This window comes from Ochotona princeps, chromosome 1, assembly GCF_030435755.1.
Source record: "Ochotona princeps isolate mOchPri1 chromosome 1, mOchPri1.hap1, whole genome shotgun sequence".
NCBI classification, from domain to species: Eukaryota; Metazoa; Chordata; class Mammalia; order Lagomorpha; family Ochotonidae; genus Ochotona; species Ochotona princeps.
Window position 1 is genome coordinate 56,590,425 of NC_080832.1, and position 242,951 is coordinate 56,833,375.

General features: G+C 40.7%; 3 protein-coding genes and 1 pseudogene across 5 annotated transcripts; 2 read left to right on the plus strand and 2 right to left on the minus strand.

The window, feature by feature from the left end:
* The first annotated feature begins 8,947 nt into the window (after positions 1-8,947).
* On the plus strand, positions 8,948-47,399 carry BVES (blood vessel epicardial substance). Of its 3 annotated transcripts, none has more exons than XM_058660359.1 (9): positions 8,948-9,189; positions 10,388-10,537; positions 12,661-12,897; positions 15,450-15,574; positions 17,062-17,249; positions 18,357-18,465; positions 25,501-25,668; positions 26,496-26,637; positions 47,034-47,399. In XM_058660359.1, the coding sequence occupies exons 2-9, from the start codon at positions 10,396-10,398 to the stop codon at positions 47,156-47,158; spliced, it is 1,236 nt and encodes a 411-aa protein (XP_058516342.1). In that variant the 5' UTR covers positions 8,948-9,189; positions 10,388-10,395; the 3' UTR covers positions 47,159-47,399. The 3 variants fall into 3 exon arrangements, with proteins under 3 accessions (XP_058516342.1, XP_058516355.1, XP_058516347.1); XM_058660372.1 differs by having other exon boundaries at positions 10,488-10,537; XM_058660364.1 differs by lacking the exon at positions 10,388-10,537 and having other exon boundaries at positions 8,950-9,189.
* Positions 47,400-67,644: 20,245 nt separating this feature from the next.
* Positions 67,645-193,250, minus strand: LIN28B (lin-28 homolog B). The gene is made up of 5 exons (XM_058660385.1): positions 193,046-193,250; positions 183,331-183,379; positions 175,957-176,144; positions 124,415-124,599; positions 67,645-68,217 (listed from the first exon to the last, which is right to left on the minus strand). The coding sequence occupies exons 2-5, from the start codon at positions 183,365-183,367 to the stop codon at positions 67,848-67,850; spliced, it is 780 nt and encodes a 259-aa protein (XP_058516368.1). The 5' UTR covers positions 183,368-183,379; positions 193,046-193,250; the 3' UTR covers positions 67,645-67,847.
* On the minus strand, positions 82,050-82,519 carry LOC118758269 (uncharacterized). The gene has a single exon (XM_036493920.2). It carries the CDS (start codon positions 82,485-82,487, stop codon positions 82,134-82,136), a length of 354 nt encoding a protein of 117 aa, XP_036349813.2. The 5' UTR covers positions 82,488-82,519; the 3' UTR covers positions 82,050-82,133.
* Positions 150,788-151,125, plus strand: LOC101525493 (large ribosomal subunit protein eL30-like; annotated as a pseudogene).
* Positions 193,251-242,951: the final 49,701 nt, after the last annotated feature.

Genomic DNA, 242,951 nt, shown 5'->3' on the forward strand with positions numbered 1-242,951 from the left:
GTGGCAGGGTGAGTTTGGGAGGGGTTCGTGCCTTGGGATTCGGGGGCAAGTGCTGCTCCTCACAGTGTGGCAGCTGTGGGGGGTGCCCCTGCCGGGTCGGACCCAATGCTGGGGGCTCACGCCAAAGACACTGCCGAAAGGCAGTGAACAAGTCCTCGGCCTCCCCCAGGGCGGCCAGTGCACCATGGGGTGCCAGGCTCTGTTTGCTGGCCGCCCGGCCAGGGAGCTCTGGGGTATTGGTTTTTGAATCGCTGCTTAGGTAGCTACTTGAGTCAAGGACGCTAAGTCACACTGTCTAGGGCAGAGGCCAGGACAAGTGAGGGACTGAGATAAGCTGAGTCAGCACAACCATTGGCAGGCCCAGTTGGGGAGGCATGGGGACACCTTAACTGGGTTGAGGTTCCCACCAAGGGGTGCGTGTGCTGGAATGGGGGCTGCATTCTATCTAGGAAACAGTTGTAGTCACCCGAGGCACTAGTGTGGGCTGGGATTGGATGCACCAGGCCAGTTCAGATTCTAACACCATCTGGTGTCATGAAGAACCAGAGGGTAGATGTGGGACTGATTAGGCTGGGTCTCAATCCCCTCTTGAGCCATGCGTGAGCTGTATGTGGGTATGGACAAACCATGGCTGGACTGAAACATCCAACAACAAGAACCAGAATGGGGTGAAAGCCAGCCAGGAAAAGCCACTGTTCCTGCTTGGACAGGAGGTGAACTGGGTAGGGTTGGCTCAAGGACCCCCTGGCATGCGCAAAATCTGCCATTGGGAGAGGTTCTGATGGAGGAGCCTGGGCAACTCCTCTGGCAGGACACAGTCCCTGCAGGTAAGCGCAAGAAGCATGATAGGAAACAGCCCAGAATAGGCCATGGAAAGTTTCCCACTGGCACACATTCAGCATGGGTCAGGAGCAGACCAGGCTGAATCAGTTCATGTCACCCACTGGCAAATCCAAACACCAGAACAGAGTGTGGGATGGGCCGGGTTTGGTCGCGACAAAACCAGTACACATTATGGAATGCCAGGGTGTGGTTGCCTGTACTGGATATGAGTGCAGCACCCAACCAGCACACGTGAGATCCAGGAAGGGAGGGGCAGAACTGGCAGGGGGATTAAGGGGCTGGTCCCCTCGCTGGACAGCTACTCCCACTGGAGAGCGTGGGCTGGGATAGAGACAGACCAGACTAGGCAAGGCTACATCACCTGTGCGCTGAATGTGGACTAGACCAGGGGGAAGCCAGGCTGGACTGATTATTCCTGCTGGTGCAAGCATAAATTGGAGTGGGTAAGGGATGTATGGGCATAGCCGCAACATCAGCTGGCACTGGGGACTAATTCTGTCAAGTCAAATCACAGAACCACCTAAAGAGTGCATAAACCGGGAGTGAGAGAGACCTGGGAGGGAAAAAGTGGGTTCCCCCTTCTTGGGTCACTATTCCCGTGGGAGGGCATGAAAACTAGGACGGGAGCTGGGATGGCTAGATAGAGAGGCACTCAACAACACCCGTGAGGGCTGGATGGTTGAGTTGGTTAGATAGAACTAAGCTTTAATACCCATTGACAAGTACAAGAGCCAAATGGGATGGGGGACAGACTGGTCTTCTGCTACACATACTGGCAAACCAGGGTAGGGGGCGGGCCTGGTGGGGGTTATTGTGGGTCGCCCCAACTAGGCTGCAGCTCCCACTGGTTGAAGTAAGGACCGAGCCAGACTGGACTGCGACACCCATTGGTTCCAGTGCAGCTCGGGACCGAAAACAGAACCAACCCAGCAATTGCAACCACCAGCTGATCGTGGTGATGGACTGTGCCGGGCCCTGTGCTTGCTAGAACATACAGGAAACTGGTCTGGGAATACCTCAAAGTTTCTTTGGAGATCTCCCCAATCGAACTGCTGGACTTGGAACTCTAATCAAGAAAAGACAGAAGACAGAGCAAACGGAGACTTTATAATGGACCATATCAATCAGTGGACGACCTCATCGAGCGAAACTGGCAGCGATTCATAACCGGAGAACTATTAACACCACTTGAGCACATATCTCAGAGCATGCCCCACATTCGGGACTCGGGGTGGGCGGGAAACTGGGTGGGGCTTCTCCCTCAATATCCCTCTTTACCTCAGATACATGATGGAAACAATATGGACATAATAGTATTACCCATTTCCCTATCCCCCTGAACCTTTTTTTTTTCTTTCTTCTTTTTCTTTAAATGTAATTAACTATGTAAAGATTGTCAACAACAATACAATAAAATAGATTATTAAAAAAAAAAAAAAGAAAAGGCATGGAGGAACTTACCACACACTGCTTAGCGAAAGGAGTCACTACAAAAAGACAACATCGTCAACTATGCAACACTTTGGAAAAGCAAAATTGTGAAAAGACAACCAGTTTCCAGGAATTTGAGAATGGTTACATAAAAGGGTGAAGAGGTAAACTACATGGGATCAAAATTGTTCTTTATGGTTCTATAATGGTGGATACTGAAATTTATACATCTAACAAAACTCAAAATAGAACATGAACAGTGACCCCCAGGGGTGGGCATTTGGCACGATTGTTGAGTTGCTACTGGGGATGCCTACATCCTCTAACAGAGTAACCATGTTTCAGTGCCAGATCTGCCCCTTCTTGTAGCTTTGCCAATGCAGATGCTGGGAGCCAGTAGGATGATTCAAGGACTCAGGTCACTAGCACCCACAACACTGCAGACCTGAACAGAGTTCCAGACTTGGGACTTCAGCCTGACTCGGTGTTGGCTCTTGTAGACATCTGGGGAACAAGCCAAAGAGTGGAGAATCTCTCTCACTGTCTCACTATCTCACTGACTTTCAAATACATAAATAAAATAAAATAAAATAACAAAACTAGATAATAAAATAATGAATCCTAGTGTAAATGGTACACTTAAAAAACATATTTATTTTCATTGGAAAGGCAGCTACAGAAAAGGAGATATAGACAGAAAGATCTTCCATCCACTGACCCATTGCGCAGGTGGCCACAATGACCAGAGCAAAGCTGATCCGACCCCAGGAGCTTCCTCCAGGTCTCCCATGCAATTGCAGGGTTCCAAGGCTTTGGGCTGTCCTGGACTGATTTCCCAGGCCACAAGCAGGGAGCTGAATGGGAAGTGGAACAGCTGGGAAACGAACTGGTGCCCATACAAGATCCTAGGGCAAAGACTTTAGCCACTAGGCTATCATTGCCAGGCCCAACTATGCACTTTTGTTAATAAAGATATACCAATATTGGTTCTCCAGTTTTGACAAATATATCACACTAATGTAGGATGTTAATAACATGAGAACACTTAGCAGGGAAAGGAGAGAGTATATGGAAATTTTCTGTACTATCTATTCAATCTGTACAACTAACCAGCTTTACAAAATGTCTATTAATATTCTTAATAAAAGTCAAGAAATTTAAAGTCAGTAAAGCTGGTTGTCAAATCAGTCAATAAAAAGTGAATTAAGTACTTAAGAGAAGAATTTAGATAAACAAAGAGTCCAACAAAAATCATTTAATAAGCCATCTTTGATCAGAACTGTGTGCTATGAGACCGTATATGGTTCCCCTGCAATCAAGAGTGACAATGGAAACAAAGTCTATACTGATGTGTTTTTTTTTTTAAAAAAAGCCTGCGTTGATGTAAATCATGTACAATTACAGATAAGAAAGATAATTCTACTTAACATGCCATAAGTATTTTTAAAACCAATGATTTCTCCAATGTCATTTTATTTTCACAGACTCTACTCTTTCTGAACTTTGAAGCATCATCAAGACTTTATCCAACTAGGAAAAGCAAGTAAAAATGCCCACAGAGAAGTAAGAGGCAGAAAAAGGTTTAGGTCAGTCTGAACTATAACAGGCAGAGTGTTTTCCAGAAAAGAGAGGCCGCCCTACATTGTGTTGCTCAGGCCTTGCACCCTTTTCATTCTCTTTGTACAAACACCTGTCTGCTTCACACTGATTTTTACACATTGTTCAGGATCTCAGTCTCCCCTAGGACAGCAGGTGGACACTGGGGAGCCGAAAACATTCCCAAACTCCAGGGATTGTGTCTAGTTGTTCTTATTTGAAATTCTAGAGTTACTAATTATGTATTTTGTGGTAAAATACACAAAAATACGCTTTATAATTTATGCTTTTAGGGGCCAGGTGTGGTGGGATAGTAACTAATTGTCCACCTGCAGTACCAGTTTTCATAAGGGTGCCATTTCTGTCCCAGCTGCTCTACCTCCAGGACCTCCTTTTTAATTTTTTCTTTCAGGACCTCCTTTTTAAAGGATTTATTTATTTTTATTTGAAAAGCAGATTCACAGAGAAAAGGAGAGAGAATGCCCACAATGGCTGTAGCTGACCTATTCCAAAACCAGGAGTTTCCCCCTGGTCTCCCATGTGGGTGCAGGATCCCAAGGACTTGGGTCATTCTTCACTGCTTTCCCAGGCCACAAGCAGGGAGCTGGATGGGAAGTGGAGCAGCCAGTTCAGGAACCGCCGCCCCTATGGGATGCCAGGGCTTGCAATTGGAGAATTAGCCACTTGGACGAGTGAACCAGCCGACAGAAGACCTCTCCCTTTGTCTCTACTCTCTGTGTTATCTCTGCCTTTCAAAAAAATTTTAAATAAATAAATAAAGACTTTAAAATTCAAGTCTTATGATATCTAAGTCAGTTCTCTTTTCATAAAGTCATGCAATGTATATACGATGTAAATGCCCACAGAGAGCATATGCTGAGATGTGAGGAGTTAATGTGGCTATATAACCACACCTTTGCAGGTTCACTTTCTAGTCCACCAAAGCCATGGGCTGGTGCTACTCTGTCACAAATATATTTTCAAATTACAGAAGTTATTATAGCTGTTGTAGAGAAATTAACAGCAAAACAAGGCGGATGGTCAAAAGTTGGAAGAAACAGGAAGCAACCTAATTAATTAACTAATTAAAAAGAAGTAGGAGGTGCAGAACAGTTTTAGCAGAGGTGTGCAGAGAAATCTTCAATACCATAGTGAGGAGTAACTAACCTTTGTGTCCTACCTAGTAAGGTATATGTGGATCCATGCTGCATGCTGATCGTTTCCTGTCTGGTTCTAAGCTTTCCTTGTTGTTCTCTGTCTATTCTAATTTTTTTTTGGGGGGGGGGCCTCCGGAACGACTCTGATGGTCATTGCAAGAGAGGGTGGGGATCCAAAGTTGGAACTAAGTAAGGACCTGAAAAAGCCTTGTTAGATTTATAAGCCAGTTTAGACTGTCCTAAAATCTGCCAAGTTCAGCAAAATTATGCTTCAACACTATAAACTGCTAAATACTAAAACGAAAATAGACACGAGACAGCTGAATAGTATCCCATAGCCACTTTAAGGTGTATAGCAGCTGGTTCTGTGTATAAACTAAAATTGAAATGTCAATGAAGTAGTCACAGGATGTGGTTAACAACTTGCATTTTTTAACATATTGATTACTCAATACCATGTCAATTAATTCCATAATGTTGTAAATTGTTGTTGATGCTGTGCTGCGGCTTTCAATTGATCGGGATGATGTTCTGCCAGCTCTACTTTCAGACCAGAGATGGTATCCCCAAGAAACTGTTGAATTTATCTGGACAATAAGATGCTGGACTCTATGCTTGGTATATGTTTGCAAAGAAAGAATCTTGACTGAATTTGAACTGTAATATTGCAACAAGGTGGAGGAATCCACCATGGGGGGAGGGTACAGGAAGGGGTTGGGGGAATCCCAGAGCCTATGAAACTGTGTCACATAATGCAACGTAATTAATTAAAAAAAAGTAGGAGGAAGGCAAAAGAAGGTAAACAAATACTACACTCACCACCACATTTTTGCAGCTTACTTTTGGAGACAACATGGAGGCAGGAGCTGCAAGGAAAAGATGGCACAGTTCAGGCTTCTGGTGCATGAGGGAGAAGTCTCTGGAACCAGACTGCATGGTTCTTCTTCCAGGTCAGCTTCTCCCTTGCTGTGTGACTCTGGGCAGGTTGCACAACTTCTGTTATTTCAGTTCCTCATCTATAAAAGAGGTAGCAATAATTAAGTACTTCTTCATAGATCCCTTATGAGGATTGAATAGCTTCATGCACCCACATCGTTTAAAACAGTCTGTGGCTCAAAATATACTGTGTTGGGGGTCAGTAAATTCATTCTGCGAAGACCCTGATGGCGAATATTTAGGCCTCTTAGTTCTGTCACTGCTGCCTTTGTATCACAAACGCAGTCACAAAGGCTCAGCACAATGGCTCAATGGCCAAGTCCTTGCCTTGCAAGCACCAGGACCCCACATGGGCACTAGTTTGTGTCCCAGCCGCTCCACTTCTTCCATCCAGCTCCCTGCATATGGCCTGGAAAAGCAGAGGAGGATGGCCCAAAGCCTTGGGAAACTGCACCTTTGTGAGAGACCTGGAAGTAGCCCCTGGCTCCTAGCTTTGGATGGGCTCAGCTTCAGCTGTTGCAGCCATTTGGGGAGAGAACCAGTGGATGGCAGATCTTTCTGTCTCTCCTCTCTCTAAATCTGCCTTTCAAATAAAAATAACTAAATCTTTAAAACAACAACAGCAAAAAAAAGTGACTATTCTTGGGTTCCAATAAAACTTTGTGAAGCACTACATTTGAATTCCACATAATTTTCACATGTCATGAAATATTGCTCTGATTTTTCAACTGTTAATGCAAAATCTCTCAGGCTGTATTAAAAAAAATAGGCCTTTGGGGCCCGGCGGCGTGGCCTAGCGGCTAAAGTCCTCACCTTGAAAGCCCCGGGATCCCATATGGGCGCCGGTTCTAATCCCGGAAGCTCCACTTCCCATCCAGCTCCCTGCTTGTGGCCTGGGAAAGCAGTTGAGGACGGCCCAATGCACTGGGACACTGCACCCGCGTGGGAGACCCGGAAGAGGTTCCTGGTTCCCGGCTTCGGATCGGCGCGCATCGGCCCGTTGCGGTTCACTTGGGGAGTGAATCATCGGACGGAAGATCTTCCTCTCTGTCTCTCCTCCTCTGTGTATATCTGGCTGTAATAAAATGAATAAATCTTTAACAAAAAAAAAATAGGCCTTTGGATTACAGTTTGCTGACTTTTTTCCTATAGAAAAAAACCCAACAGATATTACAATTCCATGGTCTTTGAAAAAGTTATCTGTAATGGCGCCTTAGAACAAGATGGGGTACACTGGGTAAGAACTTAAGATTACTCCCAGTGTTCTGTCACTCTCCAATGAACAATCATGCAATGAGTTCTCTGTGTTCATTTAGGAAGAACAGTGTTCTGAAAAAGCTTGCAGAAATGGAATTAGAAGGTAAGTTTATCTTGGTGCATAAATCTATGAATGATTTTTCACAGTATGCATTTTCTGTGAAAAAAAGTTTTACTTATTTATTTCTTTGAAAGGCAGTATTACACAGAGAGGAAAGGAGATAGAGAGAGCAATCTTCCATTTACTGGTTCACTGTCCAACTGGTCCCAAACAGCTGGAACTGAGTCCACCCAAAGCCAGGCACCTCTTCGGGTCTCCCCTGAGGTAACAGAGGACCCAGGCAGTTGGTTACTGCTTTCCCAGGCACATTAGCAGGGAAGTTGATCAGTAACACAGCTAGCACTGGACTCATTAAGGCACAAGCACCGCACCTGCAGCCTTATTGCTCATGCAGCACTGGCCCCTCTATGAACGTTTCGAAAATCTGTCTCTTAAACCTACACCTTAAAACATTTGTTGTGGTAGCCACCAAAATGCTCAGCAGGCTTCCTAGAAAGAAACGGGGTCTGAAAAGTGGCCCTGAAAACTAATTTTAGACAATCTTAGCAACTTTGAGAAGTGGTAGAGATTTGCAGATAAAATACACATTCTCATGCACAGAATAGTGCCTCGAGCACCACCCTAAGTTCTTAACGGGTCTTACCACCATTTAGTCCACAAAACAATCCCATGAGGCACAGAGGCAATCAACATCTCTTTGCTACAAAGCTACAGGAAGACTCAGGAACTCTCCCAACATCACACAGCAAGCTGGAGGCGGCAGGAGCTGTGTGCTGCTGCACTCAGGGTCTCAGCACTAGGCTGCAGCGTACACTCACTGGATAAACTTGGTCTGTGCACCTGCAGGTACTGACTTCGTGCTGTACCTTTATACATCCCTTCGGGCAGTCAGGAACAACATCACCCTATAGTACTCAAAGCAAATGAGATCCCACGGTGGAAACTGGATACCCACCTAACGTTCCCCTCTTCTGCGTGGGGCTGGGGGGCATGGCGCAGCCAATGAGAGCTCTGTCTAATAAAACAAACTCCTTTGTCTGACAACTGTGTATCTTTTTTCCCCCTTCCAATTTAGAGTCCCCGTTTTTTTCCCCCTTCCAATTTAGAGTCCCCGTCTACCGAATTAAAGCGGTACATGCCAGTGGCGCTTCGACTATACAGGGAGCGCTCATCCCGGTTTAGCGCCCGGCTTTGAAAAGAGAAAACAGTGGCGTTTGGTCAGGTCTGTCCCGCAAGGCGGCAGCAGCGGCAGGACCGGGTCCTGGCGGGTCCCCGACGGCGGCGTCCGGCGTCCCCGAGGACCCAACGTCCGGCCTGGGCAGCCGGGCCCGGCGCGGGAGTGGCGCGCTCTCCGCGCCCTTTCCTCTGAGGGGCAGAGTCGCCCTTGCCGCTCAAGCCTGAGGGGAGCGCAGCAGGACGGCGCGGGTTGCTCGTCGCCCAGGCGGCTATCGCCTTCCGAGGCGACCAACGCCGCCGGCCCCACGAGGCCGCCCGCTTTCCAGTCATGCCCAAACAAGGGCAGACTGCAGAGGCGCCGAGGAACCCGGGCAAAACAGAAAAGAAAAAAAAAAAAATCAGCGGGCGTTTCGAACTGACCGCCGGGGTGTGCTGAGGCGCCGGGCGGGGAACGGGCTCCGCCCTCCGGGGGGCGCCTGGGCGACGGGCGCGTGCGCGGTGCGGCCCCTGCCCGGCCGCCGCCGCCGCGGCGATGCCTATTTTAGTCAAAGCCGCTGAGGACGCAGGGACCCAGCCCCGGCCGCCGAGCCTCCAGACCCGCCCGCCGCCCGAGGATCGCGCGTCGGGCGCCCGTCGAGCCGCTGCGCCCGTAGCCCCGGTGGCTCGTGCCCCGCCGCGGGCGCTTCAAACTTTGGCCATTTGAGCCCGGGCTCGGTGCCGGGAACAAGTCAGGTAAGGAGCTCGAGGCGCAGCTGCCTTCTGCTCCCCTGCCCGCGCCCCGGGCTCCTCGTAAGCTCCAGGGATAAATCGGGAAGCGAAAGTTGGATCTGGCTCCGCTGGAGCAAGTTTGGCAGCCCCGCTTGCAGCGGCCTCGTCTCCGCGCTCTGCCCTTGCTCGCCGGCCGCGCCCTCGGTTGGCGCCCTGTCCTTGGAAGCCGCCCTTGTCCCGGCTCTCCGGGCTCCGCGGCTGCAGACCCTACGGTGTCAGCTGCCGCAGCTCGGATCGGACAGTGCCGGTGTCCCCGGGTACTCGTCCTCACCGAGCGCCGCCGGCTCCCGCGCTGTACGCTGGGCAAGCTCTTTGATGAGCTCCGCTCTCCTGTCTGCCGGGCTTCGGGCCACGGCGACTCCCGGTCCCGCGTAGTGCCGGCGTGTCCCGCACCGGGTGCGCACGGCGGGGCACCCCGTGTCGTCCGCCCCGGGTCCGAGGTGGGGCGCAGCGCTGTACAGGTCAGATCCCTCAGTGCTCGCCGCATCCTCTGCGAGGGCTCCTGTCAAGAACCATTGACTGGGAGCAAGGTGAGCGGGATCTCTGGGGCTGGGCTGGGGGGAGGCGCAGGTGACTGGGTACTTCTAATCCTCTCCCCCAACGGGAGCCCTCCTTCCCTAGTCTCATGTTTGGCCAGACGAGCCCAGAAATGGCCTACTTCATAGCGTAAGTGCGAATAGACTCACGTAATGCCATTTACCGATGCGAAGATGTGCAAGATTGCGGGATGAATTAAGTCTGCGAGCAGGAATTTTTACTCCTGGATGTGTTAGCTTCTTGTTTGTGGCTTGATGACTGGTGTTTGGTGTTACTTTCACCATTTAGCTGTTTAGCTCAGCAATACCTAACAGGATTGCACTAGAACACGTAATTTAAGGAACTAGGCCTTGAGGATATGTTGAGAAAATTTCTCTTGGTTTGGTAAAAATTCACCTGAAAGTTTACTGCTTTACTGTGAAGTTAAACTTTCCTTAGATACATCCATTCTCTGCAGAAGGGTAGTTCAGTGTGAACCACAGAAATTCTTTTGCTAATCAGTGAAAACTGGTTAGATCTGATCAATATGTATTGCCAATTATATATACAATATATAATTACATATATTAAGGTGTATTGCCATAATATAATCGCATCTTTTTTATTACTATTTTCTGTCACTTAGATTAGCAGATGGTTAATTTTTCCTATCTTCCTTCCCACCCCCTTGGACCAAAATGTGTTGCTTTTAATGGCATCTTAAACAACTTTTGTAAACCTGTAAGTGAGCTGCAGCGTTTAGCAGACAGCGCAGGTGTTATCAGTGGGATAGGAGGTGAGATGTGTCGAGGAGTCACTATGTAAACACGTAGTACTAAGGCTGTGAAAACTTGAGCAGATTTTAAGACGCTGTATTCCAGCTGCTTCTGTTCCAAGACAAAATCAGGCCTGGGGAGAAGTGACTTTGCCAGGCTAACGTGGCTTCCTGGTGGCTTGTGATAGAGGGCTAGACTCTGGCTCGGTGTGGCGAGGTCCTCCTGTGTTTGCCCTTTGGGTCTGGAAAGTGCTTTGCGCAGTTGCTGTCAAGCTTGTATCCGTGTCCTGTGACTGGCTTCTCTGCCTCAGGGGCGGTGTGGAAGTACACAGGTGAAGGACGCCTGTGCCTGTCTCTTAGAGGAGAGCCCGAGTGCACGCAGGCCCCAAGAGCCGCAGAGGTCTTAGGGGGTGCCGTGGGTAGATGACATTGGTTTAGAGAGACCGAGGATGCTCATTAGCTTTCTGTCTCCTGCAGAAATGGGAAGGGTGGGGGGAGAGGGTAATTTGGGTTTGACCTCAAATGGAATTATTAAAATAATGGTTCCTCCCATCCCAGTAAGTTTGTAGATTCAGACATTTGAACAGCAGTTGAATGTTTATGCTGCTTTCCTTTTTGCAGCAAGTCATTATAGAAATCGACCATTATTGTTACACTTTGAGGTTCTTTTAGAATTCTGTTAAGAGGTCTTTAATTAACTTGGTCATTGCATTTGTAGTTTTTGAATTTGTGTATTTTTGTGATCTGAAGAGAAGGGAAATCCTTGCATATTTGATAACAGCCTTTCAAAATGTGTACCCTGCATCAATTATTCTATAATCTAAAACTGTTCCCATGTTGAACACAATGAACAGGAAAGTAAGGTCAATTGCCTAAACTTATTTTGAAATAAATTTCATTAAAATAAGCTTAATTAAACTTATTTTGAAATAAGAAACAGTTTCTAAATTAAATTTCAAAATATTTTGTATCCTCATTTGTGACATTACTTCTGAAACAGAATAACTGGCATATTCTGTAAATCTACAGTGTTTCCACCAAAGATCCAATTTATATAATCAAAAGTAGAAAGACCTTTTTAAGGACTGGAACTTGAGGACAGGCAGTATAGATAGAAAACAGAGCTACTTCCCTCAGGTTTTACGTAAGCAAGTGGAGGAAGCAGTGATCTATGAAACGTGTTTGCTGTGGGTTCCTGCCACCTACGTAGAAGCCCTGGCTCGAGTTCAAGGCTCCTGGCATCAACCTTTCCAATTCTGGCCTTTGTAGGCGTTTGAGGAGTGAACCACAAGATAGAAATTTGTTCTCCCTCTTTGTCATTCTGCCATTCCAGTAAATTAATAAATAAATAGCTTAACATTTTTAAATAGTAAATACTAGAGTATGAATTTCTTTGAAAGTATTCAAAACTTCATTTTTCTAGTAATTATTCTTATGCTCCAATCCAGTGGTTGCCAGTAGGGATATGATGGAAGACTATGCTAACTTGGTGATTGCTGTGCTTTTGATTGATAACCCATTGTTACTGACTGCCTTTTTGATGAGTTAATTACCTCTTCCTGTCTACTACATTCAAGTCTGTAGAACTTCAATCAGTTTGTGGAAAATATTATTAGAAGATAAGTCTATTTTGGTGCAAAAATTTTCGAAATTTATGCATATGTGGGATCTTCAAAAAATTCATAAAAATGCATATTACTAAAAATATGTTTTGCATCCAAACAATTTTATTTTCATTTCATTTCTGTGCCTTCGTGTTAATATATATGCATGCACACATAAATAAATACATATTTATGTCAGGAAACAATTGTACTATGCTAAGTGCTTTTTATATGTTTAATATCATTTGATTATGTACTCTGGTTTTGCTTCAGATCATACAAATCTTTCGCCTTATATTTAATATCATTTGATTATAAGGTCAATGAAGTATTATCATTATTAAATAGATAAGGAAATGAGTACATTTAATATCTGCAGAGTTGGGATGTGACACCAAATATACTTAATTTCTATGTGCTAAAGAAGTCTATTTATGAACACTTAATGTACAAAAATTATTTTGGTATAATACCAATAGGGGTAAGAAGACACAGTTGCCATTTTTATGACTGTTCTTTCGTTGATTTGTTTTAAAACAGGAATTGTCAAGATGAACTATACGGAGTCCAGCCCATTGGCAGAACGGGCTACAGCAGGTTTTACATCTGAGTTTGAAAATATCATACCCGTGCCTTCCAATATCACCACTTGTGAAAACTGGAGAGAGATACATCATCTAGTTTTTCATGTAGCAAACATCTGTTTTGCAATTGGATTGGTTATTCCAACCACACTTCACCTTCATATGATACTTCTTAGGGGAATGATGACTATAGGTAAGATACCTGATGAGAATTTTGTGTAACTTCTAGAACTGGCAGTGGGTGGGCTTCATGCTGGGGCTTCGGGCCTATCGCATACCAAAAAAAAAAACAAAACATGGCCTTGTCACTGTGTTGGCAGTCTACCTAGTGACTTAGATCCTGTTTGTTGTTTGCTGTTGTTAGATAAAGTGTTATGTGTTTTCATATGTGGTTCAGATTTCCCACATATCAGAAAATCTGGGTGCAAGAGTGAGGACTTGCAAAGCCAGACTCTGTGGTTTGAATCCTCATTATTCTCCTTACTTAACTGTGTAACTTGGGCAAGGGATTTAAAGTTTCTACCTTTGTATTCCACACATGTCAGAAAAGGAGTAAATAATAGGACCTCATAGTGCTGTTGTGATGATTAAGTGTGTGTGTGTGTGTGTGTGTGTGTGTGAGAGAGAGAGATCTAATTTAGAACAGTATCTGGCACACAGCAAGTACTAAATTGACCTAAGTATTAATTTGAAAGGCCAATACTGCTGTGGGCAGTAAGGAACATGGGGAAGCAAAATAATTCCCATACACAATAGTTCAAGCAAAACACTATTTTTGGCCCTAGTCACCTTAATTTAAAAAGTTAAATTGATTCACAACAAAATACTAAAATGACTGAATCTGTTGTTACAGCCAGTAATTCTTGTGAGATTATTCTGATTATTTAATTCTTGACCCATTTACTGGATGCGTTTTTGCACCCGTGTAGTGTGTAGTGTGTTAGACAAAGACAGAAGAAAGCAGTCTCCATCCTTGACACCTGTGGGAGCTGTGGGAACCAGGACCAGCATGTAGCCATCCCAAGAAGCAGCTCAGCCACTAAGCAAAATGCCTGTCCCAATCATGAGTTTCAGGACATTACTTTAGAAGAGAAATATACCGAAAAGATAGCCTAAGCTAACACTCTATTCTATATATGCAAAAAGTGAGGTCTAAACATGTACAATGATCTACTAAATATTAAAATGGAGAAAAAAATTGGCCACCCCAGGACTTAAAAATCCTGCTTCTCTTAGTCATTCAGTTATGTCACCCACTCCGTTTTAAGTTATAATATTTTAAATTACTTCTATAATTTTATGAAACATGATTTAAAAACACGTTTTTACATTTTGGACTTTACTCAGATGCTTCAAATCATTCTGATGAAATAAAAAGCTCACAGATGAGTGGTGGTGGCTCCAAGAGTTGGATTCCTGCCTCCCTTGTGGGAAACCTGAGTTCCCAGTTCCCAGTCTCAGCCCAGGCAGTCAAGAACATCCTGAAGGAGTGAACCAGGGCATGGGAACTTTCTGTCCATCCTGTGTGTATGTGTCTGCTTGCCTCTTAAATAAACAATTCAAGATTTACATGGGAGGTTGGCTTTTTGTATGCATATTTTTTGAGATATTTGTACCTTAGTGACCATTTTGTTAAAATTAGAGTAAATGTTAACTCTTATGCCTTAAAATTGACACAAAGGCAACTAGAGATATGGAAGCTGAGAATTGGTAAAGGAAAACGGGAAGATTCTCATATCTGAATGAAAAGTCATCAAGCAAAAGTTTGAATAGCTAAAAAATTTTGGTCCAATTTTGACCCACCAACAACCACGGAAATGCAAAATAAAATACAGAGTTCCTCACTGTCAAATGAAGTTTTCTAATTTTATAATATTGGCAACTTAATATTAGTATTCTCAACCAATAGTACTGCAAATTTGGACAGACTTTTTCGAAAAGTTTTTCAGCATTATTACAAGCTTTAAAGTTAATTCCTTTGACTCCCTTTCAGTAGCCCAGGGCAAATGAACAAAATTTTTTACACACAAAGATGTTTATGCTACTTCTCAAAAGTTATAACCAAAAACTCCAGAAAAAGGGAATTGGCTAAATAAACTATGGTTTGATCAATTATAATAAGTACAAGCTATGCTTACAGAGAGTTTTAATAAAATGAGAAAGCCATTACAATAAATAAAAAATCAGAGATTATTTTAAAAAGATTTTTTTGGGGGGTGGAGAAAGATTTACAGAGAAAAGGAGATACAGAAAGAAAGATCTTACATCCACTGTTTCACTCCTGGACCGTCCTTGACTGCTTTCTCAGGCCACAAGCAGGGTGCTGGAAGGGAAGTGGAGCAGGCAGGACACAAACCTACATCCATATGGGATCCTGGCGCATGCAAAAGCGAGGACTTTAGCCACGGGGCCACCACACTGGGCCCAAAAGCAGGGCTTTTAATCATATGTATAATCATACCAACTAAAACTGGCACAAAAACTGTAAGATAGCATTAAAATATCAATAGAGGTTTCCTTTCAGTGGTAAAAATTAAGGGATTTTCCCCCTCTTTGAAAAATATTTTCTATGCAAATGTTCTGCTACAAAGCATGTTTTATTTTACTACCCAGACAAAAACAAACTTCAGTGTTATATTTGAGAAATTCCTAAGATATGACTTAAATGTTGAGAATAAAATATTTGTTGAACTACCTGCTGAAGCTATTCTAGATATCTAACATATGAACTCTGCTCTCCAACAGGGTGTACCCTTTATATCGTCTGGGCCACTCTCTTCCGATGTGCCTTGGATATCATGATCTGGAACTCAGTGTTTTTGGGTGTCAACATGTTACATCTTTCCTATCTTTTGTATAAGAAAAGACCGGTAAATATCAAAAATGCATAAAGAAGTGATTTCTAAGCTGAAAATTTCTAAAAATTGCTTCGTCCAGAATGAATGTCTAACATCTCCAGTCCCTTTGACACTGTTATAGTCCTTTGTTCCTCTCTCTGTGATTGGCACAGAGTGGGGGTGCGTACAAACTTTTGATGAGTGAATTTTTTCAAAGAGGAGATGAATCAGCAGGGCTTCATGAGGAAACTGGGCATGAAGTGAGAGTTGCAGGGTGAGCAGTTGTGAAGCTGGGCCAGCGGATGGTCAGATAATTCCTCTATGACTGTGCTGTGGTAGCTGGTAAGCCTACGAGCGGCAGCAAGTGTTTGAAAGAAATTATTTTATATACACAATACTAGAGCTCTGGAATGGGGGTATTGATGATAGTAATAATAAGGATTACAGTTCCTGAATAGCAGAACCTACTGAGCCTCTGAAACACAAGGCTCTAAAGTGGCTGATGTGATCCTAGCAAAGTGGATAAAGCACTTTGGGTCTGCGCTTTTGTTTCTTCTTGGGCTGTAAAAACCTGCTCTTTGGGAAAATATAAATGAGGCTACTCCCTCAGAATGAAACAGCAGACGAGCAGGAGCATGCTGGAGTGACGTCCGGGAGGAGCCGCTCTCACGACCCAGGGCCGCGAGAGCAGGGCGTCTGCTGAGGAGTTCACCGGGACGGGGTTTGTGGGCAGCACAGTACAGCTCTCTATCTCCCCAATTAGTGTGACTTCCAGAAGCAAAGGCTGGGGCTAGGGCCACTGGGGCATGACCTGGGCTTTGGAGACTCTGACAACAGAGACCATTAAGCTACTTAGCTTTCCTCTGTGTCCACCAGCCAGTCCTCTTTACCAGTATCTTTTCTGTGGTACCAAGTTTATTTCAGCTTAGCATGAAACTGCTACACTGAGACACTGTCACACCTTTGCTGTTCCTTCACGGTGCTTAAGGATGCATACATGCGAAGCAGTGATGGCAGCTGGAGATACTTGTTTTCTTACCCGTTGGCACATTCAAATTACATGGAGATAAAGCACTTAAAGTGTGTACACTATATCAGTTCTATTTTACATGAAGCCCTACTTTTATGTTTATTTTCTTGCCATAACATATCAATGTCATTCCTTTCTGTGGAACAAAAGGTTTTGTGCTATTTATAGAAGGTGCTTTGATTGGGAAGGTGAAGTTGTAACAACATTCTAAACCTCAGCAGTTGCTTTATAGCCCATAGAAGGAGATGTAATCAATAGTGCACATCTTCCCCTTATGCTCTTGAGAATTCAATTTAACTACAAAGGTGCCCTTTTAACATCTACAGTATAAACTGACATTACCATTGACTCTCATTGGAAAATTTCATTAACCTAACCACAGCAGAGCTATGGTTATGTAGCATGGATTCATTATTTATTCTCAAAACTGCATTTAACCCCAGAAGATAGTTTGTTGGGCCTGCTGTATCAGGTCATCACTGTCTTTCAGGTGAAGATCAACAAGGAGCTCCATGGCATCTACCGGCGATTGTTCGAACCACTCCGTGTGCCTCCAGATTTGTTCAGAAGATTAACCGGACAGTTTTGCATGATTCAGACGTTGAAAAAGGGCCAGACCTACGCTGCAGAGGATAAAACCTCTGTTGATGACCGTCTGAGTATTCTCCTGAAGGGAAAGTAAGTGCTCTGTGATAATAAGAAATTTCCTAGTTTGCCTTGAATTCTCTTGTGGCCTGCGGGATGGAACCCAATGGAAGGAAATGTTTCCAACCCATGGAAGAAGCAGTCACAGAATGTATTGTTAGTGAAGTTTCACTTTACAGCTCTGGTTTGGAATGCAAGAGAGAAGCATGTTAGATAGAATATACTGCTCCGAATCTTGTTGATATCAGAATTTTGCATTGTAAATAGTTTTTTTTTTAAGGTTTATTTATTTTATTACAAAGTCAGATATACAGAGAGGAGAGACAGAGAGGAAGATCTTCCGTCCGATGATTCACTCCCCAAGTGAGCCGCAAAGGCCGATGTGCGCCGATCCGAAGCCAGGAACCAGGAACCTCTTCCGGGTCTCCCACGCGGGTGCAGGGTCCCAATGCATTGGGCCGTCCTTGACTGCTTTCCCAGGCCACAAGCAGGGAGCTGGATGGGAAGTGGAGCTTCCGGGATTAGAACCGGCGCCCATATGGGGTCCCGGGGCGTTCAAGGCGAGGACTTTAGCCACTAGGCCATCGTGCCGGGCCCCATTGTAAATAGTTGAATTTGGATCTTTTATTTCAAGTTAATGAGAAAAAGTTGAAGTAGGTTTAAGTCAGGCATTCACACTCAAGAAGCTTATGCATGCTTCAGTAGCAATTTATTTTTTGAGTATCACAAAAACATAATTTCTAGAAATATCAGACCCCATGGGGAGAGAGCCAGTAGATGTTGTGCTGGCCAAACTATTAATAGTTTCACTTTCTCAAAAATCTCCCAGTTTGAGTAACAGATTGCATGGTCACTCTATTTGTATGAGGAATGACGCTCATCAGAAGGCACATGTTTCGTTCAATAAGGAATGCAAGGTTTTCTTGTTCTTAGGTTGTCTTCTGAAAGTGCTTTTAATTATGCCCTTCATCTGTGGCATCTTTGACGCTTTCAGTACTGTGGAAAGTACAATGCTGAATGCCTTAAGCTTATCAGTAAGGAAAAAGAAAGTACAATCCCACAAGATTACAATGATGTTGGGGAATGTGATATTATTTGTGCCAAATGATGTGCTTACTAACATTGATGATTTCTGTACAGAATGAAGGTCTCCTATCGAGGACATTTTCTGCATAACATTTACCCCTGTGCCTTTATAGATTCTCCAGAATTTAGATCAACTCAGATGCACAAAGGTGAAAAATTCCAGGTATGCTTTCATGTGATTTTTAAAAAGATTGAAACTAGTTATATGGCTCATTCAAAATTCAAGTGATATTAATAGTAAATTGGCCATTGTTTACTGAATAAAAAAGAGCTTTACCATATGGTATGTATTATATGGTATGTATTCATGACCTCATTTTTCAAAAATCTTAAAATAATGTGTAGTGCACAAAAAGAGGGCTGGAAAAATACATATATCTTAATTTGGCCATAATATTAATTTGTTATTTCTGATTGTAACATTGACAGCTTTTTACTTTCATTTTGCTTATTTAAATTTTGCCATAGGAAACATATGCATTTTTTTCTTGTGAGAAACAAGGAAAATGTCAGTTACAGATAATCAGTATTCCTAATACATATAGCTGATTTTGCGCTAGAAGAGTTATTTTGCGAATCCTTTTATTGATGCACAAAGGAGTCTCTTTACTCTTATACTAAAATAATTTAAGGGAAAGGAATGAATTCTTCTAGCAGTACTCATTTAAACATGGAATACTCAATGTGATTCTGTCTATATTTTAAAAAACAGTTGTTTGTTACTTAATTCTTTGCCCTGATTCTCGCCGGCCCAGCCCGTCCATTTTATTCACCTTGTGTGTTTGTAGGACAGTAACAGAGATGTGCGGATTTCCTTTAATCCTAGCCTCTGGATAAACAGCACGTAAATATCCTGAGAGCAGGCCTACTTACAATCAAGAGGGCAATGTGTTTAGGTAGGAAATGGGACCGAAGGAAGAGTTGGCACCGAGGGTGAGCAGTGTCAGTAGGTTTTGGTGGCAGAATCTTATTTTAGAGTCTCACTCTGAGATCTAGTACACTTGGGGAAGCCACAGAGTGGAGATAAAAGTGAAACATTTATGGCCATGCAGTTCAGTTGATTCTGCTGACGCTGATTACTGCCATGCCCTGCTCTCACTCTTGCCTGAGTAAAACTAGTTACAGTTCTATGTATCGACTACGTGGTTTCATGTGGGGTCACTGGCAGTGGGACATGGCTCCGAAGATGGCTGGGTTGAAGATACAGAAGCAGAAAGCTAAGTTCCTGTTTCCTGCAGCCTACAGGCTGCACTCTGCCATCCTGAGGGTCAGCTGCACCCTTTAATTTCGGCTCTAAATTGTACTTTTGCATCACCGCCCTCAATGAACTGGTGCAAGGCTGCTTCTTTATTCTCTTCTTCTTTCCTTTGACCATCTTATGTTTTCTTCTTCCAAAGCCTCACATTTATCTGTTGCATTGATTTTTCTGTGTATGATAGCAGGTCACTTTTAATATGCTAACTCAGTCTCATATTATCCTGAAAAGACTGGAATCGAAGGATAGGGAGAAAACCTCCTTTGTCTCCAGAAGCAAATTGCCCCAGGTGGCAGTTTCTAATATGTACTGTGTTTTCCATTGGACTTCCAAGTATATTTATAGTGCAGTGAACCAAAAGGGAATTTCCGCTGCTAGCTACAGCTCTCTTTTTTCTTGCAGACTGGAAATTGAACTTCAGTAGGTAAGAATTATTGCTGATGACTATTAGGGAAGATTTGAAAACCATGACCAATCTGGGACTCCATAGCTGGATCAAAAAAAACAGCATTCTCTGAGATAATCCTGCTTTCCTCTGTGTAGATACTGGGGTGGCATTTCAGGATTGGTCAGTGGATTAAAAACTACCCTGGTATCAGCAAGCCTGTGTCCCATGCACTGGGAACCAAATTCATTGGAGAAAACTCTTGGGAGAAATTGTGCTTTGATTGTTTACAAAATGTTCCTCTTGGCAAGATAGGCCAGAGTAAAAAATAGCTGTGTGAGAGTAATATATTTATTGCTTCTTCCGGAAGCAAGTTCCCAGATGAAAAATACCACGTGTTTCCAGAGCCAGCTTTTCACTACCTGAGCCAGGTGGCAGTGGTCAGACTTCTCCTGGCACAGGTTTTTTATCTGTGAATCTTGTGCTCCCCAACTCTGCCCTGTTGCAAGGCTTCTACAGGGAAGCACTTCCTTTGAAGTTTTACTTCTTCTTCTTCTTTTTTTAAATATTTATTTATCTTCATTGGAAAGGCAAATAGAGACAGAGAGAAAGGTCCTCCCTCTGCTGGTTTACTCCTCAAATGGTCAAACAGCCAGAGCTAAGATGATCTGGAGCCAGGATCTTCTTTTGGGTGCAGGATCCTGAGACTTTGGATCATCCTCCTCTGCTTTTCCAGGCCATAAGCAGGGAGCTGGATGGAAAGTGGGGCATCTGGGACACGAACTGGCACCAATATGAGATTCTAGGGCTTGCAAGGGGAGGGCTAGCCAATTGAGCCATTACACCAGACCCATAAATTTTTACTTTTAAAATTCTTTCTGAGGTTGGGATGCAAATCAATTGTGTAGTAAGATGAAAAGGAGGAAAAGAAAGATGAAAGAAATCAATGACTGTTTCTTGAGATTGCACAGCTAAATGTGTAGTCATGATTATGAAACTAGGCATAGGACTGGTGCTGAGAAAGGTCTGAACTAACAGTGTCTCCTCTGTAAGTGTGTACAATTGTTTGGGTACTTGAAAAACTGCTTCTCTTAGCTAGCATTGGTAGAATCTTGAGCATCATCTTTACAAAAGGTAGGAGTAGAGTTTTGTGTTCTGACTCTTTGTGAAGTTTTATATCAAGGAACCTTTTCCCCTTGCACTTTTTTTAATTATTATTCTGTCTCATGCTGTTACCCACTGTTAACCCTGTCCCCGTGCTGAAAAGCCTGAAGATCAAAGTTTTATTGACTTTAGGGGAGAAATCATGTTCTTATAGAATAACTGAGCATTAAGTTTTAGCTGATATTTAAAGTTAACATTCTCTCTCCTTTCTCTCCTTTCCTTCCTCCTTCCTCCCTCCCTCAAATCTGCCTCACAAGTAAATAAAATAAATCTTTTTAAAAAGAAAAAAATAAAAAGAATCATCTCTGATGCCAGCATCCCATATGAGCACTGGTTCGAGTCCAAAATGTTCCACTTTGATCCAACTTCCTGTTAATGTGCCTGGGAAAGCAGTGTGAGATGGGTCAAGTGCTTGGGATCCTACCATTCGTGTGAGACCAGAGTGGAATTCCTGGTTCCTGGTTTCAGCCTGGCCCGGCCCTGGATGTTAAGGCCATTTGGGGAATGAAGCAGTATCCTTTGAGTAAATAAAATAAATCTTTAAAGTTAACATTATGTTAATATAAAGTAAGTATTACAATGAAGCTCTGAAAACATTTAATCAGTTTTGACTAATATTTTAGTGCTTACAAGAACTCAATACTACATATGTGTTAGTTGAACAGACCACTTCTAGGACATTTTCATCATCTTCTAAAGATATATTTATTTTTAATTGAAAGGCAGCTTTTACAGAGAGAGAAGAGGAGACAGGGAAGTGTGTTCCATCTCTTGATTCACTCCCCAAATGGTCATACTGGCTGGGACTGGGCTGAGCACTTGACAATATGAGCCATGATGAATACCCAGTTTTCACTCTTTTGTTATTACTCTGTTATTACTGTTACTTTCTTATCCATATCCTCCTGCTTCTGGGAATTGTCCAAGCCTGGTTTGACCTTTTATTTCAATTGCTAAAAATCTTATATGTTGTTTCTTCTTCTGCTGCTCCTTCTCCTCTTCTTCCCCTCCCTCCTATTTTTTCTCCTCCCCATGCTTCTCCTGCCCTCCCCTCTCTCCTCCTCTTCATCAATTAAAAATTATTTTTGGCTTTCTCCATTAGAATGTCAACTTCGTGACCTTGTATTCAGCTGTTCTCTATAGGAGGAGCTCTTGGTGGATTTTGTAGTCAGTCTTATAATCACTTGGCTAAAGTATGTTCTATGTGATGGTCTTGAAGAATTTGGGAAGCATTGAGTAGCGTTTGGCCTGGTGGGAAAATATGTCTAGGCTGGAAGTCAAAAAGACTCTCTGCCATTCATTAATACATATTAGTCAATAAGTCTTATGATACTTCCCACATGACATCAGAAAAGTGGAGTGGAATCTAGAACACGATTTTGGAGATTAGTATTGTTATGTACTAAGTAAAGTTGTCACCTGCAACATCTGCATGCCACATGGACGCTGGTTTGTGTTTAGCTGCTCTACCTCTGCTCCAGCTCCTCACTAATGGCCTGGGGAAAGCAGCAGAAAATGACCCAAGGGACTCCCAGATGACTTCACCTTGGACTAGCCCTGGACATTTTGGGCAGCTGTGAAGTGAAGCAGTAGATGGAAAATCAGTCATTCTCTCTTTCCCACTTTCTGTGAAACCCTGAATTTTAAACAAATATATGTTTAAAATGTACTTTGGATTGCTTCTCGGCCTTTTGGCTAAGATCAAGTGTAAAATGTACTTTGGAGGATCCACTACCACAATTGAAGTAAAAGAACCTGTTAATTGTTAAAAAGCACAGTCCATACAGAGTGGCATTCAGTGTGGTGCTCACATCATGGTTACTCTCTACCACTTGATTCTCTTCTGTATTTTTCAGGATATTTCTATCTGAGATTGTCATATTTCCTTTCTATATCATCAACCCCTTTGCTACACTTCTCAGGGCAAAGATCTTGTCTGTCTTGTTCCTCATTGAAACCTCTGTGCTTTGAGTAGTTTTTGCCAGAAAGTACCTGCCCAATAATACATATTGAAAAAATGAACCCAACTTCATGTTTTATGAAGTCTTAGAACTGTTGGCACATTTAATGATTTTATGAATTTCTAGTTTCCACATCACAAATAAGTGCAAACTTTGGTTTTCTGGAGAATATCGATCTTTTTGAAATAGCCAGTGCATTTGATTGGTTTTGATTTCAGCCTGTTGGTCCCGAGTTTTTCATTTTCTTCTCTAGTTGGACCTTTTGTCCTCTGAAATATGATAACTTTTGTGACTAACAAAGGGAAGAGAGCTCCTTTGAAAACATTTACCAGGGTCTGGTGCAGTGGCCTAGCAGCTAAAGTCCTTGCCTTGAACGCGCTGGGATCCCATGTGGGCACTGGTTCTAATCCTGGCAGCTCCACTTCCCATCCAGCTCCCTGCTTGTGGCCTGGGAAAGCTGTCAAGGTGAATCATCGGATGGAAGATCTTCTTCTTTGTCTCTCCTCCTCACTGTATATCTGATTTTGCAATAATAAATAAATAAATCTTTGAAAAAAAAGAAAGAAAAGAAAACATTTGCTGAGGGCCCCAGATAAGACTTCATGTCAAGTTCAAAAATCTTTATTAATCTCCTGCTAGGATAGGCTCCAATAGAAGGTTAAAGATACAAAAAATACATCTGTGTTCATGCGTTAGTTCCTTTGTTCAGTAGACAATGAGCACCACTGTATGTTGGAAGCTGGACAAACAGGAAGACACATAGAGAGCTCAGAAGACACAGATTGTCAACAGATGAGTAGGGATGTGGCAATGAGTGCTCCAGTGAGGTGGGAAGGAGATAGAACTGTTGGAAGAGGCCTGGTAGGGAAGGAAGGGTTTCTGGGCATTGAACCCCGAGGGCATGGCCCTCCCTCTGGAGGAGGGATTTATTTGAAGAACACCTGAGTTGTGGTATAGTTAACAGTATCCTCTTGCTTTCCCACTTAACAATACATAAGCTGAGAGATCTGTGCCAGATCTGAACTATTTGGAGGGATCCTGTCTAATATGCTACCATGGAGCCAACGTTAAAAGATCCAACTCAAGGAAAACAGGACAGAAGTATCTCAGCCATCAATTTCATCAGTAAGGGCCTGGTCCCTGGAAGTGCCCATCTCGAATGTGTACCATAGCACTGGTCAGCAGAGGCGTTTCTTCTGCAACAGGCCTCACAGTTCTGAACTCAGTTCATTAGTTGAATCTATGTTCTTAAGCTCCATAGTAATCAAGAGAATGTCAAGATTGGGGAAGGTCTGGCCCATAAGCCATGTAAGATCAGCAGAATCATTTAATTTGGCCCTGCTAGGGAAACCACAGGTGGAATTTGAAATGACAACAGCATCTCATATGAGTGGTTTGGTTGGTGCCCCTGCTGCTCTACTTGTGATACAGTCCCTGTTAATGGGCTGGGAGGGTAGCAGAAGATGGCTCAAGTTTTTGGATCAGTGCTCCCCATGTGGGCGACCATGCTCTGTGAAGCTCCTGTTTCTAACTCCTAGCTTCAGCCTCACCCAGCACCGGCCATTGTATCCATCTAGTAAGTGATTCAGTGAATGGAAGATATCACAACTGATTCCCCTCTCTAAATATAAATAAACAAATAATCTTTTTTTAAAAAAAAGAAAGATAATCAGTAACTCTATAAAGGCTAGTTTTTAGGTTGATAATGATGTTATAAATATTGAAAAGGTCCTTGGCAGAACAAAGGTTCCCCAACACTGGTGAAAGAGTCTTTAATAAGTCATACTTGCAACCTCAGTCTCGTCTACTGTGCCACAGTGGTATTCACATGGTAGCCATTCAGCAGGCTTCACAAAGCAGAATCCCACAAAACTTACAGAACTGGCTTTTGTTCACTCTGCAGAGATCATGTTTTCAGGCATAATTTTATGTGTAATTATAGAAGCTGATATACATTGTAATTAATTTTAAGACATTTAAGACATTTAATTTTAAGTCATGACTATGATAATGTCCACTACGTTGTTCTACTCTAGTCAATTCATAGGAAGCTGGCATTGTTGTACAGCAGGGTAATCCACCACTTGATATGCTGGCATCTCATACTGGAGTACCGATTCAAGTCGTGGCTACTCCATTTCCTACCCAGTTTCCTGCTACTACATCTGGGGAGTCAGTAGAAAATTGCCCAAATGCTTGGGTCCCTGATACTCATGTCGGAGAGCAGGTTAGTGTCCCTGGGCCAGAACCACCTGTTGTAACCGTTTAGGGAGTGTACCAGCAAATGGAAGGTCTATTAGTCTCTCTTACTTTCCCTCCTTCCTTTCTCTGTTGCCCCCTCTCTAAAAGATAAATAAATCTTTTTAAAAATTATCTTAAAAAGAATTAATAGATATCAATGTAGTTTTTTCTTGGTATGTTTGTCTTCTGTAGGTAACCATTGTTGCAGATGATAACTGCAGATTTTTATGCTGGTCAAGAGAAAGATTAACCTACTTTCTGGAATCGGAACCTTTCTTATATGAAATATTTAGGTATCTGATAGGCAAAGACATCACAAATAAGCTCTACTCACTGAATGATCCCACCTTAAATGATAAAGTAAGTGTTTTTCTTTTGTCGATTTTGTTCAATAAATGCGCATAATGAACTATACTGTATTTTACCTGAAGCAATGTTTCCATGAATATTCATTAACCAGTTAGTTATATGTCAAGTGTAGTTGGAGCCCTTAATGGAGATCCTTCAGGGAATTCTTTTGTGAATGAGGGTCAGGAAGTGTCTGAGTGTCAATAGTCAACACAGATGCTGTTGAGGAGCTGTATTGTTCCAGAGAGCCGTTCTGGTGACCTCAGGGAGGCAGGATGGGAACAGGCAGGAGTGGGGCTGAGGGAGGCCAGGAAGACAGTTCAGTGGGGACGATGCAGACAAAATATGACTGACCCCAACTAGCAGAGATGTCCCATTTTAACCCGGAGTTCTTCCAGCCTTGGGCCTCCTCTTCCTCAGACTCCCTGCCAGGCAGCACATAGGTGACAAAAGTGTGGGATTACAGCTCACACTTTCATCTTCATCCCCTCCCCACCGGGTTGTTCAGAAGGAAATTAAGATGATTGCAGAAGACAACTTGCAAAATATTTTTGTGGGTTCTCCAGGAACAATGAGCCTGAGTGTGTGTCCTGTCCAGGCCGTGCATCTGATGAAGTTGATGTTCATTATTTCAGATTAACAAATAGGTGTTTGAATACATTCATTTTATAGTATATTTGTAGTAATAATAAAAAATTGTTAAATATGGTGTGCACTTCACATGTGCCAGGTACTCCTTTGTAAATCCTAATTTGTTTCACGTACAAGCACAGACTGCTAACGGGATTGTATGGTTTGGATCCCCTAGTTCTCAGAAATCTTAACACTTTGCATTGTAGAAGGCCAAGAAACTGGAGCAGCAGCTCAGCCTCTGCACTCAGATCTCCATGCTGGAGATGAGGAACAGCATCGCCAGCTCCAGCGACAGTGAAGACGGCTTGCACCAGTTTCTGCGGGGCTCCTCCAGCGGATCCTCACTTCGTAAGTGACCTTTGAGTGAATACCAGCTCAGGGTCTGCTGGAAGAATTCATGAGAATAGGCAGATGACAGCTGTGACCAGAAAAGTAACCCAGCAAGGAAATACTTCATAATTTAAGAGAAGCAATAGTAGTCTTTTTTTCAAGCTTTGCTTTCTGTGTTGCACATGAGTTCGTTTGCTTGTTTCTGCCAAGTACTCAGCTTAAACACTGGTTCACTGGATTAGTGGAAAGGGTTCCACATCATCGGGAGGCTCTTTGACATTCTTGGTTTTTTTTTAATTATTTGCATAGTTTTTCTTTTTTTTAAATTTTACTTTTTTTATTATTATCATTTTATGATACAGTTCCATAGGCCCTGGATTTCCCTTATCCTATCCCCAGTTGCCTCCCCTCTCACTGAATTCTCTTCTATCATTACCGTAGCATAGTTCTTCATACACAGTCATGTGTCCATCGTTGTGGGCATGGACAATGGCAGAGTGTCCAGCATCCTAATGTCAAGATATAGTAAACAGTTTCAGTGGGAGTCCATCTTTGTCTGGACATAGAGATGCATACTGCATTGTATCCTCATATCTGGATATGATAGTCTCCATTACACAGTTACTGTACATCCCCTTAAATGAAAAGTCACAAAACAAAATCAACAGGAAGAAAGAAAAAGAAATTAACAACATCATGAAGTTAAATAACATGCTACTGAATGACTAATGTGTTGCTGAAGAAATGAAAAAATCAAGAACCCTCTTGAAGAAAATGATGCTTATGATTAATCTAAGAGTCATTAAAGAAGTTAATCAGAAGAAAGTTTTTTTAAGAGATGAAACTAACAAAAAAAAAAAAGCAAAATCCATGAGATACAGTTTGTTGGTGAAATGTGTCTCCTGTAGGCAACAAATAAATGGGTTTTGTTTTATAATCCAGTCTAATAATCAATCTGTGATGTTTGATTAATGAGTTTAAGCCATTTACATTCAGGATTAATACAAATAGGTGGTAATTTGGTTCTGTAGTTTAGCAGTGGGTTGTTCATTGATTTAGTCTTCTGTTGTCATTTTACTAGGATGTTCTTCCAATTTGCCTGTGGTTTTGATGGGTGCTATTCCTTTTCTCTGTCAAGAGAACATCATTAAGTATCATTGTAGGGCAGGTTTGGAAGAGGCAAATTCTTTTAACTTTACTGTGGAAGAATTTTATTTCATTTTCAAAGAGAAAGGAAAGTTTTGCTGGGTAGGTTATCCTGGCTGACAATTTTTCGCTTTTAGAATCTGGAATATGTCGCTCCATTCTCTTCTTGCCTGTAGAGTTTCCTGTGAGAGGTCTCCTGTGAGTTGAATTGACATTCCTTTATATGTCAGTTGGGTTTTTTTTTTCATGTGAACATTTAAGGATCTTTTCCTTATGTTTGATTGAAGAGAGCTTGATGATCATGTGTCTTGGTGAAGATCGCTTTTGATCAGGCCTGTTGGGAGTTCTGTGCCCTCCTGGATGTTGTTTCCCAATTCTTTCTCTAGATTAGGAAAATTTTCCCTTATTATTTCATTAAATACACTTTTTTTAAAAGATTTATTCATTTTTATTACAGCCAGATATACACAGAGGAGGAGAGAGAGAGGAAGATCTTCCGTCCGATGATTCACTCCCCAAGTGAGCTGCAACGGGCCGGTGCGCGCCGATCCGAAGCCGGGAACCTGGAACCTCTTCCGGGTCTCCCACGTGGGTGCTGGGTCCCAATGCATTGGGCCGTCCTCGACTGCTTTCCCAGGCCACAAGCAAGGAGCTGGATGGGAAGTGGAGCAGCCGGGATTAGAACCTGAGCCCACATGGGATCCCGGGGCTTTCAAGGCGAGGACTTTAGCCACTAGGCCATCGGTGCCTGGCCCCATTAAATACACTTTTAAACCCAGTTTATCTTTCTGCACCTTCTGGAACTCCCATAACTCTTTTATTTGCCCTTTTAATAGTGTCTTTCAATTCTTGAATACTTGTTTTAGCTTGACCCAACTCTGCTTCCAGCTTTTTGTTTGTTTCCTCCTGGTGACAGAAAGTATCTTTCAATTCTGAGATTCTTTCTTCTGCTTGTTTCATTCTATTTTGGAGACTCTCCACTGTACTTTTAATTTGCTCTACTGTATTCTTCTTTTCTGATATATCAGCTTTCATTTGATTCATTTCCAGTGTGACAAATTCCTTAAATTCCTTGAATACCTACTTTACGTGCTTCTCATTGTTGATCAGAAGCTTTAAATTTAAAATAAGTCTTATGGATTCTATGTCCCCCATTTTCTTGATGTCTTCCTCAGTGGACTCTGAGTTTGGCAAAGGCTTTTGCTCATTTGCAGGGGAGTCTTCAGTAATATCCATTGTGCCTCTGTCTCTTCTTTTGCTCTTGGTTTTTGTACTTCTGGTTATCAAATTCTTTTTCTTGGGGCAGGTTTCTAAGCTGTGTCACCCACAGGTCCTCAGTTTGATTTTACTTATTGCAGTTGATACACAACTCCCTCTAGCTGGTTCCAGGTCTGGGTTCTTATGTTGGACTTCCACCAAGGTCTCCATAGCCCCAGCTCCTGGCTCACCAGTCTCTACCTCCTGCAATACTGTGCTGAGGCTGCAATGATGTCTGTACAACCTTTCTCCCACTTCCAGTTAGAGCCAGTGCCAGGATTAGGGAGACACCAGGTGTCCTATAGCTAGGTTGTTGGTAGTGCTGATCTTGCTGGAACCTGTTGGACGTTAGGTCTGGGTGCCACACGAACCTATTTTGACCTGTACGATGCCACAGTTGGCATTATTTTCCTGCAGGACCAGTGCAATGCACTGAGCTCAGTCAGTTCTCGCCAAACTCAGCACATGGGCAGCTCACTGTTGTCCCTGCAGTCTTAAATTCTTTGCCACACTGTACAAAATGACGCCTAATGGGCCACTACTAGAGTTCTTGATCAGGCTGTCAGGTCTGAGGGCTACCTGGACCTGTCTTGGATGGAACCTGTAGGATGCCACGTTGTTGCAGTTTGCTGAGCCAGAAATGAGTTCTGTCCCAGCTCAGTGCATGTGCAGTCTTGCCCCATAGCCCTTGCCTGTTTAAACAAAATGGTGCCTTATTTGGCTCTGAGAGGAGTACTGGGTTGTGTAATCCACCCTGTTCCTGTACCGCCCTTCTAGGACCTGCTGCTCTGTCTCTGCTCCTGGTCAAATCAAACAGACCAGTGGGATGGGCAGTTCTTTGGGTTCACCTCTGGAGCTCCTGGTAAATGTCCCTTCCCACCTTGTTGCTGGTGGACTTTTGGCTGCTGGTGGAGTTCAGATCGCCATTTGCTGAATGCCACTGGGGTCAGTCACTGCATCACCACACCATTGTTTTCCCTGCTTTCCTGTGTCTGTCAGTTTCCGGGTACCTTTCTGCTGTTGTTCTGTCCTCTCCTATTCCCTGGAATGTGCCCTCTCTGCTTCACACTGGCTAATATTTCCCCATTTGTTTAAACCTGTACTTACCCTATTCTACCATCTTGATTCTCCTCTTTGACATTCTTGTTTTCAGGATTTTAGTTAGAAGGAAAGCCTTGACCCAGCAACATGTTGAAAGGATGGAAGAAAGGAAAGAAGGAAAGAAGGAAAGAAATGAGGGAGGGAAGAAGGGAGGAGGGAAATATAGGAAAAAACCTACTGGTTGTTGCTGCTAGCTGCCATCCCAGTGTGAGTAACTAGAAGTTAGAAAGTGATGGGGTGGCAGGACTTTCCTAAAGAACAAAGGTGGCAACTCAATACTGCTAGAAGTTCCCTCACTCACAGTCCCACCAAAGACAGATTTTTTTAAGATTCTGCAAGTTTTTTTTTAAGGTATGCTTATTTTTCTCGTTTGCCAGGTAGAGCTGGATCATAAACCCAGTGAGGACTCAAACACAGGTACCCTGCTGGGGGGTAAGAGCATCCCACATGGCACTTTGCCTACGGTGCCTTGCAGCCCCCGGATTATTTCTATGCATAAAAATAGCACTAATGACACATGTTGAAGATCAGTAAGTACAATGAGAGAAACAAAATTATTTTAAGAGTTCTTCTAAGAGAGCATATGTACTTAGAACAAATTCATATAAAATCGTAAAAAGGCAGACAACTTCTATTATATAAACTAAAAACTGTTCACATTTCCAGTCGTGTTTTAAACCAAATAACTTTTCACAAATGTAAATGCACATTCAACAGTCCTAAGTGTTTATGTAAACGGTCCTGGAGCTTCGTATGCCTCAGATAAATCAGATTAAGGACTTTTAAGAGTTGGGAGAGGCTCGAGTTTTCAAGGCCATATGGTTGATGCCAATGATGTAAAACTTTACTTCTTTTTCTCTCCTTCTTTTTCTTCTTTTTTCTTGCCTGGTCTCAGAGCTAAATTGACATAAGAAATATCAGTAGTTGGGCCCGGCACGGTGACATAGTGGTTAAGGTCCTCGACTTGAATGCGCCCATATGGGTGCTGGTTCTAATCCCGGCAGCTCCATTTCCCATCCAACTCCCTGCTTGTTGCCTGGAAAAGCAGTCAAGGACAGCCCAGAGACAGCCCTGTACCTGCTGGGAGACTGGCTTCTGGCTTCTGGCTTCTGGCTTCGGATTGGCACAGCACTGGCCGTTGCGGCCACTTGGGGAGTGAATCATCGGACGGAAGATCTTCCTCTGTCTCTCCTCCTCTCTGTACATCTGCCTCTCCAATAAAAATAAATAAATCTTAAATAACAAAAAAAGAAAATATCAATAGGAAAAAAATTATACACATTGCATTCAAGTTTTACAAGTCCTCATAGGAAGTGAAGACCAAAGGAATCAGAATCAAGCTTTTATTACTAAACTGAACAGAGAAGAGTTAGTTCTGAGAAAGCAACTGAATTCTATGAAAATATTTCAAGAGTTTGAGTTTTTATAAAGAAATATTTATCTTTGTTTGAAAGGCAGATTTACAGAGAGCGATATCTTTTATCCACTGTTTCATTCCCCAAATGTCCACAGTGGTAAAATTGAGCCGATCTGAAGCCAGGAGCCAGGATCTTCTTCCAATGGATGCAGAGTCCCAAGCATTGAGACATCCTCCACTGCTTTCCCAGGCCACAAGCAGGGAGCTGGATGGGAAGGGGAGCAACCAGGGTAGTAAACATTATAGGATGCCATTATAGGTAGTAACCAGGGTGCCATTATAGGATGGCAGTGCCACAGGCAGGGGATTAGTCCAAAGAAGTTATGATAAGCTTTGTTCACAATTCTTCCCATCTCTGATTTCTGTCTTTAATGATAAAAATGTTCCTGGCTCCTGGCTTCATACCAGATAAGCCCAAGCCATTATGCCCATTTAGGAATGAACTAACCTCTCTCTTTCTGTCTCTCTCTCTCTTTTACACACACACACATGTTCTTTCTCTCTCCCTTTCTTCCTTCCGTTCCTCCCTCCCTCTCTCCCTCTTTGTAACTTCCACCCACTGGTTCACTCCCTAAATGGCTATAAAAGCCAGGAGCCAGGAACTCTATCTGGGTCTCCCACAAATACATGAGCTGTCCTCTGCTGCTTTCCCACGTGCATTAACAGGTAGGTGGATCAGAAGTGGAGCAGCCAGGACTGGAACCAGCACCCCTATGGGATGCTGGCTTCCTAGGCGGCAGCTTAACCTGCCAAGCCTCAATGCACAGCACCAGCTCTATCCCTCCTCTTCCTCCTCCTTCTTTTTCTCCTTCTCCCTTCTCCTTTTTTTTCTCCTTCTCCTCTTTCTTCCTCCTTCTCCAACTCCTTCTTCTTCTCTTAACTCAAAATAGTCAGTATACCATAGCGGCTGAATTTTAACTCATTCCCATGGAAGATTCCAAAATATGCCAACACAGGCAGCAAAATTCACTATGGATCTAAGAGGATTTTATGAGCCGCACAAATATGAAGTTGAAAATTGTGTTTTGGGCTCAGCAGAATGGCTCGATTGGCTAATCCTCCCCTTGCATGCACCAGGATCCCATATGGGTGCTAGTTTGAATGTCAGCTACTCGACTTCCCATACAGCTCCCTGGTTGTGCCCTGGGAAAGCAGCTGCGAATGGCCCAAAGCCTTGGGACCATGCACCCACATAGGAGAACTTGAAGAAGATCACTGCAGCTCTGGCCATTGCAGCCATTTGGGGAGTGAACCAGTGGATGGAGGATCTTTCACTCTCTGTCTCTCTTTCTGTAAAAAATGCCTTTCCAATAAAAATAAATAAATCTTAAAAATGGTTCTGTTTTATTCCATAGTAGCTTTTTGAAGATGTGGACTGTAACTTACAGGGGTTATGGTTGCCTTGGCCTTGTCCTCCTCACTCTGGGACCCAGCCTAAGGAGCAGCAGGGCTGTTGCCATGATCGTGGCAGGGAGAAGCCAGTGGTGGCAGAGTCACACAGTAGCTCCTAAAGATCCTGCTCTGAAGGGCTCTGACCACTTCCATTCATGCTTGCTGGGTCAGAGCAGTCACCTGACCTGAACTGATGTCATTGGATGGATGGCTCATTTAACACTGCAGTGCAGAAAGGGCCTAGTGAGAGAAAGCAAAGGAGGAGGGCAGGGCAGAGAACATGTAATATTAACAGCAGTTAGTTGGTGATCTGCAGTCTTAGCCCCAGTAGATTAATATGCCCATGTTTCTAATTTAATATGAAGAATTTAGGTGAGCAGTAACTTTACAACAAAGTATGTTCAAGTAGCAAGTTAAACTGAGTAACAATTGAGATGAGAGTTAGGATCTTACACTTAATTAGTAACTATTATTATTATTAGAAGAAGAAGGGTTGATCATTTTAAAAAGCTAATCTGTGGCATTTGAAACAGCCACATGAAAGGGAAAATGGAAAAGGGAAATGTGCCGAAGTTGGTGCATGAGGCAGGATTAGAGAGCAGATAGGTTGGCAGTGATGTAACCCACCACAGTGGGTTTTATTTCATTTTATAGATGAAAGAACTCAAAACATGGGCTACTCTTCACTTGTTGCAGTTTCAGAGAGATTGGTGCTGGAATCCAAATGTAGGGATCCTAATTGCAAAGCTCATGCTTTCACTGGCTCTGTGTTTGAAAAAGAAAAATGCAGGTGGCGTTTGGCTGGTCCTTTTTATCCCCGATATTAGATTTCAAATCTGACAAGTTTATACACTGCCAGCAGCTGTTAACCTTTGTGCCTTTGAAGATGACTCCAGGAGAAGCTGGTAATGTGTCCAGGATCGCTGCCTTCCACTCTAGCCTGCTATGTCATAGAATCTTGCCATAGCCTGAGTGTTTCATTATGGCCGAGCAGTGCTGTACTACTTGGTTTTCAGACTGCTTAATGTAATCCATTTCAAAGAAAACTTGGCTCAGTCTTTGTATTTGAGTTCTACATAGAAAGAATAGTGTGGAGTATCTTTGAAAAATTGTATTTATTAGAAAGGCAAGGAGAGAGATTGGTCTACTTCCCAAATGCCCATGCTGAAGCCAAGAGCCCAGGACCCAAGTCTTAGTACTTGAGCTATCACCTCCTGCCTCCTTGGGGTCACATGATTAGTAAGCTGTAATCTAAAACAGAGCCAGGATCCAAGCCTAGACACTCTAATATGGGATGGAGTCATCCAGGTGACCTCTGACCTCCTTCCCTAATGCCTGCCCCTGCATAGGAACAGCTAAAATGATCCACAGTCATTTAGCTTTCGGTTATCTTTTACTTTGATGTGTACTTGTAGAATTACAAGCAATGCAACTTTATAAAAATTAATTTGTATATTTTCCTAGTGAATTATTTTTTCACATTATTCCAACTGGCCATTAATGTACATACACAAATCAACTTAAGCATAAATGTATAGGTCATTATTTCTCATTATGTCTCAATTTAGATTCTGAACAACCTGTACATACTGTACTAGATTGGCATTTCTCAAGTTTATTTCAATATATTGGCTCCCATTCCATCTCTTCCTCTGTCTCTTTGTATTTCTGCATTTTGCTTTGTTTGGTGTTTCTCTGTTCTATACAACATTGGTTCTTGAATGTAAATTACTGGGAGATCTTTATTAAAGATCCTGGACTGAGTAGGACTTGGGATCCTGTGGGTTTAATGGGTTCCCATGGAATGCCAAGGTGCCTGGTCAGGGAGCTGCACTTTGGGTAACAAGGCTGTGGAATTCCCTGCGCCCTGTAATTATGCCAGTGGCTCACTCACCTGGGAAATTAATGCCACAAACACATGAGAGGACATCAAAGAGTTTGTAGAAAATGGAATTAAATATTTGTTTTGTTGCAAAAATAAAATTATGAGTCACTTTTTTCAGCAACATTTTTTGACTCCTCTCATATTTCATGACATTCTGCAGCAAATGTTTAGTTAAAAAATGCAGTTCACAAGCAGGTGAAAGGAACTTAAAGTGAACTATTTCAATGAACTCTTTGCCACTGCCTTTTCTTGTGTTGCACAGTATTTTTACCCATATTGCACAATTCCCCCTCCACATCAAGATCTCTACTCTTTGCTACACAGATGCTGTATTGCTTTTCCAACTGCCATTTGAAGGAAAGAATATAATGAGCCAGCCTGTGAAAAATCCATTTCTGTTTATGCAGCAGCTCATAATCCAATTAATTAACTCTTTGTACCTACCCATTGCTTCCTTTCCTGGGTTCAGGTCTGCATGTAGGATTGTGAGACAGGGAGAGGCAGAGAGCTGGCCAGGATCTCCAGGTCATGAGAGAAGATTTGAATGCCATCTTATATCCGTGGGGGTACTTGCTTATCAGGGCACCTTCTCATCTTCATATATCATCTCTTCTTATAAGGTTTAGCTCACTGCATGTACTACATAAAACACACACCCACATAGATACTTAGCCACACACACACACATCCACTGTCTCTCACACACAGTTTGTTCTTGGCAATCTGATCATGATAAGTGATGCTGAGCTAAGCATTGCCGTGGCAACAGGAAGGGTATGTTATGTTTCCTTGAAAGTTGCAGGATTTTATTTTAGTTCATGGGAGTTAAAATAATCTATTGTTTGGATTGTTTGTTTTTTTTAATTCATGAGCCAGTGTAGTAGACGTTACAGTCTAGTTGGAATTCATCTTTAAGTTTATTAAACCAGGAGAATGCTTTTGATGGATAGCCTGGTAATTAAAATGTGACATTATTAAAGATATTATGAAATACTTAGAGAAATGTTTCTTACAGAGAGAAAAAAAAAACCTGGGTTTTTTTTTTTTTTTTTGGCTATTAATGTCAAGATGGTACTATAGCCAGTTGACTAATGTCTACAAATAGGCTTCAGCCCAGTTAGCTTGCATCTGGTTAATATTCTTGTCTGCAGAGACGAGCGACATGTCTGACATAACGAGCTTCTCTCAGATCGCCTCTGGATTTATTTACATGGAGAGATACAAAAAGCCCATGCAGCCGTCTTAGTTGTGAGGCTGGTTTTATGAAATAATCTGTTTAGCTCAATTTGTCTTTCATTCCCCTTGTGAACAGTAGTAGACTTATAAACAACAAGCTTTGCATGAATTATACAGAGAAGAAAGAAAGTGTGATCAGGCAAGGGAAAAGCAGTGTCCCCATTTCATAGCTGACTAAGCTGTAGCCTAGGGAGATTAAATAACCTGGTCAAGGTCATTGGCTAGCCCTGAAGCAAAGACATGGGAAATTTATGGTGCGATCTTGATTTGCATAGAGGATGAACCTTCTCCTGTGCAGCTGACATGGCCTGACCCCTTTCATAATGTCCTCAGAGGGACCCGGTGGGCCAGGTGCTGCGTTTTTCCCTCCTTTGGGTTGAGGAATTTGACATCTGTCTCCTGTGTATTCCTGCTGCCACAGCTGGGAGGGTCCCCTGTCTTTAGCATTCCACATTTAGTGTGAGCTTTGCCCTCACACTGCATTTCCTCATACTTGCACATTTTAAACAGAGCACTCTACATTATTCACTTAAATGTGTAGATATCAAGTAAAATGAGCAAAAGAACTCCTTCCTGTTGTAATTGTAGTCTTGTTCCCAAGGAATATCACTTAGATACATTTTTTCACCAAACATACTGAATAAATAATGTGTTGTTACTGATTTATTCCCTTTCCTTACTAACTTAGCTCACTGCTAGCTTCCCTTCCTACTTCTGCTCAATAAAGTGATGTCACTCGTTTTTAATTCTCTTTTGATTTATTCTTTTTTTATTATTTTATTTTTTATTCATTAATTACATTGTATTATGTGACACAATTTCATAGGTAATGCTCTTAAGTCAAAACTGCCAAAATTATTTTACATTCTCTTGTAACTAACATTGCAGTGTTCTTGCTTTCTAGTGGATCGTACCACAAAGTTTAAAGCAGAGAAATGATATTGTACAGTATTTATGCTTTATGTGTAACCAAGTAGTGAGTGATGCCTGCATGTGTGTGTCTTCCCTTCCAACATCATGATTTCTGTTCTATTCAGAAGACACTGTTCTTGGGCCGGTGCTGTGGTAAGCAGCTTAAACTACCATGTGGGATACTCACATCTCAAAGGAAGTATTGATTCAAGGGCTGACTGCTCCATTTCCTGTGCAGCTTATGTGCCACCCAGGGGGGAAACCCAGAGAGAGTTCCTCGCTCCCTACTTCAGCTGGGCCCAGCTCCAGCTATTGTGGGCATTTGGGAAGTGACCAGCAGATGGGAGATATCTCTCTCTCTCACTCTCTCTCTCTCTGTTTCTCCCTTTGTCACTCTGCCTTTGAAAAATTTAGATAAATCTCTAAAAGACAAAAAAAGTTCCTAATACCAAGATCAAATAGATCCTAATCCCTTTGCATATAATATAAGAATTTATAGCAGGATTTTTACTTTTTAAAAATTTATTTTTGTAATTTTTGCATAGTTGATTAGGGTAGAGGGGTTGAGGATTAGGGGGAAGTGGGTAAGACCATTATTTCCACATTTTCTTTTTCTTCTTCCTGTATCTGGGGAAAACAGGGACACAAGGGGAGAAGCTGCACCCAACTCCCAACCGCCTCAGTGCCTGGGGATGGGCAACGGCCACCCAACATCATCTCAGAGTCCCTGAGGGTTTCGTTCATGTGGTTTTAGTAGTTCCAACATGCTGTCAATCTTGCAGATCCAAGGATGAGGAAATCCTTCCAAGGTCCATTGGCTGACATAGTCCGCTTAGAGTGTCCATTCATCCAGAAATTTGCTGTCAAGCTTTGCTGGGATGGTTGAACAATTTGTTCTACCCTCCTTCCTCAGCTGTGGTACCAGATGTCCTCCACAGGCTCCAATAGATTGCCAAATCCTCCATGTGCATCTGGGTATGCTGTCCACTGCACCATCTTCAGTAACTGAAGAGGCCCAGCTCTGACATGCACTCCACTGTCAGATCACAGGTCCTGCCACTCTCCCCGTGGCTGGAGTCCTGAGTTGAGCGGTTTAGTTGGGGAAATGCTTGAAGAAATCTCATCTGAGGTGATCCCAGATGTGACTCTGTGTGCACCCACCAATATGGGATCTGGCTCATTCTGTCACCCACATCATCCTATGCACACGCTGATAGTTGCAATTGCTAGGTCATATCTATCTCCAGCCTCATCTCTTATGCAAACCAGATACCTTTTTGAAAAGTGTCTTGATACTTTTTAAATGTCTCATTTTGATGGAGACATAATAATGATATGTATTTATGGGGCATAATTAGATGTTTTAATACCTGGATGCATTGTACAGGGGTCCAGCCAGGGGAATGAGCATGCCCATTACCTTCCACATCTATCATTTCTCAATGGCGAAAATATCTGAAATGCACTTGGAGTTTAGAAATACGTACATTATGGGTTAACTGTTCTCACCCTCACTGCAGTAGGGCATCACAATTCAGCGCTTCTCTCCGTATTCTTCTGCCTGTGATGCCGCAGTCGACTCCCTCTGCCTCCATCCCCATAGCGCCTTACTTTGCTGCAAGGAAACACCTTAATCCAGTATCCCCACTCGGTATCCTCCAGATGCTCTGTCCTGTGGCTGAAGCACATTGTGTTTCTTCCTCTGTTCCCTGAGTGGCTGGCCTCCGTTTGAACCCTGCCTTGCACACTGCTTTTTGTTTCTGGGGCTTTCTTGCAGGGAATCCTTGCTTTTTCTGTTCCAACAACCCCAGTTCTTAGTGCATCCATTTAGGATCCCCTGGGGGTTTTGATCTCAAAGACCTTCCTCACAGAGTCTCCCGCCTCCCGTTACCTCCCTCCTCCCACCACATCATGGACCAGTGTACCTGGCTACCTCAGCCTTCGCTCTCCTCCTGGCCCTGCCCACCGCATCCTCAACCCTCCAGCTTCCTCAGGCTGAGCAACAAAGTGCTCAGGACTTTGGCATACTCACACCTCAGGCTGTGCAGAAAGTAACTGGAGAAAAACCCCTGGGCAGAACGAAACCCCTTTCAGAGCTGCTAACCTGCTCCAGCCTGCCCATTTACCTTATTTTGCCCAATTCCTGACTGAGTTGCTCAGTGCTGATGCTGAGTCCCTGTAAGGAAAGATTCATTGAAAAATTCACAGCTACTTTTCAATATTATTGTTCAGCAAGCTTTAATTCAAACTTGAATTCCGCAATTAAAAAGTTGGGTGCTATAAATAGACAAAGGCATGGAAAGGGTAGATAATTCTTTGTAGCAATGAAACCATTAAATCCTTCTCCATCACCATTCATCAAAAATTGTATAATCTAATTAAAATTCTGAACCCCGGTAAGGTTTTTAATTACTTGGTAAAGCAGTTGGCCAGATGGCTAAACATAATAAAAATAATAACACTTTGAAAGGAATGAAGAAAATGCCATCAAAGTTGACGGAAGAGGGAAAAACATCTTGGAGCCCACGACTGGGGAGTTTACAAAGGATGTTTCTGAAGCACAGTGAAGGTCCCTAGGCTAGCTTCACATTGTGGTGCTCTGCTTCCTGCAATGTCAAACATGACGTTGCTCAGTCATCCTCTGGAACGGGTAGGCCCTTTGCTGAGGATCAAGAAGAACAGGTGTGAGAGTGTCTGCTTGCTACTACTTCCTGGGAAAAGCCCTTGGGCCTTCAAGGAATTGGAAGACAACTGAAATAGAAACAAGCTTGCTGGGCATGGGATTCTGGTAAAGGGAATTTTACCTTTTTTTCCTACTCTTTATGCAAGAGTATTTTGGTTTTGATTTTAAATTGTTTTTTGTTACACACAGACATCCCTTTCCCATCTTCTGATTCACTCCTGCAGTGGCCAGGGTCAGTCTGGGCCAATGCTAGGAGCTGGCAGTGCCATCGAGTTCTCTTACTTGGGAAGGGAGGCAAAAATATCAGTCATTCAGACCATTGTTTCTGCCGCCTGGACCCTGCGTGGGTGGGAGCTGGAGTCAGCAACTGGAGGAGGCCGTTACACTTCACCACTCGGTGTGGAAGGTGGGCAGTTAGGCTGGCTTCTTAAACACTAAGGCAGAAGACTTACCACACCAGGGTTTTGATTGTCATGTAAGATCTCCCTGGTTCAGGTATTAAAACAAATTCTCCTGGGCGTCTTTAACCTAAGATTTTAGGAAGACAGAAAAAGGGTCTGGGTCTGTCCTCCACCGAGGCCTGTGGCTGGTTCCCACATGCCTACAAAGTGTGGGTCTTCACAGGAAGCTCCCGTCCTTGTAGGCTAGGACCTGGCCTGAGCCCCTGTCTGAAAAGGTCTGCTGAGGAGAGCCTTGCTGGCCATGGCCAGATCCCCTTGGGGATAGCCATGCTAGGGTTGCCCCCAGCCAACTAGACATTGTTAGGGTCAGGGCTCTTACTGCTATCTCCTGGAATCCAAGTTTTGTAGTGTGAGGTTTTGTGTCTTCAGAATTGCTGCCTGGTGCTACAGTTCTTGGACATGCTGTGAACATGGCTGTGGCTCAGGGCCAGATTCTGCTCCCCCTGCATTTTACATCTGTGAAAAGGTATAAGGATTTCCTTTTAGCAGAGTCTTTTTGTTTGTTTTTTACCACTTGGTATAACAGGAAACACACACAAGCAACAGTAACTCTTCACATACCTGTTCAACAATTTCACACCTGTTAAGTTTGGGTGGCAGTACAGTTTAAGACAATTTGCTTAATATACTTTCTAAATTAGCAGTATTAATTATTAGTCAGAGAATCCAGAAAATTGGAAGGTGATTATAGCAAATAGCTACAAATGTGTGTGTGTGTGTATGTAAACTATAATTCTGTCTTCTTGATCAGAATAAATATCACAGGATTTATTTATCCACTCTGTCTCTCAACTAAAAAAAGTGGTTTAAACAGAATAATAAAATTCAGTTTTCTGGGAAATGCATGGGTACAGATTCATTTGCTTTTTTAGAACCCAGGATAAATGAAAAGCCATGCATGTTAACAGTCTGCAAAGTTCGCAGTGATGTCCTTGAAGGGCAATAGAAATGTGAGAAAGTGTTTCTCTGTAGATCAGCTGTTTCTCCCACTGTTGCACCTAAGCAGAGTGGTTGGAACTTGGGGCACATTTCTGATGATGCATCAGTGCAGGAAACTAATGAAAACCTGGGAAACCTGTAGCAAGAAACTGTTAGTGTTCAGCTTGTGAAATGGAAGATAGTTCCGCCAAAGTGGGCCATTCCCCGCTCTTTTGTTCATATTCCAGAGAGGGTTTGAATTTATTAGGGGATGAGGAAAGCCTCCCAGCCGTGTGGGATGGCTCCATGTAAGCAAGTCTGCTGGGGAGGTTGGGCGGCATCCTGTCTAGGGGCCACTTGAGCTTCTCCTGGCCTGGATTCCCAGGTTGAACCAAGGGACCCTTTCACTTCCCTGGATGTGAATGTCACCCTTGACCCTTCCAGTTGGGAGGTGGCAACTGATGGAGGTGGGTACAGCATGGGCACTTTTAGGATCCTTTCCTAGTGAAGAGCCAGCAGCTGGCACTGATGGTTTTTGGCAGGTGCGAGGCACGCCACGGTCCTCTCGTCTGCCCTGCCGGAGGAGTGATGAAGCACATTGCTGTGAGCCCTGTGGCTTAGGGAATTGAGCTTGGAGACCTTACTCACACCCAGAACCTGTTGTGAAGATGAGTTGAGTATTCTCAAGGTGAAAAAGCATTTTTCAAAGGAGGCAAATCTTGCTAGTCTGTTGGGGTCGCCAGGTTTGTCCCACAAGGATATGTTTCTGTCTCAGAGGTTCAGTTGTGGGTGAGAAATGAACTTAACTACAAGCAGCACTGCCCCCCATTCTCTTTTAGAAAGATTTATTTCATTGTATGTGAAAGTCAGTTGCAGAGAGAGACAGAGATAGACAAAATTTTCTGCTGACTCACTTTCCAGAAGGCGCAGTGATCAGGAATGAGCCAAGCCAAAGCCAGGAGCCTAGAGCTTCATCCATGTCTTCTACATAGATGCAGAGGCCCAGGGACGTGGAGGCCATCCTCCACTGCTTTTGCCTGCCTGTTAGCAGGGAGCTGGGTCAGACTTGGGGCAGCCAGGTTACGAACCAGCAGCCATATGGAATGCTGGTGTTGAAAGTGGCGGCTTTTTGCACCATGCTACAATGCCAGTCCCCACCCCTCACCAACTTCACAAGTTGCTCAGGTTGTCTTTTATTTCTGAGTATGAAGGAAAAAAATTTAAAAATATAAAAAAGTGTAGGGCCTGGCACCGGGCTCCCATATGGGCGCTGGTTTGTGTCCCAGTGGCCCTGCTTCCCTTCCAGCTCTCTGCTTGTGGCCTGGGAAAGCAGTCGAGGACAGTGCAAAGCCTTGGGACCCTGCACCCATGTGGGAGACCCAGAAGAAGCTCCTGGCTCCTAGCTTTAGATCAGGTCAGCCCCGGCCATTGCAGCTACTTGGGGAGTGAATCAGTAGACAGAAGATTTTCCTCTCTGCCTCTCCTCCTCTCTGTATCTCTGACTTTCCCATAAAAGTAAATCTTTTTTAAAAAGTATAAATATAGTAAAAAGAATGAATATAGTAAGAGTGAATTGTTCTAAAACGTACTTTGAGTTTCTGAGAAATCAAATAAGATAGAATCAGAGATTAATGATTCATTTTTATTTCCCCAATGTTTAACACTGCAACTGATAACCTTGTTGTTTTCCCTACATCTTTCTGTTGATTGCATTAAAATAGTGTAACAGGTGACATTACTATTAGGCCAGCCTTTAAAAAAATAAGATGTATGTATTTATTTGAAAAGCAGAGTTACAGGGAAGAAGGGGTGCGGGGAGAAACAGAGATCTTCCATCGTCTGGTTCACTTCCCAAATGGCTGAAATGGCTAGTGCTGCGCCAACCTGAAGCCACGAGTTAGGAGCTTCAACTGGGTCTCACTTGGGTGTGGGGACCCAAGTACTTGGATCTTCAACTGCTTTCCCAGGTGCATTAGCAGGGAGCAAGATGGGATGCCAGCCTTACCTGCTATGCTACAGCACTGGCCCTGAGGCCTTCTTTTTTGTTTCTATTTTTCATTTAATTGGGAAGCAGAGACTTGGAGTATGGGTAGGAGGGAGACAGGAGAGAAACATAGAAACAGACAGAAAAGGAGGTCTTCCTTCTGCTGGTTCATTCCCAAAATGCCTGCAACAACTATGGCTGGGCCAAGCCAAAACCAGGAGTTCTCAATCCATGTTTGGCTTGGTAGGGCTTGAGTATTTGAGCCATTCCCCCTGCTGCCTCCCAGATATCCCAACAGAGCCTTAGGCCACTTAGTGTCAAACACTTGCCTCTATCAAGCCTTATTAACATTGGCTTGAAAGGACAGTATTTTCATTTATGTTCCAAGCAGTGTCAAATCAGTTACATCAAAGTTATGATATGGGAGCTCATGCTGTAGCAAGGTAGATAATGCCTCTACTTGCAGTGTCAGCATCCCATATGGCTGCCAGTTCTTATCCTGGCTGCTCCACTTTCAGTCTAGCTCCTTGCTAATGACCTGGGAAAGCAGCGGAGGATGGCCCATGTGCTTGGGCAACTGAACCCATGAGGAAGACCCCAAAGAAGCTCCTGGCTTCAGACTGGCTCAGTTGCAGCCATTGCAGCCATTTGGGGAGTGAACCAATGGATGGAAGACCTGTCTTTCTGCCTTTCTCTCTCCAATCCTGTAATATGAATAAATTAATCTTTTAAAAAATGGAGATGAGTTAAAGTGAAACCAGCCGCCTTTCCTAGAGAGGTTTCACTGGCTGTTTGAACAAGGTGGGTGGTGCCCCATGAAAGGCCTGACCCTTTGCAGCACAAACATGAGGCCATGTGTTTTTCCTATGGCCTCGGGATCTGCTTCCAGAAGCTCACCGGGTGAGTTTCACAGAAGGGTATTTTTCCTATCACCAGGTACAAGTCTGAGCGACTATGCCAAACTCTGTCTATAGGCAGCACTTCTGCAAGGCTGTAGGTTCTGTCCCTCCCTCCAGCTGCTCACTGCGCTGAGAGCAGGTGCTGCCAACACAGCAATGCAGCCTGTGGTTGCTGAGCCAAGGTCAGGGCAGACCTTCCTGAGAAGGAATGAGGGCAAATGCCTTGTGGGAGAGCTCAGGATTTTTGCCCCACATTAAGGAATAGATGGGAGTGTGGTAGGTGGGGATGGGATTGGAGACACTACTTCAGAAGGAGGGGAGAAAAGCCAAGAGGAAGAGGATGGTTGGATTTAGAGTGTGGTTTCTAGACCACAAGGTGAAAGAGACCCAATGTGGGGACCCATGGATGTCACCCTAGGATTGTGGCTAATTCTTATTTATCTTTTAAGGTTCCATGGCAAACAGCACAACTCTTCTGTTTGCCCAGGTAAACATAATGGAAATAGAATAAATTCTTTTGGAAGAAGTTTTTGGAAAGTGTTCACTCAGTCTCCTGCAGTGATATTGAAACATATAAGAGAAAGTTACATTTTTTTTTCTTTCCATGACAAAAGAAATGCAGTGATGGGTGAGGGGTTGGTAGCCTTTTGGCTGCACGAGGGGCACCGGCAAACTGCGGAATGTCAACCGTGCTTTGAAAGATGGGCTTGAAAACTAGAGATCAACTAGTCCCCGCCTCCTCCGTCAAAACAGACTGTTTCTTTTATGTATATTACATAATTATGTCTGAATGATATGTATTATTGATTTGGTTTAATGCTCTCAGACATGCTGTCTTGTTTGTTCTGAGGATTTTATCTGATCGCAAATACGCAGCCTAAGTTAATATTTTATGACATTCAATCATAGCTTGAGACTAGCAATATGATAGAAGCCACTGCAGTTGCTGATGTTAACGAAAAAGCAATTTGGCTACACTTAGAACAACTTAGATTGAGAATTATAAATCCTTGCTTGAGCATAAGTTCCATTAAAGTTTTCCTTTTTTGATTTTTAACCATTAGAAACCACACACATGAGCGGAAGCAAGAGGGAGAGAAAGAGGGAGAAAGAACTATACAACAGCACTGGGCCCTCTTGGACTATATTATTAGAAGCTTATTTTCTTCTACAATTTGTGTCAGTAGTCATATTTCAGGAAACTAAGTTGTTATTTGTCCTAGGTGTCTTATGAGTGAACAATTTTCATGTATGTACAACAAACACATTTATTATACCAAACTCTAGCCCATTACCTCTTTATGTTAGAATATGTCACTATTGGTCGTAACATTTTCTCAAATACAGGCTAGTGACTGTGCAGTTAATAAGAAATGACAGGGAGTGTGGCGTTTTCTGCATGTCCAGCATTGTCCTAAATATATTCCATGCATTGTTTATTTAATTCTCCCAACGACCCTGTAATACAGGTCTTGGACATGTCCCCTTTCTACACATGGGAAACTGAGGCCCTGGCATGCCTTGTAAGCGGTTATAGGTTGCACTGGAGAGAAGCAGCTGAGCAGGGATAACATTCCTGGAGCCTCTGGTCTTGACTGCTATACAGGCTGTCCCCCACTTGACCTCTACACCTGTGCTTTCGGGGAAGCAGGGACAGCTGCCTGTTCACGGTGGGGTGCTGGAGTGATTCAGCCTCTCCACCGCCACAGCCCTCATCTTGGAGCAGCCTTCCGATGTGCTGGTGGCCTTATCCTTCTTGCTGATGGCAGCATCCTGGCGGTGCCAGCTGACTCTTTCCAGCAAGTGACCACTGACCTGTGGTCATCTTGTAGCCAGTATGGGGTACATCTTCAGATCCTTCCCCATCTTCTTGCCTTCAGCAAGCCATTAAAGAGTCATGTTTCACCCATTGTGCTTCACCCTAAGCCTGACACCCAGCCCAAGTCCAGCCTTGGCAGGCAGGCTGAACTCCACCTTACCCTGTGGTTGGGCGCAGGTGCGTGTGGGGCAGGTGTAGACACTGACGAAGCACATCCTAACACTAAATGTATAACTGGGAGGGAGGGAGGAAGGAGTCTAATGTCTATACTATCCATTCTCCTGCTCACTAGACTCCTTAAGAAGTCTGTGCATCTAGGGCTCAAAGGTTGAATCCTCGCCTTGCAGGTGCCAGGATCCCATGCAGCCACCAGTTCATGTCCCAGCTGCTCCGCTTCCCACCCAGCTCCCTGCTTGTGGCCTCGGAGGGCAGTGGAGGACAGCCCAAAGCCTTGGGACCCTGCATCCATTTGAAAGACCCAGAGGAGGCTCCTGACTCCTGGTTTCGGATTGGCTGGGCTCTGGTCGTTGCGGTCACTTGGGAATAACCAGAGGACAGATCTCTGTATTTCCTTCCCTCTGTAAATCGGTCTTTCCAATAAAAAAACAAATAAATCTTAAAAAAAAAAAACACAAGTCTATGCACCTGTCTATAGTAACTCCTACTCTTCACTTTTGTGATAAATGCATCTGGTGACCCATCGGTGAACAAACGGGTGATGGGGTGACTTCTGTCTTGGCTCCTTTGATTGGGAGGACCATCAGAGGCCCCCGGGCTGTTCTTCTCCCTGCTGCTCCTTGGGACTGTTGCCTCCTACTTGGCCCTTCCCTCCTACAGCCCCCATTCTCTCCCTCTCCAACTCGTCTCCCACCAATCCAGGCAGCGGTTGACTTAGCAGAGGAAAAAGGATGGTTTTAGATGGTGTGTTAGTGTTCAGTCTCATAATTTTAAAATGGAATTATGCTTTAGGGCAGTCCATGTTAAACCAGTTTTCAAAAGCAAGAGGAGACTCAAATCACCGCATGTGCTGTTAATGTAGGCATCCCATTCTGAGACCTAAACAGGTGCTACAGTGACTCCGTGAGAACTGTCCGTGTTTACAAAGCTCAAGTCATCCAAGCACAGGTGGTGGGATGCATTCCTTGTTGTTTTAGTGAGATGCAAGACAGTGTCTAGGGCAACTGCCTTCCTGGGTTGTAGCAACAGATGGGCACAGTGTTGTATGCTCCTGTGGGAGTTTCAGCATCACACCAGTATCAGAGCAGGTTGTGCTAAGCAGTTTTCCTTCCTGTGTCTTTCCGCAGATATGTCCTCCCCACACCAGCGCTCCTCAGCCAAGATGAAGCCAATAGAAGAAGGGGTGGAAGATGACGATGAGGTCTTTGAATCCGTGTCTCCAAATACACTCAAAGCCCGTCAGCTGCCTTGATCAGGGAGACAGTTGGAGTGACTGAGACGGAAGGGGCTTGAAGAGATCATGACAAATACCAGCACTTTCTCGTGGGCTTTAAGTTATTCTGTTTTTAGCACATCCAGACTAGCAGGGTCTGAGGGCAGGTCGAGGTGGGAAGGTCATCTTCCTGATCTTTTTATTGGTCAGCTTTTCAGATAGTTCATTTACTGAGCCCTCTGACCAGACCTCATTCTATTTTGAGATCATATTTCACAGTATTTTCTAAATCTGTTATTATTTAACTTAAAAAAAAACCTTGGGGTTCTGTCAGTGCAAATGTCTTCATGCTTATTATTCCAACGTGCGATTCTTTTTCCTCACGCTTTTTGTTCTCTGCCATGGCGATGGGGTTGAAACAAACATCATTGAAACAAACATCTCTGTTGGAAATGAGGGCTAAGATGATAGTAGAAAGCCAAGAATCACAGATTTTCTTCACTTGAGGAAGGGAAGGAGGGAGGAGAGTTTTAGGAAAAAAAGATGTTATTTGACCACTTTTCTTTTTTCTTTCATGCCATTTCCTCCATCAGCTCCCCTTCCTTCTCTGGGCTCTGTATTGATGGCTTCATAATGAACCAGGCTCCTCATCTGTATTTCTGATAAATAATGCTTTAGATAAATTGAGCAGGCCTGTGGTTTGGCGTCACCTTGTCCCATTCCCCTGGTAGGGAGCAACCCTTTCCTAGGAGTGGAACTTCAGGGACTCAGGTAACTGTGCAGGTGTCATAGACTCAGGCACCTGAAATGTTTCTTCCTGTCTTAGGAGCCATGTTCTGGATGTCAGACTTGTTTTCCTATGGTCACAGGGGGATCCTTAAAGGAGGTGTGAGACACCCAGGGCCAGAGCTGAGAATGCAAGCATGACTGTGGCCAGAATGTTCAGTTCAGGCTGTGCTGGGAATGGACAGCTTAGGTGTGGCTCCCAGGGCCTGGCCTCCGGGTCTCCCTCTCTCTCTGCTGCTCAGATCTGCTTTTCAGAGACAGTCATACTTGGCTGGCAGGAAATGAACAAAAGTTTCCTTCAAACTGTCAGTCTCTGGCCACGGTGGCCAGCACTCTGGCAGCCATGCAATGCGGTGGAGCCCATGCACTGACCATGCTTGTTATGCCTCATTTGTATTGATTTTCTTTCATCCCTGAGAACCTACTATGAGTGAGTGAGCTCGCTAAAAGAAGTTCCCAATGAAAGGATTTCCTGGTGAACAGAGCCTAAAGACTCAACTTCCTGCTATGAGATCAGTTCTGGTTAAATATGGAAACATGCTAATCCGGGGTCACTTTAATTTCCTAAGTCCATTTCTTGAAGCCAGTTATTTTAGGGGTCTCACTTGAGACAGACTTTCTAAGTCACTCATCAAGAAATTGGCCACCGCCTAGGAATGGGAAGTTGGCTTATGAAACCTCCCAGGGAAGAAGGCTAGTGTCGCAACACTCCTCACATTGCTGTCTTCCATTTGCAACAGTGGGAACGTATGGGGAGAAATGAAGCGAAGGGGAATGACTTAGCCTTGGCTATAACCGAAAGGCTCCAAGAAGTCAAAGGCTTACTGTCTATTGGAGGGTACGGGATGGGACATTGCCATCAGGTAAGGTCAGGCAGCCCATTCAGTTACACACACATAGGACTAGTTCCCAGAGTCACGTTATACAGTAATTAGGGCAACCTTCCCTAGGCAGAAACTCATTGTGGGTTCTGCTATCGCTACATTGTTTTAACGTTTTTAAAGTAAAAGGAACAATGGAATTTTTGCCCCATCCCATCTTTAGGTTCATTTCACTTTTGCAGCTTAGGAGATCATATCTAATAATCAACCTGAGGTTATTTCTGTAGTACTGAGAAAAAAAACCTGTTTTAAAAGCACATTGCTAAATGTAGCTGATATAAGAACATCTGTTGTTTTTATTAGAATGTGTGTATGAATGTCAGTGCATTGGGAGATTATAATCTCAAGGTTAGGAATTTTAAGAGGCACTTAGCCTCAATGAGAAACTTGAAACTGTTTTTGAAACCTTTAAGAAAGACAGTGAGATTCAGAAAAGAAGCTGAGAGCCATTGAAAGGCCTCCCACATAGGCTTGATTGTGAAGAAGCCAAGAAGAAAACAAGTTTAAGGTGTAAGAGCTCCAGTGGATGACCTGAGATCTATTTGTACAAAGGAACAGTTTATCTTTGTGTAATGCATTCACACGAAGATGAAAACGTTTTCCACCCAGCCCCAAGAGGATGCCCCCTCTGCCTCTGGCATTCATTTTGCTGTGACCGAGCTTCAGAAAGTGCTCTGCAACATTATTCTACATGGAACCCCATATCACTTCTGCTTAAATGGAACATGCACTCAGCTGTATGAATCCAAATGCAGTGTTCAAACTAGAATGGCTGTGTCTCTTAAACTATTTTGAAAGCCTACCTATTTATAAGAAGAATAGTACAATGTAAATCCTCAGTGATATTTATGTATCAGATGAGTAAGAATGGGTGCTATCTAAGTTTCATTTACCATCCTTGGCGGCCTGGAATGTTCTGTTTCTCCTTACCACTCAGCTGCACTGTAAGCATGGACACTGCTTTGCTGCTAACCACGAGCGCAGACATCATCGCCTGCTCCTTCCACACAGGTGACACTTTACTGATTTCATGGTCTGTGCTGCCGATTCCTTCCCCCTCCCCACCCCCTGAGTCCCATTATGGCCCCAAAGACAGAGTCACTGAGATGCTGAGAAACCTAAAGCAACCTACACACTGCCCTCTCCTCCTGCACCTGTGTGCTCACTTACGCATCAGCAAAGTGTCATGCTAGTGTGTGGTGGCTCCCAGCGGTGGCCATGTCCTGCAGGTCAGTCCCCACTCTGGGGACAGGTGCTCTCCTCCCTGCTGGGGAACAACTCCAGGTATCAACTTTGTTGTTTCAATAAATATTTTCTTGTTCATTTCTGAAGCTGCCCCGTGGCTGGGTTGACCCTGCCATGCCTTGGTTTCCTCCTCCATTTCCCTCTTCCTAACCCTGGTTTCCCAACATCCTTTTCTATTTATTTTCCACTGGAGTGGTTTAGAATTCCTGCCTATTCAACTCTTGAGTTCCAAGAGTCTGAAATGTGGGGTGTTGTGCGTAGAACTTGAGATTGAGGCATAATCAGTGCTTTGATTCTTCCTGGCATGGGACAACACTGTTCTCACTGATAGTCACCTGGTTTTGATGACCACACACCCCCAGTAGCTGTGCATAACGATACCATGTAGATGTCACAAATCTTAGAAAACCACTTTGAAGTATAAAGAACAGGCTTTTCTGTTACATGTGTAACCTAGTTTTCAAGTATATAAGGATTTATATAACACACAAGTTATAGGAAACTCATTCTGTTTTGGGGTGCCATTTACCTTGATACCAATTCCTCCAAAATAAAGACGTATTTTGACTCAGTAGAGCCTTCTGTTTAAAATATGTATCGCCATTTGATCAAATGAACTTCTTGCTCCGGAATGTGTGCCTATTGTTGTTTAACTGGTTTGCTCTCACTCCATGCCCGGTTGTTATGGGAATCGTCCTGGTTTAGTAGGTCATCTGAACAGCCTGGCAAGGTGGTGCTCTTGGGTCCCTTTCATTTGATTTCAAATGCCCTGGTTTGCCACATTGGCTGTTGTTGGCCATGGCAAGAAGGGGTAGACAGCGCTGACTGGGTGCAGCAATGGAGAAGCCTTCTGTCTCACTGTAAGGACGTAGGGATTTCAGCTCTTTTTCTCACCACAGCTGAATATCTGTCATTCATGAGGTTCAACAACATGAAGAGACACATGAAGAAGTCAGAAACTAGCCCTGGCCTCTGATTTGTCCTACAGTGGGCAAGGGGGAATGGTTTCTGTTCTCGAAGAAACCCACATCCTATCACATGTCCTAGGTATCAGGATGGGAACCTGACAGCCCCTCCCTGGGCTTTTAGTAGCAAATTCTTGACACCTAAGCAGTTTTCCACAGTCAGCCCCACCAACACCAGGGCAACCCCCAGCCCCACAACCCACCTTAACCAAGCATGTTCTGTAAGACGTTGGCTTCCATTGTTGACCACATGGGGGCCTTCTGGTTCACACTATTGCTATTATTCTTGGCTTTGGGAAGCGGTGGAGCTCCAGGTGGGAGTGGAAAACTTGGTCATGTTTTCTTCAAGCTGCCTTCAGGGGGGCTTGCATAGTGGACAGACACCAAGTGGGCAATCAGGTACCTAAGTCTGAAACCATGGGAGAATGTGAGCTGAAGACACAGATTTTTCAATTGAAGATGACTGTGAGTTTGACAGCTATCTAATACCGGGGTTTTTTTTGTAATTTCTTCCAATGAATGAGTGACTTTTTATATTTTAATTTAAAATGTGCTAACATTGAGAGATGTGCATAACTCGGTATGTTTTTAAAAGTGGCAAGCACATGTTGCTTCATGTATAAGATCCAATCCAATATGTGAGACCCAAAGATTATTCACATTGTTGCAGATTCCACATTTCAACTAACCTTTAAGAAACTATTACATGTAAGGTTTTGAAGTATCAAGAATAATCGCAATTATCTCAAAAAGCTATTCAAATACTCCAATTTTACCAAATCTGGATGGGAGGGGGCAGAATGTCTCCATATGCTTCAACCAAAATTATTATTGGAACATTCTCAATACAGAAAGGTGAGAACCCAGCCCTGCCTCTTAAGAAGTTAACTTTCAAAGGCTTACAAAAATGCAAAACAATGTCACTCCATTTTCTGTTTTTTTTTTTAAGTGATTTTCTTGCCTCAAGAGAAATAATTACAGTAGCATGGAATAATTGTGTCATTTTCAAGTGAATGGTAATATTGTCATTCTCTCTCTCTCTCTCTGATCTCTGCAGCTTTCCCCTTTGTCCCTGCAGTAAAACAAACTGCAGCTTGCTTCTCTACCTGGAGCCTTGGGTTTTCCAGTCGATCTTAGTGCAGCTACGACAGTCATCTGAAAACTGGCCAATAGAGATGAAACCCTGCCCGTGGCCTGTCATCCCTCTCCCTGCACCTCAGACAAGGCAGGGACTTCACCAAATTGCATTCATCACACAGAGCCTCTGTTTGCCTGCATTACCCATGCATCTTCCCCCAAGATATCTTGATGCCAGACCCTCTGTGACGTCAGCTCTCTTCCACACACTGCCCTCTGCTGCCACAGGTTCATGTTCACTGCATGGCTGATGGTACCATAGCCAGGGAAGGGAGTTGATTTAGATTCTCAAAGTCCCTTCAGATCATTGCTGAATTTAGCAAAGTTCTCTAACCATCTAGTTTGAAAACAGTAATGTGAAGGTGGCAGGTTAGGTATGCATGGTGTATGTCCCTTTTTAGAGGGAGAGTGCAGTACAAACAGGATATGTGGCCAGGCCTAGTGATGGCCAACAGGAGACAAAGCAAGGACCCAAGTGGGGGATCTGGGCATTTTCCTAGTTCCACCAGAACTCTAAGAAACCCACCCATTCTCAAGCGTGTTCTCCCCTCCGCCCTCTCCTCTCTTTTCCTTCTCCATTCTCTTTTTAAAAGGCACGAAGGCAGAGCTAGTTTGCATTCACTGATTCATTCCCCCAGATGTTTGCAATGGCCAGGGCAAAGGACAGAGCCAGCAGTGGAACTTGACCCAGGTCTCCCCACAGGGCAGCAGGGACCCCATCACCGGAGCCCATGCCGCTGCCTCCCAGGGTCTACATTGGCAGGAAGCTGGAATTAGGGGTTAGTGCCAGGAACCAACTCAAGTCCTCTGATGTGGGACATGGGCATCTCACCATGAGAAACAGCTTCTTGCTCTCCTCCTGCCGCTTAGGCCTTGTTCTCATTCTGCTTCAGGTGCACCTGGTAGTCTCAGCATTGTCTGTATCAACATTCACTTAGTTCCAGTACCACTGGATCTCTAACCCTGGGGGATTTGTTCTAAGACTGCAGTAGGTGCCTGCTACTGCGGGCAGTACTGCACCCTATGTGTACCACACTTTCCTATATATACATAGCTCCTAGGATGAAGTTTCATCCATAAATTAGGCACAGTAGTATATTAACAACAATGACTATCAATAAAATAGAGCAATTATTAACAATACAGGATAATAAAAGCCATTTAAGACTTATAACTTGTTTCTGGAATTTTCCTTTTAATTGTTTCAGACTAAAGGTAACTTAAATTTCAGGAATTAAAGTCATGAATAGGTAAAGAGGACTACATTATATGAAGTTTTGCCTTGTTGCTATTTACTTGCTACTTACTGGGAGCAAATATCTCCCCACTGATGGTCAAATTCTCCCAGCTTCCTTCTTTGTCCTGTGATGACAGAATTCGCCTCTTTGCAGCATGCATTCATGCCTTTCTCCATTTCTACAAGGATAGCCATCTCTGGGCCAGGCCCAGGGCCTCCTCCCTGCGGTACAGAGTACTATGGTGAAACGATTTGCTCCCACTGCCTTTGGAATTTCAAGTCCAAAGAACCGAATGTGGTTTGATTTAAGCTGAACTCTCTCACAATGAGTGGAAATGCCATAACCTTAAAACTGCTTTCATAAGAAGGGATACCTTTAGAAGGGAAATGACTTTTAGCCTTAGTTCTTTTTTTCATTTTATTGATTGAAAGATTTCCTAACTAACCACTGATTCACTTCGCCAAGTGACCGTAACAGCCAGGGCTTGGGTCAGGTTAAAGGCGGGAGACAGGAAATCAACTTGGGCTTCCCACATGGTCAGGGGCCCAACAGTACTTGCTGCCATCCAGGGACCATATCAGCAGGGAGTTAGACTCAGGAGTAGAGCCTGGATGGAAGCCCAGGCCCTGGGGATAGCCAAAAGCCCACACCTGGAGCCCCTTAATTCTGGGTGTTTACCTGCAGAGGAGAGAGGCATTCAGGTCTCATTGGTGGCCACTTTCAATCACTCTGTGTTGAGGGTGGCTGAGGTGGAAACTCAGAAAGGCAGATCGATGACAATTGCACATCACATGGAGCTGCCATGCTACCATCTGCTCAGAATTCATTTCTCTTCGAAGAATTCCAGGCATGTTGGGGACCCCTTTTCCAGGGTGCTTCCTACTGCTTTCATTGTTCTCATTGATCTCTTAGAACTTCCTCACCTCCTGAGTGCTGCCACATGTCGCTAAGAAAAGCTGTCATGCCAGGTATTATCTATTGAATGGCTGCCGCTGAGTGAAGGCTGTGTTTACAGCACACGATTTGTTTTCACAGCAATCCTGTACAGTGGGCATTATGATCACCCCTTTCAGAAATCAGGAAACTGAAGCTCCAACAGGCTGGTTTTGTCCAGACAACAAGCTAGTCAAAAAGCACCATACGCCTCCATCTCAGCTTCTCTCCTTCACTTTTCAACTTTCCACACTGAAATGCTCGCATATTTACACATGTGAAAATGTGGGGTCCTACTCACCCTCTACCCACCACACTTTCCTGGGGTCTGCCGTTCAGCTCAGCCTGCCCCTCCTAGTGTGGCCGCTGTAGAGCTCTCATGAAGAAAGCAGGCAGAGCTGCCTTGAACAAGGCCATGCGGTCAGTCTGAACCCTGGCTCTTATGAGGTGGTCTCAAGCAGGTGTTAAACCTCTCAATGCCCCTGGTCTCTCAGCTGTGCACTGAAACTCTCCCTGGCATGGGGTTGACACACAGTCGAGGTGCGTCTTTGCCCTCTTCCCCTGTGGGTTTCCATTCCAATCCTCTCAGGCTTCTAGAATCCTGGTAATCCCAGTACTTGGAAAACTTGTGCGTAGTCAGTGTGGGGACATAAGGAACATGTTGCGGGGCAGAGAGGAGGATGTTCCCAAGACTCTCCTCTGCTTCCACTCATAGGCTGCAACCCTTCTGGACAGGTGGCTCAAGGACAGAGAAAGAAAGCCAATCAGGACTTAGCCTAGCGGATCCAGAAAGCCTTGGGCAAAGAAAGGCGACATTAGGCTAAACGGTGATTCCCAGGTGGAGAGACGGAAGGCTGTGTTAGGCTGGGGCCAGCCTCTGGTGAACTGGTCCTGGTTCTTAGTTCCCTGTGGCAGCCACATCTCAGCTGGGATGAACAAACCTCAATGCTTTGATGGTGAGAAGGGTGAAAGTTCATGGAGACGCCAAAAAGTATGGGAAAGGAGATGGTCTCAAAACCCCTCAGGAGACTTGTATTCTGAACTCGATTTGGCTAGAACCTCATCAAATCCTTTCACTCACTGAGCGACAGCTTTAGCTGTGCAGGGAGGTGAGCGCAGGTGAGAGATCTTGTGGCTGTGGGTCCGTAGGGCTAGCAAGGGGTCTCCTTGCTCTGTGTGTGCTTTGTGGCTCAAGTCAGGATTTTGTGTGTGTGTGTTTGAGAACAAATTCTGTTGTTAGGCAAAGTTACCTGTAGTCACCAGAGTTACCGCCTCTGGCTAGCCCATCCCAGCTGTCCCATTGGGGTCCCGTGTTCATTTGGAGCCCTGGCATTCTGTCATGACACAGCACTGAATCAGGTCCTGTTATCTCTCAGTCATCACTGCTTCCTTGTCTGCTGTGGAAAGGGCCTCTTGGGTCACCCTCTTGGGGTGGACTTGTGGCTCAGTGGTGAAGACACTGCTCAGGACTTCCATCAGAGTCACTAGGTGAGTCCCCGTTTGACTTTTGAGTCAGATTCCTGCTAAAGCAGACTCTGGGAACAGCAAAGGACAGCTCCAGTACTTGGGTGGCGTTTTCCATGTTCAAGGTCTGGCTTGAATTCCCAGCTCCGAGCTTCAGCCTGGTCCAGTCTTGGTTGCTGTGGGCATTTGGAGTTTTGCTTAAAGCAGTCAGCTCGCTTAAAAATACCCTTAGAGAATGGTGTTTGTTGATGTTTTCCCCTGGAGTAGACATGACTGATGGGCTTTCTGAGACCACACTAGACCAGAGAGCATCAAACATGAGTGTCCACCGGAATTACAAGAAACTCTTTAAAACTGAGTCTGTACTATAGACCCAAAATAATGCTAATGCTGATGTTAAGGGGATCGCATGCTGAGGTCACCTTGATCAGTCGGTCTAACACCTGTAGTTGGCAAACGAAGACATTTTGGTTGGAGAAAACGTAAGTCAAGAGAAACTAGAACTCAAGTGAACTTGTTCACAGCCCAGCAGCTTTCATTTCCAACCTTTTTCCATTTGTTAGCTGCATTTCCAGACCAAGAGTTCTCAAGCTTTTTCTTTACCGTAAGAGTTACACAGGAACCAGTTACAATTACAGCATATGAACCCATCCTCACAGACACAAGGAGCTGTTAACGGTGATCCTTAGCCCTTGGCTGCACCCTGATCAGAGATTCAGGGGAGCAGCACTACCAAGCTCCCCAGGACAGCCCAGTAGCCAGCACCTCCGAGAGCCCCTGGTCTGCTGCAAGGTCCACAAATCCTCCCTTGGGCACGTCTGTCCGGTGGCTGCTGGTGCAGCCCTGGCCTTCGCAGGCTGGTGCAGCCTGGCGTTTGCAGGCTGGTGCAGCCCTGGCCTTTGCAGGCTGGTGCAGCCCTAGTCTTGCTTTCTGCCTCAGAAGGAAAGGTGTGTGTGAGGGTGGGGGAGGACTGGCGGAGGCAGAGGCAGTGTGAGGCTGGGATTGCAGAAGGAGCAGAGCGGACAGCGTGGACAGACCTAGATCAAAGCAAATGTTCGCATTTCCCTGATGTGAGATCCTGAGTTCTTCAACTCTGTCCATCACTTTGTTTGGGTTTCTCTAGCTGCCTGCAGAGTCTAAACCATTATGGCCTGGCTATGGAGTCTGTGAGAACATCAGAATCGGAATTCAGGGGTGTTGTTTTCTTTCTCCAAGCCTGTTTGCGGGACCCGAGCGGTTAATGTAATCTCCATGATCCAGATCACACACTCCTTTCTAATAGAGAAATGGTATTAGCTGTTGTTTTTACCTTAGGAGAGCCTTGCAGAAGCAAATTTCTTGCAAAATTTCACTGTAAGAGTGAAAGATATTATCTTAGTACACATAAATATCTCTTTATTAAATTATACATGAAATTCTTTCTAGAACCTGTATCTAATTTTGTTTGCCTCTAGGTGTACACACTGGGATTTGATACTGTTAGCATTTCAACGAGATATTGTCAACTGGAGCATGAGCGACCCAGGAGGACATCTAAGTGAAAAGAACAACCTTCCCATCTTCAGTAGGAAAACCACAACCAGGCATTTGAGAAGTTCTGCGCTTGTTATATAGCTTGAAAGGTGGACAGAAAATGCTTAGAGCAGTCCTGCAAAGGAGTACGTCACACAAGGTGAATTTTACGGTTTTGAAGTTTCTTACTACAAGATGATTTAGACAAGAAATCAGTAACAGTATCCCTTCATCAGCCTGTGTTCTGTGTAAGATTTAACATAGCTCTTCAGTCAAAACTTTTAAATAATAGGTATGATAGTTTCCGAAAGCAAGTGAAGAGTGCCCTCTGCCGGCGCCAAGTGGAAACTGACACACATCATTCTTGGCCTTTGCTGATTTGCAAACTCTTTCCAGTTTCTAGAAGTCAGACATTCACCTTGACCAAAAGGAAAAGCTTACATTTCCAAAGGGCCATTGTACAATGGACTACATTAGAACACACTGTGTCATACTGGTTCATCTTTTCCATAAGCCAGAAGAAAATGTTAGAGGGATCATCCATCAAGAAATATACATATAGTTTCACTGTTAGAAAACACTGTAGGTTGTCCATGTAGTATTTTATATAGATTCTAATAAATAATACGTAAGTTTTCAAAACACATGGTGGGGGCTGGTTTGGGGGATGGGACATTGTTTGGGGGTTGTGATGGGACATGTAGACACTGCGGTGACATTCCATAGGAACTTGCTGACCTTCTTGGGCAGGTTTTGAAGTTACCACCTGGGATGCTTAGGTATGAACCCACTTGGTGACAGGATGTTGAACCAGATGCCATTCCTGGGTAGCTTCCAACCACTTTGCTCTACATTGACACAGCCCCAGCAATCTGCTAAATTTCCCCTTTAATGGTGCGGAGTACTAACACCCGAGTCCCTTGCCCTGAAGGAAATCCAGTGAGGCAGGACACATCTCCAGAACAATTCAAGAGCAGTTTCTCATGTCAGAGATCCTCCTCTACTTTCCTAATTTTCCAAATCCGGAGCAAACTGACGATGTTCACAATTAGAGTCTTGTACTGTGTTAAATGGATTCCTTTGGGTGAGAGTGACAGAAGCCACCATGACTATCTCATGAAAACTAATTTAAAAGAGTGTTTGAAAAAAAAATCTTTAAAAAAAAAAAGAGTGTTTGAAGAAACAACAGGGACAGAACTGTACGAGCTTGACCACGTGACAGGCTGATCCCAACAAAGGAGGTGACACGTGGCCCTTGAAATATGCTAGTGAGGGTGAGGCCACACTTGTGAAGGAAGCTGGAAAAGCAGTAAAAATAAGGACCACCCGATAAGAGCACATGGGAACGAAGCCCCCTGTAAATGGGGTCTGTTCCCCAAGTGTGGAATCGTCTTCCCTTTGTAGCTCTGCTCCTCCCGTTATGGGGAGCTGCGAGTCCAGCCCCTCCACTCCTGAGCTGGAAGCCCAGCAGGCAGAGAATTACAGAGGTCGAGCAGCTTGGAAATTAAGTGAAAGTAGAAGCCTTTGACCTTCAAAAAGCAGTGCACGTCTTCACAAAAGTTTTCGTAATTTTAAAAAACACACACGCGTGCACAGACACACACACTAGAGACAGAGAGAGAAAACATTCTAAAAGTGGAAACATTGCATTGAGAATCCATCCTGGTCATGTAGCCTAAGACATAGGTACCATTTTCTAAGTATCCAAAACCAAGTGTGTGTGTGTGTGTGTGTGTGTGTGTGTGAGAGAGAGAGAGAGATGAGACAAGAAAAGAGCTTAAGAAGAGTACATGCTGATTTTTAAACAGAGGAAGGCAGAAACTGCATTTCACAAATAGTAACAGCTTCTCTTAAATTTCATTTGCTTCTAGAAAGTAAACAAGAGAACATACAGAAAGAATTATTGAGAATATGCAATGAAAAGAGTAAGGAAACAGGCAGAACCCACCACAAAATGGTGGCTGTCTCATCACAGCTCAGTTTGGACTAAGCAGCCTAACAGCAAGAGTTGCACAGAAAAGCCCTGTGAGCACCACGTCACTCGGAGGGAAGCAGGGCAGGTGACATGGCGCTCCGCAGACACAGGAGGAAAACCCAGGGCTCTGCGTCTCCCTCTTCCCTCCAGTGGCTGTAACATCTATTGCTTTTTAAAAACTTATTTTTCTTGGAAAGGCAGATTTACAGAGAGATGGAGAGACAGAAAGATCTTCCATCTGCTGATTCACTCCCCAAATATTCACAACGGCCAGAGCTGAGCCAATCCGAAGCCAGGGACCAGGAGCTTCTGTGTTTCCCATGTGAGTGCAGGGACTTAAGAACTTGAGCCACCCTCTGCCTGCTTTTCCAGTCTATAAGCAGGGAGCTGGATTGGAAGTAAAGGAACTAGTGGATGGAAGATCTTTCTGTTTCTCGTTCTCTCTTATAAATATGCCTTTCAAATAAAAATAATTAAAAAAGAGAGAGAGAGAAGAAACACTGATTGGAATACCTATACTTCACGTGTGAGTTACTTCTATCATTTATATCCTATAACTTCATCCTTTCTCAAGTGTAGTTCCCTAGCAAGGTCAAATAGGGTGGACAGTGCCTTTCCAAGGCAGCATGTGGATGCAACAGTGTAACTGTATAAAAACCCTGACCACCCAGGGACCCAATGGCCGTCTAAATCATTTCATCAAAACACTAACCTTGTGGCTTTCTCACAATTCATTCAAGATAGTCTGACAGCTATCTTGTCTCCTCTGCAAATAGCCCCTTGGAAAGCACGTCCCCAAACCTTTGCTCTTCAAGGAAACGTGTCCCAGGCTTAGCCACTGCTCTGCTAATTTCAGACTTGGAAGATTTGTTCCATTCCCCTCCGCCTTTAAACACGCGCCATGGTTCCTCTGAGGATTAAAGGACAAGGCCCTAAGAAGACACAGGCTGGCCTTCCCTCGGCGTTAGGAGCTGTCTCCCCCATCTTGCTGCCACATGCACAAGCCACAGTGAGGTTCTGGGAAACACTTACAATCCAGAGTAGAGGCCAACGGAAGCGCACTGGGGCTCCTAGCTGCTGCTGTAGCAAGAACACCAAGCAAGACTGTGCAAGTGTGTGAAGAGAAAAACTGTATCATTACAGTATCTTTGTTAACACTTATGGCTTCCCACATTCATTATCCCTATTATATTTTCAAAACAATGAAATAAAACAACACTAAACAAAAAGCAACATTTTTATTTTGAAAAATTCTCACCTCTTTACTTGCTGCCTTGCTTAACTTCTGACTCCCACTTCGAACAAGCAGTAGAGACTGTTGATCTTAAAAATTTTTGCAATTTGGCTTCCCACATACTACCCTCCTAAAATGTTTCTCCCTTTACCTTTCATTGATCTGATCCATTCCTGAATCTTTTATTCTGATGGCTCTTCTTTTTCAGAATTTATTATTTCACTTTTATTTGAAAGTCAGATTCACACAGCGGGAGACAGAGAGACAAAGATCCTCCACCCACTAGTTCACTTCCCAAATGGCTGCAATGGCTAGAACTGAGCCAATTGGAAGCCAGGAGCTTCTTCTACATTTTCCACATGAGTGCAGGAGCCCAAGGACATTAGCCACCCTCCACTGCTTTCCCAGGCCACAAGCAGGGAGCTGGATGGAAAGTGGGGCAGCTGGAACACAAACCAGTGCTCCTTTGGGATCCCGGCACTGGAAGGTGGAGGATTAGCCTGTTGAACCATCACGCGGGCCCCATTCTGTGGTTTCTAACCTGCTGTTGACCCCGCCTGTTGAGCTTTTCCAAGCATTGCATTTTTAGTTCCAGAACTTTGTGTCACCTTCTCCTGTGTTTGTCACTTATTTCTACTGTCCTTTTATAGTAAATGCTCTCTGAATTGCTGGTGCATGTCTGCCTTGTCGGCTGTTGTTTGTTTCCCTCCAATGGGTTTTATGTATCTGCATACTTCTTGACTGGATGTTAGACATTGCAAATGGAAATGTTTTCAGCTTCCATGGAAGGTTAATCTTTCCTTTGGCAGACAGGAAGCATACCCATGGGTCACTTTGGAAGCCTCATGAGCTTTTAGGCTGTTAGGGTTAGTTGGTGTCAATGCTACCCTTTTGCCTAGCAACGGTCCTTCCTACTAGGGTGCAATCCTTATTCCTAGAACATAGGCCCCCTGGCGTGGGAGGTAACACAAAGCCCATCTAACTCACTGACTCTTGATATTCAATCTTCACCTCCCTGCACTAGATGGCCCAGGAAACTGCAGATTGTTGACTTCAGGGCTAAAAGGCCAGACTAGGATTGGAAGGTGCCTGGGGCGAGGTACTGCCCTCCAAATTGGCATCTTTCCTAAATCTTCTTCCCTGAGACAACTCTCGCTCCACTTGGATCCCGAACCTGCTCTTAGCTGCTGCTTACTGCGGAATCTTAGGACTCAATGCATGTAGAAAAGAATTTATGAGGATTTGGGGCGGTGGGGGGAGTGTCCTTTGGCTCTGGGATTCAACCTTCGATTTTCTATCACGGCATCGTTGAATTCCTGTTCCTCAGCTCAGTAAGACTGTCCCTGGTTGAGGTCACCCTGTGGCACCTCAGGAAGCTACAAGTGCTTCCAAGGGAAAGCTCTGGGGACCTGTGCTCTCGGCAGGTGTGTGCCTTCTTCGGAGCTGGCAGCCCCCTACGCTCCTGGCTGTGCCGATTACTCTCCACTACCTTCAAACACTACTGTTTGAAATCTGCCTCTTCACTGACTACATGAGCGCGACCTGCTCACTCTGGACTCCCATCTTGTGTTTGTGCTGTTTCGTCTCAGATTCCCTTCCTTCCTCCAAACCAGGCCTTCGTGCTCAACTGGAATCTTCCTTCCTCAAGCCAAATGTGCACTTACCAAAAGCATTGCTTCTGAACAGCTTTGGTAGGCTAACACATTGTACAACAGTGAGAGAAAAATCTAAAGCCCCAAACCACAGAAAATGTAGCCTGATTTTATTTTAACAACCATTTCCAATATGTGAGGGCACTTCACAGTCTGTGAACAAAAATGGGCTTAAATGATCATTTTATTGTGATGTAAAAGGTTTTGAAATTCATGCTTGTAAAGATGTTTCAGAAAACTGTATGCATGGATTTAAAAGTGTACCAAAATAAACACCTTTTAACCCCATTTCCACAAGTCATTTAAGGTATACTTGTGAGTGTATGTGCACAAGTCTACACAGAAAAATTATGGATCTGGAAGGCAGAGATGACGCCAGTAATGGAGTTCTTGCCATCCATGTGGGAAAACCAGACTGAGCTGCCTGTCAGCGCCTAGCTGTGGCTTCCCAGACCCAGGCATTACAGACATCTGGGGAGTGAACTATGCATGGGGACGCTCACTCTCTGTGTCTGCCCTGCCTCTCAAGTAAATAAATGATTTAAAAATTCTCCATATGCTAAGAAAAGTGATATATTCACTATAGCACAAGAATGTAAATATAATGGACATTATTGAATTGCCTATGTAAAAATGGTCAAGAAACTACATGTTATTTTCCTAACAGAAAATGAAGAAAGAAAAAAAGACAGGTCATATTAGACCATATAAATCATCCAAATATAGAGTAGAAATTGATTTTAACTGTAGGGTTGATCAATTTAGAGAAACATGTAATTTTATAAGATTAATTTTATGGTATATTGCCATCACATAGGTAGTCTGATAAATCTACATTCTCACTTGAAATATTTGGTGCCAGTGTGGCCTAACCTTGATTTGCTCTTTAGAAATTCTTCATAATTATCGAGGAAAAACTCACAGGAAATATTGTAAATGACTTCTTCAAAAGACTTAGCAAACTTCTGTTTCCGGACACTCTTTCAGACCATCCAAGACGTGAGAGCCTTGATTCACTCCACAGCACGGGTTATACCCCAATACCAACAGGACCACTTCCCTGCTTAGCTGCTTCGACAGCATTATTCAACATCTGCACTGTCACAAACAAATTCTGTTAATAACTACCATTGTCTGCAAATCATGGAAGTTTCTGTAAATACTGCTTTAATGGCCTGTTCCCCATTCATTTCACTCAACAATCTCACAGAAATACCTCCGAAACGTATCATTAATGCCAACGTTATATGTTTTATTTTTAATCAAGTAACTTTTTATAAGCCTCAACATATCCATAATTGACAGAATAAGACAGTAAGCATGAAACGAGACGATAAACTCCGTGGTCCGCAGAAAGGCAACAATGCCGTAGTCCGTCGGGATGACTGCGCACCAGTGAGATGCCACTTCACACAGCTGCTCCCCTTCCTTGTTATTTAAAAACACACAGTTCAAATTTTTTTTTAAAAAAAGACTTTTCACTTGTAAACAGCACAAGTCAAAAATGGACAATGAGGTAATCTAAATACTACACAGGATAATTTAAAAACACTAGATAAAACATCGTATTAAAGACATAGAAATCAGGGTTCACTTTGGTCTCTAGTATGGGTAGAGCTGTTAATACCAAGAAGCATCGCAGGCTGATGAACGCCAGCTTGACGGTGGTGCCGCTGGCTGACAGATGTGGTTCAGAGGTAGTCAACACTACAGTTTGCAAGCTGGCAACCTTCATAAGTGTTAAGCCTCACACACAATATCTTATTTTCTCACACTACAGTATTTTGCCATAACTTTGCAGCTTCGTTACAAATACAGAAGTTTTAAACAATGAGTACTTAGGTCAACCTCTCACTCTAACTGAACAACAGACCACAGATCACACAACAACCACATCTGTAAGAGGCTGCTGACCGTTATGTAAGACAGAAATTGGTGCTTTTGACAAATTGTTCTCTAAAACAAACAAATCTCATTAAGACATCTAGAAAATCCACATCAGTGCAGCTGGGCTTGTACATACTTTCCCAAGTTTTATAATCAAGGGGAAAATACACATATATATTTTATGATAAACATTTCTTAGAGAAAACAGATAAATTAATTTAAATTAACTTTAAGACTTAATGAGATTTCCCATGTCCTGTATAATTCATCTTACAGTGAATGTTACAGTCTATTAACACTTATGGGCTTCTATTCACAAACTAAATACAACCAGCAGTAACTTGGGGCCACACTGGTGCAAAACAAAACTGAGCCACAACATACACATAAAATATTGGCAATGTAGACATCCTCTATTGGGAGTTGGACTGATGTTAACAGCATGGTATTCCTTGATCTTCCTTCCATTGCACACTAAACATCCCAGTTATATGCAGGTTAAAAAAAAAAAAACTTTTCAATTGTAAAAAATACATCCAAAGTCTTCTAATAAAGACTAAAGATCCAAGTATAAAAAGGTTTCCATTGTAATCTGCCACACAGCGAACGAACAGCTCGTAGGGCTAAGAGCCTGGCAGTGCATCCTTTCTTAATAGGAATTGCATTGGTGTCAACATGATGGTGGGATCAAGGAACAACTTCATTCACAGCCCTGCTGCCCTACAACAAGTGATCCCTGAACAATGGTGCTTTACACAAACCCATTCCTGTCTGCTAGCTGGAAATGGCATTGCACTTCAAGTTTACTCTTGGCAAGCCGGTGCTATTTAGCTCTGTGCCCGGCGGTATAATGCTGTAAAACACTTGATTTCAGGGTAGCAAAGTCATGTAAATGAAGGAGCTTGGCATCTTTTGTAGTGTTTGGCTAGCACGAACGCACTCCCACTGTCCCTCCTCCCTCTTGCTAGTCCTTCACTCTTGGGCAAAAGCAGCTCTTTCCAACGTGGCTTCTCCATGTTCTGCTTTCCGTAAGCTGAAGAGTGCCCATAAATCTTTTAAGCTAAATACGTGGTGCCTTCTAAGGAAATGCTTGGAGACTGCTAACTAAAAAAAGATGCTTCATTACTCACAGGTATTTGTAAGAAACATGCAGTGGTGGATTGCTGTCTATGATACGGATAAGAAAGGTTCTGTACCAGAAACTTACCAGGAACCTGTAAGGCTGGAGCAGCACAGAGCTGTGCCATGCGTCAACTATGAGGTAGCCTTTTGCTGTAAACAGAATACTTCACCTATGTAAATGAACAATATGTTCACATCAGTGACATTTACATATGCAAGGAGCCGAGGACGTCTGCTTTAGAGAACTTTCCACATGAACTCAAAACAGGAGAACTGCTGTTTGATACTCAGAGATGTTGCTGTGTGTCAAACTCAGAGGTAGTTACTAACATCAGTACGTGTACTTACATAAAGGTCAAAGCTATTTGGTTTGTTTTGAGTAAGCAGGACTGTCGACAAATCTGTAAAGAAACACAACAACATCATATGATATGTTCCCTGAGCAAAGTTCTTTGTCCTGAGTATGTAATGCAATAGTGATCATCTTTTCATATAAAAAATAAACCCCAACTTCTAACCACAAGGGATGTTTGGTATGTGCGTAGTTCAGTCTGGTGAGACGCTGGAGAAGATGTTTAATTGTACCCAAAGGGTCCTCCTTTCTCAGTGTTTCTGTGTTTTTGTTTCTCATCATGATCTCAGCTCTGAACTTATAAATGTAAACAAGGAATGTCCAGTTTTCAAGTCTATAGTTTAATATTTCTAGAAGGTCAACGAACTTTGGTTTGAATTTTCAAAGTGACTTATGTTTTTGCATTCTTTGACTGTTAAAAAAACCTGTTTATGATACCTGCTAAAAAATTAAGCAATGCCACTTTGATTTGTCTACATAATTTAAATAAGCTTGACATCCTCACGTAAGGCAAGGAAGTACTTCTACAGCTATATCACATTCAATATCGTCAAAGGAAAGCTTTGTGTCACAGCACACAGATACTCCAGTACTTGCCGTGGAAATTCTCACAAACACTGTTTGAAAATTCAAGCTGAGCTCTGGAGGGCTGGCAGCCCAGCTAGGCATTTTCTTCTTCTGGCAGCTTGCTGGAACAGCAGTGGCTGTACCAGTCTCCCACATCAGGACAAGGGGAGAGGGGAACTGATTTTGTTGCGCAGAGTATGTCTCATTTGAGTCAACTCTCTCTTTTTGATTATCTGAGCTTATACCCACAGGCCCATACAAAACTATATTTATTGCCAATATCAAGCATCATTAATTGGTATCCTCTTGAAGATGTTTCACAAATTGGCCCCTAACATCGAGAACCCAAATACACTTTTTTCCCCCCATGACTGTAACTTAGTGGGACCAATTGTATAATTGGTCCCGTCAGTTTATTCCTACAGCCAAGCACCCACTTAGCAACTCTTGATTCCCAGTACAAATGTCCATTCATCCTAAATCTACTCTATGGGTTACTTCAGGGTAAGCACTGAAGGTAACCTTCATAAAATCAATGTTTATGTATATAATACTTCAAGCTATCTGGAGGAGAGGTTTCGGTGCCCTTGCCCCAGGCTTGTCACTCTTATGTCCTGCCACTGAATAGTGTCCTTGTAAATATATCACTGACAGGCCACGTATATTGGGCAACTGTGAGCATCTGCTTAATTTCTTTTCTCAACCCCATATTTTATTCATCTCTGTGATTCGTTTGTTTTAAAAACAAGTTAGGTAATTCTCCCAGGGGAACAAAAACAGCCACCAAAACATATACAGAAATGATTGGAGTTTTCCTCTAAGGTCTTCAGTAGTAAAAGGAGGGCTCCCTGCTCCAGGTGCGGTTAGAAGATGGCCTTGGTCAAAGGGAGGCTGCTGCTGCTACAAGCCCTTTAAAACCTCATCATACGGGGAAGATCACAATGAGCTGGTAGCAAAATATCACTGAAAATAATCAAGTCACTACGGTGATACACTACCCTCCCCTTCACTTCTGTTAATAGGCATCTAATTTACAGTCAAAACACAGAATTAAAAACATCGAAATATCGGCACAAAAACCACACATTCATTGTCATTTCTGGAGTTACATATCCCAGAATCACAAATCTATGGCAGTCAGAGGCATATGGAGTGAGGGTGATGCCTTCAGACACTCCATAGAGAGCAAGAAAAAGAGGCAATCCCAAACTCTAGGAGAACTGGGTGTCTTAAAAAACCTTTAGTACCATATGATTGGCAGCTCTGAGATCTAAAGTATCCTTTGGTTCACACAAATGGTTAACAGTCATGCTTTTGCTTTTATGTTATATAAAAAAGGCAGTGGTTCAAGAAAAACCATGCGGTTATTTTCAAAACCACTGCAAATGCATCGCATGGCTTTTCAATTCTTGGACGTGTCCAATTACGGGAGGGCGGGTGTGTGCTTGTATCTATATACACACATATGTAAAGATGTCCACATTCCTCTATGAAACACATATTTGCACGCGCGCACACACACACACACACACTCAAGCTCTCCCCCTCTCACACCAGCACATACTGATACACATAGCATCTCATAGTCTGAGTAACATAAAACAAGACACCCTGCTCAAATACAATTTGCTTAGAGTGATTTGTCTGTTTTAAAAATTCACAGTTCCTCAACAGTAGTTAAAAATCCCAGGCCAGCTGCTATTGGTGAAATACTGTTCCCTGTGTGTGCATGAGGTAGACTTCCCAACCAGGTACACAACGCAAGACACTAGCAAGGGTTATGTCTTTTTCCTTTTCTGAACTGAAGGCCCCTTTTTGTTTGGTTCTTCTGGTGCTGCTGACAACTTTGTGGAGGAAGCTTCTGGAAGTGACCTGCTCGGCCGCTCTGCAGCCTCTGGCCTCGCCTCCTGAGGAAACGGTGGTGACGTGCAGCCATGCCCTCCTCCCACTTCTGCAGGGGCTGTGGGGGGGTATGGCTGGGACTCCACTTCCTGTCTTCCCTGAGAACTGGCAGGCAGCTGTGCAGCAGTCTTGTGTGGGCAGTTCGCCACCATGTGCAGGATGCTCTGACAGTAATGGCACTTCTTTGGCTGAGGAGGTAGACTGCATTCCTTAGCATGATGATCAAGGCCACCACAGTTGTAGCATCTGTAGGTAAGAATCAGAAACATCTTGAAGGTAGGTGGCATGCACCAGAAGACATGTAGTAAGTAATAAAAAAAATTTCCTAAAATATATAAAACTACCAACGAGATCAGGGCACTCTGATGTGACGTTAAAAAAAAAAATAGATGTGAAGGTCACAGAGGCAGAGACAGAGAAAGATCTTCCACCATTTGGTTGCCTCATCAGCCCCAACAGCCAGATCTCAGCCTGAACTGGAAGTCAGAAACTCCATCCTGGTCTCCCACATGGCTGGTGGGGACCCGTCCTCTGCGGCTTTTCCAGGCACATCATCAGGATGCTGTACTGCAAGCAGAACATCTGGGATGTAAACCAGTGCTTTGCTATGGGATGCCAATGTTGCTGCCTCAAGCATAATGGCCATGCATTCATTCTGGTTATACTAGTTGTATCAGATGGTATGCTAGTTGTATGCAGGTTGTTTCATCAGCAATAGGATAGCTAAGTAATAAAACTAGTTGCCTGAAACGCAGCAGTGACTGGAAAACAAGAGCACAGAGCCATGAAGGAATATTTAATCGTTTCCACACAGACACAACTTCTCATTTAAATTCGACAGGTTACTGAAAAAGAACACTTTAGTCCACTAGAGGGCAGACAAAATTTAACAAAAACCAACCAGCTAGCTGTAAAAATACAGCTGTGACATGATAGGAAATGGCAATTCATTTAGCATTTGGGACAATTAAAGACCAAATTAAATTTTATGAGTTTAACACTTCCTTGAATGTTAATTATGGTCATGGGAACCAGCCGAACTAGAAAGGATTTTTTCCCCTTGTACAAAATTAGAGTACTACAATATAATTCAGTATGTATCTAGTCAGAATATCAACATGATATCTGTTAAATTACCAAATTATTTTCAGAGCAATATATTAAGTGAATCAGAATACTACTATGGAAGGTCTCTAACTACTTCAATTAACAAAGGCAGTGTGAGCTCAGTGACAGAAAATTTTCTTTTCCGTAAGAAATAAATTTTTCTTTACTGTGAGAATTTTCCACATTTATACTCATTGCTAATTAATATCTACACCCTGGGAGACATGGCTTTGTATGTGATGTGTGAAAATCTGACTGCTTCAGCCAAACAAGGAAATTACCTGAAATTTAGCATCTTACAGCATCTTCTATTAGGAACGGGTATTTGGCTACTGTAATGCCACATCCATTTTCAGAGCACCTGGCTCTACATTCTGACTGTTCCTCATGCCAAGTTCCTGCTAACACATACTTTGAGAAGCAGGAGGTGATGGCTCAAGTAGTTAGGTCCCGGCCACACACATGGGAAACCTGCACAAAGCCATAAAACACTATTTGGGGAGCAAATCAGTGGATGGGAGCTATGTCTACCAGCCTTTCAAATGAAAAAAAAAAAATATATAGCAATACATATAGCAAATATCAAAGAAACTTAAAGAAACTAATATACATCTATATACACACACATACACACACACACACACACACACACACACACACACACACACGTATATATACACATTTATATTTACCAGATTGATCTCCAAGTTAAATGTTTTAAGAGTTTTCTATTTTCTGGGCCTGGCGCCATGGCTCAGTGGCTAAATCCTCGCTTTGCACACACAGGGATCCAATATGGGTGCTGCCTTATATCCTTGCTGTTCCATTTCCCCATCCAGTTCCCTGTTTACGGCCTGAGAAAGCAGCAAAGAATGGCCCAAAGTGTTGGAACCCTGCACCCAACTTGGGAGACCTGGAAGAAGCTCCTGGCTTCGGACTGGCTCAGCTCTGGTCATTGTGGCCACTTAGGCAGTAAATCTGCCCTTCCAAAAATAAATAGATAAATAAATATTTTTTTAAAAGTTTTCTATCTTTCAAATACTTCTTTATGACCCCACAATTCTAATTACTAAATCTTTAAAATTTTCTTATTATCCAAATACTTATATGACCCTGTAACTCTAATTAAAAGTAAAAATAACAATAAGCTAGAATGTTAAAAAATAGTAAAGTATGTGCTACTTGTGGGAATTAGTTTAAGATTAAAATAGTAATAAAAATCAACTAAATACACTTAGATTTGTATGACAGAGCAAGCTTAGCAAACTTAAAACTATCTTATATTTCAAAGAGAAACCACCAATGCACTATTAACCCTTTAAGCAGTATTTGCAGCATACTTTGTAATTCATCTTGTGAGATTTCACAGAGTGAATTTTTTTGGTTGCCAAACACAAGCCTACCTATTGCCTCCCTGGTAGCTGTCAGCATTATCTTACAGAGTTCAGAATACCAGATTTGTGAGATAGGCCTTTATTCTTTGTATTAATCACCAAGTATTTATTTTATGGCAGACTAAAGCTATTTTTTAAAAATTAAAGGGACAAGCCAAGAAATTATGTTTTCAAAAGAAACGCACAATTACATTCTTTCATATAATAAATTAATGAAACATTGCAACACAGATACAATAGATTCACATGTGTGTTCAAAGAGGCAGGACAAAATCAAAGAATAAAATCTACTAACGCTTTTTCAAAAGCATTAGTAGGAATCCAAAGCAATAAACTAAAAAAAAAGAGGCATCTTTTAAAAATGTAACTGCATTATTTATAATAATGTTTTCCCACATCATTCTCTTCAATAATGGGTAGGTAAAATTCTTAAATTCAATTTGTTCATCTATAAAAAATCTTCCCAGAATTAAATTCACTTCCTTGAGGATCACATCCACTCAGGAGCTCATTTTCACAGAGAGAGAAAATAGGTTAAAGGCTTCAGTAATAGAGCCGCTCTCCTGCGGACACATCAATTTCATCAGTCACTGCGGTATGTGGTGCGTTATCCTACTCATTGACCAAAGGTCTGACGTCAGGAATCGACTTTCACAAACAGGGTTTTCCATCACCTTCAGTATATGCGCTGACCTTCATTTATTTGAGTTATAAACCTTATTTTTAAGGATACTACCTTGCATTTTTATCTGTATAGTTAATCTATGCTGCCTCACTGAGGAGATCTACATTCAGTGTATATGTCCTTAGCCTTAAAAGGGGCAGGCGTGCTATTTATTCTCCTATTGAATCATTCACTGTCAATCATTCTTAGTAAGCGTGCACGTCTTATTCCTTTTATGAAAACCCCTTCCTCCCGAGGGACTGACACCAAAATGAAAATGTTCAGCTACCTTCCCACTCATAAATGATACCACGGCCACATCCTCCATGGCAGCCGTACATGTCTTGTCTCATTCCCTTTGTTCATGCCCCACATTCCTGCAAATCAGCTTGTTTTGTTAGTTGGAGTGAATTTTACATTGGGATGGGAGCATGTGTTTACATGTACAGCTATATGCGTCAGAAGAACGACACAAAGAGACTGTGGAGCTGTGTTCCACATGCCCATCACACAAGATAAAGAAGAAAATGATTCATGTGGAATGTTTTGTAAAATGCTAATCCAATGCACAAAGTGCATTTTCCCATACTAAGCACAAAAACAAAACAGATGTCTATAATGTTAGCAAGTCCTTCATAAAATTACTTTATAATTTAATCAGCACATTGTATAATATGTATTTGAAGATAAAGCTAAATAACAATTAAATGGTTGTCAATTTCTTAAAAGACTCAGAATAGGATTCAAAGTTTTAAATGAAAAGAGGATGCTAATAACATAATAGAAATACCAAATAAATATAAATGAATAACTAAGTAAACATTCTTTCAGATCCTTAGAATTGTTTAATTAAATCTTGATGCTAGTTAATGAGTTTTTATAAATAAAGTCCAATCACCTATATTAGCCAATAAATTCATGAAAACATCCAAATTTCTGAGGATCGCACTGGGAAACAATCCTCTGATTTACAAATAGGAATTTAGATCTGCCATGATTCTTGGAAAAATTTTCATTTTTTGATCCAAATAAGTGGTTTAGTAGATTATGTTTTTAAGTGGAAGCACAAATAATGGGTAGAACTGAGAGCAGCTATGAACCACTTGAGGAAAATATGCAGAGATGTCGAATTTCAAACGATACTGTAATGGCTTAAATGAAAGGATTAATTTATTCACTGTGTATTCCCCCTTCATCCCAAATGATTAAAAAAAAAACTGGGAGAGACTCTACAGAATTGTGCCATAAAATTCAAAATTAAAAAAAATTTGGGAGAGACATGTTACCATAACAGTGAGCTGGACTGACCTATGTAACAATGCCCTGAAAAAATGTAACTGGGGTTGCTTCTCAGCATAGAAAGCCAATTAATAAGAATTTATATGGAAACTCTAATCCAGATGCCACGGGCCTGAATGGGCATTGAGAATAATGATGGCATAATTCGCAAGCTTTTCATAGGGAGAGAAATGCTGAAAGACCAGTAAATTTAGCAACATCATAGAACAAGAGGGAGACAATGAATATAACGGGGAAAGCAAAGCGTGCCGGTTTCTGGCGGGAAGATTAAGAATATAAGGAAGGAGTATATCAAAATCCCCGAGGAGCATAAAAGATGAGAAGTACCAACGAAGCTTCCAATATGAGGGGTAAAGGAAACCACAGATGGGAAAGAATTCCAAGAACTAAACGGAAGAAGAGCTAACTGATTCCTAGAGCAGACTTCAATTTGGTGCAGTCCAAATAAATGCCAGAAACGTATCAATACTCTCTCTCCCTCTCTTCTTCACTGGGGAAAAAAAGAAGATCTCAAATCCAGGAGAGTGGGAAGGACAAGGCTGCAGCCTGCTCTCACCCATGGAGACGCTCAGACCAACCTGCCAGAAGGAAGGTCCACTCTGTTGACACCTCCTAAATAGACACGTGGGTATACATCTCCCTGAAAATACTATTAATATTTTAGAATTTTAGGAACTTTGATGAGTCACAGACCTAAAAAGGCCCCTTAACGGTGTTTTCAATCTCTTATCCAAGCAATCTATGATTTAAAGAATTTATTTCATTTACTTTTGTTTTTATCCAAATCCCTAACACCGTAATTTCAATCAAACAAAACATTTCTGGAAAGTTTATTTTTGCATATTTTTCCTAAGTACAGCTGTAAAAATACCAAACTTGGGGGTTGACACTGTGGCACAGCATGCTGAGCCTCTGCCTATGATGCCAGTATCCCACGTAGGCACTGATTTGAGTGCCGGCTACTCCATTTCTGATCCACGCTAATGTGCTTGGGGAAGCAGAGGAAGACAGCTCAAGTGCTTGGGTTCCTGCATGCGCAGGCGACACCTGGAAGGAGCTTCAGGCTCCCAGCTTTCGCCTGGCTCAGAGCTGACCATTGTGACATTTTGGGGAGTAAAGTAGTGGATGGAAGATCTTTCTGTCTCAGTTCCTATGTAAGTTTGCCTTTCAAATAAATAAATTTTAAAAATTTAAAACCTTTTTAAAAGTCTGTAATTGACAAAATATCTAGTTTTTTCAAAAACACTGGTTAATGGTGATTTCATTCTTTTAAAGTTTCCTAGAGGGGCTGATGTTGTGGGGGCAATGGGTAAAGCTGGCATCCTGTGTCAGCATTGGTTCATGGTCCAGCTGCTCTGCTTCGGATTCAGTTCCTGCTAGTAGCCTGGGAAAGCAGTGGAAGACAGTTCAAGTGTTTGAACCACTGCACCCGGATGAAACACTTGGCACCTAGATTCTACCTGGCCCATCCCTGGCCACTGTCGACATCTGGGGAGTGAGCCAGTGCCTGGAAGGCCTCCCTTCTCCCTTCATCTCTCTCTTCTCTCTCCCTCTGTGTAATCTTGACTTTCACATAAATAAAGTAAATCCTTAAAAAAAATCTTCCTAGAGAACACATATATGCTTAGCAGCAGCAAAGCTGTCATTTGTACCTTTTAAAACACAAGCCAATATCATCCTACCATCCCCTTGAATGTCTCAATTCGTTCTATAAAAAGGGCTAAAGGTACTGTGAGCAGAATTAAAATAACAGAAATAAAATATGTCCAATTTGTTGCACTCACTATGCTCTATACACTATGCTAAATCCACCTTATTATAACTCATTTAACAGACACAGAGAGCACATGAAAGAGAACCCGTGAGTGCCAATGCTGCATTCCTAAATGGCTACAACGTCAAGAGTCTGGCACAGACCAAGGCTTTAAAGTTGAAATTAAGTTCTTGAACACAGGAATCAGATTCAACTGAAATCTTTCAGATCAATGGGTGGAGCAACATTAGTCTGCCCATCACCTTATCGAGGTCCTGTTTTAGCAAGAAGCTGAGATCAAGAGCAAAGCTGGGTGCTGAACCTAGTTGCTCTGCTATGGAATGTGCGATGCAGATGTCTTTACTTGGGTCTTTCCTTCCCGGTCCACAGATCAGCTGTTTTTATGTGCTATATAAAGTAATCTTTCCCAAGCCCTGGGAAGTGGGTAGTTCAACATTTACCATGTACTGATTATAAAATTAAGGTTCAGAGAGTTTACCTAGAGAAAACTTTTAATGAAAATAAGTTTCATAAACTACTTTATCATATAAAAGCATAAACAATCATACTGATGTAATATCATTATCTGTAGCCATAATTATACATACAATTTTGAATTTAAAACACCAAGACACATGAACATATCCATCCAGATACAAGATTTAAAGCAGATTTTTCTTGAAAATCTGGGTCCGTGTACTAAGGATTGGTGGAGAGGAGGTCAGCTTCTCACTAGAGCCATCCCAACTAAGAACCAGAGGAGGTCAGCTTCTCCAGTCCATGTTTATTTCACTACTAAGGCTGTACTCGGTTCTTTTTGTGTTTTATATGTTGATAATTTTGTACAAAAAAAATAAAAAAAATTTCCCCTTCTTTTCAATCCTGTGCTGAACACTGTAAGTCAGAGTTTCAGGCTGACATGCTATGATCAGGGCTATCAAACTGGCTCAATAAAACTCTGATCAAAAGAGAAAAGCCTGCCATCTAGTTAGTTCGAGAAATCAGACTGTGATGTGAGAGTCAGATCTTGATCACTGCAATCAAAATCCACTGGTGAGAGTGAACAGAACCAATAAGCTGCCTCTCTCTTAGGAGACAACCCCAGAGCATATTTCAAATATTGATACACATACTCTTTGACCTAGTAATTCTAACTCTAGGATTTTGCCCAATGGGACTATTTATGATGATTTGGGTGCTAAGATAACAACTGAAGTGCTGCTCATATCGATGAAAAGTTAGAAAAATTAAATGTTAATAGCAATAAATATAATCAAATCTAGTAGTCTAGTTTTAGAATTCACACTTTTTACCACCAGCTACAAATGTTAAAATAGGGGAAAAAATCAAATCCTACATACACCAAGAAACATTTTGCAGGTATTAAAAGGAATAAATAAAGTAAATTAGGGGCCCGGCGGCGTGGCCTAGTGGCTAAAGTCCTCGCCTTGAATGCACCGGGATCCCATATGGGCGCCAGTTCTAATCCTGGCAGCTTCACTTCCCATCCAGCTCCCTGCTTGTGGCCTGGGAAAGCAGTCGAGGACGGCCCAAAGCTTTGGGACCCTGCACACCCGTGGGAGACCTGGAAGAGGTTCCAGGTTCCCGGCTTCGGATTGGCTCAGCACCGGCTGTTGCGGCTCACTTGGGGAGTGAATCATCGGACGGAAAATCTTCCTCTCTGTCTTTCCTCCTCTCTGTATATCTGACTTTGTAATGAAAATAAATAAATCTTTAAAAAAAATAAAGTAAATGGATTTTTAAAAATTTGAGGTAGGGGCCAGCTCTGTGGCATAAAGGGTTAAGCCACTACTTGTAATGCCAGCGCCCCATGTGGGTACCAACTGAGTACCAGCTACACCCGCTTCCAATCCAGCTCCATACTAACGTTCCTGAGAAGGCAGTGGCAAACAGTCCAAGTGAAAGGGACCCTGCACCCATGTGGGAAACCTGAGTGCAATTCCAGACTCTTGGCTTCGGCCTGGCCTCACCCTAGTTATTGAGGTCACTCAGGCTGTGAACCAGCCGATGCAAGATCTCTCTTTCTGTCTCTCCTCTCTAATTCTGCCTTTCAAACAAACAGATTAATAAAATGACCTATATTATTAACATAGAAAAATATTCAAAATAATTTCTTAAGTTATAAATAAGCAAATCATGGAATAATATGAGTACTTCAAAAAGTTTATGGGAAATAGAATTAACACAAATATATACCTTTTAGTGCAAACATTTTTTTAAATTCATGCAGTTTTTTCAAATTCGTATTTCCATGAACTTTTTACAGTACCCTCATTCATATGGTATAATCACATGCATGTTTCAGAAATATTATATATGATTATAATTAGTTATTAAATGCACAGAAAAAACAGAAAGAATACATTTCATTTTTACTCTACAAATTTTTGATGCTTTTTCAAATAAAAAATATATTCACATAATTAAAATGATCATATTTATTAAACTCCTTTTCTGTTTCAACTTCCACTACTATTATTATACTATTATATCTGACAGCAAACTTGTATACCAGTGCTTCTAGAATCCTAATGAAAGTTGTTTTTTTTTTTTCTTTTAAATAGCAGGGCCTCGGTCCTACTCCAAACCAATTAAATCAAAGTCATTGAGGGCAAAGCCCCAACATTTTTTAAAAGCCTCCCAGGAGATATCAGGGTGCAGCTACTTGGGAACCATGCATCAAAACAGAATAAATCTCTCAAAACACTGTTTTCAACATGTCACTGATGCCTCAGAAGCAAAAAGAGGGGGAGGAAGGAAAGGGTGGAGAAGAAAGGAGTCAAGGGAAAGCGAGGCTAAGTATGCGGGTTTATCTTACTTCCATACTGGCAACGAGAAACGACTCCCTGAAATTTCTGGTGGTGATGGCAGAAAAGCCCCCAACTTTCTCCCATCTGATCCCTGCTTACTTTGGAGGGAAAACACTGCAAAAACCTACTGAGCTTCACTCCAGAAGTGGTTTCTTTGCTCTGAGGTTATTATTTTAATTAATCAAGAACAGGTTCAATATATAGATATCTATGTTACCAAAATGGATCATAATTCATAGCTCTTTAATCTGTTGTTACTTTCCTTAAATTTTACTACCATTACCAATTAAAATTTGCTGACTTCCCATAATAACTCTAATGTTCCATCTTCTGGTGCTTACATCTAAGTTAATTTCGACAAGTATACAAAGTTGTTTAGTGTGACAATGCTCTTCCAAACACCTCTCCTCTAAGTTAGAGTCTATTGTCTTTTACAGAGCAAACTACTTTGTGATGCATATAAATAGAAGGATAGTAACTCTGTCTTTTACATAATGATTAGTCAGGTATTTTACAAAATCTCTAACATTTAAGCTACACTGTATCTAAAAGAGAACAATTAACAAGGTAATTAATGCTGTCTTCCATTTATTTAAGAGAAAAAAGTCAGTGCTAGTTAAAAAAAACCACAACACCTATTTAGTTACACCACCTTAAGAGTAGGTCTCAATGCTATTGAATAAAAGCGGAAATTCAGTTGGCATCATTGTCATTCAGTTCCAGTAGTCATAAGCAGAAGCTGTTTGGATGGCTTGGTATTGTCCAGGTCTAGAAAAAGTAATAAGTACGAGTCTGTCTGTTGTGCAATGGAACCAAAGTGAATTCATAACCCTCAAACTACTGGATATGGAAATAAACACTCTACATTTCCCTAAACCCCACCCGATATTTACACCAACTGAGCTGGGGTTTGTAATGATTTGAAGAAGCACTTTTCTTTCTACTCTTCCAACTTTTTTTATCACTTGGTTATGTGGTGGGAAATTGGATACTTTGCACATGACTGGATTCAACTACCTGTAACATCTAATTTTCATAAAATCAAGAATAACTACTATGTGCATAACTTTCAAACAGACACCAATGAAAGGTATGCAAACAGTTGCTTGAGTAAGGAAACTTTCACACATATTATCTTTAATCTCTACTCCTGATGGGTTTTTGGACTAATGTTTTTCAGTGTCTGAATGCTCTCTGAATTGAATGTCATGGTCTACCTTGTAACACAACATAAAAACACATGAAAGTATCTCAAGAAACAGCTAAAATACAGCAATGACTCTATTCACCAGCTTTCATCGTCTTATAAAAACAGAAAGATGGAAAATGTAGGAGGCGGACAAGTATGTAATAAATGAGAATGTAGATCATTAAGTAGGGATGGAACTTGGGACAGTTTTAAAAGACAAGAGACCACAGAAGATGAGTGAGATCATCAGAGGCCGGGACGAGAGGAGGCTTTTTATGTAAGCACACTTCAACCAGGCAGTTATAAACCAGACATTTCTCTATTTCATTCCACTGGGTTTTAACATATTTGGTAGAATCTGAAGCAATCCATTGGCATAGCAGTCATCTATTAAGTCGCCTGCTTTGTACCACAATTTGAGAAGGAACATAATAATGAATTCTAGGTCATAAGTTAAATCTTTATTTGAAACAGAAATGTTATCTCTCTTTTAGGTGACAGACAACATCCCAGACAGGTAATCTGTTCTGGCTAATGGAAAGGCTGAAAAAACAAGGAGAAATATGTACTCAAACACTGATAGCTTAATGCTTTCCAATTTCTTGGGAGTAAAAGCAGTTTGTTATGAAATAGGACCCAATCCCACAGGCAGTGGGCACTCTGCCAGCACTGCTTTCACAACCCAAGACAATGAGGGAGGAGTATCGAGGCAGGAGCAACACACACAATCGTGCACACATACAATTAATAAAAACCAAAAGCAAGCTCGGGTAGCAGCTCTGCAACCATCCAAACTCTTTCATCCTTGTTGGAAGTCTACAGTTCATCTACCATATTTGGTCACACTGAGCCGAAGGTATAGAATATTTTAGAAGGTTAGTGTTGTTACCAAATATTAAAAAATGACATTTAATATTTAACATCTTGAGATGGTAAAAATGAGGTGTTTGCTTATAAGAGAATTAGATTGTAATATGAGGTCTGAAAATGTTTGTAAATTTTTGTAGTACAACAGCCTTGCTGAAAATGGGAAATCCCCAAGGACTGCCTGCTTTGCACAACATTTCCAATGCACCACTCCCAAAGGCGCACATCTGCCGTAAATACACATCGGCTCTGACTGAGGAAATACAATCCCACTGATGCTCTGTGTCAACTTTTATAATGCTTTTTTTCTCCTTGCTCATCATCAGATTTCTTTTAGGTTATAATTCTGAAACCCAGCATTCTTCTTTTAGCCTAAAAGATTATTTCACCAGTTACTCTAAAATCAAATGTCTATGCTGAAACATTTCTTCCATACATTAAAAACTATTTTACTATTCAATATTTGAATAAGCAAAAGTAATTTTAAAAGACAAATTTCAATATGACTCCTTGTAAGTAAAACAATAATTTCTTATCTAGAGAAGTAAATATAAATAACAAAACAATATATGAAAGTAAAAGCTATACACAACAAGGACAACAAAATAAACAAAGTATTAGCTCATATTTTATCACATACTTCTCCATTAAAATACAGAAGGAAGGCATGGTATGAGGAATTCCAACGACAAAGGCAAGGAAGATATAGAGAGGTCAGGAATCACTGTGGTGGCATGACTGATGAACAGGCCAAAGGTAGGCTAGATAACAGCTCCAGATTTATACTGGTTGTTTATAAGCCAAAGGGAGAGAAAGAGGGCTAGATTAAAAGATGTTATCCTAGTTTTAGCAGAGCGAATGTTTATAGTTAATGACCAAGTTACCTTTGATGCAAGCAATAATGTTAGAGGTGGTATCTGAGCTTTAATGAAGACAGAGGATTAAAATGCCTTCCTACTGCCTTGTTAACTGCATACTAAAATACTGCCACTGAGTTATTATTATATTGCTGAATTTGTAAGAAATAAATAAACTTGCAGTTGAGACAATGTGTACAAGACAGTATTTAAACATACTTAGTGAACCAACTGTTTCAGAGCGCATTGCCTAGTGATGTTTACTTAAAATGTGCCTGCAGGACTAATTCATGTGTGTCAGAGGCCAATGGAGATTGTGCCAAACCATCTTCTATCTGAACAGTTACAAAGGAATCAGAAAGAGTTAAAACTATTTTTGCTGAAATTGCCAAAGAGAGGTTCGTAATGATCAATAAGTTTGATCTTCCTTTCTGGCACCAGCTACTACTGAGGAAAATTATGTGGTTCGGATGAGAAGTAAATAATCTTCATCCATTTCTCCCTTTAGGCAATTGGTCTTCTTGTGACTAACTCTATATTGCCCTTTGCCAAGAATCAGCAGTTTTTAAATTGTTCACCAGGTAGATAGGTGGGTGAAAATTGAGAGGGAAAATTGCTACGATGTTCAGATAACCTCTGTAAACTGTAGAAGTATCATTTCCTCTTGTGTGGGTCTAATCGTGAAAATGAGAACTGAATTTAAAAAGTCATGTATTCTGGGCCTTGTGGCTACTTCTTTACTCCTCCTCACTGGTGAAAGCTTTTTTTGTGCAACAAAAGCCTGATGATCTGACTAGGTTATCCCTACAGATCTCTCTGATCTGATCCCTTAGGGAATCTTGTCCCCACATTCGAACACTTCAAGACTGTGACCTGTAAACACATGGCCATGAATAGAGACAGATGTTGTCAAGCCAGGGATGAAGATTAAAAACTGAATCTTATACACGGAGCCAGTTTGTTTATATGCACTCCTTTTTTTAACAGTTTGATGTATTTTAATAGCAAACTTACAGGAACAGCACAGAAGACCGACAACACTAAAAACACGTACTTCCTTGTAGGACAAGGACAACTCAGAAAAGCATAGTGAATGGATGGAATCTACTACTGTACGATAAAAATGCTACAAACACTCTAAGTTGCCGTCAATAAGAAATTTATTTAAAAAAAATCCAAATGCTGGCATTGTCCAGAAAAAAATTTTTTTTTTAAAGATTTATTCATTTTATTTTATTTTTATTTATTTTTTTTTTATAATCCATTTTATTGTATTGTTGTTGACAATCTTTACATAGTTAACTATAGTTGAAGGAAAAACAAGAAAGAGAAAAAAAAAAAAAGGTTCAGGGGGATAGGGAGGTGGGCAATGCTATTATGTCCATATTGTTTCCATCATGTATCTGAGGTAAAAGGGGATAATGAGGGAGAAGCCCCACCCGGTTTCCCGCCCACCCCAAGTCCCGGATGTGGGGCATGCTCTGAGATATGTGCTCAAGTGGAGTTAATAGTTCTCCAGTTATGAGTCACTGCCAGTTTCGCTCGATGAGGTGGTCCACTGATTGATATGGTTCATTTTATTACAGCCAGATATACAGAGAGGAGGAGAGACAGAGAGGAAGATCTTCCATCCGATGATTCACTCCCCAAGTGAGCCGCAACGGGCCGATGCGCGCTGATCCGATGCCGGGAACCTGGAACCTCTTCCGGGTCTCCCACGCGGGTGCAGTGTTCCAATGCATTGGGCCGTCCTCGACTGCTTTCCCAGGCCACAAGCAGGGAGCTGGATGGGAAGTGGAGCTGCCGGGATTAGAACCGGCGCCCATATGGGATCCCGGGGCTTTCAAGGCGAGGACTTTAGCTGCTAGGCCACGCCACCGGGCCCATTGTCCAGAAAATTTTAACAGGTTTACTTATAATTGTTATAAAGTCAAACTGCTAAAGCTTGTTCACTGAAACATTTTGATTTGCATTAATGCTTTACGTCCCCGTATTTATATTAAAAATCCACACGCAAATGAAAATGGAAAAACTGCCAATACCTAATTTCTGTCCCCTAGTTTTCCATTTGCAATCATATACTTGGGTACCTTTTGACCCCATGGGAGGAGAAAATCTAACGTTCAGAGCTATCAATATAACAGGTAAGAAGAGAAAAAAAATTGTTTTGAGAATGAAATGCTTCTCATCATAGCGGATTCTTAAGCACATTCTCCATGTATGCGGCGTGCTAGCTGGATGTGTTTTGGCATAATTGTTACATGTTTGGCATGGATAGCACACAGGTTGGTGTCTTCAAAAAGGCCAACCAGATAGGCCTCACTTGCCTCCTGCAGAGCACCAATAGCTGCACTCTGGAAGTGCAGATCTGTTTTGAAATCCTGAACAATTTTTCGCACCAGACCTTGGAAGGGGAGTATGCAAATCAGAAGCTCAGTGGACTTCTTCACCCCTCCAGTAGAGGGCGAACTCTTGAGAACGGCTTTTGTAGCCAGTTGTTTTCTGGGTGCTTTGCCACCAGCTGATTTGCGGGCAGTCTGCTTTGTAGGAGCCATGGTGTAAGTACTTCCTTACTCACCTACCCTCTTCTCCTTTGGTTGGAGCTCAGGAGCGAGAGGCGGCGCTGGTGTTGAGAGCGACGTCCGTGTGGTGGTGACTGCGAACACTTATATGCAGTCTTGATAACTTCTCACTGTTAGGGCTAGACTCTGTGTGTTAAGATATTTGTTCGTTTATTCTGAGTCCCTGCCTGCAATGGCTTTCTTATAGTGACAGGTTCTTAAGTATCTGTATGAGTTTTCATTTCCCTGATCAAATCACCCTGGATTTGCTTGTTGGAAGTTGACTTCTTCTGCAAGTGAAATGAAAGAAAGCAAGACACTAACTTTTTTTCTTTTCTAAAACCAAAATCATGTAAAACACTTCAGTGGGTGTGAAAAAGGAGGTAAACTTGTCTGGACAATTCTTTGCTGTTTTATTCTAAAAATGCATTTCAAATTCTTCAACATTTAAAAATCTGACAGTCATGATGTTATCTTTTTCAAAGATTATCCTTTAACATACAGTAAATATGTACCATAAAGCCAATTCACAAGATGTAAAATCATAATGGACACAAGTCCTGCTCTTTTAAAGACTCTAAAAGGAGATGAGACAAATGCATCAAAAACTAATCATGATTATTACATCCAAATTTGGTTTTCATACTTATTCTTAGTGATCTTAAATTTCCTATATCTTGAAACTGCTTTCTCTTTTCATAACTCTGGGAATTACTTCCCATTATATGAAAAGGAGACTGAAAGAGTAAGAATTATTATTTTTATAAAATTATTGTTTAAGACATTAAAATTAGGGGCCCAGCGGCGTGGCCTAGTGGCTAAAGTCCTCGCCTTGCACACGCCGGGATCCCATATGGGCGCCGGTTCTAATCCCATAAGCTCCACTTCCCATCCAGCTCCCTGCTTGTGGCCTGGGAAAGCAGTCGAGGACGGCCCAATGCATTGGGACCCTGCACCCACGTGGGAGACCTGGAGGAGGTTCCTGGTTCCTGGCTTCGGATCAGCACAGCACCGGCCGTTGCGGCTCACTTGGGGAGTGAATCATCGGACGGAAAATCTTCCTCTCTGTCTCTCTTCCTCTCTGTATATCTGACTTTGTAATAAAATAAATAGATCTTTTAAAAAAAAAAGACATTAAAATTATTATGTAAGAACCAAGTTAATACAATGGCAAGAAAAGGACATTAAAACACTAGCAAAAAGACTGATGCAATTACCTACAGGAATGATAAATGAATCAAATAGTTCATCACTATCTCATCATGATTGTTTACTCATTGCATTTCTGAAATATTTTTCAGATGTCCAAGTACATACAAAAAACATTAAAGACAGCATTTGCCTTTTTTCCCTTTTTAAAAATATTGTTACCATTTTATGATACAGCTCCATAGGTCCTGGGATTTCCCTTCCCAAGTCACCTTCCCCGCCCCACTGAGTTGCGCCGTATCATTACTATACTATAGTTCTTCATAAACAATCATATGTACATCATTGAGGTCAAGAAAAAAGGCATAGAGTCCAGTATCCCATTGTCAAGTTATACTAAACAGTTTCATTGTAAGTCCATCTTTGGAGTTAGAGATGCATACTGCATTGTATCCTCACATCTGGATATGACAATCTCTATTACACAGTTCCTATACATCCCCTTAAATGAAAAGCCACAATTTGGGCCCGGCAGCGTGGCCTAGCAGCTAAAGTCCTCGCCTTGAACGCACCGGAATCCCATATGGGCACCGGTTCTAAGCCTGGCAGCTCCTCTTCCCATCCAGCTTCCTGCTTGTGGCCTGGGAAAGCAGTTGAGGACGGCCCAATGCATTAGGACCTGCACCCGTGCGGGAGACCCGGAAGAGGTTCCTGGTTCCCGGCATCGGATCAGTGCGCACCGGCCCGTTGCGGCTCACTTGGGGAGTGAACCATCAGATGGAAGATCTTCCTCTCTGTCTCTCCTCCTCCCTGTATATCCGGCTTTCCAATAACAATAAAAAAAAAAAAATCTTTAAAAAAAAAAAGCCACAATTAAAAATCAACAACAGGGAGAAAACAAAAATTTACAACATCATGAAGTTAAATAACATGTTACTAGATATGACAGTCTCCATTACACAGTTACTGTACATCCCCTTAAACAAAAGCCATAAAACTAAATCAACAGGAAGAAAATAAATTAAAAATGCCATGAAGTTAAACAACATGCTACTGATTAATGTGTTGCTGAATAAATGAAAAGGCAAATAAAGAACCTTCTTGCAGAAAACGATGCTACTGAATGAAATATGAGTCAGTGATCAGTGAATAATGAGAAAGTGTTTTGAAGAGATGAAATTAAATTTTAAAAAGATGAAAATCCATGATATAGTTTTCGCTTATCTTTGTTTGTGAGATATGTCTCCTATAGGCATCAAATAGATGGGTTTTGTTTTTAAAAAATCCAGCTTACTAATCTATGAAGTTTGATTGATGAGTTCAAGTCATTTACATTCAGGGTTAATATGAATGGGTGGTAATTCGGTCCTGTCAATTTAGCAATGGATTGCCATTTGATTTAGTCTTTTTGTTGTAACTTTACTGGGATGTTCTTCCAATTTTCCTTTGGTTTTGGTGGATGCTATTCCTTTTCTCTGTCAAGAGAACATCTTTAAGTATCCTTTGAAGGGCAGGTTTGGAAGAGGCATATTCTTTTAACTTTTGTTTACCATGGAAACATTTTATTTCATTTTCAAAGACAAAGAAAAGCTTTGTGGGTAGGTTATCCTAGGCCGACAATTTTTTTTCTTTTAGAATCTGGAATATGTTGCTCCATTCTCTTCCTGCCTGTAGAGTTTCCTGTGAGAGGTCTCCTGTGAATCCAATTGGCATTCCTTTTTATGTCAATTGATTTTTTTTTCATGTGAACATTTCAGGATCTTTTCCTTATGTTCAATTGAAGAGAGCTTGATGATCATATGTTGTGGTGAAGATCGCTTTTGATCAAACCTGTTGGGAGTTCTGTGCCCCTCCTGGATGTTGTTTCCCATTTTTTTCTCTAGATCAGGTAATTTTCCCTTATTATTTCATTAAATAGATTTTATTTTATTTTTAAAGATTTATTTATTTTCATTGGAAAGGCGGATGTACAGAGAGGGGAGACAGAGAGGAAGATCTTCCGTCCAATGCCGCCGCAACGGTTGGAGCTGCAATCCTCCCCAAGCCGCCGCAACGGTCGGAGCTGAGCCAATCCAAAGCCAAGAGCCTCCTCCTGGTCTCCCACGCGGGTACAGGGTCACAAGGCTTTGGGCTGTCCTCGACTGCATTCCCAGGCCACAGGCAGGGAGCTGGATGGAAAGCAGGGCCACCTGGACCAGAACTGGCGCCCACATGGGATCCTGGTGCATTCAAGGCGAGGACCCCAACCACTACAATACCGTGCCAGGCCCTTAAATACTTACGCAGCTTCTCTTTCTGTACCTTCTGAGACTGCCATAACTCTTATATTTGCCCTTTTAATAGTGTCTTTCAATTCTTGAATATTTTTTTTTTAGCTTGACCTAACTCTGCTTCCAGCTTTTTGTTTGCTTCCTCCTGGCAACAGAAAGTATCTTAGAAATCTGAGATTCTTTCTTCTGCTTGTTTCATTCTATTTTGGAGACTCTCCACTGTACTTTTAATTTGCTCCCCTGTATTCTTCATTTCTGATATACAACCTTCATTTGATTACTTTACTGTGTGACATATTCCTTAAATTCTTTGAACTGTTGTATGTGCTTCTCATTGTTGATAAGAAGTTTTATAACAAATGTTTTGAATTCTGTATCCCCCATTTTCTCGATGTCTTCCTTAGAACTCTGAGGTTGGCAAAGGCTTTTGCTCATTTGCAGGGGAGTCTTCAGTAATATCCATTGCGCCTCTGTCTCTTCTTTTGCTCTTGGTTTTTGTACTTCTGGTTATCAGATTCTTTTTCTTGGGGCAGGTTTCTAAGCTCTGTCACCCACAGGTCCACAGTTTGATTTTACTTATAGTGGTTGGAACATGACTCTTTGTTTGCAGTTACTTGTGCCACTCCCTCCAGCAAGTTTCAGGTCTTGGTTCTTATGTTAGACTTCCACCAAGGTCTCCATAGCCCCAGCTCCTGGCTGACCACTCTCCACCTCCTGCAATACCATGCTGAGGCTGCATCGCTGCCTGCAGAACCTTTCTCCCACTTCCAGTTAGAGCCGGTGCCAGGATTAGGGAGACAACAGGTGTCCTACATAACTAGATTATCGGTGGTGCTGATCTTGCAGGAACCTGTTGGCTGTTATGTCTGAGGGTCACACAAACCTTCTTTGACCCGCACGATGCCGAAGTTGGTATTATTTTCCCTGTGGGACCAGTGCAATGCACTGAGTTTGGTGAGCTCAGCGCATGCGCAGCTCACTGTTGTCCTTGTAGTTTTGAAGATTTTCCACATTGAACCTGATGTGCCACTGCTAGAGTTCTTTGCAGTCTTGTAGACCACAAACCCAGGACACAGAATGGAACTGCAGACTCCAGCAATACTGGTAACATTGATTATATCAACTAAACCCCAGATGATAAATAATTACATAAAATAATATCCTTTACAATTTTTTCCAAGCTCAAGAAACCAATGAGTAAATAATACACTTCTAGGGGAAACTAGGAAATCTTTTTCATATGATTTTTATTTCACTTATTTGAAAGGCAGAGTCAGAGTGAGACACAGAGAGACAAGGAGAGCAGGGCCAATATTCTGTGCTTTCCTAGGCACATGAGCAGGGAGTTGGAAGGAAGCAGAGTGGCCAGGTCTCAAACTGGTGCTCATATGGGATGCAAATTTTTCTTTCTTTTATTTTTTTTTTTAAGATTTATGTATTTTTATTGCAAAGTCCGATATACACAGAGAAGGAGAGACAGAGAGGAAATTTTTCTGTCCAATGACTCACTCCCCAAACGACTGCAACAGTTGGTGCTGAGCCAATCTGAAGCCCTGAGCGAGGGTATCCCACAGGAGTGCAGGGTCCCAAGGCTTCAGGCCATCCTCGATTGCTTTCCCAGGCCCCAAGCAGAGAGCAGGATGGGAAGGGGAGCTGCCGGGATTTGAACCAGCACCCATACGGGATCCCAGTGTGTGCAAGGCGAGGATTTTAGCTGCTAGGCCACTGCGCTGGGCTCTGGAATGCAAATTTTCCAGAGTATCTTAACCTGCTGTAACACATCAGTAACCTCAGGAAATTTCTTATCCTAGTGAGCCACACTATACAGATGATGTCATCACACAATATTTTAGATAAAAATATTTGTTGAAAGGATATGTGATAATCTTCTTATAACCCCCCTTTTTAAAAAACAAATAAAGGATTTATTTGTTTTTCTTTTAATTTACTTGAAAGGCAGTTACAGACAGGAGGAGAGAGACAGAGACAGAGAGGTCTTTCATCCACCGGTTCACTTTGCAAATGGCTGCAAAAGCTGCAGCCGGGCCAGGATAGAGTGTGCGGAGATTCTCTCAGGTCTCTCACTTGAGGGCAGGGCACAAGCACTTTGGCCGTCTTCCACTGCTTTCCCAGGCACATTAACATAGAGTTGTACCAGAAGTGCAGTAGCCAGAACTTGAACCAGTGCTGATATGTCTTGCTAACAGCACAGGCAGCAGCTTTACCCACTACAGTACAGCTCCAGCACCTATTCTTCGGCCTTTTATGAAACCTACAATAAAAAATATACCTAATATGGCTTGTAAGTGGACAAGCCTAAAGGCAGCAGCCAAAATGAAACAGCAAGGAAATGAAAAAATGTATATAGGGCCCGGCGGTGTGGCCTAGCAGCTAAAGTCCTCGCCTTGCACACGCCGGGATCCCATATGGGCGCCGGTTCTAATCCCGGCAGCTCCACTTCCCATCCAGCTCCCTGCTTGTGGCCTGGGAAAGCAGTTGAGGACGGCCCAAAGCTTTGGGACCCTGCACACCCGCGCGGGAGACCCGGAGGAGGTTCCTGGTTCCTGGTTCCGGATTGGCACAGCACCGGCCGTTGCGGCTCACTTGGGGAGTGAACCATCGGACGGAAGATCTTCCTCTCTGTCTCTCCTCCTCCTCTCTGTATATCTGACTTTGTAATAAAAATAAATAAATCTTTAAATATATATATATAATCATTTTAATCAATGTCTAAAAGAGAAAATGTCTTGTAATTATAGACTAAAGAAAATGATCACCCTTTCTTTGACAAAATTATGAGCTATGAAAAAATTTTAATGTCTTACATTTTATGATCGTAAGAGAAACCTGAAAGTGATAATGAGTTGGAATCTGTAAAAATGTATCTGAACTCGGAGGAATATTATTAAGAGAGGTATGTTGTAGGATCATCCATTCTATGCACATGAAGGATCTTATTTCATAATGATAATGAAAAATCTACAATGAAACAAATATCTTCCAATTCTGTTCTTACAAACTTATTGAGACATCTACATGTTATCTTCACAAGCAACAACAAAATGGGTTAAAAGGTGAGATACATAAAAACTCATATGAATCCTTACTTATTAGTGTTATTCTTTTTACCATTCCTTTATTCTTACATCTGTGAACTATTTCTGACATCACTTTTTAATACATTTTTCCAAGGCCCCTTTGGATTCTAATGGTAAATGGTAGACTACTCCTCCTGGCATTTATGGCCCTGTCAAAAGAAACTGGGGATGGATTTTTGGCATAGAAGTTAAGATGCTGCTTGGGATGTTTGCAGCCCGTATCTCTGCTCCTCTCTCAGTTCCGGCTTCCAGCTAGTGCACATCTAAGGAGGCAGCAGCCGATACATCAGCTACTTGGGTTCCTATCACTCAAAAAGGAGACCAGACTGAGTTTCAAGTGACTAACTTAAATCCCAGTCTGGCTTAATCCTAGCTATTAAGGGGATTTGTGGGATGAACTGCAAATGGGAGAGCTCTTTGTCTCTCTGCCTTCCAAATAAAAGAAATTAAATTGATTTATTTATTAAAGATTCATTTACTCTAAGAGCTACTTAGAGAAAGGGGCGGATACACAGTTTTCCATCATGTGGTTAACCCTGCAACTGGTCTCAATGGTCTAGGCTAAGCCGGGCACAAGCCCACGGCTTCATTAGGGTCTCCCAAATGGACATGGCCAAGCAGTTGGGCCATCTCGCCTTGTTTTCCCAGGCTGTTGTCGAGGAGCTGGATCATAAATGGAACAGCCAGGACGTGAAGCGGTGTCCATATAGGATGCTGTCAAGATGATGTGCACATTGCAAGCACCAGTGGTTTACCTGCTATGCCACAAAGCCAGGCCAATAAACAAAAATGGAAAAAACAAAAAGAAGATAATATCAAATAATGGGAGCAGTAGATATAGCTTTGTAAAGGAATTAACCTTATTGTAAGAAGAGGTTGTTAAAAACTATTTAAAAGCTATTAGCCACAAGGCTAGCTTGTGGCCTTGGGGGGTTAAGCTGCAGCCAGAATCCCTTGTGAACACTGCTAAGAGTCCAGGCTGTTCCACTTCCTATCCAGCTCCTAGAAACGAGCATGGAATGCAGCCAAAAGTGGCCCAAGGATTTGGACCCTTGCCACCCACATAGGAGACCCAGATGGAGTTCCAGGCTCCTGGCTTCTGCCTGATCCAGTTCCAGCCCCTGCAGACAGAAGTAAAGTAGCAGGTACCTGATTCTCTCTCTTAGTCTCTCCTTTTCTCATTGTAACTCTCTGCCTTTTAAGCAAATAGATACATATTTTTTAAAAAAAAGCGATTAAAAGGGTGTGGCTGTTTGTCTTGGCAGTTAGGCTGCAGGCGGGGGGAGGGTTCCACCTCTACTCCAGATGCATTTCCTTTTAGTCACACCCCAGGAGGCCACAGATGACAACTCAAGTGATTGGGTCCCGGCTACCCAAGTGGGAAACTTGGATTGAGTTCCTGGCTCCTTTTTTTCCTACCTGGGTCATCCCTGGCTGTGTCAGGCATCTCAGGAATGAACCAATGGACAACGCTCTGTGTCTCTGTCTCTCTTCGCCACTCAAATTATCTTTTTAAATGAAAGCAGAAAATACCAAAGGTACATACAGATGCATCAATGGGTTTCAAAACACAGTAGGTAAATAAATTTCATGTAAAAGAAGATGAGAGGAAAACCAGAGGACATGTTCGAGATAGCAAATTGGCTTTGGAAAAAAAAAATGGAATCCAGTATTACTGAGGGAAATGCTACACACATTTCCCGCCTAATATTGAAATTTTATCTGATAGTAGAAAATAACTGGGTATCACAGTGTATGTGTACATTATTCATGGCTACAACTCTACTAAAGGGAGGTTCAGGATTTCTGTTGTGCCTCAGGTAATTTGCTATCAAATCACCCAATCTCTCAGACTTTCCTCATGCATAATCAAACTTAATCCTCCAGAACCTGTTTATAAAGATAAATTTAATCCTCACATATTTCACCTGATTGTTATTAGTCTCAAATGAGGATGATATTTCATTTTCCAATCTTGAATATTCCTGAAGCTAGTTTTTCACACGAGTGGTAAGGTTATTCATGGAAGCAGAACAAAAATAAATAACAAGAAAAGCTTAACATTTTTTTCCTTTAGAAGAACAGCAAAGAGAATAAACAAAATAGCTTCATAGTGACTATGTATATCTTATAGATATTCTATGATTAATTTCTATGAAATATTTAAAGAATTTTTAATTTTTTAAAATTTTTACTCATTTAATTTTTATTTTAAAAAATTATTTTATTTTTTGTATTGCCTACATATTTGAGAGGAATGCACTCCCATGTGAGCCTCCAATTAGAGTGGGGAGGGTCAAGGCATGGAGGAAGGTGGGTGGGATTAATGTTTCAGTTATTTTTTATTTTCTTTTTTTTTCTCCAGTGTGTGCAGAAGAGGAAAGAGAGAGGGGGGTCCCTCCTTGCTGTCACACTATATTAGCATCCATGGTGGGGTAGAGTCATTCAATGATGCCTTAGAGACCTCAATGTGGGGAAGAAGGTTCCAAGAAAATCTTTCCAAGATCTATTAGCTGACCAAGTCCAACTCAGATCCAGACCCACATACTTGCTGTCAAGCTTGGGCTGGAGACCAGTCCAAATTTTCTACTTCCCATCCTCTGACAAGGTAGTCAACATCCTCTGTTGACCCAGATGAGTTGCTGTCATGCTCCCCGTGTGCATCTGGGCATGCTGCTCACTGCACAGGAATCAGCAACTATGGAGGCCCAATCCAATACATATTCTCCAAAGTCAGATCATACATACTGTGATTTTCTCTGTGGCCAGGGTTTGGGTCCAGTAATTGAGCTGGGCAGGCCCCCAAGAAACTTTGCTTGGGATGACCTCAGACTTGATTCTTGCGTGCATGAGTCAGTGTGGGGTCAGGTTTAGTTTGTCAACCTCACCAAGTGCATACAGCTTCCTGGTCAGTTCTGTTTCCAGTCCCACTTCTCACATGAACCAACAGGTGATGTGGCCTAGCTAAGCCAAGCCCACTACAGGCCTGATCTTCACACACATGAGTGGGTGGCATGGCCTAGTAGGGGTGACCCCCAAGTCCCTCAGCAGGCCCGCTTCCAATAATTCCAGCAGGCCCACCCCCAGCCCTGGTTGTTTTGCTCCGGTCTAGCCCATCCTCCACAGCATCCATTTCCAAATTCCCCTACCATCTAGATCCCAACAACGTATCTTACTGGTGTTAGTGGGTGTTGCAGCCTAGTCTGACTGGTTCACAGCCATTCTGGCTTTCATCTGTGGTTGCTACAGCCTAGCCCAGCCTGGCCCACTCCAACCCAGACCCAGCTCATGTGACCCAGTGGGTGCTGGAGCCTAGCCATTGGGATTTTCTTCATCTCGCGCAATACTGATTATTCTGTGCTGCAGAAGCTATGCATTTCTTCCTAGATGTAGTTCACTAACTATTGCAGGTTCTTCATGGATTTTTACCTTGGAACTCCTAAAAATAAAATCTCAGAGCAACACACACACACACACACACACACACACACACAAACACACACACACACAAAATCTCAGGTTTACACAAAACCTATCAGAAAATATTATAGATGAAGAAATTGGATAGAAGCCAATATAAATACAAATAAAACTTTAGGTATGGGGAATTTGCTCACTATTTCTATATTCTAGAAATTATTCTTTCATCTGGTTTTTAGGATACTCTGCTAAATTATCGGTTTTGTTCCTACCTCACTGATATTGCACCTTACTCTCAGAACCTTCTTGGACTCACTAGGACCTGGAATTTGGTTTGTCCCCACTGAAAAAATTTCATGTTGCCTTAACATAAACTATTTTTTACATTAATCACTCAGACTATTCTCACTTTGATGTCTTAATCTCAAACAACTCCAAATTCATAATTACTCCTTGATTCCAAATATCCTCCTTTCATTGATTGATATTCCTTTAAGTTCCATCATTGTCATCTTATTCATAATGCTTACTGCTGTAGTAGAGTTGGCTCAGAGAAAAGGAAAAGTATTTTTAAAATATTTCTTATACTTTGGTTTTTAAAGTTATAGTGCAAATAGCCATGCTTATTTTGCGGTTAATTCTCCTAAATTGATTAATCTCACCAGCTTCTTATCTATTCATGGATAGAATCTGGCCTTCTGCCTTTATGCCATGTCAGAGGTCAGTCCAGCAATGATCATCTTAGCATTTCTTTGGGTAACATAATTGAAACAAATAAGTAAACATAAATTACTAAATCGGTCACTTTAATCTTATGTTATTAAAAAATGGATAAATGAATAAGGAATGTGGAAAAGAAAACTATTAAATGATGCTGAAATATGAGGATGAATAAAGATAGTTTTTACTACCAAAAGTAAAGCACAATTAAAGTCAGAAAGATGTAGGGGGACTATTATTAAAAAAGAAAAGCATGAATTCCTATACTTGCAAATAATTCTTTATTTGACAGGTGGTAGGGCTGTGGTGCACAGAGTGCTCCCTTCTTCTGGGTTCATTCCCAAATACTGATAGCGCTGGGTCAGAGCTAAAGGCAGGAGGCAAACCCAAGAGGACCTCCTAACAGCTAGGCTAATCTCTGTTTCTCTATCATAGTTTTTGGATCAATATTACTGTCACAATATTACTGTCATATAATATTTCAGAGTAACAGGTACCTACCAAGCTGTTCTATTTCTACGACAGAACTTCATCTCTTGAGCAAAAATTACAACACAATTAAACTTTCCTTTATCTAGTTGTCATTTGTAAAGTCTTACTAAGCTTCTTTTATCACAGTAAGGATTTTTCAGGTAAGCAGTTACGGAAAAATGAAATGCTAACCACATGTTGATGTATGTGTTGGAAACAGTCGTAGTCTGAAACTTGGAGAGATGCTAAGGTTAAAGTCGGACTAAGCAGACAATGAAAAATGTTCCAAATATACATGGAATAATGTCCAGCACAAAAGTTATTTTGGAATGAGAGAAGATCCTCACTAGATTCCACACAGTTGAAATTAGAAATCAACAGGACAGTGGTGCCTTCCCAAATTTTTTTATATCATGTGTACACATATACATACACAAACACTATATATGTAACAGTAACACTTAGATGTAGAAAGAAATCACAGAGAAACAAAAGTGAAAACTAAATATATAAAATTTTGTAGAATTCAGCGAAGACAGTATTCAGACAGAAATTTAAAGTTTTAAATGTTTATATTAGAGGATCAGAAAGACTTAAAAATCAGTGGTTAAAGTTGTTAATGAAAGAAGCTAGAAAGATAAAAATAAAGTTAAAATAAGAAAAATGAATTTCATAATAAAAAGTAGAAACCAATGAAATAGAAAATAAAAATAGAAAACTAACAAAGAACCAGCCTGAAAAGATTAGTAAAATTAACACGAGAATCATCAAAATAAGCGAAATATTACTGTCCCCATGAAGAAAACACATACATTAGGCATTAACCTGGAAAATGACCATTATGAACAATTCCATTCCAAAACATTCCATGTAAAGTTTATTCCTTGAAAGCAAGGAATGATGTGAGAATACAAGGCATGATGCCAGAGTACAGCAAATACACAAAAAATCTGAACTCCCTTCTAGTCAAAAAGAAGTCTAGATGTTTCACGGAATATAAATTCTAACTAAATCAATAGCAGACTACCCCACATAATGTGGATTAGTCTCTTCTAAATTAACTGATAGCTTTAAAACAAACAGACTCAATATCTCTGGTTTAGAAACTGTGAATTTTTATATATTGTTTGTAAAAGGACCCTATGATATACCAGATCTATTTAAAAAATCATTTTATTTTATGTATTTGAAAGGCAAAGTACAGAGTGGGGAGAGCTAAAGAAAAAGATCTTCCATCCATCGGTTCACTTCTGGCCAAAACAACCAGGGCTGAGCTAGCAGAAGCCAAGAGTCTACAATTCCATCCAGGTCTCCCACAGGGGTGGCAGGGGCCCAAGCATCTAGACCACCCTCCACTGTTTTCCTAGTGTGTTAGTGGGTAGCTGGTTCCAAAATGGACTTGCAAGACCTTGAACCAGTGTTCTAATATGGAATGTAACCAATATAGATGTTGAAGTACAATATTGGCCCCAACCAGCTCCACTTTCACGTGATCTCTAAAGAGACATAAAAAATGTATATCCAGAAAAAGCTTTTTACATGACTACTGATGGCAGTTTCATTCATATTAATATATCATTAATGAATCACACATACAAAATGGGTATACAAATTACAGAACACTCATAAAAACTATGCATTAAAATAAAAATGACATGAAACACTTACATAGAAGAATGATCGACTTGTGCCTGTTGTTGAAGGACTATACTATGTTATAATATAGGGGGAAATGGTGGCAGAAGAAGGATAGGGAGCGTGGAAGGGGAAATCTCTGAGCCTAAGCAATTATATCATGAAAAATAAAAATTAAAAAGTGCAATGGGCAATCTTATAAATATTCAAGCAAAACAAAATACACATAAGACTCAATACTTTATGCTTCACTCCATTTGTTAAATTTTGGCAAAACTAATCCAGGGGAAAGAAATCAAAAGTAATTACTTATGGAGAGCATAGACTGCCTGGAAAGATGTACAGGGTACTTCATAAAATTATGAAAAAACTCTAGATATTGATTTGGTTATCTTTCTTTTTATTAAACTTTTTAAAAAAGATTTATTTATTTTTATCGCAAAGTCAGATACACAGAGAGAAGGAGAGACAGAAAGGAAGATCTTCCGTTTGATGATTCTCTCCCCAGGTGACCGCAACGGCCGGTGCTGCACCGATCCGAAGTTGGGAACCAGGAGCTCTTCCGGTCTCCCACGCAGGTACAGGGTCCCAAGGCTTTGGGTCATCCTCCACTGCTTTCCCAGGCCACAAGCAGGGAGCTGGATGGGAAGCGGGGCCTCCAGAATTAGAACCAGCGACCATCTGGAATCCTGGCGTGTTCAAGGCAAGGACTTTGGCTGCTAGGCCACCACGCTGGGCCTGGCTAATTGTTATATGGGTATGCATTTAATCAAAACTCATGAAATTTTACATTTAAGATTCATGGTACTTTACAAATGCAAATGTAACAATAAAATATGTAAAATGACAATATGAAAATTTAAAATAACTCTTACTCATGTGAATTTTATAACATTTGAGCCCAAATCTATTTAGTCTCAAATATCCCATATAACATTTACACATGACCACTACAAAAGCCCCTGACAAGCATGAGCTGTACTGCCAACTCAAACACTGACAGCAGCCGTCAATGATAACAGTTTCTGGGAGGTAATTCTTGGAAATATCCAGAACAAAATAAAGCATATTTTCCCTCCATTAACAAGGCCATTTCACATTTGGTATATATTAGACTAAACTGATGAAAATTACTTCTACCTACATGTAAAATAGAATTAAACTTGATACATATTTTTAACCAGATTTTTCAGTGATGTGAGTGCTGGCATAAAAATAAAAAACAATAATACCGGGCCCGGCGGCGTGGCCTAGCGGCTAAAGTCCTCGCCTTGAAAGCCCCGGGATCCCATATGGGTGCCAGTTCTAATCCCGGCAGCTCTACTTCCCATCCAGCTCCCTGCTTGTGGCCTGGGAAAGCAGTTGAGGACGGCCCAATGCATTGGGACCCTGCACCCGCGTGGGAGACCCGGAAGAGGTTCCAGGTTCCCGGCTTCGGATCGGCGCGCATCGGCCCGTTGCGGCTCACTTGGGGAGTGAAACATCGGATGGAAGATCTTCCTCTCTGTCTCTCCTCCTCTGTGTATATCTGGCTGTAATAGAAATGAATAAAATCTTTAAAAAAAAAAAAAAAAAAAAAAAAAAACAATAATACCAGTGGGACAAAATGTTGTTTAAAACTGTTTCACATACTGTAACTATCTAACAATCCTAAATGACAATAACTACTACTTCCTATAGAGTGTGACAACAAAAAATCTCACACAAACTTTCAAATTCCTTCTTGTGGGATGGTACCAGTCTGGTGGAGAACAACTGATTTAAAGAAATAACAATGGACTAAAATTTTTTTGATTAGATGCAAAAGACTTTCGAACATTACTTAGGAGATTTGAAAAAAAAAACAAAATTTCTAGGAATTTTTAAAAATTGAAAGTAAAACCTCAATAGATGACTTTAAAGCAAATCAGACACAGCTGAAGAGCATGCCAATCATTTATGCTTCCAGCAGTGTGGCCAATCTGGGTTTCTAAAAAACACCTGGATAAAACATGTTGTTGCATGTATTGCTATCTTGCAGAAAATTAAGGAAATGTATTACCACACAAAAACAGAAATGAAGGCAGGACAAAGAGCAGCTGGGTATCAACAAACTGGAAAGACAGAGCTGCTACCCTGAAGCCAAACACTGATTTCAGAGTCACAGTGTGTGGCTCGGTGAAGTGAAGGACTGGGACAACCTAAACTTGCTTCCACAACAACATAGGAATTCTTGAAATGTGTTCTATGTTCAAGGCAGGGGCAGTTCAAACTCTAGTCAGACAAAAGCAATATACTACTTGTTCTACATAAAAGCTTTCCTGACTTAAGTCTGCACGATTTCCACCAATTTTAATCAAATTATGGGTGGTCAAAGATTACAAAACACTACGCATTAATTCACCAGGAGCAATAGTCAGCATATACAACAAATATTGATTTAGACTTTCAAGCATATTAATAAAAGTCAACAACAGACAATAGCAAGAGGTAAGATAAAAATCACAAAAATAACAGACTAACAAAAATAAACAGGCAAATCTGGAGGTATAAAATTCAAGAGAATCATCAGATACAAAAACAACAGTGTTGAGGCTGGGACTGCGTTAAGTTAAGCTACTATTTGGAAGGCCAGCATCACAGCTGCTCCACTGCCGTTGCAGCTTCGCGCTAATGTGCCTGGGAAGACTGTGGCTCATGGCCCGTACTCGGGAGTGTGTCACACACAACGGAGACCAGGACGGAGTTCATGGCTTCTGATCTCCATCTGGTCCAGTCTAGGCACTTGCAGTCATTTGCAGAGTGAACTAGCAAATTAAAGATCTCTCTCTGTCGCTCTGCTTTTCAAATATATATGATAGCACTGACAAATATATATGATAGCAAATATACATATATGATAGCATTAACATTTAAAGCTCAGTGGAATTATTAAACACCTTAGACAAATAAAAAGATGAAAATAAATCTGAAGAAATTACATGGAATACAGCATAGATGAGAAGTTTAAAAATATAAAATGGCAGCAAAATTACTAAGACTACAGTGACAATATTAAAAGTACAGCACAAAAACACAAGTGTATTTCAAAACGTTCACGGAAAATCAAACTAAAAGATAAGTTTACTTTTGTATAAGATGTTTCAAAACTCATGCATAGCTTTTTTGTAATCCGCCTTTCCTCACGGTTTTTAAAGATGCCTTGCTGGATGGAGGTGTGAATGTGTGTTAGTTTTAAAATAGACAGAATGAGAGAGGCAATGTTTAAATAATGTTAGAGATTTTTCCAGAATGGATGATAAGATTTCAACACACAATTACAACATTACACACAGTACGCTAAAACAAAACAATAAATCTATGTCTATGCACGATACAGTAAAATCGCAGAAACCTGGGAGAAAGAAAGATCTTGCAAGTTGCTGCAAAATGAAGAAAGATCACCTGCAAAGAAACAGCTATTACACTGATATTTAGAATCTTAACTGTAACATCAAGACTAAGCAAGATGTTTTTAAAATACTGAGGGAAAACAAATATTAACTGGAAGGCAAGCCTCACGAAACTGGTTTTTAAGAAGAGATTAAGAACTATATATTCATGTTTAAAAAACATAACACAAACAAATGTAGCAACAGAAAAATATAAAATATTTTTATCAAGAAAAATCTAAAAGATTTCACATAGGAGAAAGAAAAGTGGTTCCAGAAGAGACATTAGAGACAGAAGAATTCTGAGGATACCATTCTTCAAGCATATAAATAGTAATGACTGATGATGACAATAATGATCATCTGCAAGGCTAGAAACTAAAACAGAGGCTATACTTTGCAAAAAGTCCCAGCCTGGAGAGTACCCTAAATATTACTGTTTGATGGGGAGCAATCAAGCAAAGAGAAATAAAAATATTTAACAACTGTTATGCTTGGACTTCGACCTATGAAAATGGTCAATAAGACAACCAACATGGCCACCCCAGTATGTAGATGCGAAATATCAGCCCCGTGAAAGAGCTATCTACAGGCTGGCACGTGTGGTACAGCTGGTTAAGCCACTGCCTGAGATGCCAGCATCCCCTATGAGAGCGCTCTGAGTCCTGGCTCCTCTGCTTCGGATCCAGCTCCTACTCATGAGTAACAGGGAAAACAGTGAAAAGATGGCTCAAGCACTGAGTCTGTCACCCCTATCAACCACATGTATGGAATTCCTTTCCTGGCTATTGGCTTTGTCCTGGACCACCCCTTGTTACTGTGCCAACAGAGCAGAATTCCATCTAGAGAATGGAATCTCTCTGTCTCTGCCTCTGCGTCCCTCTGCCTTTCAAATAAACAAATCCTTAATATATACATATGTATGTATCTATATGATCTGAAAGACACAGTTGTTTTAAGATATTGTATACATGAAAATACCTGACAAATTTGTAATATTAATACCAAATACCTGAGGGATAGCAAGAATCTTGAAACCTACCCAGTGAGCTTTTAAAGAATATATTTTCGTGTTTTGGCTTCAATTTTTCCTTTTATTTCTCAAATTGAAAACAAAAAGTACTACATAGCATATAGGTAAAAATCAATGACAATGATTTTTTTTTTTCAGATAAGGAAGCAGTCACCTAAGTCTCTTACATGTAGCAGAAATGCTTCTTTGTTAAACTCACCAGTGATTCCTCACCTTGGAAAACTGACTGAGTCTCATCTCACCTTCTCTGCTGTTGACCACTTTTTCCTTGAAACATTTTTTTTTAAACTTGGCCTACAAGGAATCACCCTCTTCTTGCCCATGGCCCATTCTTTCTTAACTGTACTTTCTAATTCAACTTTTTCAGGTTTTCCCAGTCCTTCACCCCTATAGTGTATTCTTCCATCCCCATGGCTTTAAATATGTTCAGTATAGGAATGACTCCTTTGTTTCTATAACCATACCTCTACTTTAATATACAGAATGAATCATCCAAATGTACATCTGACATACCACCCCAGAAGCAGCCTAAATTTAACACGTCCAGAAATGGAAGCTTGTGTCTCCAACCATTCTTGTTCTCTGCACCATCCTTCAACCAAACTGCGTCATCATGAATTGCATCATCCTCTGGCTCACACATGAAATAATAATGCTTTTCTTTCCTTCACATGACCAATCACAATCCATCAGCAATTTTTGTGGCTCACTCAAGATGTATCCAGAATCTGACAAGCACGTCTCTACTTCCACAGCCAAATCCATGTTCCACGCCATCAGCTCTTGCCATACGACTGTAGCAGCCCCCGTTCTTGTCGCTCCTCTCATTCCTACCTCACCATGGCCTACGTTTTCCTAGCAGTCACGGGGATCCTTGCAAAAAGAAATTTGTAGGTCATGTCATTCATCTCCCCAAAACTCTTCTTAGCTACTGACATCACTAAGAATAAAATCAAATTTCACTGAGCCCAGTGCGATGGCTCAGTGGCTGAATCCTTGCCTTGCTCATCCAGGATCCCATTTGGGCACTGGTTCATGTCCTGGCTGCTCTGCTTCCCAATCCAGCTCTCTTCTTGTAGCCTGGGAAAGCAGTAAAGGCTGGCCCAAAGCCTTGGGACCCTGCACCCATGTGGGAGACCTACGTTCCTGGCTCCTGGTTTCAGTCAGTTCAGCTCTGGCCACTGTGGCCACTTGGGGAGTGAAGCAGCAGATGGAGGATCTTTCTGTCTCTCCTCTCTGTAAATCTGCCTTTGCAATAAGGATAAATGAACCTTTAAAAAAAAAACTTCAATAACAACTGTGGTCTACACGGTCCTTGGCACTACTTTCTGACCCTCTCTCAGTAGCTAATTCACATGGCCATGCCTGTTGGTTTATAAATTCTCATATGTGCCCAATCCTTGACTGTCTTAGCATATTTGCATGGATATGAATTTTTCGTTTGAGTGGAAATCACTTCCCTCAGATCTGTAGTTCACTACTGGCAAGTCTCTGCTCACAGATTAGACTCTCCTCAGCCATTTCCTCATCATCTGATCTCAGTCAAACACTTTCTCTCAGTTCCCTGCCCTGCTGTATTATTCTTCATTAGAGTTACTGCCACTCGGTATTATATTACACACATATTGGTAAGGCAATGTTTTTATTTGCCTCACATTCCAAAATGTTTGCTAGACAATAGAAGGACCCAAATTATTTCATTTGCTCTGTACACAGTCTCTGGCACATGGTATACATTTAACAAAAGTTCCTGAAATGGAACTGAGAATTCACAAATAAGAAATCTGAGGTTCAGGGAAAACTGCCAAAGTCACAGCTATTTTACTTAATAAATGTTTATTCAGAACTTATGTCCGCCTTAGCAGGGGTGAAGAATCTTTTCTGCCCAGAGCCATCTGGATATTTAAAACATCATTCACAAAATAATCAGCTTATTAGCCTGCTGCAGATGGACTGAATTTGGAGTCCCACTTGGAGTTACCTTGGCAGTGCTAGACCAAATGATTTCACGGGACTCACATGGCCCGTGTGCATACATTCCTCAGACCTGCCTTACAACAATGACATATATAAGGCAGAACAAGTCCTTGTCCCTATGGAAATCACACTGCAAAAGTATCTCAGATTGCAGATCTTTATACTATACCTCCGAAATGTCTAAAACTCTCCTGAAAGAACTGAACAAAGCTTGTATACAACATTGTTTGATAATTACAACTTCTTTCTAGGTGTCTACCTCCCTCATTTATCAAAAACAACAATTTTTCTTTTAAATCTTTTACTGAGTGTAATGAACCTTACACCTCTTTTAGAATACTTGTAAAATACAGTCATATCTATTCTACTCTGAAATTTCCTAATAATACAAAGCAGCAAAATGAACAGCTCTCATTTTGGTGATCTGTGACTTGAGAATATTTATGGGTTATTTATTGCTCTGATAACATGAAAACATATGGTGACATCTAACCTTTCCAGAGCCAGAGCCACCAATGGTTTCATTCCACCTCAGCAGAAATAAGGGCTGGATATGACTGCAGAGTCCCTCGGTATGGGTGTGTATTGGGTCTGTGGTGTGCCAGACTGGGCTGAACCCCAGCACCTGCTGGTGCTTGTTAGAGCAGAGAAAGTGTAGGATGGGCTGGACTAGGTCTCTGTACACACTGAACCATACGGGAGATGGCTCTGGGTAAGGACCAGGTGTGGCGGGGCTGTAGCACCCAAAACAAAGAACTGGAATGGGTGTGGCCTAGTTGGACGAGGCTACTGTTCCTATCAGGACAGGAGGTGGACAAAGTGTGTTTGGACCAAGGGCCCACCAGTGTGCATGAGATCTGCCAATGAGAGCAGACCCGACAGAGGAGCAGGGAACTCCTCTGTCCATGACACAGTCCCAGCAGGTTAGGGCGAGAACCAAGGTTGGGAGCAGCCCAGATCAGGCCAGGTTATGGTACCCACTGGCACACATGTAAGTCAGGTCGAGGGGAGAACCAGGCTAGGCCAGTTCATAAAACCCACTGGCAAATCTGAGAACCAGACCAGAGTGCAGGACAGGCCAAGTCAAGCCACCATATCAGCTAGTTCACGTTAGGGCCAGGACTGGGGACTGGCTGGGCTGGGCTGGGTTGCAGCACCCGCCAGCATAAGGTGGAACTGGAGGCTGAATATGGAGTGCTTGTGTCAGAACTGGGTCTCCTCAGTGGCATGGACGGAACAGTGGATGGCCTGCCCAGATGCACATGGAGTATATGGCAGCTCATTGGGGCTGGCAGAGGACATGTGATACCACAGCAGAGGAAGGAGAGCAGAACAAATCGGTCAACTACTCCAGCCACGCATTGACAGCAAATATCTGGTTGAATGGAGACTTTAAGCTAGACTGTATCAGCCAATGGACCTTGGAAGGATTTCCTCATCCCTGGAGTGGTGAAATCGATAGCATTACAGAATTACTGAAAACCATTCAAGCAGAATCCTCAGAGCATGCTCCATATCAGGTACAGGAAGCTGGGTACAGCTTCTCCCCTTTTCTCCCTTGATACAGGAAGAGGAAAAGGAGGATTTGGGAATGGTGGTCTTGCCCATGTTCCCCTACTCTTCAATCTTTACCACCCTAATCAACCATGTAAACATCATCAAAAATAAAATTTTCAAAATTCATGATGATTTCAAAACATTTTGGATTTATTGATGGCTAATTACAATTACTGTAAGTATACAACTGCCATCCAGAAAATTAAAAAATAGTATGCAGATGAAAGAATATCTATGTTTAGATTTTTAAAAATGTGTTAGTAGGATGAAAACTGCACTGATCATTTGGAGAGCTATGGTTACAGTTTTGAAAGCTTATAGTTTTGAATACCAGAAAGCTTCTCAATTGTTTGCCTGACAGACCTGGAAGTGAAAGCAGATTATATATTACAAAACTTCCTTCCTATGGAAAAAAATGCATATCTATCTATATCTATATATAACTATATGTCTCTATCTATCTATCTATCTATCTATCTATCTATCTATCTATCTATTACCCAAGTGTGTGCTGTCTTGTTGGCTTTTAATATATTTTTAAAATGGGCCCAGTATGGTAGCTTAGTGGCTAAAGTCCTTGCCTTGCACACACTGGGATCCCAGATGGGCATTGGTTCATATTCCGGCAGCTCCGCTTCCCATCCAGCTCCCTGCTTGTGGCCTGGGAAAGCAGTCGAGGATGGCCCAAAGCCTTGGGACCCTCCATCCACGTGGGAGACGAGGAAAGTGGTTCCTGGCTCCTGGCTTTGCATTGGTTCAGCTTCAGTCATTGTGGCTACTTAGGGAGTGAATCATTGGACGGAAGATCTTCCTCTCTGTCTCTCCTCCCTATATCTGACTTTCCAATAAAATAAATTTAAAAAATAAATAAAACTTACAAAGAATATGTTTCAAACTTAAAGTGAATGAATGAATGTAGAGGTGACATTCAGAATTTAGTTCACTTGATCTATCTCTGTAAGATTCATTAAAAAAAGCACTTTCAGGCATTATTAGAATGTTTCTCAGTTGGTTATAGGATTATTTATTTGCTTTTTCTACTACTGCTTCTAATAGTTTAACTGTTAAAATTGTTTATAATATGTACATATGTAACACAGCTTTTTCCTTCTTTGACAACCTAATTTATTACAGATCCAAATGTTGCTTCCTTAGCAGTAGTAGAGACTAAATGTTCAAGACAAAATTTGTAATAAATATAAATTAGACATTAACATGTTGCCACTAAAGTGATTTCCAATGACCAATTTAATTTAATCTTTAAGAAAATGAAAAAAAAGTTCATCCACAGTACAGGTAATATTAGTACATCAGTTACGATTATATTTATGACTTCAATACAGAAATTTAAATTTCAACATAGTATCATACCTCAGAATTACAACCTGTAAAGCTAACACATCTGTGACCCAGGGTGTTACGTAAATAAAATATTTTAATTCCTATCAAAATTACCCATGAGAGGAGAAGTAATTCAGCATGGTGACTAGGATGCAACGTGGGATAACTATTTCATTTCAAAGTCCCTGGTTCTAGTCCTAGCTTCTCTTCAGTTCTAACTTCTTGCTAACACACATCTGGAAGGCAGCGTGTGATGGCTCAGTTGGCTGGGTTTCTGCCACTCACACGGAACACCCAAAGTGAGTTCTAGGCTCCATGCTTTCTGTGGGCCCAGTCTTAGCTGTTGTAGGACAATTGAAGAATAAATCAACAGATGAAAAATTCTCACCTTGTAATTCTATTTTTAAATGAGCCTTTTGAAGTGTTGTCAGTTTTTAGTTTCCTTCTTTTGTCCCTTGATACCTCTTTTTAACCTTATCCCTAGTATTTCAGTTTTTCTTTCCCTTTTGATAAATGAAACGTATTCTTTCAGTCATCACAGCAAATACAGAGAAAGGCTCTTTCCTTAGCCAAACACCCTTCCATTCCTCATCTCCCTGACAACAGGTTTACGAATGATAGCCTAGTGTACTCACAAGAGCTAAAACTACTTTACACAACATTGTTTAGTCTCTACTGAAGAGCCACAAAAGGCTAAATCTGCATTTGTTTTAAGGAAAGAAGAAACAACAATAAATGGAAAATTACAGACACTCACTGAGACAGAGCAACTTGAGGGACAGAACTACTCTTTTTAAAAATATGGCTCTTGATGACACCTGATGAGAATTCTTATGCAAACCAATTAGTTCAGAAATAGAAAAGAAGGCTTCCTATTACTAAAACCCTGATTTTAAATTAAAAAAAAATCATAAATAAAAATCATCAAAGAAGATATCAGAGAATCAAGATGGCAGAATAGGGTGAGGACACGTTTAAACGGATGGAAAAACATTTAATCAGGATGAAGCAGAGAGGACATATTTCAGGAAATAAGAAGGGACAGAACAACAGCAGAGGGATACCTGGAGACTGACAGACACAAGAAAGAAGCGGGCACAGCAGTGTGGTGTTGCAGTGACTAATAACCAGCACAGCGATCTGAACTCCACCAACAGCTGGAACTCCACCAGCAACCAGGTGGGAAGGGACTTTCACTGGGAGTTTGGGAGGTAAATCCAGACAAAGAACTGTCCGTCCTGCTGGTCCGTTTGATTTGACCAGGAGCAGAGACAGAGCAGCAGATCCCAGACAGACAGTGAGAGAACAGGGTGGATTTCAGAGCCCAGTCAGCTCCCTAGAGCTGAACTGGGCGCCATTTTGTGTAAGAAGGAAAGGGCAAGGGAAAGGACGGAGCAAAAACTGAGCTGGAAGTGAACTCATTTCTAACTCAGTGAACTGCAACGGCGTGGCATTCTACAGGTTTCACCCAAGACAGGTCTGGGCAGTCCTCGGATCTGACGGCCAGAACATCAAGAACACTAGTGGTGGTACGTCAGGTGCCATTTTGCGCACTGTGGCAATAGCTTTAGGACTGCAGGGAACAACAGTGAACTGCTCATGTGCTGAGCTTTTGAGAACTCACTGAGTTCCGTGGATTGCACTGGTCCCGCAGAAAAATAATACCGACTGTAGCATCGTACTGGTCAAAATAGCTCCGTCTGGCACCCAGACCTAACGTCCAACAGGTCCAGACAAGATAAGTGCCACCAACAACCTAACTATATAGGACACCTGGTGTCTCCCTAATCCTGGGACCTGCTCTATCCGAAAGTGGGAGAAAGGTTGCAGAGACAACCTTGCAGCCTCAGCATGGTATCACAAGAGGTGGAGAGTGGTGAGCCAGGAGCTTGGGCTATGGAGACAAGAGTGGAACCCAGACCTGGGACTCACTGGAGGTTGTGGCACAATTGGCTGCAAGCAAAGAGTTGTGTACCAACTGCAATAAGTAAAATCGCATTGTAGACCTGTGGGTCACACAGGTTAGAAACCTGCCCAGAGGAGAAGACTCTGCTAACCAGAAGTACAATGATCAAGAGCAAAAGAAGAGACAAAGGCACAATGAATACTACTGAAAACTGCTCTGCAAAGGAGCAAAACCCTATGCCAACTTCAGAGTTCACTGAGGAAGACATCGAGAAAATGGGCCACACAGAATCCATAAGACTCATCTAAAAGCTTCTCATCAAAAATGAGAAGCTCATGCAAGAGTTCAAAGAATTTAAGGAAGCAACAAAGCAAATCAAGACTGGTGTATCAGAAATTAAGAACACAGTAGAGCAAATTAAAAGTACAATGGAGAGTCTCCAAAATAGAATGAAGCAAGCAGAAGAAAGAATCTCAGAACTGGAAGATATTTCCTGTCATCAGGGGGAAGCAAACAAAAAGCTGGAAGCAGAGCTGGATCAGGCCAAAAAAAGTATTCAAGAATTGAAAGACACTATTCAGAGGCCAAATATAAGAGTTATGGGAGTCTCAAAAGGTGCAGAAAGAGAAGCTGAGTTTGCAAATGTATTTAATGACATAATAAAGGAAAATTTCCCTAATCAGGAGAAAGAATTGGGAGGCAAGATCCAGGAGAGGCACAGAACTCCCAACAGGCCTGATCAAAAGCGATCTTCACCAAGACACATGATCATCAAGCTCTCTACAATTGAACATAAGGAAAAGATCCTGAAATGTGCACGTGAAAAAAATCAATTGACATATAAAGGAATGCCAATTAAGCTCATAGGAGATCTCTCACAGGAAACTCTACAGTCAAGAAGAGAATGGAGTGACATATTCCAGATTCTAAAAGAAAAAAATTGTCGGCCTAGGATAACATATCCAGCAAAGCTTTCTTTTGTCTTTGAAAATGAAATAAAATTCTTCCACAGTGAAGAAAAGGTATAAGAATTTGCCTCTTCCAAACCTGCCCTACAAAGGATACTTCAAGATGTTCTCTTGACAGAGAAGAGGAATAGCACCCACCAAAACCAAAGGCAAATGGGAAGAACATCCCAGTAAAATGACAACAGAAGACTAAACCAATAAACAAACCATTCCTAAAATGAGAAGACCAAAGTAACACCCATGTATATTAAACTCTGAATGTAAATGGCTTAAGCTCAATCAAACATCATAGATTAGTAGACTGGATTAAAAAACAAAACCCATCTGCTTATTGTCTGGAGGAGACACATTTCAACAAAGATCCGTGGAAAATATATCACATGGGTTTTGTTGTTTCCTGTTGGTTTCATCTCTTCAAAACACTTTCTTCTGATTAAATCATTCAGTGACTCGTAGATCATAGAGTAGCATCATTTTCTTCAAGAAGGTTCTTGATTTTCATTTCTTCAGCTACACATTACTCATTTAATAGCATGTTATTTAATTTCTTGGTGTTGTTAATTTCTTTTTTCTCCCGGATGTTGATTTTGTTTTGTGGCTTTTCATTTAAGGGGATGTATAGTAGCTGTGTAATGGAGACTGTTGTATCTAGTAACATGTCATTTAACTTCAGGGCATTGTAAATTTCAATTTTTGTTTCTATTGTTGATTTTGTTTCATGACTTTTCACTTAAAGGGATGTACAGTAGTTGTGTAATGGAGACTGTCATACCTAGTAACATGTCATTTAACTTCAGGGCATTGTAAATTTCAATTTTTCTCTCTATTGTTGATTATGTATCATGACTTTTCATTTAAGGGGATGTACAGTAGCTGTGAAATGGAGACTAACATCCAGATGTGAGGATGCAGGGCGGTATGCATTTCTGTTTCCAGACAAAGATGGACTTACAATGAAACTGTCTACTGTATGTTGACAATAGGATTCTGGACTCTCTGCCATTGTCCATGCCCGCAATGATGGACATATGACTGAGTATGAAGAACTATACTTTAGTAATGATATAGAGAAACTAGGTGGTGGGGAGGGAATTGGGGAGGATATAAGGGAATATGGAGCGGTATCATAAAATGATAGCAATAATAAAAAATGTTAAAAAAAAAAAAAAGAAGATGATCACACTTGATACCCCAATCAATGATCTTGAAGAACTAAATGTTCAAAAAGAATGATCTGACAACCAAAACAGGACAGGTAATCTAAATGCTGAAAAAAGATGCGAATCCTGGAAGACCAACTCACAAAGCTAACAGTTGAGTAATGGTATTTCTAAACAGAAAGAAGCAATTGAAAACAAGACATATTAACAAATAACAGAAGATGAAGAGGCATGTTACTGATATAAGCCTGAAAATAAGTAATACTTTGCAGAAGCGTCATTCTGAGTAGTGCTGTCTTACAAGCACCAGTTGCTCTTGCCTCTTCTCATTCGATTTATTTTCTCAAAACAAGCATCATTTTGATATCCTTTCGGAGAATACTTCTTTCTGTACTTTTAATCCTGTGACTAGGATTGGGCTTACCCAATTCCTTAGCATAAAGGATGGACAAATGACTGAGGCATGTACAACAAATGAGAGTGCTACATTTTAGGCTACATCAATAGAATCAATCCTGGGCTTTTGTTGGAAGTAGTATGAATTAATACCTCTTATAGCACAGGAACTAAGCATTCAAATCCTTACATACTTGACGCTACCTTAAACCTAGGAATTATAGATTGTGCAAGCCAACAAATTTCTTCCTCCCACTTTTGTGGTCGCTCTCAAACTTCAGAGAGTATCAATATTACCTGAAGGATTTGTTGGGGAAAATAAACATGCCTGAGAGCCATACCCCAGAGTAAGTCTGGAGTGAGATCTGACAATGTGCGTTTCTAACAAGACCCTGTGAAACTAATGCTAGCCCTATGATAACACTCTATCAATTACACGCATGTCAAGTGTTCTTTTCACACTCATTTTCTCTCTTTGTTTATGTGATTGGTGCTACACTGCTTTACGTCAATCTGGTTATAGCTGGTACCTGGATTTCCAAGTGTTGCCTTCTCTGGGTGGTTCCAGGTAAGAATAAAGCAAGGAAATGTTCACAAGAATTAGAACACAAAAGTGAAGCACAAGCCATTGTTTTTGCAAAGTTACCCTGGTCAGACATGGTAGGCCTGCCTAACGGGTCCCAGCTGTTTTCCCTGGGGTTCTGTACCCAGGCTGTCTTTCCAACTGTTGACCCTGCTGCCAGTCCTGGTCTGCAATCCAGAGCCTGGAGACATACGGCTGCAGTCCTGTGTGAACACCTCCCCAGAAATTTCCTCTTTCAGTTCCCCTTCAGTAGTTTAGGTGTGGGCTTCCACAGTTCCCTTAAATTTCTTTTTCTTTACTCTAGCCAGTGCTTCTGAGACTGATGAGTGACTGTTTTTCTAACCCACTGCCTCTTTCACTCACTGAAATCCCACAACTTTGTATGATATGAAATTCCTAAATCCTGTAACACTTTCAGGAGTTCTGTCTTCCTGAATGAAACTTCTGGCAGGTAGACATTTAAATTCTAAAGTGCTTAACTTTTAAAATCCTATCCCTTAAGATTCATGTTTTTTTTTTGTCTCCCTTTAAGTTTGATGCAAACCAAAGGTCACAAGGATGCTCAGCTATGTTTTTTCTAATATAGTTGTAAAGCTTTGCTTTATTCTTTTAGATCATTACATATGGTATCAGCTTAAGTTTACTTTTTCTTCTACAAATAGGTAACTTTCTTATGCCCATTTTCCACATTGTCATTTATCAGGACACATATAAACATTTGAAAGTATTTCAAAATGGTCAAAGAAAATGAAATTTAAAATGTTTCATTTCATGGAAAAAAATCTGAAATTCATACATAAAGGAGTTCTTCAAAGAATTCATGAAATATAGGCATTATTAGACGGTTATGGTACAGGGCCTGGCACAATGGCTCAATTGGCTAATTCTCCCGTTCCAAACATCAGGATTCCATATGGGTGCTAATTTGTGTCCCAACTGCTCCATTTCTCATCCAATTCCCTGTTTGTGGCCTGGGAAATCAGCAGGGGATGGCCCAAAGCCTTGTGACCCTGCACCCATGTGGGAGATCTAGAAGAAGCCCCTGGCTCCTATCAGCTCAGCTATAGCCATTGTGGCCCCTTGGCAAGTAAATCTGCAGATGGAAGATCTTTCCAATACAAATAAATAAATCTTTAAAAGGATATGCATGAATTTCAAAATATTGTTTAATCAAGATAAACATCCTTGCATATATAAATAGATGTATTGTCTTTCCCAATTATCTATTTTCCTTTCAACAGACCAATACCCCATTCATTATTTAATTATATATATATATATATACAAATACACTTATGTCTACATATTCAGCTTTTCTAATTCAAAAATTAGAAAGCTGAAATGCTTCAAAATTCAAATTTTTTAAAAATTACTGTATTTTCACTTTAATGGAAAAGCATAGAGACAGACACATGGAAAGATCTTCCATCTGCTGGTTCACTCCACAACAGCAATGGCTGGGCTTGGACTAAACTCAAATGAAGTATCCTATTGTGGGTGGCAGGGTCCCAAGTATTGGGCTATCATCTGTTATCCCCTAGGATTCACATTAGAAGGGACTCAAACCAGGCAATTAGACATTGGATGTAAGTACCCCAAATTGTGATTAACTGCTGTGCCAAACATTAACTGCCATAAACTTTTTGCAAGAGAGAGAGAGAGAGAGAGAGAGAGAGAGAGAGACTGAAAGGAGATATGGGAGAGTGCTTTGTCCCACAAATGCCTGCAAATCTCCAGGGCCTGAGTCAGGAGTAAAGATTCGAATTTAGATCTCTCATATAAGTGGCAGGGACCACATTATTTGGGCCATCAGCTGCTTCCTCCCAGGATTTGCATTGGCAGGTAGTTGTAATCTGGAACTAGAAACAGGAATTTAATCCATGCACTATGATGTGGACACGCACACCCCTCAGCAAATGCCTACACCAATCCAAAACTGAATTAGCAGCAAATGATGCACACATGTGAAAATTCTATATTTAACCTCATGAAGTAAAAATGCAAATGCACTGAAAGTATCATATAAATTAGTTTTAGGCTTTGTGTATAAAGCATAGAGAAACAAATACATTTCATATTGAGCCTTACATTCCACCCATAAAATAAATCATTACATATGTACAAAATATTCCAAAATCTGAGAAAAATCCAAAATCCAAAACACTTCTGGTCCCAAGCACTATATAGGACAGTCTTATATAATTTCTATTAGACATTAATATCTAGGAGAATTTGCATAGCTTGGTTTTAATCTACATGCTATTGAGGTACTGCTGGTTATTATTGGCTCTATAAACATCCAAGTTAATGTTATTACAATCATGAAGGGAATTACATTGAAGTTATATACTAATGTAAGGGACAAAGCCCCGTTATAATATGACCAAAATATTGTTTTAATTTGACCAAAATATTCTCCTCTGTTAAAATCTGTTTTTATATCTCTCAATATGTATCATTTCCTTCACAAAAAAAAGGGCAGACCTTATGGTACAGTGGCTTAAGTTACTGCTGGAGATGCCTACATCCTATTTCAGGGTGCCTGGGATTAACTCCCACTTGCACTTCCAACCCAGTTTCCTGCTGGTGCACATGGGAGGCAGCAGATGATAGCCCAGATATTAAGGTAATTCTATTACACCAATAAAAATTAAAATCTCTATATGAGAACACTTCAGGCTATAGTTGAAAATTTTTTTACCTCAACCAACTCTTTGTTGGAAAACAAAATTAAAATGCAACTTTATTTTGTTTCTAAAATTATTCATTAATAATGGGTCTTCCAAAAACTTATGGAAAATGCACATTATGAAAACACTATATATGCATAATTTTTTGTATTCAAATAATAACTTTTAAATTACTTCCTTTAATTTTTAATGTAGCAATGTAAATAATTATTTTTATATTTTTGTTGCTATTATTACTTCCATGGTATGGTTTTGTAGGTGCAAGGATCAGGGATCTTCCCCTTCACCTCCGTTTCCACCCTATCTACTCTGCCTCTACTATTTTTCCCCATATTGTTACAATAATAAAGTTCTTGGAAATGAGCAGGCATTTTTCAAAAGAACAAATTTGAAAGGCTAATAAACATATGAAAAGATGGTTCAGGCTCCCTAGCTATTAGGAAAATACAAATGAAAACCATGCTGAGGTTTCACCTAAATCCAATGAGATCAGCCTATAATCAGAACTCTGTTAACACCACCTGCTGGTGTGGATGTGCAAGAAAGGTACCCTCCTTCACTGCTGGTGGGAGTGCAGGCTAGTACAACCACTATGGAAGTCAGTGTGGAGAGTGCTAAGAGAACTGAAAATAAATCTGCTGCATGACCCAGCTGTTTCACTCATGGGAATCTATTCAAAGGAAGTGAAATCTGCATATGCGACAGTAACCTGCAACCCTATATTTACAGCAGCACAATCCATAATACTGCAGTCATGAAAACAATCAAGATACCTATCAAAAGAGGAACATATAAACTGTGAAATATCTATTCTGTGAAATACTACTCAGCCATTAAAAAGAAATACTTTTTAAAAAATGAAATTCTACCAATAGCAACAAAATGGCCCCAACTGGAGACCATTATGCTCAGTGAAATAGGCCAACACCAAAAGGACAAACATCTTTCTGATATAAGGCAACCTTCATATAAAATATGAAATAAACAGGCATATAGGTAAACATGTATATACATACATTCTCAGAGATAAATTGTATAACTGAGACTAGCATATTGGGAAGTAAAGATATGTTGCAGCACGCAGCTCTACTCCCGAATAAAAGGAAGACTCACAAAGAAACTGTTAAATAGACCTTGACAACATGACACTAGGTTTTTCTACCATTACCTATATCTGCAACGCCATGACACACTTTTAAACAGCAGAATACTGGACTTGTGACTTTTGGTGAAGGTCTCAACCAATTCTCAACAATTAAAAAAAATTCCAGTAGAAATATGAGAGACAGTTTACACAGACTCTTCAAATGTATCACAACAGAAGTTGACTTGTAACCCCTTAGTATTAAAGAATAAAGGTTACTGACAAGTTTGTGGATCACTTAGATTGCCACTTGGTGTTGGTGGATGGATCTAACTCTTCTATAGAATGAATTAGCTTTCATCATAATCAGTCTTTATTCTATTCATATTGGACATTATAGCTAGGGAGATAGAAAAGGTGTGGATTTATGTTTAAGCAACTTAAACACTAATTCTAAGATTTAAAAACCACAGTAAAATGTAAGTAATACCCTGAACAGTGTCACAGTGTTCATTTAAAAGTATATATACTTTATATTAGAGAATAAATTAATATTTTCTTTTGAAAAAGATCAAAGTGTTGTAATGTTACTTACTTCTCATATTATTCATACACTGAAACTATATAATACATATTTGATCTCATTTTACCAAGGCCACAGACTCAAAGAATAAAGTGGAATACAGCTATTTCTAGAATTTGTTTTTTTCCCTGTATACATTATTATACTATCAATTATGATGAGAGTAAAATAACAATCTGAAAATCAACCTACAATTCTAATGATTTGCCACTTGGCTTCTGACCATTCCATCAGGCATCTTGGGAGACCTATGCAGTGCCCAATGAAGACTGGCCCTACACAATGTCTGGCAGAGGGTGATGAGAATGGCACATTGTCTGCCCGCCTGAACAGAGGTCACAGCAGGGAGAGCATCTGCTAAGATAATGTGAATGAAGGAAACAACTATAATTGCCTCATTAACAGATCTCTGGTCAAATAATCACAAGAAGAAAGGATGTGAAAAACCACCCTAAAATTAAGCCTATAAGAAGAAAATTTTAGGATACAATTTAAAAAACTGCAGAAGATTTAGAAAGACATCAGTATTCTGCTGGTTTTACAAACGTCCATACTCAGTATATAGATGAAAACTGGGATGCCAGAGCTCATTTATTCAACTCCAGCCCTGGTTAGTCAGAAGATGCAAATTCACAGCTGTCCAGGATACAAACAAATGTAAAATCAATGGTTGTGGATAATTCCTTACAAGGAAAAAAAATATAGGAACTAAGGTGGAAAATCCAGGGCCTATGATCTACATTTGAGAATTGCAGTCAAAAGCATACAAATAAAAGGCATACGGAGCATTTTAAGAGGCAAAGATGTAAAACAGCAAAGCCACAAAAAGGCAAGAAAGTAAAAAGGACAAAAATTGTCCCTCTTCTCTTTCAATTTGCTACTTCAATCTTTTAAAAATATTTTTAAATGCTAAAAGCATACAATTTAAATTTAATCCCCAGTCACTTCAAATTATCAGCCAGTATAGATGTATCTTTTCCCTTCTATTCAACAGTCTTGGTAAATTAAAATAGTTGGTAGTAAAAGAAAAGGTAAATGTTTCCCAAAACTGGACACAATGTACTGATACTATTGGCAAAATGTTTTTGCATTTCAGGGTATTTTGAGTTTAACTTGCATCAGCTTAAAATGTATGATACAGTTTAAATACTAGTTGTAAATAAATTATGATTATTAAATTTTTATGACTGTAAACACATTAAAATTAGCTTGTTAGGCCCCTAAGCCAGGTTTAAAATAAGCAAACTATTTGATGACTTTGATGTTTTGCACCCAAAATGTGCTGGCTAATTTTTCCATTTCATTTACCATTCTGGTCTTTAAACTGCCTTAATCTCCTGCCCTCAGATGTTGACCTTGCAAGAATAGGGGTCATAGGTCAGAAAAGACAGACCTCAAAGGATCTGAACTATCAATTCATGCCTGAAAGATTTCTCTGCCACAATAGGAATCCACTAAACAGCAAATTCCTAAATCCAACCACGCAAGTATCAGGGTGAAACAGTTGTTTATTGGAATTTGTTGATTTACATTTTTCAAATATCTCCAGGATCCAAAGAAAATTTTTGTTTTTCTTTGGGGAACATGCTCTGGGATATAATAAACATGAAAATCACATCCATGAAGGAACTTTCAAAGTTAAACAGATAATCCTTAATAAAATAGCATTTGAAACAGAAATATCGGCTTCTTATTTTCACAAATATTATGCAGATTTAAAACACACAGTACTGCTACTATTACTATATTACTGTGAGTACTGCTACTACTATTATCATTACTACTAGTACTACTATTACTATTATTACTACTGTATTTTCCAAGGAAAAAATATCTGAAAACCTTCAGATTAAATCAGTGATCATGAGTGAGAGGCAGTAATATTGCTGAGGTAGCTGGCTTGAGGTCAGGTTGACACTAGTTGGTTTTGAGCTTACTTGTTCTAAATGAATGAAGGCAACAAATAAATGTAAACAGCACTTCAATGAGGAAAGCCTAAGATCATTTTCAAAAACCCAAAAATAAAGCTCAAAAATGTCAAAATAGTAATAAATTGTAAAAATCATGGCCCTATAAAAATAACTTCATTACCACACATTTTTTCTTAAAATCAAAAAAGAAGGCAAGCTAGCTTTTCTGAGAACAAATCAGACCCTGATCACTTTGTATTTGCTCACCGTGGCCTTTTTATCATGAATAATAATCCACCATTTTAATACTAGACTACAAGGAATCTCAAGTCTCATAGTTAATTCTTAAGCCTAACAAGCAATGTTTTAAAATAGTTAACATGTCTCTCTAATACGAGAACATGAAAACAATTCTTTATACTTCCATGCCAAAATTAGTATAATTAAACATTTAGAAAATTAGCCATCTTTCAAAAAAAATCGAAAAATCTAAAACCTTTCTCATGTACTAATACATTTATGTAAATTAAATACTGAACCAAATGAGAAAAACACACAACATTAGTACAATTTTCCATGTTATTTTAAAGACTGTTGAAAAGAGAGCTTGCATTGCTATAAATAGAACTTGAAGTTGTGTGGTTGAGTCCAAAGATGTGGAAGGTTAAGGAGAACAAAGACAATAGTCACTTTCCTGAGAAAAAAATTAGAATTAACAAAATAAAAGGAGAAAGCTTAAACAATAATAAAACTACAATGCTATATATATTTATTCAATTTTACCTATCTACCACATATGCATGCACTTTAAATGTTCTTAAAAATGATATATATTGTAATCACTAACAAGCATTCAAATCATTTAACCCATATAAAAGATGTCCAGACTAGTAGCTTCAGTCCAAAGCCTTTTTATTCACTTTGTTGTGAATAAATGTAACTACAGTAATACAAACTAAAATGCTATTGTACGAAATATTCAGTTCTATGTTACCATACTGTATATTTCACACAAATATCAAAATCAATAATGGCAAACAAAATCATCATTCGATCACCTTCTCTCAGAACTTTACAGTAACAGAACTTATTTCTTTTTTCCCATAGAAAACTGTGTTTTGTAAGAAAATAAAAAAGTATCAAACACAGGTTAGTGTATTAAACAAAAATTTTTAACCTTTTACTAACATACTTGTCATTTTGTTATAAACAGAATCCTAGATCATCATTTAGATCTCTTCAATATTTTCAACATGAACATAAGAAAAACTAAATTAAAGAAATAAATCTGAAAGTATTTCATATCTAATTGTAATTTTAAAAATTTCAACTGTGGAGAACTTAGAATAAAATTACAAAATATTTACTGTTATTCAGTGCCTGGACACAGTAGCTGACCACTAAATTCACCAGAATTTTAAAACAGAATGAAAAACAAAATCTCATTTTCTTTTTGTAAAGAGTATGCTCAGTATAAATTAAGGTGGAAGTTCAAAATTAGTGTGTGTGTGTGTATATATATACATATATACTAATTATATATACTTATATATGTTATATAAGTATATACACATATATACATATTAATTCACATGTAATGTGAATAACAGACATTAGGTAAGTCGGTTCAATTTTCTCATCTAAAAGTACTTTAAGAGAAAGAACACTGCTTTCAACAGTGTTCGAACAGTATGAATATTCACAGGCAAACATTAACCTTGATGTACGTATTGGCTACACAAAACTGACTCTATTTAATTAACTGATGAAAGGGGTAAAACTTGGAATTTTACCATGAATAGAAGAAACATAAGACAAAATCTTTGTGACCCACAGTGGAACACAGAATTCTTAAACACAGTATGAAATAATCAATAAATTTCCTTAAATCAAATTAGAAACTTATGCTCTGCAGGAGATACTGAGAGATTGGAAAGGCAAGCCATACACTGACAGAAATAGTCAGAAATCATACATTCAGCCACGGACCCATATCCACGATAAAGAGCTCTCCAAGTGCTAAAGCAGGAAAACAAATGATTCAGTACAAAATGGGAAAAAGGAGATAGACACTTCACCAAGTAGGATACGAGGATGACACAAAGAACCACAACGATGTCCACTCTCAGTAGCCACAACAAAAATAAAAATTAAAACAATGGTGAGTTAGCATTACACATCCATTAGAAACATTTTAAAAATCTGACATAATCAAATGCTGGCAAAGATCTACAGCAGTTGAGATGCTCATAGAGTGTTGGTAGGATGACAAAATAGCATAAACACTCTAGAACAATGTGATGGTTTCTCTTAAGAAACTACATGAACCATGGGGGGTGTGGAAAAACTATATTCACACTAATAATAACTGTACCATTTAGCAATCTCACTTCAAAAATCAAAACTAATGTTCACACAAAAATCTGTACACACACATTTAAAGTCACTGTTTCTAACTGCCATGCCTAGAAACTACACAAGCAGCTTTCTACAGATAAATGGATAAAAAACTTCATATCCATATAATGGAATATTACTCAGCAGTAAAAAGGAATCAACCACTGGAACATTGAACAACGTGAATAAATTTCACAGGCATTATGCTAAGTGAAAAAAAATCCAATTTCAAAGGATTGTGAATTATATCATGTTTAATACCATTTACATGCTGGTCACTAAAAGATTACAATGATAGAAAAGCGGCCATTAGCTACCAGAGGTCATATGTACGGGAAATAGTAGTAAAAGATAGTAAGAGAGACATGTTTGGCATAAGAATACTCTTCTGAATTCAGATTATGGTGGTGACCATAGAAGAATGCAGCTGTTAAAATTCATAGTACTGTCGTGCTTGGAATGGCGAGACTGGCAACAATCCAGAACTACTGAACTATCAAAGCCACTTGAGCCGGGCCCTCAGAGCATGCCCCACATCAGGGACCTGGGATGGCTGGGAGGCTGAGTCCATCTTCTCCCTTGATTTATCCCCTTCCCTCAGATACAGAAAGAGAGAGAGAGAGCGAATGTGGAGACAACGATCTTACCCAATTTCCTGTAGCCCTTGACTCTTTGCGCCCTAATCAACTATGTAAAGATTATCAAAATAATAATAGTAATAATAATAATTCATAGGACTGTATAACAAAACCAAAAAGAAGTCAATTTTGTCACAATTTTTAAGAAATAATGAATTTTAAATAATGCGCCAAATAAAAATACATAAATAAAGCAATATTTATCTTTAAAAATATCTCTTTTTCATTTATTTCAAAGTCACACACACATGTTGGTGGCGGGGAGAGGGAGGGAGAGACAGAGACACAATGGAGAATTTTCCATCTACTGGTTTACTCCCTAAATTCTCGTACCAGCCATGCCTGGGCCAGGCCAAACCCAGGAGCGAGAAACCAAAAAATCCTAAGCAATGTGACAGAATGAAAAAGGACAATGTGCTTTGACCTCTATAACATATTTTAAAACATTTTCACAAAATGTTTATAATAACTGAAATATTAGAGGTGAGAATATATGGATGTTGGTTGCATATATTCCTTCTGTTTTTTATATTTAGAAATTTTCATAGCACAAAGTGAAGTTAAAAAAAACTGAAATAAAAAGAAAAATAATCATCTAAGAAGCCTAAATACCTAAACTGGGTGGTATGTGGGAGGCAGAGGAAGGCACTTTGAAATACAGACTCTAGAATGTTTTATACTACTTTGAAGGCTACTTTCCACAACTACGTTAATAAAACATAAACTTTATATCAAAGAACAATTTTATTTTGTGCTTAAAATGTCTTCAAAATCAGTCCTGTTTGATAAGTAACAAACAACTCAAGAAAATTATATAAAACCTTTGTGATTTAGGGAGTAAATCACTGAGTAAAAGTGCTTAACATCAGCTGACAAACACTGATTTCTTGGTATCATACTGTCAAGTCTTGCTTTCCCCATTTAGTTTCAATACAGTAGTCTTCATATTTGAATACTTTATTATTTGATAAAAGCAAGTGGCACATGTGAAACAAATGACTGATCCTAAAGACAAAAAGAGCAGGTACCTAAACAAAAAAGGAAGTTGGAGATCTTTAGATAAGTTTTAGAGATCTAATCATAGTAAGATAAGCAACAAACATAAGCAGGTGGAGCAGTTGTTCACCTCTGCCCACCACTACCCTCTATCTTACCAGATCATACCTTCTAGTACTCCTACAGTAACAATTGTGTGCCCCTGGCAGAAATCTAATATCACAAGCCTACTACTTCTTATTTTCATTCCTTACTTAATTATATCATCTATCATTACAATTGCATACATTTTCAGTTTTCTTGCTTCTCTCCCTGTGTCATTCTGAACTCACTGCCAACTTTAACTTAAGATTAATGCTCACTTTTATGTGTATAGTGACAAGTCCACAATAGCAAAGGAAAATCCACAATTTGACTACAGCTCTAAGCCCATGCCCACTACCTTTGATATATTTTTTGGTATAATTCGAAATTTTAGGTATCTCCCACAATGAATTTACTATTCCACCTTCCTGTTTCACATTTTCTCCATTCTTGTGTATCTCCTCTTCTATCATCAGCCTGAGATTGCTTCAAATTTCATTAAGAAAGTAGCAAAAACAAAAAGTGACAAATCTCACTTCAGTTCACTTTCTTCTCACATGACTAGCTCTCCCCTGCAGACTCAGGCTTCTGTCTCCACTAGGCAGTTCCTTTCAATGCATTAGCAAACTATAATTTCTTCCTCCTTAGCAACTGCTTCGTTTTCCTATTTATACAAAATGTCTTAAAACATTGTCTACACTTGGTGTCTCTGACTCCTCTCATTCTCTGATGACACAACCCACCAGTCTACCAAAATTAATTCTTACCAACTTCAGTATGGACTTCCATGTCATTCAGTGGTGGGACTGATACGCAATTATCTTACCTGGTTATTTCACTAGTAGCATCACTTAACACCCTTGTTAACAAACTGAAATTTTGTCCTTGACTTACGAAATTCCTCTCTATCCTCCATCTAACTTAGTGCCCTGTTCCTCATACACTTTCTGACTAAATGCTAAGGCTCAGTTCTCTTCTTGTTTCTATGCATTCTTATTTCATTCTGTCTTATCACCATACATACCATCTTTTTGCTGTATGGGTCTATTGCCCAATTTTTTTTAAAGATTTATTTATTTTTATTGCAAAGTCAGATATACAGAAAGGAGGAGAGACAGAGAGGAAGATCTTCCATCCGATGATTCACTCCCCAGGAGACCTCAACAGCCAGTGCTGCGCCGATCTGAAGCCGGGAACGAGGAGCCTCCACCAGGTCTCCCACACGGGTGCAGGGTCCCAATGCATTGGGCTATCCTCGACTGCTTTCCCAGGCCATGAGCAGGGAGCTGGATGGGAAGTGGAGCTGCTGGGATTAGAACCGGTGCCCATATGGGATCCAGGTTCGTTCAAGGTGAGGACTTTAGCTGCAAGGCCATGCTGCCGGGCCCTATTGCCCAATTTTAATCTCTAGCCATAAAATCTGATACATGTAGCCATCTGTCTAATCTACATCTCCACTTCAATATCCATCACATATTGCACTAAGTATGTCTGAAACAAAACTTCTGGTTTTTCTGCTCCTCCCTTGTCATGTTCTTCTTTCCTGCAGTTCAGACTGAAAAAGTGTCTTCTTGGATTTCTCTGTCAGTTCATATCTAATCTACCTATAAGACCTGCTACCTCTTCTTTCAAAATATATTGGAATTTTTGCTAAGCACTCCCCTACTACTCAGGATTTATCACCATCTTCTTCCTGGTCTGTGACCTTCCACTCTTGTCTTTCTACATCCTGCTGTCATCACAGTTATTAAAATACTTTAAGGAGTTAAACTATATGTTACTTTTCATTTTAAAATTTGTCAACAATTTACCTTTCCACCCCCCGGAAACAAAGTCTTTACAATAGTCAACAAGGTCCTACATGAAGGAATATCTTGTTTTTTTACGCTTCAACCTTTTTACTGACGCCATTAAAAAATGTGTATAAACACTGCAGAACTACAATGTTAAAGTTTTATTTTAAATACATGGAACAGGGCCCGGCGGCGTGGCCTAGTGGCTAAAGTCCTCACCTTGAACTTGCCGGGATCCCATACGGGCGCAGGTTCTAATCCCGGCAACCCAGCTTCCCATCCAGCTCCCTGCTTGTGGCATGGGAAGGCAGTCGAGGACGGCCCAATGCATTGGGACCCTGCACCCGTATGGGAGACCCGGAAGAGGTTCCTGGTTCCTGGCATCGGATCGGCGCGTACTGGCCCGTCGCGGCTCACTTGGGGAGTGAATCATCGGACGGAAGATCTTCCTCTCTGTCTCTCCTCCTCCTCTCTGTATATCTGACTTTGTAATAAAATAAATAAATCTTTAAAAAAAAATAAATACATGGGACAAAGAACAGCGTAATCTACTTTGCTGTACTTGTATGTATATATATAGATAAGTATTAATTTTTCTCTCTCTGAGAGTAGAAAAACAACTTTAACAGGCATTTGTACCTGGCCTACAACACCAGCTCCCACAAGGGAACCTGTTAGTATCCATGCAGCTCCACTTGTGGTTATGCTATCTGCTGATGGCTCAGAAGAGCAGTAGCAGATGGTCTAAGTATTTGGGTCTCTATAACCCACGTGGGAGGCCCACATGAAGCTCCTGTCTCCTGTCTTCTGCTTGGCCCAGCCCTCATCATTGTGGCCATCTGCTGAATGAGCGGGCAGATGAAAGACCTCTTTCACCTTCTCTATAACTTTGATTTCCAAATAAAGAAAAAGACAAGTAATTAAAAAAAAAAAAAAGGTTTGTACACCAGTGAACCCATACACACACACACACACACACACACACACACACACACACACACACACACAATCAGACAAATGAACTCTAAAAAATGTGGATGAAAATGGAATGATTTAGATTCCTGAATGGTTGTTGAAACCAGAGACTAGGCAACAATTCCTGAAGATACAGCTGGCTGGCAGCTTGAAAAGAAAAGAAATAGGTCCTTACAGCCCTCCCTTCAAAACCAAATTACAGGGCCTGGCACGGTAACCTAGCAGGTAAAGTCCTCGAGTTGCAGGCCCGGGATCCCATGTGGGTGCCCGTTCTGGTCCTGGTGGCCTCACTTCCCATCCAGCTCCCTGCTTGAGGACTGGGAAAGCAGTCGAGGACGGCCCAATGCCTTGGGACCCTGGACCTGTGTGGGAGACCTTGAGGGGCTCTGGGCTCCTGGGTTTGGATTAGCTCAGCTCTGGCCACTGTGGCTGCTTAGGGAGTGAATCAGTGGACGGAAGATGCAAGGAGATATAGCTATATTGTAATTATTTATTATTTTATAGTTGGGAAAGCCAGACAGCCATCAAAGATAGGTAGAATTATGAAGACAGCTACATATCTGTCTCTACAAAAATTCAAACTTCCAATCTACTTTAAAAACCAATGAATCCACACTTGATTTTAGCCAAAAGGCCAAGAAGCAATAAATCAATGAATCTAAATCACTAAAGTTAAAATATGCTGTACAAGCTGAAAAGAATATTTATCTTTCTTTGTGAGACAAAAATTTCACAAAGAGAATTTACAAATATAATCTCCAACAGAAAATGGTCAAAAGATAGGAAACATTCAATTCGTAAAAGAAAAACACCAAGAACACAAAAACATAACCTACCTTTAATGCAATGAAGGCCGTAAAGAGAAACAGTGAACTGCATATCTTAACCCATGTAACAAGAAAACATTTTTTTCAATGGTAACACTCAATGAGCTGTCCATTTCACTTCTGAAGAGGTTCTCTATTGGTCCAGGTGGTTTTTGGGAAGCAGTTTACAAGCAGATATCAACCTTTTTTAACTTCATTTTTTTTATCTAGAATTTTTATTGCCAAGTAGTTGTCTTACAGATACAATCAGAAGATTTTCAAAACTGTATTTATAAGGATCACCACACTAGTGTTTTTGATAAGTTTAAAACATAGCATTGTTTAAACTAAATTTTGATTCATTCATATGATGGTGAGTGAATGCCAAGTGCCAATGATTAAAATGAAATAGCCTGTGGTATACTTTCAAGTAAAGATCAAAATTACAAGTTTCAAAATAGCATACACATTTGATTTCTACCTTAGGTTAGGATTTTAAGTGATTTTTTTCCCTTTTTTTTTTTTTTGTATTTTATTTTTAAAAATACAGTCAAAACAGAACATACAGTTTAACTTGAAAAACGTGTAAGTCGCAAATTCTGGATATACAGAGGCACCTTGTCGGGAATGTCGGCTCCTCATCTGGAGCCTCAGAACATGTAGTGGAAATGGCATCAAGGGACTTCGGCCCTTCCTGTTTGTTGAATGCTCCCTTCCAAGGCAAGACAGCTCCTTCCTATCCCTACCACAGCCTATTCAATTAGAGAGTGGCGACATAAAGTCCAATAAACATAGCAAAATACTAAGAAAAAGTTCAAAAAGCTTCCTGAATTAGCATAAACTCTTACATTTAGCAAAGGAAAATGCTTACCTATCTCCCTTTGGTTTTCTTTTTTGTAGTGTCTTCCCTTTGGGTCTTCTTTCACTTCCTATACAGGGGCTCCCACCAGGTCCTGTTACCCGTATTGATTCAAGGCCTTTGGAAGATTTTTTAAATGTGAATTCCACTGGTTCTCCTTCTTTTAGACTTCTAAATCCTTCCATGAATAGTTTGCTCTATAAAGGAAGGAGGAGAGAAAGTGAGATTATAATTATCGCCACTGTTTTTTAAATCATCTCTATACTTTTAACATTAACAAGCCAAGATTTTATTACCTATCACAAAAGCATAAAGTCATTTTTTTTCCTTCAAAGTATAGTGAACTTTATACCACTTAAGGCTTCATATCTGTTAGCAGTGAGAATAAATATCCTTCTTAAGGCAAGTTCAAAATATACAAATTTCAATGTGTAAATTTTTTGAGCAAGCCATTTATTTCAAAGACTACTATTGATAAACTCATGTCTGCTTCAATACAAAAGACACCACAGTGCTGTCCAAAGAGAAATAAATCTTAGAATTATCTAATGGTCATCAACTGAAACTGTTTAAATTATAATACAACTGGGGCCCAGCACGATAGTGTAGCAGTTAAAGTCCTCGCCTTGAATGCACCAGGATCCCAGATGGTTGCTGATTCTAATTCTGGCAGTCCCTCCTCCCATCCAGCTCTCTGCTCAAGGCTTGGGAAAGCAGTCCAGGACAGCTCAAAGCTTTGGGACCCTGCACCAGAGTGGGAGACCCAGAAGAGGCTCCTGGCTTTGGATTGGCTCAGCTTCAGCCATTGCGGCCACTTGAGGAGTGAACCATCGGAAGGAAGATCTTCCTCTCTGTCTCTCCTCCTTTCTGTATATTCACCTTTCCAATAAAAATAAATCTTTAAAAAAATAAAATAATTTAAAAAATTATAATATAGCCAAGTAGTACTACATTCTTATGAGAATATTTTAGATCGAGTTGCATTTAAGCAAAAAAACAATGACAAAGAACAGTGTATCTATTTTATTGCCATCAAGGTACGATTTTTCAAAGATGCCTGTTTCTTTATGTAGAGTTAGTCTGTAATAGCAGACAAAAAACATAGTGTCATTTTCTCCAACCCTGTTCTGGGGAGATGGGGAGGCTTTCTGGTATACGCTTTATGCGCTGAGTTTTTTATAACTTGACAGGAAATTGATTTTTATAATTTAAAAGACAGTTGAGTTTCTGTTCTCCCTTTCCTCCAAAATAGTTTTCTAATTACAGAATTGTAACCTTGGCTTCAATTGTCCATCACTTTTTTTCTCTTGTAACTGCTTTCACCAGTTAAAGCCAATTCAAGAGATGCTAAAAATAATCAGCTTTATTTGTTTCTTCAAAATTTCTTTTGAACATTTTACAGATCTAATTTAAAATACCATATTGCTTTAAAAATTTTTTTTTTCAGTGCTGTGAGTAGGAAGGTAGTTCAGGGTCACTAGCTTGGACGCCACATCTTCCCCAGACATAAAATCCTTTCTGCCCACCTGTGACTCTCACCTACCATCACCTTGGAAGCTGAGAGGGGACAGTACTGAACTGCTGTGTGATCATTCCCCTCCAATTGCTCCAGCACTCTGAGTCTTGGCCTCCCCAGTACCTGCTTGCTCTCTGGCTTCCCACAGACTCCAAGGACAGGTAGCCACTGAGCATGGCCCCTGTGTGTCTGTATTTCTTACTCTCTGTTCACTGCTTGTGCAGGACAGTAAAGATGTTAATGCTAAGATGCTTTGCATTTTTAATTTGTGTAAAGAGTTCCAGGAGAGGTGAGGCCTAGCAGTAATGAAATGTGGAAGGAGAAGCCAGGAAAATTGAATGTTTGCAGCTTTTTAAGTGTATTCAGGCTGTTCGCTGCATGTCTCTTGGGATAATTTACATTGCTGGGGAAGCTGGGACATAGTTCTTCAGTTTAATGGATGGGCTTCACGGTAATGACCATTTTTGCCTCTCAGGGTCCCAATTCAGACTGGACTGCCATACAGACTTTTCATCTGTTAATTTCTAGGTTAATAAAGATTTGTTAATACAACCTAGAATTGTCTGGAGTGATCTCTCTCACACTCTGCAACACCAAAGTTGTAGGGGAAAATTAACACAGTGAAGTGGAGGATCTTTTTTTTTTTTAAAGATTTATTTATTTTGTTACAAAGTCAGATATACAGAGAGGAGGAGGAGAGACAGAGAGGAAGATCTTCCGTCCGATGATTCACTCCCCAAGTGAGCCGCAACGGCCGGTGCGCGCCGATCCGATGCCAGGAACCAGGAACCTCTTCCGGGTCTCCCATACGGGTGCAGGGTCCCAAAGCATTGGGCCGTCCTCAACTGCTTTCCAAGGCCACAGGCAGGGAGCTGGATGGGAAGCTGGGCTGCCGGGATTAGAACCTGCGCCCGTATGGGATCCCGGCAAGTTCAAGGCGAGGACTTTAGCCACTAGGCCACACCGCCGGGCCCGAAGTGGAGGATCTCATTTCGAGTCTAGTTCCTTATACAAATTGTTACAGGGTTAGAATGAATCATTTAATTTCTTTTCTATTTATGTGTAAAGTGAAGTGATTTGAATTCTGAATGACAACGCTTATTTAAAAAAAAAAACACTTCATAGTGGGGAAAAAAAGGTTCCTGGACAAATAAGTGTATGAAATATTAAGCGTATGAAATTCTAATGCTCACATAGCACATTAGAAGTCTCAGAAATGTTCTCATCAAAATTAAAAATCTTACTCAACTATCTGTAACTTAAGCCGACAACTCCGGATTTCACCACATTCAAGTCCTGATTCTACTGGTGGGGAAAAACAGGAATCCTGGGGTGGGCATTGGCACAGTAGGTAACACACCATTTGGAATACTGACATCCCCTTATAAAAATGCCACGGTTCACATCTGAGCTCTGCTTTCAAGTCCAGCTTGCCATTAATGCACACTCATAGAGGTAGCAGGTGATAATCAAAATACTTGGACCCTGCCAATTCATGTCAAAGAGTTAGTCTGAATTCCTGGATCCTGGCTTCAGTCACTGTAAATATATGGGGAATGAATCAGTAAGTGGGAACTGTTTAACTCTGACTTCATTTAACTTCAAAAACAGTAAATACTATGATCTCCCTTTATCCATAGTTGTACTTCCCAAGACTTGATTATCTGAAATCAACCAAAATCTAAAAATATTAAATGGAAATAAGTAATTCATATGTTTCAAATTGCACACAGTTCTGAGTAGTGTGATAAAATCTTTCACTATTCCACTCTATTTGGCTTGGAAACAGAATCAGCCTTTTGTTTGCTATATCTGCACTACATAATTTACCTATCCATTAGTCACTTAGGAGCCATCTCAGTTTATCAGATCAAATGCTGTGCTATCACAGAACTTGTGTCCAAGTAATTCTTTTATTAATGACCCCAAGGCACAAGAGTAGCGATGCTAGTAATTCAGATATAACAAAGCAAAGCTATAAAAATGCTTCCTGTGGATGAAAAGAATTTGAAGTTAAGAACATCAATATTCACAGAATCAATGAATCTTCTGTCTATGAAACTGTAGACGAAAAGAAAATGATGCCAGGTTTGCTGCTGCACAACAGAGGCCATTTAGGTAAGACAGAAAGGACATTAAATTTGTATACGTATGGGAGAAAATGCAGGTATATAAATAAGGAGGGTGAACACTATTCTCAATTTTAGACTCCACTTGGGGGTCTTAGAGCATAAACTCTGCAGATAAAAGAAAACACTATGATTACATATAATCAAGGCATTACATGGAACAAATAAAAACACTCCAGAAATTCAAGCAAAAGCAATGTACTTACTGTGAAAATAATACGACACATGAAAACAGATTTATTAACTTGTTCTACTGCAGGTTACCTGAAGAAAAAAAACCCTTTGGGCTGAAGTCTGCAATGTGGCAAAGACTTTGCTACTGTCTGATAGCACATAGAAAAAAATCCTGTATACATACTCTAAAATAACAAATTGGTATTTTAAAAGCTATTTTAGTATTTCTAAAGCATCTTCTCATTTTTTTCTTCTCAAGCTTTCTCCTCCCCAACCACAGATAGCGCTTTTCCTTTCAATTCTATTTCTTTGCCCTTCCCACAAAGAAAGTACAGATTATTTCTTTCAAACTTAATGAAGTAGAGGGGCCCACAAGGCAGCATAGTGAGCTAATCCTCAACTGCAGTGCCAGCATCCCATAAGGGCAATAGTTCAAGTCCTGGCTGCTCCATTTCCTATCTAGTTTTTAGATTATTGCCTAAGAAAGCAGTAAAGGACTACTCAAGGCCTTGAACCCTGCACCCACATGGAAGACTGAGGAGAAGCTGCTGGCTCCAGGTCTCAGATTGGTTCAGCTCTTGCCTTTGTGGCCATTTGGGGAGTGAGCCAGTGGATGGAAGATTTCAATTTCAACTCTCCCCTCCCCACCCTCCCTCTTTCTGAAACTCTCTCCTTCTTTTTTAAAGATTGATTTTTTTTTTTTTGGAAGGAAGATCTATAGAGAAAAGTAAAAAGAAAGATATTCCATCCATTGGTTTACTCCCAAAATGATCGTAGTGGCCAGTGCTGAGGCAGTCCAAGTTCTCACATGTGGGTGCAGGGTTCTAAGGACTTGGGTCATCATCTGTTGCTTTCCCAGGCCATAAGCAGAGAACTGAATGGGAAGAGAAGCAGCGGGGACACAAACTGGAACCCATATGGGATGCCAACACACAAACATGGGAAAATTAGCTTGTTGAGCCATGGCAAAAGCCCCTGTGACTCTGACTTTCAAATTACAGAAACAAATCTTTTCAAGAAGTAAATGAAGTACGTGAAGCGGGTCTGGGTCTTCCTACTGCTCGCCATGCAGCTGGAGCTGGGGGAGGAGCCAGGAAGGGTGGGGCCTGGGCCTGGGGAGTCAAACCTCCAGCAGCTGCCCAGCTGCTGGGGGGGCCTCAGGATGGGCGTGTCTCAAGCCTGGAACACACACGCCTGCTACCACATACATACACGTGGTGAGCGGCTCCCGGGCGGCCATTGGCGCCAGGCTCTGTCTGCTGGCCACCCGGCCAGGGAATTCTGGAATTTTGGTGCTTTGATATGCTGCTTGGGTAGCTCCATGCTGAACACAGTGCTTTGGGGACGTGAATCAGTCCTCAAGATTCTCAATGGCAGTAAATCTTCCTCTGAAGAACCTGTAATCACTTTATAATGCAGACTATTGAGCACCAGTTCATTCAAGCGCCAAGATTTTGGGCTTGTCAAGCAGGATGTCCCAATTGCCTAACATGATGAGAGATCAGCAGAGTGGTCACAGTAGGCAGGACCATGACATTGACCGGCATTCGAGAGCCACGATACCTAGAAAAAATGAACTTTCTGAAAGAATGGCTCTACAAGAAAAAGACAAGGAGGGCCCGGCAGTGTGGCCTAGCAGCTAAAGTCCTCACCTTGAACGCACCGGGATCCCATATGGGCGCCGGTTCTAAGCCTGGCAGCTCCACTTCCCATCCAGCTCCCTGCTTGTGGCATGGGAAAGCAGTCGAGGACGGCCCAATGCTTTGGGACCCTGCACCCGTATGGGAGACCCGGAAGAGGTTCCTGGTTCCCGGCATCGGATCGGCGTGCATCGGCCCGTTGAGGCTCACTTGGGAAGTGAATCATCGGACGGAAGATCTTCCCCTTTGTCTCTCCTCCTCTCTGTATATCTGACTTTGTAATAAAAATGAATAAATCTTTAAAAAAAAAAAAAAGAAAAGAAAAAGACAAGGATTCAAAGAGAATGTTTACTCTGTTATCGTACCAAAAAAAAAAGCTGCAATATAGATAGCAAAAACAGGTACTTAGTTCATATTTGTTCACAAAAATCAATTTCTCCCCTAAATTGGTCAATTTTTATTAAAAGCTTCCTCCATTTTCCCAGTCACATAAGATACAATGCTTAATTCTGCCTGAATCTTGCACATTCTTAAAGATCTCTCGTCATCCATTTTCTTGGATTGCACAATCCTAATATAGATGCTATCTCTTATCAGAATAAGTCCAATAATTTCATCACTGATATTTAGGCATCATGTCCCCTAAACCTACTTATTCTCTGTGCCTCAATCACCTTGTCTGAAAAATCTACAATAGTGCTCTTAGCTTGTGGATGAGCTCCTTTTAAGTTTTCTTTTTACATTCCATTTCTGTTCCCATTAAAGTAGAGTTTTCTATTAGTAAAACTGGCTGACATTAATTTCTTTATAGATTTTTGTTAACCCTGAATTACAGTATATTCTGGTTGAGGGTACATTTTCCTACTCACAGCAATCTACCACAATCTTGGTCAAGTTTCAAGAAACAGCTCAAATGTTTCTTTATATAATCATCCTCAATTGTGCTAAGTTGCAAATTTTTCATTCACTTAACTTGTTTTTATAGCACTCTACCTTACAGTGCAAATATCTGTATATTAAACTTCCATTTTCTTTACTCTTTTAGACTTATCTTTTACTGAAGGCCAGGGATTGTAATGTATAGTTTAGTACTTCCCCAAAGGCTTAGCAAATAATGCCTCCAAATAGCTATCACTCAATTAGCACTTAAAAGAATTCTAGATTTAACATCAGTATAATCCTTAAGGATTATTAGTTAAACTCCCACCTGGGGGAAAGGGGCATTGCCTGAATTCCTTTACATGAGTTTTCATGAAAAGTCAAGTTTTCTTGCTCATACTATTATTACATAAGCTTTCTTAATTCTTAATGTCGAGATGATATAGTATAGAACATTCTTGAAATTAGGTCCTCATAGGATTATAATGGTTGAAGATAGCAACACTACCATCTGACTAGACTTAGAAGCTGATATTAGACCAAATATTTTTAAATTAATTCATTTTCACTTTCCTTAAGAGTTGGAGGAACAAAGAAAACTTCCATTTATTGATTCACTCCCTAAACAACAAGCAACAGGTAAAGTTGAGGCAGGAGCCCTGAGATCAGCCTGTGTCTCCCATGTGGATATTACCTGAACCATCACTAATGCATTCCCAGGGTGTGCGTTAGCGCAGCAGCCAGAACTTGAGCATTCAGCTGTGGCATGAAGGCATCCCAAGCAGTGCCTTAACCATCGAGCCAATTATCTTCTCTGCTCACATTTTCTGAGGAAATATCATCCATATCTGATATTATCTAAGAGGGGCAGTCTAATATGAACCACCACCTACCTGAACAACTTTCTGTGTAATTTTGTTTAATCTACCCACAAGACCTAATTAAGGCAAAACATTTGGTGTTTGGACCTACATTTTTATCTGTGCCCTTATTTTTTTCGGTTTTTGGAACAAGTCAGATGTTTATTCTTTTCTAAATGAAGACATAGGGAAAATGGGGCACACAGAATTCAAAAAACTAAAATTTAGGGCCTGGAGGTGTGGCTTAGCAGCTTAAGTCCTCACCTTGAACGCACCGGGATCCCATATGGGTGCCAGTTTTAATCCCGGCAGCTCCGCTTCCCATCCAGCTACCTGCTTGTGGCCTGGGAAAGCAGTTGCGGACGGCCCAAAGCTTTGGGACCCTGCACCCGTATGGGAGACCCAGAGGAGGTTCCTGGTTCCCAGCAGCAGGATCGGTGCAGCACCGGCCATTGAGCTCACTTGGGGAGTGAATCATCGGACAGATGATCTTCCTCTCTGTCTTTCCTCCTCTCTGTGTATCTGACTTTGCAATAAAAATAAATAAATCTTTAAAAAAAAAAACCATCTGAAAGCTTCTGATCAAAAATGAGAAGCTCATGCAACAGTTCAAAGAATTTAAGGAAGCAACAAAGCAAATCAAGACTGGTATATCAGAAATTAAGAACACAGTAGAACAAATTAAAAGTACAATGGAGAGTCTCCAAAATAGAATGAAGCAAGCAGAAGAAAGAATCTCAGAACTGGAAGATATTTCCTGTCACCAGGGGGAAGCAAACAAAAAGCTGGAAGCAGAGCTGGATCAGGCCAAAAAAAGTATTCAAGAATTGAAAGACACTATTCAGAGGCCAAATATAAGAGTTATGGGAGTCTCAAAAGGTGCAGAAAGAGAAGCTGAGTTTGCAAATGTATTTAATGACATAATAAAGGAAAATTTCCCTAATCAGGAGAAAGAATTGGGAGGCAAGATCCAGGAGAGGCACGGAACTCCCAACAGGCCTGATCAAAAGCGATCTTCACCAAGACACATGATCATCAAGCTTTCTTCAATTGAACATAAGGAAAAGATCCTGAAATGTGCACGTGAAAAAAAATCAATTGACATATAAAGGAATGCCAATTAACCTCACAAGAGATCTCTCACAGGAAACTCAACAGGCCAGAAGTGAATGGAGTGACATATTTCAGATTCTAAAAGAAAAAATTGTCGGCCTAGGATAACATATCCAGCAAAGCTTTCTTTTGTCTTTGAAAATGAAATAAAATTCTTCCACAGTGAAGAAAAGCTAAAAGAATTTGCCTCTTCCAAACTGGCCCTACAAAGGATACTTCAAGATTTTCTCTTGACAGAGAAGAGGAATAGCACCCACCAAAACCAAAGGCAAATGAGAAGAACATCCCAGTAAAAATGACAACAGAAGACTAAACCAATGAACAAACCATTGCTAAAATGACAGGACCAAAGTACGACCCATACATATTAAACTGTGAATGTAAATGGCTTAAGCTCAATCAGATGTCATAGATTAGTAAACTGGATTAAAAAACAAAACCCATCTGCTTATTGTCTGGAGGAGACACATTTCAACAAAGATCAGCGGAAACTATATTGTATGGGATTTGATGATTTCTCTTAATTTCATCTCTTCAAAACACTTTCTTCTGATTAAACCATTCAGTGACTCGTAGATCATAGAGTAGCATCATTTTCTTCAAAAAAGTTCTTGATTTTCATTTCTTCTGGTACACATTAGTCATTTAATAGCATGTTATTTAATTTCTTGGTGTTGTTAATTTCTTTTTTCTCCCGGATGTTGATTTTGTTTTGTGGCTTTTCATTTAAGTAGCTGTGTAATGTAGACTGTTATATCTAGTAACATGTCATTTAACTTCAGGGCATTGTAAATTTCTGTTTTTCTGTCTATTGTTGATTTTGTATTATGACTTTTCATTTAAGGGGATGTACAGTAGCTGTGAAATGGAGACTGACATATCCAGATGTGAGGATCCAATGTAGTATGCATCTCTAACTCCAGACAAAGATGGACTTATAATGAAACTGTTTACTATATCTTGACAATAAGATGCTGGACTCTCTGCCATTGTCCATGCCCGCAATGATGGACATATGACTGTGTATGAAGAACTATACTTTAGTAATGATATAGAAGAACTCGATGTGGGGAGGGAATTTGGGAGGGAATAAGGGAAGTAGGAGGAGCCTATGGAACTGTATCATAAAATGAGACTAATAATAATAAAATGTAAAAAAAATTGCAAAAGCATTAAAGAAAATATTGATAGGTTTACTGTGAAAACCTTTTAAAATCTATTCATCAAAGGAGATTTTGGCAGCAAGATCAATTAGCCAGGAAGTGGTGTCTATTAAAGAAATGTTATAAATAAGATAAAAAAATAAATAAATTTTCTCATGACCTTTGCAGGCAAATACAGGTATTTTCTTCAATTCTATTACATACAGTATACACCACTGCTATAAAATGTATTATACTATACTATAACAATGTATTGTTTTATTATGTTAAAAATCATTCTAGGGCCTGTCTTGGTAGCCTAGTGGCTAAAGTCCTCGACTGAATGCCCTAGGATCCCTTATGGGTGGCAAGTTCTAATCCCCGAGTCTCTGCTTCCCATTCAGCTCCCTGCTTGTGGCCTGGGAAAGCAGTTGAGGACGGCCCAACGCTTTGGGACCCTGCCCCTGCGTGGGAGACCTGGAAGAAGCTCCTGGATCCCGCTTTAGATCAGCTCAGCTCTGGCTGTGCGGTCACTTGGTGAGTGAATCATAGAGCGGAAGATTTTCCTCTGTGTCTTTCCTCCTTTCTGTATATCTGACTTTCCAATAAAAAGAAAAAAAATTTTTAAAAAACAGTCATTCTAAAATTTAATATCTCATATAGCTACCTAAAACACCATCCTAGAGACATGGCAAGTATTCAAAATATATTTGATATAGATTGGGAGAATCGGGTAGAGGGGAGCAAGATCAAAATGTATAGGGAGGGAGGGGGAGAGTGAAACAGGGAGAGAGAGAAGCAGCTAAGGCTTTTGCTCTTTTATAACTATGTACTGAGAGTCCCAGGATTTTACCAGATGAGTAGTAGACCCAGACAGAAAGTTAGACAGCATAGCGATTCAGAAAGTGAAAGAGTATCTGGACCCAATTGGGCTTTATAATTGACATCTCACCAAAACCACCTTCCCAGGACACATTCCCGTGATCTATAGACTTTCCGCAATGCCCACATTCTAAATTATATAAACGGATGCACCTCCATCCTCTCGGTAACACTTGCATGTGACTCAGTAACATCAACATATTTGACATGTAAACATCTGAGTTTAGGTGCCAAATTGTACTCAATCTATAATAAAAACTAATAAATTGACCTAGCAAAGTGTTACAATATAAGAAATAATAATCAAAAACCTATTTCATTTTTTAAAGATTTATTTATTTTCATTGGAAACTCAGATATACAGAGAGGAGGAAAGAAAGAGAGGAAGATCTTCCGTCCGATGATTCACTCCCCAAGTGACCGCAACAGCTGGAGAGAGCCGTGCTGATCCAAACCCAGGATCCAGGAACTTCTTCAGGTCTCCCACATGGGTGAAGGATCCCAAGGCTTTGGGCCGTCTTTGAAGGATCCCAAGGCTTTGGGCAGTCTTTGAAGGATTCCAAGGCTTTGGGCTATCTTTGACTGCTTTCCCTGGCCACAAGCAGAGAGCTGAATGGGAAGTGGAGCCTCAGGGATTAGAACTGTTGCCCATATGGTTTCCCAGTGCGTTCAAAAAGAAGACTTTAGCTGCTAGGCTACCGTGCCAGGCCCCCTGTATGTCTCTCAAATGAATATACTCAAAGCAATAACTGGCAAAATCTCAATAAATTTAGTGTCCCTTTCCAAAACTCAAATGTAAAGTCCTTCCCAATGTGCTAGTATTTGGAGCCAAACAGTAATTAAGTCATAAGGATGGAGCACTCATGAGTGGGATTACATGTCTTTATGAAAAAATACCCAAGACATGTTTTCAATCTCTTTCTCTTTGTCAGTAATATAAGGATACAGAAAGAGAGCAGCTGTGTGCAAACCAGGAAGACGGGTCCAGTCAAACACTGAATTCCTTGGCTCCTTCATCTAGCACTTCCAGCCTTCAGAACTGCACGGGGTGCGGGGAGTGAGGGGCTGGAGGACTGTGTGCTGTTGAAACCCCTTAGGCTATGGTATTTGTTACATACAGGCATGCAAATGACTAACAATTTTACTAATGCCAACTTCATGGTTTTAACACTGGGGGAGGAAGAGTAAAAGTTACACACACACACACACACACACACATTATATATGATTACAACTTCCTAATCTGCAATTAGATTTGAATTTAATAAAAAGCCATGGTGACAAAGCTTGTTACAAAAAAATTTTAATAAATTTATTTATTTTTATCAGGAAGGTAGAATTAAACAGAGAGGGAACTACAGAAAGATCTTCCAACTGCTGGTTCACTTCCCTAGTGACCATAATGGCCTAAGCTGAGCTGATCTTAAGCCAGGAGACATAAGTTTCTTTTAGGGCCTCCAACGTGGGTACAGGGACCCGGGCTTTGGGCCATTCTCTGCTGCTTTCTCTGTCCATAAGCGGAGCAGCTGGAACACAAAATGGGCATTCATGTGAGATTCCAGCATTTGCAGGCTGAGAGTTAACTAACAGAGCTAGGACACTGGCTTCAAATTTAAAAATATTTTTAAACAGAAGGAAGACAATGGGCTGAATTTGGCCATGGTATTTCTACTTCACTCTGGAGAACAGCATGTAATAAACAAAGCTCTGAGGAATTTCTTATCAGCTGTCAAGAGGAAGACAGTCTTAAACAAGAAAAGGAATACCTTTAACAAAACTATTCAATGAAAGTCACATTGAATTTAACCATCCTTTCCTTTTTGACATGATCTTAATAGGGATGAAATTCGTGGAAATCCATACGGGGGAAAAACGCTTCACAGTTCCAACTGCACATTTCAGAACCAACTTAATTTGATATCAGAATTCCAGCTTCTTTTCACAAATGCCAAAAATACCAATTTCCTGCCATATTTTTCTATATATTAACTTATATTTGTCTCCCAAAGACAACCTGTGGCCCACAACTTTCTGGATCCCAGTAGCCTCTTCCCAATGCTGGTGGCTCAGTGTACTTTCAGTTACAATTAGCGTAGTCACTTATAGGATGTGACAATATTTAATCCAAAGCTTTCTAGATACCTCTAGAATTCAAAGATCTCCCCAAATCTATGTTAGCTCTAGCTGTGTAAACTCTCTCTTAGGAAAGCTAACAAAATGAATGTTACTTTTTAAAGATAGGTAAAAGCTTTGAGTATATATGTCTATGGGAAACAGATATATGTATAAAAATAAATGGTTCAACAACGGTCATTTTCCAAAAACATAAATGAAAACCACAATGCAAGACACATATACTAAAATGGCTTAAAAGTTTCTGAGACTATGGAATAACTAAAGCCCTGTACGCCATTGGCAGGGGTATGAAATGACTAATCTACTTTGGAAAAAATTCAGTCTCTTATAGAATTTAACATGTATTTGACCTATGACCCTGGGTTCCACTTCTACATATTTATACAAGAGAAATGAAAACACATGTCCACACAATCATTTATGTATGAATGTTTATCATTATTAACCAAAAACTAAACAGTAAAACTATCAAATAAAAGTATAGATAAACAAATTTTGGTAATGTACATACTATAGACCATTACTGACCAATAAATAAAGATGTGTTACTGGATTACACAACAAATGCTCATCAAGGTAATGAGTCTTTAACTTTACATCAAGTGCAAGCTCACTAACCAGTCTGCCAAAATATCATGGATGCTAATACCGTGAAGGCTTGACACTGCAGCATCAGGAAACAAAATACACTTTAGTATTCAGAGTAACAGAAGTAAAAGTATTAAGCATAAGCATTTTATGTTGGTTCTAAAAGCTCCAATTGCCACATGATGACATAAAGAAGGTTTGATGAAATCTATACATTCAGTGGGTTGCATTACAAGACAGGAGAACCTTGACCTTAGGAAACCTGAATTTTTTATAACAGGCAGTAAGCATGCTTGCCCTTTACTCTGGATAGAAATGCAATCTCTATGTTCCTAAGCCATGAATACATAAACATCTCTGAAAAAGAAACAAAGAGGAATATGAGCCTCACACTCACAAGACATGCAGCAATCTGAGTGACTGAAAAAGGTTATCTCCCAACAATGCAAAGTGAAACAAGTTTCAAAAAAATCATTACAGTTAGAATTCCATTTATTTGAAACTCTAAAAAAGACGAAACTGAACTATGATAGAGAAAGAAAATTACAATAGCTGTTTCCTGTCAGTGGATGTACTGACTGCAGAGGGACCAGAGGTATTTCCGGAGGGATAGTAATGTTCAATGTCTTAAGAGCTGTAAGGATCACAAAAGGGTAGGCAATTGCCAAAGTTATTGAATGATGCACTTACAATAAGCACATACCATTGTCCATCAATTTTACCTCAACAAAGATACTGAAATCTAGATGATATGACTGCTTGAAGATTGAGAGGAGAGTGTATTGATGTCTGCAAATTCTTTAAAAATGCATAAAGAGGGCCCAGCGGCATGGCCTAGCAGCTAAAGTCCTTGCTTTGAATGCCCCGGGATCCCATATGGGCGCCGGTTCTAATCCCGGCAGCTCCACTTCCCATCCAGCTCCCTGCTTGTGGCCTTGGAAAGCAGTGGAGGATGGCCCAAAGCTTTGGGACCCTGCACCCGTGTGGGACACCTAGAAGAGGTTCCTGGTTCCTGGCATCGGATCGGCGCGCACCGGGCCGTTGCGACTCACCTGGGGAGTGAAACATTGGACGGAAGATCTTCCTCTCTGTCTCTCCTCCTCTCTGTATATCCGGCTTTCCAATAATAATAAAATCTTTTTAAAAAATGCATAAAGAGATAAATCCACAAAAGGATAATAAATGTAATCATATAGAAAGTTTAGGAAAACACTAATTACATTACTTAGACACTGTTTAAAATGCTGGTAAGTTAAAATTCTTTTATTTGTTGTGATCTTCAAATTTTTCATTTAAAACTTTTTAAAATACATCTTTGATACAAGGTAATTTATGAGTCTGAGATGTCTTGGTATTTTTACCTTTAAATTAAAAATTAGGTGCCATGATTCTTATCTTTACAAAGTATATATAAGTATGCATATATTTTAAAGTATGTATATACTTTACAAAGTATATATAAGCATAAGTACGCATATGACACTACACTGAAATTTATCAATAAATTTTAGACAAACATTTAATGCCTTAATTCTAACATTTTAAGTTCTTCAAACAAATAGAAAAGGGAAAAGGCAGATGGAGCCAGTGGGGTAAGTGGAGATGAACATGTATATGAAATGGAAATAACAAATGAATGTGCAGAAGTATCTAAGACCCTACCAGTTTAGCCATTAGGCTGACGCTTGAATCTGAAAAGCATCAGGAAAGTGATTCAGAGAGCATAAATTATGAAACCAAAGGGAACAACTGATACAAAGAACTGTTCTTAGCATATTTTATGATAGAAACAAATGCTTGATCATATATTTCTTTTTTTTCTACTCATTTTCATTATGATTATTAAATTTATTCATTAATTACATTGTGTTCTAATTTCACAGGAACTGGGATTTTCCCCACACTTCCCCACACCCTCCCCCCATGGTGGATTCCTCCACCTGGTTGCATAACCATAGTTCAAGTTCAGTTGAGATTCCCTCTTTGCAAGCATATGCCAAGCATAGAGCCCAACATCTTATAGTCCAGTCAAGTCCAACTGCATATTGGGGAGATCCTCTCTGGTCTGAGGGCAGAGCCAGCAGAGTATAATCCCAACCAAATAAAAGCTCTAACATACCATCAGCAACAATTAACATCGTTATGGAATTAATTGACATAGTATTGAGCAACCAACATGTTAAAAATAAATGCAATTTCTTACATTCTGTGACCACCCCACTTACATTTCAATTTTAGTTTATATACGACATATGACATAACATCCATAACATAACATGTTAGGCATAACATCATATCATCTGAAATTAAGGCAAACATGTGGTATTTAACCTTTTGGGATTGGCTCATTTCCCTTAGCATTATGGTTTCCAGTTTGGCCCATTTGGCCACAAAGAACTGCATTTTGTTTTTTTTAATAGCTGAGTATTATTCCTTGGAGTAGATGAACCATAGCTTTCTTATCCAATCCTCTGTTGATGGGTATTTTGGTTGTTTCCATGTTTTTGCAATTACTGATTGTGCTACTATGAACATAGGAGTGCATGTTGGTTTCTCGTAAAACAAGTGTTCTGGATATATTCCTAGGAGTGCTATTGCTGGATCATACGGTATGTCGATTTTGAGTTGTTTGAATATTCTCCATACTGATTTCCATAGAGGCTGTACCAATCTGCAGCCCCACCAGCAGTGGAGTAGGGTTCCCTTTTCCCCGCAACCTCGCCAACAAGTGTTGTTGGCGTTTTTCATGTGGGCCACTCTTACTGGCGTTAGGTGGTACCTCATTGATGTTTTAATTTGGATTTCCCTTATTGCCAGGGAGCTTGAGCATTTTTTCATATGTCTATTTGCCATTTGGGTTTGTTCCTTTGTGAAAGGTCTGCCCATTTCCCATGCCCATTTCCTGAGTGGCTTGTTTGTTTTGGTGTTTTGGCTGTTTTGTAGTTCTTTGTATATTCTGGAGATTAGCCCTCTATCACCTACGTAGTGCGTGAAGATCTTCTCCCATTCTGTGGGCTGCTTTTTTACTTTGTTGATTGTTTCCTTTGCTGTACAGAAGCTTCTTAGTTTGATGAGGTCCCATTTGTTTATTCTGGTCTTGATTTCTATTGCTTTTGGTGTCCTTTTTAAGAAGTAGGGACCTACCCCTAGTTGATCATATAATTCAAGGCCATTGCTACATGGAGTTGATTTGGCTTTGAGAATGAAAAACTACTTACTCTTTATGACAGTGATGCTTGAAGGTTATAGGCAGTAGATGGAAAAGAGGATTCAGCAAGTGCAACCAAACTCATCTTTTTGGCTTTATCCTACATAAAACAAGAGTGGGCATTTGGTGCAGTTGGGGGAGGCCCTGTCCACGCTGTGTTACACATAGCAAGTTAAGCTGACGCCTGTAGCACTGACATCCCACTTGGCAGCAAGTGTGAGTCCCAGCTGCTCCACTTTAAATACAGCTTCCTGCTAATGTGCCTAGGAAGGCAGTGAAAGACAGTTCAAGTTGGGCCCTGTACCCATATGGGAGACCCATAAGGAGCATTAGAGTTCTGGTTTTCCTTCCAACTCCAAGTTCCTGCAAATGTGCACTCTGGAAAGTAATTAAGGCCCTGTCACACATGTTTGAGAAATGGACTGAGACACTGACACTTGGTTTCAGCCTAGTCCAACATGGGCTACTGTGAGCATGTGGTGAATGGACCAGTGAAGCTATCCTTCTCTCTTTGTACCCCCTCTCACTTTTTACATTTAAAGTAAAATAATAATTAAGCAATTATTATTTTATATAGTTAGTTAATTGAAAGTCAGAGTCAGAGAAAGAAAGACCAATCTTTCATCTGCTGGTGCTCTACTGGGTTAGCTTCGATAGCCAGGGACGGGCCAGACTGAGCAAGCTGAAGCTGGGAGCTCTTTTGGGGTCTCCTGCAGGGTGACAGGGTCTCAAGATCTTTGTTCATCTTTCAATTACACTTTATCATAGTAAATAAAAATACAAAACCTTAGTGGAAGAGACCCACTTCATCCATTTGTCCTTCAGTTTGTGGAAATATAAGTTCTGTTTTTAAATATCTCCCAAACTAGAATGTTCTAAGGTCCTCCTGTGATCCCTTTGTTACACATTCAGTGAGCTCTTCACTCCGTATCATACTTACCAGCCTCACAACATTTCACATTATCAATGATTCCTTCACTCCCCCTGCTATCTGGGATCTAAAGACCTAACTTCCTTTCTCATGTCTCTGGTCACTCCTGCTCAGTGAGTCACAAGATTGTCTTCCTGAACTTCTAAATTACAGTTGCTCACCAGTATCCTCTCAACTCTCTTCCCACTGTACCCACTTCCTCTAGGGTACTGTCAATATTTCCTTCTTTCAAAAACTACTACTCCCATTATTTTACCTCCAGCCCAGACTTCTCTACTGAGCCCTAAGGCCTTTAAGACTCATTGCTTACATGTATTTCCCCAGGACTCACTCCTTATGTCTGAAATTTAACTTACTCATGTCCTCCACTAAGAGTAACAGTAGAGGCCAGTGAAGTGGTATAATGGGTAAAGTCAGCTTCTGAGGCAACAGCATCCCATACGGGCACTTCTTTCAGTTCTGGTGGCTCCAATTGTGACCCAGCTCCCTGTTAAATGACCTTGGAAAGCAGCGAAGGATAGCCCAAGCGCTTGTCCACTGCACCCATGGGGAAGACCACAAGAAACTCCTGGCTCCTGGCTTCAGATTATCCTAGTCCTGGCAATTGTAGGCATTTAGGGAGTGAATCGGCAGATGGAGTCGTCTCTCATTCTCTCCCTTTCACTCTTTCTTTGTAGGTCTCTCCATTTCTTCTACACACTAATTCTGAACTTGAAATTAAAAAGTAAATACATCTAATGACCTGTGTGCCATAACTGTTTTATGGATTTTCAATACATTAACCTAATCATGAATGAAATTAATGTAGGATTCTTAAGTATAACCCATGGGCTAACTCATGGCAAAATCAGGATTTTAAATAGGCAGCCTGAGTACAACCACTGTGGAAATCAGTATGGAGAGTGCTTGGAGAATTGCAAACAAATCTGCCATATGACCCAGCTATCCTGCTCCTAGGAATATACACAATAGAAACGAAATCTACAGATGAGAAGAGGATGTGTAATCCTATAACTGCAGCAGCACAATCTACAACAGCAAAGACATGGACACAATCCAGATGTGCGTCCAAAGAAGAGTGGTTAAAGAAACTGTGGTACATCTACTCCATGGAATATTATTCAGCTATTAAGAAGAATGAAATTATACTGTTTACAACTAGATGTTCCCAACTAGAGACCATTATGCTCAGTGAAATGAGTCAATCACAATAGAACACACACCATATGTTCTCTCTATTATAAGGAAACCATCATGGAAAGTATAATTTCAGGCCAGATTCTTGTATGTTCTAGCAAGCAGAGGGCCCGGCACAGTCCATCGCCACGATCAGCTGGTGGTTGCAATTGCTGGGTTGATTCTTTGTTCAGTCCCGACTTCCACTGAAACCAGTGGGTGTTGCAGTCCAGCCTGGTTTTGCCCAGCACATACTCAGCCCTCACATAAACCAGTGGGAGCTGCAGCCTAGTTGGAGCGACCCACAATAACTCCCACCAGGCCCGCCCCCTACCGGGGTTTGCCAGTATGTATAGCAGACTAGTCCAGTCTGTCCCACATCCCATTTGGCTCTCGTACTTGTCAATGGGTATTAAAGCTTAGTTCCATCTAACCAGCTCAACTATCCAGCCCTCACGGATGTTGTTGAGTGCCTCTCTGTCTAGCCACCCCAGTCCCCATCCTGGTTTTCATGCCCTTCCGCAGGAGTAGTAACCCAAGAAGGGGGAACCCACTATCTCCCTCCCGGGTCTCTCTCAATCCCGGTTTATGCACTCTTCGGGTGGTTCTGTGGTTTGACTTGACAGAGTTTGTTGCGGCTAAGCCCAAACAACCCTCACCCACACTAATTTATGCTTGCACCAGTAGGAATAATCAGCCCAGCCTGGTTTTTCCCTGATCTAGTCCACATGCGGTGCACAGGTGTTGTAGCCCTGCCTAGTCTGGCTTGTCCCCATCCCAGCCCACGCTCTCCAGTGGGAGTAGCTGTCCGGCGAGGGGACCAGCCCCTTAATCCCCGTGCCGGCTCTGTCCCCTCCCTTCCTGGTTCTCACGCGTGCTGGTTAGGTGCTGCAGTCACATCCAGTACAGGCAACCTCACCCTGGCATTCCATATTGTGCACTGGGTTTTGTCGCGACCAAACCTGGCTCGACCCACACTCTGTTCTGGTGTTCAGATTTGCCGGTGGATGACATGAACTGATTCAGCCTGGTCTGCCCCCAACCCATGCCAAATGTATGCCAATGGGAAACTTTCTATGGCCTATTCTGGGCTGTTTCCTGGTCTGGGAATACCTCAAAGTTTCTTTGGGGATCTCCCCAATCAAAATGCTGGACTCAGAACCCTAGCCAAGAAAAGACAGAAGAAAGAACAACTCAATCAACCACCTCAGCTATATGGGGCAGCGAAATACTGGGCAAATAAAGACTCTATGATGGACTATGTCAATCAGTGGATTCTTCAATGACCTCACCGAGCTGGGAGTGGCGAAAATGGCAGCGATTCATAACTAGTGAACTATTAAAACCACTTGAGCAAGGATCTCAGAGCATGCCCCACATCTGGGACTTGGGGTGGGTGGGAAACTGGGTGGGGCTTCTCCCTCAATATCCCCCTTTACCTATGATACAAGAAGGAAACAATATGGACATAATAGTCTTACCCACATTCCTATACCCCTGAACCTTTTTACCATAATTAACTATGTAAAGATTGTCAACAATATAATTTTTAAAAAAAGATATATTTAACAGAAAAAAAAGAGAAAGTATAACTTCAATAACCCGATCCATATTGGGTTTTTTTTGGCTGCATCCCATGTGTTTTGATGTTTTCTATTTCAGTTTGGTTTACTCCAAACACTTTCTTTTCTCTTGTCGAATTCATCACTGGCTCATGGATTACAGAGTGGCATCATTTCTCCCAAGAGACTTTTGTGTTTCCTTTTTGTCACTCATGTGTTGGTTACTCAGTGGCGCATTTCTTTCATGGTGCTGTAATTTGTTGTTGTTATTGTGGCTGTTGTTCTAATTCATATCAATTGTTGATCTTGTTTCATGGCTTCTTATTTATGTAAATGTGTAGTGATGGAGTACTGAGGTCTACCATATCCAGATGTGGGGGTACAACGCAACATGCATCCCTGTTTCCAAACAAAAGGTGGACTCCAAATGAAATTGTTGGAAATGTGCAGATAATGGAATGCTGAACTGTCTGACATTGTACCACCAATGTCGGGGCACACTTAAATAAAAGACTGATGGAATTATGACTCCTTATGAAGGACTATACTATCGTAGCAACATGGGGAAAATCTGTCGGGGGGGGTGGGAGTTTGGGGGGGAAATCCCAGTCCATATGAAATTGTACCACAAAACTCAAACATTCAAAATAAAAATATAACAAAAATAAATAAATAGGTAGCCTGGTTCCAACTTAGTCTCTTGGGCGCCGGTTCTAATCCCATAAGCTCCACTTCCCATCCAGCTCCCTGCTTGTGGCCTGGGAAAGCAGTCGAGGACGGCCCAATGCTTTGGGATCCTGCACCCGCGTGGGAGACCTGGAAGAGGTTCCTGGTTCCCGGCTTCGGATCAGTGCAACACTGGCCGTTGCGGCCCACTGGGGAGTGAATCATCAGACGGAAGATCTTCCTCTCTGTCTCTCCTCCTCCTCTCTGTATATCTGATTTTGTAATAAAAAAATTAATAAATCTTTAAAAAAAAACACACTTGTTAACCTTTCCAGTCTGTTTCTCTATTTCTTCTTCTTATCATTATTTTATTTTACTTTATTGGAAAGGCAGACTTATAGAGGAGAGGCAGAGAGAAAGATCCTCTATCCGCTAGTTCACTTCCCAAGTGGCTGCAACAGCTGGAGCTGAGCTGATCTGAAGCCAGAAGACAGGAGCTTCTGGGTCCCCCATGTGGCTGCAGGTTCCCAAGGCTTTGGGCCACTCTCTACTTTTCCCAGGCCATAAGCAGGGAGCTGGATGGGCAATGTAGCAGTCAAGATACAAACTGGTGCCCATATGGGATCCTGGCATGCAAGATGAGGGTCTAGCCTCTGAGCCATCACCCCACACTGGGCCCCAGTGAATTTCTCTTAATGTATTCCTTTCCAAATGAAAAGCCATGATTCCAATGCTTGAAACAGAGACCTCCATATCCTTTATTTGCATATCAAGTAGCCACAAAATTCAATTAATCCTGAATTTATTTCCTTAATGACTTTTAGAACCTGTTCCCTTTCTTCAGTTTCCTTAATACAATTCTTCATCATTTTTGAAAGCATATGAATAGCTTCCTACTTGTCTTTTGGCTTTTAATGCATTTGTCTCATTGTTGCTAGAGTGAACGCTTGTCAGCGCCATGTGCTTATTTGCTTCCCGTATCTCCAGGTAACCCTCACTTACACATCCTGACTCAAAATTTTCAATATATTTTCAGTGTCCAAGGTGAAGTTTAAACTGGTTGGTCCTTATTTTCTATATTCTGTAAACATTCCCTAAATTCTTATCATATGATTTTATACCTTCTCTATGCTTTAGCTATTTAGACCACACATACCATGTCTTTCCACATGCCATTATTGTGCCGGAAATATCCTCCAGCTGTTCTCTACCTTTGCTGAGCCTCAGCTGAGGTGCTTCCTTTGTATTTTCGCAATACCTGGTACGGACATGAGGTCAAATTTCCTCTCCAGTATGATAATCTTGTCTTTATCTGACACAACTGCACACTATATCATTCATCATCCATCTAACAGGAAAACTGAAGCAACCAACTATGTAATTTGCTCAAGATTACATGGCTAAGGATCAAAGATATACTAAAATAAAACCCTAAAGAGAATACACGTTTTATATGGAAGTGAATACAATAAAAACAACATTTATGAAAAGCTGCTATAATTTAAGACTCACAGAGTGTTTCTGGGTAGTGGTTCATGGTTTCATAGTTAAATGCTCTACCTTAAACCAATTTGAACAACAGTAGGGCCCTCTCAGCGATTTCAGTATTTTCTCCTTCTCTTTGTATACCTTTGTCATTCAAAACCATAAGGCTTTTACAAAAGTTGTACCTGATGCAAAAAAATGCCTAAAATGAACCAAAACAAGAGGAAATTTGGTTTTAAACTTTTATTTGTTTTCCTATTATGTGAGACAAAAAAGACACAGATGTACCTTGCAACTGTGGACTCATTCCCCCCAAATTCCCACCATCGCTCAGACAGGACTAGGCCAATGTCAGCAGCTCAGGACTCCACCGGGTCTCTCATGTGAGCTGCAAGGTCCCTAGGATTTGAGGCACTATCTGACCCCTACCAGTGTATGTAATAGCAGGAACCTGGACTGGCAGCAAAGGATCCAGGGCTGATATCAGGCACTCTGATACGGAATATGTGACATGTGTGTCTCAAGCAGTATCTGTGCTAAATGCCTAGCCGAACAAAAGCAACTTTTAAAAAAAATTTCATTCAAATCTACAATTTAAAGAAAACTAAATCACAGATTAACACACCCCAAGTCTTACAACTAGTTAGTGGCAAGCTGGGACAAGAACATGCTTCCTGTTTCCAAGGTTAGAGTCTTTTGTCACTACCATGCCATTACATATAAGCCCAAATTCATGGGCTGAGTAAAACTTATTACTTATTGACTTGAATGAAACTCTCCTTTATAGCAGTAGCTGACAGTTTTATGTCATTGTAACATACTGTCAAAGTTACAAGAATGACATCTGTTCAATGTGAAAAAAATGCAATAGTGTCCCTTCAGTAAACTTGTATTTTAAAAAGCCATAAATGAGGCAATATTGATGACCTATCAGAAAATACGCTGCGCAGGAGTGATCAATAAAATTTTATTCAATGATAGACAATCCTATACTTGCTCTATCCAAAATGATAACCAATAGTCAGCCATGCGACTACTACAAACTAGAAATACTATTAATGCAACTGAGAAATTAAGTACTCATTTGTTCATTAATTTCAATTTAAACAGCCACATGGTATGAGTGACTACTATCTGGCACAGTACAGTTCTAGAGTTATGTCATAAACTGAGGCACTCAGCAAAGAAAATTTGAAAATAAATTTTATCTCTCCACTATAAAATCCTAGTAACGTACAAGGTTGGACACAGGTGGTGATGGGCCCAGTGCCGTAACCTAGCAGTAAAAGTCCTCACCTTGCATGCAGCGGCATCCCATATGGGCATCCAGCTCTCTATAGCCTGGGAAAGCAGTCAATGACAGCCCAAAGTCTGGGGTCCCTACACCCACGTGGGAGACCTGGATGAAGTTCCTGGATCCTGGCTTCAGACAAGCTCGGCTCTGGCTATTGTGGCCACTTGGAAGATCTTCGTCTCTGTTCCTCCTCCTCTCTGTATATCTATCTGACTTTCCAAGAAGAATTTTAAAAATAACATAGGTGGTGATGTATCATATTGTTTTGAATTGTTTTTATTCACCCGAACATCTTTTTAATCCAAAATAAGTATCAGACAGCAGATTTTTATATGCCATGAGAGAAAACCTTTATGCCTGATGCAAGGTTGGGTAAGAAATGAACAACCCATCTCTTCTTAAAAAAAAAAATCAGAGATCTCTCTTCAAGTGCCCAGAGTGCTCCAATGATCACAGAGGGGTCACAGAGCCCCAGGGAATCTTTCCAGGCATGAAACAAGTTCCACAACTCGGCTCTAATTCTTTCACAGTCACTGGATGCATGTAAGGCAATGGACTAGGTTTATCATGTTATAACAAACAGTTCCAATTTTAAATAAGACTGTAACTTTAAATAAGACTTTCATTAATTTATGATTGTGCTGCACTTTCTCTCCTCTTCCAGTAATATTTGAACTAGGGACAAAGATCTTTGTTCTAATATGAAGAACAATCTGGAAATGGGCTTATTTGTTCCTCAATCAGCTAATAATCCTTTATTACTACTGTTTTCATTTCTATGATATGTTCCATGAGTTCTCTTTTTACCCATTCATCATATTTTATCGTTGTTCATAATTCTTCGTTGTTCTTTCATGTCTCTTTTACCTTAGAATTCTAATTTTTTTCCAGCACTCATCCAACCTGAGCAGTATTTTAGAAATGTACTATCTGGTGGTGGAAGAAAGCATACATAAATACACAGAGATTATTATTTTCTAAATGCACTCACCCTTCTCCCAGCATTCTCTCCCAGCTCTGTGGAAGCCACAGAGTCATGGGTAAGAGAATAAATGACTGGTTCAGCACCATAAATAAGTCAGGAATAGCCACTGCTGACCACGGAGAGTCTGGATTAGGTTATATACATGCCAAAAGAAATGCCACCCTCAAGTATTAAAACAAAAAAGGTATGATCTGTTACATTCCAAGGACAAGTGATCTGTGTATGTTCAACAAGCACAGCCTGCAGATAATGCACACAATCATGCTTGTCATTACAACGGACGTTCTAAGGTCATGGTTTTAGCTGAAAGCCATTTCCCCATCCCTGCCTTTATTCCAGGTAAACTCGCACGGGATATACTTGTATAAAAAGCAAACTGAGACAAAGCTGCTATGGCTGAAGTAGAATGGAAATGTGCTCAGTTTTTTCCTCTCACAGTAGGTTTTAATACACCATGAGAGAAATTGAGGGAATTTCTGAACATAGTTCAACAATCTAAGAGTAGAACTACATTTGTTTCAACTGGCTTTACAGTATTCCACCACACTGATGTTTATAAATTAACTAATCATCTGTGATGAAAAACATTTAGCTTCTAATAAAATGGCTTTAATAAGTACCTTTGTACAGTCATTCTTATTTAAATGCTTTTGACACAGACAGCCAAATTGAATCCAAGGAATTTTTATCCTTAAACAATTCTGCCAGAGCTATGTGTGACTGTCCATCTCACAACATTGCCAACATCATACATCTTCAGTAACAAAATGACTGCCAAACTTTTTCCTAATACATGGTGTCTCTGATTACACTTAACTTTTACATTTATGCTTTCACGATTTTCACGTTCCTGATATTTGCTCACATTCTAGAAGACTGTCTGCTTTACTAATTCAAGAGTTCTATATACTGTACGACTATTAACCCTTTGCCAATATTACTGAATTCTAAGAGGAAATGTATGAAAAATAAGAAACCAATTTTATATAAGCAGTTATAACATGACACAGTAGTGTAAAAGAGTTAAATATAAGTGGTGAAAGGTCAGCAAATTTTAAAACCACCAATAATATATTATTGTCTATATCAGTATAACAGCTAAATTGTTATACTAAGAGTTCTACATTAAAAACCTGAATGAAATAATAAGAAAATGTGAATAAAATTTATATCACTCTATTAGTTGAGCTTTATGCTTTATGAGTGAAATATAGTCTCAGAACTTCAATTCCAGGGTAAGGTAATTCTACTGCAACTAACTTCAAACATTTCTAAAATTTTTCCATATGGAAACATGATTAGTACTTCCTAAAAATATAGGTAATCAATTAAGTGCACATGTTTTAATATTCTGTAATAGGATGACTTGATCAGAAACACATTCCAAACTTATTATATTTATGATAAAAATAAATTAGACTGGTAACAAAAGTATTTAAATCTTACAACATAAAAAAGGTTCAAAACACTCTCTAACAGTCACACTTCTCCAATAATGGAACAATTCTCTCCTTAGTCTATGACAATGTATAAATTATGATAAGTTTTTTGTCTTTTTTTTTTTTTTTTCAAAAGCATGTGAAACAAGCCAACCTCATCAAAAAGGCACAAGGGAACAAATCACAGAGGAAAGGCCACCGCCCCTGCCAATCAGTACCAACAGTGCCAATGGGGAAACGCCAGCCTCCCATCAAGGTGCTCAGGCTGCTTCTGAAGAGAGATCAACCCAACCACGTGCAGGTTATGATACTACACTTCAGTATGAGCACAAACGTATCAACAGAAATTCTAGCCTTATCATCATTCTCTACTAAATGTCAAATACTTCCTCATTTTAGCAGTCAGGTCATTATTGTAACTTTCAGGATATCTCATGGAGATTATGCTGGCGGATATTTTACACTTTTGTTGATACTGTGTTTGAATTCATCATTAGAAACTGAATAGATTTCTTGCTCTTCCCTGACATCCAGATGGGTGTGATAGGTTGGAGGTCTATCCCACACCTCAGGCAGGAAGATGGTAGCCACCAAGAAGATCAAAAAGTCGCTGGAGGCCGTCAACTTGTGGCTCCAGCTGGTGATGAAGGGCAGAAAATAGTGCTGGGCTACAAGCAGTTTCTGAAGATGACCCGACAGCAAGGTGAGGCTGGTGGTTCTCGCCAACAACTGCCCAGCCTTGAGGAAATCTGCACTAGAGCATTCCACATGTTGGCCAAAACCGGTGTCCATCACTACAGCAGCAATGATACAGAATTGGGCCCAGCATGTGGAACATACTGGAGTGTGCACTCTATCACTGATCTAGGTGACTCTGATATTATCAGAAGCATGCCAGAACAGACTGGTAAAAAGTAAATCCTGAAAATTTTACCTTTAATAAAACCTTCCAGAGCTTGTTCTAAAAAAGAAGAAACTGAATAGAGACAAAGTTCAGTTTTGTTACAATCAAGGGCTCAGAATTTTTAACTCTGTTTTATCTCATCTTGTTAATACACTTAGAGTACTTTCATGAACATATATCTCAGAGCATAAAATTATATTAACCATGTAAAAATAGTATACTTTTAAGAAAAAAAGGTAATTTGGAGTGGAATTACAGACAAAACAAAAGGGTCATTAATATCATTTTTGGACAGTGAAATTTTTTTAGATTTTCAGCTTTGGTAACACAACTTCACCATATCACGACCTGAGGGGCCAGCATTCTGGCAGGAGTTGGGTCAAGCATGACGCTGATATTATACTTGGGCACTGGTTCCAGCATCAGCTGCTCCACTGTCTCATCAGCTCCTTGCTAACGTGCCTGAGAAACAAGGTGGGACGTCACTTGGAAGGTAATCCAAGTTCTTAGGGCCCTGCCAGCCAGGTGGGAGACCAAGCTGTAATTCCAGGTTCCCAGCTGGCATTGTCCTAGCACTGTCATTACACCCAATTGGCGAGTAGGTCTCTCTCTATCTCGTCTCTCTCTGAGGTTCTTCCTTTAAATAAATTGTAAAAGAAAAAAACAAGTAATCTACCTGAACAATATCCAAGTTTAGCAATTAAAACCATGCTCTAACTGTTTGTTCTTATCTTACCACTCCTGCAAACTTCCCTTAAGGACCCTCCATATTGTATCTCAATTGGAGAACTACTGGCACACTTTCTAACACTTGTCTCTGCTATCAAGCCTTTGCTAAGTCTTCCTTTACCCTTACCATCCTTACATAATGTGAAAGAACAAAAGCAGCCCGATAGCAAGGAGCTGGCCTGCGCTATCAACGAGGTCAGAGAGTTCTGATGAACATAAACAATTTCAGACAATACCAACATTAAAAAAGGCTACATTGTGAACTAATTTGAAGAGATAAAAACAATACTGTCTACACAAAAAAAATGATCAAACACTCCTCTTTTTGGACTAACATGCCTGCTTCTTTAACCAATTCCAGTTTCAGTTCTGATGTAATTCTCTTGCCTTCCAGGGAAGAATTACTAGATTATCCAAATGCAGAACTACTCTTGTTTTTTTTTTATTTTTAAAAAATAATTGGTTATTTTTATTGGAAAATCAGATATACAGAGAAGAGGAGAGACAGAGAGATGTCTTCCATCCGATGATTCACTCCCCAAGTGGCCACCAAGGCCAGAGCTGAGCCAGTCAGGAGCCAGCGGCCTCTTTCAGGTCTCCCACAACGGTGCAGAATCCTAAGACTTTGGGCCGTCCCCGACTGCTTTCCCAGGCCACAAGCAGGGAGCTGGATGGGAAGTGGGGCCACTGGGATATGAACCGACACCCATATGGCATCCAGGCGCAAGCAAGGTGAGGACTTTAGTGGCTAGGCTACCGTGCCGGACCCCCCTCCCTTTTTTTAATCTTTATTTGAGGGACAGTGAGAGCCAGAGAAAGAAAACTCTCATCTATTGGTTCACTTGCCAAACACATGCAACAGAAATAATTAAACCAGGTCTAAGTCACAGAACCAGGAATTCAGTCCAAGTCTCCCATGAGGGTGACAGGAACCCAAATACTTGAGCCATTACCTGCTGCCTCCCAGGTAGATACAAGATGAGATGCAGACCCAGAGCTCAATCCCAAGCACCCCAACATGGGATGTGGGCATCTTCACCTCTATCCCAGTCACCGACACATGCTTCTGCTTTCTGACAGCACGATCAAGCACAAAACCATTTCCTTGATCAAATCACCTCTCCCAGATCATTTTACAGAAAGCCACGTCCTTTTTAACACCCTCTTGTAAAATGCTCCAATATTCCACATGTGCTGTGTCCCTCATCACAGACTAAAAACAACAAAACTTAATCTTGCTTGATTCATTTATCTTTCTGGTATGTGCAAATTTACTTTCCATGCGCCAGGATCCCTTATGGGCGCTGGCTCTAATTCTGGCGGTCCGCTTCCCATCCAGCTCCCTGCTTGTGGCCTGGGAAAGCAGTCGAGAACAGCCCAAAGCCTTGGGACCCTGCACCCGCGTGGGAGACCCGGAAGAGCTCCTGGCTCCTGGCTTCTGATTGGCACAGCACCGGCCATTGCACTCACTTGGGGAGTGAAGCATGGGAGGGAAGATTTTCCTCTCTGTCTCTCCTCCTCTCTGAATATCTGCCTTTCTAATAAAAATAAATAGGGCCCGGCGGCATGGCCTAGCGGCTAAAGTCCTCGCCTTGAAAGCCCCGGGATACCATATGGGCACAGGTTCTAATCCCGGCAGCTCCACTTCCCATCCAGCTCCCTGCTTGTGGCCTGGGAAAGCAGTCGAGAACAGCCCAAAGCCTTGGGACCCTGCACCCGTGTGGGAGACCCGGAAGAAGTTCCTGACTCCTGGCTTCGGACTGGCACAGCACCGCCCGTTGCGGTCACTTGGGGAGTGAATCATTGGACGGAAGATCTTCCTCTCTGTCTCTCCTCCTTTCTGTATATCTGACTTTATAATAAAAATAAATAGATCTTAGAAAAAATAAAAATAAATAAATCTTTAAAAAAAATAAATAAATTTTACTTTAAATTTACTTTTAGCCTAAATCAAAATATCATTATCAAAGAAATATTTTATAATCTAAGATGAATTTATTTTTGGTTTCGTTTTAGCTATTTTTAATTTCTGCTAATTTTTTCTGAAGATGTATTTATTTGAAAGGCAGAGTTACAGGGTGAGGGATGAGGGTTGGGCCAGGCCAGGGCCCAGAGCCTGGCACTCCATCCAGGTCTCCCAGGTAGGTACAGGGGCCTAAGTACTTGGCTGTCCTCCACTACCTCCTCAGGTGTGTCGGCAAGGAACTCAACTTGCTGTGCCACAATGCCAGCCCCTATTTTTAACTTTTAATTTCTATTTAATTCATTATACACTTTTATAATACTTATTATAGTTCACATTTCCTTAAATAAGAGAAAGCTCATGAAAAACTAAAAAAATTTTTTAAAACTTTGAGAGATGGAAAGCCAGGGATCTGCCATCTGCTGGTTCACTCTCGAAATATCTGTCACAGCCTTGTCTGGGTCAGATCAAAGCCAGGAGCTAGAAGCTCCATCAAATTCTTACATGGGTGGCCAGGACAAACATTTGAGCCATAATCTGCTGTCTCCCAATGTGTACATTATCAGGAAGCTGAAATCCAAAGTAGAGCCAGGACTCAAACTCCAATTTGGGATGTGGGCATTCCAAGCCATGTCCCAAGCAACCTATGCACAAATGCCTACTCTAAGGGGCTAGTGCCTGGATCAACAGGCTAATCCTCCACCTTCAAGCATCAGCATCCCATATGGGCACCGGCTCACGTCTTGGATGCTCCACTTCCATCCAGCGCCCCGCTTATGGTCTGGGAAAGCAACACAGGAGGGCCCACGTCTGGAAGAAGCTCCTGGCTCCTGATTCCTGGCTTCAGACAGCTGAACTCCAGCTACTGCAGTTATCTGGGGAATGAACCAGCTGACATATGATCATTCTCTCTCTCTGTCCTTTTCTTTATAAATCTCCCTTTCAAATGAAAATCAATCTTTAAAACATGGATATTAAAATATAAATTCATTTTGGTGCAAAAATATTTTAAACCCAGTTTTTCTGCAATATACCTTTCCCACGATCTTTTTGAAGACATCTCATATCCATGGATCTCAAAACATTTCTTCACCTAAATAATTTTTAATTCCATTTTCCAAGAACTTTTCAATATATTCACACATGTTATGAAGTAAATTTTTTTCCATTTTAAAAACACTTATTTGCTCCCCATTCTGTTTTTTAAAACAGATACTCTTGTGGAACCAAACACAAGTAAAAACACGTAGATATGTGATCAGTCTGTATGGGTGGCAGAAGCACTGGACCCATCTTCTACCGGCTTCCCTGATCCATCAGGCAGAGCTGCTAGAACCCAAACCATCACCCTTGTATGGAATGCGAGAGGTCTCTTAACTTGCTGGGTCACAATGGCCCCTAAAAATAATCCTGACATTTACTTGACTGGTTATGATAATCCTATCTATATATATTAGAACTATATGCCAATACCTACATGGAATGCCTAAATGATATTCCAAACACATCCTGGTAAATATTCTCTTATTTTCAGCTTACTTGGCTGCTTAAACTTGGCAATGACCTAAAAACAAATTCCTTTTAACTCTATATCTAAGTATAACCGTGCTTGAAATGTTTAAAGAAATATGCCTATAAAAACAACAATAAATAACTATCCTTTGTTTTCCTAAATCGCTTCGCTTTAGTTTCTATGACAGCATGATTCCATTTTTAAATCAGATTGGAATTGCTTTTCCTTGGTTTTTTATGGGAAAGTCAACAAGAGCTGGAAAAGAAAGAAATATACTCATTATAATTTATAATCATTGTCTTTTGAATAGGCAACAGCCTTATAAATTGAATTGAGCAACTAACCGAATTCACTGGACTCTCTGAGGATATTTGATTACATGAAATTTGCTTTTCAATTTCTACAACAAATGTGGTATCTGAAAATAAAGAATTAATAGTTAACATTACACTAGGGTAACCTGAAGAAGATGAAGAACAGATACAAGTTAAGCAGCAAGGGACAAATGATTGCAATTTTATGTTAGCTTTCTTTTGTTAAGCACAGCTTCCCCAGTAAAGAAAAATTGATCAGAGGAACTGACAAGGATCACAGGAACCTGGTCAATTTCTCTTAACAGCTAGCTCCATGTGTTGAAGACTTTGAAGCACAAAGACGAGGATTATCAATTTCCTACAGCTTTTTATACCAGGAAGAGGGAGTTCGGGTGGGCGTTGAGACAAAGTGGTGAGAGGAAAAAAACTGACTGGAAAGACTTTTTAAAGGACAGTATCTAGTAAAGGCAGGAAATAACACAAAGGAAATAAAAGCTAAGGTGAATTTACAATATGGAGGACTACATCCTGCATTTTTGTGTTACTATATTCTAACTAGTTAAATTAAAATATCACAGACCTGGTGTGGTATCCAACTCTAATTCTGCATGGTACCATTTAAAAAATAGCCAGTCACTGCTGACAAGGAGATACAGCTATCTATTGGAATCACATATTGGGTTCCTGTTTCTAGTCCAAACCTACTTGACTTCTAATACAGCTTCCTAGGAGGCAATCCGCAGGTGACGGTTGAATCTCTGTGGCACACATGAGACTGTAACGGATAGAACTCTGAGCTTTTGGCTTCTGCTTGGGAGTACACTCAAAGACACAAGATATTAATTAATCTATACTTTCCCTCCTTCCCTTTCAAGCAGATGAAAAATAAACATTTTTAAAAATCAATGGGACAAATAATCAAAAGAGAGATTAGTTAGCATAAAATGGCAGTTTTCAACACATACTTCAAAATATTATTAACAATACATAAGGCATTTTCCAAGAGGCTCTTTTGAGATGATGAATAAGGTTGTTAACAGTTAAGTGCACACAGATTAATTCAGTTTGTGTGCAGGGAAGAATCTAGGTGTACAGAACTAAATAGTATGTGGATGAGCACAGAATGAAGACATGTTTAAAGAAGGTATAAAGTTAGTGCTTCTTTTATTACTAAATAAAAATTTTCTTTCTTTGCCTCCAAATTTCCTCTAATCAATATATGCTACATAACACGTAGCATCTTCAAAATAAAAATGTTGGGCAGGTGTCATGACACAGACGTTAAGCTGTTCAATAGGATGCCCTCATCCCAAACTGGTGTGCTTGGGTTTCAGACGCTGCTCCAATTCTGATTCCAGCTTACTGCAAATGTGCAACAGGAGATGGCTAAAACTATTGGGTCCCTATCACTTACACGAAAAACATTACAGAATCCTCCTTGCTTCAGCCCACAGAGTCCAGGCTACTGAAGGAATCGGAGGGTAAGTTCATGGATATAAGATATCTCTTTGTGATCTCATGTATGTTATTTTTATTTTATTTTCCCTCAAATATATAACATCTTTCTATTATATGCTCCTCATATTCTAATTCTTCTGCTACTGGATTCCAGACTTCAAATATTAATATGAGAGTTTTTTTTAAAGGATGCTACATTTTGTTTTTCTGATTTTTTTCATATGAGAGATTAAAAAAAAGGTGGGTATTTGACACAATAGCTAAATTATTGCTTGGAATGCCTGCACTACCTGGCTGAGTGCTTGGCTCCTCACTGTCTGATACAGCTCCCTGCTGATGAACATCACGGAGACCACTCAAGTCTTGGGTTTCTACCACTTATGTGGCAGACCCAGCCTAGCCCTAAATACTGTGAGCATTTGGGAGTGAATTAACTGACAAGCGATGTCTCTCTCTCTCTCTGCACTTGAAAAAAGAGAAAGAGAGAGAAGAAAAGAGAAATAAATTAAATAAAATTTTAAAAAACTAAGTAAACAAAAAAGATGAAGAATAGAACAGTACCAGAGGATATTTCTAGTAATTCTTCTTTGCGCATCACTCTTACTTGCATGACGATGGAGCCGAGTCCTGACTGCCCTTCACTTGGGGAAGTGATTCCTCTGCTCAGTACAGGAAGACACTGGTATCCAACCATACCACTTGCATGCCTTTAATATCAATATTCCTGTACCTAGTTTGTCTAAGTTTTAAGTTCTCATTAGTCTAGCTACAGAGCCTGGAGCAGACAGGCAAGATTCTATTTGAATCATTAAGAAGAAACTGTGTGCTTTGAGGTTGGCATAGGGGCTCAACTGGCTAATCCTATAAATCCAAGCATCTCATATGGGAACTAGCTTGCTTCCAGGCTGCAACACTTCTAATCAGCTCCCTATTTATGGCCTGGGAAAGCAGTGGAGGATAGTCCAAGTTCTTGGAATGCAGTACCCATGTTGGAGACCCAGAAAAAGTTTCTGGCTCCTGGCTTCAGATTGGCTCAGCTCCAGCTAGTGTGGCCACTGGGAGAGTAAATCAGCAGATGAAGATTTCTCTATATGTATCTCCTTCTTTCTCTGCCTTTTAGATAAGAATACATAAATCTTTTCTTGAAAAAAAAAATCCAGAAAAGGGGACCATCTTTGTGGCACAGCTTGTTAAACTGCTACTTGCAGTGTAGTATCTCATACTAACCACAGTGTTGTTCAAGTTCCTAGCTGCTCCACTTACAATCAGCTTCATACTAATATTCTTGAGAAAGTAGTAAATCATGGTCCAATTATTTGGGTCCCTACCACCTACAGGCAAGATCTACGAGAATTACCAGTTCTTGTCTTTGTTCTGGCTCAAGACCCAGCTCTTACGGTCGCTTGGAAAATCTCATTCCCACTCCCAGACTCAGAACAGTTGTCAGAGACTGATGAAAAGCCACCTTTTCTTACAGTTGGAGTCAGGTGCTTTTCCCAGGAGCATCAGGGAATGGATGTGGTTACATAATCAAAACAACTGGGATTTTAATACTTAGAAAAGAAGAGCTGAGCATGATGGCCCAACTGGCTAATTCTCTGCATACAGGCAAGAGCATCCCATATGGGTACCAGCTTTTGTTCTGGCTACTCTACTTCTCATCCAGTTCCCTGTTTATGGCTTGAAAAAACAGTAGGGGATGACCCATGTCCTTGGGATACTGCACTCACACAGGAAATCTGGAAGAAGCTCCTGGCTCCTGGCTCCTGGCTCCTGGCTCCTGGCTTTGGATTGACTCAGCTGCAGCCATTGTGGCCACTGGCATAGCGAACGAGAAGACGGAAGATCTTTCTCTCTGTATTTCTTTCTCCCTGTAAATCTGCCTTCCAGATTAAAATAAACAAATATTAACAACAACAAAAAAAAAAAAAGAAAAGAAAGAAAGAGCTGAGTGCAAAGTCGCTACTACAAGAATCTCAGATTTTTCACATAAACAGGTATCTGGATAAAACTACTTCCACTGTATATCTGTACAACCTGATTTTGCACTCATTGTACTCTTTACTTTCGTTATAAACTATGATGTATATTTTTATATTTTCTCCATATCAATTACATCCAGTGTAATTAACTTCCTGTTATAAAGGTTAAGTCTTAAAAAGGAAGTATAACCATCTACCAGTACAATGTTCTCTGCACTTAAAAAGAATTACATAATTCCCCACCAATGAACTGTAGATACTTTAGACTTAGCAGTAAAACAGCAACAAATGTAACACAGACATCACCATCTTTTTTACTCAAAACAGACCAAACGCATCTGGGACCTTCAGATACTGAGTTGTCCAGACATCAGTCAATGCACAGTGAATATGCAAAAGTTATAATTAAAAGAGATTGAATAACATCAGTTAAATACTGGATTTTCTCCTCAAGTGAGAAGTCACATATGTTTTCTTGGAGAATATGAATCAAACTAGTTTTATACAAGCTTTACCATCTGATTCAATATAAGACAGGAAAAAATAGCACTTTATTTCCTCCATTATTCAACCAATACATTTAAGTAGGAACAATAAACAACACATTTTACAGGAATAAAAAAAATGTGGTAAAACCATTTTCACTTGAGAATTTATAATTTAGCAGCATAGATAAAAAAATCAAAAGATCAGATAGTGACCTATTATTTATCACGATTTGGAATCTACACAAGACAGAAAGCGCAATTCTAGCTACAAGATGAGGAAAGGCCTGGGATAAAAAAGGATCTGACTATGGGCCTGGGCTATGAACAACAGCACTAACTTCACAAAGTGAACAGAGGAAGGAATCTAAGGGGAAGGTAGTATTGTCTCTGCAAAAGGAAGAGAAAAAAAAAAAAGAAAAAAACAGGGAATGTTCACAAAACAGCAGTTACTTCTTCACAAGGCAAACTGTTTCAAGAATCTTAGGCAGTTAGGTTGGAAAAGTTGATTCAATAATATCATGAAGCACATAGCTGTCTGGTTAAAAATCTAATGACCAATGCAACTTTTGGGTAAGAATTCATCAGTGTTAGGCTGTGGACCAATACGAAGGTTAAAGCTGCCTATTCACACACTGGCCTATCTTGCCTTGAGTTTCACCTTCCACCACTCTTCTATCATTTTTTGCTCTGTTCCCGACCCCATGAAGCTCCTACATGCTGGCATTTACAAGAGGTTTTCCACCTCCCTACACATTCCTTCACATTTACAGCGAGGAAGCCTTTTCCGGATGACAAATTCCTACATATTTCCAAAGTCTATCTCAAACGGTCTCGTCCTCTGTAATGATATCTCTGCTACCACAAGCATTAGCAGCTGTTATTATAGCACCCATTCTGTGGAAACCATTAGTTATGTGTGCCCGTGTACAGATGCAGGTGTTACAAACTTTCAATGACTGAGACTGGATTTTACTAATCTCTGTAAAGTTGAATTTTCTCTCCTGCCATAAACCCTGTGCACAGAAGCCCTTCCTTGTTAGAATGCTCTTTTCCGGATTTCAAACTGTTCTCTGCCTAGTCATTCACATCCCTCATCACAGATCTACTGCCCTCAAGATGAGGCCAGATCCTTCTTCATTACAGTCCCATAGATCTTTTCTTCATTGCACTCACAGCAGTCTTAAATCTACTTTCATTTGTGTGACTTTCTGTTGCCCTATGGTTCTTTAAACTTATGAGGTCAGAATCCCTCCCTGCTTTTTGCTAACAATTTGATCTGCAGCACTGAACATAAAGCATGGTCACATAAAATCAAACACCTAACTGTTGCTTGAATCCAGATTTAACAACACTGATCTGGAGTCACCTTGATGGCTTAGTTGCCTAAAACTGACAGTTGTTCTATGACCCTTTTCTTCACCAGTGAAAGTTGGACAACAGTCATACTAATTAGAGTCATGGCAATTAAATGGACATAAAATGCACAACATTGAAAGTATTGATGTATCTCTATGTAATATATGTAAGTTAGGTGATCCTACTTGTATGTACAGATTGCAAAAAAATTTTGGCACCAAAATAAACTATCTTTTGATCTCATTTTCCATGAACTTGTTGAGGTACCATTTGTAATCATTACTGTTTATAATTGTTTATTGACATTATTCTAATTGATTGGCTCTAGCATAACGGTTCTCCTGGGTTCTCCTGTGTTCGTAGAACAGAGGCCATGGTAGATGGGAATAATACATGGTAGTGTTTTATTATCAGTTGTAAGAATGATCTATGCAAAGGGGCTGGCAGCACTGGAAAAATTGTGAAGCAGCTAAAACAAAGCAAACATAGATGTTAATCCAGAGAGAGTTTGGGACTAACAAGGAGGAAATCAGAATTACAATCTTAGATGTATTTTAAACATTTTTTATATACTCTCTTTATATTACCTGAAATCTAATTTTTACTTGTCCTTTCAAGATATCAAAATATTTTAAATTCGCTCAATAAAAAACAAATATCATGCAATATAATTCATTTTTTCTGATGAAAATTGTGACTTCTGAAGTCTTGCTTGTAAGAGTTTAATAATCAAATGCTTAAATTTTTAAAACTTGGGTGAACCTATAGATAGAAAAAAATCTCTGTCTCTACCTCTTTGTTGCTTTGTCTTCCAAATAAACAAACATTTTCAAAAACAAAAAATCCTGGGCCCGGTGGCATGGCCTAGCAGCTGAATCCTCGCCTTGAACGCCCCGGGATCCCATATGGGTACCAGTTCTAATCCTGGCGGCCCTACTTCCCATCCAGCTCCCTGCCTGTGGCCTGGGAAAGCAGTGGAGGATGGCCCAAAGCTTTGGGACCCTGCACCCGCGTGGGAGACCCGGAAGAGGCTCCTGGCTTCGGATCAGCGTAGCACCGGCCATTGTGGTCACTTGGGGAGTGAATCATAGGACAGAAGATCTTCCTCTCTGTCTCTCCTCCTTTCTGTATATCTAACTTTGTAATAAAAATAAATAAATCTTTAAAAAAAAAATCCTAAGAAGTATGTCTTAAGAAAAACATTTCCAGGGCGGACATTGTGATGAAGTAGGTTAAGTTTCCTGTTGAAATGTCCGTATCCCATATCAGTTTCTCTCTCTCTCTAGCTCTTTCAAGTACATAAACAAATATTCTTTTCAAAGATGTGTTTATGTATCTGAAAGGCAGAGCTACAGAGAGTTGGAGGGAAAGACAGATCTGCTGGTTCACTTTGCAAAAGGCTGGCTAGGCTGGCCTGAAGCCAGGACCCAGCAGTTTCCTTCATGACTCCCACAGGGCACAGGCAATGTTCCTGTCCTTCCAGGAACATTGCAAATAAGGATACAGCATGAATGACAACAGCACAGGTGGCAGCTTTATCCATTACCACAGCTCTGGCTCCATTAAGCATTTTTTAAAAGAGCATTCCTAGGGACAAGTGCAATGGCTTAGTGACTAAAATTCTTGCCTTGCACAGGCCAGGATGCCATATGGACACCAGTTTGTATTCCTGCCGCTCCATTTCTGATGCAGCTCCTTGCTTATGGCCTGGGAAATCAGCAGAGGACGGCCCAGTGCTTGGGACCCTATATCCACAATGAAGACCTGGAGGAGGATCCCAGCTCCTGGCTTCGGATCAGCTCAACTGCAGCTGTTAAGGCCACTTAGGGAGTGAATCAGTGGATGAAGGATCTTTGTCTCTTCTCTCTGTAAATTCCACTTTCCAATGAAAATAAATCTTAAAAAAAAAAATCATTTCTCATTATCAACTTCTTCCTTTTTTGGCCTATTTTATGATTCAGTTTATGGTTTTAACAACTTTTTAGGTAAAAAAAAATGTTAGATCTACATTCCTATAAACTTTCTTTGGAAATTGAGATAGCAAATGTGTAGAAACTAAAAAATTGTCTTAACTAACCAGTGTTCTTGATAAGAACATAAACTCATCAATGTTAGGAAAACTGATGGCACTAGTTTGGGAAAACATGTAATAGATTTAACCGAAATAAATAGGGAAAAGTGCAAAAATGACAAGATTTCACTTTGCTAAGGCCTGCACGGAGGAACTTCCTTTTTCATCATGATGAAAATAACCAGCTGCATCAAACATAAGTTCTAATTGAAATAAATTATGAAGCCCTTATCTGTTTTTAACTCTCTTCTCTAAGGAAGGACACTTGCACTACTGCTGAGTGAGTGCTTTTTCCTGGTATCTCTGGGGCTACAGCTTCAGGCTTCCTTCCCTAAGGGGTGGGGGAGGAGTGTGGGAGAGGAGGAAAGAAAGAAGACTGAAGAAAAGTCCCCTTGGGGAAGTGAACACTTCTGGTACTACATCAGCTGATGATGATAAGGCAGGGGACAACTTGGGAACACCATAAGGCAGTGGTAATTTGGGTAATTTCTTTTTTTAAATTCACACCTGAAAACTTAAATATATAATTTGAAATAATGAACTCCATTAAAATCTTACTCTGAAAATATTATCCCATTTCCTATGAGATTTCTGAACAAATACTAAACACTGAAATCTGAATTACCTTTCAAGACTATCAATTTTTTAATAGTGACCACCTAACAAATAACAGTCATCAACAAAATAATTTTCCAAAGAGCATGTTAAGATTTTTTTAACATCAGAATGGCTTATACCAAATACAGATGAATGCATAACTGAAGCACATGTCCTTATTTACTTGGTATTTCATACATTACAAGTATGTTAAAAATTATTTCCTATATCCTACTAAACTTATTTTATCAAAAAAGGGGAATCCCAAAAATCAAGCCATTCATCAACTTTGCATTTTTTACATTATAACCCACGAGAAAACAAGGAGCAATTCATCACAGTGCCTTCCCTACCACAACCCCAAAATGAACCCTTGTACTTGTGACATAACCTGAAGACAGGTATTTAAGCCAAATACATTCATTTCCAAAACTACTTTGACCCATAGAGAGCTAAGGAAAATTCTGCAGGAAGAAAACAGAGTTATAAGGGGATGAAACAGTAAACATTTTTCTTTTTAACATGACATTTTGTTGTTAATATCCTATCAAAGAAACCATGGTACCAACTCTTTAAAAGTAGGCTTTTGTTTGTTTATTAATCTTTATTTTAACTCAACACTGACACAAGGATACCAAGTGGATTACTTCACAATAAATGTTGGTACTTCTATATCTTGCTATACACATGGTAAAAGAATGGGAGTGATAACTTTAATTATCAACACTAAAATATCTCAAAACCAGAATTATATTAATAAGTAAACTGAAAATGAAACACTCAAATGTAAAGGACAGAAAATATTATTCACCTAATATAAATGTTCATTGTTTCTGAAAACATGGACCAGTACATACCTGATCCTTGTTTTTGAGAATTTCCCACTGCATGAACAGAAACTTAAAGAGCTTTTCTATGCATCTTCAACAGATCTTTTATTCAACTGTTACAGGTTAAAAAAGCTTTATTGAAACATATAGTTTAGAAGTTAAGTGTTTTCTCTCATATTCATCTCAAGGGACTAAAAGGTTTTTACAAATCTAGTTAACCACTTTATATTAGATAAACAGCAAAATCATATGATCAAGAACACTGCCTTGTAATATCTTTAGGGCTGAAAATGCAAGCAACAAATTTTTGAATGTAACAATTATCGAACATTTTAATAAAATAGTACGTGTTAAATAAAAATTCATACTTGTTTTTTTAAAAATAGCATTTTTAGCTGTCCTTAAAAAACTTGATTGCATAGAAACACCAAAAGCCAAAAATTAATATGTTCCCAAAAAATCAGTAACAGAATACTTGCTTTGCAAGTATTGCTGTTTTAAATATTTATTTGGAGACAGCAGTCATGTTACTGAATAGAGGTTAAATGTTTGAAAAGTAGCTTAAAGACAAATCCAAATAACTCTTACTAAATATTCAACAGTGAATTATATCATTTAGAAAAAAAAGACTGAACATTTATACTCATTTAAATTTGTAAGTATTAAGTCTGCTGACAGAGTTATTTTGAAAGTTGGAGAGTATTCTCATCCCAGTTAGCTATATTATGCTTGTTACTGAACAGAGGTGAGTAGTACAAGGAGAAACATATCCAATTAATTCCTTATTATATTTACATGTAGTCTTGTAACAAGCTTCTCTTTTTCAGCAATTTTCTTTTGCTAAACATCATTCTTTGTTCACAATATTAGTGCTGAGAAATAAGCCACAGTTTAGAAACTTCAAATTATGCTGAAAGGTAAATGATGAAAAATACATGTCAAGAAATTATGAGGGTATAAGTGTATAAAGACAAGGATTACTTAAAACTCTGTTTAGTAATAAACTTCTTTTACTATCTAAACATTACACTATAGAAGTTAAAAACAGGTATAGATAATCCAAACCAAATTTTTAACTGATGAAACACATGAGTTAAGACGCAAACTTCAATAAATATTTCCTGAACATTTAAAATTGTGACATTTTAGTCATTCTGAGATTTAACTTCAGCCCTATTTGTGACTAAGTAAAAGGGAAGTCACATGACAAGCAATAAAAGGGAAAAGTTTTCTTTCCTTTCCTTTCTACAGAAACAAAAGCTTGGTATTAGTTATCCAAAGCCAATGGGTGGGGCCTCCATGCCAAAAAGCTGTAATAGATTGAAGTTACTAGTAGTAGCGGCCACTTCACCTTTCTGAAAGCATCACAAATGTGAAGACTGCAACCAGCACAAACATCAAACAACAAGTGTTTAATGTAAGTTAGGTTTTACAACTAGAAATTCTGCAAGGACATACTTCAGTTGAACAACATTGCTGCTTTTGTAGGGGAGTAAAATCACTTAACTGTGATTCCCTACACAGATACGCACACCATCCCCCTCTGGTTCACAGACACTTCACAAGCCTCTTGAATAAATAGGAGTATCCAATGTCCAGGGTGATGGGTGGTCCTGAGGTCCTGAACCAGAGCTGTATACTTTTAAGGGATGCTGAGATAAGAACAAAGTGTTTTGTGTTTGTTTAAACCTGGGTCTAGATGTAAAGTCTTTACACCGTTATTGGTACAGCTCATAAACTTGTGTTATTATTGATTCAGGAAAGTTTTAAGTTTCAGCATAAATGCCAGAAATTAAGAACACCAAAATAAAACACTTTGGGGGTTTTTATAGATCTAAACTAATTCAATTTACTTCAAAGTAATCACAACATTTCAAAGGTGTAAAATCTCAAGCCAAGGAAGGATATCGTATAACCATGCCAATAAAATGCTTTTTAATACCATATAAAATAATATGCATGTAAGTAAATGTTGCACTTCAGATAACTTGCAATGTAACGCAAAATTTCTAAAGATTGTGAAATCAAGCCATGTGGAGTTACACTGAAGCATTAACTATCACATTTAATTTTATACCCTAGGGCTGATAAAGACCAAAATAAATAAGTGTGGCTTTATGTGTTGCTTTTGTTATTGTTATTGTTGTTATTATTATTATTATGGTTTTTCTGTTTTCTTTTTTCCTTCCCCAGTACAGAAAGAACTTACAAGCAGCCCAGGGAAAAGATAAGCAATGAATAGCTAGGACTGGCTTCTCTGGCTTGATCAAGTGGGCTTGCAACCTGAGCCAAAGGGCGCAAATTCCTCACCATTCAAAAGCCTTCAATGGCAAAGAGGAGGAAAACAGTGAAAGGGGCAAACATGCAAATCCAACTGTCCCTAGAGTTAGTACTCAACTAAACGTTTTAATTAAAGAGCTCAAAAAATAAAGCCAATGCTGTGATTAAATTTCTTTTGCACAGTTTTAACAATGATAAAAGAGTAAACCTTTCTGTCCCTTGGTAAAATTTAGGGCGAAATTTTACATAACCTCAAAAAAATTGAAAAGTGCATAAAGTAAAAGATATAATCTATATTGTAAAACTTTAAAATGATCCATTTGAATCAAAACAAAAGGTTAAGATAAAAGAGCTTAGGCATCAGAGGATCTGGGAACATTCTGGTCAGAGAATTTCTTACAGTGCTAGAAAAAGTAAAAGATCAGGCACAAATCTGGACCAAAATAAAAGTAATTTAAAATTAACATGGGTTTTTCTTTATCATATACCACAATAAATTTTAAAATATTGAATAGGCAACATTTTATAACAGAGTTTAACTTTAGGATTAAAAAATGTAATAAACTTAAGTGACCTTTAATTTTAAGAAGCAGTCTTAAAAGATATAAAATGGTTGGTAAAAATTAAGCAATTATTACTGACATAATAAATTAACAGGATTCTGAGCACTGGCAAAGACATGAAACCTGAAAACTACAGATAACAAGACTTCAGAAATCATTCTATTCAGCTCAAATTTGGCTTGGAAACATTCTGTCATAGGTATTCCCAATCTGAAACAGAAGAGTTCACATAATTTAAATTTCATTAAAAAGAAATTAGTAATACCTGAAGAAAATGAGCCTCAGCTTTTATGCTTTGAAAACAATGAGAATTAATTGAAGAAATCTTACAAACAAAGTGTTTTAAAAATGAAAAAACTAAAAAGGATCTAGGGAGCTGGAGAGGCAAACTCTTTATCATCAACAATGCTTAGCATGTGATGAAAAGAAATAAATTGATTTAACCAACTTTTTCTTCTAGAGTAACCAGTTTCTTAAATATTAATATTTGTCTACAAGGAGGCATCTTTTTGACTCACATTTCTGAGAAATTCAACAAATTTCTGATAAGAAATATGAATATCAACAAACATAAAACTATGAATACCAACAAACTCCTTTAGGTCAGCAGTGAGTTTGCATTTTAGGAAAAAATATCATAAGAATAAATTTTTTAAAAGATTAAAGTTGATGAGAGATACATGAATCTCCAAGACCAGAACTGCTGGAATAAGGGCAATTCCAGGCAGAAATAATGAAAGAAAAACAAACTGAGAACCAAAAAGCTTAGTGGTAAATGTAGATCTTATTTGATAAAAGAATCCTGGTCTAAAGCCCTGGTCTAGAAGGAACCAATTAGCATGACAACCCAATTAACCGCTCAGTTAATCCACAAACAACTGCAACAAGTGGACTTTGTGATGTGGTAACATTGTTCCCAATCCTGATGGCATAGGTGATTATATACTTAGTCAAGATGCATCTAATTATACACTAACTTGCTGAATTTTATGGTAAATAACATGTACTTCACTAATGCTGATGAGGCAAACAGATAATCAAACAAATGACATAAGCTAATTATCTTTTTAAAATTCTGGCAAAAGTATTAATAAAAAATAAACTGCTGAAAGTGAAGATTAAAACTAAAACTTGAGATTACTGTAGTCTTCAAATTACTTTCACAGGTATTAGCTCAAAAAATCCTTACCTGAGCCCTATAAAATCAACAAGAAAGATGTTACACTGACCACATTATAGTACTGAACACTGGAGCTCCCAGAAAGTTCTCAGAAAACTCAGAAACCAACAACAGGTAGGACAAGCCCAAATCCCTATTTCCAATATTATTTCCTTCATTAACCACATACTTTTATTTTTGTAATAATAACTATGTGCAGCAGACTCTTAAGTTCTTCCTGTCTGCCAAACTAAATCCTTACTATCTGCAAACTATTACATGATTTATAATGTAATATTTAAACTGTATACCAACCGAATCCTATTTTCATCCTTTCATTTATAGGACATTTAAGATACTTATGAAGTAATTTGTTTTCCCTACATTCACCAAGTAAAGTGGTTTTTCAATGCCTGATCTATTTGGCCATTCTGTACTATCTTCACATACTCTAATGCTGCAAAGGTTAGATAACTATGAATAGAACTATAGGCAATAAATTATCACAGCATGTCCATTAAAAATATTTTTAAGTGCTAGTGCTTGACAGAGCAGCTAACTTGCTGCTTGCAATGCCCAAATCCTCCATATTAGAGCGCCTGGTTGTAGTCCCCATTTTGTTTCTGATCCAGCTTCCTGCCACTGTGCACTCAAGTAAGTAGTGATGGCATAAGTACACGGTTGCTGGCATTCATGTAGCTGAGCCAGACTGATTTCCTGGCTCCGGGATCAGCCATAGCTACTGTGGACATTTGGTGAGTCAACCAGCAGATGGAAGATCTCTCTCCCTGTGTGAATGTGTGTCTGTGTGTGTGTGTGTGTGTGTGTGTGTGTGTGTGTGAGAGAGAGAGAGAGAGAGAGAAATGGCATTTTTTATTTGAAAAACAAATTTTTTCACTCAATTTACAATGAAAAAGTATATAAACAAGATATTTACACTTGAACACATACGTAATAATGTTATGGTACAACAAAGTATTAAAACAAACAAACAAAAAATCTGTGTAACAACATAATTTCCAAGCTTCAGTTTACATACTGATATTTTAAAACATTAATCAGTATTTTAGACCACAAATTATAATTAAAACTTAAAGAATTAACAGCAATGAAAACAAAAGTAGCAATTTATGAGACATTTTGTCCAATTATAAAGAATTTCATAAAAAGAAGAAACCAATTTACTTCTCCCCTGTGACTATGCATCATGGAAAATAACAACACTTTCATTCCAACAAAGTCTAATCAGTGTATGTTTTAGCTTACTCAACACATACTTTGCTGGACAGTCCATATGCCAGTCTCTCTATTCTTGACAACAACCTAAAATTTAGTTATCATTATGCAATATTACAGTTGACTATATACATGTACCAATTATTAGTAAATATTATTTTAGAAGGCAGTGCCAAACTGTCAAACATTAAGACACTGCAGGTAAACAATCATCATACGGTCTTCAACTTGTTAGGTAAGATGAATCCCTGATGTATCGAAGTGCAATAAAACACCTCCTGAATAGACTGATTACTCACTTTAGCATCATTTTCAAATAACACCCATTAATCTGCAGTGTACTTAACTCAGACATATTACTAACTTTTGTGAGACTGGAAGGTGCTATAATCAAATTATTTTTACAAAGGAATTTTAAGTCACACTACGTTCTCTTACTTATGTAAATTAAAGATTATATAGGGTATAGTGCCATAAGTAAATTTCCTGTCACTTAAAACTGAGAATCTGGACCCGGCTTGGTAGCCTAGCGGCTAGTCTTTGCCTTGCAAGTGCCAGGATCCCTTATGGGTGATGGTTCTAATCCCGGCGGCCCCACTTCCCATACAGCTGCCTGTTTGTGGCCTGGGCAAGCATTCGAGGATGGCCCAAAGCCTTGGGACCCTGCACCCACGTGGGAGACCCGAAAGAAGCTCCTGGCTCCTGGCTTCAGATTGGCTCAGCTCTGGCCGTTGCAACTGCTTGGGGAGTGAACCAGCGGAGGGAAGATCTTCCCCTCTGTCTCTCACCTTCTCTGTATATCTGACTTTCCAATAAAAAGAAATAAATCTTTTAAAAAATTGAAGACAATTTATCTCAAGGTGTGAAGTAGGAATAACTGATAACGACAAAATATTTACTTCCTCTTTAGCCGCAACTCAGGTCCGCAGGATATCACATGTAGGATTACTTTCTGGTTTGTTAGACGTATCTTTACTTTGTTTAGGTTATATTTCATTTAGAAATAAAATAACAACTTTAAGGTTAGAATACTGAAAGATTTGCTAAGATATAGAAAACTATCTGTAACATTTATGTAATATTTGAACAGGAAGAATTAAAGCAAATCCTAACAAAAAGTTTCACTACTGCACAAAAGCAACAAAAATTACAATAAAGTTCTCAGTTTTGACCTATCATATTTTTAGGTTTAGGTAGCATATTTTTAACTCTCATTAAGCCCAAGAACTCTGGACAGTTACAAAGACAAATTAAAAGTGTTATACTGAATAAGTGCTAAGTGGTTTGACATATATATTTTATTTTTACCATAATTATTTGTTGCCTTCACTTCATATAAATGTCTGTTTCAAAGAAGAATTAAAATAAAGATGTGCAGGCATTTGTTCTAGAAGGTAAGATGCCAGTTAACGCATCCTGGAGCCACACTAGAATACCTGGGTTTGAGTCTCAGCTTCAGGTTATGTCTCCAGCTTCCTGCAGATGCCCTTCCTGAGAGGTCAAAGTGACGGTTCCCACCCATGTTAGAGGACTGCACTCTTCTGGCCTTGGCCCAGCCCAGGTTCCACTGTGGCAGGTGACTAGCAGATAGGAGCTATCTCTCTGTGTGTCCTCTCGCCTACCCCATATTCAAGCTCCCTCACTTGGTACTTCTCAAATAGATATACATGTACACATATACACATAAGGTGCAAACCATCAGGAGCTAACCCTAATATAAAAATGTATGGACTTTGGGTGATTATAAGCAAAATGTAAGTTCAATAATTTTAACAAATGTACTACCCTAGTAAGGGGTGGTGACAGCTGGGGAGGGCTACCAAGGTGCAGGCGAAAGGACTATATGGGAATTCTGGGCTTTTACTCTTAAAGTTGCTATGAAACTAAAACTGTTCTAAAAAAACCTAAAGTCTTAAAAATAAGAGAAAATATTTAAATACAGCAATAATTATGTCTTAGATGTGTACCTAATTTATAGTTGAAACTGACTGAGAACATCTCTTTATAACTAAAAAAGAGAGTTGAGTTTGGAAGATGTCTTCCATAAGGGAAGTAACCAATATCTATATCTTTAGGGCTACAATAAAGTCATAACATTTGACTAAAATCCCTTATATAAATGTGATTTTATGATTAAACAGCTTTAGAACATTTGGTTTGGGATGCTTTTGGATTAGTCACCTGTACAAAATATCTTAAAAGTACATTAAATTAGAAACTATTTTAAAAATATTAAAATATATAACTCATGATACAGCTGAGTTGCCAACAGTTAATGCTTATTCTTTAATTTTCAACTGGCATTTTAAATATCGCTGGTGATAATAATCACACATATGCCACTATGAAAATTGGGATCATGCTAAACCATGATACAAGTAAATATCGCTAATTAATATGCAATGAAGTATTATAATTCCTTAAATATGAACATAGAGAAATTGTTTTCATAAATTATAGACTTCATACTGAAAACTACAGACATGCTCAGTCATGTAGCTGAACTGATATGCTCCTTAACATTTTTGTATTTTTAACTAATCCAAAGTTTTCATTTCACAGTGTTAATGACACTTTAAATTTACCTCAATGACAATACTTATTTGTTTTCCATTACTCCTTGGGATATTTTCTAAATAAAATGATAAAAAACCAAAGCTCAAATAAGAGTCTAAAAAGAAAATACTAGCATTCAAACAGAAATGAAGATTTTTAAAACCAAATTTTTAGTAAGTACTTAAGCCTATTTGACTAATAGTTTAACTGTGGCCATTTTTAATCTTTCAAAATTATTAAATAAATGAAACACATCATTGTGATGGCAGAGAATTCTATAGATATAAATCCAATATGTGAACTTATTATGCTAATAATCTGAGGGTAGTGGGAAAAGGATTCTGTACTGCCACAAAGTAAAATTCAATCATTTACTCTTCTTAGGTAAAATCATGCTAAGGACTTGTGGCATAGAAAACTACATATCAGAAAATGTACATGATAAGAAACCTCAACAGGTTGTTGTCCTTGCCCAAAAATGAGCTAGTATCTAGTTTACCATCCATTTCCTAAAAAGTACTATCAGGTGGTTCCTATACACACTACTTATAAAACTTCCCGTGACTTTTTCTAGGCAGTTTAAATACATTTTTAAAAAACATAATCAGGGTTACAGTTTTTTATAATTACTAACTTTAGAAAACACATAGAAGTATTAATAATTAGTGAAATCAACTTAATAGGAAACTAAATTTACATATATGTATTAACTATTTACACTCTTACTTCAACTGAGACAAATTTCTTTGTTTTGCACTAGCTTCTTAAGTAAGAATATTCCTGAAAATCTAATCTATTTTACAAACGAAGTCACCATCAATACTTTCAGAGTACAGTTAAATATTTCAAGGAGTACTTCAAAAACAGAGAAATTTAACAAAATCCACAAATGTGATATTCATGTTTTTGCTAACGTAAAATTATCCATTATTGAATTCAATATTTTATAATTAATTAGAATCAAACTACACGTTTTTCCTCCTAATCATAAAATATATGATCATGTATAATACAGATTAACTTCGGAAAACTCAATGAGGATCATTTTAAACCAGCAATGGCCACACTCCATCCTCAAACAGGAGATTCACTACCTCTAAAAATAGGGAAACTACAGCACCTAGGCACATGTTTAAAATGGAGGGTTTGTTAATATCACAGAAAGTCTGATTTTAGTAATGCTAATTTCAAATACAGTTATGTAACTACATTCTCTGTTTCACAAAAACCAAATTGTCTATTCTTAGCAGTCAATATTTTTAAGAAGAAATAAGATCTGAATGTTTTGGCATGAATTTTTCAGTATTATTTTGAAGAACTTAGAATTAATTTCCTATTTTCCAATTCTACAGTACTCAAAATGTTTCAGAATATTTTAAAAATCTAAAGATGTTTAATTTTAACACTCAAAAATAAAAAGATGTAATATCTAAAACATTTAAGATTTATACTGGTCCAGTTGATCATCTAAAATTCTCAATTATCTGTTACATATATCTTTCATGAAAAAATAATATAAAGCCATAATAAAAAGATCTAATTTATACATACAACCTGCTATGTTTAAAAAAAAGTATATTCAGTAAAAAAATGGCAGCTGGAATAGTATTCTTCGAACATTTATAAAATGAACCTGAATTTCAAACTAATTCTGCAAAGTATGTCCACATGGTATCTCTATACATTATTTACCACAAGCTTACTATGATCTGCATTTCCCTGACTAAATTATTAGGATTCCTGTCTTCTTCAAATTTATTCATACAATCTGTAAGGAATTTATACAAATCTCAATACAAACCAAAGCCCCTTTCACTAGGCATCATTTCAAAACCCCTTTTCTTATGTATGTGGTGTGTAACACATCAAGGAAAGTAAAATATTAAACAGCAATGTAACCTAGAAACTGTTGACTTTACATAAAAAAGTCAAGAACAATGTGCTTGTGAATTCAGAGGATATATTCAGCAACATGTAGCGGTTAAACAGCTTACATTTAATGTCTTATGGTTCTAAATATTAACACTGATTAATAAAATATCCAAGTATTAGAAGACTTTAAAGGTAAACATAAAAAAATAAATTATAACAAGGTGTGATCAGACCAAGTAGAAAAGTGCTATTTTCTTCATTCATCTATAAAACATATTTATGAGGTCGTAAAGAACAATTTAACAACCTAAAGAAGGTTCAAAGGGGAAAAGCAAGAGCTGGAGAGAAAATGGATTTGTGAATAATTTTCCTGATTCAGTCTAAGGAGAAAAAAAAAATCTCAGAAAACATAGCATCATTTTACAATGCAAAATAGGGAGCATACAATCCCAGTAGCCTGTAAGTGGACTCACATTTATGTATTTAAACCCTGTATCAATTCACAGATTATGCTGATCCTTCCACATATAAACAGCCAATAATGATGGCCAGGCCTTTAGAAAAGGAAAACACACAGCACAGCCAAGGTCGGGAAGCTACCAGGCACAGCAGAACAACAGATGAAAACAGAATGGTTTCATATGTTCCGGTTGTTTAGATACTTAATTTGAAGATGATATTACTTAGCAGGACTAGGAGGGGGGCTTAAATATTACCAGGAATACGTAACACAAAATCAAATAAAACACAATTTTCACGCACAGATACTAAGTGTTTCAGGCATTTATCTCTGTCAGTCAGCCTGTATTATTAAAGCCATTCATTCAATTCTTTTTAACTTAGACGTCGAACCAAAACAAACCTCTGGAGTCCTAAGCTTCTTTATTTCTAACTTGGAATTCACCACAGAGAATATACTTTTCCTTAGCTGCTGCTGATGAAACAATTAGGTTTGCAAACTCTAAAAATCTTTTAACTATAAAGAGAGTAAGCAATAGGAAGGAATGAAAGGGGGAAGAGGTTATTAATTTACTATGTTGGGTGCAGAATTTCGAAATTAGGAAGCAGTGACACTGTTTGCTAATTAAACAATGACAACAAACTACGATCCAATATAAGCAATGGTGGAAATTTATCCAGAGTAGCAGACAAGCAAATTTTGAACACAAGGGACAGGGCCGCCCTTGACCACAAGTTTTTTTTTTTTTCTCCAATTCAGCCTCTTAAAGAGACAGTACCCTTGGACCAATGCCCTTATGGAACCTATTTCTAAAATGTGTGGTTACCAAACATCCTCTGGGGTATTTCTTTAAATCCATCACAGACCAACAAGTGCTCTATTCATAGAATCAAATTATTCAAATTATTTTGATCTGAATCTACAAATGACCACAGAGCTGGCAATGATGGTGACTGGAGAAGCTACCGTGACTGTTAGTATCTAAAGGGAACATACGCCAGTTGTTACAGCAAGAAATTGCTTTGCCTTTTCTGTTGAGTCTTTTTTTCTTTTTTGAACCCTAGAGCGATCCCTGTGAAGTGACTTCATTCATTTTTCCACCCATTCACGCGCCATGGGCGACAGTGTATTGTAACCGATAACACCGGAAGCTGCAGCAAAGCAATTTCTCTGAGGAATTGGGGGTGGGGGGGAAGCAGTTAACACTAACGAAATTTAACCCGAAAAAGTCAAGTGATGAAGTTTCAAAGACTTCCATCTTCCGTTTGGGTAAAGAAACCGAGGGCTTTACACAGACCCTACAAACTGGCCATCTCTCAGTATACATAACGACACATTACTCCCATCTATTGACATGACTACTGGTCAACCTAACATGGAAAAAGATAAGGGGAAAAGAGGAAAAAAGTTTGCCTTACTTGGTGTACAAACACATCGACTGGAATATCCAAGGGTCTTCCCTCTCGGTTTATCATGGAGATGAATCCAAATCCCATGCGCACATTGAACCACTTACAGTGGCCAGTTCCGTGCAAAACCTGGGATTCCTCCTCTGCTTTCTCCGGCAGCTTCCCTGGCTCTCCTCCACCTTTGCTGCTGGCCCCGCCTGGGAGGGAATAGGACAAAAAAAAAAGTCAGTTAGTGTATATTCCCTTACAATGACCACTGAAAAAAAGAGGGAATCAATGCTGGGGGTGGAGGGGGAGGGGGAAGTCATAGGGAAGGGGAGAAAAGACAGAAAAAAAACCACACTAAAAAATGGTTTGATTGCTCATCTTTTGCAGAAAATATTTCAAATGAAAAGTATTAAAAGGGAAGCGGGGGAGGGGGAAGCCACACCGTTCTATCGATCACACCAACTTCCACGTTTCTGTACATACGTGTACTTTTTCATTTAACTCTGCTTTTCAGCCAGACACTACAGTTACAGCATTCGGATACTTTACTTGCATATTGTTGATTTAACACTGATCCCATCTACAAAGACTGATTTGCAGCGAAACTAGCCCCTCCGGCGGGCACGAGGAGGAAGGAGAACTCCTGAAGATGGTTAGAACTACCAGTTAATGCACATGCGGCAGCCGAGAAGCCAGGGTTATTTGCAATGTGCATTCCCCTCCCCCCCATAACTTTCAATTAAAGTTGGGGTGGAATGGGGGAGGGGGCAGGTGTATAAAAGTTTTCTGGGGCTCACCAACTGAAACTGCGCTTAATCACACTCACACATTCAAACAATAGCCCCCTAAAAGCTTTTCAAGTTGTGAATCAGGGTGGGCGGTACAAAACATTTTTGGAGATCTGTAACAATAGGTTTGCAAGAAAGCCCCAGTGCGCGATGGGGGGTAGGGAGGTAGTGCCCGGTATTGGGGTAAAAGAGGAAGGGGGGGACTGGCAACGAAGGGTGGGAGAGGGGGCAGAGGGGAAAGGAAAGGAGAAAGAAAATCACAGTAAAACAATAGAAAAGAAAATTAACCTTCGGCCATGTTGCCCCACGGGCCCTCAGCTCCAAACTCGTGAGATGAAAACTTTCCCTTTGGAACGGAGTGATCTTCTGCATCAATCTAACATCTTGATTTTCTGCGATCACAAATTTAGCTCGCATGGTCTAATGTGCTTTCCTTCTTTTGATTTTTTTCCCCCTCTTCTCTCTCCAGTTTCAGGCCCCCTGAGCACACGTGACTTTGTCAATTACATGCTTTCTTGCTACTAATTTCACCTCGGATCCTTAAGGGGCTGGCAAGAGGAAGAGATAACCAATCGCCATTTCATCTGTGCTGACATCAAAAATAATTTATGAATGAACACACACACAAAAAAAACCTAACTTGTTATCTGAGGGGAAAAAAAAAAAGAAACCATTCGGGACGCTTCCTTACGATAAATCAGAATGCCGATTTCGTGCTTCTACATAAACACAATAAAGGGTCCTTGGGAGCCGCCGCCGGCGCCGGGTGCACGCGCGCCCGCTCCCCGCCCCGCGCCGGCTCGTGGGGGAGGGGGCCGGCTCCCCTCGGCCACGCGTCCTGCGGTTCTTGCCCCCGCAACACAGGGGCTCCGCTGGCGTAAACCTGCCGGGCACTCTCATTTCCCATTTCCTTCCATTCTTGAAGGAATACGCAGGATTTGGAAAAGATAACAAGAAACCTAATTCCATCCTAGTGAAACTTTAGATAAGGGTGACACACACACCTCACCCCCGGGGGGGAGAGCACAGGATTACCTGAATGCACTGGGGTGGTTTTTGTTTGTTTTTAATTTAAAAGAAAAATGCTGCGCGAGGGGAGGGGGTAGTGGTGGAGAAAACCCGCTCTCACCTTCACATAGTCAAACTGGGTTCAGGTTTATCCTTTCGGGACTTTGGTGGGGGGAGAGCTGGGAAGGGGATTGTGCTTCACAGGTTTACCCGCCATCTCTTTCCGGGGGAGGAGATGTGATTAATGACTTCCTAAATAACAACCCGGTTTTCCAGCCTTCCATAGAGTGAACCTCAATCAGTAGCGATTGTTCCCCAAGAGTCGGGGGCGGGGGGAAGGGCGGCAGGCCGGGAGGTGAGGAGGTGCGCCCGGGCTCCGACTGCGAGCCACCCAGGGGGCCAGGGGCGAAGGGAAATTCGGGTACCAGGCGCTGAACCCTCCTTCAAAGTCCACTAGCCGCCAGTGGGAGAATCGGATGGACGACAGGGTAATAACGGATTAGGCTCCGACCACCATCCCTTCCCCGACGGCCCCCACCCGGGTTTCAGATGTTTACCCTTTGAAATGTGTTCAGGAAAGTATTGATTGCTAACTGGATACTGACAACGTCACCACCCTTATCAAATACTACAGTCAATGGTATACTGGCAACTGAAAACGCTTTATTTCTTTTTAAAGTATGAAATAGTCCCGTTTTGAAACAAACAAAAAAAGGTACCAGTCGTCTTTCCCCACCCCACCCCACCCCCCATTTTCTTAAACAAGCAGTTTACGGAAAAAACTAACTGTACAAATACCACTTCCCCTAGGCAAGGCTGCCAGGCGGACCCTCCCCCACCGAGCCGCAACCCCCTCCCCATCCCCGCGAATCAGCTCGCCCTCCAACCCTGCATCACACAAACTCAAAAGTAGCGATTCCAACGGAAAAGGCAGTGAAACCACCACACACACACCTATTTGCACCTCCTCCTCATAGGCAACGACTAAAACGAAGTTTTAACTAATTGGCTCAGATCTGAAAGAAACGGAGCCTTAAGGAGAGGTTATTTTCAGCTGTTTGTGACAAAAGGGACCTATCAAAACTGATCAATGTGGAAAGTTTTTTTTTTTTTTAACATGTTCCTTTTGTTGTTTCTCGGGGAAAGGGGCAAGTTTTTTCATCCACCTAATTTTTCAAAGAATATCTCTGGGACCAGAGAGGTGGAGAGGAAAGAAAAACTAAAATTTCAGATGATTGTGAAAATGCAACAAAAGTTCTGAAAAAAAATTCTGCTAAAAAACTTCATAGGTGTGACTTTATTTGAAAAGTGATTATTACTGATATACTGATTTCATCAACTTCTAAGGAAGTAATTTTAAAAGAGCATTACAGCTTAAACAATGCATATAACACGAAAAAGGCAATCAAATTCAAAAGAAATTGTTTTCATAAAGAATTATCTTTAAAATGAATAACTGGTATCAATCAGAAAAGCAATAGAAAAATTCATATAAATTGAAGCAAAGCACTATTATTTACATAATTCTAAAAATAAGCCAGAAAGGCGTGGCTTTGTTAAACACTTAGGGCAGGCACCATTTTATCTTTAATGTTTGGTTTTTAATTAAGACAGTTTACGCACTGTAAAGTCAGAAACAGGGTGGCTGCTGAATCATCACTAACTTTGAGAAATTCAAACCCATCAACAAGCAAAGGAAGAGTGTGAAAAAATCCTAACTGAGCCACAGTGGAAATCCAGTCTTGCCTTAATGGAGGCCTCCAGTATTAGTGGAATTAAGGTAGGGTTCACTGAACTGGTCTCTAGGGTCAGAGGTTATCGAGTCATTCATTTCCTGAGAGGGACATCAGCCTTTCAAGTTGTGTAGAAGGCTTTTTCCAACTGGGAACCCTGAGAATTCCTCTAAAATTCATTCACAAAGAATTTAAGGCAAATGCATTTACATACCTGGGGGGGGAGGGAGGGGTGAGACAGGAGGTTAGAGCGGAGGGGTAAGGAGAGTGGGGGGAGACAAGGAAATTTCCCCTCCTAATTCATGGATGCGGCACTTCTAAACACATTCATGTTTCTGCCCTGTCCCCAAATCGTTTGAGCCTAAGATCCTTTTATAAACTGACCATAAGCTCTTACAGCTCACACAGCGCTTCTTCCACATAACATGGTCCTAGGAGTCTCCTACAATGGTTTCCAATTTGTCACCTTCCTGAAGTCTTCTGGTTTTAATTTTTTTCTCATTTCCTACTTGTTTTTAGTGCCAGAAAGATCTGTGTTTGACTGAAAACGCATGTTTTGTACCTGTGAAAGCCAAATGTTTTACAGCTTGATTTATCATGATTCTTTCAAAATGTCTTTAAAATGGGTTCAAGTAGCTACAAAGCCACTTGAGTGCACTGGGGGCAGGCGGACTGCGCCGAGATCAAGGAAACAACCTATCTTGTGCGGATGGTTATCACAATCTTGGGTTTCTCCCACTTAGAAAACAGGTACCCACTTTCTCAGCCTCCCCCCACACCCATAACGCTGCAATGCCAGGAGCCCACCGCCGCTGTTTTGAGCTACAAGCTATGAGTAAATTCTATTAAAGCAGAAACAATGCTTCAGTTCTTCTAAAACCTGGGAGGAGGGGCCATGGACCGCGACGGAGCTGCAACGCCTGCGAACTCACGCAGTGCGCGCCCCGGGGCAGACGGGATCCCCGACAGGCTAGACTGCCTTCCCTGCCTCTCCTCCGTGCAACTTCATCTCACCTCTCTACAGTCACCTTCCCCTTCATTCTTCGCATCACCACCTTCTCAGAGGAGGTCGAACCAACCCTTCCTAAGGAGACCGGCAATTTCAAGCTAATTAAGGGCACTTTTACATCTGTCATCTTGTCCCCAAGAACAAACAAAAGAGATCCCTGTCTTCACTAGCCTGGCCAAAAAAAGAAAAAAAGAAAAAAAAAAGACTAGGCACTTCATTCCGTGTGTATTATTACCAGATACGTACGCAACAACCTCCTCAATGTAAGGTAAGTGTGGTCACGGGAAGAGGAGAATCAGGAGTATGACCACCTCTGCCCCCAGCAAGCCCTGCCCAAAATGCAGCCATCTGCAAACGGACCCCAGCGCCTTCCTATCGGCAGGGCACGGAAACACTGCCGAGAGCCTGAGAGTCGGGGGGCCGTGGGGCTGGGTGGGTGTGCCCGCGCGATCCGGGCGATTTTCGGGAACCCCCTCCCCGGTCCCCGCAGCGCTATCTTTCCCGCGCAGAAGTCTCCGCGCGCACGTCGGGCAAAGCGGCGGGCAATGGCCCCACCGCACGCAGCCGATTCCCGGCTCGCTGCCTTCCGAACTTCTCGCTACGTGGGGCCCCACGAAAGAAGCCCCCAACCAAGCGTAGGTCTTGGGGTAGGACACCTCAGAATATGGGGACGCTTTGTTCTTTGCTGCTAAAACACAAAATTCCGTTCTCATCTAATTTCATCTAGAGACAACAATGCTCTGACTTAATTATAAATTACAAGCAGCTGCAAAGTTTCTTAATCTTTTCCTTAAAAACACCTTCTTGACACATTTCTCCAGAGATAATTTTGAGTAAGACTGCGGAAATAGGAGTTACTTAAAGTAAATTTTAAGTTTCCCTTTAAAACTGCCTACATATTAAAAAAAATTGTGCTTTCTAATGTCTTAGGTAGTTATATTTTAGCAAATATTGAGACCAACAAAAGTAATTCAGAAAATGGGCCCCACTTATATAAATTATCTTAAGAAAGAAAACCTGAAATATCAAAATGAATTCTATTAATATACTTCTCTCCCGATGAAAAGGAAAAGCTGAAACTTTATGATTATTCTCAAATATTCTCCAAACTCTGTTCAACAAATACTTCATTAAATTGTTTTAATAAGAAAATTATCTTAGAAAAATCATTTAGTAATAAGCTTTACTTTGCCCAGAATACAACAAAAGAAAGCCTCCTGTTTTATTTGACCACTCGGAAACATTATGTTCCATAATTTAAAGATCTTTTTGCAGTAAGTGTTGTGTTTGTGGAAAAAGCACTAGGTAATGTAAACATACAACTTTTTCTGCATCCTCAAAAGTGATAAATAAAAGCTTGTTCTTTAAAGTGTAATAGCTTCAAAAGAAATCATCAACTGAGATAAGAGTGGGGACTATCACGTATTTGTTTCAATATTTACACTTTGGGGTTTAGGGGAGAAGATAGGTGCACCAGAACTGGGAAGAAAAAGAGTGGCAGACACAAGGATGACACAAATGAGATCTTCAGCTTGCAAAGAAGCCTCCATGGAAGCCAACTGGTGGAGAATAAGCCTGCAGCTAGAAACTGGGGCCACCCTTCTGGTGCCAATTACCAACCCTCGTAACAGTTTCTTCATCTATGAGATTGGATCTGTTCATGTTAAGACTTTCCGTTTAAAATGTGATCTCCACAACAAATCTTTTTGTTGAAAGTGATACCTTTCCCCTCCAACCTTCTTTTTAATCACAAGGAAACACAGACATGAAACTTGATTGCAGTCACTTAACACATTGGTGTTAACATTATTTCTCAGTAGAAAAGAAAGAGATTTCTGAACTGTACCCAGTTTGCCCGCAGAGAAAAACCTGAATCTAGGATCAGGGGAAAGTGGCTGACACACTAGAATATTGTAGTGACTTGAGAATCTTCATACCCATCTCAATGGATGCATTTCAAAAATGCAGGGAAATGTCGCATGTTAATATGTAAAACTCATATGGCTTTCTTATTACTCTTTTTAATCCTTATTTCTGTCCTGCTAGCCACAATTCTATATCTGGTAATTTTAACAGCAGAATGACATCATTTTACCTGTGCATAAACATTGCCATATCACAGCTCTTAGGGGTGTTTCCACAGTAGTGGTTGTCATTACCTAAGCCAAGACATCAAATATAATACAACAGCAGAGAGAAGAACATTATCAGATAACATTACTACTCAAAAACATTTAACAAGTTAATTCCATTAACAAGAAAATATATTCAAAATCCAGGATTAAAATGTGGAAGAGGTCAAATGACGCACTCAGTTTTGCAGAATGATGATGGAGAACAAATTCTAATACATGTTCATGAAAAGCAACATAAATGGAAATTGCTGGATTAGGGAAATTCACTCAAAACTGTCCAAAATATTGTGGTATTTATGCTACAGTGAATTATTTAAAAGTAGCATCAAACTTCTATTTTTAATTTAACTGAGCCCACATTTATTAATATCTATTTTATGACTGGAATTACAAAAATGAACAAGCCATCAATACTTTCCATTTCATCTCCGTAAGTATTTAAATACCAATCTTCCTGGGGTTATAGAGACTGGAATTACAAAGTCCAATACTGTTAAAGTCAGAGAGGAAAAGAATCAATTAGTATATGCTATCCACGGAATCCTGGTGGAATTTAGCTTTACAGATGCAGTGATCTGCATGAAGTACATTAGGAACCATCTTGCCACAGTGAAAAGCATGGAAAATATAATTTAAGTAAGCCCTATGTCTGCAAAATTGTAAAACAGAAAAGAAGAATTAAAACTTGGTTTAAGTGAAATATTGATCAAAAACAGACTAACCTGGGGCTGATGAAACCTGGTTGAATGACCTCATCATCTTCTGAAGAACCTAAAATCAGAAAGCTCAAGTCAGTAAGACATTATTTGCCTATTTAATTGCCTCTCCTTCAGCTTAGTGGCTCATTAGAAAGCAATAAAAATCCAAGTTTGTTTTCTCTGTGAACTGACCCGTAAACTTATTTTTACAGTATAAGACTTACCTAGCAAAATCAGATAACCATTTGACATAAACTTGCTTTTGACTTGTATTAGATTTTGGGTTCAAAAAGCATTTAAAACAAAACTGGTAAGATGCAGCCAAGAGATGCCAATTTCATGAAAGAGGCAACTTAAAGTTTTTAAAATTTTTTTTATTTTTACACTGTAATACAATGATTCCAGTATTTTTCCTCCCCTCATAATAATAATCTACCTAGCCTTCCATATTGTTTCTTGACTCTTCTTTCTTCACATACTCTTTATGTGAATTATGGTGCTATGCCAGCAACACAGTCTTTCTGCTTATTTAAATATTTTAAAGAAGCAATTATAGTAACCAGTAAGTATATTTTAAGATATCTAGTGCACATTAGTCCATATTTTTAAGAGTAAAAACAATTTTCACTTTAAAACTGGTAAAGTATTGCTGCTTCTAATACTTCCACTGACAGGCACAACACAATAAAAACTGCAAGAAAGAGACCACTTAGGACCAACAGCTGGAAGACCATCCTTTGATAACGACCAAATTATCATTCGGGTTAGTGTTAGTAAGGTTTTAACTTTTACACCATGTAAATATAATGCATACATAAATAGGGAGAGATACATAGATACACACACATCCACAGCTTCTATGAAAATAAAGTTCTGTAAATTGCAATTTGATTTTGCTCTCAAAAAGAAATGGAGGATTCTGCAACTGCAGAGTTCTACTGAATATTGACCCAAGATTCTTACAGGAAGACAATCCCAAATATTTGAAAAGAATAGAAAGAAAATGAATAAAAAGTATATGACCCTCTATACATTAAATCCTTCAGTTATCCTGTGTTTACAACCAAGACACAAGAATAATGACAAATGTTAACAAAATTCATAGGCACTCCACCTCTTTTAAGTTTTTTTTTAACATTTATTTTTATTGGAAATTCAGATATAGAGAGGAAGATCTTCTATCTGCTTATTCACTCCCCAAGTGGCTACGATGGCCTATCTTCCGGGTCTCCCACACAGGTGCTGGGTCCCAAGGCTTTGGGCTGTCCTTCTCTGCATGCCCTGGCTACAAGCAGGGAGCCGGATGGGAAGCAGGGGCACCTGCATTAGAACTGGCACTTGCAACGCAGGCAGTTTAGCTGCTAGGCTACGGTGCCATGCCCAGCTGCTCCACTTCTGATCCAGCTCTCTGCTTACATCCCTGGAAACGCTGAGGATGGCCCAAGTATTTGGATCCTGCTTCCCATGTAGGAGACCCCAGTGAAGCTCCTGCGGTCCCCAGTTTTGGATCAGCTCAACTCTGGCCTTTGTCTCTGTAAAATCTGCCTTTCAAATCAAAATAAATAAATCTTTCCTTAAAAAAAATATTGAATAACAGCTTTCCTTTACGCTGAACTTGTATCACATTTTGTTTTGCATGTTTATATGTAGTGTTTATGTCATTAATATGCATAAATATTTTGGTAAAATGTTGGCTAATGCCTTTCTATTCTAATACCCTATAGCCTATGTTTAATCCAATTTACTTATATTCTCATAAAAATTTATCAAATTTTTAAAGTGTGTAAATACTGAAATTTATAAAAACAAATTTTCACAATTTGTATTGTTATAAATGACAGATTAAACAAAGTCAAAATCAAGTAACAATAAATTATTATTACATTAAGCTTTTTTAATTCAAGAGTAAATTTGAGGGGTTTTAGTTGATCATTCATCATTCAGTGTGAACAGAAGAGATAGATTTTTCAGTATCTAAACACAAGTAATGCTCAGTTATTAATAATTTTAATGTTAGCATCTGTTTAAAATAGAATTATTGCACAGACAACTCATATTTCATTGAAAATACACACTGATTTAAAATTTTTTTTCAAAAACAAGAGTTGGTAAGCAAAACAAACTTTTAATGGTTGGTAAATGAAACAGAATTAAACTTAAAATTAATATTACGATTGGGCCCGGCAGTGGCCTTCAGCTAAAGTCCTCGCCTTGAATGCGCCCCGGGATCCCATATGGGCGCCGGTTCTAATCCCGGCAGCTCCACTTCCCATCCAGCTCCCTGCTTGTTGCCTGGGAAAGCAGTCGAGGATGGCCCAAAGCCTTGGGACCCTGCACCTGTGTGGGAGACCTGGAGGAGGTTCTTGGTTCCTGGCTTCGAATCGGCGCAGCACTGGCCGTTGCGGCTCACTTGGGGAGTGAATCATTGGACGGAAGATCTTCCTCTCTGTCTTTCCTCCTCTCTGTATATCTGACTTTGTAATAAAAATAAATAAATCTTTTTTAAAAATTAATACTATTATCTACCCACCTAAAATTACTAAAATCACAGCAGGCAAGACAGATGAATGTTCTACAAAGTATTTGCTATTGTGTTCATAAACTTACCCAAGGTGACTATTTTTTAAATCAAAAAAGAATTAAAATAAGTTTAAGTGCATCAATACTTACAAATCAGATATTTATATTTTATACATGGGTATTTTTAATATTAGAATTTTAGCAGAATATTTTAACATAATGTATTTCATTAACTTTTATTAGAAAACAAAAATCTGATTAAAACTGTGGAATCCAGGAATACATTTCTGCCCCTTTGCTAGAATAATTGCTCATGTTTCAATCTCCATTAGCCCTCTTTGTTTCACACTGAGTAAAATGTTATAATTTGCTGTAACTGCCCATGAAGGTGCTCTCTCCGAACTTGACTGGACGGTACATAGCCACAGCAGTGTGTATGTATGTGTGTGTGTGTGTGTGTGTGTGTGTGTTGCAGTTCATTATTAGAACACTGGTATTCTTTGGAGCTCTAAGGATATTTCTGAACGAATCAATGACAATGAATTTCAGTAGCTTGCTCAACTCTATCCAGGGTGACTTTATGAGAAAAAAATGAATTTACAGACAAAACTTAAACACCTTATGAAAAATAAGATGTGAAAGCCATTAATATTTGACTATTACAAGCATATGTATAATTTCAAATTTACTTAAATATGTGAATTTAATACCACAGAAACACCTAACATTAATTTCCCTACAGTTTTAATGAAATAAATGGGCCACAAATTATCATAAAATGTCAAAACTAGGCATTCTTCACATTTTCAAATCTTGGTTCAGTCCTTAATGAAACTTTAAAAAGTGATTTGAAATTCTTCAATAAAAAATCTTGAAATTGTATAAAATTTTCATTTACCTTGGACTCCCAGGTTGATGGGATGGCAGGGTTGCACAATTCTCCCCAAATTTTGAAATTTCCTTCAATTTTAATGAAATAAATATAGGACGCAGGTTTTCACAGAATTTCAATAAGATTAGGCATACTTCTAATTTTGTTTAAGATTTATTTATTTTTATTGGAAAAGCAGATGTGCAGTGAGAAGGAGAGGCAGAGATAAAGATCTTCCATCTGCTGGTTCATTCCCCAGGTGGCCGCAATGGTAGGAGCTGAGCTGATCTGAAGCCAGGAACCAGGAGCTTCTTTTAGATCTCCCATGAATGCCCCAGAAATAACTAGTTTATAGTCATCTATTATAGTCTTAGATTTCATATTTCCTCCCTTTAAATATGAAATGTCAGTCTAAAGTATTTCATTGTCAATTGTTAAACTACAGTTGTAACTAATGTAAAGAAAATAAACGGTTCTAAGAATTCTAAGTTACAATTCATTCATGAAGTGAGAAGCTATTAAGCCCAGAGAATTGAATAAATAAAAATGCGATACTACTATATAACATATTATACAGAACTTTATTTCAAATTACATCTTGTTAGCTTTTAGTTCTAATACAAAATGCCAAGGCTACTTCAAGTCAGTAAAAAGTGATTTAACAATCAAAAATATTCAGCATAACAGAAAAAATTTCATTAATCTCATAACAATCTTTTCAACATCCAACAACTTTATTATCATTATTTTCTAAAAAATAATGTAACTATAAGGTACATTATGATTTACTAAATATTCATGTGATGATTTAAAACATAAACTAATTTACAATACATCTTATTTCTCATCGAAACAACTGCATTCATAGGAAAGAAATTGTAGGTAACAATGTGATTTTTCTTTCTTAAAAAAATAGTTAAAGGAAAACTTTTAAGATGCACTACTTAAAATCATTCCAAACATACTATGCAAACACCTGTGTAAAACCTAAAGTCAATTTTGAATTGACTATCACTTAAACAGCAATATATACATATATAGAATTAACTATTAGATGAGGAAGTAAAAACTGAAGAGAATGTGGGTGCTTTATTAAAACATTTTGTTATACTGCCCTCTAAAAATGTTTAATGTGAGTTAAAACCTTTTATTGTAATTATTTTTTAGAATTAGTCAGTAGACTATATCCAAATGCTATTTAAACCAAAGGCAGGATAAATGATTTTTACAATTTAACTTAAAAAATGTAATCTTGGATATGACTGAAAATGTTATGAATGTTGTATCCTCAATCATACAGAGCATAGAAATGTAAAATAAATTCCTTAAAATGAAAAAATTTTTGTAATGAAATCTTAGGTTATTGGAGTTTTGAAACAGGAAACTTCAAATTCAGAGAATATTTGAAAGTTTTTCTGATGAAAAACTTCATAGCACTTAAAGAAAATCATTTCTAAGTTGCATTATTCCTTATCCATTCTTTTTTTTCTTATCCATTCTTTATATATATATATATATATATATATACAGAAAATGGTTTAATTTTGCAGCATATTATGTGAAACATAATCATAGAGGGAAATATCTGTAACTGGTGAAGTAAACTTTCTCAACCATTTTACGAATTGAAATTTTATTGATTTCACATTAGATATGGGCACCTGTATCATTCTCTTTGAAACAGTATAAGAAGAATTTATTCTAGAAAATAAAAATCTTCAAAGACTAGTAATTTTAGTCAAATGTCATTTTGTCAAGATTGTTTAAAGGCAATGATCATGGCACAAATATCAAGTGATAAAACAATTCTTTAGCTTAAATGTAAATAACTTAGTTGAAGTTGATTTTGCTAATGCAAAGGTTTGCATTTTCCAACTGTTTTTCTGAAACAACACTTTTCTTAGAAAAAGCTCATAGCTCAGTCATTGCATTGGGCATACTAAATAGAAGAAAAATAAAAGGAACAATAGCATTTTAAGTGAATCAAAAAAACTTGAACTCTCTATCTTTAAAAAAGTTAATCACATATATTTTGAAGGCTTATCACCACTTGAAGATAATAAAAATGATTCCCCTATAGATGAACACCTTTGCTTAATAAAATAATTAACATGGATTTTGAACATATTTAAAATTTTAACATACAACATTCACATTGTAAATTTATAATGTCATCAGTAATTAAAACTTTCAGTGCATTTGAACTACTTCCAATATGCAAGTCTCCGATCACAAAGTAATGTCAAAGAGGGAAAAGTGTTGACAATCCTGCATTGATCAGTACACATTATACACATGTATTGAAACGTCACACTAGAACCCATATGTATATACAGTGCTAACTTAAATGTGTTAAGTACACATGAAACGTCACACTAGAACCCATATGTATATGCAGTGCTAACTTAAATGTGTTAAATAAGATTGCAATGAATGTTTTCATGTAATAAAGATATGTTTTAGAAACTGTACATCTTTAAATCACTTAACGGTATATTAAATGCCATTAATACTAAACAAAATAACATTTTAGTTTGCAGAAATTAGGTGTCAAAAAGGTAAAACATAACTGACATTTCAAAACATTTTAAATCTACAAACCTCAATTTTTAAGTTGTACAGTATATTCTGCCTAACAAATTTCTGTAGAGGATGAACAAATATCTCACAAACGGATTGTTTAAAAAATATTTTAACAGTAGCATTTCAGTGCTTAAGTAAATTTCTAAGAGAAATACTGATTTGAAAATATCTAGAAAATTTAAAATATGTTTTTCTACCATCAGAACTGGTCATTGAACACTAAGTGCTTTTTTCTATATAATTACGCTTTTGTTCAGCCATGAAAAACTAGAAACCGATTGCTTAAAAATGAGCTCCATGCCCTTTGTCCTGGCTTGTCACCTTTGACCCTTAATTTGAGATGATGCTGCATATAAACCTATTCTATTTTTAGTAAAATGTCAGAGTTCTATGCTTAAAATAGTGATTTTTTAATGAAATATTACATGCAGTATGGCATTCCTTTCAGGTAACTGCTCACACAACGTCCAGCATGGTAACACAGCAAGCAATAAAAGGCTGTAGTTCATCCCAGTTCAAACAATAGAGAGTTTCCCAAAAATGCTATGTCAAGACCATTATAATTTTAAAATCCGTGTTCTTCTGTTTGTTTAAAAAAAATCACCTCTATGATTTCTAGGTGCAATTTATTTAATGAGAGAGTTCCAATTTAAACATGACAGTTATATATTTTGATGTTTCAGTTTCAAAATATAAACCTGAATAAAAGCTGCAACCTTATAGCAACATCAATTAAAACTGGCAGTTTTTAGTGAGCTCATTAGTTGCTTAAATTGGTTCTAAAACCCTGCCATCATCTGCCAGAGGGCAGCTTTCTAAAAGAGAAAACCTCTAGCATGGATCCTATGCTTAACTGATATTATCCAAAACCAATGTTCCACAGTTAATTACTGTATTTCAGGTGAAAAAAATTCCTTCACCATTTCTACATGAAATTTCCTTCCATTTCTGGCAGACAGAAAAAAATTTAATACATAGAATAAACTTCTCACAGTTTTGAAGCAACTTAATCCCCGACACAATTTCTGTGTAGTTTTCAGTCAGATTTAGCAGTGAGCAACATGGCTGTCTTGATTCAGCACTATGGTCAGCGACTTCACACAGCCTCATTATATCTGAAGCAATCTGACAATGCTACACGCATGTAGGTTCTGGGGAAATTTCTCAAGCCAAAATATTTCTGTAAATCCCTAGATATGGTTGCACAAATCAGTTTCAAGTGCCTACTATAAAGAATTTTTATTGTTCCTTTTGCCAAATTGGCAATACTTCATTACTCTGTGATTCATACAAAACAGCACTTATTTGCAAAGAAAATATAATCCCTTTTTTAAAAGCTAAGAAAATCAGGCATCGATTCTAAAGCATTCAAACATAAAAAAACTTTTGTGAATTTTAAAGGAAAACAAAATTCTACGAAAGCTATCTAATAAGAAAACGTTTTAGATGACAAAACCGTACTCCCTCTCATAATCAATAGTCTTAATTACTTATAGATGATTCATCTCTACATCCGCACTTTTTATCAACTCAACTACCTGCTGAGGATGAACGTGGTAAGATCATTTGCTGACCCCAGGTTGCTTATACACTTTACAAAGCACCCCAATTAGAGACTTGTTTTATATAATGACTTATTTTTCTTTTCATTATCAAGTATAAATTATGACAGCAGTGTGTTACAAATTCAAAACAGCAAGGACATGATCAGACACAGAGCATTATTAAACTTCTAGGCAGGTAAGATCTGTTTAATCTTCTCTTCAGCATAAACAAGGGAGAGAAAAAACAAAAAGCACTTAAATGCAATATATTTACTAAAATTCTAGCGGCTTTTCGGAACATACGTGTGTAACACCCTTTAAAATGTCATTCTGAAGACACAACTGTGAACACTACCATTTTCAATCTTCATCCGCTTCCTTTACAAAGCAGTCTCACTGACCCTCCTTCCCTCTCAGTCCCCTCACAACTCAGTCAGCATTTACATCCTGATTAATTGCACAACAGATTCTTTCTGTGAAAGAAGTTTGGCACTACACTTTCAAGACGCTCTATAATCTCAAAACAATGAGAAGATAATCATTAAATTATCTTGTTCTAGATCAGTTGAGAAACACCCATAAAACAGCTCTAATAACCAACATATTGCATTCCTTAAATTCTTCTATGACATTAAAAGCAAACAATGCTTAGCTGATCCTACTTGTAAAAAGGAGACGTCTAATAACTCATTAAACGTGCGCCCTCCCCACTAAACACTCACAGAAAGCCAGCTCTGTAAGAAATCAGGCACACTCGGTTGCTCTGTACTTCATACATGCAAAAATAAATAATTTGAGAAGCAAGACCAGCCCCCAAATGGACAAGGCTTTAACTGTTCAGCTAAATGGCTGCTTATTACATGTTATTTTGTTAATTTGTAGTCCACCTCCTCTGCAAATCCACAACAGTAAAAGGCAGAAACTGCATAACTCTTATTTTAAAATCACACAAACTCATTTATTTGCAAGAATTCACTTTCAATTTTTAAAGTGTCCTAAAGCTAAATAAAATGACATTTTAGAACTCGTAAGACTTAAAATTTTGCCTTTGTAAAAAGCGATTTTGCATTGCACCTAACATTAATAATTTGCACCCCCAAAATGAAACGAAGATTTTCCTGATCCAAGTTTAAAAATCACGTTAAGTCATACTTTTCCAGCAATGTAAAAATTTTAAATGCATGCTGATATTAGTTGCTTCACAACCTTCACTCTCCCCACATCTCTAAGAAATAAAAGCTAGCATAAACGCCGGGTGTAACTTCTCCCCCCTCCCCCGCGGTAACAATCTTGGCAATCATCTATGAAGAATGATATTTCTCGGTTGCCTTAAAACCTATGAATGAAAAGCAATGCACCGAACCGAACTGGCGAGAACTCGGCAACACAGGCACCTAAGATTCCCTTTGGTCTTACAGCAAAGAATTCAAAATGGCCGACTTACTACTACTTACATATAAGAAATTTCCGCAATGAAGACACTACATACATACTGTAAGACGCTATTCGAAAACACTCAATCTTTATTAACGTGCAGGGTTTTTTATTTTTAGTACAAGTTTTTTTTTTTTGGAGTACACATCCTTGTAAGGCACCCGCATCCTGTGTTCCAGTAGATGATCTACAAAACCGTCTTTGCCACTGTGTTTCTTCCTTGGCCTTTCCTTCTCAAAAACTGCCCGAAAGCCAGGGGCGTTGATCTCCGTTCTCCCCCCCGCCCCCCCCCCCCCGCCAGTCCTTAATTTTCTTTTTACACCACCGCCACGGAGAGCCCACAAGGACCCCCGACGCCTGCCCGGTACAAAGCAGCCCGGTCGGCGGAGTGCGAAGGGCAGGTGCGGACGCCCCCTGGCGGCCCCTCCGGGCGCCCCGTCCTCCTCCCGCCGCCAGCCCGACGAGCCCCGGGGACCGCCGAGCGCCCCGAGAAAGGTGTAAACCCGGAAGTACAACGACCGCCCGCGTCCCCGGGGGCCATCGATCCGGGCCCGACCCAGGCAGGACGCGGCGCTCGGGCTCCTCCGAACGGCAGCGTGCGGCGAGACCTGTCTCTCCCCCGACACCGGGCCCGCCGCTCGCCCCTCCCCGACGCTCGCCGAGCGCCCCTCGACGTTGCTCACGTGCCAGCCCTTGGCACCGCCGGCCGGGCTGGCACCCGCGCGCACACCCGGCCACGCTCGCTCGCTCGTTCGCGCGCGCCCGCTTGCGGCTCCGGGCTGCTTACCTCCGGGGCCTCATGGTCGCGTCGCCGGCCCGGGTGTGAGCGGGGACGGGGATGGGAAGGGCCTTCAGTCCGGGAGGACGGAGCGGAGGAAGGGGCCTGATGTCTGTCACTTCCTGAGGGAAGCGCGGAGACCCGGGGAGGGTGGAGTGGGGGAGATGCGCGCGGCGGGGCGGGGAGGGTCGGCACTTTGTGAGGAGGCGAGCAGAGGACGCGCGGCGCGCAGCTGCCCGGCGCCGAATCCACCGTCGCCAGCGCTCGGTCGCCGCAGCCCGGAGGGTGGCGGGCGCGGGGAGTGGGGGGGCGCGGGCCGGGGCGAGGGTCCGACTGGAGCCCTGCGTCAGGCGGCGGCACGCACACACCTGCCCGCCGCCCTGCCCGGCCGCGTCATTGGCTGCCGGCGCCGAGCGCGCGAGATTGAACCTTCCATTCATTCCTGGGCCGAGTGGGCGCGCGCCGCCGCCGCCGCAGGGCTTTCCCCCGGGGCTGCCGGGGACGCGGGCTCCCGGCAACGCGGGCTGTGGCCGCGCACCGCCGCCTCCGCTGGCTGCTCTGCTGCAAGGCTGTGAGGAAGCCAGGCCCTTGAGGGTCCGCGCGGGCAGCCTGGGGACCCTGAGCAGTGTCTGAGCTGGCTGCTCGTGGGGGACGCGACTGGCGGGGGGCAGAGCTGCCGCAGCTCCCTGCTCCCCAGCCTGGCCTGCTAGTGCAGTGAAACTGTAAAATGGGTACTACAATCCTTCCTGACGCCGGTGATGTCTTTACTGGAGCTATCATGAGGTAATTAATTCAAGCTAGTCATTGCTGAGTGTGCAGAGTCAGAAGTGAGGAAAATGGGCTACCAGATATTCCTTTCCTAAGCCATGAATTTATCTCAGATTGCATATAGACTTCCCACATAGACACAGAGAGGCGAAAGGTCTGCTGCGAAAAGCACACAGATTCAGCATTGGTAGTTGGCAGTCTTACCCAAGCTTGAGTGTTTTCTAGTTTCTAACTGATCCTTTACCAGCATTGTTTCTTACTCTGCTATCAGAACTCAGCAGTTCTAGTCATCCTTTATCTGACCAGCCACAGCCATCAAAGATAGCCTTGTGATCTGAAATATTGTACCCAATTAAAGCAACTCAGCAAACTAAAAGAGAGAGAGAGAGATGTCCAAGAATGGAAAGTATGGCGTGCAGGAACAATAGCTTTAAAAGCCACTCAGGCCAGTTAGCTGGACTGAGAGGGTTCTTCACACATTACTGGAATCACCACACTCTCGTGTGGAATTTTCTGGTGTGAAATTAGGAAAATAGTTCCTCTACTAGGAATAACCATAGTTTAGAAGAAAGTGATTCTGGGTTGGGTGAAATAAATACAAATTGATCAGAAGCAAGTTCACATTGTGATGCCATCTAAGAATTTTCTAGCTGGGCTACCGTCAGCAAATTCCCTAGATGGCTGCCCTGCGATGCATTGGATCAGTGAAAGATACCACTTACTTGAAAGTTGTCTTTTCCTTGGCAAGTACATGAAGAACATTATTCTGAGTGCTAGAGAGAGGTTTTTGATATGATGCTTAGTTGCAACTCTTGTTATCAATTCCAATTGATTTGTTACAATGTTATGTACTTTGCATTTGGAGTCTTAATATAGAGGAAGAGCATTGAGTACTAGAAATTAAAACATCGGAAATGTGATATGCTTTTACTTAAAAGCATCATAGTAATTATTTATGAACTTCTGTGGTGCTCTAGGGCTTTCTGTCTAGAAGCTGACACTGGGAGGCACAAAGGTTGAGATGCCACTGGTGACACATTAGCATTTCCAGTTCAGGCTTCCCACTGTTCTTCCTAAAGTGCCTAGCATGGCAGCAGCTGATGGCACAGAGACTTGGGCCCCTGCCCACCATGTGGAGCCCCAACAGGAACCCTGGTTTGTGTCTACTCTGTAATTGAGACTGTCGTGGCCATGTGGGTAGTGAACTACTAGGGGGAAGAGCTCTGTCATTCTGTCTTTCAAATAAATCTTTTTAAAAAAGAGAACGTTTCAATAGAACTAGGAGTGTTGTATATTCCTGAGAATTGTAAACAAAGGAGATTAAAACCTAACTCCCAGAATTGGTATGATGTGCAATCAAAAAGTCATCTGTCTTTATGATTTCAACTAATTATTACTGCATTGTGTTGCTGTCACCGAAAAAGGAGACGTAATACTTCATGTATTTATTACTTCATATATATAAATGTATTTGTTTGAAAGGCAGTTACAGAGAGGTCTTCAGTCTGTTTACTTTCCAAATGGCTGCCAACAGCAGGTTCCAGACCAAGCTTAAGCCAGGAGCCTGAGACTGCACTCAGGTCTCACACGTTGCTGGCTGAGCACAAGGCTGCTGCTTTATCAGGCACATTAGCAGAGAGCTGGGAGGCTTGAACGGGTTCTCCAGTGTGGGATGCTGGCATCACAATGATAAGCTGCGCCACAACACCCGCCCCCTCCCCCCATTTGGTACTTAATGGGTTATTTCATGAACTTGGAAGGAAGTGATGAGTTTCGATGGGTTATTCTTTTGTAAGGAATGTCTTAGTATGCTTAGAAGTGTATGAAAAGTCAACAAGGCAAAATGAAAGACAAATGAATCCATTGTATGGAATCCATTTCAAAGTTTCATCTAGAAGTCACTTTTTCTGCTTGGGACTGTCGTGGTGACTTATGTTAGTCTTAAAATGATACCTAGTAATAATTATCCCCAAAGAAAGTAGGCTCTAGCTTAGTCTTATATCTCCAATACTTAAAGTAGTACCTAGCAAATAGTAGTGTGAAAGAAACATTTTTAATCAGTGCATGGATTGCATCCTGATTGTATTTGAAGCAAATAATTAGGAAGACATTTAGAATATATAAACTTTTATATATATAAGTGGATCTCTTTTGTCCTATATCAAAGCAAATCCAAAATGTTCTCTTTTTCCTTGTTAATCACAACTATCGAGTGTTACATTGTGGGAAAACTATACTCTGGTTTCTTTATTCTCCTACAAAAACGTGAAAGAAGCAAGGAATAAGACGAGGCACCAGCATGGCATAGCAGTGAATAATATATATGTTTTCTAAGGCTGCCATATGAAATGCTGAGAACCAGGAGAATGAAATAACAGACAATCGTTGTCTCGCAATCCTGGAGGCTCAGAGAGTGAGGTGAGTGTATAGTGGGGGTTGATTCTCACAGAGCTGTGGGAGACACCCTAGTCTGTACTCCTTTAAGCTTCTGGCAGCCTCAGGGATTCCTTGACTTGTCAATGGCATCTTCATCAGCCATCACACCTTCTGCGTGTGTGTGTGTGTGTGTGTGTGTGTGTGTGTGTTCCCATGGCCAGGCTTCCCTTTTCTTAAGGAAACGACCTGATGATCTTGTCACAAAGATGCTCTTTTTGAATAAGAATGTATTTACAGTTACTGCCCAGGGGTTGGGGAGAGGCTAGGACCTCAACATCTTGGAACAAAATTTGGTCCATTAAAAACAAAACACCTTTGTTAAACTGATGCTTTTGCTTCTTCACTGAAAACTGTGTATCTTTCTGCAGACAACGGAATAGCTCTAGAAAGGCATTTTCCAGTTATCATAGTAAAAGAAATAACTCCAGTCATGAAAGCTTGTTTTAGATTCTGCATTACTATCATGAACATAAATTATCTTATTTTCAGAGTTAAAATTAGTGTTGTAAGAGCCATCACCTGAGTTATAGGGTGGCTGTTGAATGTTCGAGAAAACTCGAATGTTTAACATCTATGAAAATGATGAAAATTCTTGTTTGTCCTTCAGGCTGGCAAAATTCCTAGTCAGATTATGTGGTAATGGCAGGCCTGTCAGTAAGCATCCTTCCATCCTTGTTGGTAAGAGTGCAACAGCAGTGCAATAGTTACAGCAGGAAATTTAATGGAAATTAACATAACTATCGGTGTTCCAGATGATCTAGCATTCTCTTCTGGCAGATTATGCTATAGATACAAGTGCACACAGCAAATTATCTAAATACCTGGATTAGACATTTTATAGCAGAAGGAAATGACATGGTGCCCATGTACAGGATCTTAAAAAAAGGAACAAAGCTATGCTGATAGAGCAGTGTGGAAAGAACTCCGAGAACGCTGAAGTACAAGAAGCTGTTTGCCAAACGCTAGACGTGCTGCCTTTTCTGTGCGAAACGGAAGAGATCAGGAAAATATGTTTGCCTTTGCTTATACAAACACTGCCTAAACTGTGCCTGTTTGGGACAGACAGATCACAGTAGATGGAGATGAAGGTTAAAACAAAGCTTAATGTATGCTTGTTTGATACTGAATCTAGTAACAAGTAACAAAATATGCTAGACTGTTAGTGCTACTTCTACGGAAAACATTTTTTAAAAAAACTCATGTTTTAGAAATACAGATGAAAAAATTTGAATATTTTTACTTCCCCCCAAATGATACATGTTTGAAGAGCTAGACATGCTCACCCCAATTTGAATATTACATAATATATAAAGGTAACAAAACTTGTTGGACCCCATAAATACATATAATTTTTGAAACAACTAAAAATGGATTTTAAAACAATTTGAACCCCTTATTTTGGAAGCTACATTTTTGGTAGAGATGACCTAAACAAACTCAAGGAAATGAATAGGTAAAGCCTATGTGGTAGAATCTTGCTTCTTGGTTGTTTCTGGGTAATGGGGTAGATGACATGTTGTTGTAAGATTCTCTAGTTTTGTTTGAACATTTTCACATTTTATGTTAGTCACTAAAATTTATTTAAGAGTTACATAAAAAGTTGATGATGACTAGAAATGTTAGACTTTGGGAAGACTGCCTAATTCATGGACTTAAAGTAGCTGACCAAAAATAAATAACAAAACCTCCTGGGAATAGGTGATCCGGTCAAGTAACAGAACAGGAAAAAAAAAAAAGACTGCTTGGTGGAAAGGCCACTTACTGTTGTAGTTCACAGTCTTACACGGTGTTGCAACTTCTTCATCCAGCTCCAGCTCAGGAAAGAACCACTGCTGTTCTTTCTGAGAGTCTTTGATTGTGTTTTACAGTATCAGAGTCATAGGGTAAGAATACATATCTGTAGGGAAGGGGAAAATACTTTCCTTCCACTCATTTTAGGTCCATTGGCTGGTACTTTGTACATTTATAAGAGAAATACATTTACGGTTTACATAACATGGGAGAAGTCACAAAGCAATAAGACCTGAAGCAACAGTTAAGTGGAAGCATTTTATTTGTGTTTATTTTATTTGAATAGCAGAGAGAACTCTCTCACATGACCAGTCAGGGCTGGGTTGCGCCTGACAGCCTGAGCGTGCTAGGGACCAGGAGCCCAACCCAGGTCTCCTGCTGGAGTAGCTGGGACTGAACTAGTAGAGCTGTAGAGTCATGGGAAAAATGTGAAAGGACAGAGGTATGAGCTAAAGGTGGAAAACGGGGAAATTTAGTTTGTCCAGATTTCTCTTGATGCTCCTTTGTCTTTAGAAATGAGGATATTCTCTTCCTCTGGGTTCGAGAAAGACACATCTCGTAAGAGCCCCTTCAGGTGACAAGGGGGAAGATAAGAGAGTCCTTGCAGCATCTGCATTTCTCATATTCCTGAAGTTTAAAATACTCACTTTGCAAGATGCCATAGTTTAGAGTGGTGGGTTCTGAGCCTCATTGCCTCCATTTTTTATGTTGCCTAGCAATAAGTATCCCTGTGCGAATTAAAAAGCCCTTGCTTTTTTCCCTTTGGAATTATGTAAATAGCTATAGACTATATTAGATAAATAAATATTTATACCATTTTTCAGGTAATTTTTCCAAATCTTAAAATTCCATTAGCCTCATTTTAATTATGTGAAAAGTGACATGAGAATGTGTTAACTTTTAAGTAAAAGTTGTTCATTGTGATGTAGCAGGTTGAGCCACCTCCTGGATGCTGGCATCCCATTTGGGAACACCAGTTCAAATCCCACCTGCTCTGCTTCTGCTCCAGCTCTGTGCTTGTGTGTACCCTGGGAGCAGCAGAGGGTCGCCCAGGTAGCTGAGTGCCTGCCACTCATGGAGGTGAAGATGGAGTTTATGACTCCTAGTTTCATCCTGGTCTAAACAATGAATAGAAAATGTCACTGTCTCTTTCTTGCTCGCTCTCAGACTTCCAAATAAATAAAAATCTAGGCATCTTTAAAAGAAAGAACCTAGAACTAGCATTCAAACTCAGACCTCTTGATGCTCAACGCGCCACTCTGTAGATGCTCCAGGGCTTCTTCTGACACATTTTTGTTTTAGAATTTGATTCAGAAGCAAGGACATGTTGCAACAATTTTTCATTTACATGTGAAAAAATTTTGCATTTTTACCGATGCAGATCTCTCGAATCCTCAGATCTTGATCTTACCCTGACTTGTAATCTCTCTCCCTCAGTTTCTATTTACCTAAAATTTTGTGGTTAAATTATATTTCACAATCACAGAATTCTAACTTTTTAAAAAATATATTTATTTATTATTTATTTAGTAAAGATTTGTTTATTTTTATTGGACAGATATACAGAGAGGTAGATCTTCCATCCACTGATTCACTCCCCAAGTGACTGCAACAGCCATAGCTCAGCTGATCCGAAGCTAGGATCTGAAGCCTCTCCTGGGTATCCCACATGGGTGCAGGGTCCCAAAGCTTTGGGCCATCCTCAACTGCTTTCCCAGGCCACAAACAGGGAGGTACATGAGAAGCAGGGTTGCCCGGACTAGAACCAGTGCCCATATGGGATCCCAGAGCGTGCAAGGCAAGGGCTTCAGCGCCAGGGAATTCTAACATTTTGAAAAGCATTTAAATTTGTGTGTTCATGGCTCTTTTCTGTTGTGATGTTCCTCCTACTCCCACCATCCTCTAAAAACTTTCCATCCTGCTACTTATCATTGATATGCAAAAGGGAAGGGATTTATTTATTTTATAGTATATTGTTACAAACATCCTGCTGCTATAAGAAACAATGCAATAGAAATATTCTTTAGGACCCGGCGGTGTGGCCTAGTGGCTAAAGTCCTCGCCTTGAAAGCCCCGGGATCCCATATGGGCGCCGGTTCTAATCCCGGCAGCTCCACTTCCCATCCAGCTCCCTGCTTGTGGCCTGGGAAAGCAGTCGAGGACGGCCCAATGCATTGGGACCCTGCACCCACGTGGGAGACCGAGAAGAGGTTCCAGGTTCCCGGCTTCGGATCGGTGTAGCATTGGCCTGTTGCAGCTCACATGGGGAGTGAATCATCGGACGGAAGATCTTCCTCTTTGTCTCTCCTCCTCTGTGTATATCTGGCTGTAATAAAATGAATAAATCTTTAAAAAAAAAAAGAAATATTCTTTAAAATAGTGTCTCTAATAATAATATTTCAAATGCTAACTGTTTGAAGTCAGATACACGGTCTGTTTAAAGGTACTTGGTAGCAACCACTTCCAATATACTAATTATTGCTCTGCAAACTGAACCAAGGGCTTTGTTTACCTTTTTGACATTTTAATGTGAATGTTTCTGGCTTAAGCATAATTAGGTGGCTCATATCTCTGTATTTGAAAACCAGAAAATATCTCTACTTTCTCAAATATCTGTTTCATTTACGTGATAGATTATTTTTGACTCTGAGTTATTAACAATGCCTTAAGCAAGCCTTTACTTACACTGCATTGGATATGTTGATACTACCACTTGAACGCCACATTGTGTCACAAAGAGATTTTCAATTATTGCAGGGTGTAGTGAAAGATCCCTTGTTCAGAAACAGAAAACCTAGGCTTGGTATTTGATGAATTCACTGATGTTTTAGCAAACCATTTTACCTCCTGAACCTCAACTTTTCATACATGTAAAATAGGCAGTTACATGGCACATTGTAAGCTATTAGTAAATACTGGTTGATTTTTTTACATGAGGATGAGCCAGCAATTTACCTAGAGTTCAGACAGATGCTAAGTCCAAAGGTCAAGCATAGCTTTGGCACATTCACCTCACTGTAGCTTGCAGGCATGCTAGTGTCCTGCCACTCAGCATCGCTACCTTAGCATTATTATATAAACTGCTAAAAATAAGCAGAATGATTCTCTTAAAAGCAGATTTGAATTTGTCCATTAAGTGGCATGCTGTCTAATTTGTAGTACATTTATTTTAGCACGTCTGTGTTGAGTCTCTTTGGCACTCCTCTTCTGGAAGGTTTCAGAGATGCCCTTGCCATATCCCAAGATACCCATTTTGTTGCTTTGTTGATACAGGACATTTTTTTAAAGATTTATTTTTATCGCAAAGTCAGATATACAAAGAGGAGGAGAGACAGAGAGGAACATCATCCGTCCAACGATTCACTGCCCAAGTGACCGCAAAGACCGGTGCTGTGCCAGTCTGAAGCCAGGAGCCAGGAACTTCTCCAGGTCTCCCATGCAGGTGCAGGGTCAAAGGCTTTGGGCCATCCTTGACTGCTTTCCCAGGCCACAAGCAGGGAGCTGGATGGGAAGCAGGACTTTCAGGATTAGAACCGGCATCCATATGGGATCCTGGAGCTTTCAAGGCAAGGACTTTAGCTGCTAGGCCACCGTGTGGGGCCGATACAGGACATTTTTTCTTATCTGACATTTCCTTTCCCTGTGTCTCCATCTCTATTCTGATCTACTATCTTCAGTTGCCTACGAATTCTCATAGCAGGGCTGGGATAACTGATTAGTTGGTTGTGTGTAAAAAACTGGCTTGGTAGACAAAATTACGTAGAGCACCTAGCAGGCCACCATTAGGGAAAAAAGATGACAGAAGTATTTCAAATTAAAATAAATCATGGAGGGGCAAGTGGTCAGCATAGCAACTAAGATACTGGTTAAGGAGCCTGGCACAGCAGCCCAGTGACTAAAGTCCTCACCTTGCATGCGCCAGGATCCCATAAGAGCACTGGTTCAGTTCATGTCTTGGCTGCTCCACTTCCAATCCAGCTCCCTACTTGTGGTCTGGGAAAGCAGTCGAGGACGTTCAAAGCCTTGGGACACAGTATGCATGTGGGAAACCTAGTAGAGGCTTCAGGTCCTGGCTTTGGATCAGCTCAGTTTCATTGCAGCTACTTGGGGAGTGAATCAGTGGATGGAAGATCTTCCCCTCTGTCTCTCCTTCTCAAATCTGCCTTTCCAATATAAACAAAGAATCAAACAAATCTGAGTTCCAGCTCTTGCTCTGCTCCTGACACCAGCCTGCTGCTAATGGATAGCCTGGGAAGCAGTGGGTTGTACCTTAAGTAGTTGGGTGAAGTTGGAGTTGGTTGACTTCAGTCTAGGCCATCCCAGACCATTATGGACTGCTGAGGAGTGGCCAGTGAATGGGAGCTGTCTCTTCCTCTCTCTGCCTGTCAAATAAATGAAGACATTTTTTAAATATTGAAGACATAAACTAGTAAAAAAAAAAAAAAAAAAAGCAAACCTCACTACTGGCAACACTAGATGTGTTCTGAGTCATTCTTGGTAGGAGGAGAGAAGGATGATATTTAGGGGGTCATAGGTGGAAAACACTTTCCTCACATTCAAAACATGCCCCATCTCTTTGTCTAAAATTATTACTGACTCATAGACTGCTAAATATATAGAGACTAAAGAATGACACACAGATAAAAATAAATTTTCTTTCACTAGTATTATCTGGAATTTTCTCTAAATGTAAATGATAAGAGGTATGGAGTCAATATAGTTCAAGGCCCGCATTGAAATACATTTCCGTTAATCCAGAAAGGGTCAAGGAGTTCTCTGCTTTTAGCTTTTGTTAGAATAAAATGAGATAATATGGAGATTTCCTGTGGGTTTGTGGAGGATGCTGAGCATGAATAAGATCTCTGTTCTGGGGGCTGGCGGTGTGACCCAGTCATGAAAGCCTCTGCCTGGAGAGCCCCATCCCAGGTAGTGTGCTGATTCAAGTCAGAGCTACTGTGATTCCATTCCAGCTTCTGGCTAACACACCTGGAAAACAACAGGTAGTTGCTCAAGTACAGGAGTCCCTGCCATGCAATTGGAAGATCCAGTTGCAGTTCCTGATTCCAGGCCTCGGTTTGGCCCAGCCCAGACTATTGCAGTCATCTGAGGAGTGAACCTGTGGGTGGGAGTTCTCTCTCCTTGTCTCACTCTGCCTTTCAAACAGATATAATAAATAAATATTTTTAAAATAAATTTATGTGTTAAAAAAGGGTATCAGGCTTATTTCATTGTACCTTATTTTGAAATGCCCTCCCCCCCCAAAAAAAACAATAGGAGATTCCTTTAATATTGCTAAACTCACAAAAAAGTAATCTTATTTTTTGGATTTTTAATGCAAATTATAGGAAACACTCATGTCTTTAAAAATCATTATAAATTAATCGGTGAACGATTCCCTAGTGATGATGTGCCCAGGGTAATTTCCACAGTTAATCCTACTTTAGAAATGGAAATTGCTGTGCTTTTAGCCTTACGGATCCAACCAAGGAAGGCCAGTGTTAAAGTTGCTGTTTCAGGTGCATAGTATTTACGGTATGAGCAAGCAAGATGAAAATGTGGGACACAATTTAAATACTATGGTAGTCATCTTGATTTCCAGGTAGTAGGGCACAGTATGAATGTTAACTTAGGGCAGAGCAAACCAGTTTTAAGCAATCAGCAAAGCCATTCAGAAATAAATCTAGCTAAATGCCAGAATGTATTTATAGTGATCTGATTGAGTAGGGAGAAATTACAACTCAGCACTTTTCGTTTCTGAATAGTGAAAATAACTCCTGAAATAGAAAGGGGTTGTGGTCAAGAATTAACATGTTGAATCTGTACAGATTCCACTCTTAGCATTTATATATATTATCATATTATTATGTAAAACCTATGAATAATGAGCATTTCCATTTGCAGAAGACAATTTTAAGGCAACTCACTTTCTGGTTGTCAAAGTGTATTCCACAAACTGCATCAAAGTCACTTAGTTACTAAAAGTTTAAATTTCTTGACTCAGATTTTTCTGCAACATGGTTACTGGGACACATTCATAAGAACTGACATATTCAATTGTGTGACATTTATAAAACTATGTCAGAGTTTTCTGTTTCGCAGGTTCTGTTAAACTTACTAGACATTCCAACTCTGTAACAGAGTTCCTTAATAAGCAGTAAGCTACATATGCAATTTCAGTTCCATGGCATCAAGGGTCATTATTGATTTTATCTGCAAATAAATGCAGCATAGTAAAGTGGAAGGAGGTTATTATTCTAGGTCTTAACACTTGCCCTATTTCTTCTTCAATAGACTGTTACGAATAGTTTAGACAATAATTATTAATTATTGTTAATAATTATCAATAATCATAGTAAATTCTAATAATTTACTATAATTATTTAACAATAATCACCATTATTAACAATTCTTGCTTTCCTTACTTAAGTTATTATCTTTTTTCCTACCTATTTTTGTTGTCGTTTCACATCAGTTTTTCTTCTAACAATGTCTTGCGTTTGTCACTAGTGTCAGGCAATACTGGGTGATGTGTTAAGTTATAGTTATTTTTCCTTTTCCAGTTTATGTACAGAGAACAGAAACAGAAGGAGATTAAAACAAAAGCTATATTGAAAACTAGCACTTTGATCTACAGCAAAACAGTCTAGATTTTGGAATAATTCCCTTACCTTGAATAACTTGTCAAGCCCAGAGAGTTGTAACAGAGACAAGCAGCCTGCAATCATGTTTCTGAAAGACAGATTTAAGTTGGATGTGGGTATTAATAGAAGTGTAGTAGGATTTTTGAGATCACCACATTTATACATATGTAACTGCTTCTAGTGGGTACTTAAACCAAATTTGATTAACTTCAGTTCCAGGGGCAGAGTGCTCAGGCTTGGCAGAAGTGTTGGAAGCATGTGCCTCTGCTGCCTTAGTCATGCCAAGCCATAGTAAGAATGGAGACTAGATGATGCCAGAACAACGGACCAGTGGTTAAGATGGTAGGTGGGACACCTACCTCACATATCGTAATATTGGGATACTGATTCTGGTTGCCTGCTAAAACATACGTGACAGCTCATGTAGTGGGGTTGCTGTAGTATAGAAGGCCTGAATTCAGTTCCTACTTCTAGCTCTTGGCTTCAGACTAGCTCAGCCCTAGCTGTTGCAAGCATTTGAGGAGTGAACCCAAAAAAGGAAGCTATGTTTGTCTGCCTCTCTTGGTCTGTCTGTCTCTCAAACAATGAAACTAAATAGAAAAGTAATGAGAGATCAGTGTTGTGGCACAGCATGTTAAGCCATCACTTAGGATGTGTGGATCAAGTTTCATCTCCACTTACAATCCAGCTTCCTGCTAATGTACATCCTAAACACTGGATGAATCAAGTACCTGGTTTGCTGCCTTCCATGTAGGAGAGCCTGCTAGAGTTTCTGGCTCCTAGCTTCAACTTGACCCATCCCTGGCAGTTGTGGATATTTGGGGACTGGGTGAGTGAAATGGAAGATCTCTAATTTCTCTGTCTTTCAAATAAATAAACTTTTAAAAAGAGGGGGGGAAGATGCTTGGAATTTCACCTTGCTTGAACAGATTCATGATTTAATGTAAAAACATGATTAATCATACAAATTAATCACATTATGTAATCCGATGGAAATTACTATACAATTCAAGAAGTTACACAGTGTCATTGGAATGAAAATGCCCAGGTTTCAATGCCAATCCATGACACTTTTAATTGAAACATTGAAAGAAAATAGAACCAGGACCCTTCTGCTTCCTATTATATCTGATGTTATAAGAAAGTAAGGATGGGATTTCCCCAAGATTAGAGGGCTCTTGTGATTTATTTGTTAATATTGTTGCTCATGTGTGAGGGAGTCTTGGTAAAGTGTATAACACAAGGCTCACAGCATTGGTGACAACAACACTGACAACAATCATGAGGCAGGATCAGTCAGCTTCAGGTGGAGCTTCCTAAAGTGATACATAGAGATGAGTTTAACTTCTATTCTCACAGAACTTATTCTTCACTAGGTAAAAGAAATAGGAATAACTTGTTTCAATATCAGAAGCAAGAAGGGTGATAATAGCTAATAGTTAATGAGTCCTTGTTATTTCTTGGGCACTCAATTATATAATTGATCTTTGCTATAAAATTATGACATAAGTGCTAGTATAATTATTACTTTGTAATAAACCAAAATGAATGGGGGTGGAGTGGGAGTAAGTAGTTTTCTCATGGGCACTCAGAAAATACATTTTAAGCTGCAATTTAAACTCAGGAAAATATGCAAAATATTAAGAACAAAATACAATAGAGCAGGTAGGAAGAGAGACTTAATTAGGGAAAACGCTTAAGTATGACTGCTAACTCTCCTCAAAAGACAAGTGCCTTGCCTAGGATGCTGTAAGCCCTTCTGGAACCTCTGTGTGTGTGTGTTTACAACATTTTTAATTTTAAAATTTTATTTTTTAATATTTACATAGTGAAGAGGGGTATACTCCCATGTGGACCTCCAATTAGGGTGGGGAGAGTCAGGTATGGAGGAATGTGGGTGGGACAAATGTTGCAGTTCTTTTCTTTTTTTCCTGCTATATCTATAGAGGGGGTTGAGGAGAGGGTTTTTCCTTACTGTCAGACTATATCAACATCCTGGGGTAGAGGACAGTCATTCAATGATTCCTTAGAGACTCTGATGTAGGGAAGAATGTTCTGAGGGTGTTACGTGAGTGTTTTTTTGGCTGGGCCAAGGTCAGCAGCCCGGAACTCCACCTTGGTCTCCCCCACTGGTGGAAGGGCTCAGTTGCTTCAGCCATCATTTCCTGCCTGCCAGAGTGTTCATTAGTGAGGAGCTCCATCCAAAGTGGAGCATGTGCTTTAACACATACATTCTTTCTTTTTTTTTTTCACTGCCTTCTGGCAGTGTCTTTGGCGTGAGTCCCCAGCATTGGGTCCAACCCAGCAGGGGCACCCCCCACAGCCGCCACACTGCAGGGAGCTGCAGTTGCCCCCAACCCCAAGGCCTGAACCCCGCCCAAACTCGCCCAGCCACAAGATCTTAGCGGCAAGGTGGAGCTAGGAATTTTAACCAAGTTCCCTCATAGCAGACTTACCTAGAGGGAAGAGCTCTCTTGGATCCTAGGGGAAGCCGAGGACTCGTTCACTGCCTTCTGGCAGTGTCTTTGGCATGAGTCCCCAGCATTGGGTCGACCTGGCAGGGGCACCCCCGACAACCACCACACTGCAGGGAGCTGCAGTTGCCCCCAACCCCAAGGCCCGAACCAACACATACATTCTGATTTGGGATGCTGGCATTTCAAGTAGCATCTTAATTATTGTGCCATATGCCCACTCTCTCTGAGTCCTATTTAAATCTACATTACACTGGGAATCAAGATGGCGGAATAGTGTAAGGACACGTTTAAACGGATGGAGAAACATTTAACCAGGATGAAGCAGAGAGGACACATTCCAGGGAATAGGCGAGGACAAAACAACAGCAGAGGGGTACCTGGAAACTGACAGACACAGGAAAGCAGCAGACACAACGGTGTGGTGTTGCGTGACTGATACTCCAGCAGCATTCAGCTAATGGAGATCTGAACTCCACCAGCAGCTGAAACTCCACCAGCAACCAGGTGGGAAAGGACTTTCACTGGGAGCTAGGGAGGTGAACCCAGACAAAGAACCGTCCATCCCGCTGGTCTGTTTGATTTGACCAGGAGCAGAGACAGAGCAGCAAATCCCAGATGTACAGTGTGAGAACAGGGTGGATTTCAATGCCCAGTCAGCTCCCTAGAGCTGAATTGGGTGCCATTTTGCGTAAGGAGGCAAAGGCAAGGGAAAGGAATGAGCATAAACTGAGCTCAGAATGAACTCGTTTTTGACTCAGATAATTGCAGCAATGCCACATTCTACAGGTTCCACCCAAGACAGGTCTGGGGAGCCATCAGATCTGATGGCCAGCAGCAGATCAAGAACTCTAGTAGGGGACACGTCAGGTGCCATTTTGTACACTGTGGCAAACGCTTTTGGACTGCAGGGGACAACAGTGAACTGTGCATGTGCTAAGCTAGTGAGAACTCACTGAGTTCCGTGGATTGCACTGGTCCCGCAGCAAAATAATACTGACTGTGGCATCACACTGGTCAAAGTGGTCCATGTGGCACCCAGACATAACGTCCAACAGGTTCCGGCAGGATCAGCACCACCAACAACCTAGATATATAGGACACCTGGTGTCTCCCTAGTCCTGTGACCTGCACAGACAACAGTGCAGCCTCAGCATGTTATCACAGGAGGTGGAGAGTGGTGAGCCAGGAGCTGGGGCTGAGGAGTCCACGGTGGAAATCTAACATAAGAACCCAGATTTGGAACCTGCTGGGGGGAGTGGCACAATTGGCTGCAAGCAAAGAGTTGTGTACCAACTGCAATAAGTAAAATTGAACTGTAGACCTGTGGTTGACAGAGCTTAGAAACCCAAACCAAGGAGAAGAATCTGATAACTAGAAGTGCAATGACCAAGAGCAAAAGAAGAATCAGAGGCACAATGAATATTGCTGAAGACTCCCCTGCCAAGGAGCAAAATCCTATGCCAACCTCTGAGTTAACTGAGGAAGACATTGAGAAAATGGGGGACACAGAATTCATAAAACTCATTTTAAAGTTTCTGATCAACATTGAGAAGTACATACAAGAGTTCAAAGAATTTGAGGAATATTTTACACAAGCAATAGCAGCAATAAAGCAAATCAAGGCTGATATATCAGAAATTAAGAACACAGTAGAGCAAATTCAAAGTACAGTGGAGAGTCTCCAAAATACAATGAAGCAAGCAGAAGAAAGAATCTCAGAATTGGAAGATATTTCCTGTCATCAGAGGGAAACAAACAAAAAGCTGGAAGCAGAGCTGGATCAGGCCAAAAAAGTATTCAAGAATTGAAAGACACTATTAAGAGGCCTAATATAAGAGTCATGGGAGTCCCAAAAGGTGCAGAAAGAGAAACTGGTTTTTACGGATATATTTAATGAAATAATAAAGGAAAATTTCCCTAATCTAGAGAAAGAATTGGGAAACAAGATCCAGGAGGGGCACAGAACTCCCAACAGGCCTGATCAAAGGAGATCTTCACCAAGACACATGATCATCAAGCTCACTTCAATTGAACATAAGGAAAAGATCGTGTAATGCGCATGTGAAAAAAAAATCAACTAACATATAAATGTATGCCAAGTAAGCTCACAGGAAACTCTACAGGCAAGAAGAGAATGGAGTGACATATTTCAGATTCTAAAAGAAAAAAAATGTTGGCCCAGGATAACATATCCAGCAAAGCTGTTATTTTGTCTTTGAAAATGAAATAAAAATCTTCCACAGTAAAGAAAATTTAAAGGAATTTGCCTTTTCCAAACCTGCCCTACAAATGATACTTCAAGATGTTCTCTTGACAGAGAAGAGGAATAGCACCCACCAAAACCACAGGCAAATGAGAAGAACATCACAGTAAAATGACAACAGAAGACTGAATCAATGTACAACCCATTCCTAAAATGACAAGGCCAAATTACCACCCATATGTATTAACCCTGAAAGTAATTGGCTTAAGCTTAATCAACCATCATAGATTAGTAGACTGGGTTAAAAAACAAAACCCATCTATTTCTTGTCTAGAAGAATCACACTTCACCAACAAAAATCAGCAGAAGCTATATCATGGATTTTGGTGTTTTTGTTTTTGTTAGTCTCATCTCTTCAAAACAGCTTCTTGTGATTAAATTATTCAATGACTTATAGATCATACAGTAGCATCATTTTCTTCAAGAAAGTTCTTGACTTTCTTTTTCATTTCTTCAGCAACACATTAATCATTCAGTAGCATGTTATTTAACTTCAAGGTGTTGTTAATTTCTTTTTTTCTTCCTGTTGTTTATCTTGTGTTGTGGTTTTTCATTTAAGGGGATGTAAAATAGCTGTGCAATGGAGACTGTCATATCTAGAAACATGTTATTTAACTTTATTTAACTTCATGACATTGTAAATTTCAATTTTTCTTTCTATTGTTGATTTTGTATTGTGGCTTTTCATTTAAGGGGATTTACAGTAACTGTAAAATGGAGACTAACATATCCAGATGTGAGGATACAATGCAGTATGCATTTCTACTTCCAGACAAAGATGGACTTACAATGAAATTGTTTGCTATATCCTGATATTAGGATGCCGGACTCTCTGCCATTGTCCATGCCCACAATGATGGACATATAACTGTATATGAAGAACTATACTTTAGTAATGATATGGAAGAACTAGGTGGGGGGAGGGGAGCTGGAGAGAGGTTAAGGGAAATGCCAGGAGCCTATGGAACTGTATCATAAAATGACAGATAATAATAATAAAAATTTTTTTGCTTTTAAAAAATAAATAAAAATAAAAAAAGATAAATCTACATTACATGGAAATTGTTCTACTTAGGTTCAGCATGCAGAGCCTTTCCACCTGTAGATTATATTTTCTTTTTCAAAAAAATATTTATTTTATTTCTGTTGGAAAGTCAAATACACAGAGAGGAGGAGAGAAAGAGGGAAAGGTCTTTCATCTACTGATTCACTCCCTAGGTGGCCATAATAGTTGGAGTTGCGCTGATCCAAAGCCAGGAGTCCAGAGCTTTTTCCAGGTCTCCCATACAGGTGCAGGGTCCCAACGCTTTGGGCTGTCCTTGACTGCTTTCCCAGACCACAAGCAGGGAGCTGGATGGGAAGCAGGGCTGCCAGGACATGAACCAGTGCCGATATGGGATCCCAGCACATGCAAGGCGAGGACTTCAGCTGCCAGGCTACTGCGCCAAGTGATAGATCATATTTTCAAAAGCAGTTTAATTTCCAGGTCTTTTGCTGTGCTACTTTGGTCGGCTTGGTTACTCTGATACCACAAGAATTCCTACTGATCCTGAAGTTGCCTCCCATGGGCACTTCTCCAGTCCAGGCCTCTGGATAGAGTCTCTAGGTGGGAGAAGGAAGTCTTCAGCCTTCATGAATGAAAAGTGGCTCCTCACAGCCACTTGTTGTCAAAGTATGTTTTAATCTGTCCTCCTTGCTAGTCACCTGGCCTACCAGGTGTTTTTGCGAAACTTATTTTAATTAGGGGAAATAAAGCTGCCTAGGCCTTCTCCTGATATTAGAGGACATTGGTACTTAGGTGTCTTCTGATGGGTGAGAATGGCCATGAAGTTATCTGCTTTCTGTCAGTATCCTTAGCCAGTTGGCCTTCTCCTTTTTGTTTCAGCATCTGCTGATGGGTACCTGTTGCGCTATTTCCGAGATTAATAATTATACATAGCAGGAATTTGGAGTGACACAAATGTTCTGTCTTGACTGGAGTCTCAGTAAAAATGGTACTTTTTTAAAGGCAGGGTAACACTTCCATATACAATACTCCATCCAGTTTTTGGAAGACTTAGAACATTGGCTGAAACTATATTATGAAACGTTAACTGTGTTCCTGGAGATTTGAAAATGAACAAGATAGATATTGTAACTACACTTGTGGAGAAGAAATTCTCAGTAGATTGAAGACCCACTTATTAGGAAATGTTATTTTGAGACTCAAAGGGTATTACAGTAAAGAATACTTTATCATCCTTCTGTCTTCCACTGTTGTAGCAGTACAACAGGGATCGGGAGTAAAATGTGGCTGGAGATGTAAAAAAAAGTGCACCAACATCATAATGAAAATGAAAGGAGTAGCATAGGAAGCATTGTTAAAGGACAGAATTCTTCAGTGTTTACGAAGGAAATAGTGGACTGAGGGAGTTCCAGTCCTGAAAGTGAGTAGGGGCTCACGCCAATCTGCATTGTTCTCAGAACCACAGCAAGCAGAGCACTGTATGCCAGGGTTTGTTTAGACACACAGACAATTGGAATAGGACAACATGGGATGTGTTTCAAACAAGCAATTAAAAATAGGATACCAGGGGGAGGTGCCATAGCTCAATTAGTTAATCCTCTGAATGTGAGTGCCAACATCCCATGTAGGTGTCCATTCAACTCCTGACTGCCCTACTTCCCATCCAGATCCTGGCTTATGGTCTGGGAACATGGTGGAGGATGGATCACAGCCTCAGGACCCTGCCCCTCATGGGAGACCTAGAAAAACCTCCTGGATCCTGGCTTTGGATCGGCTCAACTCCAGTTGTTGCAGCCAAATGGGGAATGAGCCAGTGGATGAAAAACCTTTCTCTTTCTGTCTTTCTCTCTCTTTCTATGTAAAATTTGCCTTTCCAGTAAAAAAAAAAGAAAAGGAAGGAAAAGAAAAGAAAAAAGGGAAAAAGAGCAAACCCAACAAACAAAAAATGGATTGGTACTAAAACATTATCTATAATGGGGTACCAAGAAAACATTGCTTAGAGGGAAATTTATAGCAATGTAAACATATATTAGAAAAGAAAAATGTTGTAAAACCATCAACCAAGTTTCCACCTAAAGAAACTAGGAAATCAGAAGCAAATAAGTAATTAGAGCAAAATTAAATAATTAAAAGAATAAAATGATAATTCATACAGAAATCAATGAAAAAGTTGTTTTCTTGGAAAATATTGATGAAATTGCTAAGCCTCTAGCCAAACTGAGACAAACCGAAGAATTGGAGATACAAATGACTAACATCAGAAATGAGGTCACATCAGCATAGGTCCCATGGACATTGAGTGGACAATAAAGGAATAGTATAGTATAAACAATTGCACACTTACAAATTTAGATAAAATTGACAAATTCTTTGAAATATATAATTTTCAAAAATGCACACAAGATGAAATAGATTATCTGAATAGACTTTGTTTAGTAAATAAATTGAATCAGTACTTAACTTCGCACAACAGAAAGTATCGGGCCCAGGTGGAACCACTGTCAAGTACTTATGGAGAAACCATGCCATTTTTACTTTATTATTTTTAAGTTTTATTTTTGATGATGTTTACACAGTTGAGAAGGATGCATGCCCATGTGGACTACTGATTAGTGTGAGAAGGGTTTAGGAATAGGAGAAAGTGGATATGACCATTGTTTCCAATTTCCTTTTTCTTCTTCCTGTATCTAGGGGAAGAGGAAAAAGAAGGGGAGAAGCTGCACACAGCATTCTTTATTATTATTGTTGTTATTATTAATTACATTGCATTATGTGACACAGTTTCATAGGCTCTGGGATTTCCCCCAACCCCTCCCCGTACCCTCCCTCTATGGTGGATTCCTCCACCTTGTTGCAGTATTACAGTTCAAATTCAGTCAAGATTCTTTCTTTGCAAACATATACCAAGCATAGAGTCTAGCATCTTATTGTCCAGATAAATTCAATGCCTTGTTGGGGAGACCATTTCTGGTGTGAAGGCAGAGCTGGCAGAATATCATCCCGATCAATTAAAAGCCACAACATAACATCAACAACAATTTACAACATTATGGAATTATTTAACATAGTATTGAATAACCAACATGTTAAAAAATGCAAGTTCTTAACCACATCCTGTGATTACTTCATTGACATTTCAATTTTAGTTTATATATAACCGGCTTCTATACCCCTTAAAATGGTTATAGGATACTATTCAGCTGTCTCGTGTCTATTTTCATTTTTGTATTTAGCAGTTTATAGTGTTAAAGCATAATTTTGCTGAACTTGGCAGATTTTAGGATAGTCTAAACTGGCTTATAACTCTAACAAGATGTATGTCAACAGTTGAGGTGCAAAACAGTTTTAGGAGGAGTGTGTAGAGAAATCTTCAATACCTTAGTGAGGAGTAACTAATCTTTGTGTCCTACCTAGTAAGGTATGTGTGAATCCACACTGACAGTTTCCTCCTGGTTCTAAGCTTTCCTTGTTGTTCTCTGTCTATCCTAATTTTTTGTTGTTTTTTTTTGGCGGGGGGGGGGGGGACCTCTGGAGCAGCCCTGATAGTCAATGCAATAGAGGTTGGGGATCCAAAGTTGGAACTAAGTAAGGACCAGAGAAAGCTCCTCTCCCTAGTCCCGAAAGAAGTTTACTGTTCTGTTTCTGCAGACCGCTCAGGGCTCCTGGTTGTTGTTCTGATGTGGATCCTGCAAGGAAGGATTTGCATCCCATGTGGGATATCCAAATGGGGTGGATGACCTCAGAGTTCTCAGCTCATGAAGGCACTCCAATTCCCCATGGTCTGCTTCGTAGTAGGGATGTAGTCCTTGGTGCCCATAGTGATAGTTCTTGGTGAGGATCCTGGAGTCTCCTCCTCTCCAGGGATACAAGCCTGCTCCTGTCTACCTGCTCCACTCTGGGGTCCCACCCCCAACTCTTCCACCCAGCATCCTAACTGCATCAGTACCCGTGGATGGGGAATGGCCACCCAATGTCATCCAAGGGTCCCCAATGTGGGACATGCTCGAAAGGTTCTGCTCAAGTGTTTTCAATAGTTCTGAAAAGCTGTTGATTTTGTTGCTCCAAGGATGAGGAAATCTTTCCAAGACCCATTGCCTGACATAGTCCACCTTAGATTCTCCATTCATCAGATATCTAGTGTCAAAGCTTGACTGGGGTAGTCGACCAATTTGTTCTGCCCTTCTTCCTCTGCTATGGTACCAGATGTCCTCTCCCAGCTTCAGCCAATTGCTGTATCCTCCATGTGCATTTGGGCATGTCATCTACTGCTCTGTCTTAGCCACTGAGGAAACCTAGTTCTGATACAGGCATTACATGGTCAGACCACAGATCCTGCAATTTTCACCATGGTTGGAGTTTTGAGTCCAGTGGTTGAGTTGGGAGTTCCCCAAAGAAATGTCATCTGAGGTGACACAATTCCTGACTCTAGTGTGTGCTTACCATTACAGGATCTGGTTAAGTGAGTCACCCACATCAACATACACATACACAAGTAGTTACAGACAACTGGTCAGTTCTGTCTCCAGCCTTGCCTCATACATAAACCAATGGATGCTGTGGGCCAGCCTATTGCTGCCCACCACACACTCTGCCCTCACGTACACCAGTGGGAACTCCAGCTGAATCAGAGTGACCACTGATTATCCCCACTAGGCCCTCCCTTAGCCCTGGTTCCTGTGCATGCCAATATGTGCAGCTGACGGGTCCACTCCACCACACATCCCATTCTGCTCTTGTACACATCAATGAATGTTGAAGCCTGGCTCAATCCAACCAACCCCACTATCTAGCTCACACTCATGTTAGTGGGTGTCACTGCCTGTCTAGCTGGGCCCACCACAAGCCATGGTTCTTCTCATGATCACCAATGAGAATTTCAAGCCATTACAGTTTCACTACTAGGCCAACTCCCAGCCCTGGGGTCTTGCCCTTTCCAGGTGGTTCTATGGTCTAGTCTGATGGGACTTGTTCCCCTTTCCAGCACTTGCCAGCTGATGCTGCAGCCAAGCCTGACCAGCCTGCAGTTAGTCTGGCTCATGCATGCACCAGTGGATACAGTCGGTTAGCCCAGCTTGGCTCTCCCCCTAAACCTGCTCACATGCATGCCTATATATTTGAAGCAGACTTTTTATATTTGTTTTTAAGGATTTTTTTGATAAATGATCATTTCAAAATCAGAAGTTGACATCGGAGTGTTGGCTGTATTACACTTCAGAAGTGCTGACATCTAGTGGTTGTTTCTAGTCTTTGATAAAGTACTATTCAAGTAGTTTTTTATTTTTTTCTTTTTTGCTGCTGACATCACAATATGTGGTCTAAAATATCTGTTAGGATGAATGTCTGGCCTGGCAGAGAAAATGTTCGTTAAGAAGCCACTGTCTTGGTTTGTCGTGCCTGCTATCGTGTCCCAGCTCTGGCTCCCAATGATTCTGAGCACTAGCAGGTAGCTGAATCCCTGCTACTCACCTGGGAGGATTGGATTGTGATTCTGGTTTCTGGATGGCTCCTGCCTCCACTTTGGCCCAGCCACAGGCCTTACGGACATTTGAAAAGTAAGTCGACAGGTGGGAGCTTTCTCATTTTTTTTTTCAACAGTTTAAATATTTTTTTGTTTTGTTTTGTTTTGTTTTTATTGTTAATTATTTTGCATTATGTGACAGTTTCATAGGCTCTGGGAATCCCCCCCTCCCTCCCCCTCCCCTCCCCCCGGTGGATTCCTCCACCTTGATGCAGTATTACAGTTCAAATTCAATCAAGATTCTTTCATTGCAAACATATACCAAGCATAGAGTCCAGCTACTTATTGTCCAGATTGGTTGAACAGTTTCTTGGGGAGACCTTTTCTGGTCTGAAGTTTGAGCTGGCAGAATATCATCACAGTCAATTAAGAGTCCCAATATAACATCAACAGCAATTTGCAATGTTATGGAGTTGACATGGTTTTGAGTAACCAGTGTGTTAAAAAGAAAAAAAATAAATTAATTAATTAAAAAAAAAAAAAAAAAGGAAAACAAGTCCTAGCCACAACGTATGATTAGCTCATTGACATTTCAATTTTGTTTTTTCTCTGTCTTACTTAAAAACTTGGGTCATATTATTTTCTTTTATAAAGCTTCATATATTTGAAATACTTGGGTAAAAAAATTCATTCAGAAACTTTGGTATTAAATACAAGGTTTTCAAACTTGTTTTCCTCTGTAAGTATGCTATTTGCAAATTCAGTCCTTTCCTCTCAAAATATCCTGCTACATACATCAGTTTTTAACAGGGCCTGGAAGAGAGATGGGAAGTGCTGGAGGACAAATATGAAGTCTCTGAAACTCCTGGAAGCATGCTACTTTTGGTGTCATTTTATGTCTGTTTATGAGGACAGACCACATCACTGGATAGTCATGACGGTTAAATTCATTTGGATTTCATAGAATCTTCATTCTAGCACTATCCTGTTAGTTACAAAAAAACACTTAGAATCAAAGCATACACTCCTTAGGCATGTGCTATTCCCAACTTAGACCTTGGGGCACAAAATTTTTTGTGAAGTTTATTATTAAAAAATTTAAAGAAAGGGAAACAAATATGTGGTTAATAATATGTTCAGTATCAGAGTTAGAATACTTGAACTGTGGTAAAGGATTGAAAGAGCACTGAATAACAAGTTATTGGAGATAGAAATTCTACATAGGAATAATTTCTAAACCAAGTTCTAAAGATTATTTATTAACTATTCACTTGACAAGAGAGGCAGTCTAGACAGCTTTTTATTCATTGGTTATTCAATCAATATTTATTGGATACTTGCCATATGCCTGCAGAAATACAGTATGTGAAGGCTAGAATTATAGATTATAGTATAGAGTAAATTATTGCTCAAGCAGAAATACAAGCAACTGGAGCAGTGGCAGGAAATGAAGGTATGCAGGTGCAAAGAGAAAATTCTAATCCTATAACCCACCACATTACTTGCTCTGTGACTTTGAGTGGATTACGTTCACTTAGTAAATATCATTTGCCCCATCAATGCAATTCAAGAAAAGGTTTCACAGATTATTGTGAAACATAACTGGGATAGTAAAGAGGAAAGTTTCTTGGGTAAGGATTGAGATGTAAGTTATTGTATCCTTCAGTTTTTGTTATATAATCATCAGTCACACACATCTCTATCACATTTATTTTCGTTTATTTTCATATTGTTTGCTGTGCACATCAGCTAGTCAAGGGACCCTGCTTCAGAACGGAGGGAAAGAGGCTCCCAGGGTGTGTTCTTATCCTGGAGGTGGTAGACGCACAAGTGTAAGCCTCTGCCACAATCACCAACTGTTTGATCAGTGGTCAAACGGACCATATGACTGAGTTCAAAGTTAAGGAGAGCCTAGTTACTCCCTGAGCTACGGACCAGAGCTGAGAGTAAGTGAGCAGAGAGAGGTGCTCCATGCAGAGAGGCTCAACCTCCCCACCCTCTTTTTGAGGTTTTAAAAAAAAATGCTACCTGGTAGGGTTAAAGGAAATAGAGCTCTCTGCTGACGCATAGACTGAAGCAGTGCTTCTTCCCAGCAGCCAGACTGGAAATAAATTCATGATTGGGTGGAATACAGAAAAGGGCCTTGCCTTGGTGGTGGAGAATAATTAACACTACTCACCACACTGGCCTGTAAGTTTAAACAAGTCTTAAAATTGAGACTGTCCTCCAACCCCCAAAGGAATAAAACTTTCAGAAAAAAAGCTCAAGAAAACCTAGAGGAATACAAAAATACACAACAATAAAATAAGATTTGCCATATCCAGTCCAAGATCACTAGCCATATCAAGGAGCAGGAAAATGGGAGTTCTAAAAAAGAAAAAATGAATCAATTAAAATTTACTCAAAACGGATGTAAAAATTATTAACAGAAAAAATATAGTAAATCCATGTCTTTATCATTAACTAAAAACATGGAAGGCCTAAAAAGATCCAATAGCATTTCTAAAGATAACAGCAACGTCTGAGACATAAAAGCATGCCAGACAGGACTAACAGCTGATCAGGCGCGTGGAAGATAAGGCTTCGTGACTGAATATGTGGCAGTGGAAGATGCTCACGGTTAACACCCAAAAGAAAAAAAGAATCTTTAAGTAAAAAATATTTTATTCAGGAGGCAGAGTGGAGGGATGTGATGGAGATCTCTTCTTGCTCACGCCTCAAATGCACACAGTGGCTGTGTCTGGCCTAGATGAAGCTGGGAGCCAGGAAGTTGATCCAAATCTCCCATGTGGGTAGCAGGGATGAGACGCTAACACTTCAGCCATCAGCTGCTGCCTCCCAAGGCAGCATTAGCAGAAATCTGCAATCAGGAGCAAAATTGGGACTTGCACCAAGCCACTCTAATATGAAATTATGTGTCTTAACCACCAGACCAAATATTGCCTCCCTGGAATCTTCTTTTAATTAAATGAGCATCAGTAACTTCAGAACAGAAACAATCCAAATATCTATCAATAGATTGGTGGATAAATGAATTATACTCATGAGTGTAGATAACGTATATACAGATAATGAAATACTAATCAATTAAAAAAATAAGTGATTGATACAAGCACATAGACAAATCTGAAAATAGTTGAGCTGTGAAAGAAAAAAAATATAATGGGGTGTGCAATGCACAATTTTATATATGTAACATTCTAGATTATTCAAATTAATTGTTAGTGACAGAAAGCTTATTGACATTTGCAGAAAGGAAGAATTACGAAGAGGTACAAGGGGGTTTGGAAGATCATAGATATGCTCACTAACTTGATTTTGTTGATGTTTTCATGGGTGCATGGATATGTCAAATTTTATCATCTTTTTTAAGAAGATTTATATATTTTTGCTTGAAAGGCAGATTTATAGAGAGGAGAGGCACAGAGAGATCTTCCATCTGTTGATTCATTCCCTAAATAACAGCAATGGCTGGACTGAGACTTCTGGGTCTCCCATGTGGATACAGAAGCCCAAGGAATTGAGCCATCCTCTACTGTCTTCTGTGCTGGCTCCAAGATTTGCAATCTTGTATACTTTGAATGCATGCTGTTTATATGTCACTTATATCACTTATATCTTGATTAGAAAAAAAATGAAGTCGGGGTGGGCCTTATGGTGCAGCAGCTTAAGTTGCTGGTCGCTGTATCAGACTCTCTTGGTTCAAGTTCTGGCTGCTTTGCTCCCAGTTAGCTTTCTGTTAATGCATGCTGGTAACCAGCAAAGGATGGCTCATATAAGCCCTTGCCACTCCTATGTGAGAGCTAGAAGGAATTCCTGGCTCCTGGTTGTTGCAAGCATTCGAGAAGCCAGCCAACCAACTGAAGATTTTTTTTGCCTTCCTGTCTTCTTCCTGTTTCTCTTCTTTCTCTCTTTTTTTCACTCTTCTTTCCTTTCCCCCTCAATAAGCATTTAAGGAAATTTTAAAGGAAGAAGAAACAAGTCAAATTCAAGTCCAGACATTTCTAAATGCTAGTTCTTGACTTAATAGGGGTTCTACTATATGCAGGCGTGTAGGTAATCTTCCGTTTCTCCTATGGTGGTATAATTGGTCATACTTAAACTCCTTCTGACCAAATTCTCTTTGAGAATTTGGGACAGCATGTATAAATGAAGTTGTTTAGTTATTTAAAAAATTTAAGTGTTAAGCTAGTTATTCCTGGGTGGCATTTAACAGAGTGGCTGACGGTCTGCAGAACAACACACTCAAATTTTATTGTGAATGACTGTGATACATATTTTCCTGGTAAACTACTCTCAGTTCCTGAATAATTCAGCAATCGCTGCATTTCACCAAGAAATCACAGATACCTCCTACACTGTGCTTCTCCTACAGGGGCTATGATCCCACCCATCTCTAGCCTCCAGGGTCCTTCTCACCCTGGTGTGATGCCAGGGCACCACAGGGGACCTTGCTGAGCCTGGGATAATGCAAATTGGACCCGCTCCTGGAGAGGATAGCGAGAAGGCCTCTCTACCAGTTTATATTGCTTTCTCTACTTTACAAGTTGGTCCTGGACTATAACAATTTTTTTTTTAAATCTTATTTATTTTTGCTGGAAAGGAAGTTCAGATTTACAGAGCGAAAGAGAGAAACAGCCTCCATCCACTGGTTCATTTCATCGCCACAATGGCCAGAGCTAAGCTGATCTGAAGCCAGGAGCCAAGAGCCTCCTCCAGATCTCCTACATGGGTGCAGGGTCCCAAAGCTTTGGACCATCCTCGACTTCCTTCCCAGGCCAAAAGCAGGGAGCTGGATGGGAAATGGAACAGTCAGAACATGAGCTGGTGCCCAATGCTTGCAAGTGCAAGATTCAGCCATTGAGTTATTGTGCTTGGCTTGGGAATATTCTTACAAGCCTGACAAGTAAGACTTGCTCCCTCATCTTAGCAAAGAGCAAGTAGGGGTGAGAGTTAGCTGTAGAAGGTAAGATACTGTTTGGGATGCCTGCATCCTGAATCAGAGTACCTAGGATCAAGTCCTGGCTCCGTGCCTGATTCCAGCTTCCTGCTAATGCACACTCTGAAGGCAACAGGTGATGGTCTAAGTAGCTGGGTCTCTACACCCACGCAGGAGACCTGAATGGAGCAGTTGTGAGCATTTTGGAGGGGGGTCATGATAAAATTAGTCTTTCAGGGCCAGCATAATGGCATAACAGGTTAATCCTCCACCTGCAGTACTGACATCTCATATGGGTGCTGGTTCAAGTCCAGGCTGCTCTACTTCCAATTTAGCACCTTGCTTATGACCTGGGAAAATAGTGGAGAATTGCTCAAATTTTGGGGCCTCTGCACGTAAATTGGAGCCCTGGAAAGAAGCTGCTGCCTCCTGGCTTCAGATTCAACTCAGCTTGTGGCTATTTGAGGAGTGAATCAACGGTTTGAAGATCTCACTCTGTGTCTCTCCTCTCTGTAAAATCTGCCTTTCAAATAAAAATAAGTAATAAAAACATCTTCTGCTCCCATTCTCTCTTTTTTTCCGACCCTCAACTCTGTCTTTCCATCTTTCCAATAAATAAAAGGATAAATTAAAAAATAATTTTTATTAAACATTTATTTTTTTTTATTGGAAAGTCAGATATATAGAGAGGAGAAGAGATAGGGAGAAAGATCTGTCTGTTGATTCACTACCCAAGTGGTTGCAACGGCCAGTACTGTGCTGATTCGAAGCCAGGAGCCAGGAGCTGCTTCTGGATCTCTCACACAGGCGCAGAGTTCCAAGTCTTTGGGCTGTCCTTGACTGCTTTCCCAGGCCACAAGCAGTGAGCTGGATGGGAAGTGATGCTGCCAGGATTAGAAACGGCGCCCATATTGAATCCTGGGCATGCAAAGCAAGAACTTTAGCCACTACACTACTGCGCTGGGCCCAGAAGAATAATTTTAAAGGTGAGTCATGGGACCAAAAATGTGCTGGTTTTATTTATATTGTGAAATGTAAAGACAGAATTGCAAACTCTGTTAGGTAAGAAAAAGTTGTCAAATCATATACCCAATGTCTTTGCTTTTTTTTTTAAACTTAGTCAGTAATAAACCATAAAATTAATCCTATGGAAAGATTACATTCCACTAAGGCATTACTTAAGTGATATACTAATATATGTGGGTAATAGTCTTATTCTTTCATTGGATCTGCTGGTTTCACTTTGTGGTTCTAAAATGGTGCATTTTAAAAGTAAGGAAAATATAAAGATTTTTCTACTGTTCTTTACTTTAGACAACTTTAGTGTTAGCTGAGTGTAGATTCTAGCATGTGAAATGAGAATTTTTACTCTTTTTTTTTTTTTTAAAGATTTATTCATTTTATTACAGCCAGATATATACAGAGGAGAGACAGAGAGGAAGATCCTCCGTCCGATGATTCACTCCCCAAGTGAGCTGCAACGGGCCGATGCGTGCCGATCCGAAGCCTGGAACCTCTTCCGGGTCTCCCACGCGGGTGCAGTGTCCCAATGCATTGGGCCGTCCTCAACTGCTTTCCCAGGCCACAAGCAGGGAGCTGGATGGGAAGTGGAACTGCCGGGATTAGAACCGGCGCCCATATGGGATCCCGGGGCTTTCAAGGCGAGGACTTTAGCCGCTAGGCCACGCCGCCGGGCCCTTTTACTCTTTATTTTTAAAAAAAGATTTATTTTCATTTGAAAGGCCAAGTTACAGAGAGAAGGAGAGAGCTTTTTCCACGCATTGGTTCACTCACCAAATAGCTGCAATAGCCAGAGCTGAGCTTATCTGAAGCCAGGAACCAGAAGCCAGCAGTTTCTTCTGTGTCTCCCACACGAGTACAGAAGCACAAGAGCTTCTGCAACATCCTCTGTTGTTATCCCAGGCCATAAGCAGAGAGTTGGATCAGAAGTGGAGCAGCCTTGACTGGAACTGGTGCTCATAAGGGATGTCATTGCAGCAGGCAGAAGCTTAGCCTACTGGTCCCATGTGGAAACAATTACATAAAATGAAAAAAAAAAAGAGATATTGAGTTAAATGCCTGAAGTTTCTTTAAGGCAGAACTGACCTAAGTCTATGTCCTTTGACTCTGAGGTCTGCAAACCCTTCATCTTGGTCACCAACTTAGGACTTTATAATATCTGCTCAAATCACAAAGTCACATCCTTTCGTAGATACTGTGGGAGAATAGTTTTACATTGCATCTTGCCATTTGTCCATTACCACAGTCCATGTAGTTTTTGAGTGTATTTTATTTGGAAACTTTCTTAATAGCTGTAAAGTAGTCATTAAGGTCTTATAGGATAATATTGAAGTTTCGTAAGAGTGTGTTTTTATATTTCTTATAATCTTCCAGAGACAGAAGACTGGCAAACATAGGAACCATTTAAACTCTGAATCTATAAGACGTTCTTGAAATTTTTGAAAGTAGTGATTGAATGACTTGGTGTGGTCAGGGTTTTATCGGGCTCACTTCTAATATTAGACAAATCAGTTCACTCATCTCTACTTGACCTATTTGTTTATCCATTCAAGTCATTACCATAATCTCTTTGTAGCTTCTGTGTTCTATAAGATAATCAGCATATTTGGGATCCATTTGTAGCTGTGCTACTTTCTTGGTAATAGGTTTAATTACCCAAATACTACATTTATGCAACACTTGCTGCCTCAGAGGAGAAATGACTTATTGACTAGTTGGAAATGGGCCAGGTCTACCCGGGTAATAGTAGTCTGGCAAATACAGAATCCTTTAGCCCCAGACTTGAGAATTCTGTTTCATAAAGCAACACCAGAGGCTTCTTTGCTACATTGTAAGTGTTTTATGGTGTTGTATTCATCCACTATTCTACATTAGTGCATGCACACACACACACACACACACACACACACATACATATATATATATAAACACACATAGATGTTCTATATGAAAACTATTTTATGAAAGCAGAAAATACATGTATTTATATTAGCTATATATGTATATATATTAGCTTTTATCTGTTCTTCATCAGGATTACAGCTTAAAACCATGATCTCACTACTATTAACATGCATTGATTTGAATCAATTTAAATTGAATTTAATTCAAATCAAAGGGTAGGAAGAGCTTACTGTTGGCGAGAACTGCTTGTATTCATCTATACTGGAAAGCACTGTTTCTAGTCTTCAGTTTGATGCCTTCCCTTTTCAATGTTATAGAGCCTTTGCTTACATCCCAGCTTTTCCTTTTATATTCATAATTGGCTTTATTTCTGAGAGTGTGAACATTGGGGTAGTTGTCTTTATGTTTTATGGTCTTTGCCTTGCTTCAGTCTGAGCTCTGTGGATGTCATATTAGCCTCTGCAATTGGCCTCTGAATCTTGACTATGCCCTAGCTTTGGCTAGTCAGATACACCGAAATATATAAGCAAAGTATCCACAATGAGTATGACATGGGAAGTGAGAGTGCAGGTAGCACTGTCCACGGTTCTGAATCAACTTTGTGCTAAAAGATCTGCCCACTCTCTTTGCATTCTGCTTTTTAGCCTAGTTCTTGGTTCTGGAGACAAGAACAATATTTGCAAAGGCTCTGTAGGAGGATGCTATGGGTGGTACTGAAATTGTAAACTGTCCCTGTGTTTGCTATCTGAGTTTAACTCCATTCAAACAAATGATACTTCAAAGCAAAGGCCAAGGCTTGAAATAAAATGTTGATTGTAAATACAATGTATAGATCTTTTTTTCCAAACACTATCTTCTGACCCCTTCTATTTTACTCAGAGCACACATTTCTATGGTAGGAGACAAAAGTCGTTTGTGTCCATAATGTAACTGGAGGCATAAAACAGGATAAAGGATCTAGAAAATGACAGGATATCAGTAGGTGTTAATCTATGTAGGCTGGTGGTTTAGAAACACCCTTCTGTCATGGAGACAGGGTAGAGAGATGGTTGGAGGGCCTGGAAATAAAGCGGTAGTTATTGTTTGATGGGTACAGAGTTTCAGTTTTGCTAGATAAAGTTTAGTGATTATAGTGATGGGTGGTTAATACCACTGAGTTGTGCATATAAGAATAATTAAGTGGCGGGTATGGCAGCCTAGTGGCTAAAGTCTTCACCTTCCATGTGCCAGGATCCCATATGAATGCTGGCTCATGTCTCGGCAGCTCCATTTCCCTTCTGGCTCCCTTTTTGTGGCCCAGGAAAGCAGCCAAGGACGGCCCAAAGCCTTGGGACCCTGCACTTGTGTAGGAGACCCAGAGGAAGCTCCATATTCCTGGCTTCAGATCAGCTCTGCTTGGGGAGTAAATCAGCAGATGGAAAATCTTCCTCTCTGTCTCTCCTTCATTTTGTAAATATGACTTTCCAATTAAAAGAAGTAAATTTTATTTAAAGAAATATTTTAATGGCCCAGCGGCATGGCCTAGCAGCTAAAGTCCTCACCTTGATTGCACCAGGATCCCAGATGGGCACCGGTTCTAATCCTGGCAGCTCCACTTCCCATCCAGCACCCTGCTTGTGGCCTGGGAGAGAGAGCAATGGAGGACGGCCCAAAGCCTTGGGTTCCTGCACCCACGTGGGAGACCTGGAAGAAGTTCTGGTTCCTGGCTTCGGATCGGTGCAACAGCGGCCGTTGCAGTTACTTGGGAGTGAATCATTGGACGAAAGATCTTTCTCTCTGTCTCTCTTCCTCTCTGTATATCTGATTTTCTAATAAAAATAAATACATCTTTAAAAAAAATGAAATAATTAAATGGTAACTTTTATGGCATAAAAATTCTACTACAATTCAAAAGGAAAAAACAGAAAGAGTTCTCTTATGAGACATTTAGGCAAAAACCCTGGAGAAATGAGGAAGTGAGTCATGTGAACATCTGGGGAAGAATAAGAAGAGCTTGACAGGATAATGTAGCCTCTAATGCCATGTGGGAGTACAGATTTAAACCTAGTTCAAAGGGCGGGTGTCATGGTTCAGGGTTTAAGCTGCCGTTTGGGAAACCCACATCCTATTTTGAACCAACTGCCTAGAGGTGTCTCTCCTCTCGCTGTCACTGCTTTTCAAATAAGTGAATGAAAAATAAAAGTTTTTTTTTTTTTAAAGCAGGCACATAGAAGCTAATATGCACTCTCTCTTTTTCTTTTTTTAAACATGTATTTATCCTTATTGGAAAGATATATAGGAGGAGAAGAGACAGAGAGGAAGATGTTCTATTCAACGATTCACTCCCCAAGTGGCCACAATGGCCAGAGCTGAGCTGATCCAAAGCCAGGAGCCAGGATCCTCTTCTGGGTCTCCCATATGGATGCAGGGTCCCAAGACTTTGGGCCACGCTCGACTGCTTTCCCAGGCCACAAGCAAAGGGCTGGATGGGAAGCAGGGCTGCCTGGATTAGAACTAGGCTACTGCACTGGGCCCTCTCTTTTTCTTTTTTTAGAGATTTATTTTCAAATCAATTTGAAAGGCAGAATAAAGGAAAGGAGAGACAGAGATCTCCCAATCACTGATTCACTCTCCAAATGGCCACAGCTTCTGGGCCATACAGGTTGGGCCAGGCCGAAGTCGGGAGCCAGGAACTCCATCCTTGTCTCCCACATGGGTTTCAGGGACCCAAGCTTGTGGCCATCATCTGCTGCTTTCCAATTACAGGGAGCTAGATCAGAAATAGAGCAGCCAGGATTTGAGTTGGGGCCCATATGTGAGGCTAATATCATAGGTGACAGGTTGACCACAATATCACAGCTGTACCATATCAGCCCATCTTTTTCTTTTGCAAATTATTATTTATGTAAAAGCAAAGTCACACACACACACACACACACACACACACACACACACACACACACAAAGAGGGATTCCATTCTGCTGATTCATTTTCCAAATGGCCACAATAGCCAGAACCGGGCTAGAACAAAGCCAAAAGCCAAAAACTCTACCCTGGTCTCCCACATGGATGGCAGGGACCCACGCATTTGGGCCATCTTTCTACTCCCTTTCTAGATGTCTTGGTAGAAAACTGGATAGGAAAACTGAGCAGCTGGCACTTGCACTGGCACTCTGATATGGAGGCTGTTCAAGCTGGGCTTAACCCACTGTACCACAGTGCCCATAAGGGACAGAGACAGAGAAATGGCAAGAGAGCAACACTGTAACAGTGATTCATTCCCTACATGCCTGCAACAGCCTCCGTCACACCCAGCTGAAGCCAGGAGCGAGTCCATCTAAGTCTCCCATGTGGATGGCAAAAACTCAAGTAGCTGAGACACATCTCAAGGTGACATTAGTTGGAAGCTGGAATTGGTAACAGGCACTCTGATACAGAATCAGGGCATCCCAAGGGGTCTCTTAACTGCTATAGCAAATACCTACCCCAATAGAAGAAATTTATAGAATAATACATTTTAAGACGGTGTCAGGATTGGACAAGCATGCTTAGAGGAGTTTAGACTTTAAATTCTGGAGAATGGGTACATTTGCAGAGGCTCACATAGCAAGTGAAATGTTTTGAATTCTTCTTTAGCAAGTTATCTTACATAAAACAAAGATAATTCTGTCAGTGTGCCCTGTCTTTGGTGTCCCTGAGCTATCTTACCATATTAATGAATTTCTTACCTAAAATCAGCTAGCTAAAATTACATTTCTGTCACCTGCAATTAATAATTCAAGTTTACATACAAGGAAATTAAAAGCCAGGAAATCTGAGTGAATTACAGTCTTCTTGTGTTCAGTTGTGTTTCAACTCCATGATCCTAAGCTACTCTACATGAGCAGTTAGACCTTTTACTTTTTCATTGCAATATTAGGAGCCTTCAAAAGGTCAGGGAAATGCATATTGTGAAACATGCAAATACATATTGTGAAACATACTGTGCATGGATTTTTAAAATGGCAAAACAAAATAAGCTTAGATTTTTATGCTTTTTCCACAAATTCCTTGGAGACCCCTTGTATCAGCTCTGAAGAAAAGATGAACAACTTAAAATTCTTTGTGTCTGATTCTGTAAATGAGCCCATCCCAATATGTATGTGGAAAACAAATGCTCAGATTACTGTAGAACTATCCGTTATGCCAGTCTCAGGCTTCAAAGGCTTTTCAGAGCTCTGCAATCTAATGATTCCGAATTAGAAGCACAGCATGTGCTCAAGAACAGTGAGAAGCATTCAACAAGATGTATTCACCTGTAAGTCCACTGTATCAAAGTGGAGAAAGACACAACACATTAATTCTGAATTTGGTTGCCTCCTTTTATGAGAAATGAATGACTTAGTTTAAACGTCTTTCTCCATGAAAACCTGTCAAAAGGTATTTTTGCGAAGTTTAGGATTCCTCATTCTTAAGAATTATTCTGACTACCACCGGCTTTGGAGTCATGTGTAATTTTTGCTTATTTATTTAGTTGTACCTGCTGGTACACGCCACAAACTGGAACCGTTCCAGTCTAAACTGTGAGCTGAGCATGCAATCCAAGTCTTACAAGTATATGACAGGAACACAACCACTTGAACCCTCCCTGCTGGCTCCCAGGGGCTGCATCAGCAAGAAATTGAAGTCAGGAATTGACCAGGTATTGAATTCAGGCACTCTGATGTGAGATAAACGTGTCTTAACCACTGCAGCATGTGCAGTCATCCTTAATTCGTTCTCATCTAGTCCACTGGCTATCTAGAATCTGATTTCTACATACTGTCTTTCAGACCCAGCTTAATATGGGGTCTTGTTTTCACTCACCTAGGTTAACTGTGGCAGCCTCTTAACTTCTTCAGTTGTCACTCTTTCACAATCCCATCTAGTTACATTGCTTCTCATTGCTTGGGCTTGTTTCAAGCTCTTAAGCATGTCATCCAAGGCTGACTGAAATCTAACAATGTGTTAGCCTTAATTCCCCAACTTCCAGTAAGCCTCGGCTAAGTCAGCTACTAATGCCCAACATCAGTTGTTATTTTTTGTTGTCAATCAGATTGTCCTGCTTGCTTCTATTCCCACATATAAATGTAAACTTATTCAGGGTGACATCTCTTGATTTGACTGTGTTTGGCACTAAAGTGATGGTTTCTCTCCCTCACATCCTCAGGGGTTTGGGCATGACCAATATATAACTGTTACAGGTGTACATGTCAACTAGATTTTTTTCCAGAAGTTTAATTCCTTGAAAGGAAGAAAAACCTTATCCTTTCTTGTACTGCCACCTTGCACATAAATACAGTGTTGGATTTGGAACTGAGTTATTGATGATGGAATGAATATACCAACATCTTTTACCTAACTCAGATTGATTTTTTCATAAAACAACAGCACTTTATTGACTTGGAACAAAAAACTAAACACAAGTTAAAAAGGTTTCAAATATATACATTCAGTGCCACTAGTCTTCCTACTTTTTTGGGGGGGCAGCAAACATGATGTATCATTTTGCTTTCATAAATGATCACTAGGGTCATTGAATTTGCTCCAGAATTCAGGGTTGATTACTGATTTTATATCATTTTTTTGTGGAAACCCACAGACTTGATGCTTATGTTGTTGTAAAATTATAAAATTCTTTTTTTTTATTTATATAAAAGAGGAGAGTACATGTTTTTCACAATACAGGCCTAGAAGCACAGGAGCCTCTCCCCTGCCTCCTTTCCTATTTCATCTCTGTCTTATTGTTTTCCTCAAATTATTACAATGGCCTATCCATTTGCTTCACAGTAACAAACTCAACACTCTAACATACAAAGATACTATGACACAGCAACTGCAGGAAACAGAATAAAAAAGAAAAGAAAAGAAAAAGGAAAAAACCCGAAGCCCCACTATCACTCAGGAGTATAGACACAGGCTGTAAAGGCAGATAATTCCCATAATGTTAATCTCATTTGTAGAGATTATATTTTTTGTGCTCTGCATAGTGAAAGTGTAAAATTCTAAGTATGAATAGCATTTCAGTGGTTGTCTAACTCTAGTGATATTCTAACGCTTCATTTTTGGAAATATAAAACTTCTTTTAAGATTCACGTAGACCATGACTTAAAAAAAGAGGGTTTTTGTTGTTGTTGTTGTTGTTTTTTCGGGCCTGGTGTGGTGGCATGCACTGGGATCCATATGGGTGGGTTCCTGGCATTGGATTGATTCAGCTCTGGCTGTTGTGGCCCCTGGGGGAGTGACCCAGCAGACAGAAGATTTTCCTCTCTGTTCTCCTCTCTGTATATCTGACTTTTCAATAAAAATAAGCAAATCTTACAAAAAAAAGTTTTTTCATTTTTTAAAATAATAAATTCATCTTATTTTTGAAGATGTTTACGTAGTTGAGAGGGACGTATGCCCATACGGACCACCAATTAGGGTGGTAGGACTGAGGAATGGAGGAAACTAGATGAGACAAATGCCTCCATCTCCTTTTTTCTTCTGTTATCTGGGAATAATGGAGAGAGAAATAGAGAGGGCTGTTTTCAGCAGCCCATCAGCATCAGTACCCAGGAATGGGGACAGCCACCCAATGTCCCCTCAGGGTCCCTGATGTGGAGCATGTTCTGGGGATATTTTTTAAGTGGTTTTGATAATTTTGAGATGTTGATTTTGTTGCTCCAGGGTTGTGGAACTGCTTCCAAGGTCCATTGACAGACATACTTCACTTTAGAGTCTCTGTTCAACCAGATACTTGTTTGGGAGGACTGTCCAATTTGTTCTGCCCTCTATGGTACTAAATCCTCTGCAAGCTTCAGTAAACTGGTTGTCATGTCCCCCATGAGCATCTGGGCATGCCGTCCACCACATAGGCCTCAACAACTGTGAAGACCCAGTTCTGACACAGGCGTTACATAGTAAGACCACAGATCCTGCAAGTTGCACAGTGGTTATAGTTCTGAATCTAGTGATTTAGTTGGGGGGTTACTCAAAGAAACCTCACCAGAGGTGACCCCAATCTGACTCTTGTTTGTGCCAGCAAGTGTGGAGTATAGAGTATAGCTCATTCTATCACCCACATTCACACACACATTCACACACACACACACACACACACACACACACTGGTAGTTGCAGTCACATGTTCAGTTCTGTTCCCAGCCCCATCTCATATGCAAACCAATGGATGCTGCTGTGGAGTAGCATATTGTTGCTCACCACACACTCTGCCCTCACGTACACCAGTGGGAACTCCAGCTGAATCAGAGTGACCACTGATTATCCCCACTAGGCCCTCCCTTAGCCCTGGTTCCTGTGCATGCCAATATGTGCAGCTGACGGCTCCACTCCACCACACATCCCATTTTGCTCTTGTACACATCAATGAATGTTGAAACCTGGCTCAATCCAACCAACCCCACTATCTAGCTCACACTCATGTTAGTGGGTGTCACTGCCTGTCTAGCTGAGCCCACCACAAACCATGGCTCTCATGATCACCAATGAGAGTGGCAAACCATCAGAGAGGTGCTCACAGTTTCACTACTAGGCCAACTCCCAGCCCTGGGGTCTTGCCCTTTCCAGATGGTTCTATGTTCTAGTCTGACAGGACTTGTTCCCCTTTCCAGTACTTGCCAGCTGATGCTGCAGCCAAGCCTGACCAGCCTGCAGTTAGTTTGGCTCATGCATGCACCAGTGGATACAGTTGGTTAGCCCAGCCTGGCTCTCCCCCTAAACCTGCTCACATGCATGCAGTGGTGTTATAACCCTGCCCAGCCTGGTCAGCTCATGGTGCCAGTTCTCATGCTCACCAGCTGGAGCAGTGACCCAACAGGGAAGCCCCACAGCTCCCCTGCTTGTCTCACCCCTCACCCCAGGTCTTTTGTGTGCTGGTTCCTGCATTCACCTGTGGGGACTTTGTCCTGACAGATAAGTTCCCCAAGCTCTTCTATCAGTTCACCTTCCAGTGGCAGATCTCACACACACCAGTAGGTCCTTTGCCCAAGCTGTCCTGGCAGGCACAGCGGCCTTGTCCAACAGGCCCACACCCATTCTGATTCTTACTGTTGGGTGTGACAGCCTAGCTATGCCTGGTTCACCACAAGAACCAGCTCTTGCATGGTTCAGTGGGTGCAGAGACCTAGATCAGCCCATCTTATACCTACTCTGGCTCTTATGAGCTAAAGCCTTGCCCAGTCTGGCACACCCCCGATCGAGCTAGTCCATGCCCATGCTGAGGGATGCTGCAACTATGTCCAGTGCAGTTTAATGCCCCCATTCTAGCTCTTGTGCTCATTCGTGGGAACAACAGTCTAGTAGGGCCATCCCATTAGCTCCCCAACCAATCTCACTCCCAGTTATAGATTGCACATACCAGTGGTTTCTCTGACCCAGCCTGGCATATCACATCACCAGCTTGGCCTTTGTTATCAGATGCTGCACATGGCCTGGCATAGACCCCAATCCCAATTATCGCTGGTGGGTTATGCAGCTTAGCCCTGCCCAGCCTGCCCCTATCCCTGGCTTTCATGCATACTGGTAGGTATGATAACCTAGCCTAGCTTGGCATAACCCACACCCCATCCTGGCTCCTGCACATGCCAGTGTACTATGGTTTGGCCTGACCCTGTCTGATTTGTCCCCCTACAGAGCCAACCCACAACCTTGCCGACAAGTGAAGCAGCTTTGCCTAGCCTGGTCTACTACACCCAGCCCTGACTCACGTGCTCACCAGCAGGAGTTATAGCCCACCAGGAAAGCTCCCCAAATTCCCCCACCAGGCCCACCCCAGATCCAGATCTCATGTGTGTCAGTGGGTACAAGGCCTTTACCTGGAAGTCTGCTCTCCAGTTTCAGTATTTGTATGCTGGTAGATGTTGTAGCATGACCCACTCCACACCCAATTCTCGGGTGTGCCTTTGGGTGCTATAGCCTGGACCAGCCCAGCCTGGTCCCAACCCAAGCACCAATGAGTGTTGCTGAATTCCATGGTCATGCCTAGCTTAGCCTGTCACCATGCCAGTCCTTGAGCAAAACAGCTGGTATGGCAGTACCATAGGGTGAGCCCACGATCACCCACAGAATCTGCTCCCAGACCCATTTCTCTCTTGAGCTGGTTAGTGCCATGGCCCAGGCTAACATGATCCACCCCTTGTCCCAACACTTACTGGTGGATACTGTGGTTGAGCACTGCCAGGCAAGCTCCCTAGTCATGGCTTTTGTGTGCCAGTAGGCAGTGGTTGGTAACAACAATCCCAGTTCAGGTATTCCACGTGGGCAGGTGTATTGGCTTGACCTCAAAGATCCTCTGGTTTTCCTCCTCTAAACCACCTGGTCTCAGCCCCTTCATTTACCTGCAAGTGCATTCGCCAGGTTGGTGGAAGACTCCCAAAATTTATTCCTCATAGTCTCCCTCAGTAGTTCTCCCTCCCACACATCTCCAGAACACTTCCTTGAGCAATTCACAGCCTCCCATGCCCAGTCTTCTGGCAGTGTGCCATGCCAGCCTGCCTACCCAAGGCCCACATACACTCCTGTACAGATCTGCAGACTCTTTCTGTTAGTATAGTGGCATCTGCTCCCCACATATCTTAAAAAAAGAATAGATGACTATGCTAGCACACTGGTAGATAGTTAACACAAATTTGGCATTAACCAGTCCCAGGATGCATCCCACCTATTAGTTGCTTTTATCCCAGGAGTGGAACACTTGCTAGGAACAATGCAACCTAGGCCATTGCCTATAGTAGGGGCAAAAATGGGTTTTAGAAATTTATTTAAAAGGAAGGGAGAAAAATAGAGATATCTCATCAGCTACCAAACACCAGCAAAAGGTAGTGCCAGCAAGTAAGAGGTCCCTATGACCTTCCCACTTGGGTGTCAGAGACTCAAGTACTTACTCCATCATCTACTGCCCCCTAGGCACATCAGTAGGAAGCTAGATTAGAAGTGAAGGCATAAGCAGGACCTAATTCCAAACACTCCGATATGTGATCTGGACAACCCAAGCTATGACTTAACCTTCAGCATCACAATGCCTGCCCCGAAATGATTTCTTACCTAAACTAACAAGTAGCTCACTAAATATTCTCCTTTACTACTCAATCATCAATCCAACCCAATGTTTGAACTGAGATGGAGTGGCCTTTTCTCCTTAAAACACAAATCTGGCCACAACCCTTACATCTGCTGAAAATTCCTAATGTTTGTCCACTGCTCTATGCTAAAGATCCTAACACAACTTTCAAGCCCTGTATGGATGGCTTCTGCTCTTATCATTGCAGTACATACTCCCTTTTACTCTTTGATTTTCAGAAACAAAATCAAAAGATGATTTCCTTTAGGTTCTTAGAGTATGACTCATATCTTAGGATCCTTGCAATTCCATGCCCTCCATGCAGATCTTTTTTTTGACACCCCAGTTCCTTTGCCTAGATAGCTCCTATTCATCCTTTATTAGTGAATCAATTATCTGCTTGTTTGAACAGCATTTTAAAAAGATTTACTTACTTATTTATTATTGGAAATTCAGATATATAGAGAAGGAAATACAAAGAGAAAGATCTTCTGTTCGCTGATTTACTGCCCAAGAGGCTGCAATGGCTGGAGCTGAGCCAAGTTGAAGTCAGGAGCCAGTTGCTTCTTCTGAGTCTCCCACATTGGTGCAGAGTCCCAAGGCTTTGTGCTATCCTCTGCTGCTCTCCCAGGCCACGAGGAGGGAGCTGGATGGGAAGTGGTGCATCTGAAATACAAATTGGTGTCCGTATGGGATTGTGGCAGATGAAAGGCGAGGATTTAGCTACTAAGCTATCGCACCGGACCATGAGTTTCTATACTTTCAGAGTGCTTAATATTTTAATTATACATTCATAAATACAATTATTCAATAATTACATAAGAAGTGTTTCTGTCCTCGCATAGACAGTATCTTGAGGTTTTTGTTATTCATGTAGTGCTTAGATCATGGGAAGTATTTGACATATTTTTCCAAATGAAAAATGAATCTGTTTATGATAAATCTTTGTCTTTTGGATTATTTTCTTAGGCTGTATGTCCAGGAGTGAAGGAATAGATCAAAATGTATAAGGCGTTACCCAGCGTAATGCTAATGGGGTTCCATATAGAGTCATGTCCTGATTGCTCCACTTCCCATTCAGCTCCCTACTTGTGGCTTGGGAAAGCAGTAGAGGATGGCCCAAATCCTTGGGATCCTGTACCTGCATGGGGGACCTGGAAGAAGCTCCTGGCTCCTGGCTTTGAATAGGTTCAGCTCCAGCCATTGTAGCCGTTTGGGAAGTGAACCAGCAAATGAAAGATTTTCTCTCTGTCTCTATTTGTAGATCTGATCTGCCTTTCCAATAAAAATAAATAAATCTTAAAGAAAGAAAGTACAAGGCCATGTTAAGGGAATTTAATATGTATGCAGATGTACTAATAGATGATGAGGCATTCTCCTAAAAGAGCCCGTAATTGAATCAAATCATAAGGACAATATTTATTAATGACTTTTAAAATCCAAATTTTCAATGTCTTTTAAAGATTTATTTATTTTCATTGGAAAGCCAGATTTACAGAGAGAAGGAGAGATAGAGACAAAGATCTTCCATCTGCTTGTTTGCTCCCCAATGGGAGCAATCTGAATGGGAAGTGGAAGAGCCTGGACATGAACTAGTGCTTATAGGGGATGCTGGTGTTTGGAAGTGAAGGATTAACTGGTTGAGTCCTTGTGTTGGACCCTAAATGTCTTTTTTTTTTTTTTGGTCCCCTCTTATTTCTTCTTACTTGTGGCTTAAACCTCAACTTAGAAAGGGAGCTTACCAGATCTGCCTTATGATAATCAGCACGGAAGGACATCAAGCATCTGGTACAGGACCTACAGAAATCTTTTTGGGTTGTAATAAGGGTTTCAATAATTTTTGAAAGATTTATTTTATTCTGTACCCAGTGATGAGAGCTGGGAGTGGGAGCAGGCTAGGCTGAGTCAGGCTTCAGAATAGAGGTAGGCTATGCCACACTGGGCCACAGTTCCCCCCTGAAATGTACAATACAGGCTTGGTAGGGAACTTGGGACTCCTCTCGTAGGCTTCTGCTTGTACTGGTGAGCATGGGAGCTGGGTCTGGGGGGTGGGCTAGGCTGGGCTGGGCTGCCACACCCACTGACAAGTGCTAGGCCTGGGTGTCAGTCATGTCAGGCTGGACAATAATATACCTTGGCAAGCGCAAATATGAGGCTGGAAGTAGATCTGGTAGGGAAACTGTGGGCACCCCATGCTAGGCTGCAGCTCCTGCTGGCGAGTATGAGACTCAAGGCTGAGGCTGGTCAGGTTGGACAAGGTGACAGCACCTGTCAGTGTATGTGCGGGTCAGGTCTGGTGGCAGGTCAGACTGAGCTAAGCCATAGCACCCACAGGTGTTAAGAGCCAGATGGGATATGGGTAGAGCCAGGCTAGGCCATAGCATATGTGGCACATGTTAAAACAGGTCTGGGGACAGGCCTGGCTGGGGTTATTGTGGTTTACCCAGACTAGGCCATGCCACCAGCTGGTGTGTTTGAAGACAAGTCCTACGATGAGTTGGGCTGGGCTATAAAACCTGTTTGTGTGATCCATGGTACTGGAAGCAGAACTGACTAGGAAGCTACATCCAACAGTACTTGTGTTGGCTTGTGCAGATAACAGATCGACCTCAACCCTGCACTAGCTGGCAGACACAAGAATCAAGTCTGAGGTTACTCCAACTGAGGTTTCTTAAGGAACTCCCAAACCAGACAGCTAGAATCAAATCCCAACCACTAGGAAAATCACAAGATATGTCTTCCACCTTTGGAGAGCATGTATTAGGACTGGGCCTCCTCAATTCTGATGTCTGTGCAGTGGACAGCATGCTTATATGCACTTGGGAGACATGGCAGCCAGCTCATCTAGGCCAGTAGAGAACACTGAGTGACTCATCAGAGGATGGAAAGCAGAACAGGTTGAACAACTCTCCTGACCAAGCTTTGCAGCAAATGTCTATGTCTGTGGATGCAATGAGGTGAACTTCACAGGATTTTATCAACTTTGGTGCAATGAGGCTGACAATGTCTAGAAGTATCAAAACCACACAAGTAACGCCCTTGGAATGTTTTTCCCCATATTGAGGTCTCCAAGGTGTCATCAAATGATCATTTCCTATCCTGGGTGCTAATGTAGCTTAAAGGCAAGGTGTGGCTCCCTCTCCTACTTTCCACCCCAGCCTCACCAACTGACACAGGAGAATTAAAAAGAAAAAAAAAAAGAATTGAAATATTTGTCCCACTCACCTTTTCTATGTTTCAGTCCTCCCCAAATTGGAGGCCCACATGGAAGTACATCTCTCTGAACTATGTAAATAATATAAAAAATACAGTAATTTAAAAATATTTAGGAAAATGTTCAAGTGTGAAGCCATAGTCCCAGTCTACTACTGATTACTAGGTGTGACATTGGATGGCCGACATAGGAGGAAGACTGTGAGGGAGCTCACAGACAGAGAGGGCTAGAACGTGACAAAAGCATAAGTGGAGCAGCATAGAGCTACAGGGAGAAGAACGTGAAGTTCCCTGGACAGTGTGGAGCCAAAAAAATCCACACAACCCGGAAGAGCAACCAGGGAAAAACAAAACAAAGGGCAGGGAAGACGGCTTTCCGCTCCTGACCTGCTGAGGGCAGCCGCTGAGAGCCGCAGTCAACCTGCAGACCTCAGGACCCGCAGACGCTGTGGCCGGGAGGACCAGCAGTGATCAGGACCCGCTGGCACCTGCCCACCCTAGTCGCCAGGACCCGCCAGGACCTGCACCCGCTGCAGACATCAGGACCTGAAGTCATCAGGACCCGCTGGCATCCGCCCACCCTAGTTGCCAAGTCCCACCAGTACCTGCACCCGCCTGCACCCGCCGCAGTCTCCAGGTCCCATCGGGACCCACCAGGACCTGCACCTGACGCAGTCGCCAGGAGATGCACCCACGGTGAGGGTTCCCACCAGAGGAAGAGGCAGACTGCAAGAACCTGAGGTTTGAGTGAATGAGTGAGTTGGGTGGGGACAGTGGTGGGTTGGAGGCTCCGGGAGTTGGCCCCCCAGGGGCATGCACAGAGCCTGAACACCCTTGGTGCTCATCTCCCCGCCCCTCCCCCCCCAGACTCCAGCGTCTAGGGACACAGGGTGAGTGCCTTGAAACTGCCAAAACTGTGTCTGGGAGGTGACGCACAGTGGTCCTGTGCGCTGAGGAGAAAGGTAAAAGGCACACGGAATACTCCTCCGTGCCTTTGCAGTCTGGCACTCAGCTGGGTGGTGCTATCCCACAGGAAACCGAGCACACCTCTGGGCTGGGCAGTCCGGTGCTAGCGCTGGGGCGGTTGGTCCCCTGCAAGCGCTGGGGTGGGTGGGCCTGCGCAGGAGGCACTTCCAGAGAGTACCTGGAACACCCCATGCCCTATAGTCCCGTGCTTGGGAGACGCACCAGGAGGGCACTGCGGACCCGTGTGCAGGAGGCGTTCCCAGAGAGCACCTGGAACCTCCACGCCCTGCAGTCCCTGGCACTGGGGACACACCGAGAAAGCACCTAGAATCCTCCACGCCCTGTGATCCCGCGCACAGGGGGTGCTCACAGAGAGTGCCTTCACTCCCCCACGCCCTGTGGTAGCATACCTGTAGGGGACGAGCTGAGAGTGCACTTTGAATCCGCTGGGCCCTGGAAGTGGCGCCCTGAGGTCCAGTGTTCTGGAGACGCACCAAAAGTGCCTTGAAAATTCCCACACCCTGCTACTCCACGCCTGCAGACTCCGATCTCTACGGGATAGTGCTTGGAGACCCCTCAGCACACTGGTGCCTAGGTCTCTCAAAAAAGAAACACTAACACAATGGGAAGAAATACCAGAAAAGGTAATGATCCAGATGAGAGTGCCAACACCCCACCAATAAAGGATCAAAAGCCAATGTCTATTTCGGAGATGCGAGATGAAGACATAGAAGATCTACCAGACAAGGAATTCAAAAAAATAATGTTACAATATGTCAGAGACAATGAGAAGAATTGGGAGGACTTCAAGAAATTCAAGAACCACATAGTCACAGAAATACAACAAATGAAAAGTAAAATCCTTGACTTAGAGCACAAAATTGAGAGCCTAACCAACAGAACAAATACAGCAGAAGAGAGGATCTCTGAAATGGAAGACACACAAAACGAACATACCCAGTTCATGAAACAGCTGGAGACAAGTCTGAACAAAGCCAATAAGACCATACAAGAAATGAAAGACAGCCTCAGAAAATCGAATATTAGGATTATTGGCCTTCCTGAAGGAGCGGAAAAAGAGTTGGGAATGCAAATGGTGCTCGACAAAATTATACAGGAAAACTTCCAAAACACTTGGAACATGACCCCAGCCCAAATCCAGGATGGTCAAAGGACTCCCAGCAGATATAACCCAAAGCGATCTTCACCCAGACATATGGTGCTCAAGTTTCACTCCAACGAAGACAAAGAAAGAATCCTGAGACAAGTACAAAGCAGAGAAAAGATCACATACCGGGGAAAACCAATCAGGATCACTGCTGACTTCTCTGAAGAGACCTTACAAGCAAGAAGAGAATGGACAAAGATCTTCCAAATCCTGAATCAGAACAACTGTCAACCAAGAATATTGTACCCAGCAAAGATCTCATTCGTATTTGAGAACGAAATCAGATACTTTCATAGCAAAGAGAAATTAGAAGAATATGCCAGCACAAAACCAGCTCTACAAAATATCCTTAGAAATGCACTAAATCCAGAAAAAAAGGAGGTGAATCATAAGCAAAGATAGCAAACAGGAAGATCTCCCCACTAAAGTCCACACAAGGAAGGGCAATAACACAGATATCAACACCCACAAAAACAAGTATGGCAGGGCAAAATCACAACCTCTCAATTTTAACTCTTAACACAAATGGCCTGAACTCACCAATCAAAAGGCATAGATTAACAGAATGGATTATCAAACAGCACCCAACTATCTGTTGCCTACAAGAGACACATCTAACCAGAAGAGATTCTAAGAAACTGAAAGTGAAAGGTTGGAAACAGATATTTCATGCCAATGGACGAGAAAAAAAGGCTGGGGTAGCTGTCTTAATTTCAGATGATGTGGACTTCAATCTGACACACATCAAAAAGGACAGGGAAGGACATTATATATTGGTGAAGGGGCTGATCCATCAGGAAGTAGTTACCATTGTGAACATATATGCACCAAATTCAAACGCACCTAGCTATGTGAAGCAATTACTTACGGACTTAAGGGGAGACATAGATATGCACACAATAATAGTGGGTGATCTTAACACCCCACTAACAACAATAGACAAATCAACAAAACAAAAACTCAACAAAGAAACAACAGAGCTCATACAAACAATAGAACAACTGGACATGATAGATATTTATAGAATTTTTTATCCTAAGGCCACAGATTATACATTTTTTTCAGCAGTGCATGGCACCTTCTCCAGGATCGACCACATGATAGGACACAAAGCAAACCTAAATAACTTTAAAAAGATAGGAATCATACCATGTACCCTCTCAGACCACCACGGAATGAAACTGGAAATCAGCAATTCAAAATGCCCCAGGAAATACAGAAACTCTTGGAGGCTGAACAATATGCTATTAAACGAACAGTGGATCAGAGAAGAAATTAAACATGAGATCAAAAAATTTATGGAAACCAATGAAAACTCTGACACAACATTCCAAAATTTGTGGGACACTGCCAAAGCAGTGCTACGGGGTAAACTCATCGCAATTGGAGCTCATGTCAAGGCCCAAGAGAGGCGCTAAACACACACCTCCAGGAATTGGAAAAACAACAGCAGAAGAGCCCCCCACACAATAGGAAACAAGAAATCATCAAAACAAGGGAGGAAATTAATCAGATAGAAATAAAAAAAATGATACACAAAATCAATGAATCAAAAAGCTGGTTTTTTGAGAAGATAAACAAGATAGACACCCCACTGGCCCGACTGACAAAGAAAAAACAAGAGAAGGCAAGAATTAACAGCATCAAAGATGAAAAAGGTAACATAACAACAGACACCGCATCCATTAAGGCCATAATTAGAAATTACTACAAAGCACTGTACTCCAACAAATCAGAAGACCACCAAGAAATGGAAAAGTTCTTAGACTTCTACCACCTGCCAAAACTTAGCCCAGAGGCAACAAACGACCTGAACAAACCCATAACTGAAGCAGAGATTGAATCAGTAATTAAAGACCTCCCAACAAAAAAAAGCCCAGGCCCAGACGGCTTCACTACAGAATTCTACAAAACATTCCGAACGGAACTGACCCCAATCCTCTACAAACTCTTCAAAACAATAGAAAAGGAAGCAACCCTTCCAAACTCATTCTATGAAGCCAACATTACCTTAATCCCAAAACCAGACAGAGAACTAACAGAGAAGGAAAACTACAGACCTATCTCTTTGATGAACATTGATGCTAAGATTCTCAACAAAATCCTAGCCAACAGAATTCAAAAACACATCAGACAGATCATTCATCCAGATCAAGTAGGATTCATCCCTGGAATGCAGGGATGGTTCAACATTCGCAAATCCATAAATGTGATACACCACATCCAAAAACTGAAAAACAAGAATCACATGATAGTATCAATAGATGCAGAAAAAGCTTTCGACAAAATCCAACACCACTTCCTGCTAAAAACTCTAACCAAGGTAGGCATAGATGGAAAAATCCACAACATAATTAAAGCCATATATGAAAAACCCAACGCCAGCATCATACTGAATGGAGAAAAGCTGGAACCCTTCCCACTGAGATCTGGAACAAGACAGGGATGTCCACTTTCTCCACTACTATTCAACATAGTCCTAGAGGTACTCGCTGAGGCCATAAGACAAGAAAAAGAAATCAGAGGAATCCAAATGAGAAACGAAGAAGTCAAGCTCTCACTATACACAGATGATATGATTCTTTATGTAGAAGAGCCAAGAGACTCAATACAGAGACTGCTAGAACTTGTACGAGAGTTTGGTAGAGTGGCAGGGTACAAAATTAATGAACAAAAATCAACAGCCATAGTGTATGCGAACAGCCCCAAGATGGAAAAAGATTTAACCAGCAAGATACCATTCAAAATAACAGAGTAAAGTATGAAATATCTGGGAATAAATCTAGCCAAAAATGTAGGAGACTTATTTGAAGAAAACTACAAACTACTTAAAAAAGAGATTGAACAAGACCTCAAAAGATGGAGTAACATCCCATGCTCCTGGATAGGTAAAATCAATATCACTAAAATGTCTATACTGCCAAAAGCAATATATACATTCAACGCAATTCCAATCAAATTGCCCAAAACATTCTTCATGGAAGTGGAAACAATGATCCAAAGGTTCATCTGGAAACACAAAAAACCACGGATAGCTAGAACCATCCTGAAGAACAGGAAGTTAGCAGGGGGAATCACAGTTGCAGACCTCTGGACATACTATAGGGCAGTGGTTATCAAAACGGCTTGGTACTGGCACAAAGAGAGAGAGGAAGATCAATGGAGCAGAATAGAAACGCCAGAAGGGAACCCAAACAGGTACAGCCAAATAAACTTTGACAAAAAGACAAACGACAATCCAGGCAAATGGGAAGGTCTGTTCAATAAATGCTGTTGGGACAACTGGTTAATAGCCTGCAGGAACAAAAAGATAGATCCACATCTCTCACCATACACTAAGATCAGATCTAAATGGATAACAGAACTAAACCTACATCCAGAAACCTTCAAACTTTTGGAAGAAAATGTTGGAAACACACTGGAACACTTAGGGGTAGGCCCTCACTTGCTAAAAAAGACTCCAAAAGCAGTAGAAATCGAGACCAAAATAAACAATTGGGACTTCATCAAACTAAGAAGCTTCTGTACAGCTAGAGAAACAATCAACAAAGTAAAAAGGCAACCCACAGAATGGGAGAAGATCTTCGCACACGACATAGGTGATAGAGGGCTAATCTCCAGAATATACAAAGAGCTACAAAACAACCAAAATGTCAAAACAAACAAGCCACTCAAGAAATGGGCACGGGAAATGGGCAAACACTTCACAAAGGAACAAACCCAAATGGCAAATAAGCATATGAAAAAATGCTCAAGCTCCCTGGCAATAAGGGAAATCCAAATTAAAACATCAATGAGGTACCACC

Coding starts and splice junctions, on each gene's coding strand:
- BVES (XM_058660359.1), top strand. CDS start 10,396: ATGGTTAATTTTTCCTATCTTCCTTCCCACCCCCTTGGACCAAAATGT. Junction 17,250..18,356: donor AGTATTCTCCTGAAGGGAAA/GTAAGTGCTCTG, acceptor ATTTCTGTACAG/AATGAAGGTCTCCTATCGAG. Junction 26,638..47,033: donor CTCCAGCGGATCCTCACTTC/GTAAGTGACCTT, acceptor GTCTTTCCGCAG/ATATGTCCTCCCCACACCAG.
- LOC118758269 (XM_036493920.2), bottom strand. CDS start 82,487: ATGGCTCCTACAAAGCAGACTGCCCGCAAATCAGCTGGTGGCAAAGCA.
- LIN28B (XM_058660385.1), bottom strand. CDS start 183,367: ATGATGAGGTCATTCAACCAGGTTTCATCAGCCCCAG. Junction 176,145..183,330: donor CCAGGTTTCATCAGCCCCAG/GTTAGTCTGTTT, acceptor ATTCCCTCCCAG/GCGGGGCCAGCAGCAAAGGT. Junction 68,218..124,414: donor AGAAAACCAAAGGGAGATAG/GTAAGCATTTTC, acceptor TCTTACCTACAG/ATGCTACAACTGTGGTGGCC.